Source organism: Hetaerina americana, unplaced genomic scaffold (assembly GCF_022747635.1).
Source record: "Hetaerina americana unplaced genomic scaffold, ioHetAmer1.1.p SCAF_7, whole genome shotgun sequence".
NCBI classification, from domain to species: Eukaryota; Metazoa; Arthropoda; class Insecta; order Odonata; family Calopterygidae; genus Hetaerina; species Hetaerina americana.
Genome location: NW_027287316.1, coordinates 7,792,379 through 8,044,333, shown reverse-complemented (window position 1 = coordinate 8,044,333; position 251,955 = coordinate 7,792,379). Strand labels below are relative to the sequence as shown.

Sequence of the window (251,955 nt, the reverse complement as noted above, 5' to 3'; positions counted from 1 at the left end):
GAAATTCAGGGTCCACTTTTGATTCCGCCTGTTCTCATTATCCGTCCATTTACTGGTGATCCCAACTGCTGTTTAATCTGTATTGTCTTGTCCATAAATGATATAAATTGGGAATGATTTGCCCATCAAAACTGTGTGAAATAAGGTATTTATAGATCCATTCCATCAGCTCTTCAGTAATGCGATACAGTACAGGCAGTGAAAATGAGCAAGGAATGCTAAATTGTTCGGTGTGTCCACTGCAAAAAGAAATCTCCACTAATCTTTGAAAGAGTTGAAAGAATGTTTGCATAGGTTGACGTATTTACAGAACTTCTTTCGGTGGTAAACACTAAATTAGGATTACGTTACAGTGTGGGCACATTTCTTAGCAGCCAACCTTTTGAGATTTTACTGCTCATGTTGTGAGTAATCATTTAGGCAGAAACCACTGATGTTGTGTGTTACAGTTATTGTGTGAATGAAGTATTTTTCGAATTAATTATTTACATTAACCCTTCTCTCTCTCAATGCCCAACCAAATCAGGCAACAATATCAATTTTGCTCTTTTGGCAAGGTTTGGTGGATTCACTGTGTAGCGACTTACTCCATATTTGGTTGCAAGACAATGAATAACTTCACGGAAACGAAGCTATGACGTTCTGCAGCTAAAATTTAAAAAAAAAAGCTACTTACATTGAGAAATTACGGGGTGTTTCAGTAAAATTCACCTTGTAAAATTAAAGTAAAACATTTCGTCACCAAATTATTTCTCTTAAAAAATCAGAAAGTGAAGAAAAATTGTCATTTTCTGCAGTTTTGTTTCTAATTTTTTATTGGGGGAAGTTCACTGGAAATGTTAAATTTACAGGCAATTCAGCATTGCGGGAAAATGAAACTGTTCTTCTCTGGATTTTGGGGAACTTCTAGTTACACTCCCTCTGATTCGTGGCAGAAATCGTATTCATTTTAATTGAGTGGTCTCTCCATCGACCCCTTAACGGAGCAAATATTTTTGAAAACATTTTTCATAACCTGTGTCACCTTGTGATTATTACAAAAATTCTGAGTGACATCATCTTAAATGTTTGTGTAAACTATAGTTTCTGCGAAAATGGTTGGCAGCTTCCTTGTTGGAAATTTATTTCAGTTTAATGCATGGAATTCTTGCATTGTCCCTTCTCAATATGAAGCTGTGATACATTTTGGGAGGTAAATTGTAATGCGTTATACTAATAATGATCAAACTTTTGTAGCAAACTGTGCCATTTGCATTTGATCTAACATTTAAGGGAGAATAGAGAATTTTTTTATTAGAAATTGTGGCTTTTTTTTACAATTTAAATCTTCGTGTTAATGGTGAAAATTTTCAAACTAATGTAACTGTTTAGGTTTTCTTTTCTCAAATAAGTTTTGCAATTTTGAAATAATTTTTGTAGGGCAAGAGATGTGTGAATTTATGAAATTATTTCGCTGCTAGCCTGCATAAAAATGTGTGCACCAGTAACGATATGTTTTCTGTTAGCCATTTGTGTAGTAATTCTCACTCAGTCTGCATAACGTGTGTCTCGTGAGGGATGAGTCTTGATTTCATGTCCTTGAGTCCGATGGCATTAGCAGAATTTCATCCATGATTTGCCTGAGATTCCTTTCCACTTCTTCATGAATAGGAAACAAGGACGTGACAAGGTTCACCCAATGAGGGATTGGAACGATGTTTAACGGATAACCAAATGATTCATTGTCAGCCAATGAATGGGTTTTGAAGGATTTTTGTCATTAACTGATTGAACCACTGCGGCTTGTTGTCATGCTACATGGGACCACATTTTTCATACCATTCCCTAACGATGTAAGTTGCTTTCTTGCAAGATTTTGTACTTTACATTTTTATATTGGATCCAGGTGACTGATTCTATGGTAAAGAGATTTCTTTTAAGTGAGTGCAATCTGGAGTAAGTCTCAATACCAATGGTGATAACAATTTCCTGTGACGTGTGTTTTTTTTTTTAGTTGTCATCGCCAGTTAATAAAATGGGTAATGTTTGTTTTAGTATGCAGCAATCTCAGCCATTATTTTATGTGCGATTTATGTTTTTACCAAAATGCCAAGTTGTTTTGTTGGCTAGAATTTGAACACAATTGTTTGATATTATTTTCATAACAATAATAAACCTAATTCAATAAAGCTTTTCATTTCTCTCCGAGTTAAGTCCCATGTCCTTCTGCATCTCTGACTCCAATCCATCGAGACTTGGTGCCCCAAGAATGGGAATCCAAACTCCATTATTTTGAACAGGCAAAATATTTGAATGGCCATTATAGCCAAACTTTTGCACTTCATTAGAGTGCACAACTTTTGTGACATAGAACGTTAATTGACACTTGAGCCCTCACTAATCCTAGGTACTGACCGTTCAATTCATAGAAACAAGGGAAAAATCATTTTCATACTGATGGTAATCAGTTAATAATGAGGCAGACAGCTGAAGAAATGTGATGTGCATTGGGAGGCTCAATCAACTCTTCAGCCAATTACAAATTAACCTCTTCAATCTCAACTGCTCTTATGCATGTAATATAGTGTAAATACCAGCCTATTATAAGTATATATTTTTTTAAATTCAGGATCTGCTGCAAAAATTAGTAGAATAAATCCTTGTAAAAGGATTTATTGCAGATTAAAGACATTGCCGATCGGAATTGAGCATGTCTCTTACTTTTTGCAAATTTTCTATACACCGTCATTCCTCGTCCTCTACTTCCTCTCTACCCTCCTGGAACATAATCTTGTGCTGGGAGTAAACCATTCTTTGGGACATTGCTTGCTCTCCATAAGCATCATCAACTATGATCATGGTCTCTAGACCTGATTTTCTTATACTCTTATAATACATGTTTCCTATACTCATATATTCCTATTTTCCTTTATTCCATGAAACAATAACACACAATAAAACTTTACACAAAGTTTTATTGTGTATTATTGTTTTATGGAATGAGTTGTTGTGAATTCACAACAAGACTTTTGAACAGCGATGGGTTCAGTCTAACAGCAATTTGCACACATTAACGGCCTGCAGACAACCGATGCAGGTTACATTGCTTCCCAAAGACATCCCACCACCTTTCCTGCCATAAAACCTCCCCAACTCCAGCCGTCCACGAGAATGGGAAAAAATCATACCATTTATTTTTTGGGGCTTATCCTGTATGGTTCGATGAGAAAGGAGTTTAAAATGATAAACCGATCCAGCTCCGATCCATTCATCCACCTTTTCTGCACCCCTCTCCCTCCACCCCTTTCATCCCCACTCCAATCCCTCTATTCTCCCCCAAGCCTCCCTTCTATTCATCCCCTCCAACCCTATTTCCTCCTCTGTTTATACTAAACCACAATTATCAACCATTAGGTCACATTGATGAGTGGGATTAGAGTTCACCCGATACAAAACCCAGTGGTGAGTGAAATTCACGCATGAGGGTAATAAGGGGTGGGGGTGGGCTAGATCCTTCCCTTTTGATTATGGTTTCCGAGGAAGTTCTGGTCCCCAAAAATTCAAACTGCTTGGGTGGAGCTGAGGTTACCCAGAGGTGTGAACAGGAATCAAACCCAGGTCCTCAAGATAGTATGAGTGGCAGTCAAATGAAAACCAAACACCCTTTTCAACTACCCCGCACACTAACAAGGAAATAACCCAACAACTGTGTGCACCTGTGAGTTGTCACTAGGCAGTTCTCCTACCACAGGGATGGCAACATCGATATGTAAAAAGCTAGCTTTTAGTGGACTGTGTGTAATGACTGGTGTTTGGTTTTCATTTGACTGCCGATAATAGTTTAAATACTAATACTATGCTCCCTTATAAACAATATAATTATTCATAATACTGCATCCAATGCAAAATAGAGGCAAATGACTTTGAATACAAGAAAACTTTGCTGCTAACATTGCATAAATATTATCAATAAGCTATGTAGTATAGTCATCCCCATCAAATCACATTCACCTCCTTACAAGCTCTGATTTCAACCTTCCCTCTCACTTTTCTCCATTCTCATGTTATTATTTATGACCAGAAATATGCACTCACAGAAATTTCAACAAAACCATTCTGAGAATAATTTATTTTTGTAGTGTAATTTGATATGAAAACCAGTTAAAAAATTTTGGTAAAAAATGTGTCATAAGAAAGTTCTTAAAATTTTGTACTCTATGTATTTGTGCTTTCTGAATACCTGTGGTGGTCCATGCACTTGATTGCATTGAAAGATCATTCTTGGGCTTGGGGTTACCAATCGTTGGGTAGATTATTGATGTTAGATGTCTGCCAAATCTTTTAAATGAAGTGTATTGTTTACCTGTTGGTTCCTTAAACTGTAAATATTGGTTTTATTTGTCTACAGGCCCCATCTGTTGGTTATATTTCTCACTATATATTGGTCCATACAAATATTCTAACTTTCCACCTCTTGCATGTAGTAGTTTCTCAAACACCCCAGTCTTATAATGGGTCATAAAGATATACAGGTCCATCTTTTTTTTATTCCACCACTAATTGTTCCTTGTTTTGCATTGTCGTAGGTGTTCCCATCACCAAATCTCCTTCAATAAGATGTTTAGAAACTTCACTATTCTGCCTAAATAGGGCTTGTAAGAATCAGACTATATTCTAACTAGAACTGAGAAAGATGGGTAGATTAGATCAATTGTTTACATCAATATGTCTTCCTTAATTGAGTCAACTCTGATCCAAATACGTAAACCACAACTTCGTCAGAGAGAGGTTAATGATAACAGAGAATTCAGGTTCGAATGGGATAACCCCCTGGATTTTATTGCTGTGATTCGATACGATTTCAAAGTTGATAGCTAAGAAAATAACCGTCTTTTGCGCGAATTTGATGACGCTTAGCAACAAGCTGACATGAACATTCCTGTCCCTGAAAATGTCGTCAGGAGTATTCAAAGCAAGGAATTCAAACATTGCGGTATTTGTCAAAGTTGCACGAACCGTTCGTTTTTACGTCAATTTCTGAATACATTAACGAGCGCTCTGTGCCAAACGTTTCATATTCATTCGATGTCCATTCTGGGTGCCAAGAGTTACCTTTTTCTTAGGTTATATAAAAAAATAGGTTATGTTTATATTTTAACCAAATCGGTGCCCTCGCCCATTGATCTGAGCGGATCGGTTCAATTTATAAGGTTATTCGTTTACATTCATGCTGAAGGAAATAGACTTATTGCGCGATCCCCTTCTCTTCTATTGCTCTCGAAAATTCATTAGCTCGAGAAGTTGCGAAGCCCTCAGGCAGAGAGACTGTAATATTAATTGCACGTCGCCATACCGCGGTCGTTTAATTCCTTTTATGCCCGTTTATATTACTTGTTTTTTCTTCCCTTGAGAATATTTCCAGTTTGACAGCCCCGCGTGATTGCGGGGATGCTGTATGTCGTCACCACACTCCGCTTACATGTGGCTGTTGCAGCGAAAATGCGTCTTCACTCGACACACGTCCGACATCGGTGTTGCCCCACGGGTACGCCTGGCGTGAAAAGTTCAATCTCACGACGATTAGGTTCACTTGATCAACGAGCGAATGGCGTTCACCCTTAGAACGCTTTAAAACTGCAACGTTTTTCTCATTGTCCACTTGTCGTGGATGGATTGGCCCGATCAATTAAATCATCTCGATTAGCTATGGGAGCGCCTTCGGCATGCAAATGGAGTAGTTCCAGGCGTTATTATAGGTGACAAGTCTTCACGTCAACGGTCATCAACGCCGAATTCGATTCCTGGAAGATTGACGTAGTCAGGGTTTTAGTTTAGAATTTTTTGCGCTAACTCTTCAACTCGTAATGTTTTTCTGTTCGATTTTTAAGTAACGCGTTTATTTCATTAAGCAGATAAGCGGAGAACTTGATATGCACAAAGGTAATTCTTCAGACGAAAAGGGATTGTCATTGATAAGAATAATTTTAGTTTGTCACCAAAGTAAGACATTTGGAGAAAGGACAAGAACACCTTAATACCGTATCTCTACCCTATTCAGAGAAATTTCATTGCTTGTCATCTTCAAAAAAAACCATAAACAAATCTATCAACAGAAAGTCAGTTTGATAGGTGATGGATGGTAGAGGTCACCCAATACTAAGCCCAGCGGTCCCAATCCCTTATTCCCTGTATGGTTTTCCCAGTGAACATATTTCCTTTAAGAAATGGACAAATATTTAGTATATATCAAGGGAGTAAAAATGTGTATAAAACAGAAAAAACAGTTATATAATTCCACTTTTTTTTCATTTTACGACCTGGGTCATTCGTCATCAGGTTTTTTTTTCTAGCTTCCCATTTTAATTGATGTACAAAACATTTTTTCCTCGGAAACCCCACCCCCTGATCCTCCTGCCCAATCCCAAAACGCCTTATTTCGCCCCCACACTTTTGCCCCACGACCAAAGGTATATGGAATTTAAAACTCGAAAGAGTACCCTAATATAATATTATGTACTGAAACGTGAACCGCGAAAGCCGAACCGTGAAATATTAAAGCATTAAGCGAAATAAATAAAGCTGCAATTTTTCTTTCCGTGATGGAAAAAAAGTTCCACATAGTCAAGCCTGAAACTACGATGTTTATAAAAGTTACATAAGGATTAATTCAATAGTTTATTCAGAATTTCAAGGAAATTTAATTGTTAAACGGAATTTAACTTTTCATTTTAATTTATTTAAAAATAGCGTACATTTATCTTAATTAGGTTGGATTTTACAGTTAGCTGTTCCAGCTTTTATTCCTGATAGTGTTCAGATTTTCCTGCGTGATGTATCATAGCGGGTATCCCCGCTGGAGATAATTCAGGAATCCTCAATTTTTGGGAAAGGGACGATTTCTTCTAAAAAAAAAGTCAGGAATATATTCCAGGATCGATGGTTCCCATTAAGAGCGATATACCTCACTGTTGAGAGGAGAGTTCATGGGTAGCGCGAGCCTGGAAGAAACTTAATATGCAATAGGGCTTAAGTCGCGATAACTGTAGCACGCGCGGCCGTAAGGGATTACCACAATGTTATTAATGGGATTCCAAGGCCTCGATAGGAAAAATAGGTGCATGTGAAGCGGCCAGCCACTCTGATAGTGACGCCAGGTTGGGAGCTGAAATATTGAACAAGGTAGAGATTGATAAGCTGTTGTCGCGAATTACGTTTCAGCTCCACTGCTAGTTTACATCTACATCTACACAATATCCCGCAAGCCGTCGCAAGGAAGTGTGGCAGGGGGTGGTAGGTCACCAGCCATTCTACATATATTCACTCTATTTCTTCATGCACCTGGTACCCCCCGATCCACCCAAAACCGCGTGGAAAGGGGGCGACCGAACACCAGTCATGCAACATGCCTACGTACTATATTCCGAGTGTTACATGGTTAGCAGCTATTTCTATGCCTACACAAAGAGGGCAGGCACATACGCAATTCAGACACTTATTACCGGTTAGTATTCTACACATTCCGGACGGACAATTGACAAATAAAATATACTGTAATAAAATTAAAAATACAAAGTATCTTTCCACTGTCCTTTATTTGCGTACAACCGGTTTCAACGCTCAAGCGTCATCATCAGGTACAAATCAAACAAGTCGTAGTCCACTTATATACCAATGATAGCGGGTATACCAATCATAGCGGGTAATTTGTACCTGATGATGACGCTTGAGCGTTGAAACCGGTTGTTCGCAAATAAAGGACAGTGGAAAGATACTTTGTATTCTTCATTTTATTAAAATGAATTTCCACTAGGTTGAGCCGGGAACAATTGAATATTTAAAATATACTGTATTTACTCGTACATTAACCTACACCCCACCTCGCACACGGCGGGGGGCATCAGGACGTCAGATTTGAATTTATACAGTGTATTTATGGATATAGTATTTTGCGATAATTTAATCTTGTAAACCCTTATTTTCGACAATGTGTTCCTATTCTTTTTTTATGTGTTCTCCCTTTAATTGTTGTCGCGAATTGTGCGCGGGAAAAACAAATATCTCTTCCGTTCGACAGTTTAACACTCTAATTTTGTAGCAATTATCGGCCCTTCCAATGTAATTAGGCGGCCTAATTATATCTCCAATGTCGGATGCGAAATCACGCGCTTTATATATTTGTAATAAGTTCAATATCGCCCTAAGTCTTCGCATATCTAAAGGTTCCCACCCCAGATTCTGTATTAAATGTGTTTGACGCTTTGTGTCCTTTGGTACGAGTTTTTCACAAACCTAGCGGCTTTTCACTTTACCCTATTCAATTCTGTAATTAATGTTCTTTTAAATGCATCCCAAACGCTCGCCGCATACCCAATGTGAGGCCTTAATACAGATAAATGGCACGCTTCCTTCACCTTTTCGGCTGGAATACTGCTCTCATGGACATACCTATGTTCCAGTATGTCTGGCTGCGTCCCTTCCTTTTCTTGATTCGTCACCTTGGGATGGAGATCAACGCGGTGGTAGAGGAGATGGCTGCGAAAGGCGCTCTTCCTTTGATCAAATCACGTCCTGCCGCCTGAATCCGAAGGTTCCCTCCCTCCTGCCCCCCCGCCCCCTCCCGCGTGACAAGGCAGCGAGCGACTCAGTCCGCCCATTGAAGGGTCCTTTGCCTAGGAGATTGAACTCCGGGGGCTGTACGCAGAGGGCGGGTATTTAGAGGTGGGGATTGTATCAATGCTCTCACGCGAGTATCAAAAAAAGACAAGCAAAAAAGAGAAAGAAAAAGGAAAAAAATTATATTTTAACGAAAAAAGTGATAAAAAATATATAATAATATCGAATTAATTTATAAAAAAATATAATAAAAATAATAATAAATATACATTTATTGTAAAAAAAACACAAAGCCCATCTGTTAATACTTCCAAAAATACACTCCATGGCTCCAGTGGGACTTGGTTCCGAGGGAGTTGTAAAGGTTCACTTCATACGCATTGGCATTTATTTTCTTTTCTCGTTGTTAGCTAGAGGGTGGTCAATAGGGTTGCTCTCTGCATCCATTGGCTACTTTCATTTTTTTCTAATGGTGGCCTCTGTTTCGTAAATACTTCTTTGATGGAAGCATTTTGATTCTTGATGTTAAACGTTCAACGTTTTTGACTTGATGTGTGGTGTTGAGAAAATTTAATTTTCCTGAGCTTCCACTATGAATTTTAATTGAATGATTCAATAAATTTATGAATGTGAAAATATCTAGTTAACTTTTGGTTCGTGACACAAACAAAATGTCGTTTATGTATCGGCACCTTTTAATTTTCGATTCACCTATTAGATTCCCAGCTAGACAGTGATCTGGGCAGCGTCGGCAACACCCCCACAATATCTTGCCTCCCTCCCGTCAAGACGGACATCCGCCGCCACTATTCTTATCTCCGAAGATGGCGCATGTTGACGCTTAATATTTTGTACACTTTTATCTTTTGATCTTATTCATGCTTTGATTGAAGGTCGTTTAAGAGTTTGGACTAGTTTGGGTTTTTCTTCTAGGTCCAAGGGTTCAAAACGGAAGAATTCACAGATTGACTTCGTTCATATTTTCAAAATAACCCAACCTATATATTTCAGGACCGACGAGCATATTGGTGGCAAGTCAGCTACCAGAATAACGGTAAATAAGGCGCCGCGGCCAGAGGTCACATCACAGGCTTTCATTCGTCACAAAACACGAGAAATTTCACATTAAACTGAATCATTCTAAATTGACCAGTATTTGTAACTTGATCCGTTGATTTTCGGTCGAGTTTTGGCCGGCGAAGGAACCGAGGCGTCCTCATCCACCGTGATTTCGGCTCGAGGGCACAGCAGTTGCTGTTAGATTTGCGGCATCTCACGTTTCGTTTCTTTAAAATCATTCGCCTTCCCGTCTCAACATAAGTAACTGACGTTACGTGACGATCTTCGTGGACCGCGCCCCTTCAAGATGCGCGCCTCACATAATGCACTTTCATCGCGCCCTCTTTCAATCGACATACGAGAACGATTTCTACTAACAGTAAAAATAAGGACAACATAACTGGCACCACCATACGCACAGCTCGACGATCCGCCAAGCAGAGACGGCTCATTGGGTCTCAGGAAATTAGCACGGGGCTATAGTCCGCGCCATGGCCGCCAGATTGCACCAGTTCGCGTATTTATTGTACAGACTACGCATGCAAATGGTGATCGATTGAAATATCTCCACTTTTCGTGATCTACTCCTCGGTGTAAAGAAAAAAGGTTCGAAATGCGATAGACGATGCTGCTCTTCACTAGAAACGTATCGATCTGGATGACCCTGCTCTTCCCCGCTCTGTTTTGGGACGATCTTCAGGGGCTGCCTTCGAATCTCTTCTCATGTTTCGACTGCACGCTAGACGTCCTACTCTCAGCTCGAACTCCTCACGAAACTTCAATGGGACGTCGTCTCTCTCGTCGGTGATTCCCGAGTCGCCCAGGCACATAATATAGGCATAATGTAGGCTACTCCCAAAATATTTTCCCCAAAATGTCCTCCTTCTCCTAAGGTTGAAAAAAAGTCGAGAAAGTTATGTGTATATAAGTCTTCATCGGGGATGTACGTACATAAGACACGAGTGTTTTCTGGTTACTTCCGTGTTGTCCAATCTGGATGGGTGTCAGTTTCGCTCCTGTCACAGCGAAACCGTAGTCCAGCAAGATGGATCAACGCGGGAGTAACCCCGGAAGCCCTGGTGTCAGTCATATCGGATTACTCTCTCCCAGACGACGGTCAAACCCGCCAACACACAGAAATACTGCGAGTCCGACCGCCGGAGGAACTGCTTCCGGATCGCCACGCCCCATCGAATCGGGGAGCCCCCCCCCCCCCCCCCCCGAGATTCGTCCCCTAGTTGACGCGACGGCCGCGAGGGGTTCCCCCCCATCTCTGCCCGCCCTCCTTCCTTCCATGTGGCCGTGCACCACGTGAAGGTCGACCGGTTCCCAGGCATTCGATGTTTGTGGAATACCAGCGTCGAACGCGAATCGTGCGTCGTGGCCAAACGCTCCCTTCGCCATTCCGTGCGAGCTCCCACCGCAGTTCTGACAAATTCAACGCAAAACGAGTAACACACACCCGCTGTTCCTCAAATATTCGCCGCCATTTTACGATACGTAATACTCGTAATATCACGAATGGAAAAAAACCAGATTTGGCGAACATCCACAAAAACAAAGGAAGAATGAGTAGCGCAGTACTAACGCAGTATTCAATTTGAGCAATGGACGAAGTTTGGAAAAGGCCTTCTGGATAAAGATTCAAGCAACGAAAAATTAAAAAAATCCAACTGAGGAATCAAACTAATTCCATGAAACTGCGGGAGATGCCACGACAGTAACTTGATGACGGATTCATCCGCTAAAATGCCTTTCAAAGCAACGATTTCAGCGTGTAAAAATCATTCGTATTGACCGGGAACCTGGTCAAGGCAAATGTTTTTTATACTGAAATTATTGCGTTGATACGAAAAACTGAGGCCAATCCATGAAACGAATAGTGTGAATGACCACCTTTCTACCTTGATCGCTTAGAAGGAAAGTAAAAAAGCACCTTGATTGATAAGGGGTGGGGCGGCCTATGACCTAAGGCGACCGAATTTTGATTACGACGCAATTTTAAACGAGCTTAACTATCGTCCATTTCCAAGGAATGTAAGTAAATGGAAATCAGATGCGGAAGAAGCTACGCGTGACAACGAGCAAACACTCCTTCCCAGCACCTACCCCGCTTCCAAGATGAATTATGCCTACCGGGGGTTCGATTCTGCAATTCTTGGCTCCAAATCGACTGGTTCCAATTCTCCCCCAGAATTATATCACCAATCATATTCTGTGACTTTAACTTTCACCTTAAACGCGTTATGTGAGAAACATCATCCATCGTTACTTCTTGTGCTTTGTGTACTTTTAGTAATTTTTACATTTCTATTCAGGATACAGCAATGACAAAAGAAATAATACTTGTACCCCTTCCACCGAACAAAATTTTCGTTTCTTTTACGTCAATATTTATAATCCATTTCTTCATAATTTCTTTCGTGGAGATAAACAGCCTGATCAGATGCGCTTTCCTCCATGCCGTCATTACGTGTGCTATGCCGTCATTACGTGTGCTATGTCGTCAGCCAACAGTAGCGTGCCCAATATTTCTCGGGTAGGTGAAGTCTCTGATTGAAAATTTCTTTTATTTCATGTTTTTCAATGAGTGGTTTACTGGATAGAATCGCGGTGTGTAGTTTTTATATGATAGCTGAAAATTAATAGACATTGACGCTGTCTTCCAAGGAACTTAAACTTCTACCAGTAATTAGTGTTTAATATTCAACCGTCTTCATGAAATTAAATCACTTCTCAGTTCCACACACTCCCTACTCCCCATCTAGCCGTCCTATGTGATTCCTTATCTCTTCATGCCTTAGCCTCGCGTAACCCAAAATACTTCCTTCGTATCGCAACATTCTATTGCCTCCAAATGGAATACCTGGATCCACTTTTCCGGAGTTTCGGAATTTCACCCAGCAACCTTCCGTTCGCTTATACCCATTTCATTTTATCTGTTCATCTCAGAAATTTCCAATCCACGCCTATCTCTGAAACTACATTCCACATTTAGAAGGCGTTGTGCACTTTCGTAGAGATTCGCTCCCCATGTAATTCCCTTCAATGCGGCCAGTGCAGTGTTGCTAACAGTAGCAAAAAATAGACCAAGATGCGTTTTTTCTTAATTCTAGAAAAAAAGCAAACGTCAAAACGATTGGTGATATTTATTTTTCAGTATAATGATAAATGAGCTATTTAAAAATATTTTCTTTTATTCTTGTGGAAATCGCGGTTTTCCCAGCAATTACCTTGTTCAGGCGATTGTCAGCTAATTGCGTTTTATCTTATCTGAAAAAAATTGTGAAAAATTCCTCACAGATTACTCGGTGCAACGACAGTTTCTATAATTAGTTCTATGACAACTTTGTAGCCTAAAATTGCTAACTATGGAAGGCAAAAGGTGGTCACTTGATAAAAAGCGTATCTTAGACCTATAATTAAGAATAAACTTAGAGAGAAAACTATTAAATGTCGTTCGATGAAAGACTCGGGAAAATTCGGCGGAATTCCCCGAGCGGTCGCGTGATCGTGTGTGTTTGAGAGGAAGAGGCGGAGACAAGGGGAAGGAATCGTGAAGCGGTGAATGGCAGTGACCCTTGCAATGGCAACTTTAACCCAATTTCGATAAGACAATTATGTACAGCGCTTCCTGACTGACATTGAATTCGTTTACGATCGAATGGGCAACAAACTCGTCAGAACTATTTAAGAAGACTAAAAATATCGAGAAGGACAAAATGTTTACATTGACGATACACGGATCGATTTTGGTCAAGCATTGCATAGTACGATAAAAGTACGCCACTGGCTTGCTGGCCTGAGAATCAAACAGAAGGCTCCCTTGGTGATGTCACTTCGTTATATTATTCACCCTGAATTTGACGAAGGAACACTCCAATTCTTCCTTTGCATTGGACGACGATGATGAAGTTTAGGAAAATTATAACAGAGCTGGTGAGAAAACTGATTTAGTCAGTCATTGTAGTTTTTAGAGGAGGCGACCGACAGCTAAGGTCATTTGCGCCATTAGGTATGGATGGGAAAGGATAAAGGGTGGAGAGAAACCCTCCATCGGCATTAACCTACTCTTGACGCAAGGCGCCAAAGGGTCCGCAGTTTAACGTCCCATCCGACGTCGTACTAACTCAAAGTGCTCTCCTCAAAAGACCCCATGTAGGGATACCACTGGGAGAGTGGTATCCCTACATGAGAGTGGTATCCCTACACCACCATTGGGATACCACTGAAAAATATCTCCCGCCTCCAAGATTTGAACCCTGGCCCTCACGGTGGGAAACCCGTACGTTAGCCACCGCACCATTCCGATCCCCGAAAACTGACTTCATTTAATATTCCAGAAATACTCGATATTAGTGTTGGATAATGGCTTCTTATACCAGGAAAGCAGGAGGGTCCTTGCCAACGATGGGACGGAAGGGAGATTGAACCATAAAGAGTGGTGGACGAGTAAAAACTTCAAAATTGTTTGTGGAGGCAGGTTTCCATATATTTTTTATTAAACAAATTTCGGAAAAATTTCGAAAAAATGTGGTTGGATGAGCTAGCAATAACTTCATGTCTATACTGTACTGCGAAATCCACCGTGGTATGCGAGTCATATAGATTACAGATTGTTTGGAGTCAAATCACCACGTCGAAATGAAAAACGCCACTTTCAAGTTTAAACACTTTGATATAACTATATGCGAGAGCTTTGATATTGTATCTCAAGAAAACTGGAACGATCTGCTGGGCATGTTAAGGTAACGGAAATGCAAGTGCATATGTGCCCAGCTAATAATTTGCAGGTTGGCATTGAAGAAGTGGTTCTTCGCCTAGCATCGTCGTCATCCTCATAACTGACAGAGGCGCACCAATGCCACAGCCAATCACTTAACGGAGGCGGAAGACAGCCTTTCGCATTCATGAGATATTTTTGATGCTAACATTTGTTGCTTTCTTGTGTACTGCATACATGCTGCCTGAATATATTTGTTTAATATGACATGGCAATGTGTCGTTTAATGTTGGTAAAAACCATGATGACTACTACGAGTAAATTCGATTGAGTTTGCTGCTTTGCACGCATGAAACATATTTCCCTTGTTGTCATCATGATTTCAAAGTACCGTTAATTTCTGAAATTTTAACCTTCATATTATACAAGTACTTCTATGAGAAATTAAGAACATGTTTTAAGTCAGATGACTATCCAACGTTAAATTAATGGAATCGGTCCAATGTGTGAGTACCTTTGACTCTTTCGTCCGTGCCTTTGAAAAATTAGTTATAATAAAAGTTACTATAATTATCCCTATTACAACCATGATAGTCCTGGAGGATCACTCTAGGAAAAAATAGGTTTATCTAGATAACATAAAATCAGCACATTCAGTTGACTAGGTCAGTATTTATTTAAGAGTTAGAGCTCCTCTCTACATAGTTTCAGGGTTATTTCTCGATCTGTGAGTCTGTTCACAGTCAGATTATCTCGATTTTTGTACAAACCAAATTCCAAATCAAAGTTTTCACAAATTTTCTCTCCATACCTTTCATTTTCATCAACTCCCTTCAATAGTAAATACTTGGTTGGACAAATTTCTCGTTCTTTACGAAATTTCGCTCAATCCCGCTCTATTTCCTGCTCTCCGACTCTACTGTTTAACTTTGCCCACTGTACTGCACGTAATGTGACCTCCGCGTATGCCTTATAAACCACGCGTGACCTCCTTAACGTGAGCATCGCCACCCATTGTCATCAGTATCCTAAGGTTCGTTTGATATTTTAGCTCTCCACTCTTCCCTTCACATTGCTTCGCTTTGCATCGTTAAAATATGTATAAGAATAAATAAATATAAAACTATTTATTTTATTTATATTTTACCACCATCGTTCCAATCCGGTTTACAAATAGAAAAAAGAAGGGTGTGGTGTAAGTTGACGACGTGGAACCCAACTGGCGCCAGAATAAGAATCCTTCCTGCTTGATTCTCCCCCTTTTCCCTGCATTGACGGCTGCCACCCCTGAATAAGGACACTCAAAATGTGATCACTGGGGAACATCGCGTTTTCCTCTTCAGAGGTTTGAATCATTCTTCTTTCTTTTCCTGTGCAGACTTCCGCGGAATATTGTAAGTGAATATACTTCCTTTTGGGATTTCACCCACGAGCGCAGTTTAACAAAGCACAGCGCGATTAACCTGAGATGGCGGCGGCACCTCATGCGAGAGGACGCCGACGATTGCCGCGTGGAACTGCTTTCGTTAGCGCTCATTTCCGACATTTTTACTCTCTACTAGTATCAGTATTTCAATCTTAGGATTAGCTTTCCGCAGCCCATATCTTTCCATTCTACTCTATGTGAATGCAAGGCAAGGCTGCATATTCTAGGGAGAATAAATAATGTGGTGGTTTCCCGTTGCCTTCCACATCGCAGTTCTGCGGCCGTACCGTACCCACTCTCGCCCGCAGCTGCGGCAGCTGATGCCGGGCCGACCCTCTCGGTGTGCGCCACCAGTGCCTAATGGTGAAGCTGCTGCCTTTCACCATGTTGGGATTCAGGGTAGCTTTAAAGTAGGAATCTATTTTTTTCGTTGTCTCGTTCCGAAATATCATTATTGCGTTTTTTTCTTTTAATGCGTGGGTTTCTCGTTCCGAAAAACCATTAACATATTTTTTCTAAGAAAAAATGAAAAACTTTTTTTATTTTTCAGCTTAGAATTTTTTTAAATAATTTTCGCCGGTCAAAGGAATCGAACCTGCGACCTTCGTCTCCACAGGCAGGCACGTTACGCTGGTCTACCCCCGCCCCTCTCTACCAGTATACAAAAACGAAAAGTCTGGAGGCCATAATGGACGCTTACACTAGTATTCCACGAGGCGTATTTTGATGATTTAAAATCGAATAAGGATGGAATAATATTAAATAATGCTCTGAAATATAATATTATAATGTAAAATAACATTATAATTGTTTTTAACCCTCTCCTTGAAATGAAGATATGTTAGGTATTTATGGCTATATCCTTACGTTTTTAACGCGGACTGGTTGTCAATAAATGTTTAGAATATTTATCCTTAGAGTGACACGAATTTTAATTATAAGGCAGGCCAAGGAAAACCAATCAAACATTATTTTCTTCTCCTGATCATCGATTGCTTGGAAGACATCTATTCAATTTCCACTTGAAAAATCTAAGATAACGCAGGGCTGCTACCTCTGATATCGTAAGGAGTAAACAAATCGACATACACACACATATATATGTGTGTGTGTCGTGTGTGTGTACATATATATGTGTGTGTGTGGGGATTTATATATATATACATACATATATTTTTTAAGAAAGCCTAAGAAGACTGAAAGCTCCAACTTTCTGTGTGGCCTTTTCCGTGTTTTCTATTTATATTTTTGGGTTCTGTTGCTCCATCTAAGTGTCAGTTATATATATATATATAAATAAATATATATATATATATATATATATATATATATATATATATATATATATATATATATAAACACAAAAAAAGAAGAACACTCACACGTTATTTCTTGATATTTCGACGGAAACAATCCGTCTTCATCTGAAGATATATGAGTCATTACTTCTATATCTTCAGATGAAGACGGATTGTTTCCGTCGAAATATCAAGAAATAACGTGTGAGTGTTCTTCTTTTTTGTGTTTCTATATTGTGTGTTACTGTGTATTGTACTATTCGGCACTTCCGTGTTACGTCTACGAAAGCATATATATACGAGGGTCATCCGGAAAGTAGTACCCGTTCGTGCCGCATGAAGTGCTGACGACGCGAGTAGCCGCTGGACGAGGTCAGATAGCTTCAGTGGCTTGTCTGCCTTCTCTGAGCCAAGTTGCGTGACGCTAGCATTGCCTGTGTTGTTTCTGTGATTGTTTACAATGTTTAAAAAAATTGAGAACGCCGCCAGTTGTGAAGTGAGGGCAGTGATTAAATTCCTCAATGCAAGAAACGTTCGCCCATGTGATATTCATCGCCAATTAAAGGAGGTGTATGGAGACAATGTAATGGACGAGTCGTCTGTTCGGCGGTGGTGTCGCAACTTCAACATGGGGAGGGGGAACACACACGACGATGAGCGTTCGGAGAGACCGTCTGTCATTACAGACCAACTGGTGAGCTCAGTTGACGAATTCGTGAGGAACGATCGGCGCGTCACAATTGATGACATCTGTGAGCATTTTCCCAATGTTTCTCGAACAATTGTTCATGAAATTGTTAAACACCATCTGCATTATGCAAAAATTTGTGCAAGATGGGTCCCTCGCGTATCTCAATGAGCTGGCGGCGAAGGACTATGCAGCAGGAATACAGAAACTTGTCACACGTTATGACAAATGCCTTAATTTGCTTGGAGATTATGTTGAGAAGTAGTTTAAAGTATCCTCTTTCAAATAAAATTTTTTATGTTTGTTAATATTTACTTTTGTGTCTTTATTTCACGAACGGGTACTACTTTCCGGATGACCCTCGTACATTCAAACACGAAATCCCGCCAAACGGCGAATAAATACTCATATATACAGAAACATATATAAGGAAAAGGGATAGGAACACGTATAAAGGACGAACACAATAGAGGTGGGGAAGGCGGAATCGAACGGATCACAAGAGTAAAAATATCTCCTCAACCGGGACTCGAACACCGGATCTTTCCACTTGCCGGGCGGATGCTCTTAACCACTTGAGCTATCGAGGATATGTAATCTACCCTGAGATCCGTGGGTCTTATATATCGCCAAGCGCCCCGATTCTTTAGCCAAGAGATGGCGTCAGGGGGCTGTTTCACCCACCAAAGGAGAAATAGACAATACACAAGAGGAAAGGACAGTGGTTAGAATTCATACAACATCATACAGGAAAAGAACAGTGCGTTTCGTGGCACGCATAGCCAGAAGAAAGAGATGAGCCACATTGGCCAAATACACATTCAAACACGAAATCCCGCCAAACGGCGAATAAATACTCATATATACAGAAACATATATAAGGAAAAGGGATAGGAACACGTATAAAGGACGAACACAATAGAGGTGGGGAAGGCGGAATCGAACGGATCACAAGAGTAAAAATATCTCCTCAACCGGGACTCGAACACCGGATCTTTCCACTTGCCGGGCGGATGCTCTTAACCACTTGAGCTATCGAGGATATGTAATCTACCCTGAGATCCGTGGGTCTTATATATCGCCAAGCGCCCCGATTCTTTAGCCAAGAGATGGCGTCAGGGGGCTGTTTCACCCACCAAAGGAGAAATAGACAATACACAAGAGGAAAGGACAGTGGTTAGAATTCATACAACATCATACAGGAAAAGAACAGTGCGTTTCGTGGCACGCATAGCCAGAAGAAAGAGATGAGCCACATTGGCCAAATACACATTCAAACACGAAATCCCGCCAAACGGCGAATAAATACTCATATATACAGAAACATATATAAGGAAAAGGGATAGGAACACGTATAAAGGACGAACACAATAGAGGTGGGGAAGGCGGAATCGAACGGATCACAAGAGTAAAAATATATCCTCAACCGGGACTCGAACACCGGATCTTTCCACTTGCCGGGCGGATGGTCTTAACCACTTGAGCTATCGAGGATATGTAATCTACCCTGAGATCCGTGGGTCTTATATATCGCCAAGCGCCCCGATTCTTTAGCCAAGAGATGGCGTCAGGGGGCTGTTTCACCCACCAAAGGAGAAATAGACAATACACAAGAGGAAAGGGCAGTGGTTAGAATTCATACAACATCATACAGGAAAAGAACAGTGCGTTTCGTGGCACGCAAAGCCAGAAGAAAGAGATGAGCCACATTGGCCAAATACACATTCAAACACGAAATCCCGCCAAACGGCGAATAAATACTCATATATACAGAAACATATATAAGGAAAAGGGATAGGAACACGTATAAAGGACGAACACAATAGAGGTGGGGAAGGCGGAATCGAACGGATCACAAGAGTAAAAATATCTCCTCAACCGGGAATGTGTATTTGGCCAATGTGGCTCATCTCTTTCTTCTGGCTATGCGTGCCACGAAACGCACTGTTCTTTTCCTGTATGATGTTGTATGAATTCTAACCACTGTCCTTTCCTCTTGTGTATTGTCTATTTCTCCTTTGGTGGGTGAAACAGCCCCCTGACGCCATCTCTTGGCTAAAGAATCGGGGCGCTTGGCGATATATAAGACCCACGGATCTCAGGGTAGATTACATATCCTCGATAGCTCAAGTGGTTAAGAGCATCCGCCCGGCAAGTGGAAAGATCCGGTGTTCGAGTCCCGGTTGAGGAGATATTTTTACTCTTGTGATCCGTTCGATTCCGCCTTCCCCACCTCTATTGTGTTCGTCCTTTATACGTGTTCCTATCCCTTTTCCTTATATATGTTTCTGTATATATGAGTATTTATTCGCCGTTTGGCGGGATTTCGTGTTTGAATGTGTATTTGGCCAATGTGGCTCATCTCTTTCTTCTGGCTATGCGTGCCACGAAACGCACTGTTCTTTTCCTGTATGATGTTGTATGAATTCTAACCACTGTCCTTTCCTCTTGTGTATTGTCTATTTCTCCTTTGGTGGGTGAAACAGCCCCCTGACGCCATCTCTTGGCTAAAGAATCGGGGCGCTTGGCGATATATAAGACCCACGGATCTCAGGGTAGATTACATATCCTCGATAGCTCAAGTGGTTAAGAGCATCCGCCCGGCAAGTGGAAAGATCCGGTGTTCGAGTCCCGGTTGAGGAGATATTTTTACTCTTGTGATCCGTTCGATTCCGCCTTCCCCACCTCTATTGTGTTCGTCCTTTATACGTGTTCCTATCCCTTTTCCTTATATAAGAAAGCATATATATATATATATATATATATATATATATATATATATATATATATATATATACATATATATATTTATATACATATATATATACATATATATATACATATATATATATACATATATATATATATATATGAATGAAAGCATCCATCGAACAGTCTCCATCGCACTCTGCGTGGAAACATGCGGCTGCTCTTAGAATATCGTCCAGAACGGTAAGGCGAGTTTTACACTCTGATGACCTTCACTTACACCCCTACAAAATTATGGCTGTTCAAGAATTGAGTTCAGGAGACCGGGCGAAACGTACATATGCTTTCAATGCAATCTTAACCTCGGTACAACCCGACACTATTCTGTGGTCTAGCGATGAAGCGCATTTTCACCTCTCCGGCTCAGTAAATAAGCAAAATTATCGTCACTGGGCGACTGACAACCCTTCTCAACTTCACCCAAGACCTCTTCAAAGCTCCAAAGGCTGACAGTTTGGTGCGCTGTGTCCTCCATAGGCATTATTGGGCCTTTCTTTTTTCCATCTCGGGGTCCAACTGTTACAGTGAACTCGTGCGCTCTTTTGAGACGCTGGAGAACTTTTTAATCCCCAAAATGGAAGAGTATGGCGTATGGAATATGACACAGAAGCCTTTTGGTTTCAACAGGATGGCGCCACGGCTCATACCGGCCATCACTCACGCCAAATCCTGCTAGAACAGTTTCCCGGACGCCTGATCTCCTCACGAGGGGATTTTCCCCCGCACTCCTTGGATTTGAGTCCATGTGCTTCTTTTCTTTCGGAATATCTCTAAAGTGAATTTACAAAGTTCGACCAAGGACCTTAGAAGCTCTTAAGGAGGCAATCAAAGATGTCATCGCTGGAATAACGCAAGATATGTTGGGAAGAAAGAGTTTTCGATAACTTTTTTGAACGACTCAACATGTGCATCGCTCACCAAGGTCGTTCGCTCACCTGGATGAAATAATTTTCAAAACCTATTGAAAAAAATTGCATTGGATGTTGTTTTCAGAAATAAAAACCTTTTTTAATGAACTTGGTTGGTTTTGTTACAATTCACCCGTCAAATCAGGGAGTCCAGTCTTTCCATCCTGTGTGTGTATATATGTATATGTATATGTATATATATATATATATATATATATATATATATATATATATATATATATATATATATATATATATATATTATATTCGAAATGGAACGCACTTCTGCGATCCTGAACGATTCTGAAGACGACAGCCGTGCTGTCGAAACGTAAAATAACAAATTGTGAGTGTCCTTTCTTTGTGTCTCTATATTCTAAAAATCTACATCTGTGTTTTTATATATATATATATATATATATATATATATATATATATATATATATATATATATATTTTTTTTAAGGTAATCTACCGGTTAAGGTAGGTTTTTGGATGGACACAACTACCAAACAATATTTTATTACTCCTAACAAAACACAAAATCCATCATCCTACTCTATATCAGGTCCCTCTTCATCTCTGAGTACTTTCTTCCTCCCTTCATCCCGTCCAACATCCCTATCCTGTTCCTTCCCTTTCCTCTTTTGCCCTACCCTCTATCACAGTCTTCAACATCCCACTGCCGGTCAACACCCCCCTCATCCACTTTTCCTGCCTCCATAGGATTGCTCCCAACAAACCCCTCTCTTCGCCCACCATACCAAGTACTTCCTCATTTGTTTTCTTCTCTGTCCATTCCACCTTATCCATTCTTCTCCACACCCACATTTCAAAAGCCTCCAATCTACGTCTATCCTCCTGCTTCAATGACCACGTTTCCGCACCTTACCTAGCTACGCTCCATATCAAAGTTTTTACGAGTCTTTTCTTAACATCCATACTCAAAAGTCCCTGTCATCAACTCCCTCCTCCTTGTGAAAGCCTCTTTGCCTAGCGCAATTCTTCTCTTTACGTCCCTATTACTTTGACCGTGTTGGTCCAAAACACTACCGAGATACGTAAACTGTTCTACCTGCTCTAGTTTTTGCCCTCCTATTTTATATATATATATATATATATATATATATGTATATATATATATACATACATACATATATATATATATATATATATATATACATACATACATACATATATATATACAGTATATATATATATATATTTGTGTGTGTGTGTGTATATATATATATGTTCGTCCTTCATACGCGTTCATATCTCTTTTCATGTGAATGAATATTAGTTCGCCGTATGGTGGGATTTCGTGTTTGAATGTACATATATGCATTCATTGTCTATATATACATCCTGCATATAGGTATATATATACAGGATGGGACACACATATATATATATATATATATATATATATATATATATATATATATATATATATATATACACACGCTTATAGATATGTAATATATATCTCATATGCATCAATACACAGGTCCTGATCGAGGATGGGTGTCGAAAGCCACCGGGAGGTCGACACATCTAGAGACGGAAAGAACAACGCCATCAGCACTTATAATGAGTGCATCTGAATAAAGAATCATCATATATTTTAACATCACACATTTACTCATCTTCTAGATTTTTATCATCCCGCTCGAAGTAGTCCCCTCTGGATGCGATGTACCTGTTCCACCTATTGTTCCAGCAGTCGAAGACATGCTGGAAGCCATTTTTTGATAGGCCCTCACACTGTCTCAAAAGACATAATTACTATTTCTTATTGTGAAAAACGCTTCCTACGAGGGTGTTTCCTCAGATTGAAGAATAGATAAAGTTCTCGTGGGGCTTGTTCTGGACTATGGGGACGACGAGGAACACTCATCACATTGATTTCGGTGAGATATTAAACAGCCACTTTTGCGTTGTGCATTTTCGTGGCGCACCATTCACCCTGTTCCTTTGAAATGTTGGCTTTTACGATCGGTGTGGCATTGGAGGGTTTTCAGCGCATCTAACTTAGTTGCGACCTATTTATTGTAATGTAAACTGGTAAGACATAATGATGCACCATTCCGTAGATATAGATATGACGATAATTTTCCCAGCAAAAGCCACTACTTTGCCTCTCTTTTGGTTTTGGTGTTACGGAAGATTTTCATGCAGAGCTATATACCTCCTATCTATACCTCCTATCAGGATCGAAATTATTTAACTTTGTTTCATCTTCAGTGATGATAATGTACTTTTAATCTTCAAGTAAAATTAGCTGGAAAATACCTGCACGCAAACGTCATATTGTTCGGGTATGAGTATTCTCGGAATCCATCGCAAATAAACACTTCTCTTGAGTTAATTTTACTACGACGTGTTGGAAGTACCCGATGAAAATTTTAGTATTTCTGATGGCTCCTAATTTTCTTTTTTTTATTTATTTTTCTCTCTCCCCTATTTATTTTCATTAGATGCCGTTTCAGTCCATCGTATGTTTAAATGGCTGGCATAATGAAATCATTGAATGCGTTCGAAATGCGAGCATTCAATGTCTAAAAGAGAACCCCTCCACTCAGCACCCGCGAAAGTTATGAGTGAATCATGAGCACAGTATCGATTTGGCAACAAATACCTATTCGCCGAGAATTCGCATTTCCCAAAGGTCGCGCTTGACCTCAGGGAACCCTCGCAGCGCTGCGCAGTAGGTGACGTTGAGGCATGAGTTTCAGGATTTGCGAAACCGTTCGAAATGTCGACGTAAGTTTTCTTTAAGGTTCGAGAGGTCATATGGGGCATCCTACTATAGTCTGACTCCTATCCTCCCGTGGTCACTGTCTAATCAGGAGCTTCCAGAATCTCAACCGGCTTCCGGTTGGAACTCAACTCTAAGATAAAACAATACGAATGAAGCAAAATAATGAGTTTGAACGACATCTATTGGCATACAAATTTACGAAATGATCATTTCACGAACTCGATTGGACAAAGGCAAAATTGAAAGACTGGACAACATGTCGAACGCGTAAAATGTTTTGCACTTGTTGAATATGAAATTTTTTTTAACAGCCATGTTAAAAAAAATTATTTTTGCAATTTTTTTCTTAGCTGTCAGGTACTTTCCACTATCCAATTGCAGTGCTGGTCGTTAAAAAAAGTTTACGAAAGAATAATTCATTGGACGCGATTATTATGCAACACATTATTGAGTGTGTAGCTTGAAGTTACACTATTGGAAATTGAAGATCAAGAAGTAAACGTATTATATTTATTCATAATAAAAGAAGAAAAATCAGTTTATTGAACAGTTTCACTTGCACGGATGTTTCAAGGAGGAATAAAAATAAATTTGTGTTTCCACGGGATAGAATTTTTGTGTCAACTAGTTTCGCTACACTGTAGTGTCATTCGGTCCGCAAGGCACATTGGGGTTCTCACACATATGCGCATTGGTATATATATATATATATATATATATATATGTAGGTCGCGGTAGTCCAGTGGGTAGAGCGCTGGACTGCTGACCAGAGGGTCCCAGGTTTAATTCCCGGGCAAGGCACTCTGGGCACCTGCAGCACCACCCAAGCTAAAGCGATTTTTCGGGTACCAGGTCTTCCTGGGAAAACATAACCGGCACAGGGAAAGGAACTGGCCCCCCTACCCTGATGTGTGAATTTTCACACGCCGTATAGGGCTTAGTACTGGGTCATCTCTACCATCACCTACCAAACCGACCTTTGGGTTGATTACTGTGTTTATGGTTGTAAAATAAATGTATATATATATACATAATGTGTGTGTGTATGTACATGTGATCGGACGTCGGCTGCGTGTTTCATCGACAAGATATGGCTTTTCCAGGCTCGCCACCACGAAATTTTACTACCCATCGATTTACAGTTGACCTATCAACAGCATCGTCACCATACAAAGCCTTTAAACGACGATTAATCTCTGTAGGAGTCACTTTTTCAGCATTTAAAAATTCGATAACAGCACGCTGCTTAACTCGCGTTGACATGGCACTAGAACACGTCGCCATACTTCCGCTTCTCAAAATACACTGAATGCGTGCTGAGGGGGGATGTACCTTCCACATGCCACCATGAGTGCTTCTGACAATCATTTTGTTTGTGGTCTACAAGCATGTGTGCATTAGGTTTCAGCCCACCCTTATATATATATACATGATTATAAAAGGTGGGGTGTGCGGAAGAATGGGGAGGGGTCGGGGTGGGTGTGGAAGAGAGAGTGGGTTACGGGAAGGGGAGGGGGTTGTTGTAAGGTGACTTACCACTTGGTTCTGGGTGGGGGAGAGGTCGTTAATGATTGCTAGGCAGTATTTGCGGAATGTCTAGGAGGGGGGAGTGGAAGGGGAAAAGGTGGTCGGTGGTGATGGTCTCCTTTCTCCGTGCACGGGTCAATCTGGCCTATTGTTCTAGGATATCCATCCGTGTCCTTTTGCGGCTTCGTTGAGGAGGTGGGCTGCAAACTGCGATACTCCTACTTTCATATTGAAGTCACGGCGATATTCCTCCGCTGGCACCCGAAGACTTTTTCCCGTCTGCCGATGTGCATATGACAACTCGTAATCCGTGCATAGGGGGCGGGCGATGTGTTGCCACTCTGTTGTTGAATGGTCTCCACAGCATCTTCCACTCAGTATTGTAGGCTTTTAAGATTCTGTTTGTTGTAACAAGATATGCTTATGTCAATGTGTTTTGGGAGTTTCCCGATCCTGAAGGAGGTTATCCCTGAATATTTCATTTGCCATTAAGTCATATCTGGTGTGCTCTGTGTAACCGTTTACCACCGCTCCTTTTTATAATGTGCCTATTTCTTCAGTTAGGGATGTTTGTCGGCAGTTGGTAGGGATGGATGGGTGTTTAGGGTATAGTCAATGCCCAGTTTAGCATGATGTTGAGGAAAGCCGCTAGATTTTTGATTCATTGAGTGTTCATGGCCTGGTTTCATTTACACTTACAGATCTGTTTGTTTTTCATGGAGCTGCTGAGATCAAGGAAATGTATTGTTTCATCTTCTTGAATTTACATTGTGACTTTAATGTTCTTTTTTAGTGAGTTAATTAGAGTTTAAAATTTTTATTTCTTTTTTTTCCTGGTCATATACACAATACAGGGTCCGTACAATAAGTATCGGGACTGATTCCAAAAATCAAAATTTATTGCAGTTATCATGACAATTACTTAATAATCTTCAAAATACATTCCTCCTGCATCGATGCACTTAGTTCCGCGCGTCTGTCACTCGTCAAAAGCCCGCTGGAAGAGGGTTCCGGAATACTGTTGAGAGCCTTTCTCGTCGCCGCTTGAACCTCCTCGATGGAGTCGAACCGATATCCTTTTCCTCCCTTTTACTTTATTATCGGAAACAAGAAAAGTCAGATGGAGCCAGGTCGGGGTTGTCGAGAAAATCCTCATATTCCTGGACGCAGTCTAAAATTTCTTGCGAAATTTCCACTCGCGACAGTTTTTGATCCTCGCTCAAGACTTTCGGCACCAGCTTCGCGCACACTTTCCTCATCACAAGATCATCTGTTACAATGGTGTAGACAGTTCCGGCTGAGAGGCCGGTCTCCTCACTGATAAGGGCGATGGTTAAACGCCTGTCAGAGTTTAAAACGTTTTTCATTTTGGCCACCTGAGCATCGGTTCGAGCGGTCGTCGGGCGTCGGACAAGGTGCTTGTCTTCGATGAGCTCCCGGCCTTCCTTAAACATCTTGTGCCACTCAAAAACTCTTGTGCGGCTTAAGGCATCGTCCCCATAAGCCTGTTTAATGAGATCAAGGGTCTCCGATGTGGATTTCCCGTGTTTAACTTAAACCTTCACAGCGTAGCGTTGCTCGACGGTGCGCTCCATGCTGGCGCGACGACACGACAAATAATCACGCGTCACAAAAATCCAACTCCTGTCTCAACGCATGCCCGGAGGCGACTGAACTAAAGTGCGCCTGAGTGGTATGGGATCCCTCTACCGAGCCGACCGGTCGGACCCCCATCCACCGTTGGGGCTACAGCGAACCAGTCACGATACTTAATGCACTGGCCTTGTTTATCGCCTACATAGCGTAAACTAAAAGTGCATATTTTCCAAGAGAGAGTGTTCAGTGTTAAAAGTCTTACTTTTACGTTTCCCTTTTAATTATGAGTGATAAAAGTTGCTGGCCCTCAACAATATTTTGGTTTCCCTCTGTGTACCACCCCTCCCTTCCCGGCCTCCTTCCCCACCTATCACTGCGCAGTTCTGCGCCACGGATCGCCACTGCTGGGCATTGAGAGGACAATAATCCCTGTCTTTCGACAGTCTTGCGTGCATTACTTCCTTACTTCCGCACTATCGCATTTCTTCCGAGTCCATTCCTGTCGGGGATCGAGATGGTGCGGGGGCTAACGTACTGGCTTCCCATCCAGAGGGCCCGGGTTTAAGTCCCGGCGGTGTTGAATATTTTTCAGAGGCATCTCGATCCCTACTTGGGGTGCTTTGTGGAGGGCACTTTGAGTGAGTAGGCCGAGTCCGTCGGATGGGACGTTAAGCTGCGGACCCCTTGGCGCCTTTCGTAAACAGTAGGCTAATGCCGACGCCGGGTTTCTCTCCATCCTTTCCTGTCCATCCCTCATGGCGCAAATGACTTTAGCTGTCGGTCGCGTCCCCTAAAAACTACTACTACTACTCCATTCCTGTCTCCTTCGATTCGGAAGTGACACGATTGGGGGGGGGGGGTACGGGAGCCTTCATCCCCCTCCCCCCCGCGTACGCTTTCCCAATGGTTCCAAAGTCGTCGTTATCGGCCGTCACCAGCTGGGTAAGCAGCACATTTGTTCGATAAGGCTGATCGGAGAGATAGGTGTTCCGTGGCTCTTGGAGGGGCTGAGGGAGGAGGAGGTCATCCTCCTCCCCGGGGATTGCCGTGTCGAGAGGGCTCACTTGTGGAAGCCTCCATCCGGAGGAGGCAACCCCTCCTCAGCGACTGAATCTCCTGGAGACGCCGTTGGTAAGGCAGTCAGGGCAGCGTTCTCCTCCAACGCCGACGGCTCGCGAGAAGACTCATACTTGAATGGATACATATTCTAATTCATTTTAATTCGATTATTTGACCAACCCGTCAAAATTAAGGAGAATCATCGAAACGTAACAGTATTACGGATGAGATATGACAGAAACAAGGAGTAACCACTGGCGGCCATATGTAATTCAACGAATAATCACTGACACTAACAGTAATGAATAGTTTCAGGCGTAACTTTGTGGAATTTTCCATTGGCAATAAAACTTATTTTTCATGTGTAGTAACGAAGTTTTGTTTAAACATTAGACATTAAATTTATTTCAAAACAGATAATTATTGATCTTTATGGAATATTACAAAGTTTCATTGATGTTGCAGGGTATATACTAGTTTTAAAAAAACACCATAATGCGTGAGTCATAATGCAAACATGAAAGAGCCGTCATGATAAAATAAAGCCCTGATATGGAAAGATAAAACAAGCGAATCTTAGAAAATCTAAGTTAAAAGACATTAAAAGGAGACTAATTTCAAAGTGTCCACTACAGGCACACTATTTTTAAAATTAAGGTAGCATTTTTGTTTAAACGTAATCTTTAAAAAGATAGCATGCACATTAGAATTGGTTATACGTCAACCACAAAAGTTAATTGGCTTAAAGTTGGATTGAATTTAACATTGAGAGGCGCTATCGCACGCATTCCCTGACAATCTACATAATGCTCTCCTCCGCCGCGGTTACCCTGACTCTCCTCTCAATGAAGAAATCCTTCGACACAAACCTTCCGTCCGCCCAAACCTTCATAGGACACCAACTGAAGTGAAGTGTCCATCCATCGCCTTGAGTCAAATTAGGTCGCATACGACGCACGCGATCTCTCAAACGCTTGAGAACTGTAAAGGTAAAACTCAGCATTTACTGTCCGTCCTTCAGGAAGAAATCCATGATGAACAACACCTTTGACATCAAAGAAAACCAGGAGTATTACTTTGATTTTCGATTAGCTATTTCTTGATTTCTTGGTTTGATTTAATCCACTTGAAAACATATGTTTTCTTCAGAGCATTATCACCGTAAACAGCTGTCAACATTTCATTAATTTCTTGATAACTTTTACTGCACTTCACCAAAAACTTGATGTTGATTCGTTGCTCCGTGATTTCGTCAATTTCCGTTTTTGACAAACAGTAGAAACAAGGACAATAGAAACTAACATAACTGGCAACGCCATGCGCACAGCTCGACGATCCGCCAAGCACAGATGGCTCATTGGGTCTCAGGCAACCAGCGCCGCTAGTGAGCGGGGCTATAGTCCGCGTCATGGTCGCCAAATTGCACCAGTTCGCGTATTTATTTGACAGACCTCGTACATGTACTTCCCAGAAATTAAGTCCCTCAGATATATTCTCAAAGACCTCTTCCCCAATTCGACCAACCAAATAATAACGGCAAACACATTACGCAAATGTTCCTCGGTTACTTTAAAACGACCCGCCAATTTATCGGACCAAGCCTTCATCCAAATCCTTTGAAATCCACACCAGTACCTTGTAATAGACCAAATGTAAAACGTGTCCCATCTTCACTACTCTTTGACTCCCCTCTTAACTCACCAATGCTCTCCTGTTCCACGGTACTACTACATTATGCACATTCCGAAATGTGATCTATCAACCTAGCTGCACACACTGTCCTTCTTTCTACGTTGGGCAGTGCATCATACCCCTCAACAACCTCATCGACAATCCCCACGCCTCATGCAAAACCTCCTCCGCGTTAGCCTCTCTAACAGTGCCTAAACAAATAATAATTCGCCATTCAACGATTGTTTCAATGTGTCCATTATTACCTCCCTTCCCCCTTCAGACACACCGATAAAAATCATAACCCTCGAGTCGGCATGTACGCGGGTAGGCTGAAAATTCATGCACACTTGCATGTGAAGCGGAAGTTAGGAGACTTGTTCTAGGCTATGTTAACGCGTGTTAAACAGCATTCTGTTATCGATTTTTTTGCCTTCTCCTCATCGTCCGAGGTGTAATGATTACTCTTGGGGTGTCTTTTGAGTTGAAGAGAAAAATAAAAAACGCAAGATCGGGGGAAATAAGGAGGGTTTTGTATGTTCCAGTCTGTGAGACGGCGTGGTTCCCATCGTGCACAGATTTCACGGTACCCCAATTGTTCAATAATGAAGCCGACACGTTCCTTAGATATTCCAAAATGGTTTGCGATACGCTTTTGAGTGATTCGACGGTCATTCTGAATCAAATCTTCCACGAGTTTGCGATATTTATCGTCTGTGGCAGTGATCGGACGCCCGCTGCGTGTTTCATCAACAACTATGGCTTTTCCAGACTCGCAACCACGAAATTTTACTACCCATCGATTTACAGTAGACCGTATCAACAGCATCGTCACCATGAACAGCCTTTTGACGACGATGAATCACAGTCGGAGTGAGTCACTTATTCAGCTCTTAAAAATTCGACAACAGCACGCTGTTTAACTCGCGTTGACATAGCACTAGAACACGTCTCCATACTTCCGCTTCTCGAAATACACTGGATGAATGTAACGACCTCAAACCTGCGTATGAGGGGGAATGTTACCTCCACATGCCACGAGGAGTGCTTCTTAAGGTGATTTTATTTGTGGTCTACAAGCATGTGTGCATTAGTTTTCAGCCTACCCTCGAATCTGGCTCCTTGGCGCTTGCTTGTACTTTGGCCTGAAATTTTCGACCCGCATCTCTTCTTCCAGTCGCTCATTCTTCCTCAGGCTTGCAGATTCGGATATCCCCATTACAAGACCACCGTGAATTCGGAAAGGAGAGGTATTCACGATGATTCCCGATGATCTCTCCTGATTCTGCCCGTGATGAAGGTCGAATTTCCGGCGCCTTGACGATTTGGCGATTGTTTCTTTTTTCCGGAGTGTAAACCAATTTGGGATACTACTTGGAATCAAAAAAACGTTTAAGAAAATAATAATGAACTTCTTGACGAATTCCCACGGTGTTCACATCTGTCTTAGCGGTACGCTACCGCTTAATATATAAAACTTCGAGAGCGAAAACATTCCGAAATCTGACGAACTAAGTTGAAACATCGCATCCATCCACACTGAAATCGGAAAATATTCCCTCAGGGTCCCATCTGATCGAAGGGAATGGACTCAGCTTAGTTTTTACTCTGAAATTACTCAAGTGGATCCAAATCTTTATCTGAGACATCGATTGAGGTTGGAAGCGCGATATATTAAATGAAAGAGTGGATGTGTTGTAGAGAATAGGGAGCACCGACAAAATCTCAATGCCACATCCATTTTTAAATATCTTTCGAAAGATTCAAATTCGTGGAAATGCAAAACTTTCAAATGGGGATAGGGTGCTGTATCGCTTTGGCGACAACGATTTCCTTAGAAGAGAAGATTGATTCCAAAGAAACTGCGGAAGAAAAGGCGACTGAAACTTTTAACGGAGCCATCCACTAAGTGTGCATTGCAATATAACAATTTCAATCGAAATTTCACGGGATTGCGACCTCGCCATTGAGAGAGACACGTTCTCACCGTACGCTTAATCAGTGATTCTCCATCGGTCCAAGCTAGGCTGTAGGCCACCAATTTTTTTCAACAAGATAGCCACCTGCAACTTGCAGGTGTTACTTTAGTGGCGTCATGAGAGATTGAAATTAGTAATTAATGTCTCATAGATTAAAGAAGCCTACGAAACAAAAATTCCTCTTCGGAGCTCTGGGTGTGATACTGGGGGTTTTGCCAAGACAGGAGGAGTTTTCTGAGGGAGTGAAATACGTACAAAATAATCTTTTCAACTCGTCCATTTTCAAGAATTCAGCTATCGTATTTCGTGCGTCAGTTGATTTTACATTTCCGGCGATTCGGGTTAGTTTCCTGCGGGTCTGGTTTATTATAATGCTTGTAAGAACGTAATCACTGACATGAGTGGTTTTCTTGAAACGCCGACGTCTGCTTTCATTAAAGAAGTACAGCATGCACGCTATATTAAGAAGAACTAATAATATTCACAGCCAGAAATGTTGTGTACTATGATGTCACGATAAATTGTCACAATTAAATGTTCTATGCCTTCAGCTTCTTGCATTTTCCAGCGCATAAGTTAATTTCACGTCTTCTAATATTTCAACTGGAGTTATTTTTATCTCTCTTCAGCGGTCATTATTTAAGTTCTCTGGGTTATGTTGAAATACGCTTCATGTTGCTTTTTTTAAAATATTTATGCAATATGGCAAAGAAATGATTTCCATCTAATTTCTAAGAGGCAACATATGGCTTAGATATTACGCCTATCACACAAAATCTAAGTCTAATATATCTCTGAATGGATTACTTATTCAATTCAAAATTAAAATTTAATATATACTCTGAGCGCCATAAATTTATGCTATGTCGGCGAAGCACCAGAAGTATTTAATATTTAATTCCAAGTTTTCATTAACTCATGGTTGATTTTAAACGGTTGGCGGGACTATTTTTATCAAGCGAAGGACTCGAAAATGCAATTCACATATATACGATATAGCCACGCAATGCAATGCATGCAACACGAGAAAGCCACAAGGATATAAATATCGCATAAAATGAGCTACAAGGCTTAATATTGTTTTAATTTTCGCCAGTTAACCTTCGAGATTTTACAGAGACTTGCTTATGACTACAACCGCATCCTGCTGAACTTCCCTTCCGGATTTTACTGCATGCCAGAATAGTAGGTACGCAAAGGTCGACTATTATAAGGGGCGACTCTTTAATTCTTACTGAAAAAAATCTCGAAAAATGTTTAAAATACCAAAGTACCTTCATTTAGCGAGGAAAACATGCATTCCCTCCCGCCTCTTCTGCCGTTTTTGGGATAAAAGGAGCTTAGAGTCGAGTGCACCATTCTTGGCACGGTTATTTTTACGTGTTGAACGTTACGCAATAGAAGGTTTTTTCAACTGCCCTGGCCGACTCACGACGCGAGCGCTATCACTTTAATTTTAACGAAGCGACCAGCACCATTTGGGTGTCATGAATAGTCTTTCAGATCCAACCTCTCCTTTTTGAATCAAAAGCTATTTTTTTTGTAGTTTATGCTTCCATAACTCTTCCTATTAACATCCGGCTTAGGAGGTGGAGATTCCGCTGCGCAATTGTTCCTTGCCACCCCACATATTTTTAATATATTATGTCGCCACCATTTTCAGTATGCCCAATCAATACCTCCTACTAATCATCGCACTCCATATCGCTTCTACGACACTGTCTCGCGTACACCTTCATTTATAATTTCTTTCTATTCGATTTCCACCCTCAGAAATTGGATTTTTTTCCCTGGTTCACTTGGTCGATCGTGTGGGATATTTCAGAACTGTATATGGGCGTAATACCGGTGTTCATTTTTGTAGGCATATCGCTCTATGTTCTGGCCGATTCCTTGGACAACTGTTTGGCTGACTTATTTCATCAGACACAATCCGATCATGATTGAAAAAAACCGTTATACATGCATATTTCCCTCGAGGAATAGTTGAATAGCCTTGGACGGGCTTTAAAATTGTCGACTTGTGGTTCACTGCTTATGCAAATTTCGAGCTGTACCGACAGAGGGAAATATATTTGTTGAAGGTGAACAACACTCGTTTAAAACGCCTTCCACCGCAGCCAAAGGTGGTTTTATATTGAAATGTTTTCCTCATTGCCGTGCATTTAATGTGCGTGGTTTTTATTGTGTGTGTTCGTGTGTGGCGTTGCTTTGTGCGTTCTGTTATTTATACTTTTTTGTCTTGTTTTTTTTTTCTTTGGCGTGTGCGATTACCGACACGGCCCGTTGCGTTCTCAACTCTCAAACGTAAAATTCTCTCGAGATTACACGAAGCGTCAAGAAAACAACTTTTTTTTCTCACACACACGAGTTCACAAATTATGAAAACCACGTGGCTGCGTGGTCACCGTCCGTTGTAAACCGCCTCCGGACGACACTGCACGACTTGAATGTGGGTTTCGACAGCGACACTTCGTTTGGACAGTCAAGTATCTAACGCGCAACATTTTTTCCGTTGTTGTCGTAGTTTACCGTAATCACCGATCTGTCCCTCGATGCGCGAAATAAGAAAACATTGGACGTATCTTCCCTGGAAACTTATTGACCGATAAGTTTCCAGAGACGTCCATTGTTCGTTGTACGTACAACCAGAGGTCACGGCTTTATGAAATCTCCCGGGAAGGAATGCGAGTTTCAACAGGTAGGCATTCATTCATGCGAGCGCAATAAGCGCCCGAGAGGGCAAATTGAAATGTTGCGGATCTGATGCCATTTGCTCTGATGTGCACAGGTGGTTTAACCACGACCCTTCCCCCCCCCCTCTTCCTCACTCCCTCTCTCTTTCTTTCTCTCTCTTGCCCCATACGATGAACCCAAAGATATAGCCGTTTTAAAGAAACCTCCCCGCGGCAAACGAGTTCGCTATCGGTCTTCAAGTGCTTCCTTGTGTTCGAAAAAGCCCAATTACCTCCGCCCTCGCTCCGGAAATCGACATTGAATGGGTTTCAACTGCATTATCATTCTTCTGCGTTCCTTCTTATGTTCCGTCCGGGGGCCGTCGCCATGGAAATAATAATCCAGTTGAAATGAAATATTTCCTAATATTGCGTGGCACCTCAAACAGCGTTGCTTTTAACGGACGAATTGATATGACATTGTAAAAATTGTGTTTTATTTTAACTGCAGAGATGACCATGGCAGTTCTAGGCTAAACTTTGTGGAATTCCTTCATGACGAGGGTAAAGAAAGAAATCTTTAACTTTCAAATAAAGATTCAGTCCTTCACACGACCATGGATGGTTTCGATGCTGCGCATCATCAACAGGTGACTCCTCAGGTGGACCTGATGCGTAGCATCTAAACTATCGCCGTGAGAAGTACTGAATCTTTATTTGAAAGTTTAAGGTTTCTTTCTTTACCCTCATCACACCACAGAGATTTTTGCACATAAATAATACCTTTTAAGTGGTAAGTTTCTTGTGTCTTCTGTGGTATTCAAGCACATAGATATGAGCTTTGGTGGTTGAAATTCATTTCTGATGTGTATATAAGGTTGTGAGAGCCAGGGAAATATCGTAGGATTCGTCATTCTCAAACTTTCAGGGGTTTTTTTTACTAACCACAGTTCAGGCTCCGAGTGAAAGCAAGAAATTGATTTGGTTTGAATTAAAATAAAACAAACTTGGTTCCGCCGTTGAGAAATATTGATGAGTCGTTTTTTAACCCTGTTGCAAATTAATCAAAAAAGAATTGTTTAAGTGCGATGCATCTATTACTAGCTTAAATGCCCGGCTTGTAATTACTCCCTCAAGGTATTGATAAAAGTGAAACACAGACCCGTATTATTTCGCAATTTTTCCCACGAGTGCTTTAACAGAACGTGTATCACGGTAGGTACGTTTTAAAATACTATACGAGTATGTTACATGTTTATTTGCTTATATATATATATATATATATATATATATATATATATATATATATATATATATATATATATATATATATATACCCTGCTAGCCATCGCCAGGGTGTGTGGCAGAGAATGAATACACTCCAGAATAATTTTACCCGAATATGACCATACCGCGGTCGAACAATGTTATTCTGATCCCTTATCGTTCGTGGTAAAAATGACAAATAAGAGAAAAAGAGAAATAAATATCGATAAAAACAAGAGCTTGGAATGTACTAAATAAATATAAATAAAAGTATTATAAGTCCATAAGTATTAAGAATTAGTCCAAAAATACTCTTCCTCCCATGTTTTTCTAAACCTTTAAGTTGTTCCCCGGGAATTTTATCTATCGCCACGGCCTTGTTTTATTTCAATTACCTTGATGCCCTTGCTATCTCCCCTTCAAGTAAGCCTGGACCTAAGCTACCCTCACCTACGTCATATTTTCTTTCCATGTCCAAGCTTGTTAGCCAAAGTTCTTTACCTTGCACTTTTCTATACATCCCATCCATCTCTCTTGGATATTTTCTGTAGTAGTAGTTTTTATGGGAGGCGACCGACCGCTAAGGCCATTTGCGCCATTGTGGATGGTTGGGAAAGGAAGAGTGGGGAGAAACCTGGCGTCGGCATCAGCCTAATCTTGTCAAAAGGCGCCAAGGGGTCCGCAGCTTAACGGCCCATCCGACGGACGTCGTACTCACTCCGCAGTGCTCTCCACAAAGCACCTCAAGTAGGGATCGGGATATCACTGAAAAAATATTTGTTGTCTCCAAGGATTGGAACCCGGATCCTCTCGTTGGGGAGCTGTATGTTAGTCACCGCACCATCCTGATCCCCATCTTTTCTGTTTAAACTATCATCTTACCCGACTTAGCTCTAACTGTTAAAAACAGATTTTCCTTTCTTACTTCCCGATAGGGGTTTGAATTTGTTGTATGGCGCACGAACTAAAAAAAGGAAAAAATTTTCATATCCTCGCTTTTCGTCTTCCACCCTGCTTCTTTTGCTCCATTTTATTCCGTCTCAGTTATTACCATAATAACTGAGACGCAAGAAAATGCCGTTCCTGAAACACGACATATTGTTTATTTGGAATCTGTTGTTGTTTGGAATATATTGTTTATTTGTTGACGCTGTTTCAATGGGCATATAACTGGGAGCAATAACAAACAAGTAAAACGAAAGATTTTATTGATAGAGAAACAGCTGATATTCCATAAATGAAACAAAGAAACAGAATTTTTTAGAACTTTTTATAAGCTTAATATCATATCTACTATTCTTCCCCCTTGTGAAAGCCGCTTTGCCTAGCACGATTCTTCTCCTTACGACCCGACCAATTCTTTATACTTCTCTCGTATATAGTGTGTTTATATATAATAAAGGAAAGTCTCACGGATGTGAATAATAATTTGAACGGAGAAGCGAGTAAGCGCTATCGAACAAGAACACAGAAAACCAATTAAAAATGAAACTCGCAGGTATAGTATTCCGAATTTTCGGTGACCAAATCACCTTTCTCTGGGGTAAGAAGAAACTCATACTTTTCACGTACTTACTACTCGTAAACTGTAGATGATGGCTGGGACCACCGAAATATTAAAGTCTGAGTTTCTAAAATATACGATCTGGTTTTTGATCGAGTCCGAAGGATTTGTTTGGGTTAATATTTTTCAGCATACGTTACGTTCCGTTAAATGAAATTTCAATTTCGGTCATCAGTTGGCGGAAACGATTAGCTAAACTATCGGAGACATCCAGTCGGACATTGGTGAAAACTCTTTGAAAGAAGACGTCAACTATTTGGCCTTTTCCATACTGTTAGCCACTATTTTGCCTTCGTCGGTTTTGAGTGAATTAGATTTATTTCCCTGAACCTCTCTGACATAGGATCAAAATGCTTACTTATTCCCGGTTAAATCTATTCCTTTTGAATTCTCTAAACGCATTCCGAAATTCCTTCCTGGCAGTCGCCCTAGATCGTACCTTATAATCATAAATGATCTCATTTCGCTTGTCGCTAGAGATATCGTCCCTGATATGTTGTTTCATCTTGGCGTAATATAGTCTTTGGCGTCTTGATGTTGTTTTAACTTGGGCGTTGAACCAACCATCTCAGTCCCGTGTTATCTTTTGAATTTACTTGGAAAGTACCTGTTGACTGCTGAGCGCGTGATGTTGAGGATGTGATTCCACGTATCTTCAGTTCTTCGGTACTTACTATCTTTCTAAAAATTTGCAAATGAACTCTCTCTGGCACGCACTTGAAGCCATTATAATCCCTTTTCTTAACGAGTTAATATTTCTTTCTGGATTCTTATTTCGGATCACAAATAGCGAAAACATAGCATTTACTGCACTGTGACCACTAATCCCTTAAATATTTTCTATATTTAACTCTTTTTCAAGCATGTTCATTTGCCAAAAAATTAAGAATATGATCGCCCTTAGTTTGAGTGACAAGTTGATATAGTTGGAGTAACAAGTTGATATACATCAACTTGTCACTCCAACTACGTAAATGCAGGTATTTTTTATCTTTACCCCCTATGTTTAAACCATACTTATGTGCTCCAATAAATGGGACGTTGAAACCTCCATCCATTATAATGTTTCGATCGTTGCTTTGGGATAAGAAACTTTCATTTACTGGGCTATTTCTAGTATTGAATTATCTCAGGAATTATCTTATTAGGTTTCCTGAACGTGGACAAATCAAATGTTTCAAGTTGAAATGCAATCATAGACTTTGTAATTCCACAAACTTGTTAATAATTACCAGAACGTTAATAATTTCATTTAATTTCAATATGTTACGCAAATTCCATAAATTTACGGTGGAGACAAATGCTTCTAATATTTGGGTGATTCACGGTTCCATAACCTCCGGCTGTGACCCCACTGTGACATCCAATCGATCCAAGCAAACATTCCGATGAAATAGCACAGAATGACCTTCAGCCAGGACTGCGTTCAGATTTTATCTCTTCCTTCAAATCGCTTCGAGGCGCCTTACTTCAGAGTCACGTGTCAAATGCTCGCGTTATAGCCTGGAATTTCGCCGCGAACGTAGCAAAAGCGTATCCGTATACACCAATATTATCAACCAATCGCACAGGCCGCTCAGGCCGGCGTAGAGATCGAAGGGAGAGTTCGCTAATGCGCGCACCAATCGAGACGCGATGATGACAGTCGTCAGACTCAGTCGTCTTCACGTATGCAATTCTGTGACGCCACGGACTGCGCAGCCAATCAGGACGCATGTCGCCGCCGCAGTCGTTTTCCATCTCTCAACTTTCTACTGCGGCGCCGCAGTCGCGCCTGCGAGCGGAAACCGTCGCTTGGGTATTTCTGTCTATGTTCACCTCCCGTCAAAACAAATCGTACGGATGATCGCCGTCTCCTGACTCCGTTAGGTGATGCCACAGGATGGCTGTGTGGAAACACAGTGTTAACTTTCACCGTTGTCTGTGTTGCTGCGGTAGCGAGAGCGACACTCGTATTGTGTTCTCAACTCATGCTGCGCGCGCGCGCGTTTCCCCTTCCAGAACTGCTGCAGGGCAGGGCGTGCAGCAGTGGCGACGAGACGCAAATCCACTGAAATTTTGTTCTATCCTCATGCCCTCTTTTGCGTAATAGTTCGCTTCCCCCTCCTGCGACTCTCACGAGTCATCATTCCTCCCACCCCTCCTTCCGCGACTGCGAAGTTCCGCGCCGCCGCGAACCCTCCCGGCGGTTGTTTATGTCTTATCCATGCGCGAAAACCATGGAAAAACAACGGAGGCGCTGTTGCGCGGAGGGGACGATGAGGGGGCGAGGCGCGGATGGCAAGGACGCTGCCCCCTCCCTCAAGCCCCGTTTCAAACTCTTCGTAGCGATCGCAGGCGCCTCCATTCATTGGTCCGCCGTCCTTCAGTTACGGGAGGTGTGTGAAAGCTGGTATACAAAGGCGGAGCAACGGGACGGCAGTCGTCGGAGGCCTATGGGAGTAAGAGGCGGAGAGTTTTGAAGCGTGGAGTCCTCTATCTCTTTCTCGGCCCGGAGTGAATTGTCGAAGTCTCCGGAAGGAGATATCGGCTATGAGAATACGTGCCGCGGCCAAGTGAACAAAGACGGACGCTTCACTCCAGCGCAGCAGTAATCGCGAACGGATACCTTTCTAAAACGGAGTCACAGGTCTGCAAAATCCCCTCATGTCACCGTTTATTCTTCTTCCTTATGTCGTAATATCAGTTGCGCTAGCTTTTCACAGTCAACCTCTTCCTTGCTGTCAGTTCACCCTGCGGGCATTGCAGTCACTTCTTGACTTAGTATCGTTGCCCCCGGCTCCCGTGGCTCCCAGTCGGGTAGTGTCAGTGGAGTTCGAATCCTCACTATAGCCACCCCAATCGGTGTGGTTTTCTGTGTACGCTTAGCGGGGATCAGTGGTAAAAAAGCGTCATTTTTCCCCTCACCCTTCCAAATTATTAAACTTCTAATTAATAAACTTATAATTACTAACATGTTAGTGGCATGCGGATCAAAGAGATATTGGTTACAAAGGTTGATATTGATGAAATTTATTGGTATAATATAAAATAAAGACTATAATATAATGGAAGGGAAAATAGAGATTTAACAATGGTCAATATTTTGATTATCTTAACACAGATTTTAAATCTCTCACTTTACCTAAAACCTACCATAAAAACCTGAGTAGGAGGTTATTATTTTTTAGACTAAATTTAAAATTATAAAAGTTTCCTTTAACATTACATGATACATGTATTCAACGTATGAGGGTAGCACATGTATTAGGACAATAATTTTGGGTTCATTGAATGAGTTGCACCTTTATGTAGTAAATAAATAAATAATAAATCACATGGCAAAAGTGCTAGTTCACTTCAGAAGTCAAATTTTCAATTAGCATCACAAAAATCATCCATTTGGAGAGTGATGAATACTCAGGGGAGGCATGCGTGAAGTTACTTTGTGGGAGGGAGGGGTAACTTTGTGTTTATGTGGTGAGAATGACTTCCCCTTGGATTCAGAATGTTGAGTGGAATGATTTCAACATCAACCATTCCACTCTGTCCAATGTCAAACTCTTTGCCTATGCAAACATTGAAATAAATAGACAATCTGACACCACTTGTCTAGACTCTGAAAAAGCTTTAGACAGTTTTGAATATAGGTAAATGATGTTCTGTTTTCCTCACTCAGTCTTACCCATTCAGAGTCCATTCTCAAAAGGTGGTGGGTAAGTTTTTTACTCTCCTCTGTTCAAGTTATCTGTTCAACATGGCTAAATTTAAAGACCGCCGTATCATAATCTCAAAATGATATTTCATTCCTTATGTTCATTATATATGCATATAATTTAACTTGTCATGGCTAACTAGCATGAGAGTTGTAAGCATACCTGCATAACTTTTCAAAATTAAATTTCTTTCATTTATTTCTATGGGAATACATGTAACTGGAGTAACCTGCTTTTATTGAATGCATTATTATACATGTAAAAACTGCTCATATTGAAGCCTATATGCTGCATAAATTTGTCCAATGTGAAAAAATATAATGTCCCCAACCTTCATAATAGGAATTTCCACATAGCTGAAACTGGATTTGATGAAACCTGTCTATAAGAACATGATTTTAAACTCTGGAAGTTGATACATAAATAATAGGAGGTTTCACACTGAGAGGAAGGTCATACCCATTATTTCATCTTGCAGTTTGTGATAAATGATGATCTTGTGCAAATTATTGTCTGTGTTAAAAACTCCTATCTATCATTAATTGTTGTTTTTAAGATACCAATGACTTTCCGTGATTAGGTGTTAGTAAATATAAATATCACCAATTTGCATTTGAGCCTGCATAGTTTATGTATTTTTTGAGTTTTGAGATGCCAGCTCATCTTTAAATTTCACTGCCTAGGATATAGAAACCCACACTGAAACAATTTCATTACATTTATTCACCTACCTTCTTTTTTTACATGTGTGTTATAACATGTATGGGTGGACAATGACAAGGGAAATTCCTCCCTGGGACGAACTCTTGCCAACCACCCTAATATATTAATTACAGCAAATGTCATTCATTTTGCAGGTAGAATGTTAGTCTTCTAGCAGTAAAAGTATCGGATTAACTTACAGAAACTGTATGTGTGTGTGTGTGCCCATTAAAATGTTGCTACAAGGACTGCATGCATCATTCCTAATATTTCAAATCTTCGTGGCATGGGAGTTTCTCCTTAAAGGAATAGAATTAAGACCTGAAGTTGCCCAAAAGTTTGGGTTGTCTGATGAAAATAGGGTTGTATATCCTTATCTTACTGTGTGGAATTTGGTAAGATATAAAAATTTAATGTAATGTTTCTTTGGCATTATTCTTACTCAGTATGAATATAAATCTATCAAAATATTCTAGATGTAAATACCTTTCATCAATACATCCAATTCATCCCATACATTTTCATTTACATATGATTCAATAAAATCTGACCTAAATGCAATGTTTTCAGGCTCTGTATAGGAACTTTGTGGAAATTCGTGATCACTTAACGAGCACACTTTTTATTTTTTTTTACTGTGAAAAAATACAAAGTTTACTAATTCAATGAACATCTTACCTGTTGACGATCCTTCACTTGTTTTACCTGAATAAATAAAATTCTTGTTAAAGGTCACATTTAATTCATCACATATATTTTTAAATCTTATTATTAGCATGATCCCTATTTATTTATTTATTTTCAATATTGTATGCATGTTTGTCAATTTCACAGCTAAGTTTAAAGAAACTTGTTTTCCAGGTTGTACACATAACATACTTAGTGGTATGTGCTGCAGAGGACATTTTGGTTGCATTCACTGATGAAAAATCATTAACTGATTTTAAGAAGAAATTTGGAAAAAACAGAGCTTTTATTTTTGAAACTCTTGTATTCCCTGGATCACTGGTACGTAACTGATGGTGAACAAAATGTATTAATGCTAGTATAAGTAATTGTTAGCATGGGCAGAAAATGCTTCAGTTATTGAATTTTGATGAATATATTGTTGGGGAAATTATGGGCGGAGTAAACTGTGCACTGCTATTATTTGATTGAGATGAAGAAGATTAAAGGACTGAGAGCTAGAGCACAAATGGAAAACATTCACATCCCTTGGAAGTAGATCACAATGGAGTGAAGATGGTAGACATCAAGCATGCCAAGAGCTCAGGCTACAATGGCATTGCGTGCTTGAGAGGCCAATAATGCCCAATTTGATTGCTGAAAAATTTGAATAAGCCCACGTGTAATTTTGACAATTCCAATGATTGAAACTTCTCCCTTCGTTTCAGTTGGTGGTCTCAGCCTATTGGATATTGACCTTGATGGATCCCCTTTACCTGTTCCCTGGCCCCATTGAAGAGCTTATCCCTGCTTGGATCAACTTTCTCATTCACTCTGGTGTGGGGATCTTTGCTGTGGGCGAGTTACTCTTCCGCAGAGAAGCCTGGTCCCCTTACCACAGTCAGAGGCGTAAGAGAATTGGATTGATTATTCTCGTCTCATATGCCATAGTGTGAGTTGTTTTTTGAAAGCAGATAATTCTGTGATGACCGTATGAATTCAATGGTCAATGCTCAACTAGAAGCTGTTGACAATATGTGCTGAAATGGCTTTCTCTGATGATATACTTCTCTCCTGAACAGAATATTGACACACCGCTATACATCAGGTTCATGGATTTATCCCTTCATTGAATATATCTCATGGCTGCAAAGAATTGCCATAGTATTACTTTTTGCTACAATTACAGTTATCTTCTATCATTTAGGTTACCATCTTAGCATCATCTTTCATGGTGAGTACATACTCTTTCTCTTCCTGATATCTACTGAAGTTTCCCACTGGGAGTTAATATTTTGAGTCTATTACATGTAAAATTTGCCTGATTTGGGCTTGTAACTCTCAAATCAGCAACTGAGATGTGCTGTCATTTCTGCAATTTTATTAATGTACATTATTTTTTATATTCCAGGAGCCACTAGGGTAAGATCCAAATTTTCTTAGGGAGCTGTAACCAGAGTTGATGAAGAGATAAGTGAGGTTTTATAGATGTGCATGTTTACTTTAAAGTTAAATCAAAAATCTCACAGAGACTCTTTGGATAAAAGGCAGTACTTTTAAAACCCGCTTGTACTTAAATACTGCTGTTGAGATGGCGAGAATGTGATATATTTTCGAATTCTCATGGTTCAGAAGAAGGACCAAATTTTTTTGTGTATCATTCCAAGGCAGAAGTAATCTGATTAAAGTATGTTAATTTTTTCAATGACAAAAATTGCATTTTTGCAATGATATATATGTATTACTAAAATATATTTTTATATTTAATAAATGTTACCTGTTGAAAATTGATTATCTTGAATAAAGTGAAAAAAAGATTATTATTGAATGCAGTTAAAAATTGCTCAACTGTCATTCTGTGATACCCCTACAGCTAGAACTTGTAATCCTTGCTCCTCTTGGTTCCAAATTCCCCATTTTGTCCATTTTAGGGAATGCCTGCTTTCCGATGATGCTCTTGATGACTGGTTGCTCTCATTGCTCATGGTAATAATATATTTTAACTTATTTCTTGCTTTATTGTACAATGAACTTTGTTGCATTAATGTGATTCATCTTCATTTACTCTATTTTGACAATGTCAATTTTTTGCAACATGGTCATGTTTGGTGGATTCAGTTGAGGTCACACTAACAACGAACAAGTACATGAATTCCAGGTTCTCTTTTTCTATCCTTAATCTTTCATGTGCTTACTTGAGATTTCAGTTAAGGTTCCGACATCATTATGCCTGACAAAGTACAAACTCTTGAGAGTTGAATTCATTATTCTGAGACACTGCATTGGTGTAATAGCACATTCTCAGAAAATGTAATCTTGCTGGAAGAAAACTTTAGCAATCCCAACTCTCTCAGTGCTGGCCTGAAAAGTTTTGTTTGAACACAGCCTTGTTTCTGCAGCATACATACTTGAACATGCAGTGGATACTGGAGAGATTAATCCTTCAGGTAATGCCATCTCCAGTGCTGGCTTGGATGCATCCCATTGGTGAATGGGATGGCCGACTTAATATAGCCTGGAGTGCCCAAATTTATTTGCATAATGGTACTCGTATAGTGTTGATTGCTATATCACTCAAATTCTCACCCAACTGGTTGATCAAGCAGTAATTAATGAACTCTATCAGCTATTGGCTATGGGGTGGTGTGGTGGCACATAAGTTTTGACATTTGAAAAGAAATTTGGAATCTAGAAATGACTGTAATTAATGGTTTCTGGCGTAACTTTATGGAACCGATTCATTATAAATAAATGAAAGGACTAACTTTGTAGTTCCACCCAAAAAATTTTCGTGTGGAACTACAAAGTTAGTCCTTTCATTTATTTATAGAAATGACTGATTCAGTGAGAAAACATTTGTTTCAGCCTTTCAGCAGTTCAACTGTCCATACTTTTGCCTTAGATGGGAAAATACAGCTGGAACATGATATGCATTTTGTATGATGTAATTTCAGTCTTTATGGTTAAAAAAAACTCACTTCAGAATCCGTTGGTGATTTAAATTGTTCATTTCAATGTATGTATGCATGAAAAAAGTAGAGATTCAGAGAAATATCAAAATATATTATGATAAATCACAGATTTAAAACAGTGCAATCAGTTCACACAGTTCCAGGGGACAGATGCAAGTTCAAATTATACTTTAGTACCAATGAAATGTAACATAAGTTTCACAAGAATGCAACTGGAGGATATAATAGGAAATGGAATGCCAAAGCATTAAATGAAACAAAGAAAAAAAAAGAGTAACCTTGAAGAGTGAAAAAATTTTGAGTTAGGAGAGGGAGAAAGTTATTGCAGAGAAAAAATGGGGAGATATAAAAAAATGGGTATAAAAAGCAGCAAATGAAACTATACGGACAGGAAAAGGACAAGGAAGCAATGATTTACAGATAAGCTGATTTGAATGCAGACGAGTAAAGGTAATGGAAGAACGCAAACAAAGAATAAGGAATAAGAAAGATAAATAATAACTGAGGCAGGAAACTAAAGAATGTAGTGTTTCCATGTATTTTTATGGGGGTTTGACTGTTATATTTCATTTAAGTGTTTATTTTTGTTATTTTAACTATATTGCCTCTGTATCTTAATGACATGAGTCAGACCAACAGAACAATTTAATTAGTAAATAATGACGTATGGTGAAAGACACATTCGAAGATATGGCGATTCACAAAGGAGGAGAGAAATGGGTGCACTGAACAGAAAGGTGAAAATGCCATCAGGAAGTGAGAAGGGAAAGTCCATGTGCACCAACAACAGGAAAATTATTAATGGAACCAAGAAAGATTCAAGTGAGATGGAAATAATATATAGAGGTTCCATATGATAAAGGTATTTGGCCTGCAAGTTTAGACATAGATAGACAATATGACATGTATAGGGATATCTTAAAACCTGGACTTTTGATTGTGAAAGGGCCATTGAGGGAATTGAAATCAAATAAGGTTTTAAGTAAAGATAACATTCACAAGGAACTACTTAAGGATTTAGGGCAACATGGAATGAAGAGTTTTTATTTGAAAATTTGCAGCATTAATGAGTGAGGACTTGGGATGGAAGATTTCATCAGATCAGTGTTAGTTCCATCCCAAGAAAGAAAGCTGGGAAAGACAGCTGTATGTGAGGACTATAGAACACTGTTTGATATCACATTGCTAAAGATCCTCAGGATTAAACAAATGATGAAGAGGTGGGAAAATTACAAAGGGGAGGATCAATTTGGATTGAGGAAGGGGGAGGTTTGTATGATGCCATATCAGTAATGAAGTCGCTTATAGAAAGTAACATAAAAAGTACAATCGGGCTGTATTTTTTGGTTCATAGATTTTGTAGAATACATTTAATACACTATATTGAGTAGAATCAATGAATATATTACAGAAGATTGGAGTATATTAGGAGAACAAGTGGCTTATCCGAGACCTGTGAATGGCGCAGACTTCTCGGGTGTGTGTTGGGGATAGAGAGTCAGGATGGGCAGTGCTAGGAAGAGGGGTAAGTGAAGGGTGTCCATTATTGCGTGTGCTTTTAAGCACATATGGAAAAGAAATGATGAAAGCGTTAATAATAATAATTAATTATTATTTAAATTAAATTATTTAAATTAAATTTAATACTCGTACATAGGGGACACCCTGTGGTTTTTCCCCTTTTTTCATAACAGTTTTTTTTTTTCAAATGTCTCTTTGTGCTTAAGTTTTCCTGTTGTCATCTCCCTCCTTGAACTCCCTCCAGTCACCGCCATCCGCTGCCTATCTCCAAACACTGCACTCCCTCAAATCACGGCCCTCCGCTGTCTCCCTCCGGTCTCCGCCCTCCGCCGTCTCCCACTGCTGCCGCCCGCCTGTCGCCGCCCTCCGCTGCCTCCCTCCATTCACTGCCATCCGCTGTCTCCCTCCGGTCTCCACCCTCCGCCGCCGCCCGCCAGGTTTATTGGCTGGCCTGACGATCTCGGCTAGCTCCTTGTGCTTGCAGTGTCTCGGAAAAAACAAAATGAGTTTGTTCCACAAGTCGCTTGCCTCTGTCATCTCCAGCTGTAACCTTACCCTCCATGCTTCGTATATTACACACTCGCTCACTCGGTGTTTAATTGTGTCCTCTTTTAGGCACTCAGCACACAAGCCTGATTCAGCGATCCCTATTTTACTTTTATAACCCTCACACTCCCTGTGACCACTTAGGATTTGTCCGGTATTTTTCGTATACTGCAGTTTAACTGCTTTCCTCGCATTTAGATTTGGAAAGAGTTCGTAGGTGTGGCGGCCTTTATCCGAGCTCACCCATTCCTCATTCCATCTCTCTTCAGAAATGTTTCTGAGAAGTTTCTTTAGTTTCGCAAGCGAGGTGCAATCTTCTGAGGTAATTCTTTGTCCATAATACACAGTCTCACCGGTTGTTTTATAGTCGTCCCTTGCCCGTTTTTCCCCAACAATGTACTTCAGGGGCGGTTCCCCTGCAATAACCGACAGGGCTTCAGTGCTAACGGTGGAGTAGCAGTTTGTGAGGGCTAGCAAGCACGCCCTCTGCGCCTCCTGCAGTTTTCTTTGAACTCTACTGTTTTCGGCCCTGTGGCCCCACACCCTGCTACCATACGTGATTACTGGTTTAACCACACCATTATACACACGATGGAGCGACTGGCTACCAAACATAGTCCTGACATGTCGCCGTATCGCATGGAAGATCTTTTTTACCTTTATTGCCGTGTGGTGGGCGTGAGCCGTGAATGTTAACTTCTCGTCCAAGTATACTCCTAAGTATTTAAAGTAAGGACTTCTTTTAATTTGTTTACCGTCCATCCTGATCGTTGGATTCCTGGCCAGGGCACTCCGGAAGACCACGTATTCTGTTTTCTCCTTGGAAAGAGTCAATTTGTTGGCTCTCGCCCACTCTTCCACGAGTGTCATCGAGGCCAAAGCCTTGCATTCTAACTCCCTTCTGGTGTGCCCACCCACAAGTACTGCCGCATCATCAGCGTACGCCACAATGTCGCATCCGTCTGGAAATGTCTTTCTCAACAGAGAGTTTATAATTAGGTTCGAGACCAGTGGGCCCAGGACTGAGCCCTGGGGACATCCTTTGGTTGACACTTTTCGAACAGCCGTGGTGTTCGTCTGGTAATGCACCGTTCTGTCTTTAAAATAGCTTTTTATTACACGAATTAAATATTTCGGTACCTGTAAGTGTTTCAGTTCTTCTATTGCTGCCGGCCACCAAACTGAATCAAAGGCACCTTTTATATCAATGAAGATACCCACCACATATTTTGAATCATTGTTTACTATAAAATTTTTAACTTCCAGGATCGCATCCTCTGCCCCTCTCCCTCTCCTAAACCCAAACTGTCGATCATGGTAGAGGTTATCTACTGCACTTTCTAGTCTATTTTTGAGCATGCGCTCCAGGACCTTGCCAAACTCAGGTAATAAGGTTATGGGGCGAAAAGACCTATGGTCAGATATATCTCTGTCCTTACTTTTAAGTATGGCCTTAAGTAAGCCGATTTTCCATAGCTTAGGAAAGTATCCAAAGAAGAGACAGTCGTTACAGATGCTTAAAAGGTCACTGTTTATGATATCCGACATTTTTTGGATCACAATTCCCGGAATACCATCATCACCCGGCGCTTTGTTCCTACCGATTTGGGCGATTGCTACATCCACTTCGCTTAGGGAGAAAGGTTCGATGTACTCAGCAGTACATTCTTCCTCCGACCGCCTCCTTACTACATGTTGTGCTTCATTGTCCTCCTCGTCGTCATCCGGTAGAAGTGTGTTTAGCATATTTTGCATATGCGTTCGAATGGGAAAAACTAAAGATAGGATTGAAAGTCAGTGGGGAATCCATAAAAATCAATTAAATCTTCAGATGACAAAATTTTAGTTAGCCAGTCAGCTAATGAGTTACTAACTATGCTGAGCAAATTAGAAAATCAGTGTGATATGCATGGGATGAGAATGATTGTAAAAAAGAATAAGGCTACAAGATTTTCAAGGAAGAGGAATGACAAGTTGAACGTTAAAATAGGAGGGAAAAAACTAGATCAGGTGGAACATTTTACCTAGCTTGGAATTGTTTTGGTTCTAGATGGTCAAAGTAGCTAAGGGGAAAAGAAGATTAATCTGTTAGGCAAAGAAGTCTTTGAAAGAAGAGGGGAATTTATTTTGAGGCCTTTGTGATATAGATTTGGGGAAGGATTGAAAATATAAAATGGATTGAATGGGAAAAATAAAGTGCTCGGCCTGGTGGTGGAGGAAAGAGGTTGTTGGAGAAATCCAAAGAAGTTAGTAAAGATGGATGCAGAGAATTTATAATTCATAATGAAATGCTGAAGGCAGTGATGGACGGGAGGATGTTAAGCAAGAAAAGTAGAAGCAGAAAAAGGATATGCACCTTGCACAAAGTGAAGGGAGGTAGAATGCTTGTGGAATTGAAGAAATGTTAATTGTGGTACAGATTGTCAGGTTGTGTGTTCTCAGATGGAGCTAAGGAATGTAGTTTGTGTCTATGCTCATCCGCTCACCTTAACCAATGGACTACCAAGTTATAATAATTAATAATTTTTACATTAATACAGCTCATTCCACTGTATTAAAATTAAGTTTTGTATTAAGGAGAATTGATTCTTTTCACATCTGTTGAGGCTTGGCTCTCGGAGGTGGAATGGGAAGTATTTGGCCAGAAGACAAGTGAAGAGAGCTGAATGGTGGTGCTCATAATCACCTGGACATTTTGTTGGAGGACCCTGAATATTGTTAACATCTTTTTCCCATGCTCTTCTCGGGCCCCTGATCTAATTCTTCACAAAGGATCTCATGGTATGTATGAGTGAACAGGTTCAGAAGCCAAACACACCGGCAGTTTTACAATAGGAAGGATTTAATAGAAAATTACCAAAGCAGAGAAATGTTTTCTATCCTTTCAGGCTGCAAGCCCATGTGTAAGGGTTGGAGATGCAAAGAATAACTCTGTTATCTTTAACATTCCATTCATCTCACACCTAGGGCAATTTTTAATACTCAATAGCACTTGACTATGTATACTGACCTTGGGGGGGTCACCCCTCCTCTGTCTCTGCCCAATCTTTTGCTCAGGAAACTTGCAAGCTAGGAAGAGAATACCATGGGAAAGGAATCTGGTATATGGCATGAACTCAGCCCAACCCTAAAGTGTGTCTTGCTAAGGCCACTGTGATATTGACATATTGAATTAAAACTATGTATGTTCCATTGTATTTTCATCTACTCAATATTAAAATACCACCTTACATTAATAAAGCCTACTGACGTGTGGCCATGTCTAAAAGTAGTTCTGATTGATGAAAAAATATCCATGGTCACCAGTGGGCACACAGTACATACAGCAGATTGAATATTGGGTGTGTTTGACAAAGAATACTTATATGTTAGTGTTTCTGAGCACTCAGGTCACATATTTATTCACAACCCTAATGCTTTACTTTCTCCTTTTTACTGCCACTGAGTTTAGTAACTTCTCAACTAAAATGGCTTGCAAATGTATTTTTATTTTTAAAGTTTCAATTATGTTACTCTTTAGCCTGTACCCTGTTGTTCATAGCATATCATGGGAGTCATACAACTAGAAAAGATTTATTGATGAATTTTAAACAGCAAATATTTTTAAAAAGGAGATACTTAGAAATGAGTCACACTTTTGCAGCTAATTGACTGTTTGGATGAGTTTTCATAACTGCTTTGTCACTTTTGTTTCGCTTGAGAGATGTCTAACTTGATATGGGAGAAGGTGACTGTAGAACACTTTTACAATCACCAGGATAGATTGATGGTTTCTTATAGGGGTATTAAATTAACAAAGAGAATTAACTATAAGGAGTTGCTAATCAGGATGTACATGAGGGGACACACTCGTCAGTGTTCAGGGTAACAATTTGCGTGGGTTCAAGAGGGTTATTCCCTAATGATGGTACATGATGCTATTTGCATAAGGATGCCATTATAGTATTGGCTATGTGAAATGGCATCAGAAGTTATTCTGCAAAGGTGTCTGATGCCATTCTTAGATTTTCTTTAAGTGTCTGGCTGCCGAGCCTGTGAAATAATAGCATCATTGAAATAGCAGCAACAAATGCATTGCATCGTGATGGTCATTTGTCAAAACTGTTATACAAACACACACTGTAAACATGAAAATTAAAGAGAATACAGGGATTCATACAGCTGACTTTTATCCATGTGCTACAGGCTAAAACATATACCCTACCAAGAAACATTAAACTTTCAAGGTGGCATCCCAATTATGTACTTGCTACTATCTGTCTGTCACAGATTCTGTCACAAATAAAATATAATGGATATTTGGTATGGATTTTAACCATTTTAAAATGGGGAAACTTCAAAATGGTCACTTGTATGTCCCACTCATGATTTCTTTAATGTTATTTTTCAGAAGAAAGACTTAAAAAACTGTTTTCAAGGAAGATTTCTAATCATTGATAATTAACAAAGAAATTCTTTACATTTAAAAATATATTTTTGTTAATATCATAGTTATGCAAACAACCTATTTAATTTCTAACAAAATTGAGACCATAGGTGAAATAAATCACTAATGATACCTTATTCTTTCAAAACTCTTTACCTTAAGTACAACTGTCTGCAAAACTTAATCCCCAATTCATCAAGGACACAGAAAACTTGTTGAAAGAGATCTGGCAAAATGTGTCAGGATAAATTATGTTAATGAAATGAAAAATCTGTCCTAAAATGACTGACCACATGATTATACTGTTACCTATCTCAATTAAATCAATATTTAAAGTATACTGAAGTGTATGGAACAAGAACCATTATGGATGTCTCAAGTACCCCTTAACAAAATGTATTTTGGGTGAACTTTTTGAGCTGGTAACTTCTCACCTGTTGGCAATGATGTCAGAAGTTGTTCCACAAAGGTATGCCAAGTATGTCTGCTATTGGTATCATTTTAAAAATTTAGAAATGAACCCTGTCGCACACCTTTGAAACTTTTGTAGCCCCCATTCTTACAGAGGTGGGTGTAGGTAGATTTATATTTCATTCAGTGTCTTGAGACAATTTACGGGTTAATACTCTTGTTGCCACAAATTCTTTTTAGTGTCCCCATTATCTTTGAAGGTGAATTCGTTGCAAACTCACAAAGTATATTACTGCCCATAGCTGGATAAGTGTCAAGGTGTTATAAGTACGGCACTTATGAATCAGTCTCGTTGGTAATGTTGTCTTTACTACTTGTGCTAAAGCTCTGCGCTTGTGCTAAAGTTCTCCAATCTATGGATGGGTCATTGAAATCTCCAGCAATTTTTGTACCAATCATTGCATAGGATTGACAAGCTTTTGATTTTGTTTTGTCAGACTGTTACCTGAAATTAGATGACATAATAATAATAAATATGCAGAATTTGAACATATTCACGATTTAGATTATTGATATCTGAATATTTTTATGCCATTTTATTTCTATTGGAAGACTAAGGCCCGTACCGAGAGTTGCTGATCCAAGGTTGCCTTCACAATCATTTGCCGTGACCTAATCTTTTGCAGCTCCCACTTTGCACTGAGAGTGGTAAAAAGTCCCCTTCCCAGCTGAAGATTTGTTTTATTGGAGCTGCCAAAATGAAGGGAACTCCGGGCGAACCTTTGTTTACTTTATCTTTCTTTTTATAGACTCCTTTCAAGAAAGAGAGCCTTATGACTTGTACAGAAGGCTTTCCTTCATTCTCACATGTGCCTTAGTAAAGGCTCACTTCCTAGGAAACACTCCCAGTGTGAGCCTAAGTCTGTTGCATGAGTAATCTCCCCAAACATACTTGCAGCGAAAAAAAGTAAGAAGAGAATAGCATTTTTATCTTACACAAAAAAACTATTCACGATGTTGTTTGAACTAAGTATAGCTAGCTATGAGAAATAAGAATGCCTTTCAAGTAGGATTAAGGTGGTATATGAAACTAATTTGATGACTTCCCTAAGAAAAAAGCCAATTCTAGAGATAGAAAAACACTATTACAGAGCTGCAGCTGTGTGGAGGTCTGAATATTTGATTAGATAAGATTTCTGAAATTCATTAAAAAATAATTCTCTGAAAACTCACTCCTCACAAGGGGAGGGTATCGTGTCTTTGTAACCTTTTTTATTCCCAAAGTAATAAAGGTTACTTACACAATAAATAAAGAATTAATTATCTAAATAGTAAAAATAATCTAGAAGCAATGTCTATTAAAAAGAAAATTTGTATTACTTAATTTCATTGGCATGGTTATAATAAAATTTCAAATATCATAGTGCACCACAGATAGGAGGAGGAAATTTGTTCACAGCAGCAAAAGGCTTTTTTAACTTTAAAGTGTTGTTAAAATATTGGAATTTTTTTAATAGAAAACTACCTCAGAAATGCATATTCAAAAACAAATCTTAATTTTTATTGTTTTAATATCAATAAATGACTATCTGTCATCATTCAAAGAAATTCCAAACATAAATTAAATTAAGAATGACAGAACATAAAACTTTGAAATGAAATTTAGGATTTTGCAAGGCATTGGTGATAAGAAATTTGTGAACAGAAAGAGAATTATTTTTGTATTCAATTCATAACCACGCCAACAAGTTGTGAGTCCATTTTTTATGATAAGAATATGATTTATTCAACTCAGTTGATTTAAAATCACTGAAATAGTCGAGATCACACAAACGCTAACTCATCAAAGGGCTGATTCCTAATTAATGCCACTGACATAAAATCATAGATGTCATATCAAAATAAGGGACATTTCAAATCATAAAGAGGTAAAATACTGAGGTTTTCACCGATAATTAGGGGACAACAGGTAAAATTTAAGCTCCAAAAATGATATTTCAACATTGAGGAAAATCTCATTTATATTTATTTAGTATGTATTTTGTTTGGGACTCTCTTACTATCTAAAGCTTTATTTAACTTTCATGCCATCTGCAATTATTCACTCTAATTGAAAAAAATCAAACTGAGAAATAAAGATACATATTAAGCAAATAAAAAATACTTTGTAATTTTGCAAATGTTTGGCTACATATTGTCTACTGAATAAATAAACTTAGTTGACCAAATGCTTGTATTTATATTTCAACAAAAATACTTACCTTAAAATGATGTTCAAATGTCAAAACCACTGTCCAAAAATGCAAATGTGTGGAAAATTACCACCTACCTTTTATTCACAAATATGGATTCCCATGAAGTTAAGGCAGTTGCAATATCTGAACAGGTATTTCAAGGCATTTGAATGAGGCAAAGATAATATTAAACATTTAGAGAATGAAAGTTCATAGTATTATTATTCATGGTTTTGTCACTTCATGGTATAGAAGGATGATGGGTGAGATAAAACCTAGAAACACATTTGGAAATTGATAGTGATGAAATTTTCCTCTCAGAAATTAATCATTTGTTGCTATCATTTATTGGTGACATTTGAATCTATTTTATGTTTAATCTAATTTATTTAACCTTTTTTGGATACCAGATCTTCCTAGGAATCTACAGGTGGCACAGGGAAAGGTAATGCCCCCCCTTATCACCCTGCTAATGCATGAATTTTGCTCATTGTTGGGCTTAGTGCAAGATGAGCTCTACCCTCAACTATCAAACTTACCTTCAGGTGGATAATTGTTGTTTAGTTTTTTATTCATATATGAATTAACTCAAACCTCTGCATTAAGTTGTATTTCTTATTAAAACTGAATGATAAAAACTATTCCAGTAATCAGCCAAAATTACATTAAAGTCTTCGCAAATAAATTTTGGTGAAGCTTTCTGGTGTATTACAATGTTCAATACAGTTAATCTCTGGAGATTTTTTAAAGTAACTAATGGCTGGAATCACAAGGATCTGGATATTTTTGAACTTAGTGAAAGCATCCTAGAGAAAAAGGCACCACTGCATCTGAGTGGTGCATTCAAAGCAAAAATGTATTGTTGCTCTAAAATGAATACATAGAGGTGTTTGCTTGGTGTGTTTCATGTTCCCAAACCCAAAATTTTGGTCGAAGACCCAAATAAACCATTAGGGAATATTTGCCCATCACCAGTTTAAGATGAACCATGATAGACTCTCCATGCTAGGGAAACTTCTATGTATTTTAAACATTATTTTATATTTGGCTGCATTAAATGACAACATTGAATGGCCACCAAAATATTTATCTAAATCTTGCTGGAGATTTGCACAATCCAATTTAGTTTTAATGACTTTAAACTATTTATCAATAACTACAAAAATGAGGATTTGTGAATTTACAATATGACCAGGCAAATGATTCATAAATTTAAGTAAAGGATATAAAGGAATTACTGGATGAGCAACAGGAAACCAAAGGCTGTAACTAATTAGAGTAATTTTACGATTTTTTCTGAAATGTTAACTTCTATGATAGACGAGTAGAAATTAATGTCAGCTTTTTCAGAGTATCTAGATGACAAACAGTGGCTTATGCTTTAGTGGGAGAATTTTTAGATTTCTTAGGTATTTAGTTTTCAGTATCTACCTTGACAATTACAAGACTTGCATGTATTGGCGTCATACCAACTCTTAACCTGTTTCATTGTTTACAAAGGATGATTACAGACTATCCATTTTAATAAATGATTGTCTTCTCACCTTTGTTGGCAGAAAGTAAATAGATAAAAAATAGTATCTATTATGCACAACTCTGACATCCTCCAGCGAAAAATAACTTCTTGATGATTCATCTTTGACATCATTAATTAGTAAAGTTAGTAGCGGGCAAGATATTGAGGCTAATGGAACTGTGTGGTTTATCTTTTAAGAAACCAGAAAATGTAAAACCATGAAGACATGGAACAGATCTGAACCAAATGGTCTTGTCAAGTAAGATCCTGTACACTTCCTCATAAAGATGTATACATGAAGAAAAGGCATTATTATGTTAGGAGAAGACTTAATTTGCAGGTAAACAGTGGCTAGATTGGTTTAAAAATTGTTGTAATAAGGAATTTGCAAATCTGATTCCATTTATCAAAAGACAATTTTAGGTTATGACATTAAAATATGTTAAAATCATATTTCGTCTTTTCAAAAACAAAATATTCACATGATCATATTTCTGGAGAAATGCATCTGAAGCCACCCTCAGTGGTGCTCTCTGCTCGGAAACTAAAATAAAATGTTGCTCTTTCTATTTGAGCTCCTCCTCCAGGGAAATTTATTTTCCAAGTTCTGAATATTTAAATACCCATCAATCTGAATTGCTATACTTTTTCTTAGGGTCAACAGGGTCCTCCATATTCTACCCAAATAATTAAAAACCATTAAGCAGTGGGAAAAAAGTAAGGATATGTGGTGAGTTCAATATTGATAAATCCTCCAAAAACAATCTGTCCACTTAACTTAGTGTAATTCTGTGTTTGTAAAGATGGATTTCACCTTTCAGTTCCCCAACCAAAGAGACTGCAAAATCTTACAGAAGTATCGACCTTGCTGTCACTGATCTCCACTTAAGTAAAAATGATCACTCAAAGGTTGTCAACTTGGGCATTTCTGGCCATAATGTGCAAATGGTATTTATCAAGATCAGGGCTCATTTCCCATCAAATAATGGCACACATACCTATGAGACTAGAACAAGACATCATCTGTGTGTAATGTCTGCTAGCATGAAAATGATGCCCAAGGGACCTCATTCTCTGTGTATCAAAATGTACAATAGGCTTCCCATTAGTTTAAAAAATGAGAAATCACTCTATTTTTAAAAAGAAATTGTTTCTGTACTTAAATGAAAAATGTTTTTACAGTGCGAATGACTACATCAATTCTGGTCAATATTGAATTTTATATTGCGCACATAATTATGCATGTAGGTGTCATTTTATTTTTTCTGGCAGGTAATTATTTAGTTACTGTACTTCTTGACTTCCCCTTAATGTGTACATAATGTGTGATATTCTGTACTGTAATTTGAGGAATAAGGATTTTAATTTATTCCTAACATTCTTCAACAGAGCAACCAGGGAATATCCCAGGTGATAAATACAGAAAAGCTGCAAATATACTGCATGAATTCCGATGAATAGATATTTTAAGCAGGATACCACGAACAACTGTTGGGCCAGATGATATTCAGCAGAGGTACACAAATGGGTGCCCCAAGTAATTACCAGTATTAAAGGAGGGTTATTTCTAGTATGGAAGTGTAAAGGGACACTTGCCTAAGTGATTATGTTATCATTCATTGTAATACAGGTTACATTAAACTCACACTGCATTTAATATACAATTTATGAAATGTGTGCAAAATAGAAAATGTGTATTTTTTTCCACGCTTGAAATATACCAGTCAGAAATGAGCTATCTACATAAATATGCGATGATGGCATTCATGAAAATGTTTACACTGGATCATAAAAGAATAGCACATATGTTATATTGAGGGAATATGTGTACCATATTTGACATTTCTCATTTTCTGCCACAAGATAATGTTATAAACTAAATCTTTATGTGTATACTTCTTCATCATGACAATGTTTTTGTTATATTTTAATGCTGTACAATTCATAGTGCATGTAATGAATCATTCCAGACAAAATTGAAGTTTACATTACTCAAGTTGCACTTTGCAGTAATCCTAGGCTGAAGCTATGATCACCATTGCCATTGCAAGGCCTTTAAGACCAACCCATGTTTAATTTTTTAACAGTAGATGTGCCAATTAGATCTATGGCATGAGGGTGTAGGTTCACAGCATTTTGAGGGCATTGGTGATTGAAGTCTAAAATAGGTAAACGCCCAGGATTTCCAGAATAATATGGGTCCTCGAGACTTTAAGCAAAGTAACAAATTTATCACCATTAGGTTGCCATGCGAGTATGAGGGAAAAATGAAGTAAGTCACATAATGGAAGGGGAGGAAGGATGATAATAGGAAAAAGAAATCCACTGATATATTATTTAAAGACAAAAAAGAACTGGTGATGAACTTGGAAAAGGCAGATTGAGGAACAATCAGGATTTATTGAATACCCAGGCCTACCCATCACCCATGTGCAAAATCAAGCATCATCAATATGCCATCAACATTCTGCATCAATATGCCATCAAGCTCTGGTCCATTGTCTATTACTGTGGATAACCAAAAGCGGAATATAATAGTGGTTTCTCACATTTTGTACCATTGATTAAAATTCCTGCGATCTCTTATCAAAACAAGTAAATAATATTACTTTGTCACAAGCACTCCCATGAGTACTACAATCAGAAGACCAACTGAAGCATTATCCATTACACCCTTAATGGTATTTCATGATTGTGATGGCTTTACTACCATGCTTTGCTCATCATCATCCTCAAAAGGGTGAGCCTTGTTGTTGCAGCCATGTGTCTTTCTCCAATGCTGTTCTTTTCAAATCCTTACATGATGTGACTATCATAGTACATTTGATGTAATCTAGAAACTTCTTTCTTGGCTTTTCTTTTTCTCCTAGTTCTTTTCCGTCCATAATATTTTCCAGGAGGTTGCTACACCACAAATGCGGACAAAATAAGTTCCCTATCACCAGCTTTGGTGGCACTACAAAATGCTCCCTCAATGCTGTAAAGGCAGGAATTTTTGCTAATATGGCACCCGGACCCATGCACCACTCAAGGGGTGCCTGGGTCCGGGTCTTAAGTGTCTCAAAGGCAAATTTGGAGCAGTGAAAAATTTTCATAAACTTATTACATTTTCTATACTCAATTTTGTGGCAGATAGGTGCTTTATTTCACAAATAAAGTGAATTGAATAAGTCCTAAAAACATTTTTATTTTCAGACCCAGGTTTAGACTTGCACAGAAGTCCTTGAATTTTGTATGAGAATAAAACCTGAGTCAGAAAGAAAGATATTCGTGGATTTAACTTAGGTTATTTCATTCATAAAGCTAGCTATGCATTATATGAAGTTCATGCACTAACAAACCTTGTCAATATCACTAGAAACCACAAAATGTGTTAACTTGGGCCGAAAATGGATATATTAGACATGTGAATTCCCCAGCATAAAACAGAAACATTTCCCTCCCACTAATGGAAAACCTGTGGGTAAAGCTCAAGAAACACTATTTCTGGGGTGCTAATTCAGAAGTTGCCCGAATCTATTCTTCGAATGACATCCTAAAATGGCATCAGTAGTTGTTCCGTAAAAACTGCTGGCATCAGCAAATGACATCGATAACATCGCTCCAAAAAAACAGGGCCAGCTGTAAAATTTATGGCTACATGTTCAAAAAGACAAGAACAGCAGCCAAATTAAAGGCAGACTCAAAATATTAAGGTCTTCTGAATTACTGTGACTGACTATTGTGTGGTGAAATATTTGGCCAGATTTTTTTTAAAGAATTTTTAAAAATCATAGGCTGTAAACGTAAGAAGTGGCTATCAGAAAATAAGATCATGCACAAAAAACCAAGGTCAACTATTCAAAATATTTAATGTTTGGTGACAAGCATGGGCATTTGCTAAAAATTAAGATAACCTTTCCTGAATATTTTTTCCCCTCAGCCCCAGTAAAATGTGTATGGGTGATTTCAAATGACAAGAGAGCAGGCAATTAAACACTTTTATATATATATATATATATATATATATATATAGGTAGGAACAAACATTGATATATATATATATATATCAATGTTTGTTCAATCAAGTCAATTGTGTTTATAAAAAGGCAGAAATATATTTTTTCAATAGGTAACATCGCCAAAATTAGGGCTGGTGAATCAAATAACGTTTTTGCTGTGTTAATGAGACATTAATGCCTACCTGCCTTTTTCCAGTTGTGCCTCATGATTGACGTGATTTGTTGAAGTTTCTGATTTAGTAATTGATGCCTTCATGCTAAAAAAACACTCTGGGGTGATGATTACACAATCTAAATTTGGGGGTCAGGTGCACCCATTTCACTAACGAAAAATACCTGCCAAATATATATGAAATTCGGAGCGAAGTTTACTCACGCAGATAATTTGGTGAGTCTTTTACGTTATCGGGTTACGTTTACTCTGCTTAAAAAAATTCACATTGTCCCTGACTTTTAATATGGTTATTTTATAAATGTGCACTCCTGAAATTGGCATTCGTACCATTTCTACGACTCGTACCTTACATAATTTTAGTTTAAAAAACGGCGGGAAACCATTTTTTTCATATGACAGATTAAGTTTCAGAAAATTCAGGCACAAAAGGTTGAATATTTGAAAAATAGTTGAAAAAATCAGATAAAATATTTTTTCGCCGACGGAAATTACGGTATTATAATTTAATTTCTGCATTTCTCTCCATGTGCATCCCGATAGCATGAGTCACTTACTCATTGCGGATGATATTCAACCACTTTCCCAACGACAATAAATAAGCATTGGAATGCAACATGCTTCACTGAATTTCAGGTAAAATACTTGAAAGGTTCCTGATTATTTTATTGGTGCCGACCCCTCAAGCAATCTTTTTAAGGGCATATGTGTGATTTTTTTTATCGCGTTTTTGGGAATTCCATTCAGTGGAAGGAGATAGACACCTATCGGCAAATGTGTACATTACTGCTAGTATCGGTATCGAGTCTCGTACGCTGACGCATTCGTGGAAGTTGTTTACACTGCTCAGTTTATAACCAGCACACATGACCTTTTTCTAAGATGGATGCAGATATATGCTTAGCAGAATATGGTTGTTTTGAAAAGGGAAGTTGTACCAACGGACAGTTTAACATGAGTTTACGTAAAGGGCCCTGGACTTTATCACCGTAGAAATAAGGCTAAGGTAGTATCGCAAGCATAAAAGACTGGTCTATTTGCCGCTTGCCTAGTTCTCATCGGAGCATATTTTGCGTTTGTGAAACGGTGTAGAGATATTGGTATAGTGTTGTGTTTTGAACATTTTACTGTTGACAGTGTAGCCGGAGTCAGTTAAGAAATCTGTTGTATTTATATTTTAACTTCTTATACGGGAATAATATCGTAAACGACCATTTCCCGAGTAGGAATATTGATGCGTGTTCTTATTGCGTCTGTAATATAACCCTGCCCTTGGCTGAAGTTCTCGGCGACAAAAAATGGATTGTGTTGTTTTCAATGATGACAAACGTATATTGTGGCTGCATATTCTGGAAAGAGTGATTGTGGAGTGCGGAAATATAAAAAATCACCACGTTAATGGTTTCTTTTGAATATTTTGACAAGATACTGTTGTAATGTCATTGCCTGAATGCGTGTACTCCGACGTGGAATAACATGAAGCACATGTACTTTTTGGTAAGCATATAATCAAACGGTTTGTTATATTTCGCTTATTATTTGAATATATCTTTAACATGATGAATATATTATAACAGTTGCCGTGTGGTCGAGTCAGTGCAATTACATAACCATCAAGTGTAAACGAAATGTGTACAAATATATATTTATATACATGTTTATTATGCTTGGATGCACATAATATGTTTTGGTTCTTACCATTTCAAGTGTGCCATGCTGTAACATTCGCTAATGCTAATTTTGGTTCTTCATGAGCATGTGACTCGTGTACCAAGTCACTCAGGCGAGATGGTTACTGCCTAACCACAAAACTCGGTTTTAATATTGCCATTGTGACAGCGAAGCAAAGTCTAAAATAAGTTGTTGCTCAGATTAACCAGGCAGCAATAGCGATTTTCGCATGTTTGTTTTGTTTTCTTTTCTGTAAATCCTCGAATTATATTTTTAGTTTTAGTACCAAATGATCGCATGGTCCAGGAACGAAGTGTATGGTGTGTTTGCTATTCATTTCCTCAGAACGTGATCCTGATAGAGCCAGATCAGTTTTTCGTGGTTATTAATTTTGATATTATGACATATGTGTACAGTGAACAGTTAATTGCAATTGCGACATTTGTTGATTGGGAAAAACAAGGAAGCCATTGGGCTTATAGCGGTCGTATAGTTTTGTTCATGATAATATGTTTTATTATTCGCGTAATTTTCCAAATCTGATAGGTACCTTAAATTGTCTATGGGTTCGTGCGTTATGATTCCACGCGATTCGACTGCCAATTTACCTCGTGCTACATTGCTCTTTAATCACGCGATTTTTTTCTATTTCGCAATTGGGTGATTTATCGGGTTTGTGAAGAATTTCCTGTCCTCTTACATCATTTTCCTTAAGTCGCGCAATTCATTACGATTGTTCCTTGAGAAGCATTGCCATGTGAGGACGGCATTGATAACATCTGGAGTAATTATAAAGGGATGTCATTTTCATGTATTCAGAAATGTGGCGATGCCCCGTATGTGCTTTGAGATGATTTATATGGAATACCTTTTACAGGGTATACTGGCCCCTGTACACACGAGGGTTTTCTCATTTCATGTTTCATCCCCATTGTGTTTCCACCAACTAACTACAAGCGCGCTAACTGTTGTTTATTTTGTTTGAATCATTGTTACCTAATCTCCGCAGTATACTCCCCCTCGTGGTCATGTAAACATGTGTATCATCAATATACACTGTTATTTGATTCGATGCAGTTCGTCCATGCTTTATTTCTCCGGGCTACGAGGCTACGCCCGCCTGAAGCGGCGCGTTCGCTATTATTGACTTTACTAATGGCACGACGTTGGCTATCGTTTCGGAGCACCATATGACATTAATGTGTAGGCGTTCAATTCAGCATCCAGTGGCGATTAATATTTTATTTTTTAAATTTGAGATAAAATCATTTAATGACGTGTGAAATCGGCAAACTATCACTTTTGTTAGGCATGTGGTCCAAGCTAAGAGCATCAGTTTAATGGGAATATCGCCTGAAATGGCCGTTTTTGTTAATAGGTGGTGATATATTGTTTTATTCTTAATGTTTGATCCTGATCGAACTAATAAACATCCTATATGAACAATTTATTTTATGACGCGGGTGTTTCGCCGCATGCAAGGTATATAATTGCTCCGCATTGTGTCTGTAACGTGTGTTGATGTGTGAGTGCGCGCGCGTAGTCAATGACGTAGGCTGTACAAACAGATTAACGTAACCCACGTAATGTAGCGTAGCAGAATGTTGTTACAGAGATTGAAACCCTTTGCAGTAAAATTCGAAATTTTCAATAAGCATCTTATGCTCTGTGCAACGCGACTTTTTCTGCGACGCTTATGGGGCTAGATAAAGTAACCTGGGACTGTCATCTCCCATATTTCTGAACCTCGGACAGTAGTCGAACGAGACTTAGTTTTTTCTATCCCTTCAAATGCCTGCTCGAATATATTTGTTTGAGTATTTTTTATAAAAGCCTAGTTTCGTAATACTTAGCCATGTGAGATATTTTTCGTTTCCTTGGTGTAATTTTAAATGTTTTCCAATAAAAAGGTTCTGCCCTTCATGACTTATTATAAAACGGAGGTCTAGCGATTTTCGACAGTCAGTATTTGTAGAATTGGCGTTAATCTGTAATAATTATGTGCATGAGGTTGTCGGGGATGACTGAATTGCTTTCGATACGAAGCCTGTACGATTACATGGTTAGACGTCTTAATGAAAGTAATGTAAAATAAATTTGAAATGATAAATGTTAATGTTATTAATTTTTATTAATTGAAACAAATGTAAACCATATCCCCTAGCCATTTCTTGCCCCTACCATTTTATTTGTATTAGGGATTCATTTACAAGATGTGTTGGAAGGAAATGCTGGAGGGTGTGTACAAACAATTAAGAAGGGTTTTAGCTAAGCAAAGATGAAGATTTGGAGAAGAAATAGCAAAAAATAAAAGAAACGGACTTTTACACAATTCAGCAAATCCGATAGGATGACGGGCGGCCGCGTTAAAGAGACTTCCTCACTTCCCAACTTGAAGCCCCGGGTTCGAACCCCGGCGATGGTTAAATTTTTCAGTGGTTCCTACTTGGTGTATTAAATGGAGAGCACTTGATGTGCAGTACGTTGTCTGTTCGATGAGACATACATTTTGGAGGGAAGGGAGGGGTAATACCAGATGTCTCTCTATCCTTTCTCCATCTCCTGACCTTCCCATTCCCATGATATCCCATCATGCTGTAGCCGGTCCAGTGTTCCTCTTTTTCTCTCTTACCCCACATGTGGCCATTTTATCTTCTTTTCCCTCCATGCTCCCTCTTTTCTCTCTCGACCTGCTTATTGCAACTTCGGCATCTACTTCTAGATTCCTGCTATGTTCTGTTTTCATGGTATTCAAAGTCACTGGTCAGGAGGCTGCAACATACTGATCGAATGTTTTCATTAAACGATTCCTTGCTGTTCGATGTAATGCTTACATTTGTAATGAAATACTTGTATGAGATTCATACTTGAATCTCCAACATGAATGCCTTCTTATCCTCTGCTATTCTTTGCTTGATAATGCTGACCTTTTTCCATTCTGAGGTATTCCAGCTCCTATTTTGGGTTAGGAGTTCTAGTTGTGCTAATTTTTTTCCTCCATTATTCTAATGACCACTTGGTATTTGTCCTGGTGATAGATTTATTTATTTCTCCAGTATTTTAGACAATCGCAAGTTTTTCCTTCAGTTAGCATTATTCCATGTTGACAATGACCAAGCCTTCACCGATGTCAACAAATCCAATGTGTGACAACATTGTAAGCTTTCACAATATATATTTAACAAATCAACATCACAAATAAATAAAAAATTACAGGTAATATTATCACATAGGGAGAAAACTCTAGTTGGGACACTTAGTGCACACTGTTGGATCTAGGAGCAGAAATGGGGATGGTGATTGAGTGGGGGTTTCCCCCCTCGTCTGCTTTTCGATTGGGTGGGTCCTACACCCCTTCGTGTCCCTGCCCTTGCCGTCTCCCAGTAGGTACAAAATTTTACAGACGGGTACAAATGTGGATTTAATGGGTTGCTTTTTAATACATTGTGAATTTAGGGATGCGCTATGCTACTTCACTAATCCTGTAAGCCTTGAACAAATGGAATGGTAATTTATTAAAATTTTAAGGTGTTATGGTTATAGCTGTTCAATGTTGATATTTAGTTAATATGAATGTAGAAATAAACATGCATACAAACTGCTTGCCGGTAAATGATGTTCATAGTAATTATGAAATTGGGACAGAATTGTTCTAATTGTTAAGTAAGCTTACTTAAAATGATTCTCATGACATGTATGGAATATCAGTGGGAGAGTTGACACAAACTAGCTGAGAAAATTAGGGCGTCTGTGAGAGCTTTTAAATTGTTAATATTGCATGATGAATGTTTGTCTTCTTCATTATGTTTATGCTCAAAACAAATATGAACCAATTCATTCTGAGTGGGTTCTCGCCATGGTATGACTCTTGAGTAAAAGCTTCAGGGCTGTAACATATGCTATATTCATTATTGATTACCAAGTGAAAAAGGCAAAAGAAGGCCTTTCGAAAACTCTAGCTTCAGAGTCCATGAATGGGAAAACAATACTCTGTACACCGTCCAAGAAATCAGACTTTGAAACATGACTTATCACTTTGGTCTTGAGATGGTCCTTTTATGATTTTGGCAGTTTAAATAATGGCACATATTGGTTCTAATGACCCTTGTGAATTCGTGATCAATTAATGGGCAGTCACCCCTTAATGTTATAGTTGTGATGATTTGTCACAGCCATCGGCTTTCATTTATGAATATTGCTTTGATCCTTAAATTTAACTGCAATGCTAGATGATCAGAGATTGTTGTTGATTTTCTTTTCTTTTCTCCTCTTCTTAGTTTTAGATTTTCTAGTTGACTTTCTTTAAACCCCTTATAAACCAATGGTTAACTTAATGATCACTCAATCAAATTATGAGACAGTATAAGTAACTCCTATACCCGTCAATGTAATACATTTATTTTGTATAAACAGTGCAATTTATATGAAAAAGGGAAAGAAGGAAAAAACTTGATTTGCAGTTATTTACGAAAACAAGCAATGGACTGGTCTAGCTATTTTCAATTATGATGTCAGTTCAGTTTGGCTCTTGGTTTTCATTCCACTCCAATGGCTCTATGAATGGTTTGGTTCCAAGGTGTCTAGTTGTTAAATAATAAACAAAATCTCAAAGAAAAAAATCCAAGAAAGTATCACTTTTTCATACTACCAGTTATAAATTGACTAGTTTGCCACATGTTTGTTTCAAGTGTTGTCACACAAAGGCAAGTTGATAGAAATTATACTAAGTGTAGTTTCTGAAATTTTTGAGGTGCCAAATTGTTTTGAAATATACCATGCTTAAAAAAAGTTTTGGGAGCGAAGGCGAAACTTCTCTTTGTCATCCCATGTCTTTTTCTACTTTGATAAACTCAAATATGAATAAGTTTAATAGATATTGGATTCCATAATATTTCGTATCCGTATTTGGAGATGTAGTTCAATCCGTTGGTGCATGTGTAATGCTTTTTATGTAGTATGACTTCACATTGTAAGACTACTACTAACACATGTGCTGGATTATTATTATTATTAGGCTTCTTATTTAGAGTACTATTTAATAAATCTTTAAATCTCATAATTCATGACTTTTTGTGATCACTTGCAGACCTCATATCTGCATAATAGATTTGGTGACACAGTGAAGCTTAGATATGCTGAAAGGGCAGCACAGTATAATGCATTGATTTGGAAATGTGTTGTGGGATCTTTAATACTATGCCGTGGATATTATATTATGATCTTATATGACCTAGCTTGGTGTAACTTTAACAAATTTTATTTGTTTGGATGACAGTGATGGTTTTAAACTCAAGAACTTAAGTGGAAGTGGGAAATGAAGGACTGAATCAACTCATTGCTACTGGAAACTTTTCACGAAATAATTTCTGCCTTCTTATTGCTAGGGCGGGTGATGTGATGAAAGAGTTGTGCATGTGGATCTAATAATTTTTTTGCCATTCCTTCTCCATCCATTGCAGTTTCGAGATGTGTGTTCTCAGCAGGGTAGAGGCTAGATGCCCCCCCGAGTCTGCCTCATTGTCTGGTCATGCGTCATCTCCAGCTGGTGGCGGTACTGATTGACTCGTAATCTCTACCCCCCTCGACAGTGAAGAGCAGACAATGTCTCTGAATTGGGTGACTGGGGGGGGGTCTGGGGGAGGCACAAGGCCTGCCTCAAGTGGGGGCGAAGTCCTCAAGACAGGATACATTAAGAAGGCAAAGGTAAGGGTAACCCCATCAACGCTTACGGCACTATCTTCTTTATTCCTTTTTTTATTATTGCTGGAATGCCAACTAAGGTATCCTAAATTATTCCAGTTATTGTATTCTATGTTGCTTTATACACTCGTGAAAGCCATGTGTGGAGTGTATACCATGAATTGTGAAGCTGGTTCTTGTGGTGGAAAATTGATTATGAAATTTAGAAGACAGGCATACCTCAAGTTAGAATAGAGCATTACTTAAGAAAACTAATGCCAATTTTCAAGTATGCATAAAAACTTCATTGATTAATGTCTTCAAGTATAATAATGATTCGGATTCATTTGGGCAAGATAATGTATGGAAATAGATCAAATGGATTAGAGAGGATAATGTCATTTTCACATTAATTATTACACACATTATTATCACTTTTGTGAAATTACTTGAGAATTTTTACCTGCTTGCATTGTTGGATTATTGAGGACTAGTTTTTAGTTACAAGTGCAGTTTACCTTCATTTATGTTCAATTTCCTCCATATTTAGGTGTATAAGCAAGGTATTGAATTATGAATTATATGTTTATTTATTATAGAAGTTAATTGTGCAAACATAACAGTTTCAGGTTTAACTTTGTGGAATTCCTTCATTATGAGGGTAAAAAGAAACTTAACATTTCGACCATAAGGATTCAATACTTCACATGACCATGGTATGATGCTGTGCAGCAGTGAAACCATGGCCGTGTGAAGTATTGAATCCTTATGGTGGAAATGTTAAGTTTCTTTTTACCCTCTTAATTGTGCAAATACAGTTTTGTTCCTTTTCAACTTAAAATACTATTAAATCAATGTCATGTGCACAAAATTTGATTATGTTACTGTAGCTCAAACAGCATACATGGTTTGTATGTAAAGTACTGGGAAAATTTTTTGATAAAATAGATTTATTTGAGATATTACTATAATACTTCAAAATTCTTCAAAGTACATCACTTGAGCATCGACACACTTTTGCTAGTGGCTTGTCCTCAACAAGGCTCCCTAGTTGGTGGATTCTGGAAGGTTAAGGGTACGTGTGCAAGATTCTTTGATAGCCCTCAGGGTCCCATGATAGTTTCCGTTGAGGGAGGATTTCACTTTTGGGAATAGAAAATAGTCTGCTGGTGCCAAGTCGAGACTGTAAGGGGGTTGGGGAATCATCGCGATGTCTTTGCATGCAGACACTCGACTCTGTTCTTGGTTGTATAGACCTTTGGGACGAATTTAGCACAGATCTTTTGCATCACCGAATTTTCAGTGATAATGGTGTGCACTGTCATCTTGACAATGCCAATACGATCTTCGATCATGTGCACACTTAAGTGACGGTCTGAATTCAGCACCTTACGCTTACGTCAGGAAAAAATTGTCCCCTACACTTTTTATACCAACCATGTATGTTAGTCAAAAAGCAAAATGTATGGCAAAATATTTTGGATCAAATAGTCAGTGGCAGGCATGGGCAGATATGTTTTGCTTGTGTAATTTGGATCAGGTGAAAAAAACTAATATTACTCTCCAGTTATTAGTTTTGATAATGTCAACATGCATCTGGTCCATTGCACCACCCTTGAGTGAGGGTGGTGAAAGAGAATATTTCAGTAGAGAAAGGCGGTTCAAGAACTTTGGCCAACTTGCTATCTCCATGGGTGCATTCCCCTGCAAGATTGCAGCCTTGCTGAATGGCACTGGGAGATGGTGGGCTCCACGGAGGGTTTTTTTCAAGTATTTTCTAACTCACCGATTTTCCTCCCATTTTTTCAGACAATGAAGAAGAAGTTCTTTGTGCTCCGTGCTGAATGTGGAGACCATCCATCTTGCTTGGAATACTATGACAGCGAGAAGAAGTGGAAGGCTCATCAACCCCCCAAGAGGTGAGACATGCACGCTTCGTAATAATACTATATGTACATATGTCCTTGATCTTGGTGAAATTGTTTTCCTGTCCATTTAAAGTATGAAGAATCAAATGTTTGATTGACTGATCATGTCTTAATGGGCACTCGAATAAAAAAAGATAGTTCTTACAGTTTTAGTAAAATAACCTTAAGTGAATAAAATGTGCTGACGGTGTACAATATTTGGAATGCAGGAAAGTATCGACTGGGAGGAGTTGAGGGAAGTCATGTTAGTAACATTAAGAATATTTTTGGAATTCCTGACGCCTGTTCAGTTGGTGTAAGTTGTAACTGATTGAGTAGTACAAGCAGTTGATCATTTATGTGTTCTTATTAAAGTTTGTTTTTGGACTTTCATTTTTTTGGGCATTTGAATTACCCAGTTTCTACAATAATTCCGGATGATTTCAGGATAAGGGCTAAATTGTTTGAGAAAATCAGAAATTTGGTATGGAAATAGGTAATTCATTATGGCAATTGCTTTCATTTTAGTTTTGAGACCAGTTTGTAATTGGGACAGCTCAAGGACTGGGGATAGAACCAGTACTATGAACAGGGCACACTGTCATTAAATTTTCAATGGTAGCACAACTGCGAGAACTGTAAACACCCAGGAACAATGGAATGTGCAGCAAAGAGAAATAATTTATAAAAAGTTTCTCTTCAGATTTCAAATACATGGGAAAAAAATCAGAAAAAGATGGTATTTTAATCAATAAAATTCCCAAATAAATTCATAATTTGGAATTAAAGAAGGAAGCCCCTGAAGAATGATTCACTAAAGCCAGTTGTATGTGTATCATCTTGTTTGCGTTGTGTGTGATGAAGATTCATTATTGTTTCACAGTTTATGTTCAAAAAACATCTTGTATATTGCTCACCATTAGTTTTGTATTGATAAGGCGACAGCGACTCATTGTTTAGACTTACATCGGGCATGTTTGACATATTTACATTTTATTTATTGGCAAAGCGATGTCTTGAGTCCCGTGGATTTTGCTGAAACTGCTGCAAACCAGCCTTGGAACGTGTCCAACTACTTCTCTTTTCTTCCAAAGAAAAACCAAAAAGTTCAAAAAAATCAAAAAGTTCTATTTCTTGTTAAAATTTTCCTTAAGACTTCAGAAACTTGCTGAAACTTGTGCCTGGGAGCTAAAGGCTTATAAAATATTGTTTCATTGACTTCTGTTCTTTTATATCTGAGCAGCAGATTATGTGATTGGTGAGGGTGTCTTTAATCAGTGGTTTAACTGCATGGAAGTATACCTTGAACTCATCTCCAAATCAACTATTTATGAGTGTAAAAATCATTCACCTTGACCTGGATTCAAACCCAGATCCCTCAAAGTCCGGCCAAGTACTTAAGTCAGTTAAAGCTAACAAGGCTTTACCCCCAAAATTTTGAGGGCTTTGAAGGAACAAGATGTTATGACAAAATACCAAACATGTAATATCACAGGTATTCATAGTCATTTACATTTTCCCCCAATTCACGAGGTTAAAGCCAAACTTTTTATACTAGAATAAAATCATGCTTTTACCTTTGACAAATTGAAAGAAACCACGGGAGATTTTGCGTGTAGTCATCTGCTAATGTGCGTTGCAATTTTTGACTTGAACAGGGTCATCACTCTGCAGTCCTGCTTCAATATTAACCGCAGGAATGACCTGAAGCAGCGCTATGTGGTGGCACTGTACACGAAGGATGACTGCTTTGGCCTGGCCCTGGATTCCGAAGAGGAGGCGCAGCAGTGGCTGGATGCCCTGCTCGAGACGCAACGGGGTGAAGATACCACTGAAGGGGAGCGCCCAAAGCCGGCATTTGGTAAGTGATGCCATGAAAGTTATCGTTGTGTAGTTTGTGCCCATCCAAAACTGCCTTAATTAGTAGTATACTAATAATGATAAGTGAATTAGAAGGTGTGATTAGCTGCGTGTGATAAGAACAAGTTTATTTCTTTCCTCTGTGGAACCAAAGTTGTTTCCACCGCTCATCTCACCGCTGATATGTTTATGTTTGATTGAGTGTAACACAAAGTGTGTCTGTTTGTTGTTCAGCTTGAAGTTAGTGAGTCCAGGTTTCTAATTTTTCTCCTTGTTATGTATTTTATGTGCAGAGCATGTGTGGCAAGTGCAAGTTCAGAAGAAAGGCCTGGGTAGCAGCCGCAACATCCTTGGCTCATACATGCTGTGTCTGACCTCCCATTCACTGACCTTGGTGCGAAATGGAAGCGTTGTGACTCAGCAGGGCACTCCAGTCAATGCCAGTGCTTCTGAAATACTGAGTGACTCAGTCGAGTTCTCCGTGAGTTTTGGTTTACCATTGTCATATTTTTATAAGTTTCCTCCCGGAAACATGGGTGTTCTGGTAGGGTCAATTTAAATGTTTGTAGTTATGCCCAAGTTTTTCTGCAGCAATATTTGCTTAATTGCATTGCATTATGTGTTGAGCAACCAAGTTCCATTATTGCCATTGTAGATTGGTTGGTACAGTGAAACCATTCTTCTACTCTTCTGAGTGCATTAGAAAAAGTTTGAATCAAGGTGACTGTTAATTTGGAGCGAAGGAAGTAGAATCATATTAATTGTTCCATAATTTTATTTAATTTATCTATCTGGTAAACTGAAGACCACTGAATAATTAAAAATTAATAACCTAAAGTTAACATTATAGTGAAAACTGCTATAATTACCAGAGTCATTGATGAGATCTTCAAAAAATGGCCATTTTTCCATAAATTAAGCATATGAAGTTTTTGTTGATAGAGAAATAAATCTAACAAAAGTGATTAGATACCTATTATAGTGATGAAGTACGTAGTAATAGATAGGGGGATCGCGATGGTGTGGTGGCTAACGTACAGGCTTCCCACTGAGAGGGCCCCGGTTCGAATCCCGGAGGTGGCAGATATTTTTCAGTGGTATCCCAATCCCAGGTGCTTTGTGGAGAGCACTTAGAGTGAGTGCGACCTCAGTCGGATGGGACGTTAAACTATGGCTCCCTTGGAGCCTTTTTGACAAGAGTAGGCTAATGCCGATGCTGGGTTTCTCTCCACCCTTCCTCCGTTCCCATCCATCCCTAATGGTGCAAATTACCTTAGCTGTCAGTTGCCTCCCATTAAAATAACTACTACTAGTAATAGATGAAAATGTAATAAAATAGCTATTAGCCTAATTATCCAGAGCTGTTCCACTTCCAATGAAATCTACCGTTTCAGGATCTACTGAAACAGGATTCTCTGAAACTGATCGAATAGAAAATTATTCAAATTGCAACCATTACCATGCTTGGCATGCATGTAGTGCTGATATAATGCCGTAATGTCTACTGAATAAATATGTTCTCAAGGAAATCAAATAAGCATTCATAATTCATTCTTCAGTTAATATATTAAACGTACAACCAGCCTTGTTCATCATTTGCTTCGTGTAAAGTGTGCTAGCCACCATTTTACTGATCATTAATGGCAGAATATTTCAAATTGTAAGTGTAAATTGCTGCATAAGACTGCATTACAAGGATTCAAAAATTCAAAGGACCCAAAGAAAATGTTGTGCATCGAGGAAAAATTTAAATTGTGTCGGAGTTAAGTGAAGCATTCTTTATAACTTGTTTGGGGCAGGAGAGCTATTAAGATGAAGAAGAGGGGTGTATGACTCTCTGGTTTAAGGCTTCAATAGGTCAATGGTTAAATGCGCCATTCAGTGGTTTAGTAAGTGCCCTCAATCCATTCCGAGCTATTGCTCACTAACAGTGTTCCCAAATCCAAATATTCATGTGTGTGTTAGAAGTGCAACAGGTATTTTTTCAAAAATAAATTAAAAAATTATGTAGGAATAAAACTACAAAACTAATGTAAAGTTTGGGGTGATATAGCTGAAATGTCTTGAGCGAAAGAAATTGGAATGTACTCATTTAAATGAAGAAATTATCATAACTTGCACAGCCACTATCCGGCACATTCTGTCCTCGCCCCCTCTCACATCTTGCTTCTATTTAGTGATCCATTCAACCAGTAGTACAAGAATGGCAGCAACAACTTCCACCCCCTCTAGGGTGTGACATTTAGTGCAAAGCACAAAGCATGACTCCCCAGCGGAGTGAGCAAAAGACCCCTACAATTTTCAAATGATCCTTAAATGAGCCTTTTAATGATCGTTTGAATTGATATTCAGTGAACTTTCGATTATACGTGGTAATGGAACCATGGTGAAGGATAGATAATTGAAAAGTATAATTTTGAATATTTTTAGTCATGAAAAGTATAATTTTTCCATTTTCTGGCCATTTTTATAAAGGTGGAATTATAGTTGTACAAGATTGCCGAACCATCATCAAGGGAACCGCAGAATGTATTGTCAGGAAGCTAAACAAAAATGATGAATATTGACAAAGGTTCACTGATATGGATTCATATTCCTCATATGATACCGATAAAAATAATGCAGTGAAGATAGTTAATGACTGATTTATTGGCTGGTAAAACTGTAGAATTTGCCCACCTTAAAGGAGAATATGGAAATTTCAGGACTATTGAATGTCCATGAAACGGAAATGGGAAAGTTTGGATATTAAAAAAAATGTTTTAATTAAAAGATGAAATCCTATTGACTTCTTTTGATTTTGTGATGAACATCAAAAACTGTGCAATTTCAAACTTGTATGTTTTTAAAGAGCATGTCGGAAGTTTCAAAGCATTTATAATTATGTTTATGATTGTAATTTCAACATAAAATTGTGGGGAACTGGGAAGAGAGAATACCATTGGTAATCTTCAAAACGGGTGGAGTTTGCGGTACTCTTTGTTGCTCATGTAGGTGTGGGAAAGATTGAATGATGACATGTGTGGAAGTGTGCTGTATTCTGGGAATTATTGAAAACTGGCAGATTGTACAAACACGACCAGTGTGTGCAATCGGTGGTGCGTAAATGCGGTGAGGGAATGAGTTGTGGGCTGTGAGGAGAGTGAAAGGTGTGGCCGTTCTCCTGATTGTTCCGCATCTGGTGAAGCCAAGAGTAATGGTTCATCAGTGTATTCAATATGTGAGAGTTTCTCCGTTCAACTTCACAAGTCCCGTCCTCCTTGCCCTTTACAGTTGAACACCATTCGTCGCTGTGGCCACTCTGACTGCTTTTTCTACATGGAGGTTGGAAGGTCATCGGTAACGGGAGCTGGGGAACTGTGGATGCAGACGGAGGACACCAATATTGCCCAGAACATGCATGATGCCATCTTACAGTACGTAATCAGTGGCCTCTCGAGAAGTATATTGCGCACTAGGCTTGATTCTGTTGGCAGTGGTTTTGGCTCTGGTGTTACATTAAATCCTTGACTTGAGTGGTGAATTCTTTGTGAAAATCTCCACAAAGATTGAACACTACTTGCAGTATAAATATGGAAAATTCAGCAAACGCCATTTTTTGAGTAGCTTTTCAGATAATTTGATGCATGCCATGCTCATACAAAGTGTATGTTCACTTCATGGGATAGTTAAACCTGGCAAAAGTAGAATCTGTACAAAATAATGCAATAAAAATTACAATTGATTCAATACGTCTATCTCTGCATCAGATCTATGTAAAGTTGCGTGTACTTGAAAATATTAACTGTTAGGTACGTAATGTGTGTGGATGTTTTTGTGCAGCTTACATTAGAAACAATGGGAAATCATTAGTTTCCACTTTGCTTAGGTGTTGTTTCTTTTCAGTCATATTACAAGCATACTCTTATTCTCAATGTGGGCAAATCATTAGATAACTTGAAATAGCACCATTGAATCCTATGAATCCCTTTGTAAAAAGTGCAGAATTTTAGTCCTGTGCATCAAAACTTGCTCTTGCTTTCTATGTCGTGTAAAAGTTTTTCACCATCTGTTTCCAATGTTTTTTTGCAGCCTCAGCTTCCCAAGCTGTCATAGAAAACTTTAATTTCCCTTTATTTTTATGTAATCACAGTTATCAACCCAAAGGTTCATGTGATAGGTTAGGACAGAATTCATGTAGTACTGAGTCGACTATAGCCTGCTGGACAACCGCATCCTATTTTTTTAATGGATATTTCATTTTTGCACGGCAAAAAAACTTTGTGAAAGGTCATAAATTTTGAAACCAAAAAAATACAAAGTTTGCATAAATTATGCAATGGTTTTCTTACATTGGTGAAATAAATGGCATTTCTAGAAATGTAAATTGCATAATTTTGCACCCTATAATAGGTTAACTATGACTTATTAAGAAATCCTTCAAAAACTATCATCGTTGACACTGCAACAAAATATTAATGACTTTTAATTTGATGTCGGTGATGTCTAATATTATGGTTCTGAAATTCGCATCTGTTATCTGTGGCCCTCCTGCTAAAGGTGTACACCTCATTTTTTTTAATATTTTTGTTTTGAATTTAAATGCCAAGTAAAAGTATTAACTCTGCCAAAGTTGCCTTATGCCTGCATATGACTAAGTAAGGGAATGACCCAGTTTTCATGCTTATGTATTTAATATGATCATTTTATTACATAGAATCAAAGAGTTGAATATCTGTTTGTGTTGATGTGCCTTTTTAAAGGAAAGGGTTCACCCTAGACTTGACTTGGAATTTGGCAATAATTTTCTAAATAATTAATGAGAAACAAAGCCCAGCAGGAAGAGTTATAAACATGTTAGTGTGTGTCTCGCAAGGGTAGACATGGTCGTGGTATAAATAACTTACATCCAAAATTTATTACAGATTCTAATGAAGCAGCCTTCATTAAGACAAAGATAGTGTTCTGAATTAAATCATTATAATTTTACATGTCCAAATTGAAATAAATTGTTCATTTTTATTTTTGAATTGTTGAAGATTTTCTAGTTTGCATGTGTCTGTTCTGAGGGAGAGGTGCAATAAGAAATCCTCAGCTGTGACTAGCTGCAAAGTTTTCCAACATTCTGTTAGTTGATTTGTGTGTTTATATGTGTAATGCGAGCACCCATTGCAGTGCCATGATGAGCTGTCGAAACAGTTCCGTGCAGAAGGCAGACCGTGGGGGTGATGCAGATCTTGGTCCTCACCCGAGGGCTCGGTCTTCATCGGCCAACGAAGCGTCAAAGCCAGTGTCGGTGCTCCAGCGGGGATCAAGTGCCCGGTATGGCACGCAGTCGACAAATCAGAGTCAGCATGGGTTCAACGTGTCTTCCCCCGGCAGCATCTCTGCTCCCCCACAGTCAGCAGGTGAGTCAATCAAAGCACCCTGCAGCGTTGTGTGTTAGGGGCAGCAACGCATTTTAATGGAATATCCTTTGACATACCTGGAGGATGCATTCACTGTTAGTGGTAGTTATTAGGAGTACGTTATGAGAAAGAAAGGGGATTAGAGTGAGGAATATTTTGAATTGACCATACCTGTCTGATTTCTTTTTATATTTAATATTATTTTGCTTTAGGAGCGGCAGTTATGATAAACCTGTAATGATAGTTGAAAATTCCTAAGTGTTATTTGTGAAGACTTTAAACTAGATAATTATGATTAGCTTGGCACACAAATATTTTTATGGAAAGTGCAATTGGGAGAAATAAAATGGGGAAGAGTATTTATAGGATAATTATTGAACTTTGGTGATCTAGGCATTGTTAATCAATTTAAGTTCACAAATATTTGGTTTGGTGTAAAAGAGAATGATCATTGTTGGTACAAAGGAATGAAGGTATGTATGACTGTTTATGTTGGACTTTTACCTGATTTCAGTACATAGTGCCCTGCGCAAGTGAAAATTGATTTCAAAGAATTTCTGCTGCCTTAATGCTTTTCTACACACATTGAAATATTTTGTGGATTTTTTGGTTTATGTTTTTTGGGACCACTGAAACACATATAAAATCGAGATCTATGTAAATTTGATTTCTGGGATGTATTAAAATTAAGTCAAAGCTCTGAGAGATTTTTTAGTAGTTGGGGAAGTTATAAAGTCTTTGATCTAATGTATTTTGCTGTAGGGTGTCGGCTTTGAAAAAATATTTAAATCTCAAAAATATGATTTTCTGAGCGTTCACTTTTGGAATTCAAGTGCAACAGAAGGGATCAAACTTCAAAGCAAGCAATAGTCTAGTACTCTGCTTTTCACATTAAATGGCTATTTATGGCAGTCAGTGGAAAGCAGTAATTATCCTAAAATATGGACAATGTAACAGGGAAGAAGATAGTCTAAAATACGAAGCATCTTTGTTCTCTCTTTGAGGCCCTCAGTCCACAATGCACTCTGCATTTTGATGTGTAGTGCACTTACAGTGCTGAAAAACATTTAATGATGAACTGAGAGTATTAATTTTCTATCTAAATTTGATATAGATCTCTTAGTGTTTATATGAGAAGTTGTTTTTCCATTATTTCAGTATGAGGAATTTTATTGTGAATAAACAAATGATTGGCGTGTATTTTATTACAATCCTGTGTGGTATCATCTTTGTCAAGCATCAAAATAAACTGAAAAACATTGTTAACTCCTCCTAACCTCAAGTTAGCATAAAACTCGATTTTACATCTTCATTCACTGGTTCCCTCAGAAACATGAATTTGAGGTTTCATGGTTTAAAAAATAATAATTGCTCATTTGTATTTGAAGGATATTTAAATATGTACTGTACTTCAGTATCTAATAGTAACACCAAGCATGATTATAGAATTGTTTGAAAGGTTTAGTGATGGTAATCAACCATTAAAAAATGAAGTTTTTCTATTCTGTTTCCACTGCAAGATTATTTCACTGTTCAGGCTACTTTTAAGGTGATGATTTTAGCTAGAATATTATTTACCGTTGAATAATTGTTATAGTCTTGTTAATATTATATAATATAATTATATGTTACCACTTTTTCCAAACAGCTGCTACTAAATAGTAATGCTGTGGGTATATCCATTGATGTGGACAGTTCTTTCCCGTTTTCTTCAATGGATAATTGTATCTGATAGTTGTTCTGGTGCTTGTAACTAGCGTTTACATCTTCATTTTGTTCCACACCCAGTAAATCTGTGATTTTCCTTAGCTGTACAGCTGTCGTCAACCTTTATGGCTAGTTCACATTGAATGTAACGACTTGATTAATTAAGTCAGCAGTGGTGCAAGTGCAAATTCTCATACAAGTATATTCCAAGATAAGCATAGCAGTAAATTTCATTGTTTATAAGGATATTATGATTTTTGTTCGCTCATGTCCCTGGAATACAAGCACATATGACATTAAGAACACTCTCTTCCTCGTACTTGCGATATTCAACAGCTTAGTCTTAAAAATTGAACGTTGCTCATTTAAAATTAATTTAAATTCCTGAGGTGCATGTTGTAAAAAGACTCATGACTCTGTGCATATTCTCTCAATTCTAAATTAAGTTGTTTCCCAAGTTCTTGCGTTCGCTGTGAACTGGCCTTCATTGTCTCTCCCTTATAATACTGGATGTACATGGGTGAAAGTTAAGCAAGATTGGGAAGTGTTCGTTGGGACACTTGTGTCATGTAAATCTTAGAAAGAAGTAATCGCAAGTTTCCCTAAATATGTAGAACACTTGTAATGATAAAATAATGATTTCTGCATTCCACAAACATATTTCTATCGCCATTTTTTGTTTTCATATCAGCAAAACATAATGTTTTCAAATTTCCAATTATTAGCTGTTTGTGCAACTAAAATGTTAAAAATTTTTATGATGTTAAATTCTTCAATAGATTTTTTGATATTTAAATTTTCCTCCTAGAATTATCATATTACGTATAAAGTTAAGACTAACATGAGGATAAATGATTAACATGCTTCTGGTTGTGATAGAATTTTGGGAAAATTACATTTGACTTGTAACCTCATGGATTGTGAACTTTTGTTTGTTAAATAATTTTGTCAAAAGTCATGCCTCAGCGAGCAATTATTAAGCCATCTCTCTTTCTGTTATTTTATACTGTTGATGGTCTTCATGGTTGGTTGGTCACATGCTTTGCTTTGGGTTACTCGGATGCAATAACACAAAAATGTAATTTCTTTTTCTGTTCAATATTTTTAAGCCTTAAATACCTTAATGTGTGATCTTGAGTGCATATTTAAAAATTTATACTTCCAAAGTTTATTTTGATCATGAAAAACTATTTACGTTAAATAATAGTAAAAAATGCCATTTTCATATATTTTCAGAAATGCTTTATGGCTCGATGGCATTTACAATAGACTGATCGTACAAATATTTGCCTTGCATATTTTCTCTTTACACATTTTTAAACAAATTTTAAAATGCTTCGCTAGGTGATTTGATAATTCTCAAATAACCGCATATATCTCAATATATTGTATTAAATGGGATCCAATGCTGTAAGTCAATGATTTTCCTGTTGTGGCTGTTTTTTCATTAATATAAATGTTTTCCTTAATATATCATGAATTGGAAGTTACGAGGTTTGTCAATTTCAAGCGATAAATTTCAAACAGTTATTAGAAAAAGTTTTTACAAGCAAAATTATAATTTTTATTCATTGAAATAGTATCCTCAGCCATTTCAATGGTCCCTTAGAGAAGCTAGAGAAAATGGTTTAATCTTAAAATAAAACTGAAAATTAAGCCGTAGAATTACATAATATGAGTCATCAAATTTAATCAGTGAAGAGAATTTTTAGATCAGAAATTACCGATTTTACGCATTGCCCATGCAAGTTAAATTGGTGGTAATTATTTTAATAGAGTGAGTTAAGGTTTGGAATATCTTTTTACAAATTTTATTTAGAACTTCCAATTTTTTTAGTACGTAATACAATAATAAATTATTGATCTTTTTGGCCCAAATCAAAGTTTCGTGTTACTATGTCTAGTGTGCCAGTCATTTTTTTGAATGAGAAATAAGCTATAGGGTATCCAGGACAAATTTTAAAAGTGAATCATGATCAATAGCTGCACTATATGCTGAAACTTCATAATGTCGGTGTATTTTCATTTGATATTTATTGATGGATAATTTAATCAGTGGGATTAGTAGGATCATTGGGAGCTGCAATATCTTGTGAGAAATGAAAACTAAGCGCAGTTAGTCTAATGTTAAGCAAATCAAATTTTGTTAAAAATTTTAAAAAATTTTGGGTATTTACTTGCCGTTATGCCTTAAGATTTTGATTGTCTTGGTGTGTCTAATGAATAAACAAATGTTCGATTGTACGTAATCTCATTTTTCCAATGAATCAAGATAAAATGTGGCCATTTTGAACTAATTCAATTTCAAATAGAGGAATGAAACTTTGTAAAAAATCTGTATTTCTTGTTTTTGGTCACATTTTGTGAAATATTTGCTTGAAAAGAAATAAGACGGCAACGTGATAAAGTACTAAAATAATTGTAAATATGATGATGATTCACCTTAAATGGCAAATTACTCGAACTTGAGTTTGTATTCAATTCTCTGTTTTTTGATGGCATCATGAAAAAATATTAGCAATTCATACTTAACTATGCATTTAATACAAAATTTTTAAATTTGAGGATTTCAATTTTCGAACCGTGAATCAAATCATTCAACCATTTTGTGAATCAAATCCCGAAGCTTTGCATATCCCTACTTTTCCCAAAACAGTCACAAAAAAAAACCCAATTGTGGTTATAACACAAGATATACCCCGTAAAGCAATAGTGGATTGGTTTCCTTTACAATTGTTGGCCTTGCACGCCATGCGAGATAGATTTTTTCCAGGTTGTAGGATTGAATCATTTTCATCGTATGCTACTCAATTAAAACTCTCCTATCTTTATTATGTTATCCTATTTATATTATGATGTTGATTGAACAATTTTTTATTTTGGACCACATGAGGTGGCCTAGAGGCCAGTTGATTTGAATGATACATTGGTAATTAAACAGGTGAATGCATTTAATGTAATTTGCTTTCTTTATCAGTAGCACTAACTAATGGACTGGCTCTACTGATTACCATTATAAAATCATCAAGAGTACGATTCAGAGCACAATCTCATTGTTATTTAAGGATAATTAATGTCAAAGTTAATTTCAAGGTGGTGATAATTTGACTTGTTTTTCTTATGGTATCATTCCGTTTTGCATTATTAATGCCTTGCATTAATGTCACAGCTTCTAACATTAATGGTGGTCATAAATGTAACCCCCACAAGGTATTATGGTGTTCAAATCGGTCAGATGTGATTGAATGGTCACTTGAGTTGGTAAAATGTGTCTTGAGTCTGTTGAGTACATGATAGAGACACAATGTTATGAGTCTATGGAGTGTGCTTGAAGAGGCTGCGAAATTGTGAAGCCCTACCCAGTCTCCCCGAAGTGTATCCTCTGTTGTAACCTTTTAACCCTTTTAATCATTGAGTGCAATGTTTGTGTGTCTTCTTCTTGCTAGGAAAGGACCCATTTTCGTGTTGCATTTGAGGTTGACAGTGTATTAGTTCATTGACCTCAGGTTTCACTTCAAGGAACAGAACGATCATTAGGGCCTTATGCATTTTTCCATATATTTGCGTAATGAAATGAAAGTATTTCATCAGGATTGTGAGAATTCATTGTGGCGAGAATTCATCATTTAGGTGTTTAAGCCATCCACGAAGGTGGATCCCGATTTCCAGTCATTCTAAACCATCTGATAATCATCATCCCACCCTTATTCAATGCAGAATCATTAGAATTTTTTATGGCAAGGAATGCAGTGCAGTTTCTGTGTCACTTGTCATAGTGGGGGCACTTTTTTAAGTCACTCTTAAAATGCTCGTTCTATGTCTTTGTTTGAATGAGTTAATTTAATAATTTTTTTTGAATGGAAATATCCTATTTTTACAGTAAATCAGTATTTGTACTTCAGTTCAACCTGTCAAAAATGGAATATGCATTAGATAAAAATTCCAGAAATACATGAATCAAAACATATTTTGAGCATTTCATTCTCATATAAGATCATCTGAAAGATAGAACCCTTGTGACACAGAAATCATCAAGTGTAGCTTTGATTTTATTCATGGGCCAGTTGCATTTAAATCATGTCAAGTTAGAAATGATATTTTGGGTTGGTTTTTTCCAGCTGGCTTGTTCCATGCTTGGAGTTCCTTAACATTTTGGCACCCTGATCATAAACCACTTTTTTATTTTTTGAAATCACGTTTTCATATAGTCTGTTATGTTTCTAAAGGTAAATTATTAATTTAAATGTAGGCATTTATACCTGTCACATTTTTAATTCTCTAAATAATGGCTCTGCCCATTTCTTCCCCCCATGTATGATGGAAAATGTGCCCATCCTGGGATGATCACTTCGATCCCCCTTAGAATTTTCAGCGTGTTTTCCCTGTATGTGCTCAGTAGGATCATTTAAGGTCTACTGAATTTTTTTAGAAGTGAAAAATGTTTTGAATGCAGTTTGAGTAAATTAAACCACACAAAGGTACATTATTCTTATAAAAAGTTCTGAAATAGTTTATTTCTCCTCAATTGTATGACTTGTTCATGCCATGAAAAATTTCCTCCCTCTTTGAATTCGAGAAGTCATGTGGTGTTTTTTTTTTTGTGGAACTCTTGTTAATTGTCCCCGTGTCAATCGCTTAAGGCCTAGCTTTCGTACTCAGTTCAATATTTTACTTTCATACATGATTATTGTTGCTAAAATGATTAGGCTGTTTATTCCCATGATTCTGGGTTGGCAAATGAATGTGAAGATGGGTCGAAAGAGCCTCTCTAGATGTCAATTTCTTTTAATGTGTGCTGTTATTGTTCCTGACTCCTCTCTTGCGTGATGTGAGTGCACCACCAGTCTCTAGTGGGCACAGTGCTTGCACACCCCCACCTGTCTCTCTCTCTCTCTCTCTATCCCTTTCCTTCCTTGTACAACACCCGCCCACACACCACCCACTCTCCTCTCCACTTCCCTCTAACCTGCGGCCAGTGGTGTGAAGTTTGAGGGACTGATTCAGTGAAAGTGCAGGTGGTACCCTGCTTGCCAAAAATGCAACCAGGAGTTAAGTCTGTGAACTGAAATGTTTAAATACTAATTAGATTATTTCCAGGAACCAATTGCATATTGCTGACATTGAAAAAATAGAAATATTGTTTATAAAAATTTTGTTAGTTAAAAAGTATGGCAACACCTGCAAATGCAACATCCATTTATCTCTAGAATAGAATGTACGAATTTAAACATAAATCCTTATTCATCTTGAAGTTTGAATAAATCACCACTGATCTTCTCAGGTCCCCAAGCAAGAGATTAAGTCCTTGAATGTTCCAAAATAACACATGAAACTCTTAAAAAGTTGGTATAATTTTTATACCAATGTTTAAGTTATTTCAAATGTTAATTGAAGGGTCATTACCACGTATTAATATTCAATTCCAGTCATTACAAATCGTTGCTTAGGCTGTCATTCGTTTAAAGGCGGATTAACTTTAAGAATGTGGTGTATTTGTATTAATTTCAAAATGCTTTACACATATTCGATTAGAATTTGCATGCAATGGTAAACTTGGAAAAAAAAATGGAACAGGTGAACTGTTTTGCACTTACATCCTTGTGGGAGTTCAATTAAGAGTTGTTTGGCCATGCAGTAGTACCCTATGGTGTCACAGTCGCACTTGATCAAACTTTGAAAAACCCTGATGTAATAAGTGCATAGTCAATGTGGATAGTGATAAACAATAGAAGTGAATAGGGTGGAAGGCTCCTATTCATATCATTCTTGACAGAAAAATGTTCAGAGGAACCTCTCAGGTTTCATATCACTGGTCATGCAACTAGAGCACCCACTCACCTCTTGCTTCACCATTTGGGGACCTCAAAAAAGCAGACCCCTGCCGCATGGATGCATGGTGCTGCAGACCCCTTACCCCCTTAGTCCCCAACCCCCTCAGTCCTCCCTCCAACCATCATCTCTGCACTCCCTCTCCACTGCTCTCATCCTGCATGCTCTCTCTCTCTCTCTTCCACCCCTGATTGTTGTTGCTCTCTCCCCTTCCCTCGATGGCCCGCCTAGGTTGGAGGCCACAGGCCCTGCCTCACCCCCACCCCACACAGCATTCGTCGTCGGGGCTCCCGCAGAGGCTCGGTGGGTGGGTGGGGGCCGGTGCACAGCAACGGGGGCAGCAAAGTGGCATCCACCACCACCATCACCACCACCACTACCAGCACCACCAGCAGCAGCATCACAACCAGCAGGCAGGCACCACTGCAGCTGCCATTTCACCCTCTCAGAGGCGCCATTCCGTCTCAGGTATTGGTTTGTGGTGACTGATGGGTGATCCCCTCTTCTGCTCTTGCGTGTGCCACGGACTCGCAAGGTGCACTGCACCTCTCCACCCCCCTTTATTAACGCATCGGTCTCAACAGTTGGGAGGCTGCCACTGCCCCTCTTTCATGCCTCATTCCTTGCATTAATTTTGGGGTTTGGTTGTGGTGTCACGTTTGCTTGCGTTTTTTATTTTTTGAACTGGCTGAGGGATTTTGGGAGGTATTTCCTCGTGTGCAGGTTGCCAAGGAAAAATGACGGTCGAATGGTTACTCTGGGCGTTTTGTTTTTTTTTTCCTTTCTAAGCATAAATGTCTCACCACCTTGTCTCCTTCCAGGCTGTAACCACCTGACCCACAGTAATAGTGCTTCATCCAAAATTGCATTAATTTAGTATAGGCCTTTAACAATGTCGTGTGTATGAGATTGGTTGAGGAATGCGAAGAGAGTATCGGTGACTCTAAAAATATCCATTTTGATGATGATATGACGCATGTGTTTTCTTGTTTTCAGCGATTATAATTTGCTTCCTGTGAGGTAGCTGCAGCCTGCAATGTTGTTCCCCTCCTCCTCTGAATTGTGACATGCCTAATGTGACATGTAGAGGAACTGATGTTCTGGTTAGGGGAACAGCTGGAAAATGGTCTTAAATCTTGTAAATTATGAAACTGTAAAAACCTTAGAGGCATCTTTGGTTGATGGAAAGAAAATGTCTTTGTGGAGTGATTAGTGGTTGTGGAGTAGATATTTAGATCACCCGGTGAAATATGTTATTTAGTTTTGACATGGTTGCTTTTACCATTTAAGGTTAACAGAGATTTCATGTGGAGTTAGGTGTGTGTAGTTATGGAAACAAATTCCTGTAGTCTTTTCTTTTTTAATTACTTGAATCACTGACGGAACGGTTTTTGGGAACTTTTCCAGAAAAAAACACATGTCCATATAAAATACACATCCATATGAACACGTTGATGTTTGAGAAAGCACATTGTTCTGCAATGTCTGACACGTAATGCATGCTGCATGATATCTCGAGGCAAGTCCTCGCCCAAAATGAGTGGACCACACACAAAGAAGAGATTGCACTGGGAAAATGAGTAAGAGATGAGCACATGTGATGCTGCAGGCGGCAGCTGCTTGAAAATGAAACCTTTCCTTTGCCTCGGACGATTGTCTCGCTACAGGATGTGCCCACTGTATCCGTTTTTGACTTCAGCAGAAAATAGTTTCACCACCTGAACCGTGTCTGGGCCGGACTGCCAGATGTCTCACAATATGTAATTTGTCTCACATCCTGCGTTTACAGACAAATGGCTTACTGGTAAACTTATGACCTGATTTTTAGAGTACAATAGACTTAATTGATTAAATCAGATCGTGATTCAAAGGATTTAAATAACCCTGAAAAATGTCCTGGCTTTTGTCGTGGGAAGCCAGGCCTTGCCACTTCAATGGTGTTGCCCCTTGCTGCTTCCTTTGTTGTTGTCCTCCAAGGGCTAATTTACAATCTGGCGTCCTTGTATCCGAGTGACATTAGAGCCACCTTCAATTTTAGGGGAACTGTTGCCCATCAAATCAACTGGATTACATGGCGTAATCCTGGAATGAGTGGGCGTGGTCATTCTGTATGGCTTTTCTGTTCATGGAATGGGAAATGAAAGATTTTTCATGCAATTTTGTTGAGAGTGGAAATCATTGCAAAAATACTGGCACTAATCAATTTCACATGTTGATTTCATGTAGATTATTTACATCCTTAAATAGAAAACTGTATTAAGTATTTTTTCATTCATAAATTTTTTTTTTAAAGTGATGGATCATCATGTCTATGAAATCCTTCGATTTGAACATGATGTATTTTGAAAAAAAAAAAACTTTCTTTTTCAAATGGCTTGTGAAACGTCCATTTTTATATCCCCAGGTTTAAGTTCACTACCCGTGGATTTAAAGTGAAGTTGTTTTTGTCGATTGTTATCAATTATAAGCCATTTATTGGAATCTATTTTCAGTTGCATTCATGCTCAGTTTAGTGAGCATAGTTGGGAGTCGTCTCTCAAGGGAGGTAGTTTACCAATCTTGCACTGCTTAATGTGGAAATTAACTTCAAATCCAGCTTTTTAGCCCGAGGAATGCATGTTAAATAATACTCAACACTATTTAACATGTGCCGGTGTGCCTTTGTAAGAAGTACTTTTGCTGCTAGTAAAGTGATGCTAATTTAGAATCGTTCGGCATCAAGATAATATCCAAATTCATAGAAGTGCGGAATATGTCATGACATAAACTATTCACAATGGCATTTTTACACTTTGAAATTGTTGCAAGATAGTATCCACCTGCGACAAAGACAGTGTCCTTATGGGTTCACCATCTTTCACCTTGATTTCTAGGCAATCATTCTTTTGGCCCTGGGGTTCAAGTCAACCGTAGATTAATGCATTATTTTGAGCACTTCGAAAATCAACATTAAGATTGCATTTCAATGCAACAATTTCAGAGCGTAAAAATCATTCGCCTTGACTGGGACTCGAACCCAGATCCAGCACTCGACCGGATATTGAGGGATCTGGGTTCGAGTCCCAGTCAAGGCGAATGATTTTTACGCTCTGAAATTGTTGCATTGAAATGCACATTAGCGGATGACTCCGTTAAAAGTTACTGTTGCGGCATCTCCCGCAGTTTCTTTGGAATTTGATTAAGATTGCAGTTTATTAAATCGTCTCGTTTTCTATGAGAATTTCTGGTCCTACCCCAGAGAAATACTGGTGATCCTTACTCAGTTTTTTGGGTAGAGTCTTTTTGAAGTTAAATGATGGTACTCATTACTTGTGTCTCATGTCATGGTTTGAAGAAATAGCATTGACCTTACTACTGTTTAGTGTATGCCTTTCTTTCGAAAATATTTCGACTTGCTGGAACAATGGGGCCTGACTATTACATTCCCTTCCATTTCAATCCCCACAATTGTAGAAGGGGTGGATTTTGGTCTCTAAGGACAAAGAGATTCCATACCCGCAGCAGTCAGGGCCCATGTGGTCTCTCTCCCTTCTATTCTTTAAGTGGTCACGATGCACTTCTTAATCCTCAACTTTGATCTCACTGTGCATCAACTCTATTGAGGGATCTGGGTTCGAGTCCCAGTCAAGGCGAATGATTTTTACGCTCTGAAATTGTTGCATTACCATGCTAAAGTTATTCCCATTTATTTGTCTCGATATTATTCCATGTTTTCATTGATTTATTCTACCCCTCAAATATGTAAATGATCCCAGTGGTATGCCCGATTAAAGGATGCCATATAATGCTAAACATGAAGCAGCTATCATTCGCCTGTATTTGTGTGCAAATGGATTGCTCTTTTCCCTTTGAATGATTTTGCCACTGTTTTAATTTTGGAGTTGATGTGAAAATGATAGCACTGTACTGGAGTTAGAGGCTTTTAGCAGAAGGGATTTACCGAAGAAGGAAGGCAGAGATCCAAATCCAATACATGTCCAAATGCCTCTTTTGAGATTATCACTGGTTGTATCTTAACAAACTATACTGAGAGAGAATAATAAAGAACCAGGATGTCCTCATCTGCTTCATTACTTTTCCTATCTTGAGTTTAAATATTATTCTTCACGAGTGGCATCTAATGAATGAAATTTTGACAAAATAACATTGAAGAAAAAAACAATTGTGGTTGGCAGCCTACCTGTAAAACAAGATTTACGTAGACCATTATGCATTTGGTAAAAATGAATTTGATCCATGTGGGCTTTATACTGGGGAATATATTGAATTTGCATGATAGTATTTGTAATAAACTTGCCAGTCAACGAATCTTATTATTTTTGATTTATTAAAATTTGAAATAATTAGTTCTGACTTTCAAAGTACTGCAGAAGTATTATTTTTTCAAATATTTGAGTAATAACTTTTCTAAAATGAAATCATTTCAATGGTAAGCTATCTGAAGTCTTTGAAGTGAATACTTGAGGTAAAATGGAAGAGTATTTGTTAGTCTCTGATCATATTTACTCGACCACAGTTTATTTGGAAGCTTAAGTTTGAGTGTCATTCTTTGAATTCATTCCTATGCACTGTCCACTGAAGTTTCTGGATGATTATATAATTTTTTTGCATATTTATGAATTCTTGAATGTTATTTTGGAAGTTAAAATTTTGGTATGGATTTGTGATGTTCGAATCTAACATTGAATAATTTGTGTTTTAATTTGCGTGTGCATGTTGTGTAGTGAAACATAGTGCAAAAGATTTGGTGTTTCTGTCACCTAATTAACATTTTGAAACCACGCAACTCTATAGACAAAATTTTTACAATGTTACTGCAATGTGACTCGCAATATAAAAATAGGAAATTAACATTTTGTTAAACTGTTGCAAAGTAATCCTTTTCCTTCTTTTTTAAAGATGAGGATTTTCTATGTGAAGTAATTTTGAACCTTTCCCAAAGTAAGCACGTTACCAAGTTACGTGTAGTGTAGGTTACTCATCTGACCAGTGCAATCTTTCTCTGGTGAATGTTCAAGTCGTCTTTTTATGTGATGTGTATCACTCGGGATGTCTCGTGGGATTGAGGTCCATTTCAGTGTCCACAAGTGTTTTAAAATTTTAAACCAGCTCACTTGAATCAATGCACTTCCATGTGAAGGAAAAAAGTCACGTTCTCCAGGCAAAATCGTCTCGACTGAAGAAATTTCGTTCCTCCCCTCCTTTGACCTCTGGTGGTTTCTTGCATGTTTTCCATTGAATCACATACTTTCACCACTCTCTTGAGGCTTCCCTCCATCAGGACCCGACAGGGTGTACACACGCACCTACCTCAATGGATTTTGGTGCTTGAGAGAAGTGAAGGGAATCGTTGATGGGGTGTTTGATGGTTTTCATTGCTTTGGTTTTCCTCCATCCAGGGATGGGAAGCAGGGAGCGTTGCGACAGTCTGCCGTCTCGGGCGAGGACCATCAGCGAGGGCCCGCCTTCCTCGTCGCTACCGTCTTCGTCGAGCCACCACCACCATCACCCATCGCCCCCATCGGTCGCCCACTCCCCCTCCTCCTCCCACCCGCACCACACCCATGCCGCGCACTCCCACCATGCCCACGCCCATCACCATATCCACCACCTCCACCACGGGCCCTCCCCCATCATCAACCCATCCGTCGGTAGTGCGGTCATCATCAGGGGTGCCCACCTCGTCCCTGTCTCATCCAGTGCCAGGCCGCACTCCATGTACTCTCGGGCCGGACTCTCGTACTCACCGCCCATCATCTCCAGTCCAGTCAGGTGTGTTCACTGCATTGCTTTCTCCCAAGGTGGCATGCATTTCAGTTATTTGACGTCTCATGCGATCATTGGAGACCAAGGTTGTTTCCTAGTTTCAGAATATTGCTCTCTGCTGTAGAAAATAATGACAAATTGTGTTTTATCTCTGTGTATTTCCAGTTCAGAGATCTTGTAAGTACTGAGATCCTCCTTCCTGATTCTCAGATCAAAGTTTTATACTTTTCCTTGCCAAGTATGTCAGCATGTGTTCATATTTTTTTTATGACAATCATAAGGAGCACTATGCTGATGTTAACAAAAGCAATGTGCAGTTTTCTCATAATGATAACAGGCATGCCAGATTGCATAAATTAAGGTGTGATATGGTGCAATTGAAACATAATCACCAAATTTTGCACTTTTTCAGCCGATAAAATTTAACTTTGATCAGGTTTCGGTGTACTGCCTCATCTTCAGCTAATGATGATGTACATTAAAACCGGGTGTATAAATAATGTGGTAATAAAACCAATATTTAATGTTTTCTTTTGGAAAAGTGCTTTCAATTGGTCATTATTAAACATGGCAGATTTTTCTTGTTGCACCATTGTTCTTGTAAAAACTGTCACTTTCTGTAGGCCTGTTTAATTACTTGTTTTCTGGGTGAATTTCCAAGGCTTGGATATTTAGGTACTCCTCTTAATTTTGAATTGTTCAGAGATGAATTCATCTCAAAACAGGAGCAGTTCAAGAGCATTTTACTCTTTCGCGGGTTGAATTATTGAAAGCAAGCATGGTTAAATTCTAAGCTAAACTAGTTCGTAAAACTAAGTCCACTGCTTTCCAAACATTGTGACATAAGATGTTTAGCACTTATCCCCGAAAAAAAATTTGAGTTGAAGAATATTGACGTTTAATATTGGAAATGTTAAGTTGCCAAAAATTACCTGAAAATTGGTATAAGTTTCTCAAACTCAGTTAAGTTTGTTCTTTCTGAATTCATTTCAATTGATTCATATTTTTAGACGTGATCTCAAGGATTTCGTCTGTCATTTTGAACATCCTCCCCTTCTTCAATTACACAAACGTTCGTTAATTAAAATTGAGATGCTAACAACTTGCCAAACTATTACTCGTGTCGTAATACTCAGGTTTAAAAAAAATTGCTACACTTTAGAGATATCATGATGGCTGTGTGATGTTGTATGTAATTGCCCTGCGAATTGTTTTTCTATTGATGTTTCATAAAGTTTGAAAGGAAATATTTTTAAGTTTAATATAACTATAAAAATCTTCACCATTCGTTGTAAAAAACAAGGATTAAAGCTAAATAGACCTTTCATGGATTAATTGCAGACACTTAAAGTTATTAGTATTTGCACACTGTGCAAGACTCTATTGAACATCTAAGTTTGCATTTCAACCCAAGCAGTGTATCTCAGAAATAAACAAATTTGCATTTAAAATTTTAAAAATGTTAGTTCTGCATTGGCCATGATAGGTAATAAATATTCTTGCAAAGTGCTTGGTTAAAAATGGCTAAAGGTATGTACACTGCACGACGTACTTTGCCCCCTCTTGTTTGTGTGGCGGTGCCCTCATTGCGGCCTCCCTCTCTCTTGGCTTGCAGCCCCGCCTCTGGAGCGTGCTCTACCACTGACTCGGCTGGGTCATCGCTGTCGATGGAGGAGGGAGAGGGGTGGGGCGGGAGCAACGGAGGCATCTTGGCAGCCTTGCCAGACGGTATGGCTGGGGACATGGGAGGCGGAGCATATTCCACGGCACACGGCCTGCGGTATGGCCACTCCCTCACGCCAGATGAGCCAGCCATCATGGAGGAGAATGTCGACGAGGAGTACATGCCTTGGGTGCCAGGGGGCACCACAGGTGAGGAGATTTTCCTCTAATCCTCCCCCCCTTCCATTCTTTACGTTGAAAGATTCATCATTTTACATTGGAACCATGATATGCATGCATGGTATAATTCTGCATTGCCCTCTTGTACACAGTTGGTTCAAGCAAAACTGCAGCAGGCTGCCATTAAATTGCTGGAAAATATAAAATTAAGAGAAATTTTAATTTGCAAGAGCTGGAAGGAAAGTGTCCCAAGAAAATGATTCAAAAAGCAGCCCTGGATCCATTGCAGTATTCCCCTTCTAGCCCAAGGATTTTGTGAGACCTTGAACCGAAGCATAGAAATCTATTTTGTCCACACCAAAAACCTCTTAAAAATGCCCAGAACTATGCACCGGGGCTGTGAAAATTCAACAGCAACTTAAATAAATGTGCTTTATTACTTTCTAATTTTTGTTCTTTTATGTGCAGCTTAAATTTAAACTGAAATGTAATTGAACATAATGTCCCCTCTCCGGTTTTAAGGTTGAGAAAATACTATGATTGCAATATCAGTGAGTGGAGAAAAGCTATGGAAGCCTGTTATGACAAGTACAGAATATGAGTGAAATCTTGGTAAATGAATAATAATCAGGGTAGAGTTTATTGCCTTATAATTTACATGTAAAATAAATCCACTAGCTAGACTTATTCTATGCTATGGCAACGCATTGGTCGTTCAGCATTACGAGTGATTTGACAGCTGTGTAAGCATGGAAGTCACAAAATTGGATCTTTATTTTACAGCCAAATATTTTCAGCCATCTTAGATTGCTGATGCGTAATTTCCAGGCGAACCTGATTTTCGTGGCTTGTTAGTTGGCTTGTTAGTTGGCTTGTTAGTTTTCTATGGGAAAGATTTCAGTCTGCTTCAGCTGCACCACCATTATGCTTTAAATGGGTTCAAATTAAAATTCTGGACATCACTGTTTGCCCTTTTTTGCTGATTTGGCCAACAGCGATCAGCACATGGAAAAGGTGTTTAACACCTCCCATCACAAGTGTATCATCTTGTTTTACATGCACTCGTTAGTCCTCCAGTTTATTTGCACATTAATTAAATTTTCCATGTTTTTTTATTAGTATTGCCGGAGCAAATGTTGATAGTACATCAACAAGTGTAATAGTATGTCAACTTGTTTGCTCCTGAAGTGTACCTACAAATATGACTATATCCTTCATGGTGTAAGAAATATTTAAACTATAATTTTCAAGTTATAAATTAAAAAAATCAAATTTTTTGCATAAATCAAAAGCATGCTCAACTGATTCCGAAATGTGATGCATAACCTCGTGCCAGTAATATATCATGTTCTGTGATTTCCAACTAGTGTAATCTCTGTGATTCACTGCCATAACCTTTTATGCATGCAATTACAAAATTAATAGAAATTGCTGATTATTATTAATTAATCACAGTCTATAATAATTGAAATTTGATACAGCAAGGAATATTGTAGGCACTATTATCTCTAATATATATCAAGCGTCCACTGTGCAATCGTCTGACATTTAAGTATCTTGGATATCATTCTGAAGAAAAAGTTAATTTCTAAAATTAACAACATTTTTTTTGTAATAATCTTAAGTCTTGGGATCAAGGGAATGGAAGTTGACTCCTGGAATAAATCATGGAAAACCACAAGTGTGGCACAGCAAGGGTTTAGTAAATTGTTCCATGTATTCTTGTTGTTATGCATGAATTGCTCATGCTAAGTAAGGTCTACACTCGATCCATATCAAGGCAACCTTTTTGTTGATCACTGTGGATATGAGGTTATGAATAGAGTTCAGTACAGTGAGTACTTAATTCTAACCGTTCTGAACACTCATGATGTTGGATTCCACTGCGTCAATTGAATTTATGAAATAATAATCAGTGGTTTATTTTTAGTTTAATGTCCTTGCTTTCATGGATATTCTGCTTCCACCCTTGGGTTATTGGGATTTGGCATTTCCCTGCCATGTCTCTTAACTTCCTGTGCTGCACTTGCAGGTCTGGAGATGGAAGAGGAGGAGGAGGAGTATGGTGGGGGGTGCGATGCTGAGGACGAGGGGGAGGGAGAGGAGGAAAGGGGGGATGTGAGTGACGTGGATGGGCAAGGAGGCAAGACCAAGAGGTGGCGCTTGAAGAGGGGCAACGGGGGCTCGTTGAAGGCGCCATCTGGGGACCAGCACCCTGGGGTCTATGTTCCCATGGGTGTGCCATCATCCCGTCCCCCTCCAGCTGCCAAGTCCTCCCTCCCCTCACCTCCACCCCATGCCAGCATGGCATCCTCCCCACCAACCACCCTGCAGCAGCCCACCTATGTAGCCAGCACCCCCGGCTCCCTCTCACTCCCCCTGCAGTCTGTGGTGTCCCTTGGGAGGCCCTGCCAGTCGGGCCATGTGGTCAAGGGTCAGCAACAGCAGGTCATCAGGGCCTCTGCATCCTCGCCAACCTCGCAGGTTAGTAGACAAAGGGGATGTGTGCCACAGGGATGGCACTCCTGCCTTGATGAACATGAAAGGAGGCTGTGGTGGTTCTTGCTCAATTTTTCATCATTTATTACTTGATGTGTCATAATCATTGGTAGTATCCCATTAAAAGTGGGCTTTCCATGACCTCTGCCAACATTTACAAATATTAAGTATGACTCAAAAAAAAGACACTAATTCTTTGATTCAATTGCAAAATCAATATAATTAGGGCTGGCCCTCTTCAAAACAGGACTCGTTTGAATTCTTACACACCCACATACATTCTTTCTACCTCTGAAAAACATTACTGCCGATTGCTTTCTGTCAGGTTGTGCAGAACCTCTGTTGTTCTTGCCTGTACCTCTTGCCCCCATTGCAGATGGAGTCCCTGTTTGCACCGGGTATATTTACAGGAATAAGAATAAAATCCATCAATGCTTCATGAGTAAAGTGTGGAGGATATTAAAAAATGGGTATTTTTAGCTGTAAGAAGTTGTTCTGCTGTTAAAGTAAGCATTTCGTGTGGTCACTTTGTCATGGTGCAAGATCCACTACTTTATTAGTCTCATTCGTTTGATTAATTTTTTTTTAATGCATATACAACATTGTGGTTAATTGTTCCACCACTGGGAACCTATTCTGAAATTAGAATGCCATAAATATCAAATAAAACAATCATCATTGACTTGAACCTCAAACGACTAATGCACTATCTTTGCTCATGAACACTCTTGAGTTAAGTAGTAATTTCCAATGCATATGTAGCTGCCTGGTTTCTGAAGCATGTGCAAATATCCATGTCTCATCCACCGTAATATCACCATTTAAAAGACTTCATTAGTCTTCATCGGTCCACTCCCAAATGTCAGGGCAAACATCTTTTCTGTTTTGCTTTTGTTCATCCGATCAAACTTTTGCCATCATTTTTTGCACCAACTTTTTTTATGTTCAATCTTCTGTTAAAATATGTCAAACACTCAATCTGCTGTCTTTCCTTATGATTTCTTGTGAACTTTTGCAATGTCTCCATCGTTTGATGACACGAGAGGTCGGTCAGTTGGATTTCATCTTTCACAAAATCTCTGCCTTCTAAAAATCTTTTATGCCACTTAAAAATGTATGCAGGAGACCAGCAATCATCGCTTATAATCATCGCCATAAGCTTCTAACAACATTTAAACTTCTATTGCTTTGTCTGTTGCTGACTTCTTAAGTTTCAAAATGAACGTCATGATTCACTTTTCATATCGAACATTTCCATGAGCAAGCTTGAATACTTGTCTTCACATGAAGTGCTCTTCAACCTGTGATGACTTGCAGGATCAATTTCAAGCTCGTCACCATGTTAGAATACATTTCAAGGTTTGATAGAAAGTGTTCACAAATACAGCTCGATAAATAGCTCCTTAATAATGTGAAGTTTAATTTTATTTGTGTCATACCTCATACTCATTCACTCCTGAAGCACACTCTTCAAACCTAAAGTGCACTTGCCCTGCGTTAAACCCTTCTCAAGCTACATATATTTCTACCAGCTTTCATGCTGTGGCTGAAATGTGCATCCCCTCTTCCCCACATTCTGAGCATTCTCCCATCTGTATCACAGCCCTCAGTATGGCCATCAATTCCCAATATCTCCTCCACAAACTCTTCCTGCCTTCTTTCTATTTATTCCCTATTCCTACCTCCCCTGTTGCTCCAATTTACCAAACACTTCTTCCATCAATTCCCTCTCCTTCCTCCCATACCGAACACACCTCAAGCACTTCTACCTGTCTTACTCTCTCTGGAAAACCATTTTTTTCTCCATTCTCTCCAGTACCCACACCACTAGATACATTGATATCATGTCAGTTGTTGCAATTTTACTTTATATTATGTCTGCTTTGGATCTAATTTTAATGGGTATTTATTCATTGTGTTTCAATATTTTACAAGTAAGGGGAAAGATAGGGAACACACGCTAGGTCACTTGGGTGTGTTTGGGAAACAGTGACCCACGTATACCTCAACCACACACAAAAAGGCAAAATTAATAATAAAAAATGAAACAAACTTACATCCACTCGATCACCAAGGTGTGTTAAGGAATAACAGTCACTCTCGTGAATTGCATTCACACACGCACTCATTCATGATTTACAGGAATTCCTCCCATGGCAGTGACCCACGAATTTCACAGATGAATACAAAATTATAAAACGGATGTATGCATGCTCTCCCTAATTCACTCGATCACTCAGGTGTGTTCGAAAACACGGACCTTTGCGATTCACAGGTACTCACTCGTTCAGGCTTTCCAAGGATTCCTCCTATGCCAGGGACCTGTCAATTACTCAGAAATAACAAAAGGAAACAGAAAGGACTTATGTAAACATGTAATCAGTCAATCACTCGGGTGTGTTAGACCTTTGTCAATCGCACACACTCACTTATTCAGGGTTTACAAGGATTCCTTTCATGCCAGGGGCCTGTCAATCACACAAATATAAACAAAAAGCAAGGAAATAAGTATCGGGGGGTAGGTAAGTGCCTAGAGAAAACCTGACACCAGGTGTTTCGCCTGCCAAGCAGGCCTCTTCAGAGAAGAATTTTCTCTCGACCTTCACACAAAATCAACGTAAAGCATTTTCTTGTTTCTTTATGCTTACTTGCATGGAATAATTTAGCGTGTCATAAGGTGCGCATCAATTTAAATCCAGGGTCAGCTTCTGATAGCAAATATAGCATTAGGAGATGGGAAAAGCAATGTGAAGATAGAGATAGGGAAAGAAATCTGGTTTTATCAGCAGTGGTTATCCAATGTAAGGCCAAAGGAAAGAGATTAGGAGTTAGGAATAAAGGAGCATAGGAATTTAGTTTTATCTCCGGTGGAAAATCAGGTATGGGCTTACATTATGTTTTGACTCCCAATTTGCCAGTTGGTAAATGGAGGGAGTTAGTCGGTGACCCACCAAAAACAGTTAGTTACATGGGCATATATGAGCCCTGTTCAAATAATAGTTTTCTTAAATTTTTTAGTCTTATAATTTATTGTTCAAAAATTTCATTTAGTGGTATGCTGTGGGAGGTTTATGCAACCAATTGCCCCGATTCTTTGGCTTGGAGATGGCGTTAGGGAGCTGTTTCACCCACCAAAGGAGAAATAGACGACGCAAGGGAAAAGGATTGTGCATGAAACAATCATGCAATGTCATAAAGGATAGGAGTAGTGCGTTTTGTGGCACTCATTGCCAGAAGAAGGGGACGAGCCACATTACGCATTCAAACACTAAAACCCACCATATGGCAAACATATTATTATTCACATGGAAATAGATTTGGGGAAAAGGGATAGGAAGACAAATAAAGGACGAACACGGGAGAGTTGTGGAAGGTGGAATTAAGCAGATCACAAGCACAGAAAGATATCCTTGACCGGGACTTGAACCACGGACCTTATGACGATCCTCTGACCACTTGAGCTATCGAGGAAATTTAATTTAAACTGAAATCTGTGGGGGATTTATGCAATATGTCTTTTATTTGTGTTCCTACATTATTTCACCCTTTGCACTTTGTTTCATTTAGCATTAGTTGTAATTATTCCAAACTAATAAAAGTCATCAACAATATTAAATTGTGAATGACGGCCATAATAAACCATTAGTACTGTTTTCAAGCTCATCATAATTCCATGAATAGATAATGATGGAAAATGTATACACATGAATTACGACCAATAAATAATGCATGTTTTCTTTTAGGGGATCTGTTGGAATTAAATCCATGCAGAAGTAACATTCCCTGTAAATATATAGCCTATTGTGCAAGGGTAATTTATTTTGTTCATTAAAATCTCTAGTACGCATTGACTGTTTGGTATACAGTGAAATTAAGTAATTACTGCCATTTTTGATGTGTCTATTGCCATTATAAAAAACTAGTACTTGCACTGATATTTTATTTGGGCTTGTACGCATCCCTTTGAACTGCATTGGTTGCAGTCGAATGGGTTGTATGCCTCTCCGACATTGGAATTCTTCCTTTTATATTTGCACACCCCTTCTGCAATAATTCCATTGTTTTGAATCCCATCCTGCACTTCTTTTTTGTTCACAGCATGGGGCCTACATGGAGATGCACAGCCCGTGTGGGACTTCTTCCTTTGATTCAGTGGATGGCTACATGCCCATGAGTCCAGGTGAGAGCATATTTCTCTCTCTCTCCCGTCTGTCATCAACATCCATGTTTGTTTTCAAAACTCTCAGCAGTGGGCTGGTGAGCACACTAAATAATCCCAAAAATTATTTTTACTTAAATAACTAAATTTTTGTCTTGAAATTTGCTGGTGTGTTTGTGAAAGATCAGGGTAAATTAAATTGAAAATGATTACTTGAATCACATTTTTTTGGATATTTTATTATTTTGGAAGTTGAAAAGCCATCTCTGAGAGTTGTCTCCTCTGGTGGTCCAGGCAAAACAGGAAGGGTGTGGAGGTTGGGGGAGAAGAAAGGGTCTTTGGAGGTTGAGCCTCTAGTAGTAGTCGAAGGTATGTCTGCAGGTGAGAGTAAAGAGAAACTATGGAAATAAAATCTGTTAAGTGGTTCCAAGAAACTGCAGGAGATGCCGCAACAGTAACTTTTTACAGAGTCATCTGCTAATATGCATTTCAATGAAACAATTTCAGAATGTAAAAATCATTCGCCTTGACTGGGATTCGAACCCGGATCAGAGTCGAAGAGGGTGCTTCAAAAGCTTAACTGGCTAAAGCACTTGGCCAGACATCGAGGGATCCGGGTTTGATCCTAGTCTAAGCGAATGATTTTTACATTCTGAAATTGTTGCACTGTTAAATGGTGCCATATTTCTCCTCTTGCTCTGCCTCTATAGTGCCTTATAGTGAACCTAGGCTTTGTTTGATCAGGGATGGACTAACCTGTAGAAAGGGAATCTCAGGAAGGAATTTGTCTCTCTCAGTGATACACATTTAGGAACCATTAAGTTATTAGTTAAATTATATAAGGAATCTAGCATGAGTCATTTGTTTCACATAATTTATGTTCAGAAGGTTATGTATGCATAAGTATTTTTGCTGCGAATAAAACTTGAGTAATTTATGGTGAATGAGTATGCAGAGACCCTGGCGTACCATGAACGAAGACAGCACATTGAAATACAACGTGGGTTTGCCAGCCTCAATTTTATGCAGAAATGTAAATTTAAACCTGAAGTTGGAGGATAAATTGTTTTCTAGCATCAAAGTAATCCTTTTTGACCAATTATAGTTCTGTGGAAAATAAATTACAGGAATCATGCACGCACACAAGTATTGAAAGGACAGGCTGAGGTGGTAGAATATATGTGGATTTGGCATTAAAATATCCCTCCTCTCGTATAACTTCTTTTTTACCTAAATGTTGAATCACCTGTGACATTGAATGGCCTCTGTGGGTACAATATGGAGACAACTGTTACAACCTACATGTTAATAATAGGGCAATAATCTATTTGTAGGGGATTGGTCATGATATTCTCTACGACTTGTATCAGATTTGCACTACTGAATATTCGCCCTGTGCAATTCACAGCAAGTTGAGATGTTGTTTGACCCCCGTCAAAAGGCTGTAACTTCCCTGATCTCTATCACTCTCAATCATTGCTCTTTTGTTGGTTGATGGACCATCTTCACGAGTGTCCCTTGTCTCTCTCCCTCCCCCCCAAGTAGGTGGAGGTGGTGGTGGGCCACTCTTCCCAACAGCAGAGGGCAGCTGCAGTGGTGGTGCTACCAGAGGGCCCTCGCAGACTGCTAAGCAGGAAGATGGTTACGTCCCGATGACGCCAGGACGTCCCACAGATGATGGATATGTGGACATGGAACCTCACCAGAACAAGGAAGGCAAGTGTGCAGGCATACAGAGGACTCACTCCCCCTCTCTTGTTGTCTCCACAAACACATACAGAGTGGCAATGGCATTGGAAGAGGCTTGATTGCAAAGAGCTGAACCAGAGTGAACCCCGGGGGCCGTTACAGATAATTTTTAAGATTCTTAATCTGGCTGGGTTTGGTAAAAATTTTTAATTTACTCAATATTGGACTTAATTTTCGTGCAAGATCATCTTTGAAGACAAATATGACTGATAAATGTGAAATAAATTCTTAAAAAAATTTTAAGAACTTTGGTACATGAAAAAAACAGCAAGTAAAATCTAAATTGCCAATGTAAATGTGAATAATTATATCACTCATTTTCTTCTTGGTCTAAATATTTTGAATGAGTTTCAGACTATTGCATTGTATGTATGCAATAGTCTGAAAATCTGCATCTGCAAAAAGATATGTTCTCATATAAATATATCTAAATTACTTCAAGCACTATTTCATCGAAGTAAAGAGTAGTACGAAAAATTGTTAATAGTACATGGTTAAAAATGAATAATCAGAAACGAATTGTCATTCACTTTAACATGGCTTTATAGTGATATTTGTTTGGATAATATTGATGTTATCTAAATAGCATTAGTGCCAAATATTTTGTGCTATTAAAAGTGAGAAAAAAAAGTGCTGGAATATCAATCCAGGAGAAATATGTTGTTAAAAGTTGAAATTTTGACTTAAGGAAAGCGTGAACTTCTCCAAGAAGTAGACGAGAATTCTCATTATACAAATGAGTGTTATGAAATGGAGCGGTATTAAAACCATTAAAATATTTTAAGTTTTTCTGTTTTGTATCATTCATGGTGGAGGTGCTTCTGAGAAGTTTCCATTCACACTGAATGAGTTCTTCAAAGTGAATTGTAGTCGGTTATGTTTTCGATCATTAACCAGTCCTGAAAGTGTTTCTTTATTTTTCCAGTGCTGCAATAGTCAAAAAATACCTTTCCATTTTATTATAATTGTATTTTGTGAAACAATTTTATTTTTATGTTCATACTTTAAAAGGCCATGGCACTTCCAAGAAATTAATTCAAAAGATAGTATGTAAATTTTTGGCTTCTTAAGAATGGTACTTCAGTTATTGTAACTGGAAGTTAAACCTCTATGTAATTATCATGCAGTACTTGAAAAATAATGAAATTCAAGTGTACTCAGACCATGCTGCATATTTATTAAGCATTGATTTATTAACTATCATATATAGGCATTGAGGAAGTATTTGTATAAAATGCACTATATATACTTCATAGCATTAATTAAACAAAAGGTTTTATTATACGGTACAAAATATCTATCTAAATATCTAACAAAATATCTATTATCTGTGGAAAAGTACGAGTCTTTCTTTCTTTTTTAGTAATGGATATTAATTACTTCCACGAAGTGAAGCCTGAAACAATAGAATAAAAGGTTTTATCTTATGTTATGACCAACAAGCTACAGAGTTAACGTTAATAACTTGCTACATCATATATAATGTATAAGGTGTGTCCAAAATGTATTCTACCTGCGTTCATAACTCTTTGCTCGCATTATTCTTCGTTACCTGGCTCGAAAGTAATTCCCATTCACTGAATGACATGCTTCTGTCTGTGCTTTCACATCCTCAAGCAGTCATGGAAGTCAATTTTTGGAAAGGCCTTCAGTGCATTTGTCACGTTTGTTTGAATTGCCTATCTGTCACTGAACCAGTACCCTTTGAGCGGTTTTTTCGATCTTGGAAATAGGCAAAAGTCAGAGTGGAGGGACTATGGAGGCTGGCGAAGTTGTGTTATCTTGTAGTTAAGCCGTAAACTGTTGCCAAAGGTTTGATGAATGCACTGGCTCCTTAATCATGGCAAAGAAGCCAGTCGCCACTCACCCACGAATCACTCCCAAAATCTCTGTTAGAATTCTTGGAACAAAAGTTTTAGGAATTCCAGGATTACTTTCTAGTTCTTTTTTGCCCATAAACTCATCACCGAAGGCCTTCCATGTTATTTCAATAGTTTCTGCACAACTCATTATGAGTTTAAAGGAAATCTTAATGAAAAATCATTGGTCACATATGTTCCATCATTTACAGTGATAACAAATCTGACGAACACAAAAGGGAATAAGCAAATACATGCTGTGCACAAAATAACATGTCCTGTTGGTAACTGCGGCAGCTGGCGAGTTTGTGAGTAGTCACTGGTACTGCTCATACCCCACAGAGGTCACTCAAACGTTCTGGTGCGGAGTTATGAACGCAGGTTGGATACTTTTGAGACAGACCTCATGTGCTACCTTCATTCAACTGAAACTTGCCACAGCCTATCCAGCTTAAGATTACCGCGTCTCCTTCGAAATCTCCTCTCTCCGCTCATATGCGAGAGGTGGTCACTGATGGGCACATGTGGAGTTAATCGTGTTTTGCATGACTTTGGCAGATGGAGGCATGAGCATAACTGGGCAAGGAGACATGTCGCCAGCCGCGAGCAATTGCTCAGTCACGTCGGGAACACCGTCGACGGACACCCGCTTCTCCGAGTACCATTTGGAGAAGGTGAGCGCCTACTTCACGCCATCGGAGGAGGAGGAGGATGGTGGGAGCCGAGGTGGAGGTGAGGGCGGAAGCAGCACCGGCGGGGATGACATCCTTCCCATTGGCAGGCCCATGAGGGCGTACTCGGTGGGATCCAAGCCGGAGACCTTAAGACGGAAGAACTGGTGAGTGCTGAGTTTCTTTTCTCTTCGAGACCTCGTGATTGGTGGGAGAACTACTCCTTAGGATTAACTTCTTGGCTCTGGAGAATTGGGCCCATATGAGGGCAGTCGGAAAAATATATTTATTTGATGGGTCAATGAAACTCAAAAAGTAAGATTGGGGAACTATGGAGTTTGAATGTTTCATCGAAAACTATCTGCAATGTAAGCCTTGAAAAAAAAATCATTTGTAATACAACCTTTGTTTAACTGTTTTGAAGCAGTAACAATTTGATTCCAGTCATTTTTAATTAGATCATTTTTAGTGTTAATGATATCTGTTCTAGTGATTAGCTTGATCTTGAAACCACTTGCTATTTACTATTTAAAAAAAAATATATTTCTAAATGAGGATGAAGTATATTAAGGTACATATTTTCTAAAGTGTAAACAAAGAATGGAAGACTTTGCATTTCCACGGGAAAGAATTTATTGTTGTCGACTAGTTTTGCTGTACTGTAGCGTCATCTGAACTGTAGCGAAACTAGTCAAACACAATAAATTCGTTTCCTGTGGGAACGCAATGTCTTTGATTCTTTCTTCGTGCTTAAAAAATGAATTTCCACCAACTATCAGCATCTCAACCATCTCTCAAATATATATTATTTTGTATTATTTAATCTGTGATGTAGCTTCCAAGTTAAGAGGCAGCTAAGCATCATAGGGATTAAAGCTGAAATGGAATAGGGTCATTCAACATATATTTTATCAAAAGGTTTCTTTCATCATAATTCCAGAGCTTGTACTGTACCAATGAAAACTTTTACCTATCGGCACCAGACATGTCTCTGGGTAAAATTCAACAGGTCTTTCAGTGATAAGATACTTGCATGCAACAAATTTGTCAAAATGAAATTAGTCCCCAATTTATGATATAAATCCATTCTATCAAGTAAGTATTAAAACACTGAGTTATGAACGTTTTCTAGGAAAATGGACTCAGCAGTTCCAAGGAGTGTTGAGGTTTTCTGTTAAGTTATGGTTTCAAGAGTATAAATTTGAGGTTTCTGATTGTATTACATTATTTGGAGACCACTCCAAACTCTGGACAAATTTTAATTCAAGCATCGCATCATCTTAGGGTGGATGAGCGTGAGGTTTCATTTTATGCACATGATCATAGATCATATTTCATACTAAAATGGGATATAATTCATTGGGGCATATCTTTTTGAATATGGTAATTAGCATGATAATTATTATTAGGGAACTTTTAAAATTATTTGTAGTGTTGAAAAGAAGATTGTATAATCAATTTGGAAACAATGGTTCACTTAATATGAGGAGAATAGCTCTATCGGCTGGAGGAATACTCACAATGTCGTTTTTCGTGACAACACAGTAGGATTGCACAATTTGACGACAAGCATAGTACCACTCAATTGTCATTGGTAATGAGATGCAGGAGAACAAATATCAATGGCAGTTGAAACAGTTTTATTTTTCACTCAATTTTTCAGTGCTATGAGTGCTAAATTATCCCTATTTCTTGTCTTTTCTTTATGTTCCACTGTCCCTTTGTGCCTTCTTAGTGGAACTTAAAATAATTGTCATGAGTAGATTAGTGACATATCTGGAACAATGCTCAGACTCTCTATCTATTTTTAAAAAAGAAATCAACCAGCACTCCGTGTACTTCACCACGGAATTTGGAGACTGCAAACTTGTTTTTCCCCTGGATTTAGTTCAGTGACCATTGATGATGAACATGAGTATAAGAATAATTATGTGTCTCATTTTCAAATACATGGCAGTTCATATTGAATTTAACATGAAAAAAATAAGCTTATTTTAAGAAGGAATCTCAAAGATTTCATAATTTTAGACAGGTGTGCAGTGAGAAACTAAATGGCAAATCAATTTACTCATTAGGAAAATATTGCTCAATTATGTAAGGCATCAAATGCATTATTATTTTTTGTACGAATAACTTCTTTTGGTTTAATTGTAAATGCACTTTTTCCTAGTGATGATAATTGTTTTATATGCATAATTCAGGTGTAAAATCAACCAAAACCTCTTCTAAATTATTTATTGCTCCAGTACTTGGTTTTCTCTCATCCATATTACCAACAAATGTGGACTTTACAATGTCCAATATTGCTGTAAGGTACAGTCGGAAGTTCAGCGAAGAGGTAATTGTCCTATGATAAGTGATATTTCTAATTAATTAGAAGTGCTTGTGTTCTTCCATGAATCATAAGTGACAAGTTTCCTTTTTTTAAAGATAAATTTTACGCTACCAGGATATTTTGTGATTGTAATAGTTCATAAGGTGTCTTTCTTTTGTGGAGCAGGTCGACTCTGGATGGTTTTTAATGTATCATATTTGTGTTCCTCCTTTTCTTCCAATCTCTCTCGTGAATTGAAGCCTCCCGGTACCAAACGATCGGACCAATTTCCACAAATCTCCTTCCACTTCCTCCACGTAAATATTTATCTTAAGTCTTTTCTTTTTTCTATGTAAGTGGTAGGCCCACAGTTCCCACACCTGCTACCATAGTGCTACATACATAGATAGTGTTAGAAAAGTAACAGTGAATGATTTGAGATGTAATAGATATTGTGATTGCAAGTAATTATATCTTGCTTAGTAACATGACCTAAACTAATTTGATAAAGCGTTACGGAATTGCTCAAGTTGAATTGACCTCATCTATTGATAATCATAAAGAAGCTAAGTTGTTTTCTCTAGCATTAAAAGTGTAAAAGCTTTATGGCTCTTTTGAGTGATTGCATGTCTTGGTTAAAACCAATCCTCATTGATTTTGGCAAAATATTTCAAGAAACCTATTGCTTGAAATTTACTGAAATTTCTCTGAGTATACAGTGGAAGCTGGATATAACAAGTATACCATGTGATTATGTCTCAGTATTATGAGTAAAACCCCTCTCATGGACTTCAACCGTGATGTGGTGGAAGGGCTTGTCCATTCCAATGGTCCCCTAGAGCTGTGCTGATGGGAGTAATAATAATTGCTCCTGGTAGGGTCACCATGTAGGTCGAAGGTTAGAAGCCAGACGAAAGGTAGTTCAAGCAGTGTCTGTTCCTCAGTGAGTCGGCTGCAAAGGCATCTGACCCCAGTGGGGTGGCCATTGAGTGGTGGTGTCACGTTAAAAACACTATTGAGGAAGGCAACGGGAAACCACCTCAATTATCATTCCCAAGACTTTGTGATGGTCACTACAGAGATTTTGAGTCCTGGCAACTATGGGGCTCGGCCCAATCAGCCGTGTGTCGTGCCCGGCAGCGGGGGAGGCAAGGCTTCCGTGGTCATCATCCCACAAAACCCTTGCAGGGGAAAACCAGCAGCAGCAGAACAAAAGACATAGGAGAAGACCAAATTAGTTAACATTGGAACTTGGAATGTTAAAACAATGCTTAGGACAGGAAAACTAGATAGTAGGAAAGAGATGGAAGGAGGAAATATAGATGTTTTAGGTCTATGCAAGGTGAGATGGAAAGATAGCAAGTTTTACTTGAGTAATAGTTATAGAGTGATATACAGAGGAGGGAATGAGAACCAGTGAGGGTTAGTCATAATATTGAATAAAAAGGTAGGAAGAAGCGTAGTCAACTTAGTGCAGGCAACAGATAGCATATTACTTGTCGATGTGAAAGCAAAACTGATGCATTTGGTCATTTTTCAGGTACCAAGCAATCATATGAAGGTAGAAGTCAATAGGGTATACGATCAGTTAGAGGACATAACTGCATATGTTCTTGCAGGGAAACATTTGATAGTGATGGGGGATTGGAATGCGATGGTAGGCATAGGAAGAGATGGTGATAAGGTTGGGGGAACTATGGTTTAGATATGAGGAGTGACTGTGGGGAGAAAGCCATTGAGTTCTGTAGGAGCTCAATCAGCAACACTTGGTTTAGATATGTTTGTTGATTTTGAAAAGGCATTTGATAGATTGAATTGGGAAAAACTGTTGAATGTATTGCAGAAAAATGGAATAAATTGGAGAGATCGGAGGCTAATCCACAAGGTATATGTCACAGATTGCTTAGATGCGAGTGGGGGACAGAGAGTCTGGATGGGCAATTTTAGGAAGAGATGTAAGGCAGGGTTGCCCATTATCACCATTGCTGTTCAACGCATATGTGGAGGAAATGATTCAAGAGGCATGGGAAGAACTGGAGATAGGAATGAAAGTTGGGGAGAAATTCGTGAAATCACTTAGGCTTGCTGATGATCAAGCTTTAATCTGTCAGTCAGTGAAGCAGTTGCAAGCAATGCTGAGTAAATTGAAAATTCAGTGCAACAGATATGGGATGAGAATAAATGCAAGTGAAAGAAAGGTCATGTGGCATTCCCGGAAGAGAATGGCTGAGTGAAATGTAAAAATAGAAAGCCAAAAACTAGAGTTGGTTGAACAGGAGAGATTTGATGACAGAGGCGTTGAGTAAGGATGTTAAGAAAAACTTCATTAAAACTTGGATGTGGAGTGTATTTATGAATGGGGTGGAAACATGGTCATTGAAGCAGGATGATAGGAATAGATTGGAGGCTTTTGAAATGTAGGTGTGGAGACAGTGAAGTGGACAGAGAGGAAAACAAATCAGGAAGTGCTAGGTATGGTGGAAAAGAGATAGGATTGCAAAATGAGACAGGGAAAATGAAAACAAAGCATTTTGATTGGCAATGGGATGTTGAAGACTGCAATAGAGGGGAGAATTTAGGTTAACAAGGAAGGGACAGGAATAGGATAGGGATGTTGGGCAGAATGAAAAGAGGAAGGAAGTGTACAGAGATGAGGCGGGGCTTGGTGTGGAGTAGGATGTTGGGTTGTGTTAGGAAAGACCAGATAATTATTTGGTAGTTATGACCATCCAAAACCTACCTTGAATGGTAGATAACCTATAATAGTAAAAATGAATAATAACCGGGGTACAGTTTTTGCCCTATAATTTATACGGAAAATAAATCCACCTTATCAAGACCTATGCTCTGCCATGGCTCTAACATTGGTCATTCAATATTGTGTGTTTCGGCTTCTGTGTAAGAATGGAAGTCTTAGAATTGCATTATCATTTTTTGGCCGAGCAAATATATTTCAATTAATCTAGATTGTCGATTCGTAATTTCCTGGCAAATGTGATTTTTGTGGCTTGTTTGTTTTCCATGGAACAGATTTTCAGTTTGGTCTACTGCACCATCATTATGCTTTAAATGGATTAAAATTACAATTCTGGATGTCACAGTGTCTGTGCTATTCTGTTGATTTTGTCAGCAGAGATCAGTAGCTGGAAAAGGTGTTGAATGCCACGTACATCACTATTGTAATTGGCAATCTAACTAAGGCAAAATACAGTATATCAGTGGCAGACCAACTGCTCTTCTGGTGGCCCTAAGTTGGATCATGGAAATAGTTTGGTTTCCCAAGTCTAGCCTTAATCCGAAGAGGATATTTAAGTAAATAATGTCATTGTTCTTTATTTAGTAGAACTGAGACAGCAGTTCTACAAACTCTTTCCTATTGAAACATATGCTGGCTTCTGTGACACTATGAGGTGGTGGTTGTGGAGGATAATTGAGGTGCTAGAAATGAAGTTTTTCTGACCACCTTTGGGTTCATATTTAAATTGACACTCAAAGGAAGTTTTCAGCGACACTGAAGTCATGACTTGTTTCTACGTTTGTGTCGTCTTTGGTCATCAACCATCAATAGACAGCATTCAAGAAGCATTTGGGATCTCTGCTAGATGGCTGTAATGGCAAAAATATCATGTAGTGTTTGGGATCCTAACCATTCAAATGTTATGTATATTTTAAATGATGTAATCGCACAAGGTCATTAGTTCTGCGGTTTGTTTGCATATTAATAAAAGTTTTCCATGCCTAAATTTATTAACTTTGCAATAGCAAATGCAGATAGTAAGTGATATTTCTTCGGAAATATGGCTGAAAATATGACAATATGACATCCTTTGTTAAATGAGTGTTTACAAGTTAAAAATTTTAATTTTCAAAGTCTTTGCATAAAATGAAAGCATCCTCAACCGATTTTGAAATGCGATGCGTAACCTCTGGGCAGTAATACTCAATGTTCTGTGATATCAAACTAGTGTTGTCACCAAGGTTGACTGCCTATAATTTTTATACATGTAATTACAACATGGCAATGAATGGCATTGAATATCATCTTAAGTCATAAATATGTACAATAATTCCTATCAATAATTTCTTGGTTCATATCCTTACATCTAGGATGTAAATTACTTCAGTTATGCCTATAAATTCCTGAACAGGCCAAGATATTCATTTATAAGTGATTAATAAATCACAACTTGTAAAAATGAGAATTCAATATAGAAGGGGATTCAATAGGGACTGTGGGCTGTCATTATATTTAGTTTCCACTGTTAATACTTCTTTGGCATTTTAAGAATGAAACAGTATTGGCATTTGAAATTGGTAGAAAATTAAATAGCTCTCAAATTATTGACCATATTTTTCTTAACACTCTGTGTAATATATTTGCCTCTTGTGTGAAATTAACTTATGATCTGAATATAGTCCCCCATTTTGAATATCTGTGGAAAATGGTGGGAAAAGACTTGTTTCTGCATACAAAAAGTTAGCATTCAGAGGGAATTTGCTATCCAAAATAGAGGGGGAGTATGTTCAGAGTATTGTGGAAATAGATTTTTTAAATGCATCACGAAATTCTCTTCTTGTACATTTGCTTATTTTATGCATATTACAATGCACTTGCACTTATTATGCATGCAGATAATAATTCCAGAAATAATGATTGATGGGATCTCATTTTTTGAATCTTAAAAATGAGTAGTTATGAGTTTTGTCAATTAGAAAGTTAATTGTCCATCTTCAGTGTAGACAGTGTCCCCATTAATTGTCAGTTAAGGGCATCTTCTTCATGCCATTTACGACCTTGGATGTGTCTTTCATTGTAGGTCAAGTTGGCATGAGTGAGTATTGGTAACATTATTTATTTCTGGGTGCGCACAGCCAATAGTTAATGTGGCCCTCTGAAATATGTGGAATTAATTCTTAGTTAAGAGTCATCAGGTTGTAATTGCAATGTGTGTTACTGGTCATTTTGAATCTACATATTCTTTTGCAAGTTTTCAAGATGTTTGGAAATTTATAGTTTAAAATAGTTGCTACTGTCGTGGAAAATGGAAGCAAATACTTAAGGAGTACCCATGAGCCGTGAAATCCCTAATAATAAGATTTTAAATAGATTTAGGTATTTTTCATTTGATTTTTATTGGATGTCACTTCGACCAGATTTTACCAGGCTTTGGTACTCGTCACCTGCAGCCTTACCCAAGCCATGTGATTTTTTGGGTACCAGATCTTTCTGGGAAATCATAACTGGCACAGTTAGAGGAACTGGCTGGCCCCCCTACCCTGATGTCACACACTGTAGGGCTTAGTACTGGGTGACCTCCACCATCACCAACCAAACCGACCTTTTGGTTGATTACTGTGTTAATGGTTTGTATATACGAGGGTCATCCGGAAAGTAGTACCCGTTCGTGCCGCATGAAGTGCTGACGACGCGAGTAGCCGCTGGACGAGGTCAGATAGCTTCAGTGGCTTGTCTGCCTTCTCTGAGCCAAGTTGCGTGACGCTAGCATTGCCTGTGTTGTTTCTGTGATTGTTTACAATGTTTAAAAAAATTGAGAACGCCGCCAGTTGTGAAGTGAGGGCAGTGATTAAATTCCTCAATGCAAGAAACGTTCGCCCATGTGATATTCATCGCCAATTAAAGGAGGTGTATGGAGACAATGTAATGGACGAGTCGTCTGTTCGGCGGTGGTGTCGCAACTTCAACATGGGGAGGGGGAACACACACGACGATGAGCATTCGGGGAGACCGTCTGTCATTACAGACCAACTGGTGAGCTCAGTTGACGAATTCGTGAGGAACGATCGGCGCGTCACAATTGATGACATCTGTGAGCATTTTCCCAATGTTTCTCGAACAATTGTTCATGAAATTGTTAAACACCATCTGCATTATGCAAAAATTTGTGCAAGATGGGTCCCTCGCGTATCTCAATGAGCCGGCGGCGAAGGACTATGCAGCAGGAATACAGAAACTTGTCACACGTTATGACAAATGCCTTAATTTGCTTGGAGATTATGTTGAGAAGTAGTTTAAAGTATCCTCTTTCAAATAAAATTTTTTTATGTTTGTTAATATTTACTTTTGTGTCTTTATTTCACGAACGGGTACTACTTTCCGGATGACCCTCGTATGTACAAGTTTTATTGATTTAATTCAAGTATTGCATCGGAAGCAGCCATGTCAAGTTGAAACATGTTCTGTTTGCCAACTGAACGATGGGGATAGCTCACAATACTACTCTGAAATTTTTGTTTCATCTTAATAAATTGTCTGATGAAGCCTATTGGAGGTTTATGGAGAGTCTGTTATTCCTAGTGGCTCGGGTAGAAGATGGCTTTTAATGGCTAAAGGGAAGAGGCACTCAATTTCAAAGGAGGGTGGACTATTTAAACTCCAATCACTTCTCTTATGGAAATGCTCCCTCTACCGCTGCGAGAGAAGATTGTTGAATTGTTTGAAATTACAATTATCTCTTTGAAAATCATGTTGAAGTGTGTAAATTTTGCGGACACTTCGTAATAAACAGTGCTCACATATTGAAATTCAAGTGTCCTTGGCTTGAAATAATTGGAGTTTCTCAACTCCACTGCTAAGAGTGCCAAATCTCATACCTGAGACTGCTTTGTTTTTGCAGCGATGTTAAACAATAGCTTATGATCTCAATCATCAATTGCACTGACCTTGGGAGCCAGAACCAATGCCTTTAAGGTATTCAGAGTAATGCCATACTTTCCACTGTTTATTGCTCTTCCCTTCCATCCCTCCCTTCCCCCCTCACGCTGTTAGAGCAGCCTCTGCCTTAAGTATGCCTGTGGCAGTCAATTTCAAAATTGATCTCAGTTAAGTCCCAAAGATGTCTTCCCCTACTCCAGCATCTTAATTTTAACAGCATTGATCTCAAGAGGAGTATTCTAATGTAAATTGGTCTTTTAAAGAGGAATCACTTTGACACAATAGGATTGATTGGACATTCATCAATCAGGGCTTGACAGGTTTTCAATATACCCTCCGTGAAATGGCTTCATCCATCTCAAATACTAAGAGCTTGCACAAGCACTTTAGTGGAGGAACTTGGGAATCCCAGTGGAGATAAATTCAACTAGTCTCATTATCACTAGATTGGTCAAAAGTCTGAAAAATGAGAGAAATGTTTGCTAGAGGGGTCGGAGAAATGTCACAATGTGTCCCCTTCTGCGATTTTGAAGTGGAGACCCAAATAGATGGACTAAGTGTGTGATATGGTCAAAATGGTAATTCGTTGAATGGTTAAGTAATGATGAAGCAGCATGTAGTCTCGCATGTTACAACGTACATTTTTTCTACATTGAATATGCACAGTAGTGGTAATGTTTTATTTTCTAGTTAAGTGCCTTATGAGTACCAATGTTTCACTCTTGATTACACCTTACCCGCTAACCTATTGGACTCAAATACTTATAATATTCCCCCATTTTGTTTTCAAGAGCAAAGTAGTTCACTTTTTATTCTAGTATGTTACAATGACGTGCACTTTTCTATTAGTACAGTGATGAAATATCACAATTACACCTTGAAGTTGCAATTCATATTTGAAAAAGTGTTACTGGGTATTTCAATGCTATCCTACTGAGATCATATAATTAATCAGTTCCAGGGTTATTTCGTATTTGTCTCGTTGAATCACTCATCAATTTTCAAGCCTTGGAAGTATTAGACCATCCCTTGGTTCTATTTCTCTAGCAGTTGGAAAATACTACATCTTGTAGGTGTTTAAACAATTAACAGAAATAACTCGCTGAATTTTTTCTGCATAAACAATGTATTTTAGGCTGGAAAAATTGAGACTGTTCAATACTCCAGACCTGTTGCGTACATGTGAGTGAGCTGGTGTGTGTGGGTCTTGCGCATACAATGCTGTCACCAAATGCTGCGGTGGGAAATGTACACTGCTGCACCTACCGTCCTGGCAGAACACCAAACTGTCATGGTCTTCTTTGTCTTGCAGGTTGGAGGTGGGCAACATGGATGCAGTTCGTGTTCGGGCATTCTCAGTGGGCAGTCGCCAATACCTGGCGCTCTCGTCTGCCAATGGCGGTGGCTCCTCATCGTCTCCCTCGCACCACCACTCCCCACACCGACATCAGTTGCACCACGCCAAGGCGTTTGCCCCATCGTCTGCGGTTGGAGGAGGTGGCAGCTCTGTCCGTTCCCGTGGTGGTGCCCTCTCGCCTAAAGGCATACCGATGGCAACATCTTCGGCACATGGCACCAAGAAGGGCAGCAAGTCATCTAGTGCACCAGTCCTGCAGATGCTCTCTAACTCGTGGTCTGGCTCATCGACGCTCTGCTCCCCCCCAGGATCTGTGCCATCTCCATATTCGCAGGTGCTGTGGATTTGTCTCTTTGTGTTTTCATTTTAGGAGTCAACTTTGTGCATATGCCTCGTACTGATACCCATATTTTTTGCATCAACCCTCAAAAAGTAATGTACGCTAAATAATAAATTAAATTTAGTATGGCAATAATGAGTAATGAAAGTGTTACTGATATCAAAACCTATGAATGAAGTCGGAGGGATGGAACATACAGTATGGCAATGTGTGCAGTTTAATGAAAGAAAGTTGTTGACTTTGATATAACATGCATCACAGGCAGTACAGTTAACCTTTAGTAATTCGGATGCTGTATAATCTGGACTGAATCTGGTCATAGATCATGGGTGGCTTAATAAGGGGTCATGACTGGCAGAAATTATGTACTTCACGAAACAATTGGTATTTCAATGCAACAATTTCAGAGTGTAAAAATCATTCGCCTAAAAAGAAGAAGGTTAAAAATTACTGTTGCGGCATCTCCCGCAGTTTCTTTGGAATTTGAAACAATTGGTATATCGTGCAAATTCTTATGAGTGTGATTCAAAATAATTTAAAAAATTGCAGTCTATATTTCAGTTGTGCATGTGCATTTGTGAACAAACTATTGGAACATGAAACAATTAAACTGCTCAATTAAATGCCAGCACAATTTGCATGTGCATGATGTCTATTTGAAATAGATGGTTGATACTTTTTATGCAATACCATGGCTCTCAGTATACATAGGTACTAAATGATTATGGGATGTTTGACATGAAAACTAACATAACCTGCTATGATAGCACCAAAAGGATTATTGTAAAAGAACAATTAAATTTGAGGTCAAACAACTTTGTGGGAGTTTGGTATCACTTGACACACATTGATGTGTAAAAGATCTCTACTCTGATCTGAAAAGAAAAGGCAGCTAAGGTCCCATCTATGTATATGCTCTAAGATTTGAATAAAATTGCCGCAATGCAAAGGGCATTTTCAGAAAATTATGTCACAAGAAGCTGAAAATATGGCAAGATTGTATATACCACTAGTGGAATGTGCATAAATAATCTCAAGCAGTAGAAATGCACTGATATGAAAGATACACAATAAAAAACTTGTAAAATACTCGCATTCATATAAATTGCTGTATTTGAGCTATGGTGTTTTACGAGGAGGTACACCATATTTGATAAAATTGCAACACCGAGTGCCTAGAGTGATGCTATTGAACCATTTAAGTAAAAATGGTAAGCTCTGTTGACTGAATGCAATTTTCAGGTATCGGAGATCTATAAATTAGGTGAAATATGCAGGTAATGAAGAGCTTTGAATTTTGCCATATGCTAGTTTAACGAAGTGAATTCAAGGTTCCTAAATGAAAAATTGGTCATGAAGGGTGTCTACAGTTCCATGTGTTAATGCTGATAATGACTTATGTACGGTGTGCGGCACTTGAATCTGGACAAATTTCAATTTGAATTTCTCACCGTATTGTAGTCCCACTGGAGGTCGAAATTGGCGTTCTTGAAAGCTATAGGCATCTAGTAAACAGTCATAACCTCAAAATAGCCAAGATGTTAAGTACAAGTGTGTGGTACAATCGAAGAGCTGATATTATCGAGTGTGTTTGCGCTGGGCGTGATGCATTGAAATAGTTCGAGTCTTCTGGTTCCCCAGATCAACTGTTTACGATATTTTGGCTAAGTGTAATGCTTCGGAGAAGTGTGGGTAAGGTTTTGCCAACCCAGCGATGAATTCTCATTCGAGGAAATGCATGCTTGTCAGGATTTAAGCGCCGCACCCTGTATTAGTACCAACTTAAGTTTTAAAGAATATCATTGATATATTTTATTTCAACAAGTTTATTTCAAATTGAATATGATCTTCTTATACTCCAGTGTATCATTTTGAGTTTATTAGAAGGCATTTTTGATGAAGAGCACACACGACCAAAGGGGGGAAATGTTCAATGGGGTTATGTGCATCAAAGTACTGGATAGTTATGATTGAACCAAAATCTTACTACCCGGACTTCATATAGCCCAGATTAGCGAGGATTTAATGTTTTGAGAATCATTAATAGAAGGTCACCGATGATGAGTTGGTCCCATTCATTTTTGGCTCTGGTAGCACATGTAAGTGAGGTGTGTCAGACTATTGACAGTTGTAATTGTAAACGAAACCTTGCTCATCTTCAAAAAAATTATCACCCCAATATAAGTTACATGTGTGGTTTACCAGGTGTCTCATATAGAGGTATGCATTGCCCCTGCTGCTAACAAAATTGAGCATTGCCAACATTTTTGAATTGGTAAGCCACACTGCTGCCAAAGAATTAGTCAGCATATTTGTAAACAAATGCCTTAGACTATGGATTTATGGTTTAAAAGTGAGCCTGCCTAGCACTTTTATGCAGTGGCCTTCACATGAAATTAATTCAGCTTGCCTTCCCAACGGTGTGTTGTTCAATGCAAGTCCTGATTCAGTGAACCATCATCATTGGAGCTATTGTTGTCAGACCTGGTTGAAGACTGAAGTTTTCGTTCTTGGTGATTGGTTGCCATTTGGGTTATTTTCATTAAAAATTCATTGAGGCACATTGCGAAGGATTCTACTTGCAGTTTCCATTGTGATATTAAGGATACAGTGATGTGCATTTTTTTGTGTGAAAGTTTTTCGGTGGACCTGGTGGAAGAGAAATTATGTTTTAGTCACGTTAGTAGATATGAGTGAAGGGTAGAATATTTAGCTTTGGACAGATTTCATCGTAATAGATACATTTAATGTTTGAGATGGCTCAGTTTTTTCCTTGGACTGGAAGTAAATGGAAAGATTTGGTTGATATATTATAATATATTGGGTACTCTTTATGAATTCAAGGCATTGGTGGCTGCACCATACACGAGCACGAAATTCTTATATCTCCTGTTAGACTGACAAATAATTTTCGGTATCAGTATCATTCATTTCCACGCATATTTGTTAATTATTATTATATAGGTACATGATTGTGAAATACCTATGAATTGAGTGTCGATCATCCCTATTATTGAATCCATGCTGATTTCCGGGAATTACCGTCGCGTAGTTTAGTTGGTTGACAACTGTTTCGCCCGCCGTCCTGGAGGCATCTTCAGGTCGAAGTGATGTGCGTTGCGTTTTGGCCGCTATATATAGGAGACGCTGGCTGGCCGGGAGCTCTCTGATTGGCTCTTTCTTGACGGCGAGTGGGAATCACCCTTTTCCAAGTGGAGGTCAGGGTGTAGCCGTCCTCACGGTTGAAATTGTATGGATTTTTTGATATATATATAGCGGCCAAAACGCAACGCACATCACTTCGACCTGAAGACGCCTCCAGGACTGGGGGCGAAACAGTTGTCAACCAACTAAACTACGCGACGGTAATTCCCAGAAATCAGCATGGATTCATCAGATAGGCGGCGCGGAAGCCTAAGGATTCATCCCTATTATTCTTGGAAATATTATGACTCAATTACCAAATCCTTCCGTATTTTGCATATATACGGGCACCGTGTCATTTTCTCATTTTGGGATTAGGCATGCAAGAAAGTCTCTAGGTATATATCCCTGATTTCAATTAATGAACCTTTTGGGGTAGGTTTCAATTTGCCAGAATGAATGCTAATCATGTGGAGAAATTGATAGATGATAACTAAGTCTGATAAACTTGCAATACATTGGAATGTAATACAGTTTTCAGTGTCCGCTTAATCAATTTTCAGCATGTTGAGACTGATTAATTGGTTTTCATATGAATATCCTTTTCCTTCATCGTGGTTGAAAATAGATTTGCTGTGAAATTTCAATTTTTATTATTATATGGTCAAAGTTTGCCGAGTGCCCAATGGCTGATATGTGTTTGTCTCAATTCCTACAGCCAAGCGGCTCCGCGTTGACAAAGCAGGGACACGTCACCCACAGCAACCACAACACCAACAACCCGGATCACGATCTCATGGAGCTGGACTTCTCTGGGCGAGGCGAGTCCACAGGGGGGGGCAGCAGCAGGCACAAAGATGAAGGGGGAGGGGGAACAGAGGAAGAGTCACCGTATGTCCCCATGGGGGTCCCTCCACCAAGCGGACCCTGCCACCAGGCGACCGCCCCCTTGAGGCCAACAGCAACCCAGGACTCCACTCCATCGTCTTTCTCACCTCCACCGCTTCTGCTCTCTCCGCCATCTGGTGGGGGCAAGGCACCCTCCACAGCCTCTTCCACCTCCTCCTCGGCCACCCTTGAGGAGTACGTGGACATGAACTACTCGAAGAAGGGGGAGGAGGGACTGCCGGTGGTGCTCAGGAGTGGTGGGAACGCCACTGGCTCTGGGGACCCCAACATGGGCTACATGGAGATGTACCCAGGGAGGAAGTCCTCTATAGCAATGTCGGACAACCATCCTGGAGATTACGTCAACATGGAGGCGGGATCAGCGGAGAGGTCACGGGGTAAGGGGTCGTCGGTCCCAGAGGCATCACGCCCCATCGCCATCCGTAAGGAGCGCAGAGAAGAGGGCAACGTAGGTGGTGGAGGAAAGGAGCAAGGTGGAGGACGGGGTTCCAGCCCCAATTTCTCCCTTGCTGGTCTCCTCTCAAGGAAGAGTTCCTCAGGCACCCCTCCGAAGGGGCCCTTCTTGGATGGGAGTGGTGGGGGTGGCAGTCCATTTGCATCTCTGCGCAGGTCACAGCGCAAGAAGAGGGCAGAGGAGGATGAAGAGGTGGATGGGCAGGGGAAGGAGGCCGCCGGCGACTTGGCAACGCCCACGGCCATCTTCCCATTCAGCCTGAACAGCCCCGGCTCACCCGTGAGGCCATTCCCGGGGCAGTACGAGTCAGCCTCCAAGTGCCCCGTTGATGCAACCAGCGGCACGGTGCACATCTCATATCCCTTTGTCCCTTCCTCTCCAGTAGTCACTGCCGGGAGTGCTCTGCCAGGCCGGGCCAAGGGGGTGGACACCCTCAGGAAGGGCGAGTATTCATTATCGAGTGGGGTTAATGGCTCGAGGGGTCAGGCAACGGAGAGAGTTCCTTCTCAGTTGGGGTCAGCTGTGACAACGGAGGGTTCAGCGACCCAGTTTGGTTCACCAGAATACACAAACTGCACAACTTCCCCGAGTGGGAGTTGTATTAAGGCATCGGATGACTACATGCCGATGGCACCTTTGGGGAGGGTCAGGAAAGAGTCAGTGGTGTCGGGCCCCATGAATCTGAATGCCCAGTCTTCACTCACACCCCCTTCCTTTCTCTTCTCGTCTCTGTCCCCATCTTCGAAGCTCACCTCTTCTCCTCAGCCCAAGGGCTCATCCGATTACATGTGCATGAAAGCGGTGCCTGCCTATGGCGGTTCTGTGTCTCTTACATCCCAGAGGACCACGACGCCCATGGCGGCCTCCCAGCGAACCAAGAGTTCATCCGCTGACTACATGGAGATCAAATTGGGATCGGAACCACCAACATCCCCCATGCCACCCACCTCCGGAAGGAATGTCATCAACAAAAACATGGATGACTATGTGGAGATAGACCTCTCTCAGAAGCCTGGGATTATTGTGCCGCAGGCATCATCCTCAGCAAGTCAGCATCAGCCGAGTGGCTCACGGACCCCCAAGGCAATCTCCTCGAGTGTGGGCGCCTATGTTCCAAGTCACACCGGTTTTGGTTTCCTCCCTCACATCCCATCTCCCTCAAGCCGACTGCCCCCCATGCCGTCCTCCTCATCCTATACGTGGCCCCGGAAGGGGGCCCAGGAGGCACGGAAGGCCGCTGCCATGGAGACTGCCTCCTCGTCACAAGGGCGGTCAACCATGGACCAATCAAAACCTCTGAGGGACCAAAAGACTGATGACTACGTCCAGATGGACCTTGGTGCCAAGTCCTCCTCATCAAGTGTGCCAATGACCGAAAAGTCTGGAGGGGAAGAGGGAAACCATCCAGTGTCCAGGAGGATGTCCTCCGGGATGTCTGCTGTAAGGGTCAGCACCCCTCCACCCTCAACCACAGCAACCATCACTGCCACAACAACCACACTGATCACATCACCCCGCTCCCAAACAAAGACGACACTGGTGTCCTCTTCATCGGCCACCTCTCCGCCAACTCCAACCTCTGAGAGGATTCCCATCTCAACCCTCCCACCGTCATACAAGTTTGCCCTCACCAGTTCATCCTTTGGTTCCAAGAAGCTGCTGCCACAGCTCTCATCCTCCACTGTCCCTTCCTCTGTCCCGATCTGTACACCACAGTCCACTGCCTCGACCTCAGCCATTGTAACGACCAGCACTTCCTCCCTGACGACCACCGTGGATATTAGTAAGGAGAAAACACCATCAGCAGCAGAAGCAGTCTCAGAAGTGCCAAAGTTGGAGCCTTCAGTTAGCGCCCCAACCATGAGCCCTTCCTCCATCTCGGTTGTATCTATGCCCCTCACTACCACCACTCCCACAGCAGTCTCCTCAACAACATGTTGCTCCACAAGTGTTGTCAGTTCTTGCGTGAGCTCTGCATCAAGTTATTGTGCCCCTGCTGCCTCGACCCTAATCCCTACTACAAGTCCCACCAGCATCTCATCCCTTGTAACGAAGCCCATTGTTAGTAGCACTTGTTCTATTTTAACAAGTTCACCCTCATCGTCGGTAACCACAGTTGTCAGTGTAGTTGGTCAGTCTTTGCCCCCCACCACATCATCACCATCATCGTCACCACCTGCTGTTGTAGTCGCCACATCAAGGGGGGCCTCCCCACTGGCTGTGTCTGGGCCAATTGCAATACCAACGAGGACCTCGGCCAAGTCCCAGGTGCATTCACTCCTCCCCTCAGGGCCCCCTACTCACTTTGCAGAATGCACAACCACCTCGGCCATCTGCAGGGTTGTCACGTCATCAGGTGGTGCCATTGAAAGGGCAAAGGTCTCAAAGAGGGACGAAGAGCAGGGCAGCCCCACATGTGCTGCATCCACGTCAACAGTCTCCAAAGAAAAGCAGGCCACTCTACCCAAGGCCGCCGTGGTCCAGGTAAGTTCACAAGTGCCGTGCTGTGCTCTCCCGGCTCCATCCATGCTCCGCAGAGTGTCATCGGGTGGATCGGGGAAGGGCCAAGAGTTGAGATCAAACATCAGCAGCAAGGCAGCTGCAAAGGACAAGGAGAGTGGCCCAAGTGTCGTGGCAGCGACAGAGTCAAGTGTGCCATCTCCTGGAGGCAAGGAATCTCCAGAGGCAGCAAGTGTGGCCGGGGGGAGGCTCTCGGAATGCAATGAGAGAGCAGAGGGTGCACCCGAGGCCCTGTCCAAGCCCTCAAAGAGGAGGGGTGGCTGCAGGAGGCACAGCGGGGACAAAGAATTGGGGATGGAGGGGGTGCGGAGCTCAAGGCCCAGGAGGCGCAGCAGCGACGTGTCCAAGGAGGGGTCGGGAGGATCCAAGCTGAATAGGACGGGCAGTGGCAGGGGCAGCAGGGGTCTGCTGAGTGACGCAGAGGACAAGAGTGGCTCCTACGAGAAACTCCTGGCCCCCGGCACTCGCAATCAACAGCAGCATCATCGCAAGTGGGGCACCCACAAGAGTCTTGGCGAAAGGGCACCCAGCATTGGTTGGGGTCCCCTGCGCCGGCAGATGTCATCCCCCTCTGCGGTGCCCGATCCAGACGGGGCATACGAGAAGCTACTGCCCACGAATGGGGGCCCTTCGAGGCGTAGGAGTGGTGACAAGTCGGGACTCCTACCCGTTGACATCTCATACACCCCATACTCCCCCACACCTGTGTTCTCGGCCTCGTCTTCCTCGGCATCTTCCTCATCGTCACTGGCTAGTGTGGCAAGTAGCATTCTCCTGGCGCCCATCACCTCCACGCTCAAGTCGGGAGGCAGCACTGCTTCCTCTCCCCCTCCTCCACCCACCACCACAGCCGCCACTGCTACCACCACCGCCACGACAGCAATGGCCGCCCCTCAGCAGCAGCAGCAGTCGTCCCCCTCTCCCCTAGGGGAGATCCACTATGCCTCCCTTGACCTCGCTCCCCCCACGGGAGGCACAGCCAACAGCAACAACAATGACAACGACAATGAGAGGGGTGGGAGGCGCAGCCCGAGGGTTTTTGCGAGGTCTTCAGGAGCGGAGTCGCCCTCGGGCGGAGCCGCGGTGGCTTTGGAGCAGCCCCTCCACTATGCCGAGATTGACTTCTCGAAGAGCATTGCATCCGCAACCGTGAAGAACAGGGTGCGGCACTGAGATCGGGACACGAGATGGCATGCAGTAGCCAGGGGAGGGGAGACGTCTCGGAACCGCCGAAGGAGGCAGGCCTTGGGCAGGAAGTAAGGGCCGGAGACGTCATCACACCCTAGTTGCGGTAGATGGCACAATACACACAGACACACAAGCCACTGCACAGTCGAATGCAAATATATGTTGTCTCATCAATGTAAATTAACCATAAAGAAGGATGCTGTGGGTGCGAGTCACGTTGTCAAAACAACACGCCAAGTGATACTCATGAGAAGAAGGAATAAGCTCGGCTCTTCATCAGGCTTGGTATAATTGCTGAATGACTTTTGAATTTTAATGCTAATACTTCATCACTCGAGACATATTGTGATGCACCTCACAGGAAAGCCTTCGTTGGTTTGCTAAAGCTTTGTTGGATCATTTTTTTTGTGAAAATGTGTGTTTGTGTGGGAATGTGGCTATTGTAGACCACCTCGTGTGATATCATTGACTTTTGGAAGAAACAAAATGGTTCATCCCTATTCTTGCTGCTTCATTTGCTCAGTCTATTTGATACATAACCAGATTTTAAAAGTCACAAACTCAGATATCGAAAAGATTTCTGGTTCCACTATAATGATTTATACATAAACATATATATATGTATATATATGTGTATATATATATATATATATATATATATATATATATATATATATATATATATATATATATATATATGTAAAAAATGTGTGTGTGTATGTATGTATATATATGTATATGTATATATATATATGTATATGTGTATATATATATGTATATGTGTGTATATATATATATGTGTGTATATATATATATATATATATATGTATATGTATGTCTGTGTGCATATATATATATATATATATATATATATATATATATATGCATATGTATATATATATATATGCATATGTATATATATATGTATATGTATATATATTAATATAGGTGTATGATAACCTCGAATGTTCCAATATTAATTGATTTATAGTCCGTGATAATTTATCTCTTATTGTAAAAGTGTATTGTACATTACAGTTGTTGGCGTGGCGTTCTTCAGGCATCCCCCTAAACTGCATTTCTGCTTTGCAGGAGTTTTTTGATAATATTGCAGTTTCACCGTCATGTTTGCTGACCTATTTGACCCATGGGTTATATTATAGATAAGTGAAAATAAATGAGAGTAGGCATGGTGCATACTTGGCCGTATTGCCAGAAATGCTAGTGGCCTTCGATTCTGAAAAAAAAGAAGAAAATGAAAAACCAATCCCCCATAACACACACAGTTCCAATTTTTGCATAGTTTTTATTTTTCCTCCCCCCCCCCCTTTAATGTTGTAAAGATAAAAAGAATAAGTGGACAAACACACGCAGGTGTACGCAAAAGATGACAGATGTTTTGGAGCTGTTCATGGTTAATCTCCACCCCCTCCCCTCCCCAAGATGCTGGGAATGTGCACGGACATATGTTGGCCGTCCTGCCCAGCCACCAATCCCAACCAGCCTCTTCCATCCCAAAGGAAGCCCCCTCTGCCCCCCTCGCGCATGTGGGGGCAAGAGGGGGTCATCTGCTGTTTTACTGTTGACACTGCCCCCCCCAACTGTTTGGACGCAGGCATTTAAGAGAGTCCTGCTGTCCCTCTCTGCCCATTAGTGCCAAGTTTGGTGACTCACATTTGAATGAAAGGAGTCTGATATACACTGTTAATGGAGACTTGTTAAAAAAAAACGTGATCTCTTCACCTGTTCTGCCTTGTTTTTTTTATATATATAAGATTTTGCACGGTTGAGCTCTTTCAAGCGAATGACCCGAGATGATGTTTGCACACATCATCATTGTGCCATCCTATAGTTCCAGGCCTAATTGTTTACCTGTTTCAAAGAGTCTTGGAAAGAAAGTTTTTTCAGTGTCACACAAACATGAGCATCCAGAGATAAATCCTTTTTGGAAGAACGGGCCACATTTGATGATCTTCACTTGAAAAACTGTTACTATCGTAATCATTATTACTTATTAATTATCACAATTTTTTGACATTTCTCACGAAGTCTTGAGGCATGCAGTTGGCCAAATGGCACAGTTCCTAAATAGAAGAAGAAAAAAAAAAGACACTGCTAATTGGCAGCAGAGGCTTGGTCGCTTGGTTAATGTCGATTTTTGTAGAATCTGCATTCTCCTCAAGTCAGCGACAAAGTGACTTGCACTTATGGTTGAATGTTTTAAAAAGGTGCCTTCAAGGATATGAGGCAAGATATTCTCTACTATTATTGCTATTACATATATTAATGTAAGTGAATGAGGGCCACTGCCGTGAGCTAAACGAATGGGTGGGGGAGCGAGAAAGGGTTTTGCGATGAAAAAAACCAGGATGAATTGAAGAATGAGAGAGGAATCGAGGAGGAGTACTTTAAATGCCCTGGTGATGTTGGAAACCTGTTGGGAAACACATTAGCGGTTGCTAGAAAACACACACGCTTGTGGTTTGCTAGGAAACACATGTTAGTTGATTGCCAGGAAACGCATGTTTGTTTACTTGGAATAACACATCCTTGTGCTTGCTCCCTCATGTTGTAGTTTTGTTGAAGTGAGCAGATGTGTTTGGAGGTGCTCTGTTGAGAGGATTTTTTTTTGTTTGGTGGTTCAAAGAGCGCAAGTTCCCCATTGTGCGCAGTGGCCTGCCCCTAACCCATTCCCCTCTCTCCTCTGGCCCCTGTCAGTCAAATGACTGACTCCATTCTCTTTGCATATATATGCCACGTCCCATGTTCCCCCCCCTCTCTCTCCCTGTTTCCCCCTCCCCCAACCACACCCTCCCCCCAGGATGCCTCATCAGGCTGGTTTTTTTAGCTGATGTTCAGGAAAGTATCAATTGAGAGGATTGATACTTTGTCTTGTGCACGGAAGCATATTGTTGATAATACTTGTTGGTATTGTATCTAATCTACAGTACATGAAAAAATGTAAATGGTATCAATGTAATAATGATAATATCATGTTATCAATATAATTCACATTTGTGAAATGTTACCAGTCATTATTTGTTTTTATATTTTATTTTTATCACATTGTAAACTGCCACATTGCTAGTAATTTTCCTTTCTGTTGAAAAAGAATTGCCTTCTGCTCATATTTTCTTGGCATTGACCTTCAAGCAGCTCAAGTTGTATCAAAGTATGTAAATAAGTCGTGACCAGATCCCCGCGCTCTCTTGCCAGAAGTTTTAAAAAATTGCTGCCATGGGGAGAGAGGCAAGGGGTTCGGGAGTCTGTTGCTGGTTTTTAAAGCTATTAATGCCATCACATTTTTGTTAGTATTTGTTGATCTACTGTTTTTTTTAACAGAGATGCTGTTTTACAGGTTACGCCTATTTTTTGTGTCTATTTTCTGAGTGGTGTACAGAAAAGCCGTGCAAATAAAACATTAAATCCCCAGTGAAATGCCTTGTTTCATTCATTCCAAAAGTCGTCCAAGCATCACCTCAATCGAGATGAATTTTGAGATTTCTAGAGTAAAAATTCTGAAGGTAATGTTTTTTTCCCTCGTAGAGACCCAAGTGGAATCGGGAAAATGCAGCATAATGTCCATGATAGAAAATTCATCCAATAAATGTTATGAGAAATGACCATCTATTCAAATCAATCTACCTTCATCATTGATCTCCTCAGATTGAATTTTCAGGTTGATGACTTATATCTGTTATCTTTTCTTCACCAGAATGAGAATTGTAATTGCTGCAGACAGAGTGAGTCATGTAACTTTAGCTTTTAAACTCACCTTTCTGACCAATCAATACTACATTGTGCTCCTCATATTTGCATTTCCGCTTCTCAATGAGGTAATATCCCTGGAATTTCAACTTCATGAACTCTCTCCCAAATAACTAAGTTTAATGAAGCTGAAGGTGTCTTCGGTTTTTTTTCATGTTGGTCCATTGTAGGGAAAACGAAGTGCTTTCCTTATATGAAGATAGCAGCTGAATTGCCTGAGAAAATGTAGTCTCATCAGATGATGGACCAATGGGAAAGATAACCTGAGAAATATTCATTCTCTACCTCATCCCACAGAAGCCTTCACTGCAACCAAATCTTGGTTTCCCTGTGTAGTTTTTATTTCTTCATCAGCCATTTCTTTCCGTAAGCATTTGACCAACTATCACCATATGAGTAATGATGTTTTTATTCCTCAAAATAATAAAAATTCAATTAATTTATTACATCCATCCCTGGGGAAAAAGATGTGGGACCACCCAATACTACCATATGTGTTGCAATTCAGATCAGTCTGTGAGCTTAATCCTAATGAAGAATTACTCATTTTTGTTTTATTAGAATAGCAATATTAATTTTTGTTGTAATGCTGTCGGGACATTGGTTGATATTCCTACACCATGGCTGCATAACTGATCAGAGCATTTTATGCCTTGAATTGTAATGAAACTTATTCTTGGCTAGAATGGTTGAAAGGCCAGTATGAGTGTAGTGATACAGATTTGAATGATCATGGCAGGAGAAAAAGGCAAGATATTCTTGAAAGATTTTTTAATTAATGGCATTTATCTTTCCGAGACAGTTTATGCAGGTTGTGAAGACACCCAGATACCAAGGGGAGAGGTAGATTGACCTGAGAAGTCATTTGTCAAATATTGCGTAAAATCCAAAGTTAAACCAAATTTTTCTTGAGAAGGCATGTATGGCCATGTTAGCGAAAACACAGCACCTGTGTTCTCATCTCATTAGTATACTATCAGATGCTCTTGAATCAATGAAAATTGCTCGACATGGAGCCTTAGAAAAAAATGAAAAGGAAGCACTTCCACTGGAACAAAGCAGAAACCATAGCCATCTTTGAGTTGGTGTGCTTGGATGTAACCAGTAAATTATACTGTCCAAGTTTTGAGGAAGCTGAGTAAATTTTAACTTTTAATTAGGATAACTCCCAATTTTCCTCTGTTGTACTCATTGCAAGGGAGTGTGAAGTATTGTGATATTTTTTTAAATTTCAAGATCTGAGGTAATGTGAGAAAATTAATTGAAAACATTCCAATCCATTGTTGGAGGTGGATAAGGAAGTAAGTAGGCAGCTTGATGTGTATATCCATGGGATTTCAATTGTGAATAGCTCACTGTCCCGAATTCTTATGCAGCAAAATGATAAAGCTAAACAATTAAAGCAGGCCATCCAATGCTGTGAGGTTGATGTTAGTTGAAATGATGATAGCCAATGGCTGGGGCAGAAACAGTAGGCTCTGTCTGCCATTTTCTCAACATATGTTCCTTACAGCAAAAGGATAAAGAAGACCTTTTGAGCTGAAGTGAGCAGGCTTAAGAGTTATTGTGTGTGTGAATGAGGTCCTTTGAAAAGTGGAGGTGGAGGCCCGAGGACAACTGTGTGTCATGCCCAATTTTCAGTGATTTTAATGTGTTATTTTTATCTTCTGTTTGGTACATGTATGATTTTCACATGTCTAAAATTCAATCTTTTGAGAAAAGTATTTTCCTCTCGAGGATAACTTCAATTAAATTCACTTTTTATATTTCCTGAGTTTTTCATAATGGACTTACCTTTATAATTGATTGTTTCAGGTGTAACTTTATGGAATTGATTCATTTTGGAAATGAAAAAATGGCAACTTTGTGATTCCATAGAAAATGTCAACGTCCTGAAAAGTTCAATGTCCTGTAGATGACGTTGAATGCCAAAACCTGGGTCGTATTGAAATAAATTTTCCATGGAATCACAATTTTACTGTTTATTTGATTTCCAACATATTTTAGTTGTCTCACAGAGGTATGTAATGTTTCACATTTCACAAAGAATCCATATGTATGTTATATTTTCCTTTATTACTTTGGCTAGTCTGGATGAATTCTGATTTGTTGGTCATTCAATAAGTTCTTAAGAAAAAATAGAAAAAGAATTATTTTAGTATAATTTTTTATTTTTTAACATACTCTGCTTTTAGCTTGATACACTTTTCCCTACTTTTCTCCAAATTTTTTAAGCGGTTCAAAAAATAGGATCCTTGAAGATCCTCTGGAAGATGGCATCTGTGTTGGCGATCACATCCTCATTCCATGTGAATTGTTTTCTGCCAAGTCATTTTTTTTAAGCTTGGAAATGAAAAAAGTCATTGTGGCCCAAATTTGGTTTATACTGTGAACATCGTCAAACTTTAATGCCACAATTTTTGCAATCAAAACTGCATAGGTGTGCCCCCATGCATTTTCTTGATGGAAGAGAATTTTTCCTTTGCCAAATGTTAATGTTTTATCATTTCTTCTCTCAGCCAGTGCAATAATGATGGACAATACTCTCCATTTGTCAATTGTCCTTTTTGCTTGCAAGCGATGCAGATGCATCCCAAAAACCCATAGCCATCACCTTGTTGTCCAATTTCACTGTCTTTGCCTTTTTTGGATCCGAATGGCCTTCAGAAACCCACTGTTTTGGCTGTTCATTTTTCTCTGGAGTGTGGCAGTGTTGCACCCACAGTTTTGTATGTATCAATGCAGTAACTAGTCAGGATTGCAATGGAAAAGTTCCAAACCAGCCTCTGAAGTGACCACGCGATGGCATTTATTTTCCACAGAGAGTGAACGTGGCACCCATCTTCCCGAGATTTTTTTCACAACCAATTTTTAATACAAAATTGGAAGCACTGTACCTTGTTATATGTCTGTGGCACTCAAAACCATATCGTAGAATTTTTTCAACCATTTCAGAACTCTAGCAAGTCACTTCCACAGGATATTCAGAACAATGTCCATCATTAATGGATGTACGGCCAAGTTGAATTGGAGATAAATATTCTGATTCAATATATACATATATATATAGTCGAGTAATTTGTAGGATCTGATTTTAAGGTGGGCCTAAATAAAGCGTCATTGTGATTGCATATCGATACGATTTATCTTTTGAACTTCAGATATTAGTGGTCATATGTAAGGCAGGTGACTGCTCAGTAAATAGAAATCAAATAAAATACTGATTTGTATGAAACGAGTAAAGGGTTTTAGTTAACATATTCTGAGGGGCTCATGGGATAAGAAAAAATAGGTTTTAATTTCATCAAAGTTCTTAATTTTTATGGGATGCCCCCATGGGGACAAGCAGCCCATGGGTACTCTGTGCATAAAGAGGGATCCCATAAATAAAATTGTGGAATTTGGTAGTTGTAAATTGGATTTACTGTATCTCTTTTTTTCCCGCATTCTGTGAATCTCTTTGATGTGATAGCTATAGGTTGGTAAATGATGGTGAGGGGCATTCTCCTGCAGTAATACCTAAGCCACCATAAGTTAGACCACAATGAACTGTGATTCTTTTGGATGAACCAAATGATGTAAAGTCAGGGGCTGCTACCTGTCTTTCTTTTAGTCGCTAAAAAGCATTTTCATGGGATGGCAACCAATGCCACAGAGTCCCTGGTTCAATCAGTTCCTGCAATGGATCATGCAGATGCTTTGAAATAAGCCAAGAATATTTTTTTCCTGAAGCCATATTTAATGATGACTAATTCTTTTTACTTTCCAATGAAATATGGTAATATGATGTTACTTTTAGCAGATTGCACTCTAGACCTAAGCGTGGTAATGGATTCATGATTGGTAGTCCACATGCCACCAGGAATACTTCTGGAAGTCATTTTGTTTGTGGTCTACTAGCATGAGTGCATTAGTTTTCAACCTACCCTCCTGGTGCTTGCATATCAGCATTATTAGTAGCATGAACTATGAAAAAAGAGTTTTCAATGGACTAGTTTCCAGTGTGTAAGCCTAATTATTGTGCAACACCATTTGATTCCTTTTCAAAAAAAATACCTGGGAAGAGAACCATTATAGCTTATATCTTGAAGAATCAGGCTATTTGTAAAATTCCTATCCATGAAATCATTCTATGGGTAGGATAATTAAAGAGAGGTCTTATGGTACTCTCAATGTAATAACTTTCATTTCCTGCAACTAATGCAACCATTATCATCCGAATGTAGGCATGCAGTCTGCTAGGTGTTTACTCAAGAAGACTCCAAGGGTTTTAAAATGAAGGCAGCATCTTTATGATCCAAGGACTCCTGGGGATTCAACAATGCCAGCTCAGATCATCAATATTTCCTTTATTGTCTCAGTAACTGTGAGTACCTTATTGCTGAGAGATCATGTTATTACCTTCATATGGTAATTGCAGCCAGTGAAGAAAATATATGCATACTTTCATCTTCCTACATTTTTATTCATCCAAATATTTCACTACAGAGTGTTTTTGAATATTAATAATTTGCATAACTATTGAAGTACTGAACAATTCATCATCAAATTAATTTGAATGGAAGAGTCAGTGAAGTCAATAATTTTTTGTTTCTTGTCATGGCTGATGTAATTTTTCATTGATTTGTTTGAATTTATTAATCCAAGAAACACTTTCGTGCCTCATCAATCAAATTTCAATTAAGTGGAGTAATAAATAATTCATTTTAGTGAAAATCTCAATAAAAAATCAGGAACCTTTAAATGTCAAGGAAGTGCGATGAGTGAAAGACAGAACAGTCAATTCACAGCAATCAAATATATTAACGTTGACCCATTGTTGGAGTGTAATCGACTCGCAATATGGAAAAGCCACTTTAGCCTGTAGAAATTGCAGTTCCACAGAGATGCATCTCATCCGATTGAATCATATGAATGCATTTTCTGAGAGTTTTGTGTTATTTAAACAAGCACTTGCTGTTGACTCAGATATAAATATCTTCTGACTAAGAAATTACTGCCTGCATTTCCAATCTACCTTACATCAGCCACAGTGCAATCTTTTCTATGCATGAAGTAAACTTTTCATTTGTTCTTGTGAATTTTTTCATGCACTCATTTTAGTCCTTTATTAATAATAATTGCAATTCATGCCACATATTTTTATTACCAACTTCACAAATTTACGTCTCTGTGTACTTCTATCCTCCCTTCATCCCATTCAAAATCCCTATCCTGTTCCTTCCCTTTCCTCATTTGCCTAACATTCTCCCCTCTATTACAGTCTTCAACATCTCACTGCCGATCAATACCCCTTCATCCACTTTTCCTGTCCCCATAGGATTTCTCCCAACAAACCCCTCTCTTTGTCCGCCATACCAAGTACTTCCTTATTTGTTTTCTTCTCTGTACATTTCACCTTCTCCACACCCACATTTCAAAAACCCCCAGTCTACGTCTATCCTCCTGCTCCAATGACCACGTTTCCGTGCTGTACATAGCTACGCTCCATATCAAAGTTTTTACAAGTCTTTTCTTAATATCCTTACTCAACGTCCCTGTCATCAATTCTCTCCTTGTGAGAGCTTCTTTGCCTAATGCAATTCTTCTCTTTGAATCCTATTCATTTGACCATTTTGAACCAAAACACTTCCAAGATACATTTACTATTCCACCCCCTTTGGTTTTTACCGTCTAATTTTAATGTTAAGCTTTGGCTTTTCCCTTTCTGGAAAACTGCATAACCTTTGTTTTATTTATATGGATTCTCATCCCATACCTGTCGCACTGAATTTCCTATTCACTCATAAATGCTTGTTACCCCTTGGCTGAATGACAAATAAGAGCTTAGTCATCAGCAAACCTAACTGATTTTACAAAGTCCCCACTGACTTTCATTCCTATCTCCAGTTCTTCCCATACCTCTTTAATCATTTCCTCCGCAGAAACGCTTAGCAAAAAGGTGACAATGGACAACCCTGCCTTACACCTTCTCCTAACACTGCCTATCTGGACTCTCTCTTGCTCCCAATGCTGCACAGGCTGCTAAAGTCTGAGACATAAACAGGTCGTGGATTAGCCTCCTGCCCTTGCTATCAATACCTCCTTTTTGCAGTGTATTCATAAGTTTTTCCTAATTCTCTCTATCAAAGGCCATTTTTAAATCTACTGAACATGAAAATACATCCTGATTGCATTCTATATCCCTCTCGATTGGCGATCTCATTACTGCAATGGCATCACGCGTACCTCTCCCCTTCCTAAGCCCAAACTGATCATCCCCTGAGTAGTCATTTGCCCTAATCTCTATCCTTTTGTTGATGATCCTGGGAACAACTTTCGCTGCATAGGATATCAAACTTATGGTCCTTTAGTCCTCACATGATGTAGCCTTTACCTTTTTCGGAATAGGAACTAAAACTGATCTCACAAAGTCTTCCGGCCAGATTCCTTCCTCATAGATACTACGAATCACACCATATATAGCTTCTTTCACCCACATTTTCCTAAACCTTTTAATAGTTCTGCAGGGATTTTGTCTTCTAACATAGCCTTATTTAATTTCATCTCCCTTAATGCCCTTTCTATCTCATCGTCGGGTATGCCTGGACCTAAGATATCTTCCTCTACGTCATGTTCTCCTGCTATATCTAAGTTCTTCATCATACAATTCCTCTAAATATTCATTCCATCTCTCTTGGATCTTTTCTGTTTCAACTATTATTTTACCCGACTTATCTCTAACTGTTTTTCCCTTCTTACTTCCTGATAGTGTTTCAACCTTCTTATAACTGCCCCTATTTCACCTTTCCTATGAAAACTTTCCATAACCTCACAATGTGTTTTCCACCACGCTTCTTATGCTTTATTAGTTGTCCGTCTGAATATAATCACGGACGTCTCTTAACTATGCAAAACCACGAAGTTAAATACTAAACGACTTCCCTCTCCCTTTACGTCGTTCATTTCGCAGTTCAATTGTTTCCATTGCTGCATTACGGGGTCTCTGCTTCTTTTTCAAAATAAACTGTAATGCTAACACTTTTTCCTACGCTAAATATTCAATTCATCTAACATTTTGAGCTTCCTAGTTATCCGGACCTTGGAATAGAAGTTTTTAACCACTGCATGGAAATCCCTATTTCTAAATTAACAAAAGTTTGTTGCTTCAATCAACAATGAAAATGAAACCACGTGATGGATATGGCGAAAATTTGACAGCAGTGTGGTGAGAGATTAGGTTTATTAACAGCAAACCTTTTTCGATACCATTAGCACCATCTCTCCGATTTTATATGCCTCATTGAACAACCCGCACGTATAAAAATATGCACACGCGGCTATAAACATCTTTAAAATCGGCTTTCATTACCTGTATGGCGAGGGAAACTCATGGCACTGCAATCAGGAGGGCCAGTTACTCAACCCTTTCCGCATGACTTTTCCCAAAGTAGTGAAGCAATTCAAAGAACAAAGTGTGTCCCAAGTTTTAAGACTTCGGCTATAAAACGCAAAAAAATTGCAAACATTTTTTGAACAAATGTTTTATTCAAAATAGTCTCCATTAGAAGTAACACACATGTTGGCACAATCTTAAGCCTTTACATGCCTTGCAAGAACTCCTCTTTCGGAATACTACTTAACTTTATTATCACGGCTTCTTGTATCTCGACTATCAACGCAAAATGCTTCCTTTTCAAGTCTATCTTTCATTTGGGGAAGCAGACAGAGGGACTCAAATTAGATAAGTACGGTGGCTGGCTAAGCACAGGAACCCTTTTTCTTTTGGCCAAAAATTGAGTGTTAATCGCCACGGTACGCGCGCACGTCTCTTTGTCTTCAATTTGTTCATAATAATGCGTTGTACGATGGTTTTTGGCATTCCAGTTAGTGCTTCTATCAACCTATAGCAAGCATTACGGTGGCAATTCAACACAGATGCGACATTAGCGATGTTTTCGTTAGCAATCGCTAGGGTGTGTAGCAGACCAGACTAATTTTGACCCGAATATGACCCTTCCGCGGTCGGACAATGTTATTCTGAACCCTTATCGTTCGTTGAAAATATGACATCTTAAATCCATCTGTTCTACTCTTGACCTCTCTAATTTTACCAACATGATCACGCCTTACCGTAGTGCGATGGGGTAATAATATATTTTCAACATCATCACAAAAGAGACGTTCTTCCAATTTATACAATAGCTTCAATCTGTAATTTAACATTCGCTCCGTCAGCGATTTCCACCCTATCTCGTCTAATATTTTGGATACGCTACTAAGTTTATCATGTAAACGTTTTACAAATCTAGCTTCGCTACCCTACACGCGATCCAGTTCAGCAATTAATCCAACTTCGTGATGATCTTGATTAAATGGGCACTTGCAGCATATTTCTAAATGAGGCCTAACTAGCAAAAGATAACATTTCTCTTTGACCTTTTCATCACATTTGCCAAGTACTCTTCGAATAAATCCTAATTTTTTTGTTAGCTTGTCCACATATTCCCCGTATGTGTTTCCCTCAGGAGAGGTCGTGAGTGAGGGTAATGCCTAGATATTTAATCGAGTCCACACATTTCATTTCGTTGTTCCTGATGCATTAGGTGTGCGGGAGGGAATTGCTCTTTTTCCAAACATTCATCACTACCGCAACCGCAATACATTCCGATGAGCAATCGAGTGAAGTGGTATCCATCACATTCGCTTTTTTTAAACCCCAAACGCGCATGTTCCTCGAGCCAAAGTAAGGAAATTTGACGGCAATGGATATTTGGACACACGAAAAAGACGTAAGTTCTGTAGCGTACCGGTCCTCGCAAAAAACTTGGCAACATGATTATGACATAAAATGATATTGCAACATGATATGACATTATGATTTAACCCTCTATTCTGCATAACTCTGTTGTTCTCTTCACGCCCGTAGTAATTTATTGTTCCTCCTAAGATTCTCTTTCAAAGCCAAAGTTTGCGAAATTTTCAGTAAATAAGTCGTAGTTGCGAGTGGGAACAATTGAATTTTGAATTGACCATGCATGTGAATATCTTGAACGCACCGCACATATTATTACGGAGCCCGGTAGTAAATTGAGAGAGTTGCAGCTTCAGTAAACGAAAATTACCGCTGCAAGTTTGCATGCGTGGGAGTGGGGAAAGAAACGTGCCGGGGTAGCGGGCGCGCGCGCACAAAACTGCACCGGAGGTGGTGGACGCCTCTTTCAGCCGAGATGGTGCGCGCGGCGTCGGTCAACTTCCCTCGAAACAAAAGAATATCGTCGCGGGATGATGAGGCCGACGCGAGGAAGACACGTACATATACTTTCCTCCTCCCCCTTGCGGCAACGGTTACCTGGCGCTGACCCCGACCCTCGGCGGAGAGGTGAGGGAGGACTGTTACAGCGCTCCCGCCGCCAAGCGAAACCAGAGAAGGAGGGGAGGGAGCCGAGCAGCAACCCCCGCCCCACCAATCCTCCTCCCGATTGACCCATATCTCTGCAGCACCTCACGCTCGTGTCGTCTCCTTCTTCTTCTTTGGGAAAAAAATGTTGCCAAGTTTTTTTACTTTTTGCGAGGACCGGTCCGCTACGGAACTTGCGTCTTTTTCGTGTGTCCAAGTATCCATTGCCGTCAAATTTCCTTACTTTGGCTCGAGGAACATGCGCGTTTGGGGTTTAAAAAAAGCGAATGTGATGGATACCACTTCACTCGATTGCTCATCGGAATGTATTGCGGTTGCGGTAGTGATGAATGTTTGGAAAAAGAGCAATTCCCTCCCGCACACCTAATGCATCAGGAACAACGAAATGAAATGTGTGGACTCGATTAAATATCTAGGCGTTACCCTCACTCACGACCTCTCCTGAGGGAAACACATACGGGGAATATGTGGACAAGCTAACAAAAAATTAGGATTTATTGGAAGAGTACTGGGTAAATGTGATGAAAAGGTTAAAGAGAAATGTTATCTTTCCCTGGTTAGGTCTCATTTAGAAATATTCTGCTCAAAATTTGTCAGGTGTGTAATCACCCCATTCCGCACACCCTAGCGGTGGTGGCTTGCAGGGTTCTAAAACACCAAATATTAATATCAAGGCATATCCTAATAGTTGAGCGTAAGCGACAGTTGCGCATAATAAAGCCATGCGTTGTGTGTGTGTAAAAGTCGCGTATAAAAACATGATAGTGATATGGGGGTGCGCTTACTTAGATATCGTTCCATATTTAATACTCCAGGAACGTCCACCTAGAAGAACTCGCAGCTTGGGTGCGAGTCGGGTGGGACCAAGGGCATCTCTCAGATGCGAACATCCCCCCTCCCCAATACTACTCTTTCCCCGCCCCACGGGTCAGTGACCTTTGAACACTAGGCCACCTCGCTGCTCTAGATCCGGGAGAATGATTTATCAAAATTCAAAGGTACTGCAGTATGCATTAACGAAGACCGGGGAAATCTTTACACCTCACACTAATTACTCCGTCAATGGCATTGAAACCCCTTTTGAGAGGCAAGATGTGTTGCAAGCCGTAAAATTTTCAAGTGCATAAATTATTTATTACTGCTACCCGACAGAGAAAGATAAGAGTTTTTACATGTTAAGTTACATGTCGGTATTTTTTGTTATTCCACGGAATAATTTCATGTGGTGGAAAATTTACGCAAGAGGACGAAAGATATATCAGAGTGAATATTATCCGCAACTTTTGTGCATGTATGTATAATGATTGTTAAGAGGCCTTAGTTGATTCATGCAACTGAATGTTGTCCGTGAATAAATAGTCTTGCCTCTCCCTAAAAGTAGCTGTGGTCTCCGCAGGGAAAAGGTACGTATGGAACAGTTTTAAAACAGTAATCCTTTAGGAACATTCCGGAAGGATGATGGATTCCCGGAGGCATTGCCCAGAAGGAGGGAGGTGGAAAATTCCCTTCCCCCAACTGTGGAGTCGAATGCGATATGAGCGAGGAAGGAAGAGTCAGTTAAATCGTCCGACATTACTCCTTTCCTCTTCTCTTCAATTCAACCACCTCCTTGACATAAAACTTGCGAGTTGAAATTTTAACAGATGTTATCCAAGGGAAAAAAAAGTGGCCACAATCTTCATATTACAAACGCTTCTGAATCTAGACTACAGGATTGATATTTTCATGATCAGTTTCGAGCGATATCGACACCAGAATTCTACATCGAAGCAGAGTAAATTTGAGCCGAAGTCTCTCGAGTTCGCCGTGGATGACGCGATGTCTGTTATTTTTTTGTTTTCACGAGAGCAACTCGCGGAGCCGAAGTTGTTTGCTGCCGTTACTATGGATACGAGCGATGTGATTTATTCAATGGACGAGGAAAGGAGGAAGATATACCTGTAGGACTCATGCTCATGAACTGGAGATAATTGTTTCATCACTCGGATGAAACAGTTTGAAACCAGTTCCAGTTGAAAATTCGTGACGTTTTGGAAAGTTGCCAGGTATGCCTATTATTTTCAGTTCGTACTTTATATTAAATATAAATTGTGATGCTATTTCTTTTTTAAATGTCCCTACCATTTATAATAACAGAGATGAAGACTACTACAGTATTCCACAAAATACTTCATCCCTGTTATTATGGAACAGTTCAATCACATCACACCTGAATCTGTAAATCCCTTCCATTTATTCCAAGAAATGACATTCGGACAACATTAGAAGGTATTCGATTTTTTAAGGGCTTTAACTTTGCTGAAATCCATTATCACTGAGGATGACGCCGATGCGTCGAAACTGGTTGTACCGAATAAAAAATGTAGCGGAAAGATACATTGGTTTCTTACTTCATTTTGAAGAAGTTTATTTATTTCTTTGGGAATAGTTAAGACCTGCTGTGCTTTCTCTTTTTATGAACTTCATAACTCGCAAATCCTGAATGACTGAACGACTGTTGTTATCGCGAATTGTGTGGGAAGAAAGATTCTCTAAATTAGTTCGTACGACTATCATTTCCACATGCCTTCACATTTTTATTTTAAGTAATACCCTCAGTCTTAACTTAGGCTAACAGACTTCCCTCAGCCTACAGTCCTAATAGCAATCCATGAAGAACTGTTTTAAGGTGCCCGTTGTTAAAATGAGGACGAAATCGACTGGTATTGATAAAAAAATTTGGAAAATTACGAAGAGTGAGATTTCCAGCAGTTTTGATCACATTGTGGTCTCCTGCCTGTCTGTAATAGTGTGGGTTTGGTGTTAATTACGTGTCAACACTGAACTCGTTCGATGTGTAGGCATTCAACCAGTGCGTTTTAATTTTCCGCTTAACATCGTATTGTTTATGTATCCCATTGTAGACTTCCGCGGCTACCTTTTCCTTCATTTTGATCGCATTATTCTTCTCATTTTTTGTTGTATCAGCTATTTTCCAACATTTGCCCCGGGGCAACCAACGTCTCCCACCCCTAGTCCCTTGCTCTCATTAACCCCTCGTTACGTCATTCGGGAAGTCCCATTCTACAGGAAGAAGTGGGAGGTGGGGGGGACGGAGTAGGAGGAGGGAGTGGGATGGGGCGGGGAAAGGGGGGGGGGAGTTCGGCCAGTCACACTCGCCTTCGGAGTCAGTCGCCGTTGTCGAACGGGTATCGCTTGATCGTCGTCATAGGGTCCCGCGCTGCCCGGGCGCCGTTTGCACTTTTCGAGGACTTAAGTCGGGAGAGTCCCTCTTCAGAAAGCAACTGTTCTTCCCTCTTGGAAGTCTCTCTCGTGCCTCAAGCTTCTTAACAGGAGTGGAGTCAAAGAATCACGTTTTCTCTCTTGCCCTCGTCGTTTTCCTCCCTACCCGAGAGTCTTAGCCGGAAGAGCCCTTTTCCACCTTCCCCAAGGCGCCTTAGAAGAGCAGAATCAACACTCATGTGAACTCACCAAGGCGGCGGCGGCAGACATCGCTTTCATGTATGTAATTGTTTGAAACGGAGGGCACGTCTTTTTTTTATTCCTAATCGTGTCATCGTCGGAAAGACTACGTAAGCGATTGCTGTGAAGTGCTTCAGTGCGTTTTTTTTCGTGTGTGTGAGGTATTGTCATCGTCTCCGTTATTATTTCAGCGAGTAAAGTGTCGATTTGAGCCCTCCTGGTTCTTTTCGCCACCGGTTCTGGAGATTTGATGGGGCGTTTTACCACTCCGTACTAACTCTGAGAAGTGTCGTGGGTAACAGTGCGAAACTCGAGTGCGTTTGTGTGTGAGAAAGAGGGAGGGAGTGAGTGAGTGAGATATTACTTCCACCTGGAAGAGAGGAGACTCTCGTCTCGGGGTGTCCTAATCGAGGGTATCCCAGCGGCGTGGTTGATTCCCCGACGTCTGTCGAGACTTCCGCCTTCTATCAGTTGCCGCTAACCGAGTCGAGAGATGCGGCGTTGGACGAGCTGCTGTGGCTCAGCGAAGCCAGTAGCCGGTCGCTTCTACCCCGTCCTCTGCCTTTTGGTGCTCATGGCGGCGGGGGTGGTCGGCTGGCCAGTTCAGGACCCCCCGTCCTCCGTACGTACCCCTGGGGACTCCATCCAGGCTCCCCCTGGCCGCAGGCCTCATCCACCCACCGCCACCTCTCCAGGGTTCCACTGCAACGCCACCAATCTGATGGCGTCGCAGATCGGGGATTTCGGCACACAGCGACCCAAGAGGAGGGTCCCCAAAGGTGAGAAAGGCCGCCAACCACCCAATCTGCTCCAATCGCCGCTCCGACGGGGTTTATTTCTGTTTTCCACAAAAATCACAGGAATAGTCAACTCCCCGGGGGGTTGGTTATGCGACAGGTGGTATGACTTACCTTCTTAGACTCTAAAAAAGTCGTAGAGTCTCCTACGACTTTTGAAATTGTTTCGTGCAGGTATATGCATTATTCCCTGTCGCCCGTGCTTTCCCAAGAAGAGGAAATTAAGAGCTCGGCTCTAGTTCACCCAAAATCCAACCCATAGGTGTCAAGATCGCCCGGTTGTCTGCCACGAAGCTGCATATTGCCTTGCAAGACGTCTCTAGGAGACGTATGGTATGGGTTGATGAGTCGTAAGGGAAATTAGCTTCTTGCCACGAAATTGATATGCACTTACGCGTTCCATTTACTGTCTGGAGCAATCAAGAATGCCTTGTTATTCAGTTCGTTTCGGGTACACCTGCCACGGCCGGCGAGGTTCCTTGCGCCATTTGATCATCTCCGTCATTGATAGGCGCCCCATGGTGTCATACGATATTGTCTCCCTCACTTTCTTCCGCGAAGCCTTTTTCCTTGTGTTCCCTGCGTCCAACCATGTCACATCTACCGCAGTTTTGAACATTATTAGAGGTTGAAATTTAATATATCAAAGACCTATTTCGATGAAAATTACGTCATCCTCAGACTTGTTGAATTGTGCAGCATGTTTATTAAATATTTTTAAAGTAATTAAAATTCACTTTAAGTGCTATTCGTTTAGAAAATACGAATATCCCAAATATTGAGGTGTAGGAGGATAAGAGTTCCATCGTCTGTTTATAATTTCACACACACACACACACACTCTATTGTGTTCGTCCTTTATATGTGTTCCTATCCGTTTTCCTTATATCTATTTCCATGCGAATGAATATTTATTCGCCAAGTGGCAGGATTTTGTGTTTGAATGTGTGTGTATTTATATATATATATATATATATATATATATATATATATATATATATATCATGTTAATCTTGGGAATGATAATTGAGGTGGTTTCCCGTTGCCTTCCTCAATAGTTTTTTTAACGTGACACCATCACTTATTGGCCGCCCCATTGGGGTCAGACGCCATTGCAGCCGCCTCACTGAGGAACAGATGCTGCGTGGACTACCTTTCGTCTGGCTCCTAACCTTCGACCTATCTGGCATGGGTGACCCTACCAGGAGCAATTATTATTACTCCCGCCAGCACAGCTCTAGGGGTCATATCGGAACGCACAAGCCCTTCCACCACGTCAAGGTTGTAGTCCGAGGAGGGGATATATATATATATATATATATATATATATATATATATATATAATGCATTGAAAGGGGCTTTCAAATAAAATAGTTCATAGGGAATACGAGAATAAACTGTTCTTTCCTCTGAAGTTTTAGCCTTCTCTTAGCAGCGCCCAAGGGTCAAAAGTTTGACGAACAACGACGGACAGCGTTCCCCACTTGAGTCTGGTGTGTATTCATCCCCTGCCACACACCCTAGCGGTGGCTTGCAGGGTACATAAATAAATAAGTGCTCTTTCTCTCCGTACGGCACTCAAATGGGAATCGGGACAATTTGAAATATCCTGCCACCACCGGGATTCTAACGCAGTCCATCGAGGAACAAAGCCATTTCACTAGCTACCACACCAACCCGGATCCTATGACTTCGTGTTGTCGCAGTTGTTAAATGAAGCCAAGGCACGAGGCGAGGTCTTTAAAAAACACTTGAAGATTTTACAGCGAATGTGGAGATTAGAGTGAGTGACAGTGGGATGCTGGATACTGTGTGAGGGGTCAGCGACGTGGAGATGAGGTCCGTTCGGCGGAATGAAGGGAGAGTGATGAAGAATGGTTCCATGTAATATTTAGTTTTTAGGATATTTAATGTCGTGCTAGATAAGAGGTGTGGCAGTGTTTTGTGTCCATCGATCGACATGCTGTGATCAACAATCACCTAAAATTTGATTTGTGACAATATAAGCAATTTCTTTTAGACGCAGGTGCCAATGTTTGGCACTATTTTCAATCAGCATTCCCCATTCGTATGGCTAAAAGATTTCAATAGTCAAGGATCGCGGAGGCGTCACAAGGCTGGCAGGAGAAGACCCCATCAACGGGCGCGCAGTAATCGACGAAACTGATCCATATTTACGTTTTCGACATCAAAGGTATCCATTAATGGCCATTTAAGCACTTTTCGTTTTTAATTGACCCGAGGAGAAGATGTGTCCAAGTAAGAAATGAGAATGCAATGGATTCCATTTCATCCCGTTGATTAATTGAGCGGGAGCATTTCCATATCCTTCGGTCAGGACAGGAATGAAGCCATCAACTGAAGTTGACCATTACACTTAGAGTTGAAAGGGCTGATGGGGCGGGGATGGAGACCAAGCATACGGGGGACGTACACAATACGGGGAATATGTGGTCAATTTAACTAAAAATTAAGAATTTAGTGGAAGAGTATGGGAAAAATTTGACAAAAAGGTTAAAGAGAAATGTTATCATTCACTGGTTAGGCCTCATTTGGAATATGCTGCGTGTTAGTACATGGGATTCTCATGAAATGTATTGATTGTCGACTTTTGATCTCGTGAAGCGTAGATAATATATTTTTGTAAAACGCTGTTATGATAAGCGTAGTAGCGTATCAAAATGATTCGAGGAGCTACGTTGGAAATTAATCGCGGAGCGATGGGAAAACACAGAAACACCCCGAACTGCACCCGTTCGGATCCGCCAGTGCCTTCATCCATTCATTATATTACATTAAATTAAGTTGTACCCTGCAGTCCTTCGCTATGGTGTGTGGCAGCGAATGATCAGACACCGGACTGCGTTTGACCCAAAGCACTTCTCCTCCTTAGCGCGTCCGGACATTGTTATTCTGATTCCTTATCGTTCGTGGGAAAAATGAAATCTTAAATCTCTTTGTTCTACACATAATCTCTCTCATTTTATTGACATGATCTCTCCTACTGTAGTACGATGGGGGTAATAGTACATTTTCAATATCGCTGCTAAAGAGACATCCTTCCAATTTATGCAAGAGATTCAAACAGTAATTTAACTTTCGCTCCGTGAGTGATACCCAACCTAGCTCCATTAATAATTCTGATACGCTACTCAGTTTGCCAAAACAACGTTCTACCGATCAAGGTCCTCTACGCAGCAGTCGGTCTAATTCATAGCTCCTTGCGGTGACGTCTTCCATCCCCGCTTCTCGTTATGTCGTCCTTACCCTCTCTTTGTTTCCCCGATGGCTGCTTCCGTAAACTATCGTGTGCCTCAGGATTCACCCACTTAGTTTCCCTCTCCTCCTTGCTGGTATTTGCAATGAGCCTCACCTCGATTCACTTCTTCATTTGTCAGCCAGTGCGCAAATTTCATCTTCATCACCCATTGGTATTGCTATGCATTCCGATGCCCTCGCTTCCAATCTCGTTTCTCTGCAATCCGCGCCAATCCCTTGAATCAATTGACGCATCGCAAGCTCTCGGCTTCATTTGTTTCAACCGACATATTTTCCCTTTACCATTTTTGAGCCCGTGGATTGCTGTCCTCTAATTTAAATATGTCCGTCATCCATTCCTGGCATCTGATGTTTTCGCGGTTGGTCTTACTTTCCTCATCTTTGATTTCGCTCTCTTTGTTTTATTTGCAGTCTTGAACTTCTTCGCCGTTCCACCCAGCCGGGAGTGCCTCTCGGACGACGGCAGGAGGTCCGGTGAGTACATAATTAGCGGGTGGAAATACGTGAATGTGCTCAAGAATTCGGTCAATCCGCAAAGTTGTGCGACTCGAATCGTCGTGATTGGCCTTAAAATTCTCATTTTGAGCCACAAGTCCATAGGAATTTTCCCAAATATGTATTTGGACAATTCGCAGCTGTGATTCAGCTTGGCAAGAGTGCATTTTTTCACATAAGGGCATGCAAATGGTCTTTTAACCCTAGAAATGGTACGGGGGTGAAAAACACCCCAGAGCGGGTTGAAATCTCGCGACAAACGAAAACGGCTTGCGCTTGCGACTCGGGACCTTTGCCATAATTCACGTCAATCAATGTGTCACGTGATTCTACATTGATAAACGAAAAAAATGAGCCCCCATAGGACTCTCATTGTCATAATGGGTGTGAGATACGAATTTTTGAAAATTGTCTCCCCACGTTACCAGAATAGGGTGAAAAAATAGCGTTGCCGTTCTGGGGTTAATTGCCCACCGCGTCACAGGACGCTCAAATATTCTGCTGATTTGAGGGATTAGCCGTACCGTGTTTTTTTTTTGTTGTGAGAGCTCTCAAGTGTCACAGCGCCCACTAGGGAAATTTGATTGGCTGTTGACAATGGAGGGGAGAAGACGTTAAGCGCAGTGTATCTTCGAGGATCGTGTGACCGAAATAAGCTCAAGTGCGGTGCGATGTTTGTACGGACCGTAAGGCGTGTTTGCTCGAATAATTCATCTAGTAATTCCGGGACAAAGTATTCATCGGCCTATTCAACAAGATATTATTTCCCGCAAGAATTTCAAGGAAAATAATGGTATTGTTACTGATTAACACGTTCGAGCAATTGCTATTTTCAGAGAAATTTAACACGGAAAAAAATCGATCTCCCGGTAGGGATTCGAACCCAGAAGTATCCATTTCTGCACGAATGCTGTTTTTTATCACTTAAATATTATTATTAAAATATTTCAAAAACTCGGAATGAAATGTGGAGTGGAAGTTGTACGGAAATGTCATTAGCACTGCACAATGTATGTATAATAATCACATTTATTGCGATGGCTAACGGGTGCTCGAAATCGCTTATCTGCCCGCTACTTGTGGCTCAGTCCGGTCACTCCTATTCACCGTCCACGTTTGCTACGTCGCAGATGGCGCAGCCAATCGGGAAGTCCTCAGATCGCTGCCGTTACAGGTCGCGCCAGCAATGGCGTAAATCGACGCTCGGCGTCGGACACTCATTCGCCTCTCTTCCGTCAAATCGCACGGCCCTTGGGCAACCGTCGTGACCTATGACCTCCCGGCTCATGACGGCGGACTATGCCGTCGACGGACGAGGCGGCACAAACGCGAAACGGGAGGCATGAACGTGACAAATTATCATTATCGCATGATGATACTAAAGCTATGAAACCAGGGTCGTGATTCACTTTGGTGTGCGTGAGTGTTTTTTTTGCGCGAATTTGGAGTTTCTCTCTTTCTCACGCCCTCTCTCTTTTTCTCCTTTCCCTGGTCGCCTCAAGGCGTGTGCTTCAACCCCTACGAGTGCAAGATCCAGAACGGGGAGCCGAGGGGGCAATGCGCTCGGGGATTTGGCGTCTGCTGCGTCTGTGAGTACCACCATCACCTCTATTTACTATATTTGTGATTATTGTTGTTATTATTGATATTGTTATTTGTATTGTTGTTGTTAGCTCTTTTTATGCAGTTTTCGTCTTCGGATTCGAAGGCAGTCGTTGAAAATGAAATTACAACTCATTGCGTTTGGACACTTCGGGGCTACTTTTTTAGAGGTCTCTTCCAAAAGCATCATCCTACTTAGTATAAGCATGATCCCAGATCAGGAAATGTCGACCTTTGCCCCTTTTTTTCAGATCCTCTCTTGAATTTCATAAGTTTGCCGAGGCCCTAGACTGCATGCGAGATATGTCCTCCTCCATGAACAACATACTCGATATATGCGGCATATCCAATATCATCGATATTTCTCCACGTTTTTCACATTTTCCGATATGCTTAATAATCATCCCCCTGTCGCCGCCCCAATATTTCTGTCATGTCAAAAGGTCGATGTTGGAAAATGAATGTCGCGCCTTGCCAGACAGGTGTGTCGACCCCCACTCCGAGTCGACCGCTAACGGGGAATACACAATGTACCTTAAGGTTTTGAGTCGATTTGGTACTCGGATCGTCAAAATTCACCGATTGCGTGTGATTGCCGGTTTTGGAGGCACACGTGCGGCAAGCGATTCGATTTGGGGTCACAGTTGTTCAACCGCATCAAATTCTACAAACATCTGTGATTGTAGTATGACGTGACTCTTTTAAGAGTTTCTAACCTGGCACCCTCTGGGTCCAGCCTCTGTTCTGATGCGAGTCAGGGAAGGACTTGGTTTTATTTAGCACCCTACGAGCCATTACCAGGGGGTGATAACACACCAGATTACCCCAAAAACACCCTTCCGCGGTCGGACTATGTTATTCTGATACCTTATCGTTCGTGGAGCAAATGGCATCTTAAACCCATCTATTGTGAACTTGATCTATCTAATTTTATTGACATGATCTCTTCTACCGTAAAAACATTTAACATCATTGCTAAAGAGATAGCCTTCAAAATTATGGAAGAGATTTAGTCTGTAAATGAACCTTTGCTCCATGAGTGATTCCAAACCTAGATCCTCTAACAATTTTGATACGCTACTCGCTTTCACAAAACCTAGTTCCTCTACACTGCACGCGATCCAATTCGGCAATCAATCCAACTTCGTGAGGATCCCACATACGTCACCCAGGAGAGGTCGTGCGTGAGGGTATTTAGTGCCTAGGTATTTAATTGAGTCTATACTTTCTATTTCGGTGTCCCTGATACAGTAGACATTCGGGAGGGAATTGCTCTTTTCCCAAAAGTTCATCACTACGTACTTTTTTGAGTTCAATTCTAATAGCCGAGTGTCGCACCAGCTCTCTATTGACATTCGGGACGGAGACTAAGCATTTTCCACGCATCCAAATCCCGGCGTAACGCGACAGTAAATACTCTAAAAACACTAAATTACGTGAGTCATTCTTCAACCCCAAATTAATCCTGCCTCCCTTAATTCTTTCCAACACCCGAATCTGCTTAATCTCCTCCCTTCCTCCGCATCCTTTACCCGGAATTCGACCCTGAAGCAGTGTCTCCAGTATTCAACGGCCATTTAATGTGCCCTGCGTCCAGTTTTACTAATTTCCACCAATTTCTTCCATCAACCTGGCTAGCATTTCTACCTTTGCTTTCTCTTCCATCCTCTCTAACTATTTCAAATATTCTATACACGTGTATTCCAACTCACTCCAATATTATGCTTATCATATTGCCAAAGGGCCAAGTTTCCGACCCGTAGACTACGCTTCGCATCTATGTTTCTTGCAGATTTTCTTATATCTTTACTATAGGTGTCTTGGAAATTTAGTAAATATATAAAATACCGACCATTTCTTCAGCCCCCTCTTCTTTGTAAAGGCCTCCTTGCCAGTTCTTCTTTACGAATTTGCCCATCTTCGTCCAAAACACCTCTTTCCAATTTTATACTTGCTCCAGTTTATGCCCCACAACTATAATTTTTTCTAATAAGGTTTCTTGGTCGTTGCAGTTCACTCCTATCTTCTAAGTATACTATTTAATGTTCATTATCATCAGTATTTCAATCCTAGGATTGATTTACTGCAGTCCCCCATTCTATTCTATATACTGCCAGTTCCCTTAATCCTTGATACCCTCTCTGTTTTACGTCCTTCTTAATTTGTCCTATGTACATGTCTCTCGGTCTTCCTCGTGGGGAATCTTCCCTTCTATTATGTTCCTAATCAATCCATTGTGCCTCAATGTGTGTCCAATCCATCTATTTCTTCTTTGCCGTTTAATTCTTCATATGGTCCTTTCCTCTTCTGCTCTTCCATACACTTCCTCGTGCCCTACTTTGTCTGTCCATTTAATCTTCAGCATCCTCATCCAGCACCACGTTTCAAAGGCTTTCATTCTCCGCTGGTCCCTCTTTTCCAATGTTTTTAAGTCTCGGAACCATAGAGCGGCATGCTCCACACGAATGTCTTGACGAATTGCTTTCTTACTTCCAGCCTTAGGTTCTTCGAACATAGTAATTGCCTCTTCTTCTTGAATGCGTTCTTAGCTTGGGCTTTTCTTCGGTCGGTCGGTCTTCTTCCATCCCATGTTATGCTGCTGCCCAAGTAGATGAAGGATTCCACTTGCTCTCTAGTTTCACCCCTCGAATTGTGAAATAGGTTCAATTAACCCTCTCGAAGGCTCTCTCATAACCTACGAAGCATGCCTACAAATATATCATGTTTATATTTATTAATCCTCTATCTCAATGACTTATTTCAGTTGCGAATTCAGGGGTGCTTCGACAATCGTGGGCCTTCTCACATTCCAATTTATAGAGCGCAGATTTTGACAACACATGTATGCGACCGTATATGTGGTCAAATTCTGCGACCCCCTCTCTTCGAAAATCGACCTTGTATCCGCCCCAGCTTCGTCGGAAGGGGGCTTATCCAAGTATCCTTTTCCTTTATACCGTACAGGGGCGGTGTATCCTTTCTGATAGATGCATGAGCATATCCACGCCCGTGCATCGGTGGGCTGGGTGGGAGGAGTGCTTTCTTCGCTCTCCATGGCAACGCTACTCGCAAACGACGAGAGAGAACGGCGCAGCGGTTTCCGTAACGGCAAAGTCTTCGCCGCCGCTTCGTTTCGTTTCCCTCTCGTGTGTGGTATTAGTTGCTGCTTCTCTTTCCTCGTCGCCTTCACTGCATCCGAACTGGTTCCTCCTCTGGAGCTCCCTTTCCCCCCCTCCTCCCCTCGACCCTCCTTCCCCATTCACCGCGGAGGGAACGCGCCTTTGCGGCAATCGCTCGCCTGACTCCGAATCAGCAGGAGAGGGATCGGTCGGTTCAATTCTGCTCATGTCATCTGCATTTTGTGCTTGGCAACGACTTATTTGTTGCTATCGGCTTGCTCTCGAGTGAGTTTTTTTCTTGAAGGCGAACTTAAAATGCTTTATATCGAAAGTGTCGTTGTGCCATGTTCACTTTCCACTTCCCTATATCGCTTCCGTAGAACATTTTCTATTTTAAGGGTTAAAAATAAAGAAAAAAACGGCCATAGTAGTGGTCATCGAATTTAGTCCATTGCGGTTGATGAAAATTTAGAACAAATTCGATAGGTGGAATTTTTTTTATACGAATGATGGACAGGGACTCGGCTCTTTCGACGGCAAGTTAATTGCCTTATAGGAAGTACTTTGTAGTTCATGAAAAAACTTTCAGTAATTAGTGGTTACTTGCTATGCCATGTGATTTTTCACACGGAAATTATAACGCCGGAACGGTTGCGATATTGTGGCCATCAGCCGTCTGCCACTACTACAATACTTGTCAATTCTTACGAGTACCATGTTATTCGGAAATTTTTCCATTTGGTTTGCCATATCTTTTGGTAAAATCGCAATTGGACGCATACGCACATGAGTCAATCGGCGTAAAGATCTACCAGTAGCCTCGAGAAACATTCCTCGATTCCTTGTTTGTGGATATGGTGGTGTGGTCAACGATGGGTGTCTCCACCTGTCGTGCAGCGAAAAAAAAACATTTATGTGATCGAGAAAAAATCATGTAAACAATTTGAAAATTTTGCTTTAAATCTAAAATATTAGAAGTCAACGAATAAAGAGTCATTTTGATGAGAGATAAAGGTACAAAAAAGAATGTATAGAATGTGGTGTAATGGTAATCAACAAATAACTGACGGACGGAAGTAATAATAATAATCATTATTATTAATTACGGTAATTTTTTTTCTAATATCCCTTCATCTAAAACATTTAGGTATATTTTTTCCTTCGATCCCGAACCAAAAGTTTTAATGACGCAGTTTGCATCATCGACCCTCCTGCGAACACACTTGCATTTCGTATGCCTTCTCGTCTTGGAGGACAGCCTAACCTCTGCTCCTCCGCATCTACAGTATTTTCCCTCTTTTTTTATTGTTTCTGGCTGCCTCGTCTCCTCTCAGACAAGCTCTTCACACTCTTCGTTCCTCACCCTGTCCAATTAATTCCCTCCATTCTCCTTCACGTCCAATTGCTGAAGGATTCAATGCATTATTAATCTGCGATCTAACCTCAATGCCAATGTCTCTGCGCCATGCTTCGATTTGATACTCAACTCGGTCATCACCAAAGCATGATCGCTCACTATTCCTGGTCCTAGTAAATTAATAAATACCACTTCGGCCACCTTGGCCTAAAACAACATATCCAAGATATTTAAAGCGTTCTACATGCTCCTCCAATTTCAGCGTGTAACTTGGCCTTCCTCCTCCTATAAAACCTCATAACCTTCGTTTAGTTTTACAATGATCGTCATCGCATGCCTATGAGCTGAGTTCGAATGGTCTCAGCAATCGTATTTTGCTTTCGTATTTCGCCACTTTGCTGACTGGTTGACTGAAGCTTCTTTTAACAGCAAATCTAACTAATTTATAGATTGAAATGCAACAATTTTAAATTGTAAAAAGCATTTGTATTGTCCGATCAAGGAGAATGATTTTTACTCTTAGAAATTGCTGCGTTATGATTCACATTAGTAGATGGCTCCGTTAAAGTTACAGCCGCGGCATATCCTGAAGTTCCTTCGAATTTCATTTTATGGATTCCCCATCTTCTTCCACTCTTGCCTGCAGTCCTAACCCATGCCGCTCTTACCATTGCGTCTACATATACGAATATCGAAAAGGACAATTGACAGCGCAAACGCGTCTTCCTCCCCTCTTCCACTCTCCGTCCACTAAACGATCCTGAGCAGTCCGGTACACGTACAGGTTCTGGGTAAGTCACCTATCTCTCCATTCTACCCCTATGTATATTTACCTATACTATTAAACCTATCCAATTCTATTTATGTGCGTGAATTATAAATCTTATGGCTAATATACGAGGGTCATCCGGAAAGTAGTACCCGTTCGTGCCGCATGAAGTGCTGACGACGCGAGTAGCCGCTGGACGAGGTCAGATAGCTTCAGTGGCTTGTCTGCCTTCTCTGAGCCAAGTTGCGTGACGCTAGCATTGCCTGTGTTGTTTCTGTGATTGTTTACAATGTTTAAAAAATTGAGAACGCCGCCAGTTGTGAAGTGAGGGCAGTGATTAAATTCCTCAATGCAAGAAACGTTCGCCCATGTGATATTCATCGCCAATTAAAGGAGGTGTATGGAGACAATGTAATGGACGAGTCGTCTGTTCGGCGGTGGTGTCGCAACTTCAACATGGGGAGGGGGAACACACACGACGATGAGCGTTCGGGGAGACCGTCTGTCATTACAGACCAACTGGTGAGCTCAGTTGACGAATTCGTGAGGAACGATCGGCGCGTCACAATTGATGACATCTGCGAGCATTTTCCCAATGTTTCTCGAACAATTGTTCATGAAATTGTTAAACACCATCTGCATTATGCAAAAATTTGTGCAAGATGGGTCCCTCGCGTATCTCAATGAGCTGGCGGCGAAGGACTATGCAGCAGGAATACAGAAACTTGTCACACGTTATGACAAATGCCTTAATTTGCTTGGAGATTATGTTGAGAAGTAGTTTAAAGTATCCTCTTTCAAATAAAATTTTTTATGTTTGTTAATATTTACTTTTGTGTCTTTATTTCACGAACGGGTACTACTTTCCGGATGACCCTCGTAATATGTATATAACGATGGGTTAAATGGAAGAAGCGACCATTTGGTCTCAATTTCGCCCAAATTAAGATCTCTATCTCAATAAGACTTGCATAGCACCTATCAACAGCATCGTCACCATAAACAGCCTTTAAACGACGATGAATCTCAGTACGAGTCACTTTTTCAGAAGTTAAAAATTCGATGACAGCACGCTGTTTAACTCGCGTTGACATAGCACTAGAACACGTCTCCATACTTTCGCTTTTCAAAATATACTCCTTGCATGTAACGACCTCAAACCTGCGCATGTGTGTTGAGGTAGAATGTTACTTCCACATGCCACCAGGAGTGCTTCTGAAGGTCATTTTATTCGTGGTCTACAAGCGTGTGTGCATTAGTTTTCAGCCTACCCTCGTATGTTCTGCAATACATTCATTGATTGTACCCAATTTACTCCATCATGCGTCTTCTTGAAATCCATGGAACGAACAAATTCATTCTAATTGTAATGGAGCACAAGGAATGCCGGAAATGCCGGAATTTTTTTCATTTTACTTGTAGGGATATTAATAATTGTTTCATAATTGCATTGTTTTCCGTAAATACCTTCCCACCAAGATTTGCGTCCTCATCGCGGAAATGCCACCGGCTCAGAGACGCAAGAGTCACCATGGTCGCTAAAACCATGGTAGGATCGACATCCGTGGTTGACCTCTTTCCATGTGCCTCCATTGCTGGAATTGAGGTGGCATTAAACTTACACTACGGATATAATGTCAGCAGTTGGAAAAGGGGGCATGATGCGTCTTCGGGACTGTTCTTAACTGTCGAGACGGTTCTTTCTTCCTCCCTCCCTCGTCGTCGCCCTCCGTGGTCAATCAATCGGAGGCTGCGAGTCGGATTCCGAGGAGGAGTGATCGATGTCGAACGGTTGATAGTGATGTCCGGGGATTCCCGCAGATGGACTCGAGGGGAGGGAGACTCATCTAACGGTTCCCCGGTGAACTAATAGGTTGCATCGTCTATATTTGATTGAAGGTGGTTGCCGCCGCCTCAACTCCCCGGGGGGGGGGGAATATTTCAAAGGTTCTCCGGCTGTTTGGGGTGCGCAAATTAAAATCAGGCGTCGCTTCCAGGCGAGGGAGTTGAAAATGCAGTTGGATGTGGATGGGAGGGGAAAAGTCATTTTGTTGCGCTCATTTCCCTCCTCCTAGAAGATGCTCACGCAGAAGAAATGTTCGCGTGTGTCCAGGGGCGTACGCTGCTGTATATTTCACCAAACCATAGGAATATGAATTCATCGGTGATGAAACAGCAAATTCGACACCGTCACCTGGAGGGAGAGTCTCTGAAACAGGAGAGGACTAATGAGACAGTATACGAGCCCTGTCCAATAAATACGCGAATTGAGGCCATAAAAAATGTATTTTACAAAATTTAGTCATTATCGATTTTGTCCCCTTCAAATTACTCTCCTTTCAATGCTATGCACTTATTCCATCTTCTTTTCCACTGTTTAAAGCACCCTTGGAAGTCCTCGGTCGTCAGGCATTTAAGTTTTCTCATCGTCTCTTGCTTTATTGTGCGTCTACATCGTCCCAGTAATGTCCCCTCATCACATTTTTGCATTGTAGGAATAGGAGAAAGTCGCAGGGGGCGAGATCTGGAGAATTAAGGAGGATGATCAAGGATGGTGATTGAATGTTTTGCCAGTAACTGGCGAACAATCAATGCTGAATGTGCAGGTGCATTGCTATGGTGAAGGACCATCCATCATATTCGGTTTAAATAGTGTGCACTGTTGATTTTCCTAAAGTCAGTTCATCAGCTATCATTAGGACAGTTTTTCGACGATCGGTAAGGACAATGGACCGCACACGATCAATGTTGTCATCAACGCATGTGGTTGAAGGTCGTCCCGGATGTGGATCATCCGTGGCGTCTTGTCGGCCATCTTTAAAACGTTTGATCCGCTTCAAAACGAATGTTTTCTTCAGAGCATTATCACCGTAAACAGCTGTCAACATTTCAGTAGTTTCTTGATAACTTTTACAGCACATCACCAAAAAATTGATGTTGATTCGTTGCTCCGTGATTTCGTCAATTTCCATTTTCGACAAACAGTAAACACAAGGCCAGCATAAACTAACATAACTGGTACCACGCACAGCTCCACGATCCGCCAAGCACAGACGGCATTGGGGTGTAGGTAACTAACGCCGCTAGTGGGCGGAGCTATAGTCCGCGTCATGGCCGCCAGGTTGCACCAGTTTGCATATTTATTGTACAGACTACGTATGTATGCGACGGGTGTGAAAGAAGGGTGTAGGGATGGGGTGCTGTGTGAAAGAAATTCTTAACACGGAGTTAATTTTCTGAAGTAGCGGGAAAAGAGGCTTTTTTCCGCCGTCCCCGTAAGGGAACGAAGTGAAGGCGATCGCTCATTTGTTATAGTCTCGTGGTGTGTTCGGGACGAGGGATTTGTCAAATGATAATGAGCACATAGTGTTAAAATGGAGAGACAATAGATTGCTTGAGAGGTCGTATAAGGGGCGGTGGAGGATGGTAGCTGCGGCGCAGCGGAGGACTACCGAAGACATCCATCGCTGTCAAATATTAACACCTCGTGACCTATGACCCGAGGAGTACATCAGTGCTCCAGGTAGAAATGCGGCAACAGAGGACTCATTTCCACCCGATAATTATCGATCGAAGAGTTCCGTATCAAGCGGATGGTTTTAGAAATTTAGTTGAACTTTATGAAAACGTATATTTTTCTTCAAAACTTCCGTCAGAGAGAAATACTCGCGAATTTCGCGAGCTAGTTAAACGGCTGTCGGTTGCCACCCAAATAGGAAATATCGAAGGTCTGAGGAGACGCTGTGGGGTAGCTCTTATTTTCAATCTATTTCTATTTGTTGGAGTTGATGAGTTGGTAGAGCTGTGCGTGATGATGGAGGAGGACATTGAGGAAAGGGACGTCCACTGAACGGGGGTGAAGGAAAATTGGAAAGCGGGGGTCGGAGAGGCAAGGGAGAAAAGATAGCGGGGAACTATGGATTGGGAAAGTGAATTGAAAGGGGGGATAATATGGAAGGTTCCCTAAGAAGAGCTCTGCATGTAGAAGGGAGATGACCTGCACTTTGCGTGTCATAAGTTAAGGAACAGGGCGGTATACACGAAATGCGGCGGCCTACCAGTACGACATACACGAAGTGATCATGCTTCAACGATGGCAGAGTTTGACATTAAACTGAAGACATTAAAAATGGCAAGAAAGAGGTACACTCGGGATACAAACAAATTGAAGTGATAAGACAAGTCGTTTTTTGAAAGGAAATAGTGAAATGTTTATTATAGGAAAGAACAGTGAAACGAAGTTAAAGATATTATTACAAACGAAGTGAATAAACTGATTGGGAATGCGAGAGAGGTGGAGGAAACGGAAGCTTTGAGTGACAGGTGCTATGATTATATGAATGCGAGAAAGGAAACCAAACGGATGGCATATGGAGCAGGAAATAAATAAAAATAAACAGTGAGCTGAGAGAGAAGAGAACGTGAAAATGCAAGAGAGCAATTACTTCATGAAGAGTGCAAATAGATAAAAGATTGAATAAAAAAAGAGGAATTTGAACGGGCATAGTTTTAGGAGATTAGAGACATTGTGAGGTTGCTAGCTTACTGGCTTCCCTTCCAAAGGTCCCAGGTTCACATCCTGTAGACGACGGATCTTTGGCGAGTGGTATCCCGATACCTACGAGTACTTGAGGTGCTTTGTGGAGCACTCACTTTGATTGGGTACGCCGTCCTTCGGATGGGACGTTTCACTGCGGACCCCGTGGCGCCTTTCGTTAAGAGTTGGCTAATGCTGACGCCGAGTTTCTCTCCACCCTTTATCTTTTCCGGTCCATCCTAAATTTCGTAAATGACCTCATCTGTTGATCGCCTCCCCTAAATCTGCTATTACTACTGTGAGTAGTTCTAATATTTTAGAGGTGGTTGCAGGGGTGGATTGGTTCGATGAGAGGGGTGGGCGCCCCCGCAGCGAGGAAAAGGGGAGAGGGAGGAGGAGAATAGCACTGGCTGAGATGGAAGGACGGAGGAACAGGGAAGTGTGAAAAATATGGCTCTGGAGGGAAAGAGAAGGGTAGAGAGGGCAGTGCTGTCTAAGTGGCCAGAAAAGCAAACAAACGACGAAGTGCTTGGTATTCTAAGGGAAGGGAGACAGAGTTGTTAGGAGAAATACTCAAAAGGGCTCGAGAAGTGTGTGTTTTGGGGGAATTATGCTGAGAGGCAAAGGAATGCTTACTACGGTAGGAGAGTTCATGTAAACAAAATTAGAGAAATTAAGTGTAGAACATATATATTTAAGATGCCATTATTCCCATAATTGTTAAAGCATAGCCCTGTGCGACCGCGCGAGGAGGGAAAAGTATGTATTTTGCGTCGAAAATAGTCTGGTGTGTAATCATCCCCTGCCACACACCCTGGCGGTGTCTTACAGGTAACCGTGTGTAAGCATGCAATCTGGAAGACTGATTACGAGGGGTGGATGTTGTGTAAGCGAGAGAGAGGAATAAATAAGAGAGTTGGAATATTGGTTGGAATGAAGGGAGGTAGGAAGTATGCGGAATTAATATATTTCCATGCGTGATTTTAGGTGTTAATTTATTGTGGTGGCTTATTCTTAAAAGTGTGGGTGCTGTGCACCCCTCAACCTGCTGACGCCCTGTTTCGCCGCTTAGCGCGTTCACAGGATCGCGTGGAGGCATTGATCCCGTGGGGAGGCTCGTCTTATTTTCAAACAGGCTTGAAAGACGCTGGCAGACGAAACCATATACGAGTAAATCAAGTTCACTCCTCTCGACCGGATGGATTTAGAATTACGATTGGATCGGGGAAATGCTTTCATTGATGGTACGCGTCAAGTATATGTACGCGTATTCTCAATGAACGTTCTTTCTTGCAGCACACCTTTCGAAGGGGCGGATGAGCGTGCCAATTATATGGAGGCACGAGGTAATTTCGCGTCATTTCAGAATCACAACCTATTGGAAATACGAGGATATACAAGAATGTTGCACCTACCAGTTTTCTCCTGAGCTTTACCTGCCGTCACCAGCAGCGTTGACATTAACGTACTCACACTGAAAGCGAATAAACATCCCGTTGCTATCAACAATTTCAAAACCATGGAGATGAACTTTTAAAGCCATTCGAAATTAGAAGTGAAACCAACAGTGCAATCCGCGCAATGTAACGGATTTTGGCTGTCGGTAAACGGTGCTCGCGTGTTTCAAGCAATGATAATACAAGATAATGATAATTTTCTGTGAAGCATCGATGCGTTACCCTCGGCATTTTTGTAGGAATGCTTATGGCGAAAGCGGTCGTTTCCGCATTGCTACCGCTTTAAAAGTTGTCAAAACATGAAAAACAACTCTACGCTGTTGCATTTCCTAGAGCATCCAGCGTTGGAGAAAGAGTTGATCTTGTGAGACTTCGGGGTCTCCAAAATGATGTGAGAGTGACAAAAAACATTGTCTCCCCGTCTCGATTGTCCCCCGCTCCCCCAAATGGCGTGGGATGCACTCCTGCCGCGAACTCGACGCGCTGCGTCCCCTCGACTGGCCTTCCCCGCTTGCCTTCGGAAGGTCGCAGTGGCCGTGCGCTCTCACGCACCTTGTGACGACACCCATTGCGCTTATTGCATCGGGGTTGCAGGGAGTCGCGCGGGCGCCCCTGGGGCCAATGCCCCGGCCCACTTCGCCACTCCGCTCCGGCCCTCCCTCCCGGGCGCCCGTCCCGCGACAATCACTGTGAATGTTTTTACGTAGTTGGCAGGCATCAGAGCCCGTGGCGACGAGGAAATGAAGAGGCGACCGAAAATCGGGGTCAAGCTCGTCGAATCCGGGGGGGGGGGGGGGAAGCGGGGTTGCCGGCTGCGACCTTGAACTTATCTCTCCCCCCCCCCCCCCACCCACTTCTCGTGGCGGAGCAGTCTCGGCTGGGAGGGGGAGGGAAGGAAGGGTGAGCGAGTTGGTCTTCCCGGGAGGGGGGCCCAGGAATTTGCAAGGGGTGGGGCGTTATGCTGGAGACGCGCGGAGAGCAAGAATTGCGACGTACATATACGGAGAATTTTTAGACCCCGTCGAGATGATTTTTTCTCTGTTATTCTGAATAATTTGTTATCGCTTTTGTTGGTTTTATTATAATATACAGGTATATCCGGAGGGCCCGGGTTAGGTTCCCGGGCACGCCTCTCAGGGAACTCTTAGCTTCACCCGAGCTGTGTGATTTTTCGGGTACCAGACCTTCCTGGGAAACCATAACCGGCACAGGAAGTTTTAGGTTGTTTTGTTAGGTGAGGCTACAATATTTCAGAAAGTACTGTCTGCGTCCATCCAAAACCTAGCTTAAAATGGTAGACTACCAAATTGTAAAAATATTATCATTCCGTATCTTCCTTTTTCCATTTTCATTTTTGCTGTCCCAAACAATGATGAAAACTCTTAATTTTTTGTTTAGACCTCCAAACTTTTCATCCCTCTGGAAGTGTGGAGAATAATGGAGAATATGAAATGGATAGAAGGGAAGACAAGTAAAATTAGGCATAGTTGAGAAGGGGTGATAGACATTATGTGAAATTCAAAGGAAATTCCAATAGTTGTAGTAGGACATTTTGTTATGAGATATTGTAGATTGCAATTGAGAGAGGAGGAAAGATAAGCCAGCAAGCAAGGTTAAGGAAAATGGATATTGGATGAATTGGAGGTAGGGAATGTGGAATTGAAGAGCAGCTTGTTGTGGTATAATAACCAAATTCCACTCTCACTATTTGGGATTGCATGGTAATAAGCTTTCCTCGTAACTAATGTGTTTTTCCACACTTTTTATCTCCCCTGCAGTCACGGCGACGTGCGGAGATGAGGTGGTCAATAACATCACGTACTTTGTGAACCCTGGATTCCCTGGCCTCCACTCCGGAGTCTTTGACTGCGAGGTCAAGATTCGCAAGATGGCCTCCCACGTCAGCCAGCTGCGTCTTGATTTCATCCACTTCAACCTGGTGAGTGGAGCGGTGCCAGTTACTCCCTCTCCTCATTCCACGCTCTCCTCCCATCCTCTTCAATTGCACCATCCATATGGCATTACTTTCCCCAGATATGTACGCGAGAAAGAGAGAGAGGGGGGGAGACGGTAGCCAAAAGAGTGGACATTTTGGTGATCTCGATCACCTTGATGGTCGCCAGTGACAGGGAACGATGTGGAGAGAGAGAGAGAGAGTGGCCCAAGAAATTTCACAACACCAAAACTAATAGTTGTGAAGTCAACCTCAACTTGTGGCGAGTGCAGGGTATTGACGAAACCAAAGTTCAAAGGTCTTGATGCTCTATCTGAGGTGCATGAGGGCACGTGAAAGTGGACATAGGAGGTGAAGAAAGAAAGGAGGGGATTAGGGTTGGTCATCAACAGAGATACCCTAGCTGGACCTCATTCCCGCATTGGGGGTTCTTGCCCCTACCGTCTTCTCCCGTCTAACCCATGGGAGGCTAAAGGTTGGTCACTGAGGATCCCTCATCCAGAATGTAATCCTCATGAAGTGGGATTGATTGTGGAATTGGTCGTAAGTATTGAAGTAAGCTATATTGGTAAAATGTCACAATTAACTCAGTGACATATGTAGATCAATAGAGAAACTAGGTTCAGAATCACCCGTGGAACAGAGTATCAATAACAGATTAAACCTTCTGCAATACTTGGAAGCAGATATGTATGCCAATGGTGATTGAGGTAAATTATTGTCCCCATCAGGCTATGATAGGAGGGATCATGACAACAAGATTATTGGGGTCAGATTTAAGATTTCAATTTTCCCATAAACGATAAGGTATCAGAATAATTGCAAGCGGCCATGGCAAGAGAACAATTATTTTTTACCTGCCCTAATTTTAACCTGTCCCTTTAATTTTACTCATATAACCTTATTTTATTTCCATTCTTGTTAAAGCCATGCATAATTCTATGCTTATGGTGAATGAATAAACTGAATTGAATTGTTACTAGCAGCTTGTCTCTTACACGTAGTATATTACACCTCTGCTCTTGTGCATGTACCTGTCGTTATATTTATCTACATCATTTGAAGTATTTTAAATTTTCATTTTAACAAACGCTTGAGAAAAATCTCATTTTTGATAGTGCATACCTGGTGTTGAATCAGTCACTTCCGAACTTCACTCACCGGCCCCTTCGGAAGTGGGGTAACTCCTTTAGCCTGCTAATTAAGAGATCGCAGGTTCAAGTCTTGCATAGATGGGCTTTCTTCCACCTAGGGCATGGATGTTTTTGATTGTCTTTATTGTATTGTATAAGGGGTAGGTGGAAGAAGGAACTATGAAGTCTCATTTTCACCCCAATAAAGTTGCAAAATAAATTAAATAAATACAGTATACCCTAGTGGTGACCTGCGGGTAATTATGTAGATGTAGAAAGAAATAGGCTTACAAAATCCACACTTTCCCCATTTTAGCGACAGCATCTCCCTTCCAAAGCTGGTCTGCACTACAGGTTCTATGAGCTTGTTTTGGTAAATTGACCAGTGAAAACACACTTGAGAGGAAATTAACATCTGCAGGGGATGGGGTGATGTAGAAAAGGGCTTACACATAATCATGGAGTAGCATGCAAAGTAGCTGATGGTTGGTTCAGTGGGCAAGTCCAAGTTTAAAATTCAGCCTCAGGGGGGTAGGGAGTGTGAATTGCATGGCATTGGACATGTAGATGTAAGAAGGGGATCCAGATGTAAGCAACATCTGACCTTCACTCACAGGTTGTGGTTGGGATGGGAAGAACCGACCTTCTCCCTCCCCTATTCTGCTACTCTCCTCATCACCCCCCCCCCTCTTCCATCGCCTTCAGCTTTTGAATTGCAATGATGGATATCTTCTGGGCAACAAGTATCACCGCATACTCCCCTATTACCACCCAATAATTGATTATAATAGACCTAAATGGACCACCATTTGCTGGCCAGGTTAGCAGGAACAGACTGAACATTGGAAAATCAGGGTTCTCCGAAATATTTTTCTGCGTTGGGCCTTCTGTAAATTTGTAGACGAGGTCCCAGAGAAATTGCTGCTTCCACCATCAGGGCAGGAGCCTAGTGATCGTTTACCTTGACTCTTTTGAGGAAGGCTATTTCTGTTACTTGCACAAGGTGTTTGTACTATAGTGTTTGCTTAACTAATCCATCTCAGTTTTTCCTCTCTCTTTCTCCATTAGAGTCATATTAATTTTTTGCTCTATTTTCCCCATCCTTGGTAAGAAAAATGCCAATTCTGTTCTGAAGAATCGTGGTCTCCTGAACCTGTCCCTAGTAGAGTTGGTACTCCTGGTCAATCACCTTCATTATTTTGATTTTCTCTTGTCTTCTTGAAGAAACCTATGGCTTAACTACTCCACTACCGTTTTAATGGCTCAAACGTTAGCTCCTGGAAGGATTTAATCATAGCTCTGGGTCTTATTCTTACTATTTTCAATGTGTATGATTCTGAACCTCTCTCTTTTTGGACAACAGGGTCAGCCGAACAGGAGGACTGGGAACTGCGAGGCTGACTCATTTGTGATGGGGTTGCAGGCACGAAGGAAGGTCAAGAACCCCTTAAAGCTGCCATCACAAACACTGAGGATCTGTGGTCAGAGTAGCGGACATCACGGTGAGAGGGAAGGGTGGGAGGGGTTCTGATAACTACTACAGCTATGCTAGCGGGAGTGATTATATTTGGTCCATGGCAGGTAGTTCAAAAGGGATGAGCCAGATGAAAGGAAGTCTGTGTAGAATCTGTTCCTCAGAGAGATGGCTGCAAATGCATCTGACCCCAGTGAGGCCACGATTTAGTAGTAGTATCATTTAAAAAATACCATTGGGGAAGGGAAGAGAAAGTAGTCTTAATTGATTGTCCCACAAAATAATGGTGGACATAGATCCAAGGATGAATTATGGCAACTAAGGGACTCCGCCCACTGGGTTATGTATTGTGCCTGGCAGGAGGAGAGGCAAGGCTTCTGTGCTTGTCATCTCATAAAACCCTTAAAAATCAAAATTGAGAGCATCAGCACAGAATAAGACATGAAAGAGAATAGAGCTAGTTAGAAAATAAAATATGAAGCAGGAGAGGACATAGGGATATTTTAAGGTTGTACGAGGTGAGTAGGAAGGATAGTAGGGTTTACCGGAGTGATAGTTATGGAGCAATATACAGTGGAGAGGAAGAGAGGTAGTGATGGTCGGTAATAAATTCAACAAAAATGTAGGGAGAAGCATTGTAAACATAGAGCAGTTGAGTCGTAGAATGTTATTAAAAGAAGCAAAAGCTGAAATTACAAACATGGCCATAATTCAGCACTACATGCAAGGTGTAAACATTGGGGGGAAGTTACGGACAGAGTGTACAGTAAATCAGAGGAAATAATTCAGGGTCCTCCAGGAAGGAAAAATTTATTTGTGATGCAGGATTCAAACGCAGTGGTAGGCACGGTAGGAATAGATAATAGTTTTTTAGTTTTATTTAGTACCCTGCAAGCTATCACTAGGATGTGTGGCGGGGGGTGATTACACATCAGACTACCCTTGACCAAAAACACCTTTCCCTCCTAGCACATTTGGGCAAACGTCGAGCACATAATTCCCTCTTTACAGAAGAAAATAATCCAGTTAGCTCATAATTTTACTAATTGGGAAGAAAATTATATTTCAGAATTTAATATCATCTAGAAAAACTAATGAATATTTTGCAGAAATTAGGAGTAGATTGGAGTGAGAGGAGACTTATCTGCAACCTGTACATGTCTCAGACTGCTTGGCTGTGAGTGGGGGGTTGGAGAATTTGGATGGGCAGTGTTAGGAGGAGGTGTAAGGCAGGGTTGCCCATTATCACCTGTGTTGTTCAATATATATGATATATATGTGAAGGAAATGGCAAAAGAGGCATGGGAAGAACTGGAAATAGGAATGAAAGTCAGCAGGGAATTATAAAATTAGTTTTGCTTGCGGATAATCAAGCCTTAGTTTGTTGGTCTACCAAGTAGTTACAAGCATTGCTGAGCCCATTGGGAAGTCAGTGTGATAGATATTGGATGAGAATAAATGTAAATAAAACAAAGGTCATGCAGTAGTTCAACAGTATGCAGTTATGTAGTTTTTCCAGAAAGAGAAAGGTCAAGTTAATCGGTAAAATAGAAGGGCAAAAGCTAGAGCAGATGCACTAGTTTACACATCTTGGAACTGTTTTGGACCAAAATGGTCAAAGTAGAAGGGGCGTTGGGAGAGGAATAGCATTAGGCAAAGAAGCTTTCACAAGGAGGAGGGAGTTGATGAAAGGTACATTGAGTAAGGTTGATAAGGAAAAGCCCATTAAAACTTTGATATGGGGGATAGTTATGTATGCCACCGAAACATGGTCACTGAGGTAGGAGGATAGATGTAGACTGGAGGCTTTTGAAATGTGGGTGTAGAGAAGGTGAAGTGGACAAAAGGAAAACAAATGAGTAAGGACTAGGATATTGTGGGCGGGGAGTGTTGGGAGGAATCAAAAAGATGCTGGAAAAATGGATGCAAAGCATACTGATTGGCAGTAGGATGTTGAAGATTGTGATAAAGGGGAGAATGTTTGGCAAATGAGGAAAGGGCAGGAATAGGATAAGAAAGAAAGGCAAGGGAATTGTCACTGCACTGTTTGGTAACAGCATGTCCATTCAAGCCTATTTTAACCATTAGATAACCTATTATAACAATGATAATATCATCTAAATTTGATCAATTTTGTATTCTTTCATCGATTTTACTTTGCTGATTTTTGACGGGCAATCTTGAGACTAGTTTATGATGGAAATATTATAAAATTCTCAGGCCTACTACTTTATAAAATTAAATTTTGAACTATGTCAGCACCCTTTGTTTCTGCTCACAATTTTATTGAATAATGATTTTTTTTTAAATAAGAACCATATTGGGTTGTTGCTCATGAATCAAATTACATTAAATGTAAAAAAAAAATGATTTTTCCTCATAGTTCTAGCATGGATTTTTTTAGCACCGTCCACCTTAATACTATCCTCTTTCAGTTTACTATGATGTGGAAAACTATGATGAGCCTGTGACCATCCGAATGAACCTGACCAAGGAACACTTTGGACGACTGTGGGAAATCAGGGTGAGCCATGGAGCCATTTGCTTGATATCCCAGGAGCCACACAATTTGATGTGATGTTGTTTTGGCACATTGGTCTTGTTGTCTTTCGTTGCGACTTCAGTGTAAAGCTTCAGATCACTCCATATTTAGCCATTTTCAAACTTGGCAGGTGATGGCAAAATCTTAATCACTTCAAATAGCTTGTTGGGTAATGATTTTATGATGAAGCAAATTTTACCGGGAAGAAAATCAATCTGTTCCTCAGATTGTTAATGGCTTCATGTACTATGTGTTAGTTGATCATACTTTATTATAGAGTTCAACTTTGCTCTTGCACTCAGTCTCATATAGCCCACGCATATGCATCCACATTCGATCTGTGTGCATCACCAATAACCTTTTTGTGTGAACTGCTCTCTTCCTAATTCTGACATTTCCATGTTTTTCCTTGACAGATCACCCAAGTGAGGTTCAACCAGAGAGCACCAGCAGGCTGCCTGGAGTACCACCATGGTGTCAGGGGTGCGTGCCTCCTCATTCTATTCCCAAAGCCCTGTTTACTCGAGGGGGATTCTCACCTCACACCAATCACGTTGCTTCAGTAATGCTCTAGGCATCAAGCAAAATCCACAGGAAATGAGTGAGCCCTTGGCTGACTTTTTTGAAGCTCTACTATCTGAAAATCTGGCCGACTTGATCCCAGCTGCTTTGGCTCCTGCATTGAGTCCTTCCCATGCCTCTCTTAAAATTTCATCCACAAAAGCAAGCATTGGGAAGTGCGGGTGATAATTGACAACCCTGTCTAACTCCCCGTTCCCTATCACTATCTATCCCACCTCTCCATCCACTAACCTCACATGTGCAATCTTATAAATGTGCATCTTCTGCAGTGGGTTAATTAAAATTATAGCAACTAGCTCCATCAAATGCCTTCTAAAATGTACAAAACAATTGTGCCCTGTTTATATCCAACATCCTTTTCTCCCAGCGGCTTCATTATGAGGCTGTGGTGTCATTTGCTTGTCCTGTAATGTCTTCTTCCAAGTGTTATTCATTTGCCCTATCCCTCATCTTTTATTGATGACTCCTGGTACAAACATTTCTGGGTGCAAAATCTAACTCAATGGTTCTATAGTCCTCTCGTACTGCTGCTTTTCCGCCTTTTGAAATGGGAATTAATACAGTTTGAATGACGTCCTCCAGTCATTTTCCTCTCTCATAATACTCTACTAATATATTTACTCTGCAATTTTATAAATTATTATTTCCACTTTGTCTATGTCACTTATGGTTCCATTAATACTTTTCCCACCTATAGCTAATTTTGTGGATGGACGATTTTAATTTAATTTTCTTTTCCATTCCGCAGGTATCATACAGACAATGAATTTTGGAGATAACGGGCGCCACCTGGCGAACCAAGACTATTCAATTTGCATGAGGCAGGAAGAAGGTAACGTAAAATCATCTCCAATTTGCCTTCGTCTAAAATGGTGAAAATATTGTTCAAGTCACTCAAATGTAAATGAATAAAAAAAAGAACTTAAGATACGCGTATTTATGTGGAAAGGTATCAATGCTTATATTTAAGTTATTTGGGCCTGGGTTTTAATATGAAAACAGGAGAGGAATGGATTAATTAATGGTAATAATTATTTCAAACCTTAAATTCCTCACAAATTGTAATTTTAATGAAAGCGTTGGTTCAAAACTTTATTAAACCAAAGCGGTTTGGATTTTTTCACCTCAATTTACTTTATTCCCATGGTTGTAGTAGTAGTTTTGAGGGGAGGCGACCGACAGCTGAGGTCATTTGCGCCATAGGGGATGGATAGGAAAGGATAAAGGGTGGAGAGAAACCCGGCGTCGGCATTAGCCTACTCTTAACGAAAGGCGCCAAGGGGTCCGCAGCTTAACGTCCCATCCGACGGACGGCGTACTCACTCAAAGTGCCCTCCACAAAGCACCTCAAGCAGGGATCGAGATACCTCTGAAAAATATTCAACACCGCCGGGATTTGAACCCGGGCCCTCTGGGTGGGAAGCCAGTACGCTAGCCCCCGCACCATCTCGATCCCCTCCCATGGTTGTGTTTCAGTGATTAAGTTAATACTAAATTTATTTGTCAGCGATAACTCTTAATGTTTATTTGTGAGCAATGACTCTTAATTTTTCCCTTAATGAGAATAGCTATGTAAGAATTATTTCTAGGGTAAGACGATATTCCAGGAGTGCTCAAGCTTCTTCTGTGAGCAAGGCGTGATAAAAATGTCGTTGTTTCACTCAATGGTTTTCGTTAGAGTGGGAAAACTATGACAACGAGTGGCCTCTCTGTCTTTCTATTCATGTGGCCTGCAACATATCCAGGGTACTGCTCCATAGCATATGAGCCCTGCGACGAGAACTCGTTCCGCATTGGCCCACCCCTCACCAACCCCGTGGGCATCGGTTCGTTCCCACCCGCCACCAACCCCATCATGGGGGGACCTTTGATGGGTGGGGCCGGGCCCCCTGCGGCGGTGGGTGACGGTGACCCGGAGACGTCACCCGTGGAGGCCGATGACGAGGAACCTATCCTCGAAGGTGAGTGACACCCCAGACACCCTTCCCTTCCCTTCTCCTAAGAACTATTTGCGTTCAGTGTTAAAAATGGTGGCTGTACCACTGCTATCAAATTAGAGTGAAACTATAGTTAATCCACCACTTTTCTAAAATTTTCTTTTTTTAGTTTGGGAAATGAGTAAATGGTGGTGATAAGTCAGATGTTCATATATAGTTGGAGCCTGATGCTTCAAGTCTTCCCCTTTTTAAAAATTCAATGTGTTGCCTCTTCAATGTATTTATATTTTCACTGCAATTGCGTTGAAAAAAAACATGACAATATTTTACAGAAAATACTGATGTAGCTAAGTATAGTACTTGTTACATTATTAGCATGCATATTTCTTTTGTACAAACTAACTATTCTTATCTAGGGCCCCATAATATGGGTCTCCTTTGGTACAACAAACTTACCAGTGCACGTTACATCCTTTAAGTGAAAGTTTTAAATGCCTCTTGCTGGAAAGAATGTTTTATAGCACCAGAGAATACTTTCTGGTTGCTAATGCTATTTATTTGCATTTTACGTGCCGGATTACAGATATGCAAAAATAATATGGTGTTTGGAAGTTGTAAGCAACCCACTGTTGCGCATAACTTTGCAGGAGTTCCTCGCGAGACTCTCTTCTGCGCTGGTCATATCCAGTCCAATGCAATGCCTGATGATATTGTGAAGCATCTGTTTGAAATATTTCCTCAGGAGTGATTTCAAATGTGAAAGTTTGAGAGTTGGTGAAATATGTAATTCTTTCAAACTGAGTGTGCCAATTAGCCTAAAAGAGCATCTTCTTAAAGATGATATTTGGCTAGTTGAAGTGAAAGTGGGAAATTTTACCCCTCCAAACAATGGAAGCTGGCTCCTACTGATGAAGGGACAGGGTATATTTTGGAAGATGCAGCTGCACTAGTGAATTAGCGGAACTCCGAGTTGAATAATTGTGATTCGCCGGTATCCACGTCAGGAGCAAGGGTCCACAACGACAAAACTATGGAAAAGTTTTCATTAGTTAAGCGTGTTATCCGCTTCCAAATGGGAATATCACAACCTAAGTCCTTCTGACTGGGTAGTGACACTAATTTATTTTGCCAAAATGTAAGATGTATATGAAATAAAATATCTGAGGTAGAGGCAGTTGCCAAACATGGTGGCTACTATGTACTATGTCTCAATGAACATTAGCTTACAAAAAATGAAGTTGATGTGTATAGCATTAGTGATTTTAGCTTGGCATCATTCTATTTCTGATCTATATAAAAACGTGGCAGTACCTGTATTTATGTCTTGAAAGGTATGCCCTTCAAAGTAATTGACTTTTGTAAATTCTGTATGGAATTGTATTTTGAAATATCTGCAATCATGTTGATGGACCTGAATCTGATGATTGCTTCTTGGTATCACTCCCCTAATGGTGTATTTGAATATTACCGTAATCAACTGGTAATAGTAGTATCTGTAGCATCTCTTTTCTTGACTGTGAAAGCCAATATCATAATATGAGGAGATCTTAACATTGATATAACACTAAAAACTAGCGATTGTCAGGTTCTTAAAAACCTTTTGCTTGCATATAATTTATGGGCAAACAAACAGCCTACTAAATTTTCTGCCTGCCTAGATTATACAATTATCAATTGTCCTAAACTGTATAGTATGCATGTTATTGTCTATCTCCCATCTGACCATCAAGGTATAGGCTTCACTTTTAAGGCTCAAATAATTCCAAAGATATTCTCAAATAGAGGTAAAACCATAATCATTAGGCCCATAACAATAGAAGGTTTTGACAGTTTCAAACTGCTCCTATCTTGTATCAATTGGCATGGAATTTGCACTGACCCTGTTGAGCAACTTTGTTTTCCAAGTTTTTCAGGTGATTTCCTAGACATTTTTTAATATTGCTTTCCCAAAAAATGTACTAAACCTTATGCCCACTAAAACTAAAAGTAATCTCTGGTATGCTGGGGAATTATTAGCTCTTAGAAATGATTTACTCAGTTACTACTACTCTTACAAAACCAGTGGAAGCCTGCATGGCAAAGAGGCTTACTTGAAATACAAGATAGATAATTATAACTCAGTTAGGTGTGCAAAATATAAAGTTTATAAGGATTTTGTTTTCAATGCAAAAAATAAACAAAAGGCAGCATGGAGAGTAATCAATCACGAAGTTTGTCATGGCATTGCTAAAGAAAATCTTCTGTTTACCCCTTTTCCTACTTTAATTTTTTCTTAAAAGCTGTTGAAGAAAATTTGTTCTCTCAAAAGGTTGATGCTGCCAATATTTGTAATGTGCTGCAAAATCTTCCTCCAAATAATTTAAATTTTAAATGGAATTTTGTTACTCCATTTGATATGATATTGACTGTAAAAATATTTTTAAAATCCAGCAGTAAGGATTTTTATGGTCTGTCTAATTACCTAATCAAGGACATTATTGTGGTCATTGTGGAACCATTAGCTATGTTAGTCAACTTATATTTTAAGACAGGAGATTTTCCAACAGCTCTAAAAGGTTTCAAAACAGTACCTGCCTATAAGAAAGGAAATAAAGATGATTTAACTAACTACAGCCCCATTTCCATAGTCCTTGTTTTTGGCAAAATTTTTTAAGCTATCATGAATGGTCGAATATGTAATTTTTTGAGTCAAATAATCTGTTTTCCAAATCACAGTATGGTTTTTGAACTGGGAAATCTGCAATTATGGTTGTAGGTTCCATAGTTAATTATGTCATTAATGCTTTTGAAGAGAATAAATCAGTCTCTGTGACACTATGTGATATTAGTAAGGCTTCCAACTGTGTTAATCATTCAATATTACTATCAAAGCTAGAATATTATGGTGGGGTGTTGCACTGAAACTCATGAAGTCATATTTGGATGATTACCACCAATTGGTTGAACTTGATGGCTGTCGACCTGCAGCTCTTTAAGTAAAATGTGGTGTCCCACAAGGCGGACCCAGTACTTTTCATCATCATGGTTAACGATTTTCCCTATAATATGAAATCAAAATTTGTTTTATATGCTGATGACGCCATTTTTGTACAAAAATGTCAATATCTAGAAGATGCAAAGGTACGATCTAGTGCTACCCAAAGACAGGCTAAGGAATGGTTTGATATTAATCATTTACATTTAAATACTAAAAAAACCCAGCATATGGTATGCAGTTTTAAATCAAAAATAACTGAAATTGAAACTGCTAAAATACTAGGAATTCATATTGATGAAAACTTAACTGGGAGACCAGGATCAGTCAGAACTGTATTAAACTGTGTAAAGCTGTTTATATGTTAAGAGAGCTCAACTTTCTCATTTCAAATGAGTATCATTTAGCACTTTACCATGCCTTATTTCAATGTCATTTGAATTATAGTGTCAAGTTATGGGGTTATTCCCCACATGTTAAACAAATCTTGCTACTACATAAGAGAGCTATCCGCTCTCTTGCTAATATACCATCACATGTTTCCTGCAAACCTTTTTTTATTAGGTATGGAATCATGTCTGTATTTAGTTTATATTTCTTTAAAGCTCTGATTCATGTGAAAGTTAATCTATAAACTTACCAATTATGATCTTATATCCATAACTACACTACAAGAGGTAAAGCGAATCTAAATACTACTTATTGTAGATTCTCATTAACTTACAACACATTTCATTATATGAACCCACAACTGTATAACTATCTGCCTTAATGTTTATATATTAAGTAATATTTATATTGATGACATTTAATATGGTTGTTCAATTCTCAAAATGAATGCAGTATTACTATTATTATCACCATCATTGATTTTTCTACCATGTTGCTAGGTCTCTGTTGGCCTCCATTCCTGTCCACCTGACTTGAGACTGAATCTTTTCCAGCAAACTTTGCAGCTCTGGCAGAGGGCATTCTGACCAATACTGACCTAAATGTTTTTCCCATTGTATTCATGGGAGTAACTCCAGAAAGAGTTGGGGCCGAACCAGTTCCTCCCATTTTGCAAGGCTTTAGAAGAGGGGAAATCTTTCTTTCTGTGCTGTGTGCTTCTTAACATATAATTAGCATGGCTTCTCATCCAGTGGATATGCTGCAGCTGAATAATATTGAAATGTTGTTTGGTGTGGTAGACATGATGCATTAGTCCTCAGAAGAAATGCTTGCAGATGGGTAATTGCAACACCATTTTTTTCTCTTCTGGCACAGAGGATGACGATGGCTCTGGCATAGGGGGAATGCTAGGGAATTTCCAAAAGAGGAGCTTCCTGTCGTCGTCTCCATCCAAGCAGATACCATTCACGGAAATCCTCGGAGAGTGCGCAGACAGGATTGTCATGCCCTGCGATTCTGAGGAGTTTATAGCCGTGAGTATGGCATTAGGACTCTTAGGAATTTCACCATTCTCCACTAAATCTAATTTCCATCATACAGCTTTTATAATATATATCGCATGTATGGGTACAGACATGTGCACTCATTTTTAATATATAAAAAAGATACTTTTGAAATGGAATTCTGAGGCAAAATTAGACCTTTCAGAAGATTTATTCCATAAAATACTTTCCATTAGAGTAAAATATATCTTATTGAGAATTGATTAGCAAAAAAATTAAATGACAAATATTGGAGTTTTATAAAGTTTTACCATTTTGTGTGCAGTGAAGTTTGTGACCACTCTGAGGTAGATGTGAGATGGATGTTATGGGATCAATGGTTTGCTTTCTTTTTAGCTATTATTTTGGAGTACGAACTTTGGAGGAAGCTTGGACCTTATCTTTCACTTCTTCATTGTAGCACATATTTTTTTAAGGACACAAAAGTAGAATGTATTGAGACTCTTGGTGGGAATTGAATTGCCACCATTGCCATTTCTCTTGATCACTCATGGTGTCTGTTTTCTTAAAATCAATCTCCTATATGTGCAAGCAAACAATGAAGGGTAATAAATTTTGATGGTGATGACAATGGATCAATCTGTCATGTGTTTTGCAATTTTGTGCGTAAATCATGCAGTGCCCTCCGATATGGTCTTGCGTCACATGTCTCTTCAGATTGGAGCACTGAAAAGATGTGATGGAAATAGACTAACAGACAGATTTACTTGAAATTCCACAAAAATTAACTGAAGAAGTATCATTGCTAATTTTTGATAAATTTAACCTTGGAGCAATATAATTTCTATGTAGATCAAAATCAACATTTCAAATGTATTCTGTCCACTTGGTCCTGGATGGAGGTTCTACCCCATTACATGCTATCTTTGTTGATGTTTCAATCCAATTGTGCATGTTGATACATTACAGTTTGTCTTGTTGCAGGCTGAGGCAAACGGCCCTGGGATATGTGATTTGCTGCATTGTGGGTCTTCCTTCTGTAATGGCATGGAGGGACCTTGCAGGATTGAGAGTGAGTTGGCCTGCCCTTCTTCCTTTAACCTTGCTCTTGGCACTCTTGCTGGTTTATTGTCTATTCCTAGGAGGAGTGACAGTTTTTTTAAACACTGATCTCAATGGCCTGAATGTGTGTACTCTTTTTATGTTCAATCTCCTCTTCAACTTTAAAATTTACTTGAATGACAATCCGCATTGGCAAAAGAATTTAACATTTTATCTGTTCATATGAACATACGTACTTCTTGGGCCAACAGTGACAAGGGAAATTTAAATACCTATAGTTTGATCCATTGCTGAAGTCATTGGTGGGGCCAATTGGTCACTCAGTATCCCAGACTGCTTCTTCACGGCTTAGGGAGGGTTGCAAAAAGGGCTTGAGCTGCTACAAGAGCTTTTCAGATGGATGGGGAGATGGAGAAACTTTGCAATAGACAATGGGCACTCTGTGAGAGCTTGAGACAGTTGCTTGGGGCCTAAAACTGACACCGCCATGTGAACTTCTCTCCATTTGAATTACCTACAGAGTGCGTTCCAAAAGTAATGTAATTAAATTTCCCGTGCTCTCCTCCTATTGGTTGGAGTGGGATCCAACTACTTATGGTAGGTGGGGGGGAGGGGGGACGAACGCTGAGCTTTGCTGCAAAACCGGTCTCAGCGCTCTCCAAGCTGTGGAAATGGCAGGACGCCAGTTATTGTAAACCTTTGCGCACTGACCTGTATTCTTTTACTGAGCTTCTCTTTCATTCACTGGTCACCCATCTACAATAATTTTTGTCGGAAATCATGAGACCATTCCAAAAGGCATCACTTCAAAAAGGATCAAAGAAAGTAAGAAATTGAAGGAAGGCCAATCTCCTTATCCATATGCCAATTAAAAAGAAATTGAATGTTGTGGCTCCAAAATAAAAAATTGAAGAAGTGATGGACCACCCACACTCTGTGTGCATTTTATAGAGTTTTTAAGGTTGAAATGTTCAAGAGAGATTAGGAAGAAAGCGATGAAAAAAAACTCAAATTTTACTATTTGAATTGAAGTAGCTGTCCCAGTAAAGAGCCTTCATGCGTAGTGTAACTTTGTAAATATGAAGCTTATAATATGGAATGTGGGCAGTGCTTAGAAAACAGAGGTTAATTAAAGTTTAATAATTTTAGGGGATTGAGATGGTGCAGTGGCTAATGTACTAGCTTCCCACCAGGTTCGAAACCTGTTGACGATAAACCTTTTATGAGTGGTATCCTGACCCTTACTTGAGGTGCTTTCCAGAGAGCACTTTGAGTGAGTATGCCATCCGTCAGATGGGACGTTAAACTTTAGACCCCTTGGTGCCTTTCGTTGTTAAGAGTAGGCTGATGTCAATGCTGGGTTTCTCTCCACCCTTCTTCCTTTCCCATCCATCCCTAATGGTGCAAATGATCTCAGCTGTCAGTCACCTGCCATAAAAATTACTGCTACTTTAAGTATTATACCTAATAGGACACATTGCAAGTGTGTCATAATGATTACTCTGATGTAGGACCTTAGTACTTTAAAAAAAACAATCTTTTTACATTATGTGCATCACCACTTGCCATTTTAGGTCTAATGCTTTGTATGTAATGTGGAGTACTTTTTGCTTTGCTTCACAATTGGTTGATCGTTGATATTTCAAAGCACCCCATCGGCTGATTTGACTCTCCCAACTGCTGGGGCAAGTTAGCAACATTTACATTCATATAAAAAGATTCCAACCTATTCAATTGATTTAATATTAGTTTCCAGTGGTTTTATACATATGTGGTAAATAAAAATAAATCTAAATCAGTTTAATTCCAAAATATTGGATGGCTAGAAAAGAACACATGAATCAAAACCAGAAACTGTTGCATCCCACCCACCGTATTTATTTATATTCAGGTCTTATAATACCTAATTATCATAGTGACATGCAACACAAATATATTTAGGTATATGATGAAATGTACATAGAAGTTTACAAAAAATGTTTTGAGATTTTTAACCAATTGCATCTCCAGAGATTGTTAGCTCAGGCTGAATGAAGATTCTTTCTACTTTCATGAATTTTTTACCTGAGCGCCTACAATCACATGACACTTAGATCCCTAAATATTAGTAAAACGTTGGTTCCACAATCAATGCTGGTGTCAAAAACTCAATAAAAAATAATCATCTCAACTCAACTCCTTATGGATAATTGTAAACTCGACTGGAATTGGGAATAAGTTTGCCCAATGTTAATTTCAAATGCTAATCAACAGACTTTAAAAAAACAAAAGGTACCTTTTTTAAGTTCAAAATTGAAATTAGATTATTTCATGTCTTAAACTAGATAGTTCAAAAATTGTTACCGAAAAAAATAACATTTGCAAAGACATCTGCCTAAATTGTTGTTTTAAATTCACGTTTATGTCAATTAAAAACCCCAGTGGAAGTATGTACAAGGACCTGTATATATTAAAAAGTTTTGCTTGATTCATCAAGAGCTGTGGTTGTCGTCACTGGCATGTGCCGCCTGACCCATTGCCCTCTCTGTCAACAGGCAGCAGCACCCCATTCCTCATTCAGGTGCACTTTGGACCAGGATTGTATGAGGAGTCACCAGAGGATAATTTGGGGATGTGCTTGCGGTATGAGCAGTTGCCCTGTCTGTGAAACTCATCACTGCCCTCCCCTCCCTACCACCCCTCCTCCGGTGTCTTCCTTCACACCCCTCCTTCCCTGTCTCTTTTTGATTTGCGTATTCCACGGAAGCCCATCTTTTCCTGTCTAAGTGCTCCCATTCTCACTTGTGCTCACGGTGCCCAATCTTCAAGACCATGTGCCATTTGTGTCCAATGCTTTCTTTTGTTGTATGGGGCATCTGCATCTTAAGTTAGGGAGATTAGGTGAGGGCATTCTTTCCAATGGACAAGTCACAAAGGATACTTGTGTGTTGAAATCTCTGCAGATATCAGAACCGTGTTTTCCAAATGGAAATTTTCATGAAGCAAGTTCACCAAATGTTCATCACTTTACCTCATCATGTGATTTTTTAAACTGTTATTTATTTATATTATTTTTGTCTATATTATTATTTATTTAATGTTATTTATCTTACTTTATTATTTTTATTTGTGTTTATGTATGTACTTATTTATTTATAATTTGTTTCATTTTCCTTGTTTAATATTTATTGAAATTATTCCATTAATTTCTTTTTATTTTTGTTCATGACTTTTAAATCTACATTTGCTTATGAAGTGTTGAGAAATGTAAGGCCAAAGTAAAGATCCAAATTCCAGCTGTATTTGACTCTTGGTGTTATTTCAGTCTTCAAAACTTAAAAAATTGGTTTATTCAGTATAAATTATTCTGCACAATAAGTTGCCACAAAAAATATGAATATCGAGGTCATACCTCTCCCCCCCATGTATGATTCCACTGAGATGTCAAAGGTTTCATCTATGGATGCTCTTTCTATGTCGTTATATAATGTCTATTGAACAATCCTTCCGGAATGACAGAAAAACGGAAAACTTGAGGAGCAATTTAATATTCTTCTCTCACTAATTCATAGTCCCCAAAAGTTTCAATGGCATATTTCCATGCTTTACAAATGCAACACACTTGTCTGAAGTCAGGAGGCTCTCCCTCTCATTAATTTGTACTAATGAAGTGACAAAGCTTTGCTGTCATCCAACATTCTTTTATAAGTACCAATTACGAGAACAGAAGTACATAGACTGCAATTTTCAGCTTGATTGAATAATTTCCCTTTTATTCTTAAATCGTTAATGTTGGGCATTGATTGGTGCTGGGTGCAATATTCACATGTCATCTGATTGCATTAAAGTGACTGTGAGCTATATTGGCACAATTTTTAATGAAGAGCATTAGGTAAATGTGGATGATGCAATTGCTTCATCACCCTTATGGACTGACCTTGGAGGGCATCTTTTTTGATTTGTCAGTAACCATTTGCTGGTTCAATTGAACTACCAGGAGGTTATCTTTGTAGAAGAATGATCACCATTTCACCATTGTTCATTCACTCTCCACCAAGTCAATTGGCACATCTGTTGGGAAACAGGGCTGAGTCATTTCAAAGAGAGATTAGTCAGGTGGAGTGGATCATCTACCGCCTTCCTAGGCTGAGAAACAGAAGTGTAATATCTATGGAGTTTTAATTTCAATTTTGATCCCAGTTGGGCTCTTCTACTCAGGAAAGTTCAGGGGTGTATTTGGTCCATTAAATGGGACCTCATTGCCTCTTCACTTTTCATATTATTGTATTTTCTTGACACACTGAAACTAGGGATTATGGATAATTTCACTGCGATATATGTTCATATTTCTACCCAATATTGTGTGATTTATGAAGGTTTTTATTTATTTTAATTTTATTTTGCATTAGTCCAAAAACAGCACTCGACCCTTACATCGGACTTTGAACATTGGTAGTATAATTTGAAAATTACATACACCCAATCCCTAGGTGGAGGAAAAACCACCTAGGCGGGAATTGAACCCACGACCTCTGGGTTGGAAGACGAGGACATTACCCCACTGCCACCCAAGGGCCAGCAAGGTTAATAGGAAATAAGTTATTGAAGACATGATAAACCAGACAAGATAGTTAGTTGGGTAATATGCTAGCCTACGAAAGCAAAGGCCATACCTGTATGTTCAAGTCCCACCTTGGGCATGGCTAATATGTTAGTTAGCTCTGATTAACATGGGATATATGATAGCAAGCCAAGAGTGGCTTACAAAGAGAGGATCTAAAGGTAGACAGTCCACCAGGTATAATCAGAGAGCAAAAAAAAGTGTGATGTGCAGCCAGTAGATTGTTTATTTGACAAATTGTATTAAATTCTACTGGCATTGCTTTAGGTAAAATTGCTTAAAAATTTTCTTGTGGTGGAATTGGGTTGGAGATCCCATGGCTCAAATGAAGGTTTATTTGTGATTAGGTTCCATTCTGTTATGACTCTCTATCTTTTTGTTGGTGCATTGGTTGAAAGTTGTGCTCTAATGGTTGCGATTGGCCGGGTCACCACAGAGCATGGTGCCTCTCTCATAGTTTCTACTGGTCCCAGGCATTGCTTGAAGAGAGTAGGGTCTCACCTGGTGCACATTGGTGACCCTAAGACAATACAAACGTGAACATTTATATTTTCCTTCATTGAGTGGCCATGACCATTTCCACTCATGTCAACCATGACAGAGTTTTCATTAATGGGGTTTACGTTGGTAATCAGTAAAAACTTTAGCTGTTGATAAGGTTGATATCAAAATGTGTGTGTATTAATTGCTAAGATTTGGTAATTTCTTTTACACTTTCCCTCAAATAGATCTTTTCCCATTGATATCCCTGGGTTCATGCACATTAATGCAATGACCATCTTGACTCACTGTATTTAGGTTTCGTTATGATGTTGCTGCAGGTTCATTCTTTGAAAGACAATTTTTTTGCACATCCTAGCCGGTGGTTCTTCAATTTAGTATGAGGAAATCACCTTAATTCTAAAATTATTCGACTGAATTCAAATAAAAATTGCAGTAAATATTAATATGTCTACTTTTGTGTGTCATACATCACCATTATCTGCACTGCTGATGTCTTTTGTGACACTTGAATTTACTTCTTTCTTAATTAATTTGCAAATTACCTCATATGGTAGCAATGCTTCATCTGCTATGTGCCATAGAGCCTCCGGGACACTCTCATTCTATATTTGTATAAGAGTAGTTATGTGTGCGACCCTTCCGCTCTTTCATATCAATTTTTATCACTCAAAATTTTTGTCTCTGAGACGGATGCTATATGCTTGCAGTATATTAGACGTTTCACCAATGAGAAATGTCATAAAATAAACAAAGTGTACGCTAACTTTGTGGACTTAATCAAACATTGATAGAAATAATTGTGCACTCTATGTATTAATTTCCCAAACTATGCATAGCTAATCCAGTTTCAACATTACAATGCCTTCATAATACTGCCATCATCACCAGATGGCAGTATTATGAAGGTGGAATTGGGTTGGCAAAGTGTACTCTTAAATCGTCCCTATTGGTTTCCTGCCGCAGTTTATTATTCAACTTTTATGCTTCCTTCTACCCAGCTTGTGTTTAATCTACCCTCTAGAACTTTTGTGTTCCATTTCCATCTCTTGTCTGTCTTACTAACCATCTCATCCACAATCCACGGTTTCCTTGTCCTTTTCCTATTAACAGTCCCTATAGTTTCATTTGCTGCTTTTGTATCCCTTTTTTGGTATGTTTCCATTTTTCATCTATTGTGCCCATCTCACTTTCCCAACTCATAATTACTTCCAAGTACTGCTGGTACTGTTTCCTATCTTCCCATTTAGTGCTTCTACATTCCATTTCTTCAACTATTTACTCTCTCTCATCATCTTGAATCTGACATTAAACTCAATTGGGACTAAATTATGACCTGAATTTGCATCCACTCCCAGGAAACTGTGCAAATCGATCATACTCTTTCAAAACCTGAGCCTAACTATAATATTGTTCAATATATATTTCTGCATCCTGGAAATTTTACATGTATTCCTATGGTGGTGTTTAACTTCGTGTTTGTTATAATCAAACAATGTTTTCAGCTGAATTCTGCTACTTTCTCCCTGCAATCATTCCTTGTACCTAAACCGCAATCCCCCACCTCACCACCATCTCTTCCCTAGCCTACCGTGGCGTTCTAATCTCCCATCACTATCAAATGTTTCCCTCCAGGAACACATGTGATTATTCTCTCTGACTGATAGTACACTCAATATGTCTTCTTCTCTATGGTTGCTAGTTTGCATGTTGACCTGAATAATGTCCAAGTTCATTATTTGAGCTTTCACATCTACAAATAATATTCTATCAATCACTTACTCTATGTTGACTATGCCTCTTCCTACTTTTTTATTTAATATTTTTGCCACCATTCAATGGATTTCTTCCCCTCCGCTGTATATTACTCTACAACTATCACTCCATTAATCTCCACTATTCTTCTCCAATCTACTCACTCTTCTCTCTCATCTCATCTCACAAAATGTTAACATTCCTATATGTCTTCTTTCTATCTCTCATTTTATATTTTATAATTTCTCTATCCTTAAAACCATTCTGGTTCAGTGTGCTTCTACCGCTTCTTTTCTACTGCTGCTGTGGAGTGGGTATTTTTTGTGATGACGACCATGGAAGCCTTGCTCTCCCACTGCCATGCAAGACCTAAGATCGATTGGGTCGGTCCCATATTTGCCAGGACTCATTTTAAAAATTGTTTTCATCTTAGTTTTATAGGATAATAATTGACTTGAATAGTTGCCTTCCTCAATAATGTTGTTAACCACCATCACTCATCACATGACACTATCTCTCAAATGGCTGATTACTGGGATCAGGCTTTTGCAGCCGCATTACTGAGGTACAGAGGCTGCGCAGACTGCCATTTATCTGTCTCTTACCCTTTAATCTATCTGGCATCGGACACACTACCAGGAAAAATTATCATTGCTCCAATCAGCACAGATCTAGGGTGATCATAACGCACAAGCCCTTCCACGGGGTTATTGTTTTAGGCCTAGCTATAAAAAGTTATATTAAAATGATGGAGCAGGTCAATTTTTACAATTGGTGGTAGATTACTGGTTTTCACAGGGATTTGATGATGCAGGGGTAGATCTCGGGATTGTCCGAATGTGGATCATATTTGGGTTTGATGTTTTTAAATGCATTATAGTGACCACCTTCTTTGCTTCTGAAGGCACTTTCAATAAGGCAAGTAGAGACTTAGAGTAGAGTCCAAAAATGTTTTTTGCACTAAATTTTTGCATTCTAATTTCAAGTTCAGTGGGGGGTGGGAGACATAACTTGTGAGGAGGGGTTGGCGGTACTGGGAAGGCTCCCCACCATTACCAAGTCCAATGCTCTTTCCCCTCCAGCTTTATTGTCTACCAATTGCAACTCCCTGCCATGATGAATATAGTTTATACCTATTTGTGAAATTCATGACTAACTACTCAATCAATAGGAATTGTTTTAAACCTTGGTAATTTTTTTTAATTTGTAGTAATTTTTGGCATTATTATGCATTCCATTTTGGTACCGAGGGAACATGTTAGTCCAAGGGGGGCTACTGACCAAAGGGCCTGATTTCCAGGTATGCTTCTCTGGTTGCCCTCAGCTTTACCTGAGCCATGTTATTTTTTGGATACCAGAACTTGCTGAAAAACATAGCACAAGTAAAGGAACTGGTCCCCCTACCCTGATGTGCGAAATTCACGAGCCGTCCGGCTTAATACTGCGTGAACTCTACCAGCACCTATCTAAGCAACCCCCGACCTGTGTTTTTGGTATATAGTTTATTGCTAAGTACTGCATGTATTAGATTCTATCGTGAAATTTATTCAGTTTGTCCAGAGTAGCTGTCATTATAATAATTTAATATACTTAATGGAATCATAGGCTGGCATTAAGTTAATACCTGCTTGTTTTGTGAAATGAAATTTAAAGCTCCCTCAGTTTGGTAGTACCTGTGATTTAGCGATATCAAAGGTATTACTAAAATATATATCGGTAATTAAACAAACTTCAGATGCTTTTGGGAAAAAAGATCTTTACATTTATCAGGTATCAAATCTATAGATCCTAAAATAAGTTAGGCGCTTCAGAAAAATTTTATTGGCAGCACTATTAAATAAATACATATTTGCATCGACTATAAACAGTTACAGCTTCGAAAAATATATTTTATAATAATCCTTTGAACCATGCTTCAATTGTTTTGAGCTCGATTTTCAATTCCAATAATCTTTTATTGGAAAAATATAATGTTGATCATCTGGTCTTGACGATTAGAATAATGTCTTTTTGTAATCATTGTTAACCAGTGAAAATTGCTTATTGTATTCCTTGAAGATAAAGGTGGCCGTAGCAACACTCAAGTCAGATTTCCGCGTCGCGATTAGCATATGAGCACAGTATGAGCTAGCGGCCTTGCGGAGCATGTCTTTAATCGTGATTGGCCGGATTCTTGGCCGCCTTTAGCCAGAGGAAGTGGGCGCTTAGGGCCATTTCGAGACAAGCGCTCAATTCCATAGCCCCGATTTAATTTATCGTCGCCATGTGTAAACTACAACACGAGTTTTAGCGACGGTCGGTTCTGTGTGGTCAAGCTCGGCTTAGCTTCTGCGTATAGTGTTGTTGTCCGGCAACGATTGGCAAATTATTCGAAAATTAATACTCTACCTCCAGAATTTAAACTGAATTTTATCTAGTTTTATTCAGAAATAACCGAGGATTAGTTCCGACGTGACGTGCTTTGGCAGCAATCGCTCACACATAGGATATGAAATGTGTTTCCTCTTGGCTTTGTCATGATCTACATTAATTTAGGAAATTTACACATTCCAACCCCAAGGAATATCGTGTAGAGCACGCTCGAAAAGGTGTGCGTATACTACGAATTGGCTGCTGAAATAGTAACGCTGTGTTTATTATAGCCGTCTCGAACATGGCTCCGTCGCTGGGAATTGTGGATTATTGTGTATTTTCTGTGGTGTTAGCCTTATCGGCATTCATTGGAGCGTATTATGCATTCTTTGCCAAGCAAAAGCAAAATACAACAGCGGAATACTTAATGGGTGGAAGGAAAATGGGAGTGTTTCCAGTGTCCATGTCCCTGATATCAAGGTTAGTTCAGTTTATTATTTATTAATTGTTTCAAGTCCATTGTTTCGATCTTGTGCTTTTCATTATTAGAGATGTGTTTGTTGTAGAAGCCATTGGTTGTTTTCAATTACTTTCAAAGTAGAATAGTACTATGCAATTTTCGTGGTAGCCCAGTGGATGGAGCGCTGAAATTAACACGTATCGTGAGTGTATGAGCTACTGACCTCCGAGCCCGGTTTTGACTCCAGGCGACGCCTCTGGGCACCCTCAGCGTCGTAGCTGGCAGAGGGAAATGATCTCGCTGCCTTTCTCTTCCGATGTGCGACTTTTACTCGCCGTATGCGGCCTAGTATAAGGTGTACTCTTTTTAAGGGCAGCTTATTAAATGGAATTCGTGAAAAAAGGTGGTAATAACGTAGATATTAAGGGAAAATAATCTGTATTTCACCAGAAGATTTCTTGTTTCAGGTTAAAATAAGCTTGGTCCCACTAGGGAATTCCTAAGTCTTTGATTTACTCCTTTATATGGCTCAAAGCATTCAATGGAGGAGTGCTGCGAAGCGATCTTTAGGCCCTACCGTCACAATTGTAAAAATCAGAAAATATTGCTTCGATATAGAGCCCCAAATAAATGTCTACGAGTGAACGAGTCAGGCAGACGGACACGGAGGACAAGTGGAAAAAGTCCCCCCTCCACTCACCAACCTTCAAATTCGTATGATGCAGATAACCGTCGACCTTTGGCATTAATTTTGAGTTTTGGTGGAGACTGCCCTAGTCAGGAGTGACCAAGATGACTAAAATGCATGCAATCCCGCCATATTACGTGGAAGTCATGACCATTCTCTTATTCTCCCAAATGTATAAAAATATATTTGATAGTTTAACTGCCGTGCAGAACTTTCATCGAGGAATTTGGCGTTCAAATCTAATAATAATGCTATGTCATGCAATCATCGTAAAAAAATAATATAACCTGTAGAGGTGAAGATTGAATTTCACAGGAAATAGAATTTATTTTATTTTACGCTGGACTTGAGTTTGCTCGAGACCAGCCAACCCAGTACCCTGAGAACTCCGTTACTCGCGATGGGTGTTCATTTCATTTTGTTCGAAATGTAGTCTAATAAATAATAGACTATTAACCATGACTTAGAATGAATGAATGTGGCATCCCATGAAGGAAGGTTTTCCTTTACTAGATGGTCCATCTACGTAGTTGTTTTCCAACCTGAGAAACTAGTAGATAAGTGTGTTTGGTAGCGTACGTAATGGCCATGGATTCAATCCTTGGCGATACCCGAAAAAACCTATGCGGATTCCTGGCAAGCCGAATGGTGGCACAGGGAGTGAAGGCACTGACCCCGCATAAATAACAAATCAAAATGTGTAACCGTTAAATGACGTATTTAGCACACCACCACACCTTCACCCATTATACACCGACTTCCGTCGGGGTCATTGTGTTACCTGAGTCAGGAAATTGCTCGGGGTTCGGAAAATAGAACAAAGAAAATCTACTCAAGCGCATCTTAAATCTTTAGTCGCGACTCACGTGGTCACCTCTTCTCACTCTCCCTTCCTGTTCTCGACTCCGATCCCAGGCCCCTCTCCGCGTTCTCCTCAGGGACTCCCTCTTTCCTCTCTGCATCGGCAGAATACTTACTGCAAGTTCTTCACGTGTCCGGAGCGGAAAATTAGTTGCATTGCAGGTGATCTGGGGGGGGGGGGGCATTGGAGTATTCGGGAGAAGGGATGAGGAGGAATTAGCTCGGAGGACTAGAGGAAAAAGCGATTCCGTGAGATAGGCGGACGACATGGAATGAGACATACGACCGGGACGCGGGAAGTCGAGAGTTGTTGCAATAATAATACCCCCAAAAGAAAAGTTAACTTTTTAAGAATGTGTGTAGGATTCCATAACCTGGGATGGTTGGTACTAAAACAAAAACAATTATCTTGACCAATTAGACCCAATATTTCGTTCATATATATGTCGATAGTAACCAGAATCCATTATCATAAATTCAACATCTATCTGCTGAAGGTAACACGTTTATGCGTCGCGTCAATCACGGGGGAATGCGGAGTGTCGTATTTATAACACAAACCCTTTTAATCTTCAACCCTACGTGTACAATTCAGAACAATAATAACTACCTATTACAAATTAATTAACAACAGCTAATATTACTCCACCTCCACGTGATTGGCATGATTTCACGAGGATGCGCGAGGACCCGGCAGTTGCACCAAGTGTGTCGAAGACTTAAGTACCTCCCCTCTGCCGAATTTAAAGCTCTCACAGGCTCTTTCAAATCGCTAACATTGCCAGAATGTGTGTGTTCCAAAAGCCCATTTTGGTCGTAGAAGTCGAATAGAGGCATTAAAATTTCTCGGAAACGTTCCGTTTAAAGTGACTGTCATGCACATATGGGAATATTTGAAACTGCTTCCGGTTAAGTGGCAGCAATTCGCATCCGCCATCAAACCACTTAAGCTTGATTGCGAAGTGACAGGTCGGTCAGCGGATATCTCCCAGCGATACAGGAAAATAACTTGCGAAAGGGTTGGCGAGCTCCCGATTTGTCTCCCAAATTACTAGACAAGAGAGTATCATATTCACCAGAGCCAAGATTACCGTGAGGCGATACAAATCCCATGGCCACAGAATCAGCGGTCCATGTTCACATGTTAAGATATCACTTCAGTCTAACACAGTGAAATGGTTTCTATCATAACTAATCAAAAGGGAATGAGAGGCACTCCATTCTGAATAGCCCAGGCTTTGAAACACACCGGAAATGTGCGCACAATATGATAATCCAGAACGCGATCTATAATTCACAAGGGGAAATCAATGACTATTCGCAGCTAGTTAGCAGTCACTCACAGCTAAAGTTTTTTTGCGGTGCCATAATAAACATAAACTACCATATTCAACGGGGACCAAAAAAACAAAGGAAGCAGAGTATCACTTCACTCTTTAAGAACCCTTACATAAACACACTTGGGGTGATCCATATACTTCTAATTTTGCCCTGCAAACTAGTCTCAATCCATTGCCTTGAAAATATCAAATCGAGGCGTGCACTTACGACAGTGTGACCAGCTTCCCTTTTCTGATCTTCCCACAGTTTGTTACTTAGTAATCTCCCCCATGAGTGTGGCCCTGGTTCCACAGCTAATTTTAGTTACTTCAGATACGAAAGTTCTAATAAACCTTGGGGAGCCTCTCCTCCAAATTTCCCATGAATATCAGTTAGTATCTAACTTCCACCTCTGCATCATTCCCAGTTCTCCTCCATGCCTGAAATCCGTTTATTGATATTTTATAAATCCTTCCAATCAATAGTTCCAAGACTGTCTTTAAGACAGGGTCTTCGGCATTAATACATCCCTTCTTGGATCTTTTATTCCCTTTAATAATCTATAACTCCTATTTAATACCTTGATAACCTTTGAACATTTGGCTCATAGTCATTCGAAACCTGTCGCTCTGGTTCTCCCCTTTACCTCCTCTCAACGTTCAACCTAAGATCCGCAAAAACGCTTCCCAATCGTTAATTAATTCCAGCAGCAGATCAAAATTTAGGGTAATGCTACTTAGCAGGTGTCTTCAGGGAACACCACACCGATTGAAGCACACGCTACTCTTCACTGTTATTTGGCCATCGCTCCACGAAATGCCGATAAAATACGCTAAATCATTCATTTTCCTTCACCCCGCGACCTTGGCCAGGGATGGATATTGTGTCCTCTTCGTTTATCCCTTCCTCCGGCGGCTCCGCGCCGTCTGGGAACCTTCCAGATAAGGGGATCGTGCTAGGTGAGCGTGCTTCGAGCTGACGTGGGGCATCCCCGTTTCTCTCCTTAATAGTTGATATATTAAGGTCCTCAAACCTTACTCTGGCCTACGAGGAATGACGCATCTCTTGCACCAAACCAACTCCTTCGTCTGCGGATGCTGACGCGAGTTTCATTGATCTGCCCTTCCCTCTCCGCTCCCTACGGAGGCGATGGGAGAAGAAAGGAGAGGTGCTAGATAGGGTCTTAATTTTGATGAACTTCCACTGTTGTTAAATAAAAATTAGGGCGGATCAGGATTATGTATCACATCATAATCAAACTCTCGAGTACCCTAAACATTAGAACCGGGGCAAAGGACCCTTTGCCCTAAGCAACCATTTCAGGGCCTCGTGATTGGTAACTATTCTAAATTTACTCCTATTAAGGTGGCACCGGAAATGATTTACCCTTATGCCAATGCAGCCAGATCCTTTTCTGTAGTGCTGCAGTTCCGTAGCATGTAGGTGTTTCGAGAAGTATGCTACAGGATGTTTTCCCCATTCACTTCTTGCGCCAATACGGTCCACACAGCGAAATTTCTTGCCCCAGTGGAGTGGACAAAAGCTTAAATGGAATCCGGGTTTATTAGAACCAGACTACTTGCGAGGGAGTTCTTCAGTGGACCTATCACACTCCGGGGTTTATACAGAAACGGCGGTACCCTTCTTCAGTAGACTCATTGGGGATCATTCCGTCACTGCATGATTTTCAACGCACCTTCAATAATAATTAGCGATGCCAAAAAATGATTGCAATTCCTTCGTTTGTGTTGGCGTTGGACATTTTTCACTGCCTCAATTCTCCGCGGGCCGGGGTAAACGACGCTTTCTCCTTTAATACACCCCAAATAATTAGCTTCTCTCTGAGCGAATAAACATTTCTCGAACTTGAGCGTTAGTTTGGCCTCTCTCAATCTCTCCAAATGTAGTAATTAGCCAAACGGAGGGCCTGCTCTTCCATGCCAGCACTAAATGTATTGACACCATTCAAGTACACCTGGGCTTGGGTGGGCTTCAAACATCTCAATACTCCATCATGTGCACACCCGTTGAAATGTCTCGGGGGCATCTTGGTGTCCGAATGGCATTATTTTATGCTTTCCATCTACGTTGAATTCTGTTTTCGCGTGGAAATCCAGGTGCCATTAAATTTTATGAAACCTGCTTGTAAATCAAGTGTTGTGAAATAGTCAAATCCTCCCAGTCCATTCACCCAAAATCGTTCCCTCGATGTATTCGGTGCAATTACTACTTAGCCTTCTTCACTACGGAATATTACCTCGGTCTTTAATTGTTCCTTCTGTAAATGTTCGATAGCAGCCTTTTTATGAAGCGGGGTGCGACATGGTATTTTATAGATAAGGGGATGATCACCCGTAGGAATGTGGTGGGAAGCAATATCCATGGATGGAAATCTGAAAATATATCTCTATACTTTCCTAAGACGCAGCTAAATATGCTTCTCCGACTCTTTTAGCTGGCTTAATTTGAATGGAAAGATCTAAATCATTACTTATTATCCTCGACTTTCCCGTCTCTTCGCCTTGTCAACACAAGCAAGGAGAGTGCCCCATTGTGACATTAACTCTTCGTTATCACAGTTGACTACATGAGTCAATTATTCGTTCGCCTTCACTCACGCGGTAAACAAACCTCTCACCGTATAACAACCCTCCAGATCATTCATTAACGGTTCTGCTGGTCGGCCCTCGTGTCCGATCAGTTCCCGCACCCCTTGCGATTTCATTTTCGGTTATCCTTTTCGCCACGGGGCTTTTTCTTGGGGCAATGTCACCAAATTCGCGAGACGACCCCTAACGCTTCGTCACACGTCTGACTTAGTATCAACGTTGGCCGTCACTTCCTCCATTCCACACTCGGCGGTCACTTCATTATGGCCACACCTGACCATTAACATTTAGATATCCTCGACTAACATTCAACACAACATTATTAAAAAAACATAAACACAGTTATCAACTCGAAGGTCGGTTTGGAACATGTCGGTAGAGCTCTCTCAAAACTAATCCCGACGGTGTGTGAAATTCGCACATCAGGGTAGGGGGAGCATTTCATTTCCCTGAGCCGCCAATGGTTTCTCAGGAAGACCTGGTGCTAGAGGCGTGCCCGATAGTCGAACCTGGGTACTCCAATCAGTAGTCCAACGCTCTAACCTAGGTCTACCACGTCCCGTAACCACATAATCCAATCGTAAAAAGCCTTATCTCAGAATTCGATCGAGAGCACGCAAATCATTAGCTACTTGCATTCCATGGCAATAGAGCTGATTTCCCTCTCTAAAGTTTGCCGATCTTTGTCGATAGTTCCAGATTCGATCACCTTTTATGGCGTTAAATCAGTGACGATACCTCTGTGCACCTTCCGACTCGCAAAGCAGCACTCATCTCCTTGGAGATTTGTGCCCGACACTTCAGCAGCACCCGACAAGGACGTCCTGAAAGTTTCACTTCCCCAACCAAATCAACAACCTCCCTCTCCATCCCTATACCCGGTCGGAGCATACATACTTGACAGGGGTCGCGGCGGCAGGTAGCTTCGGCTTCAGCAGTGTTTTACTTCCTTGTTTTCCCCGGGCCCGGGATTCCCGGGTGATGCGGCCTTCGCCACCGCAGTTGGAATCACGCCGCCTGCCGTGATGCGCGTCGAAGCACATCTCGCCCTCCTGGATGTGCCCTCGCTTGCGAAGCGACATTTCCTTCCCAATTATCCCTCGTAGAAAGCCCTGTGGCCATTCATTAAAAACAAATTCGAACAAAATCCTTTGAAAATTAATAGAATAAATTTTAGATTAATCAAAGAGTAATTGTCTCTTAATGTTTCCTCCCGTAGGTACAGTAGTTTCCCCGTATATGTTGACAGTTACTTAGCTGATTGAAATTTCTCATTATCACTGCCATTACTGAATCCTAATTTTAAATAGCCTAATTTTATATCAAATGTGATTGCCATGCCTTGTGAATACTCGACAGTTTCATATCAGGAGTAACACTTCTTGGAATGCCTGCAGAGATATATGTGTATGGGACACAGTTTTGGATTGTAATCATACCAGTCTTCCTTTCATCAGTTGCTACTGGCGTATTCTTTGTTCCTGTTTTCTACCAGCTGCAATTGACTTCTACATATGAGGTGAATTGCCTTTGTCACTTTCTGAGTTTCTGTCATACTCCGAGTATTTCTGTTTGCTGCTTATTATAAATTGTCTGCTATAGCGAAGATTTCTTCCTTTCAGTATTTCTCTCTGAGATTTGACTCCAGAGTTCGTAAGCTGGGATCACTTTTATATGTCGTGAATAATGTAAGTACGCATAGTAAATATTCTGAAATCCAATATTTGGAATATTTTACCATTCTTAGACATTAATGAGGAAAAATCAGTCATGGAATTTACACACTACTTCATAATTCTATCAATTTCATGAGTGTGATTTTTCTGACATAATCAATTAATATCTGTTTACTTGAAATAAATAGATTATCCTTTGTCTTCAGGAAGTCTCTTGAGGGTATTGACTAAAGCAGCAATGTTTTACTATTCAGCAGTGTCTACTCATTATTGAACTTAAAATTGAACCACTTGGCTTTACCACAAAGAAAACTTTTATTTACGACCTAGGTTTCGTTATGGTATAACATCATCAGGTAAAAATACAAGTCAAACACAGTATACATAGTTCTGGACGGAGTGGAAGAGGAGGGAGGAAGGAAAGCAAGGATTGGTTGAGGCAGGAAGAGGAGGAGGCGGAGGAGGAGGAATGGTAAAATTGATAAATTAGCAGGCTGGCAGAAGGAATTAATACTACAGGGTTCGTCCGGAAAATAAGTGTACTGAGCTCAGGAAAAAAAATGTATTACACTTTTACATATCTTAAGCTAATACTACCTTGATCAAAAAGTTCCCGGAATAACCACCGTGTGGCGCTCCCATCGTTCCGATTTGAGTTCTGTTTTTTTTGTTAAATTGGTACATCTGTTGTTGATATTCCCTTTAAATCTTAGTGTCATAACTTGACATTTGCAAAAGTTACGTAGCCAAGAGTACATCTATCTCTGTGTGTGTTGGCGATTTTTTACAATTGCAGAAATGGATTTAAATTTGCAACAACGAACTTGTATTAAATTTTGCGTAAAAAACGGATTTAGTGGCGCACGGACGTTGGAAATGTTGGAAAAGTGTTTCGGCAACGATTCTCTAAAAAAAACGGTCGTTTACCAGTGGCACGAGCGGTTCAGAAGTGGTCGTGAGTCAATCGAAGATGATGAACGCAGTGGCAGACCATCGACATCGAAAGTCGGTGAAAAAATTGATAAAGTAAAAGAAATGTTGGTCAATAACCGCAAATTAACCATCAGAGAAATAGCGGAGGACTTGAACATTGCCTATGGATCCGCCCAAGACATTGTGGTTAATGATTTGGGTTTCCGTCGTGTAGCAGCAAAGTTGGTGCCAACTCAAGACCTCAATTTCATGCAAAAAAGAGACCGTGTTGACGTCGCAAAAGACATGATTTGCGAGGCTGAATCCGATCCCACATTCATCAAAAGGATCATTACTGGAGACGAGACGTGGGTTTATGAGTACGACACGCAATCCAGACATCAGGCAAGTGAATGGCGTTCACCAAATGAGCCGAGACCAAAAAAACCACGTCGTTTTCAGTCAAAAAAGAAGGCAATGCTGACGGTTTTCATGGATTACAACGGTGTAGTGCATCATGAATTTTTGCCAGAAGGCCAGGCAGTAAACAAAGAGTATTATTTGGGCGTTATGAGATGTTTGCGTGAAGCAATTCGCCGAAAGAGACCAGAAATGTGGGCAGAAAACTCGTGGATTTTGCACCATGATAACGCACCGTCGCACAGTGCTATCATTATTCGTAATTTTTTGACGAAAAATGCAACAAATACCATCCAACAGCCACCGAATTCACCTGATTTGGCTCCCTGTGACTTCTTTCTGTTCAATCGAGTTAAAAAACCATTACGGGGAACGCGTTTTAGCAGCCGAGAGGAAGTAATGGAAAAATCGCAGGAAGCACTGATGGACATACCGAAAACCGAATATAAAAAATGTTTCGAGGATTGGATCAAGCGCTGGCATAAGTGTGTTGCAGTCGATGGGGATTACTTTGAAGGGGACAATATAGATTTAGATGAATAAACTTGTATTTTTAATTTTCTGAATAAATTCCGGGAAATTTTTGATCAAGGTAGTATTCCTCAAAATAGGACCCTTGTGAGTCGATACACTTGTTCCAGCGGCGTTCCCATTCCTGGAACGCTCCCGCGAAGGCATCATCGGGAACCTCTCGAAGACCCGTCGTCGACCTCTTCTCTGCCCTCCACGAACATCTTGTGCCACCGAAAGATCATGTTTCTGGACATGGCTGACTCCCCGTAAGCCTGGTTAATCATACCGACAGTTTCGGTAGACGATTTCCCAAGCTTTACCGCAAATTTGATGGAATAACGCTGCTCCAAAAACTTCGGCATCGCGTTCCGTGACGTGGGTCGAGCGTGGAGGTTCGCGTTAACAGAGCTCCTCACTACACCACAGCTCAGAGCCGACTGCCTTTTTCAGCGTCGCTTGCCAACATACCCCCCTCCAATCGCAGCCCGTCAGAGCGGTGCTGGGCGCGCCTGGAGCGGCGCGCCCAGCCCAGGAGTCAGTACACTTATTTTCCGGACGAACCCTGTATGTTGAAAAAAATATATTGTTGAAAAAAGTTTTGCTTGGCGTCGATTAGTTGGCAGAGGAGTGGGGGAATGGGTATTGCGAACGGCACTGGGTAATTAGGTGATTCAGTAGCAGGCTGGGAGGTGGTTACTACATTGCTGTAAAAGTTTTGCTTGGTGTCAGTTTAGTGGGCAGATGGGCGAAGAAAATTTATTTTATGAGAAAAAATTTTGAGGAAAATTTTTTTCATGTGGAAAAGCCAAGTGGTTTAATTTTCAGTTCAATATGAAGATTTTCCACCGAGTGATGCCAGAAACTGTTTTATTTACTTTTATTTATTTTTTTAATCTGCTCATTATGTTTAAATCACTGTACCATCTCTTCTGATGTTGTTCCGTATGCAAATGCAGGGTGCGGCAACATAACCTCTTTTTTTCAGACACAAAACGATTTCAAAAAAGGAAGTTATGCTGCCGCACCCGCTATATCTCCATATTCTCAGCAATCTACAAATACCCATCATGATAAGAAAAACTTATATTGTCAATCAATAAAAGAAAAGGTTTTTTGTTTTTTATGCCAAAAATCCTCACCATTAAGCAGCACCCAGCTTTAGTGAAAATGACCTCATTTTTAAAAAGACGTGTTCCCATCAACTTTCTCATTTCACTCAGTGCGTGTCTCTTGTGACCTGCTACTCCTGCCCTGGCTATTCTTGGGATGAAATTTTATTTATGAGGAGTTAACCTCAATAATTGAAAGCAAATGCAAATTTCGGTATTCAGTATAATTGGATTATTAGGATTAGTGATACCTCACATTTATTGAACTGTTGGTCATTTACAGATAGTCTGCATATACAGATATTTCCATCTACAGAGAGTATGCAATTTAGAAATGGATTCAGTGCCATATTATCCCACACAATTATTTCCATAAAAATTATCGCCGTCATATGGGCCCACAAAATCAAATGATCTCATCACAGATTTCCTGTGATGAGATCGCGGTTGGCCAAATATAACCTATCCAAAGTAATCGTCCACTCATACGAGGGCGTATTGAAAAGGAAGGTCTCCCATTTTTTCCATGAAAAATCAAATTTATTCTTAACTTTGCGTACATCGTTTGAAAGGCTGAGCATTTAGATATTTTTCTACATAGTCGCCTTGACGGTCAATCACTTTTTGCATCCTTGTAACCAGCTTTTAAATACCGGCGTCGTACCTTTCTCCCACCGCGTCACGAAGCCAACTGACGACTGCTTCTTGGACTTCCTCGTCTGACTTGAATTTCTGTCCTCCAAGATGTTTTTTGAGAGCAGTAAACAAATGGTGGTCGCTGAGGGCAACGTCCGGGCTGTAAGGAGGGTGGTCGATGATATCCCAGCCGAATTCATTGAATAGGGTGGTCGCTACACTCCTTTGGTGAGACACCTTGTTGTAACCGAGGACCTCCGACACAATATTCTGCACGCGGAAGTAGCCACTCTCTTCATTTAGACTTCCGGTTATTGCGCACCATCTCGTCAATACGAGCCACCGTTGATTCCGGCAAACTCGGCCGCTCGGACCGCTGCTCATCGTGGACGTTTTCCCGGCCATCCAAAATCTCCCTGCACCACTTCCGCACGTTTTTGATGTCCATACACCGTACACTTCCTCTAAATGGCGATGAATTTCTATCGGAGAAGCAATAGTCAGTTGGCTTCGCGACGCGGCGGGAGAAATGTACGACGCCGGTATTAAAAAGCTGCTTACAAGGAGGCAAAAAGTGGTTGATCGTCAAGGCGACTATGTAGAAAAATAGCTAACCTTTCTAAAAATATACGCAAAGTTGAGAATAAATTTGATTTTTCAAGAAAAAATAATAGGGGACCTTCCTTTCCAATTTACCCTCGTACTTCATGCATTTGGTGGGCAAGGTCGGTCCGCCCAACCCTGACTTTGCCCATTAGGAAAAGACGAAGTCCAGAACTGCCCAAACACTTTTGATCCTTGTGTCATCTCTTCAGAAACTTCAAAGCAGGCATCTGTGATCGCCAATATGCACTAAAGCAAAATAAGGAGGGCATATGTTGTTCATCATAAACAAGCAGATAAATTCAATGAAATAAATATACTTGGTGAACTAGAGATGTCTTGATTTCCCAGTGTGTTCACATTAGAAGTCTGGAGCAGTGGTAAGCATATGTATGAGGTATAAGAGCAAGGTTTAATTGTTTCATTACTTAATATGTTTATTTATACTGAGTGGGATAAAAAATAAATAAAAGTTAAATTTATTTCATTCAATAATGAAAACTGTGCTGGATGAAATGAATTGTTATGGTCCTGAATAAATAGTGAGAACGAATAAGGGACATTTAAATTGTAAATTAGGCATGCTTCATTTTTAAATAAACAGGAACAAACATTTTTCAATAGAGTTTTGTGAGTTTAGAGCTATTTGTTATTACTGTATCATGCATTGTGAATAGTAGAGTGAGTAGGCATTTTCTACGTCACACAATAGATCAAATCAGACTCTGCCACTTCAATATGCTGTCTTAGTGCCTGCCACATCTTTTGACTTCAGTACCTATTCGATAAGAAATAATCAATCATACTAAACCAGTTTTTCATATATTTTTTCTTATTGTGAAGATAGTGAAATATTTCTGTTTCTTACTTTACAGTTGCTTTTCATCCCAGTCATCATTTACATCCCTGGATTAGCCTTCAGCCAAGGTGAGGGCACCCTGATTCATGCACGTTCATGCATAATTTGTTTCTCGTTTTCTTTCAAATCCTGAATTTTGAAATTTCGTTAAGTTTCCTATTGTCAGTAGTAGTATGTACTTAACAAACAAGCAAGTGCCTAGCTTCATTGACACTGCGGTTCCCATTAGATCACCAAAGTCATGCAATGTTGGCTCGGTGACCCCCATAACTTTACTGTGGTGCTCCCTGTCTGCATGTGACTGGTAGTTTAAGCATGATTTGGATCAGGAGGTCTAAATGCCCACCACTCCCGTCAAAGGCCCCCAAACCCATAATCATCATATTCTTCACAAATGAATCGTCTTTGTAGTAATATTAAATGCTAAGCATTAACTGTGTAAAAAAAAATTATTTGTAATTGAAGAAGTCATTAATTAATTTTCAGTCAGTGGAGTGAGCCCCCACGCGGTAACGCCCGTAGTTTGCCTCATCTGCATTTTCTACACATCACTGGTAAGTCAATCCATCTATAAATTTCATCCACTGGGGCATTACAGCAGAGTGACTACATTTTTAATTTGGTTTTCATATTTATCCATCTTATTTTCGTAACACTTTTTCCACTCCGATCGAGGTACCTCCAAAACACGGTTTTTGAATGCATCAACGGCTTCTTCAGGCACTGAAAAACGTTGGCCTCGCAATTTTTCTTGATAAATGGGAATAAAAAGAAGTCATTTGGTGCTAAATCAAGGCTGTACGGTGGATGACCCCTCAATTCAACGTTTTGGCCAGTCAAATAGGTAGTTGTTTAAACCGATCTGTGAGAGCTTGAATTGTCATGATGAAGAATGATCCTTCGTTGCCGCTTCTTTTTCCGTATTTCACCTAGCACTTTTGGCAATCAAATACTCGTGTACCATTCAGAATTCACGGCTCAACGTTGCCCTAACGGCACGGTAGCCACATGTCCAGTTATTCCGAAGAAACAGGCGATCAATTGCTTCAATTTGCTTTGTGCACGAACCACTTTTGTCGGATTTGCCTCGTCTTGTAATACCCATATAGTGGATTGCTTTTTTTGTTTCGGGCTCATACGTATAGATCCAAGATTCGTCACCTGTGTAGATGCTATTCGCAGCTTTTGATGCACCACGATTGTATTTTTTGAACATATCTTTGCACCAATTGACATGAGCATCTTTTTGAACTTTTGTCAAATTATGCGGGATCCAACGCGAACAAATTGTTTTCACTGCTAAATGTTCATGCAATATCTTATTGATGCTCGTCATACTAATCTCCAAGGATGCCTCAATCTCACGATAAGTCATATGAAGATCTTCCTTCATTAGTTCTTGCACAGCATCGATGTTTTCTGGCACAAAAACTGATTTTGGACTTTCGTCTTGAGCGAACCGCGGCCATGATGGAATTCGTTACACCACCGTTTCACAGTGGTAAATGTTCGGTCTTAATGGCCAAAAGTGGAAGTAAGTTGATTGATGCACTCCTGTCTTGATAATCCTCGCCGAAAGCCGTAAAAAATCATCGCGCAAAAGGGTTCACGAGTTACTCCATTTTTTTTGCTGAGACAAAATTTTCGAGTCACAGTGAACAACAAGTTATAATCAAAGACAAAATGTTCTGAAGAAATTTTGCGTTAAAAGCGTCAAACTTTCAGATGGAAACGTCAGATGGTGCCTAAAGAAATTAGTGTTTTCAAGGCTAAAAATACAAATAGCAACCCTCGTATGTTAGCATCATGGATGAATGAAAATATCTACTGTGCACAGTTAAACCTGCCAACACCAGAAATTGCTATCAACCAAACAATTATGTAGACGTCTATACACATCCTATATTTATATTGCAAATACTGGACTGATTATCAATGCTACATTTAGGTAATTTTGTTATTAGTAGTGTAGCTTAAAACTGAATAAATCCAACCGTCATCGAGAAATTTTTACTTTTCAACACTTCACAGTAATTTTTTTAAATTTTATAACCCTTGTTATAATGGATTCTCACCCTAGTCTCCCATTGTTCATTAATTATTTGCAGAAAACCTCTGTACTGGGAATCTCTTAATTATGAAAGCTGTATATTATGAAATGTAATTTCTTACTACAACATGGAGGTAATCTCCTTTTAACAAAATTCATCGAGAAGTATCTTTATCATTCCCTTTTGCTTGACTGCTTCAGCATGAGATTATCATTGCTGCTACGCAAAGCGAATTTAGTACACCACAACTGCATCTCCCTTCATCCTCTGAATCACCAAGTCTGTGGATTTTCAATTAGAAGCTGACTTCTGCCCATCTCTGCATCCGTAAGGGCAAATATGAACAATCAATTGTGTCCTTTTGAAAGTAGCCAAATGACAGACTTTGACATGTGCCCTCACTCATTCCTTCAGAACTTCCCATGGTAAAGTGCCATTGAGGGATTTGCTGTCAGTGTATGTACATGGGTGGTCTGAAAAGTTTCCGACCTCAGAAAATTTCAGAAAAAATGTCTTGTATCTTTGTTAGGTCAGGAAATATTCAGACCACCCTTGTACTTCTTGGGTTCCCCCCGACCAGTGTGTAACAAGTCTGGAAATCTCAAGCAGATTTTATGCCAGATTTAATTCCTTGCAGGGATAATTTTTTTTACCTTTCATTTTGTCTTTACTGTAGTAAATTTTACTCAAAGGTTTTAAAAATTGTGAGATCATAAAATAATACTTCTTTTAAATTAAGAAAATGTTTATGATATCCCTATATTTTACTATATAGGAAAATGTGTTAGGAGACTTTAGCCACAGTGTATGGGTTGGATGGGTGGTGCAAGTTGAATCACTTGTCATATCATTCCTACTCATTTGCGACACTGTCCCTTCCTAGTTTGCCTAACACTCTCCCCTTTATGACAGTCTTCCACATCCTATCGTCAATCATTATGCTCTGCATCCATTTTTCCTGCCTTCTTTGGATTTCTCCCAAAAATCTCCTCTCTTCCCCCACCATACCTAGTACTTCACGATGTCTACACCCACATTTCAAAAGCCTCCAATCCATGCATATCATCCTGCTTCAATGACCATGTTAACGCACTGTACATAACTATGCTCCATATCAAACTTTTAATGAGCCTTTTCAAAGCATTCTTACTCAACGTCCCTGTGATCAACTCCCTTCTCCTTGTGAAAGCCCTTTTGCCTAGTTCAATTCTTCTCCTTACGTCCCTAATACTTTGATCATTTTGGCCCAAAATACTTCCGAGAAGGGTAAACTGTTTAACCAGCTCTAATTCTTGCCCTCTTATTTTAAAGTTTAACTTAGCCTACCCCTTCCTGGAAAACCACATAACCTTTGTTTTATTTACATTTATTCTCATCCCATATCTATTGTACTGAATTTACAAATCACTCAGCAATACTTGCAACCCCTTTGCTGACTGACAAACTAGATCTTGGTCATCAGCAAACCTGACTTATTTCACACATTCTCCGGCAACCTTCATACCTCCAGTTCTTCCCATGCCTCTTTAATCATTTACTCTACATATACGTTGACCAGCATAGGTGATAATGGACAACCCTGTCTCATTCCTCTTCTTGACACTGCCCATTCGGATGCTTCATCCCCCACTCGCACCTGAGCTAGTAATAATAAATGGAAAAGAAAAAAAGCCCAAGAACACTCTCTGCTCCACTTTTGTGTTTCATACTGACCCTTGTGAATCACATGCTCTCAGGCAATCAGATTGTATGAGGTGGTAGCTATACTTAAATTTTGATGCTCTTTCATTTAGTTTTAGTAAAGAATGGTGATTATTTGGTATAAAAAGTGCTTGCACCAAAGCTATTGCCAGCAGGTAATAAAAATTGAATAATATGAGGAGAGGACTACTAAGTGGTACTTGCAATTTCATCACTTCTTCATAAAACCACTTTTGTATTTACTTTTGTAGTTTCTCTACTGAAAAATTCCCACCCCATTGGAAAATCAATTTCCTCTCTCCTCCACTCTTTAAGTCCATGGTGGGAAAAAGAGGTTAGAGAGGACAGGGTAGCTGCTGAGTGAAAAACATTTTAAAGTCATTTTCCAACTTGATATCCTGCCAACTGATGAGCATAATTGATTAAAGGAGATTGCAGGATCTATAGAGATGGAAAAAATAAGAAAATAGAGGAATGTCTGGAGTGGTAGAGTTGAGTGATTGTTTTATGTCGAAGTTCAAGGGACCCAGCATAATGTGTATCTTACTAGGTGGGGTAGAGTATTGAATGGAAGCATGTACAACAGGTTTTAAAATATTTCTGAAAGAATGCAATGCTGATATTTTTCTGTATGTCATTTTAGCATGCCTGAAGACCTTGCCTTCTTTCATGATACTCTGTCCTTTCATTGTTTTAAAAGGAATTAGTATAATTTACAAATCAACATCCAGAGTCACTCTAGTAGTAGATTGTGTGTGGTGAATTCAGGGTAGCAGTATTGGTACTCCATTCTGTCGCAACACTTCATCAGCTCAATTTCTATTTTGCTTTCTTTAATCTCTTAAAATGTCATTGTCATTTTATTGACTCAAAAAATGAAAAGAATATGGCATTTTTTCTATTTTCACTCATCATTGTAATAGTTTAGATTATCACAAACCACTTTGCAATAGCACAGTATAAAATGTATGAGTACTTCTGGGATTAATAGACTTGTTAAATGGTTGAGTACTCATTGAGTGCCGGAATAATTATTTCTCTCTTTCAAAAAAATATTGATATTATGAAAACAACATAGATTCTTGCATAAAAATATTTAATACTGTATTTTAAAATATTAGATTGCTGTGAGTTATTTTTTGCCAATCAATTGAGTAATTTTGGTGAGGCATTTGCTTATGGAGTTCAATGTGATCTTCTCTTCACTTCCTCATATTTCTCTTAGTACATAATCCCTCTGTTCAAGTTAATGAGAGATATTATTAAAGTTCTGTGGTTAATGAACTAACCATGCTTCTGTTGTTCCTTTTCTTCCCTGCAGGGAGGGTTGAAGGCAGTAATGTGGGCTGACACACTACAGACCTTGATGATGTTTGGCTCCACGATCGTCATTGTCACTATGGGCACAATATACATTGGTGGACCTGGGACAGTGTGGGACCTGAGCAAAGATGGAGATAGAATTGAATTCTTTAAGTAAGACAGAAACCAGGAGGGTCTATTTAATATCCTTGTATCACTTATTGATGGGGTGCGGCAACATAACTTTGAAAGGAAGTTATGCCGCCACAAGTGTGCACTGAAAAGAGGAATTTATGCTGCCCCAACATGCACTTCTATATAATTGACATATAAATCACTAAATGTTATGAGACCGGGATGTGATGAGAGAGTAACATGACCAAACCAATATATACAGCCAAATGCATACTGCGCATTGTACTATTTTTGGTAAAACACAGTAATCAATCCGAAGTTCAGCTTGGTAGGTTTTGGTAGAGTTCACCCAATACTAAGCCCAATGGGGCGTGAAATTCACACATCAGGGCTGGTAGTAGTTCCTTTCCCTGTGCTGGTTATGGTTTCCCCGGAAGATCTCGTACCTGAAAAATCACGGAGCTTGGGTGGTTCTGTAGGTGCCCAGAGAGGCTTACCCAGGAATCAAACCCAGGCCCTCCGGTCAATAGTTCAATGCTCTACCCCTGGACTACTGCAACCCACTTTGGGTGAAAAACTAATTTCAGTTCTTGATTGAAGAATATCAAAAGTGGCATGTATGGCTTTGGATGATTGGGAGAGACCCAACATTTTTGTATATTTTTTGCTACAGAGAAACATGAATAGATTTCATACAAAATATTAACTTGGTCATGGAGGTGTGATCTGATAAACTCTACTTACACTTAGATACTCGACTGTCAAATTATATATTTTCACCACACTAACCCAATCACATATAGCTCACAACAAAATTTAGGAACTTTGAATACGTTTACTCCCTGCAGTGATGGCTTGTGAGTAAGCCAAAAAATGAGAAATTAAACCCTATCTATCATCTGTGCATTTTTCTGATGTCTTAGAGGGTGGTTGTTATTTTACTTTGTGGTATTATATCTTGATATAGTTTTTGCTGTAATCTTCCAATTGTAGGAATGTAACTTCACCATCTCAAGCCATATTATCGCTGAAATTCTTCCCTCAACAATTGCACTGGTAATATGGTTTTTTAGGTATTTATTATGGACAAAGTAATTAAAGTCCAAAAAACTCATCGCATAGCAAGTTAAAAATCATGTTGAAGGTGGGATACAAACCCAAACTACTTTTTCATAGATGCTAAAAATGAGCTCTAAACACTCTTCCAACTTCCTAAAACCTCAAGTAATGTGATTCATTCAAATTGCTTTATTTGTCATGATTTCTTGTTTCGATTTTTCTCTCTTCCTATTTAGAAGTCCTGTTGTTAAGCAACCCTTATCTATTTTGCATTTTATTTCTATGCACACTGTCCAAACTCCTTTCCTGTAGTGTTCTTCTCTCTGCATCTTGCGTCTCTTTTAGGTCAATCAATTCATTTCCTTACTGACCTCAATCAGTGGTTATCATCTTTGCATCAACAGTGCTTTCATCTATCAGAGGGCATGATGGATATGCTAGGTCTACTGCACTTGCCCATGCTGTTTGAAAAAAATACTTCTCTTCACAACACCAAAGGTTTTAAGGTTTTGTTTTGTTATGAGCATTCAATTTGGTAATGCATTTCATATGTCACTCAATAGAATGTACTGAGTCGGTTCATTTATTGTTTGGGAAGTCTTGTCTCAGCCTTGGACACAGACAATCTCAGCAACCTGAGATCCCCTTATCTCTGACTCTCAATGCTTATACTGCTAATGACTGAGCTGACTGTGGTTAGCAAAAGACCACTACCAATCTTGCCATTCAAAGGGAAAGTTGAGCAGTATACTACAGAATTAAGTGCTTCATTTTTTTTATTAATGAATTTTAAATGAAGGCATTACTACTACATAACCACAAGTATGTACTTATTGGAGAAATGTAGAAACATGATGAATTGCACTTCATAAATATTCATGTAATTTTTTCCGATAGGCATTTTCATATTATTGAATGAACTTTAAACATTGCGAAAATTTAACTAAATTATATAGCTTGATTCAGATTCTTGGATGATTTCATCTGTGTTATTCCTTCATTACACTGGTCTGTCTGTCTAGAATATAGGGAAAACTTGAAAAAGAAAAAGGGAATTAAGGGCAAAGATAACAGTTTCAGGCTTATCTAGGTGGAGTTCCTTTATGATGAGGATCGAGAAAAAACTATGCTATTCCACATGAAAAGGTTTAATATATTACATGACCATGGTTTCAATACTGCGCATCATCTTCAGATGATATACATGTAAAACATTTTCTTAAATAGAATGCCTTGAGGAGGGTAGGCAGGTAGGGGGGTATGGAAGAGGGATGCAAGGTGAGTACTCATACAGCCACCTATTAGTGGGCTGGGGGGGGGGAGGGGAAAGTTGTTTGCCCACAATGCTTTTTCCCTCATTAAGGGATGGTCAGTGGTCATCAGTGCCTGGGTGGGGATTGGGTGGGTGGAGAATGGCTTCTGTGTCCTTTACGAATTTTAGAACAGGAGAAGAGGAGAAGTGAAATATTTCATTAACAACCTCAAATCTGTCCAACTGAAGGCATTGCCAAATTTCAAACTCCTCCAAAGCATTCAACTTGTGTCTTTTCTGCATGAAGAATGTCTGGTGTGAAGTTACTGATATGATTATTTTCCAAGAGGTGTTTGACAAATTGTGATCTGTTATCTTTTTCTATAAAGCTTGATCGATGTTCTTAAATCCTTATTTTAAACATTTTCCCTGTCTGTCCAATGTAGATGGTCTTGCAGTCCGTGTGTTTAAGTTTATAAATCCTACTTTGTTGCATTATATCAATTTTGTCTTTGGGTGAACCCATTATGTTTTTTAAAGTGTTTTTTTTAATGTGTTGATTTTGTTTTTGGAGAGTATTTGTTGTATCTAGAGTGAAATGTGGCCAAGAAACAGAATTCTCTATAATTGGTGCTTCTCTGGTTTAGTTAGTTTAGAATTTAGGGCAGTCAAGAAAATTACTAGAAAAACTATTTTGGTTCCTCACTTAATCATCTTCAACACAATGCAACCCTAATGGGTTCCAATTTTTTGTAAAGGAAGACTGATTCAGTAATTTTTCATCAGATTTTCCACTTGTTCTTACCAATTGCATATATCAACATAATTAAAAAAGTTTGCTTCTCGACTGCTGGTCTCCTACCATTTGCAGGTTGTTAAGCATGTCTTCACATGACTGCCCTCTTAATGTGAGTAAGTGTGACCAGGGTGTTATTTGATCCCACACTTATTGTTATGTATGCCCATCTATATTCAAATATGGGGTATATGATTGCTTGAGTTCATTATTCAGTCTGGTCTCAAGGTCCTCATCTGCAGGAATGAGATCTGTAAGAGTGAGCAGATGAAATAACTCAGGATTCAGTTTCTTCAAGTTCCTCATTGTACTTAAATGAATTTTCAGCTCTTTGCGAAATGTTTTCCCAATGCTCCTCCGGAGTGAAATAGAAGGAATGCTACTAATGAGCTTTTTCAATTTCATCTTTATCACTTTTCTGGTAAGTCCTTATGAACATTGCTTTGGTTTATTTATCTGTATTAAAAAAATTACACCACAAAGTACTCATTGCTCTACAGTAGCACATAACTTGATGCTTTATTCGACTGGTGAAAGACATTAATGCATAATTTTGAAACTTAAATTAAATCAAATAAATGAAATGAAAGAGAAGAAATTAAGTAAACCACAAGAAATAAATTTTTTAAAATGTAATTTTATACAGTCTAAACTATCATATAGAGAATGTGATTCAATCTGTTGCAAATAATGCCACCATATACTTTAATAGTTTTAATATCTTGGTAGAGTTCAATATATAGCCAAGGAGTTTCCAATTTTGATTGCCAGGGAATATAGGTATAGGGAAGACCCCAGCCTAGGTGGTGGGCATGAGTGGAGAGAGACAGTACAGTCATAGTTTTGGTTGTATTAGGGTTATTTGCTTACACTCTGACTTCCTAATGGGTTAGCTTATATTGATTGATGCACCCCAAAAACACAGGGTTTTCCTGATAAGCCTCTCCTGGCAGTCTATCAAGGACCCAATCCTGAAAGCTACAAGTCAATTTACATGTCCTTGCTAATTTCTTGTAATATTTATGTCATACTTGTAAGTCTCGTAAAGGAGTCCTAAACTGTCTCACAGTTTTTAGTGACAGGTATCACATCTCCCAGAACAAACTGCCCTACTGTGCCAAAGTATATATCTCACCAATACATGAGGCAGGACTCAAAAAAGATAACATTTTGGTTTGCAGGAGGGCATGCTATGGCCTGGTTGGAATGCTACAAGAAGTCTGGCTGTCTGATGTTAATCACTCATTTACATATCCTGTTTTTAATAATGGCAGTTGCTTAGTGAAGATAAATTATGATGGCATTTTATGCACAAGGAAACCTTTCAAAACATTCGAGCCCCTAGTATTCAATCTTTTAGTGTTTGAAAGGAAGGTAACTGGGCCTTTATTCCTGTTACTGGAAATTCCTTTGACTAAGTCTCAGTTCTTGTCTTGCAGCTTTGACCCTGACCCCACCATTAGGCATACCTTCTGGTCAGTGGCTGTTGGCTCGTACTTCCTCTGGCTTGCAGATGTCTCTGCTAACCAGGGAATGATCCAGCGTTTCCTCTCCATGCCAACACTCAAAGGGGCACAGTGGTGAGGCCAAATGGGCAGAAGAAGCATTAATTTTAATGCCTGCAGTAGCAAATTTAGAATTCTCTTAATACTATCATCAATGTGTGTGCCTGATAGCTGTGCCTACACATATAGTCAGCTGAAATATGGAATTATATTTAGGGGTTATTCACATAATGTCATCATGCTCTTTAGTATTTCTGAGTAATATCCTGGGGAAAACATAACTGTTACATAAATCTATCTGAAATCATTTGAAATCTTTTTGAATTCTCACTTAACCATTTCTACACATTTCATTATCAAGATTGCTTTTATTTGTCCACGCAGGAGATTGTTTGGCATTGAAATAAATGGTTAATTCCATGAATACAATACCAGAGCCTCCAAGGACTTAAGGATTATCATTCATAATTCAAGCTGTTTTAGCAAGAACCCAATCCATGTAGACATTTAATTTCCAACCAAGGAAACTAAGGAAAATCTCTAATTTCCCTCAGTTTGGAGTTCAACTATATACAAATATCTTATAAGCAGGACATTTTATTCCACTGATGAATTCATGTGTTGTATGCATTAGTTGACTCTTTATCTTGTGTGTCTGTGTTTGCTGCATCCATATGATCTGCCCTCTGATTGCAAACCACTCACAAAAATACATACTTTGAACAAAAGGCATTTCATTAGGAAGTGTGTCACCATATTTTGCCTAGTGTGGTAAAATTTTTCCTGTCTTATAAGATTGCCTCTCGTAAGTTGTGCCTCCTATGCTTATTGTTTTGCCCTTGGCAGCCAGCACAGCACAAGCATTGACCTTTTTAAACACTTTGTACAAATAATAGTTAGCAGTTAATATCATTTCAGGCATGGACAAAATCTCAATAGGATATGGTCAATATGGTCTAAGACATGATGGCCAATTTGCCCCAGGTGTTAGACTTAAAAGATCAAAATGGGTATGATATTAGAAATCATTTTATCAAATAATTATTCTCCCACATATCAGTGCTTTTCTTGAAACTGAATTTTTCATCCTTTGTGGCAGATATGTCAATGAAGGATAAGAATATGGCAACGTAGTGATTTGCGTACAACTATGATTGTATGGTTTTGTGCTGCTTGTTCATCTTAACTTAAGCATGGGATGTCAGTGGCCATGGAGTCACCAGTTATGAACAAACTAGATAAGTGCTATGGATACCTTATTTATCAATTCTTGGGCCTCTTAAAATTGCAAAGCCTGGGCCAATTTTTTCTCTCTTAAATGTATGCAAATGCCTTATTACTTTGGAAGGAAGTGTTTGAATCTGTTATTTTTTTCAATTTCTCACAGAAATAATCAACTTCAGTCTCATGGAAGGATGAAACAAAAGATGTAAATACTCATTTTTTTCAGGTGAATGCACTATGTTGAGAAGTCATGGTAATGCCTTTAGAAAGAGGGATAAAGTCATCATCATATGTCAGTCTGAGCAGTGGTTTGTAGTAACCCCTAGTCTGTATCCAATCCTTTTCCAATTTCTTCATATTCCTCCTGGTGAGGATGTCCTCCATTACTAAATTCTTGCAACTTATGATTCATCCTTGGACTTTCTTGGTATTTCTTCCCTAATGCATGCAGTTTCTTCTTTTTGAGTTAGAAGTATCCAATTGATTTTCCAGGAATCGTGTCCATGTTGCCAAATAAATGAGGAAGGATATCAAATACATTTTCCCCAACAGGTGCCTGGTGATATTTTCCATTGGAGCCATGATGATAGTCTCCATCAGCTGTTATGCTGGACTCCTTGTGTATGCCACCTACCATGACTGTGACCTGGTGTCCACAAATGTAAGGAATTATTTTTGCAATTAATCTGGTGAATTTAAAAATGAATTTTTCAATGAAAAAATACCAAGTTTGTCTTGAGCAAACAGCCCTTGCTTCTTTGTATGTGAAGATAGTGAAAAGAAATGACCAGATATTGCCGTACTTTGTCATGGATATTGCTGGGACCATTCCAGGTCTTCCTGGACTCTTCATGGCCGGAGTCTTCAGTGCTGCTCTAAGGTATTACGTTATCCTCATAAAATTGAAGGAATAAAATATCTTTGTGTTTACTTGAATTTGAAATCACGTACAGGCAACAGATATATTATTCTTTAAATCATGCGACACTATGAGTTACCTCACTGAAACAGCTATCCAAGGACTCGGACTTGTTCAAACTCATTTGCCTCATTGGCCAAAGCAGGGATTCTCTACCATTCGCCCTCATAAGCACCTTAGCAATGCATATGCTTTAAATCCATTTGTATAATAGTAAAAGCCAATTTGAAAACAGTAAACTAAAAGATTCTTGAACTTTTAAATTCCCTTGATATCGTAATTTGCATGTTGGCATGTTATAATTTTAATTGTTAACTTTCAATATATTTTACACAGACATGTACTGATTGTTTTATTTTTCATGGTATCTAATTCAATCCCATTTGAACGCTTGATGTTGGTAATTTTGGTATTAGTATTTCAATAGCAAACTTTTAGATGCATTTGATTAGTTTTTTCTCACTGCAGTTTATTTTTACTTTTTATAAGGCCCAACTGATATTGTAATTAAGTAATATTATTTGCATGCTGTGGTAGTTAGTTTTCAAAACAATTGTAAATAATGATATATCATTTGTTCTCCGTTGTTTTAAAGTTGGTACACCATATTTTACAAACTAATTCATGTGTGATTCAACGTCTACTGTAGTGGTCAGTGCTAACATTACCTTGATACTACATTATTATTTCCTCAAGGCCTCATGAATATTACAATCATGGTGAGAAAATGTTACATGTTATTGAAAAGAGATTATTTTTTCAACTACTTGTATTTCAAAGTCTCACTTTTCAAATCAAAAATTTACAATTAGATTATTTTTTTTCCCATGCCAGTGGACAGCCTGATGTTATCGTCATATTAACTTGAGTAGATATTGGCCCAGCCAAAACAAGATTACTCTTCAATAAATTTTCCAAAGGTTTACGATGCCCCAATTTAATTGTGATGTTAATTATTCATGTGTAACATTTCCAATATTCCAGCGATCCTTCAAACTAATCTTTTTGTTCAGCTCTATGTCCACAGGTCTCAACTCTATGTCTGGTGTTATATACAAGGACTTCATGCAAAATTGGTTCAAAAATGAGCCGTCAGAGGGGAAGGCATCACTCATCATGAAGGTCACATGTGTCATCATTGGCATTATATGCACTACTTTGGTCTTAGTGGTTGAGAAAATGGGACCAGTTATTCATGTGAGTTCCATCAGTTTGTAAGTATATCAATTCATTAGTAGGCAGTAATTCAACAAACTTGCATTTAAGATAGATACATTATGACAAGAGTTATATTTTTAACTGTAAAGTTGTGTATGTCTTGTGGATTAACTAAAGGTAGAGTGGTATGTATGCAATATAAAAGAAATATTAAGATAAAACTAAGTGAACACTGGTCTTTTGTTCCCCAATGCATTTCATTTGATTGTTATAATGAACATGTATGGTTATGCGGCATGAAAAATGCTCGGCATTACTATTGGCATGATAAGCAAAATTATCCATGTTTAGCCAGTCTCTAGCCATTTACTCTGGGATTAGATACTCTATGATAGTCTGCTACATCACAGGTGTCTTTAAAAATAATTTCTTTTCCTTAATCTAGGCAATCAGGTATTAAGAATACAATCTAGATAGACTACTGGAGTCAAAATACCTGATAGGGTTGAACAACTTGATTTCTTCATTCAATATTTGATTTAAAAAAAACATAAGGCCTCATTGATGGACTTGCAATTACTTTATATCCCAATTAATGAAGCTATAGGTCAGAATTTTGTCTTGATGTTGGAGTGGGGATCACTGGGCACCAACCTTGCCTTTACTCTGCCTTCGCATTTTACCTGAGAAAAAAAACTGTTGAAATGCAGGTCTAGGGTACAAGGGGATGCAGAGTTTATTTGTAATGCTTTATATGTTTTCACTTTGTTGTGTTTAATATTCCAAGCACACATAAGTTGCTTGCTTCTTCCTTACTCAAGCTTGTGTCATAGAGAAATGCCCATTTCTCTGTGCTTTCATTTTTGTTCGGATCCTAAGAATTGTCAAAATTAATACAAGGAAACATGATTGTTAGTGTTTTCATAAATTAGCTTCTGGGCTTTTGTTTAGATTTCATCATGTCCTCATTTTGAGGAGTGGTAGCAATTGATTAATCATTGACTAATTTTTTTTCCAGATCACCGGGAGTGTATTGGCTGTGGCACTTGGGCCTCTCTTGGCCTTGTTTGTGCTTGGCATGTTCTTCCCATGGTCAAATTCGAAGGTAGGCCTTTTGACCTTTCCCTCTTATTCTTGCTGAGCTCTCTATTGCCTTTGTCATATAAGTGATTGAAAAACTAAAAATTGATATCGTGGATGGAGTTCCAACTATTAAAACCACTAAAAGTGAATTTAAATTGAAAAATTGAAATGTGACTTTAAAAATATGTTTGAAATATATCTGTGGGTGCTAGACTTTGACAGATATGTTTTCTTGCTGAACCATCCCAGTGTCCTCATCAAGCATTCTGCTTTTCACTACACTCAAGCCAGGACTTTTTCTTAAGAATTCATTTCTCCAATCAGTATTCTTGAATACAAATTTGAGATGTGCTTGCTCTGAGCAAAATTAATCCATGCTTTATGGTATACATACTTAAGCAATCAACAACAACATACATCTCTTTGATGAAAAGATTTCAACTGTTTGAATATACATACTTTGGGCCTTTAATCATTTTTTTAATAATAATGCATGGATGCATATGTGCACATTTTTTAAAATATGTGAATTATAAACTGAAAATGTTTGAGCCAGGATAAGTTGGAATTAAGTTTATTTATCTTTGCAACTCGAGGAGCGGTCACTGATAGAGCAAAAGAATTAAATTACAAACTTGCTTGTTCAATCTGCCTATTCACTCCAGTACAGATAAATTCAGGCATTATGATATCACTGAAAAATGCAAAAAATAAGAAAGTTTTTTGTAAGTTCATTTATTTCAAGCCAGGATACTTCAAAGATCCATTATTTTTACTTACTTGAATTTTGAAATATTAAGTTTTTACTCCATCATATATAAGAGACCTTGACATCCAGGGTGAATAATTCTCAATTCAACAAAATTAGAATAAATCAAAAAATATTAATCAATGAGAAAAGTGAAGTCATTTCTTCATTTGTGGGTGATATTATTTAATCAAAATCAGGTTTTAAATGAGTGATTATTTCCTCCAAAGGTCAGTTTGTCTCAGATTGTAATTTCCCTGTCATTATATTCTCCATCAATGCAACAAAAGGGAGCACTCTATGGTGGGATAACGGGACTGGTTTTTATGGCCTGTCTGGTGCTTGGTGCCCAGGAAGCCATTGCCTCAGGAAGAATGAAATTTCCAGTGAAGCCAACCTCATACGTCGGATGCTCAGAAAATGTTTCTGTTCCAGTGATGACAACACCACAACTTCCGTCAGGCTCTTGGTATGTGCTGCTCACCTCCCAATGACCTTTCACATAATTGCAAGTACGAGTAATGCACATGTATTCATTCCATAGGGTTAAGTTTCAATATTCATGAGTTCATACATGTTACAAAATTCTTCGTTTGGCACCGCACATTTGCTCATAATATTGTGAATGTGATGCCTTTTCTTCTTCAGGCAATCTCCCGCACCAATTTATAGCTTGATTTTGACCGAGTTTTGTACCCACAACTTCTCTGTTGTACTAAAGTCTTCCTTGGATCGATGTTGATGAGGAAGTTCTCATAGGTTTTATCCTCCTGAAAGAAAGGAGGATTCACAAGCATTCCAGCCATTTTCCTTAAGTCAGAAGTGCACACTTTTGATGCATTTTTAGTCAGTTCATGCATGTCTCCCGATCAATCAGGCACACCCTTGTTGGTAATGTTTTCTTTCTCCTTTGAGAACTTGCTTCCACAAGTTGGTGAGGAGTGTAAGTGTTCCATGTTTTAGTTATGAGGCATTTTAATGAACTCTATGGCTTCTCTGATGCGTCATGGATAATATCATCTCTGTACCCTCTCCATTTCTGTTGCATCTCTTCCAACATTCTGGAGAAGTGATATCCCCTGAAGACATTCCAGAAAAATAATTTCCATCAGGAATTTTTCCTCAGGGTGGAAGAGAAAGGAAAGAAAAAAACCCCATGATCCTCAAAAGGACCTACTAAGACATTACCAAGATGGAACAGACACCATCAGTGTATGTAATATCACTGCTAGGTGGCTACTTCAGGGAAGGGAAGGATAGTAAACAAAATGAGTAACTCCAAATAAGAAAATGGCTTACATCCACTGGTAATTTAAGTGCACAAAATGTATGAGTTGAGCACGAACTGTCAGTCAGTAGTGAACATAAACTGACCGAAATTGCATCAAAAGTGTGTACTTCTGTAGGAATATGGCAGAAACGTCTGTAAAACTGTCCTCCTTTCAGATGGACAAATTCAAAGGAAAACCAGGGCAAAATTCCTTATATATTTCTTCTATCATCGATCTTCAATAAGAATGAACTTAGGTGGTCCAATCTATTTTGAGTGAAGTCACTTAAGATTAGCATTTTAGATGCTTTATTTTTTGACTTGAGTCAGTATGAATTGTATTTTGATTGGTGGGCATTCATTTCATTGCAACAGTTACCTATGTCTACGCTATTGATAGTTTAAGGCTTAAGGACAATTAACAAAATACTGCTGCTCCTTGTACTGATTACAGGTTCCCTAAAATCAGTTTGATCCTCTGAACTATTGCAAATAACATGTTAAACTGTTGGTTTATCTTAAGAGATTGCAGCTGGAAGTTTAAATTGATAATGTGCCCTTGTATCTAAATGTCACCACCTGGTGAAGCTCTCACCGCAATGCATAAAAAACTTTTCTCTTCAACACAACAGGGATCTCTCAACGGAGTCCATCACTGTTGAGGGTGGCACCAATGCTCCTGGTGTGGCAGATGACGTCTTCTTCATGTTCAGGATATCCTATCGTTATTATGGTATGATAGGGTTCTTGGTCACACTCTCAGCTGGTATGGTCATCTCCTTCTGCACAGGATTTCTGGACCCAATGAAAGTTGACCCAAGTCACTTGAGCCCTCTAGTCAGGAGAATTGTAATGAAACTACAACTAGAAAGAGACAGGGGAAAGGGACGAAAGGAGGAAAGCATTTCAATGTCACAGTCAATGACAACTCGCTACCACTCAGCATGAACTCATGACACGCTTGCTTTGGTCTTGATTTCTGCTTCAATTAGAATCATGCCATGCCATGTGAACAAATTATCTATGGAAGCTTGTCAGTTTGCATTTAAGTTGAACCCATAAGGAACTGTTTTCTAACCCTAAATGTAGGGTTTGATCATACAGCTCTCATGCCACAAATATTCCTTTTCATATACCAAACAGGGCCAATTATTTGACTTCATAATTGCGTTTATATCAGATGCTCTAGTAACAAATGTTACCTAATTATCGAGTTAAGCTGATCAAGATGTTAGTCAGTCAACCGACACTGAAGGCATGGCCATATTTTAAGGGCAACTAGAGGAATGATTACAGATAAAGAAATATACTTCTAACATGGAGAGTACAAATATCATCGAAATAATTTAGCAAAGAGATGCAAGAATTTCATCAATAAGTGGAGAGGTGGGTTTCACCGGACATTTAAAAGCAGTAGATGTTGCTGTGCAATTACTTCTTTTCTGGTGGTTTTCACACTCACAGATCTCTTTTTCTTCCCACAAACGTTTTTGGAGGACTTCTTTAATTAGCTAAAAGTGTACTATTTCAGTTTGAAAAAATCAAGAATTCATTTACTATAAGTCTTGATGATGTCATACATTTTTAAATTAATTACTTAGTTATGATTCAAATTTATTCTTAACCATCAATAATAGACATAATGATGGCCAAAAATGTAATGCATATAAAATTGTCAATGCCGACTAATTAGCAGCAGCAACTTTGGTGTCAAGATAAAGATTCCAGAATTTGGGAAGCGTGTACGTTCCTTTCCACCATCGGCCTTGTTACCTAGCACTACCATCAGGTTCATCACCTTCAAGTGTGTTATCATCTGCTCCACATTGACCCCAACCCTTGCCAATCCCACAAAGTAGCCACATCTGTTTAGTGTCTATACTACAAAAACCATATTTTTGTTGGTATTTTTATAATTACATACTATTCATCATGGATGATGACAAAGTACACATAAAAAGTACATAATGGACTACATATTTACTATTTCATTAATCCATTGCCACATTCCTTTCCTGGCTGTTTTTCTCCAAACTTCAGTCTTGAAATCTCATTGCCCCCACTATATTCCAACCATCCACCCAAACTGGACATATGGTTAAGCACCATTATGGCTGTGGTGAAAAAATAACCAAATGGATAAGAAATCTATCCTGTGGTGTTTTAAAATTTGTGGCGGTCTGTTTCCATTGTGATGAATGACTTTTTAAAGATTTAGGGGAAAAAATATGCCTTCAATTTTCGGTGCCACACCATGACTTGATGTCTGAATATTTTACTTTTGTTTCCATATAAGGCTTTTAAGAAATATTGCGTACGTACATTGAGATTGCATAAAATATGTTAACAGGCTCAGTGAATCAAGAAAATAGTGTGCCGACAAATACTGAAGATCTGTGAACTAAAGTATTTGGTTATTTGAAATTAAACATAGTTAAATTATCCATTATTGAAATAGAAAGAAAGACTCGTACTTTTCCACAGATTTTATTATACGGCACAACGCGTTTCACCGACGTACCTGATGATGCCGCAAGTCGGTGAAACGCGTTGTGCCGTATAATAAAATCTGAGGAAAAGTACGAGTCTTTCTTTCTATTTAAATAATGGATATCAATTACTTCCACGAAGTGAAGCCTGAAACAATAGAATATATAGTTAAATTAGTTGTTATATCTGTTACAGTGTTCTTCACTTGATATGAAGTGAATCTGAATTTAAATGTTGTACTATATAATATAGGATAAACCTTGCAGGGATCTCAGAAACAGCGAATAATTAAAATATACTCTTATGGGGTTCTTTAAGAAATGGCAGTTGAGGTTGTGCCCGGACAAACGTTTGAACTGATAACCTTTGAGCTCCCTTTTTATTCACGGGAACAAGAAAAAGTCAGGTGGGGGCAGTAGGGGGGGTGAGGCAACATTGCATGCCAAATTTTGTCAGCAGCTGCCACACAACAATCGCACCGTGGCACGTTCCTCGCTCAAGACTTTCGGCACCAGCTTCGAGCACACTTACCTCATTGCAAGATCCTCTGCTGCAACGGCGCGGATGGTTCCGGCTGAAAGGCCGGTCTCCTCACTGATAAGGGCAATGGTTAAACGCCTGTCAGAGTCCAAAACATTTTTCACTTTGGCCACCGGAGCATCGGTTCGAGCGGTCGTCGGGTGTCCGATGCAGTGCTCATCTTCAACGAGCTCCCGGCCTTCCTTCAACATTTCGTGCCACTCAAAAACTCTCGTATGACTTGAGGCATCATCCCCATCAGCTTTTTTAATGAGATCAAGTGTCTCTGATGCAGATTTCCCGAGTTTACGCAAAACTTAACAGCGTAGCGTTGCTTGACGGTGCGCTCCATGCTGTGATGACACCACAAAAAATCTCACCTCACAAAAATCCACCTCCTGTCTCAATGCATGCCCGGAGGCGACTGAACTAAAGTGCACCTGAGTGGTGGGGGACCCCTCTACCGAACCGACCAGTGGGACCCCCATCCACCGCTCCGTTGAGGCTAGAGCAAACCAGTCCCGATACCTATTTTACGGACCCTGTGATTCCATAGAGTTAAAACATAATATGACATGAGTCTATTTTGAACTCCCATGATATGCCATATACAGAGGGACATTGCTTAATGAGCACCTTGCATAGCAAGTAATATTTGAATAACGAGCAAAAATACTTCCAAGGAAGTCACAAGAATATCTTTGCAGCAGTTACATATTCTCAAAGATGCCACATATGGATAAATGAAAAACAATTGCAAGGCAATGCTATAATAAGAACATTATTTGTGAGAAGGTGAAAGTGATTTTTGCTGACATCGTTCAGAAGAAACCAGGACCATTAACGGCCAACGAAGATGTGTATTTGGCAGAAGCCTTGGGGTGATTTGAGAAGTGTAAGAGAAGAACTGACATCCGCAGCTTTAATACCATTAAATGTTAAGAAGCCTGATCCTATGGAAAATTCTCAAATGAGCTTTATGGTATTTTGATTTCAAGTTAGCCATTCACGAATGAAGGTAGTTAATTTTCCTGATACATCAGGATAGGGAGTTAAAGTTGCTTAGTGATTCAGGAAAAGAAAAAGTTAAAAGTGGACACTCATTTGACGGAGTAGCCAGATGACCTGACTCAAGAGTGAGGGAATGGCCGTCTCTGAAGCAACAATAATTGGATACATTTTTGAGAGCTGTTGATGGGGAAGATGAGGAGAAATGTTGCGAAATTCGGCTAAATCAATTTTTTTAAATTCTTCCCATACCAAATTCCAAAGAAACTGCGGGAGATGCCGCAACAGTAACTTTTAACGGAGTCATCCGCTAATGTGCATTTCAATGCAACAATTTCAGAATGAGTAAAAATCATTCGCCTTGACTGGATTCCAGTCAAGGCGAATGATTTTTACACTCTGAAATTGTTGCATTCTTTCCATGCCATAAATGTTGTAGATGATAGCTTTTTTTAGTTGTACTGGGGATCAGGAGACCATTTCTCGAGTTGGAGGCAGTTGATGGCCTACTTTTCCAGGGAAACTATCTCAAAGAGTTAAAAACATGTCCAAATAATTCTACTTACTGTGAGACTATTCAACCAATACCAGAAATCTGCCATTATTACCCCATTAATTTCTGCATTATTTCACCTTCTCTCTGTATCACTGAATCACTCGTCATTTTAGTATCATTGTATGGAAATATGCAAGAAATAAATTTTTTATCTTTTGCATATCCATTCAATCCAGGCATCCGAGCGGAGGAAAAAAATTAAATATTGCTACACAGTAAACATAGTAAATTTCTAAGCATAAAAGCCTGCAACCCATCGGCCGATTTGTCAATGCTTGGCTTAATGTGTGTATTACCTTTCCAGAAGTGTCGGCTAAATTGCTCTGGATGCCTGTCCGCACAGTTCTTAGGGTAATTGAAAGCAAGGCTACTGTGGTAATTAGGTCACGTTGAAGAGGGGCATGTCCAATGTGCAATGGGATGAATCTCACTGTCCGATGTCTTGAGGTCTCTTCCCGTTTTTCTTTCCTGTGTAGAGCTCTGGTAGGCAGATGGACATTTTGCTTTCAAAATTAGGAATATTATTCAATATAACTGGACAATCAATAAAAGCCCGTCCACCTAATCATCTCTCTTGCCGGCCAGATAGTGATCCAACCAACTCCCATGTACCCATCTGGGCAAAGATACTCTGCTAGGACTTGCTAACACAAGTTATGTTGGCTCCTCTTAAGTAATTACAAGTTATTGGCATTATTTACATTTAAAATTAACTATTAACTTTAATGTTTGTAAGCTCTTGCATCATTATTAATTACACCCTTGCAAGTGTACACCTGTGGTTATATAATTTGCAGGAGTGAATTTTAAAAACTTACATCATAATAAAAGTGTAATTTTTATACCGCGAAGGATTACATTTCATAAGGGCTTATGTGAAAACATATTTTTCGTGGGACTAAATAAATTACATAATAAGCAACACACAGCGGTAAAATTTAAAACAAAATTTAATGCATACTCCTGAGTATTACAATTTTAACAAAACAAACTAAAATATATTCTTCCACTCTACACTCAACAAATACATAATATACTGCCATGCCAGAAATATAACAGTGATTGGGCCAGCCAAATAAACAGTTGGAACAAATATATGTTAGCGTATAATTTCTTTTCACCTGCAGTGGATATAACAATATACAGTATGTAACTTGGAATCAAATACAGGGACTCCCCAAGAGAAACATGCACAGAAAAGTTGAATAAGAATCAACAATTTGATGGTGAACGCATCACATTCAACTTTGAGGGTAAGAATGCCTTCAATAACAGGCAAACCACTTGCAGAGTCAAAGTGTCCTCAGCACACACACACGCTCTCTCCCCCAAGTCAACAAAAAAATGACTCACTCTCTTTTTCATCTCTGGTATCATGTTTGAGAAAATTCTCACTACTTCCAACAGATGAGCACAGTGTCAACTAAAATCATTCTATACGTTCACCCTTATTTTTAAAAGCAATTCCTGTATTCTATACAAAACACAGCCACAGGGATTTGTGCTAATTAACCTAATGATAATGAAAAGCTATTAAAATTTGACATAATTAAAGGAAAGTAATCGGTGTAAAACAATGCACGTGTATCCATTAGGTTACTAAAATAATATCACTAACAATAAATGTAAAAGCCATATTAAATGATGCCTCGACAGTAAAATAGGTGGTCACTAATGACTGATTCTATAAAAAAAATGTTGGTGCAGGGAAGGCACTTCTTTCATAGCTAATTATTTACCAAACATTTTGTAGCAACAAATTAAAAACAATCTCATTGACATAAAATAAATATAAAAGGTAAATTATTTACAGAAGCTAATTTGCATTGAGGGAGAAGGAATGGGTGCTTGAAGAAATTCACAGAATTTAACAGGAAATAAAAGTTTGTTCGAAAGAAGATAAACCTCAATTATTTCTTCTGAAGGAGGAAATCTTAACTGAAATAAATTCTGTATAATATTTTAACAATCATATCTCAATAACATTGTAACAATTTCACCCATATTTAAATTCTAATCCAACCCTTTCACAGGAAAAGTCCTAAAGAGAGGTTATCGACAAGGTTGAATTATCCATTGAAAGACAAAAATTTGTAAAATATCCGCAAGGTGTAGGGAATAAAAAAATAATAGAAGCAGTTCTTTGACTTTGATTTAAGTCATAAAAGCCGCACTTTTTACTTTTTCACTCTACACTTGAAAAATATTTTGACAAAGTTTCGTCTTGCATATTTTCAGGGAAAAAAAAGACTCATTTCTCACCCATTTATTCTCCATTAATGAAGAATTAAAATTCATTAATGTAAACAATATCTATTTGCAACACTCATGAAACATATCCACTGTCACAATTTAATTAATTTAATTCAATGGGGTTAAAGAACGGGAGACTCACTGTGACGCTGTCCAGCAACAACAACACCCATTTTGCGAATGCAAATTAGTTTTGGGGTAGCCAAAATTAATACCAGCAAAAACCATGTCCATGAAGCAAGAGACCTGGCAAAGATCCTAAAGGAATAAATCAACTCGCTTATTGTCTTGGCTTCAAATCGCCCGCCACTGTCTCTCGACAGGAATGGAACACATGACTCCCTCAATGCAAAGTGTACCCAAATAACCTCTTTCCCATAGTGGTAACAACTCATTTGGCAAACATCTGAGCGATATAGATTCTCTGAAAACTGCCACGCGCATATTTCCTGGTCCCTGATCCATCGCAACGGCATGCACTTGGAGAGGAAAATCATCAATGCGTAGGCCAAGTAGAGGTGATTTGGCCGCTGGTTTTGCATGGGAAGTGTGGTCCCCTTACCCCATCCACATAAGCCCTGAGCTACCCGGGAGTCAACTTCCATTGTGCTTGCTGACAATTCAAAATCTGTAAATGTAATATCTTAAGTGCTTTGCTGGCAAGAGAGAAGACAGGAGGCAAGATACCTGCACTAACAGTTCCACTATGATGCCACTTATTTCAAATTAGTCTGCTGTAATTAAAAACCCGTCCAATTGGGGAATCATGTCCAAATGTTCTGGGATACCATGGAGAGGACAGGAAAATCACGATAATGCACACTGCTCAAAGAAGCAGATGAGTGCCAAGTTAATTATGGGGAAACTTAAAGTGATGATGAATCAAAGATTTACATTTGGCTTCTTGCTTTCCAAAATCCTGTTCATTGAGCAAATTGTTTCCCTTGTTTGCAGAAATATCAATAATCTGAGTGATTCCATCATTTAGCATACCATATGATGTCATCCAAAGCCAAAATCAGTCATTCAATAAATAAGAACTGTGGAACTGAAGTAAGTCTTCAAATCTTAGTTATGTTTACATTCAACCTAAGAGCCAAACATGAGCACCATCATTATTTGAGCACAAAGGTATTTGTCAATGATTTTGTCACCAATGACTGCTTTGCCACAATCATGGCTTTTTTGCAATGCACAGAGCCTCTACACTTAATGAATCAAATTACATCTCCATGAGCATGCAGCCAATCACCTTTTACTCTTTGCCCTCCCGTCCTCCACAATCTACTTTTACGGTGGTAACGGGAACCTAGGACCTCAATCTAATATGTGAACCAGTTTTCCGTGGGTTTACTTTGGCGTGTGCACATTTATGAGATGAATGTCTGTCAGCATGCGAGAGACAAGGCAACCCCATATGCCTGCGCAAATGAGACAAAGTGCTCTCTCACCACAAACATGACCCTCCCACGAGGACTAGAGGTCCAAATTACCAACAATGAGCACTGTGAACAACACTACATCTCTACTAAACCTCATACAAATTCCTCTAACTAGAGACTGCAGGAGAGAGATATATCATTAAGGCATTAATTTGCAGGGGCAGCAGGCCAACTGCCACTCACAACTGCCGAATTAATCAAGGCTCATTCGGCACCCACTCAAGCATGCCCCCAGCGGCTCTCTATATTGAACACGCAGCTACTACCAGGTAACTAAGTGCCGGTACTCCTCCTTCACGCTGAAGCGCTTGATGGACTCGTACGCAAGGATGATGGATGACGAGAACACCGCTGACTGAACGAGTCTCGCTGAAAGGCCTTTGGTGAACATGCGCATGCCCTCCTCGGACCACAGGATTCGGAAGGTCTGGTGCATCGAGTCAAGGCGCTGAACCTTCAGAGGGAAGGAAACCATTTAGCATTTATTTTTTAAACCTTGACCTCAAAACTGATAATCAAGGGTGACCACAAAGTGGCAATAGAAGAGGACATTTTGAGCACAAACATTACAGAAGAAACACAATACATATCTATCATTTATTTTTCTGCAAATTATGAATTTGAACATGCCAGTGTAGGTGATACTTTTTGTAGCTGTGGAAATTTTTCTCACTAGTTTTAGTGCAATGAAATTTTCTAAAACCATAAACCATAACCATTGTTTAAATTCTTTTCAGTTGGATAAAACAAAATCATAGCACATAATTTAATTTTCTTAAGAGGTGTCCTTTGTGGTCCTCACCTAAGAAAAAGTGCAATCCACATAAAATAGGAGCATTTCTACCAGTCCGCTTGGAATTGGGAGAAATCTGTGATCTTTTTGTTTCGGCAGATGGATGAAAATCATTATATGAAAATCTATGGCTCACTAGCAAGATCATAAATTATTCTCACCAGGAAAAGATATGAGAAGAAGCCATACATACAACTAACAGCTTGCACACATGACTAACCTGCAGTCTTGCTCGGACAATGTCGATTGGGTTGGTGATGATGGTTGTGGTGAAGCCTCCCATTGTCCCCGAGATGCACTGGATGAACAAATGGGACACCCATGGTGGCAGGAGAGAGCTCAATTCACCTGAAAAGGATTCACAGCACTCGCTCACAAAGGGAATTGTTAAAGTCCGCATGCATGAAGTAAATATTCACATTATCAACTTAGAATACTAACAAGGGTACATCACAGGTACCCTCAGCTTAACACTGTTATTGACTTGTGTGACTGTGTACTGTTATTAACTTTTGTTTCTAGAAGGTGTGAACCAATTTAGTTTTCCCAAAAACAGTTATTAGGTTCAAAATATCAAACATTCCAACATATTTTCAATGAAATTTCCTGAGTGCTATGATCATGCATGCATGAGTATATACTATATATAATTATTATTATTGGTATAGCATTTTTTCAAGGTATGTTTTGAATGGATTTCCCTTATCTTGAAAGTATGTTTCTGTGCTACGCAATACCACTTTGGAGAGTCATTCCATGTGAAATCACTCAGAGGCATACCAGTGCAAATCAGAAAGAAATTTAAAGGTTTTATTAAGTCCTAGGAATAGTTGCCATGAACAAAATGATTCCTTGCCAACCCTTTTTACATTTGAAATTTATGCTGTTTGAAAAAAAATGTCAAGCAGTAACTCTGATCCACTGATTCTGGAAACACATGAATTTGTTGTGCTTGTACGAAAATTTATCAACATGTGGTCTTGACCCCTTTCCATTTTACAGGCCTTTACAATCTGAAAAGTTCCTTAATTATATTGCTAACATTGAGGCCCTTTTAGCCACACTTATGAAAGGCAAACGTCCAAATGTGGTACTCCAAGGGCCAGAACTTTCTAGCCCTCTTGGTTATCCCCGAGCAACGTTTCATCTAAACCACAGCAAGCCCTTACTTTTGCCATTGTGTTCATGGTGAAAAATAACCCTAAATCCAATACAGCATCAAATAAAAATGAAGTAAAAATGCTTGCAAAAATACTGAAACGGTAGTCCTATGGGTATGGAATTTGGCTGTGGAGGGTCCTCGGCTCAAATCCATGCGACATTAGTGGACAACCACATCTGAACCAGTGAACACAAAATATACCTATGTTACTTCGTAAACTTGGTTATGAGCTCTTTTTTACAATTAATGGAATTTTTAACTTCAGTTACATTTTAGTATATCCTGTACATGATACAACCCACACATACACGTTTGTTAAGCACGTTGCATAATATGTCACCGACAAGTTTAGGGTCATGTTAATGTACCACTTTAAAGGTCATGGCTGTGCCTCAAGGCTGGGATTAAAGGAAAAGAGCATTTTAGAGCCCAAATTGTGAAAATTTTCAAATTCCAATGAAGTTTCACTGAAGTATATTTTGCATGATGCATACTACCTTGAACAAAAAGTTCCCGGAATAACCACCGTGTGGCGCTCCCATCGTTCCGATTTGAGTTCTGTTTTTTTTGTTAAATTGGTACATCTGTTGTTGATATTCCCTTTAAATCTTAGTGTCATAACTTGACATTTGCAAAAGTTACGTAGCCAAGAGTACATCTATCTCTGTGTGTGTTGGCGATTTTTTACAATTTCAGAAATGGATTTAAATTTGCAACAACGAACTTGTATTAAATTTTGCGTAAAAAACGGATTTAGTGGTGCACGGACGTTGGAAATGTTGGAAAAGTGTTTCGGCAACGATTCTCTAAAAAAAACGGTCGTTTACCAGTGGCACGAGCGGTTCAGAAGTGGTCGTGAGTCAATCGAAGATGATGAACGCAGTGGCAGACCATCGACATCGAAAGTCGGTGAAAAAATTGATAAAGTAAAAGAAATGTTGGTCAATAACCGCAAATTAACCATCAGAGAAATAGCGGAGGACTTGAACATTGCCTATGGATCTGCCCAAGACATTGTGGTTAATGATTTGGGTTTCCGTCGTGTAGCAGCAAAGTTGGTGCCAAAAGACCTCAATTTCATGCAAAAAAGAGACCGTGTTGACGTCGCAAAAGACATGATTTGCGAGGCTGAATCCGATCCCACATTCATCAAAAGGATCATTACTGGAGACGAGACGTGGGTTTATGAGTACGACACGCAATCCAGACATCAGGCAAGTGAATGGCGTTCACCAAATGAGCCGAGACCAAAAAAACCACGTCGTTTTCAGTCAAAAAAGAAGGCAATGCTGACGGTTTTCATGGATTACAACGGTGTAGTGCATCATGAATTTTTGCCAGAAGGCCAGACAGTAAACAAAGAGTATTATTTGGGCGTTATGAGACGTTTGCGTGAAGCAATTCGCCGAAAGAGACCAGAAATGTGGGCAGAAAACTCGTGGATTTTGCACCATGATAACGCACCGTCGCACAGTGCTATCATTATTCGTAATTTTTTGACGAAAAATGCAACAAATACCATCCAACAGCCACCGAATTCACCTGATTTGGCTCCCTGTGACTTCTTTCTGTTCAATCGAGTTAAAAAACCATTACGGGGAACGCGTTTTAGCAGCCGAGAGGAAGTAATGGAAAAATCGCAGGAAGCGCTGATGGACATACCGAAAACCGACCGTAACTTTTGCAAATGTCAAGTTATGACACTAAGATTTAAAGGGAATATCAACAACAGATGTACCAATTTAACAAAAAAACAGAACTCAAATCGGAACGATGGGAGCGCCACACGGTGGTTATTCCGGGAACTTTTTGATCAAGGTAGTATACAAACTAATGGGCAGATTCACCATTTTTCTTACTGGAAGAACACAGACTATGCTTTCAATTTTACCTTTTTTTTTTGAATTTTGCCTTTGCCCAAGTGACATAATACATTAGAGAACCTCTTATTTGATAAGTGACTGGGAGACCTCAAGTTTGTGTGCATCACACCATCACCCCTTTGTATGCATTTCTTCTGAAATGAAATGACGATTAAGGAGATTAACTCACCTTGGTAGAAATGGTAAAAGGACCACCAGAGTGCTGAGTTAGGAACATAGGTGCAGAGAGAAGCGCCGTACCCTCGGTAGAACCCTTTCAAACCATCCTGCTTGTATATCTGCTTCACTATGTCCACTGTTATTTGGAAGCGTGTCCTTCCCTCAGTCTGGATCAACAAGCCACCACGCTCACGGTACGATTTGCGTGCATTGCGGCTGGAATCCACACTCCCCCGCCCACCCCAGTTCTCCTCAGGGGTCCCCGTGGATGAGATTCCACTGAAGCGACCTCCCCCCGAACCCCCAGACTGGTCCCTCGTCATCCCCACCACCAAACCCTTACACCTAGCACCACCACTCATTGCACTGACGTGGCCACCATTCATTCCTTCGGCTCCCGTGCACCAACGACTCCCAGCGGAACGGCTTGAATAGTTCCTGTGGCCGGGTGGTGAGTTCTTACTCCCTGCCGAAGAGCCTCCATGTGATTCCTTGGAGCCGTTGACGTTGCCTCCTCCATCCTTCCTCGTCCTGAGCATCATGAGGTGTTGCGAGACGACATCTGATGGCACAACTATGGTCTGGCCGACAAGGGAAGCACAGCCGCCACCTGCCAACGCCTTCACGCGTCCATCCTCAATGCCTCCCAGCGACAGAGCATGCCGAACCGACTCATATGTAGCAATGTAGCCAACGCCTGAAACAATCTGGTTAGAATTGTTCAATGAGTACCACCACACTTCCCACCCAGAAGAATTGCATTATATTTGGAATGTAGGCACTATAGTCCATTAAGGTAATTCAAGAATGGGCAAGACATAATGACAATATCCAATGCTCTCATTCTATAAGTCAAAAACACCTACAGATAATTCTACATTTGATGCTTTGAACTTTTGCATCACAAACAACATGATTATACAAGTTATTTTCAGTCATTAGCATCTCTTGAAAGAGAAAACAAAAAAATAGGCATATTGATCTACCACTCCATGTTTATTTTAAACAAGCTAGTTGCTATACTATTGTAAAAAAAAAAATATTAGAGATTTTTCATGTGTTCATCAAACTACTATATGTATGAAATGTAAATCACATCACAAGACTAAAGAGAAACTTTAAAAAATTACAGAGAATTTACATATTTGTGTGCGGTCTCAAAATTTTGGGATAGGCCATACATTGGGGACAAGGGATGCCAAATAATCTGCATTCCCTGTTGTGGTCCCTCCTGCAGGAATCATCAATGATGCAATAGTGAAAATGCGTGAAGTTGCTAATGCTGTAGGCATCTTGAATGAACAGGTACGTAACATTTAGGCAAGAGAAAGCTATCCATATGACAGAGAACTCTCAATTGACCAAAAATTATTTAATGCTGGCATTTACCAAGTTCAGTTTGCAGCTGTTTCAGTGAAATCCACAGAACTTATGGCAATATTTTGCCATTGTGGACTGAACATGTCCACAGTGACCCATAGGCGTATAGGAGATCCCATTCAAATGACATGATTGTAGAAAAAAATGCCCATTTTGTAGAGTTCAAACAATCATATAATTTGGAAAGGAAGAACCAAACTGAAGTGGGATTCTGCAAAAGAGATAACTCCAAAAAGTAGCCGATGAAGGACAGTAAAAATGTTTCAACTTTTGATTTTACCCTCTTAGGGTGGCAAAAAAAGAATCATCTCACAATTTAAATAATAATATTTATCTGATAAGCTACAAAAGAACGAGGTCATCATGGCATAAAATTCTGGGCTAAATTAATAAGAGAAAAGACACACATGCTATTTCACCAACATTATGTCAAGGTTAGGCCAGTAAGGAGAACCATTCAACAAGGCCTTGGCTGTAAATGGAGACAAAGGGATGAGTTGAAGTGGATTGAAAAAATCATCCAATCTGATGAAATGATAATCAATTCCTATTTGATGTAATTTCTAGATAAGTATGTCTGAGCTTTTCAATCCCCAATTTAAAAAAAAGTAACATTAAAATGCCATAGCCATTTAAATGCAGTGTTCAGAAAGGCAGGAAATGAATGATGAAATCACCCAAAAAGGTTAAAATGCTATTATTACAAAATTTGTGGAAAAATAAAGGTTCACTAGAATGTGTGCCATGTAATAACGGCTGTTAGTACTTTAGACGTCTTTGCTGAAATAAAATTCCAAAAGTTATACCCAGGTTAAATATATATATTTGTGCATAATTCCACAACTAAAGTTACTTTCATGTCAAATACATCCACAAGTACTTCCGTTAGAAAAACCATCACAAATTTTTAAAATTGGAATCAAAGTTATAACGTAGTCTCATTAATTTCACAATAAGTAAAGCAACTTAAAGAGCATAATTTCCACTTCCCATGTCTCAGTCAGTGATTACACTAAAGCTAGGTTTAGCATAGGAAGTCTAAATTGCAGTCATACACTGCATCATCAGTTTGCTTTGAGTGATCAACAAAGTTTTAGGCATTCAGTCCAATAGAAGAAAAAAATTAAATGAGTTGACAAAACAGACTGCATATCATTCAGATTAAATAATCATAATTGTCAGAGGTATCTGAGAGAAACAAACATTAAAGTTATCCATCATGAATGGGCATAATATTTTAAATCCTAATGCAAAGCCATCAGTACCACTACAGGAATTAATTTCAAACATTAAGGAGAAAACACATCCAAGATGACATCTGGAGAGAAAGACTTTTAATGGACCAGCCTTCCCCTGAACATATCTTCATGAAGAACATTTAGTTTCTTCTCGCTTGGATTAGATTTCATTGCAGCAGACCGCACTTCAAATCGTAACCCTCTGATTGAGCCTAATTAAAGGAACTTTATTTAACGTGATTTCCATAGCTATTATGTACTGAATGTGAATTAAAATTATTACAACTTATATATGAAACACACTGTGTGCACATATGCAATAATATACTGCCATGCGAGGACCTATTTATAAAAGTATTTATGAAATGGTATTACCGTAGGAAATCATGAAATAGACTCTCAAATACTAGAGTACATCCACACATCAAATTTCATATTTTAAATGAGTTGGCATTGCAGATTTCCAACCCAATTCTAGGGAAGGAATCCACCTTCAACATTTTCATACATATCATGAAATATATCATCACCTTTCATCAGTTAAACAATTGGTTTGATTATTACTTATTTCCCCTGCTCGCATGCCATCCCATCATGGAAGTAACATTCATTTGTTCTACGATGTGAACTTCCTCACTGTTATCCTTCTAGTGTCACTCAAATTATGTAAAAGTATACTTTTGGAATACGAGAAAAATTCAGAGCTCTTATATGCCTAAAAATATCCACAGCCATTTAATGAATGATAAATATGCATAGGAACATGTTACTAGAATTAGCTAACCTGAAATGCCCCGACCCAAAATCCACGGTACAATCCCTTGGCACCTTCTTCCCTATGGATCCGGCAGCATGCATCAATCAGACCTCTATACTCATCAGAAGAACCATTCCTTTTCTGGACCTGTCAGAAAAAAAGATGGTGCCAAACCAGCCATGAGATGAAGTTCCACCATTCACCTTGAACATATCGAGGGATATACAATGGACTAATGGAAAAGGCCAAAATAGTACCTCAAGCATCATTTACCCACTCTAATCAGTTAATTAGTTAAAGTATCAATTAATGCACAAATAAAGATTTAATCAAATGAGTGCAGTTGATTGGTTATGTAAAAAACAAGTTACAGTAAAAACAACATCTCAGTTCTACTTTATTTAAACTTTTCAAATCAAATTGATTTGCTTCTCTTTTTCCTCCTCGGGAAACTCGTTGCACAACCTAAACTCTCTCACATATATTAATTTCAGGCTGTTGCAGCAGTTTTGTGCTTCAAAATCAACTCTCCATTACTAATGAACAATATACGATTTACAGCCATTCGGTGTGCTAAGGTGACGATGTGAGGAGAGCTGTGATTATGAAGTAAGAATAAAATATAGTTTTGCTGGATTTCTAACTTAAAATGTTTGCCACCTAAGTGACAAACATTATAAATATTGTAACGAGAATAGATTTGCAGGCCCGAATCAAACACCAACCTGAATTCTCGTCTTCACTAGGGTGAGGGGGTATAGGAGGCACCGAACGGAGAATGAGCTAAGCATGGAGAGTGGTATGAAGCGGGATTTGTCCATCATGTTCCACTCGATGGTAAGCAGCTGATTGTGGTGCTGGGTCGGTGGTGGAGGCTGACCCAGTACGAGCATCGTGGCGGCTGTAGCTGCAGCGGCCGCTGTTTTGTCGCCACTTTTATTTTCGCTAACTTTACCATTTTCCCTGCGCAGCATCGCTGCCCGAGAGACCACAATGACTGCGGGCCAACTACTTTCATGAGGTACTACTACGGTCACCCTTCCCCCCGATGGAGAGTAGAGAACTTGTTGGGACTGCGGCACACATGCTGAAATTAACATCATAAATTATGACGAGAAATTAAAAGTAACACAATGATGAGATGATACAATGACACCCACACTTACAAATCCAAAGATAAATTGCGATAATCTATTAACTGCTGGACATGTCTATATGGTACGTTGCGTCACTAATAAGGCACGATAGATACTTATTTAGAATAATCACCGACAAATTAGTTCTCATAGCATTTAATGATGAAACTCACCGTTTGAAAATCGAGTGGCAGACAAATAAAACTAATCTAGAAGTGAACGAGACATTTTAGATTCCAAATACACTGTATAGGACATATGGACGAATTAGAGCTCAAACACCACTAGGCATTTTAAATATTCCAAGCTGGACTTATTCCGAGTTATAATAAATAAGCCCAACGGGAAGGACAAAACTGTTTACATACGGTAATGTTACATCAAACTATTTCCGGCAGGAATCGATGATAGAGAAGTGTCTCAGCGTTTTGACCGTGTTGCCTATTCGTATAATGGGAAAACGTGAATGATGAGATAACAATGTTGATTAAGTCATAACCTTACCTTCAGCAGCTTAGCATCCTTGAAGATTGACCCTATTCTCTACTTCTGATAAAACACACCTAGAGACGTAGTAAATACAGTCCATTTCTACTGTTATGCATATGGGATTGAGTATGCTACCAACCTGCAGGGATTTGCCAAGGATGATTCGCAAAAATTAGTAACACTTCGCCCTTCTATGATCGATATAAAAGTTCATATACCACTCGATGATGTTAAATAATGCTTAGTCACATGTAGTGAACTTTTATTCTGTTGCATGCAAATGGAACATACATCTCTTTGACCAGAAAAACTTACAGTGTTAGCTAGACTGTATATCCTACGACATATGCATTCTATCCCCGAAACTTTGCTCCACGTGAAACGAGCGAATATGGAACACTGTGGGCACCATCTAGTTCATAAACAAGATAAGAGATGGCCAAAAGTTGTGATTACAAGTGTCATCTAGGGAGGATTTTGGGAAGGTAGTAATCGACGCTCAAACGCCTCGAAACAAGAAATTCAGCGCAGTCCACGAATCAATCCAAAATGGCCGAGAGGCGGAAGTTGTTTGACAGGGATAACCGAGACCGAGAAAGTTATTATGGCTCAGATGGGGGAAAATTGTCGAGAGATACTAAATATGACGATCCTCCTAACTCAAGGCTTTTCATCGTTTGTGGAAAAACCGTAACTGAAGAGGATTTTCGGGAATCTTTTGAAAAGTATGGTACCATCGAAGAAATATGGGTTGTCAAAACAAGAACAACTGGGGAACCAAAAGGTATTGTAAAATTGAAACTTCGGATTTAGATGAATATAGTTCACTGCTTAACACTGTTGAACAGCTACTTATGAAAATATGTGTGTACAGGTGTCGCCTATATAAAATTTTCTAAAACGTCGGAAGCAGCTCTTGCAATGGAAGAAATGAATGGACGATGCATTGGTTCTCATCCGAGGCCGTTGAAAGTTCTTATAGCGCATAGGTATTGCTTTTAAATTGTTTTAACTGTGGAATTCGTTCAGGAATCCATTACCCCTTTTCTTATCCAATCTCCTCCCCACAGTCGTGACCAGGGTTCAAGAAGGGATATGAATGAGGAGGAGCGTTTGTTGCGGTTGTTTGTTGTAGTTCCTAAAAGCATGACGGAGAAGGATGTACGTGAACAGTTTGCTCAATTTGGAGACATCGATTATGTGTCAATTGTTAAGGATCGAGTGACCAAGGAAAGCAAAGGATTTGCCTACATTAAGTACCACAGGTATTGAAATAATATTGTGGCAATTTGTAGTCTGCATGGATGTTTTATAAACTGGCTTAAAAATGCTTCAGATTACGTTGGCAACTAGGTTATTACTTCTTTAACAGTTGAATGGTTCATGTTATTCGAGTTCAATTTTACAGTAAGCCATTATTCTAGAACCAGGTCAACCTAGAAAAGATATTAAATACTATATTCTACTCCTAATTAAAAAAACCGCTTGTGACAGTGATTTTCGTTTGTTTTTAGCTCAGTTCTAGTTTATTCATACCTTCTTAGATTCTAAACTAATCCCATACAAGTGTAGTACGTTATGTATTGACCATTAATATACTTGATTACGCAGGCCTTCGCATGCTGCAAAAGCCTTTGAAGGGTGTGACAGGTCATTTAAGCCAGTGTTTGCGGAGCCCAAGCCACAAAAGTCATTGGAAATGAATGAAAGGTTTAATGGCCCACCAAACCACCCCAAAGGAGCCTCTGGCCATGACAATCCGTTTCATCATTATGGTAAGGACTAATTTAATTAAGAACAATTACACCTCTAATAGCCAAAAAACGTCTCTGTGTTGTTCTGTGAATATTCATCGTAACTTATTAATTTAATTCCAATGGAAACAACAATGTGTTGGCAATGGACAGGGAGGCACCTAAGAATGAGAATACCAACAGTGAATAACAATTATGGCTCATGTGCATTCTGAGTTGTTAATTTCATTTGAATAATTAATTTAATCAATGTGTATATTATTCCTTTCCTGACACACAAATATGTGTTAAGTATAGTTCATGATATGTTGAAATTTTACCCATGTGCAAGAGTTACCAAATAATATCAAGAGTCATTGCTGCCTGTTAATATGTGAATCATGTTGTGTCATCCTGATGGCTTTGGTCTTAAATCGTACAGATTTCGAAAGTGTTGAAAATTTAATTAGTTTTCTAGCGTGGAGGAAAAAATATTTGAACCCTGTAGATAATTCCCCTCGTAATTATCGTATTATATATGTTTATGTATGTTTGAGGATAAGTAGAGAGAGATTGACCCTTGTTGGGACGGGTGGAGAATCCCCAACCATCAAATGATAGATCCACACATCTATAATTGTTATTTTTGCTTCAAAGGTCTATGTGTAATGTAATTTTATATTCAATTCAATTTCAATAAAAGAAATGCTGATGATATGTTTTATGTGCAGTGAAAATCCCTTTTTAGCGTATTTTTTTGGCCTTTTATGTATCGAAAATATTGTTTTTGTGGAAAATCAATAGGTTAGCTATTTAGACTCCGCCTTATTTCCAATTTTTTCAATAATTAATTGATGAGATTTGTGACCGTTATGACCAAGGCTTTCAAATCAAGTGGGCTTCACTAACTGTCCTCAAGAAAGGGCAGCTAATACATTATCTAAATGCTGGTGAAATTGCAGGTTGTTTGATTGATGTTTACAATATCAGCATGATCAGTTTTTAGGGCATTAGAACCTACGAAGAAAATGTCATATAGATCTTCCATGAAATGTAGGTTTTGGCTTGAGGTACAGATGAGAAGAATTCTATGGTCTCGGGCTCAACTTTGTGGAGGTTCATGTTGTTTAAATGAATATACTTTGTAACTTCCACACAATTTTTATTCGTACTACCGGTTTCAACGCACGCAACGGCATCATCATCACCCCACCCACCCTCCCCCAACATTCCTTTCCGAAGAGTGCATATATATACAACCCTGTGCCCGAAAAATGTTTGTACCTGATGATGACGCCGTTGCGTTGAAACCGGTAGTACGAATAAAAATTGTGTGGGAGTTACAAAGTATATTCATTTAAACTACAGATGAGAATTTCACCCATCACTTCCCCACATTGATTTCATTCTACAGCCTGGGAAAGTGGCAGGTTTCCAAGTTATAATGGTGAGGATGATGCCTGTGCACTGAAAATGGTCCACTGTGGTGCCACGGCTGAAATGAATTCCTTGGTTGACTTTTGGGAAAGTTGTTGATCTTGTTATTCTGTGGCCGACAGAGTACATGCATGTACTTGATTGGGGAATTCGTGATGAAAAGCTTAAGTCATCGAGACAAATTATACTAAAATTAGTAATGCTGAGAAAGCTTAATTCTTGAGTTAACCGAGAATATAAACATCAGAGGGGATAGTTGGCTGAAGGAGATTTGTCCTTTGCAGCCAGCTTTGCCGTGACCCCGTTTTCCCGATTCATTAGTGCACCAGTGACCGTTCCCATTTCCCTAATTAGCATGGGGTAGTCTTTGACTTAGGCATTTATTAAGGTTGACAAAATGAAACTTCATGGTCTGAGATTTCACTGGCATAGGCAGTGGCCTCTGTTCAGTCTAGCCCACTTGCTCATTAATGACTGCCGCTAATTCCTTACATTATGCTAAAGTTCTTCATGTTTTTTCTTTCATTTTGTAGAACTATTTAAAGTTAGCAAGTCTCCCAATTAGATCTTTAAATGCCCTGCAAAAATTGATTGATTGTTTCATTGTGCTGTTGTTGCATTCCAGACGGCATACCGGTTGGGGGTGAAGGCAGTTATACGCGGTTGGAGGTCATTGCCTCCCCTCAGCTCAATTGGGACCAGTTATGGAGGCTCTTTGACCTTATCCCAGGACTGGACTATTGCCATTTACACGATGACCCCAAGAATCGTATGGTAAGGATAAGTCTCTGTGTATATGGATCGTTCAATAAGTCCTTAGGAAAAAATAGAAAAATACTGTTTTGGGTAGATTTTTTTGAAATTTTTCTTCATAAGCTCCTTTTAACTTGATACACTTTTTCCTGGCATTTCTCCTATTCTTTTAAGCTGCCGCCCAAAAAGTAGGATTTGAGGAGGTCCTTAAAATAAAAGTGTTGCCCAAGACCTCCTTTTTAAACTTAAAATCATTTTCTGAGGTTTTTTGTAAAATTTGGGAATAAAAAAAGGTCCCCGGGGGTCAAATATGGTGAATGCGGGGTTGGTGTTGTAATAATTCAAAATTGAATTCCATAATTTTTGCCATCAAGATTACACAGGCGGTGCACCCATCCATTGTCTTTATTGAAGAGAATTTAATTCTTTGCCAAATGAGGATTTTTCTTTCTTGATTTATTTGCTTAACCAGTTCAATGGCAATGCTTAATAATCTCCGCTTATCGTTTAACCTTTTTGCAAGGTATCAACATAGATAAATCTCAAAAATTGTGGTCTAGTGCATCCCAAAAAAACCATGGCCATGAATTTGTCGGCCTATTTCACAGTCTTTGTCTTCTTCGGAGCTGTATTGCCTTTAAAAGCCCACCGTTTTGAGTGTTCCTTTGTGTGTGGCGTGTAATAGTGCACACCACACACATATGCATCCATGTTTCGTCCGCAGTTATGCATCAATGAAGAAACTCATCGGGATTGCAAACAGAGAAACATCAAAACAGCCTTCAAATCTACTACGCAATTGCATTCGTTCCCTACTGAGAGCAAATCTAACAACCATCTTTGTGAGATGTTTGTCGTACCGAATTTGACATGCAAAATTGAAAACACTGTATCTTGTGATATCCCTTAACTGTTGTGCGAACTTTGATTTGTCAATCATTTAAAACCTTATTGTGGATTATGTCCATCATTTCGGAGGAGGGGTCAATTCCACTGGACATTCTGAGTGATGTCATTACTTGTGGATTTACGGCCACGTTTAAAGTCATTTGTCCAATTGTAAACAATTTCAAATGCAGGTGTGCCATGAACTTCATTCAAGTCAGCTTTGATCTCTTTCAGCGTTAAGCCTTATAAATAGAAGTGTTTAATCAAAGCATGAAACTACATTTTTTTATATTTTTAAATGAACAAAAGTTTGTTGTTCAGTCCTCTATGGAAATGAAACCGTTTGATGGAATTAGCTGGAACTGTAACAGCAGTCTAGTGAGAGATGGGACTTACTAAAAGTAAATCTTTGCCAATACTATGAGCACTATCTCTTGGATCTTCTGAGAAGTTATTGGGTGAATCTAGTATAATGGATGGAAAATTACTCTGTTGTCATCGACCCTACTGGATTCGTATGTCGACTGGGATAACCTAGATACCAGCTCACGTCGTATTTTTCCTGCAAATAGAGAGTCAGTATCGAGATAGCTCTAATTGAGGAGGTGGGTCTTGCTTTGTGTGAATATAAGAACCTAATCATGTTGATCTATGACCATCAATCAATCGTTTATTTTTATTTTGTTTCACTTTATGGTGGCGTTTAATGTGTATTTGGAATTTGTGTTGCTGAAGGGAAATTCTAATATTATTGTAGAATTTCGTTATTCAGGAAGTTCATGCCAACCGCCAGTTTAGACTCCTACCACAGTTACCTCAACTCATCGAGTGTAAGGCTGCACATTTGTGTGAAAAATGGTGGGCGGAATCATTGGGAATTATATGATCTGTATATGTGATTACTCCGCACCCACCAATCTGCCTCCAATCTACGTCAATCACTCTGATTCAATGGCATCTCTACGCCGTACATACTTATGCTCTGTATCAAAGTTTTCTACAGTCTTCTCTTAACATCCTTACTCAACATCCCTGTCTTCAACGCCCTCCTCTTTATGAAAGTCTTTTTTCCTATCGCAATTCTTCTCCTCACGTCCCTACTGCTCTGACCATTTTGGTCTAAAACACTTCAAAGATATGTAAGCTGTTCTACCTGCTCTAGTTTTTGCCCTCCTATGTAAATGTTTAGCTTGGTCTTCTTCTTTCTGGAAAATTACATAACGTTCGTTTTATTAATATTGATTCTCATCCCATATCTATCTCACTGAGTTTCCCATTCACTCAGCAATGCTTGCAACCCCTTGGCTAAATGGCAAATTAGAGCTTCACAAACATCAGCAAACCTCACTTTTTTACCAAGTCCACACCGATGATCCATCCTAATATTTCCTTTTTCGTAGAAAAAGACGTCAACGGCACAAATAACTTCTTGGATCTGGCTATGACCATAAAAGAAAATAAACATGAGTTCTCTATTTATGGGAAACCCACATGTACAAATCATATAAAGCCCAATGATTCTGCCCACCATTTTTCACGCAAATATGCAGCCTTACACTCAATGATCCACCGGCCCCTGCACACATCCCACAAAGTGCAGATGCTGTTCACTATGATCAAACAGATTAGATGCTCATGCCTCGCAACTCTCCAGTTTAGTGAACTCAACATTCAGTTATGAAAGCATGGAGAAGGTCCTGGCTCGAATTCTCCACCTTATACAGTGTATACATGCACAAGAAAGTAGTTTGTCTGCAAAAGAATTCCACCTGGTGTTTTAAGTTAGAAATCATTCCTCCAAACGATTAGGCGCTTGTGGAATGGGAGGACTTGGGTGGGGAAATGGGGAAATTGGAGGAAAAGCAGTCAGCTTGGTTGATTGAGATGACTGAAATGATGTCGTTAAATTAAATTTCAATGAATTATAAAATATCATGCTGCTTTATAGGACCCTGCCTTCTTTCTTTTTGATAGTTGTGACATTATAATTCCATAGTGTTTAGTTTTATATGCAATGTTGTACTCATTGAATATGAATTCTTTCAGTACAAAGGGCATGCAACAGTTGTGTACAACACACCACAAGCTGCGGTGTATGCTAAGGAGAAACTCCATGGATTTGAGTATCCCCCAGGCCAGAGACTCATCGTGAAACCAGATTACTCCAGACAAAACGATATTGTTTCGTAAGTTTTTCAAATTACTCTTCTATTAAATATTTTACAATTTCTATCATGTACGTTTTTTCATTTCTGTTTCTAATCTTTATACGGCTAACTCAAGGGAATAATTAATGTTAGATATGGTGTCCTCAATAGCTTAGTTCATTTGGTGCTTTCAAGTGATGAGCTCCTAGTGGGTCCTGCCAAATTTTACAATTGATTGAGGAGAGTATTGGTGAAAAATTAGTGTCCATTGGGAGTTCATCCGCTTTGGTCCATATTACTGGGATGACAGTTTCATTAATTATTCATCATGTCAGCATCTTCAGGTCCAAAGATGCTGAAGACTGTCCTCCCAACTGAGAATTCTTTTGCTCTTGTGCCCTTGAGATAAGCTCATGCAGTAGAGTATTGATTAGCAAGTTTCAGGGGAATGACTGAGAGTGGAACTGATCTCTTTTTTTTTATCCAAATAGGAATCCATTTGGGCTTGATTGACAAAGATTCTGCATTTTTCATTTAAGCCAGTACATTAAAGAAACTGACATGAAAAAGAAAGTTTGCGTTTTTATTTTAAAATCATAATTTCATTAAAATGGTTTTGCCTCAAATAAATTTTTTAAGCATTTAATCAAATTCACCATGAAGTGTCTGGTTAAAATCCTGGAGATTTACCTTGATGGGTTCACGGCAATACCTGTATATTATGAAGTCCAAATGATCTGATGAAGTCATAAGATTGCAATGATTTTACACTCTATGGACCATGTTTCTGCACCTAATGCCTTTACACTATAGTTCCTCTGTATATTCTTTCCATCTTTCTTCAATCATCTATCGTAGTTTGGGGCATGTTATATATGTATGCTCATGCCAATTCCTCCAAGTTCTATTAATTGAAACACCAAGGCCCAAAATGGAGAAGTCATCATGTATGTATTTTCTCAATATGTGTTTTGAGCAATGATTTCAGAAATATTGCTTGGATACAATTTATTAGTTTGTTGAGCAGAATGGGACGGGAGAGAAAGCTGTTGACAGTGTTGGATGTAAGTGCTAATTTTAAAATAAAACTATTGGGGGGCATTTGTGTGTATTTATACCTGTATGCATGGTATATCTTGAAGACCGTTTAGGCTTATGATAACAATCAATTATAATGTTAATATTCAGCTAATTGTAATTTGAAGGAAAGAGGGTAAGACAAAGGAGGGAAGGATTGGAATATTAATGCATTTAAGGAAATGTGGAATTTTATGCTCAAATGAATATAGACTTTCAGGATATAAAGAGGCGGAGAGAGTCCAGTGGAAACCTGTTGAAAGAGAGAATAAGAACAATTTGTTGATGTAACATGAGGCACCAATGATAATAGGTGTAGTTTTCCTTGGATTAAGTAATTGCCTAACATTTACCCTATTCACAGCATTGTCAATGTTGCTCAGAGACCAGTGAAGTTGCTAAGCATCTTTGTGAAAACATTAAATGTGCGGAATTATTGGTTTTTGAACTCTCATTTATAAATATTTCAACATAAATATTGCAGTCCCTAGTATTGAACTCTTGAGGAGAGGGGTAAAAACTTATAAATGCTTCCATTACATCTTTAAGAGGACTCATCACTCCTGGATGCTTTGTGATGCATTTGTCATCCTCTCAATTATGTATTTATAACATGGCTATCATCCTTAAATTTTCTGGATATAAAGATTTGATCTCTGTATATATCTGGCCTTTTCTCAAATTTCTTCGTTATTTTTCTGTCGAAAATTGTCATCGATTGGAGTTGAAACAGAGATTTCCCCCAACAAACCCCTCTCCTTGCCTACCATACCTAATACTACCTCATTTGTTTTCCTTTCGGTCCATTTCACCTTCTCAATCCTTCTCCGCCCCCACATTTTCAAAAGCCTCTCTCCTATCCCTTCTGTTCTCTGTAATTGTCTACCAATGAGTTCACATTCTGAGAGCTCAGAGGAAGGGGGAAGTTTAGGAACAGGGATCTCCTTCTCTTCTCACACTTTCTGAAGAGTGGAAGGTTCCTTCCAAGCACCATGAAATAACTTCAACTAACTCTCATTCCTGAATGAACGTATGTTACAATGCTGCTAAACCTCCCAGAGTATTATCATGGATGAGTTTCCAGAACCAATGCACTGATATCACTCAAACCTCAGTATCAAGTTACATCATGTGTCCGAGAAAAGCATGGGACAACCACTGCCGTAGATGTAACAAAAAAATATGGAGCCTTTCCTCCAATTGGCTATATGAACAGAGTATGGTATACTCTGAGTAAAGAGGACCATCTGTCTTTCTGGATGTCTGAGCTGTTGCTGGTTTGGTATCCCAGTTACTTTCCCTACCTAACTTCTATCTTCTTATAATTCTCAGCCTTCCTTTAAGATTTGAATACAATCACTTTTCCCCTGGTGGACTGAGTAATATTTGCTCCTTGTTGCTGTAGGAGGTGCTGCTTGGTTGTAATGGATAGTTTAACCAGTTGAGTGTCAAATGTTTAGCTTTTATATTTCTGAGCTGGCTAATGAAATTCTTTTGATTCAGAGAGTTTAAGGCCTCAGCAAAATTATTTTAGGCCATGCTGGTGGCTTTCCTGTCATCAGCTGCTAATTAAACATCAGGTGATATTTTTACCAGTAAACTGAATTTTAAACTTGTACAAGTAATAATCAAGAAGATAGCTTAGTATAGGTGCAATGTGGCTGCATTGCAAGTATGGTACCCGAATGGTTTTGACACATCTGGGCAGAGAGCAATGAGATGGTAGTTAGACTTTTCTTATGGGTTTTTATTTTATGTTAGTTGACAAATAATTGCTGATTTCCGTTAAACCAAAAACATCAATGATTAATTGAAGGGGCATTGATTTTTTAGAATCATTGTATCTAAATGGGAGGAATAAGTTTGAGGCTCTTTTTAAGTGTTTAAGTTGTCAATTGTCATTGCATCTTACTTAATTGGTTTCATGCACTGATTATGAGAGTTAGGAGACGAGGGGTGAACAAAATGAGTTTCTGTTGTTCAAGTAGGTGTCCGATTGAGGGCCACTCACGGATTATGAATCTCTTGCAGGACGTTTCGACATGGGAGCATGCACACACAATCGACGCCATTCCCAAGAATCCCACCGAGTGGTACCATACACCCGCCTTCCCTGACCTCTGGTGCCCAGGGCATGGTGCCAAGTGGGGAAATGGGGATGACTGGCATGTCGTTGGTGCCGCCACACCACCAGCTCTCAAACAACACCTCCTCCCTGGTTGGGCCACGCACTTCCAACCTCCAAACCGACCTTGTGGCTCTGGTGGAGACGATAGCACAAGCCACTTCGTTAATACAGGCTGCCGGACTCACGGGAGTCATCAACAAAGCAGGCCTCAATGCTGCCGCTGCTCAGGGTAAGGCAATGAAACTTCACATCTGATTTACTTACGGATATCATTGGTTCATTCATATAGAGTGCTTGGTGTCCGCTCATTGATTACTTCATCTGTAGACTGTAGATTCTTAGTTGACCAGAGTTGGTTTCCCTGTGCTGTGGATTGTTTGGAAATGCATGAGTAAAAGGTCTCAGACAATTGTTGAACCAACAGAAATGATTTGGGTCCAGAGAAGGTGGTCCCTGGAAAAACTATGCTTGGAAACCAATCATTCCTCTGCGCATATTTTTATCGATTGTATGGATGAAGGAACTGCAACTTTAACGTAACATTGTATTGGAATTACCCATAAAGCTTCTCACAAATTGAAAATTGATAATTTTGATTCGGAGAAGCTTAAGTACAATGCATGTGAAAAAGCCGGTTATATTTGGTCGATTTGATTTGTAAGTCAGAAACATTCGTTATCCAAAATTCAACGTGTGTTAAGTAGATAAGATATGTTGTAGATTTTACAAAATCAGTGGTCAAGGCCTGAAAATTACTATGGATAAATTGGAGAATGAATCTGAAATTTCATTGTCCAGTGTATTTTTCCACTGTCATCCATAATTAAGGTCATATCTGGGCTCTGATGGCACCTACCCAGAGGATTTCTTTTTGTATGTCTTCTTATGCCTTGTGGAAAAAAAATAAATGGGAAATGCTTCAAATGGAATGATTCATCAAAAGAATATTGATAAAAATGTTCATGAACAATTAAAAAGCAATGAACTGAACTTGATAAGCAAAAACTAGTCAGTATCATGGAACCACCATAAAGGTAACACTCATATATGGTAAAAAATGTGTGTTAGATTGTGTCATGATTTGGTCGACTGAGATAATGGTGGACGCTTTTTGGTGTTGTGATGGTCAGCAGAAGAAGACACCTGGGCCCAAGATTGGTCACTGTATAACTTGGGGTGTAACATTGTAAGCCACAAGGGATGCTCAGCGATTGTCAACATGTCTAAGACTAGCCCACCTGTAAACCGGATTTCCCTTCATGCAAATCAGTCCTTAGTCTAGTACAGGCAGATTATAATTCCACCTCCCCGTGAGCAAAATTAAATTTGTGCAAGTTCTTGTGAAAGGTCAAATCTGTGGTTTGAGCGATCCTTTGTGGAGGGTCACTCCAAGTGAAGGGGACTCGCGCATTGAATTGGAGTCGGGTCATTTAGACAAGTGCCCTCTTTTGGCAGGTGATGTGCATGGCATGCAGCAGCAGAAGGGCACAGGCGAGACTTACGACCCGGCATACTGCTCGGCCAAACTCCCCCCACCCCAGCCACTTGCGCCTATCGACTCGGAGGTGGCACTTCGGTAAGAGTGGTGTGGTTGTGCAAATCCCTCGCACTTTGGTGTGTGTGTGTGTTGGGCTTTGATGGGAGCGATGTTTGTTTGCAAAGTTAACTGTGGGGCAACTTGTGTTTATGCCGTCTGATTCAAGGTAATGAGTTATGGCAATTTCGTTATTAATCTACAAATACTTCTACAGTCCAGTTATAGGATCCTAAAGTATCCTATAATCCCCCCCTTCTATCTCTCTGCCCTCCCCCAAGTCCCCCTGGGTGCTTGGTACATAAGTGTCTGCCTCCCAATGGGGTGTGGGAGTGTTTATTTTCTGTTCGCCATTGAAAGCCTTACTAGCACTAGTTAGTACTCCATGGCACCATGCCTCCCACCAAGACATCTAGTTCACTTCATGAGTAAACATTTTTCATTGGCTACGCTATTGGGTGGGGATAACAAATTCTCTCTGCTGTCACTTGTATTTAGTTCCTATACTGAGTTGGTGCAAAATGTAATGAGCTTTTTTGAAAAGTTAACAACTAATAGTAATCATAGTCACTAAATAAATAGTAATACCATGCTGCAAGGCAAAGATTAGTTTTATTTTCCGGTAATGTCTTGAACTTATTTTTAAATAATAATACTTTGTAATTTCATGGGATATTTAATTATTTGTTTGATTTTATGATAGAAGGAAGCACATGAGTTCTTGACTATTTGCTGCCAGCTATTTCACCACATTTTTCTTCCCAGATCATTATAGTCAGTGGCTATGTGAAAGAAAAAATTTGTAATAAAAACACGTAACCTGTGTATGTATATTGCCACCAACAAAAGTAAAATTATATTAGTGGTTTGCATTTTAATTTTAAATGAAAGAAAGGGTTAAGAATTATCCTCTCTATCATTAGCATATCCGGTCTGTCGTTTATTTCATTTAGTTTCAGCTTTGATGTTTACATGTATGACCCTGTCAATTGTCAATTGCCAGGGAACTTCTCAGAATATTGAAGGTCTTTTGAAGTAATGAATATTTTTGAACAACTTGACTTGAATCTCCAAAGTAGTTTTTAATGTTAAAGTTTTCTTCAGATTTAAACTGTCAACTCATAATTCATGACTTTCCCATAACATTCAATTTCAATTCCAGGTTATTTATTGTGTGCCAGCCAACTCCACCACCTATGTATGCATTGAAAGATGTGTTTGGTCGTTTTGGAAGCCTCATCGATGTCTACATATTGTCATGGAAAAGCTGTGGCTATGCCAAGTATGCTTCCAAGGAGTCTGCAGAAAATGCTATTGCCGTGAGTGATTCATATTTCGAATCAGTCTTCACTTTTAAAGATAAAAAGGTTTTGCATTCAAGACAAGAACTATCTGTTCAATGATTTTTCTAATTAATTTTTGCGTTTCTTTCATTGCTCTCTTCCTATACTTTAAGAATGTTACCACTGGCATTTTCAAAATCCTGTCAAGTGTTTGAAGCTGAAGTATTCCTGGTTCATGTTCTTGTTATAATTAGTACAGAAATTATTGTTAAACTTAATAAAAGAATTAGCTAAATTCATTTTCAATCAGGATAATATTTACATTCCCAAATTATTGAGGAAAACTTAATATATTAGAGTCTGAGCTACTTCGCCGTTCACCTAGTGCAAACTGTTGCCCAACTTCATAATCTTTGTGCATAGTGATGCAAATAATAGGAAAACTGCAAATGGAATCCCATAAATATGGGTTTCCACATACGTTGGAAAAACAGGAAATTGCGTGGTAAAAACATTGCATGATGAAAACATTGTAAATTGCAGGAAAACGTAAATTCTGATAATGCAAATATAGGGTGTGACATGAGTTGTGTGCACTGCAAAGATAAACAGTACTTTTACTTCAATAACTGGGATTAATAAAGAAATTCTTATCCTTGGTTTGGTTGAAACTGTGGGAGCAGTGAATCTCGTGTTGTCATACTTTTAACAGTAGTACATACTTCTAGTAAATCTAGATTACTCTTCTAAGTGATCAAACTCTTTGGATAAATGTACTGATGGCTTATTACTCTAGAATCATTTAATTAGTGATTTTTTTCACTGTTAAATAACTCAACAAAATTTTGTTGGAAAGTAATCCAGTGCTTTAATCTAGTAAGCCAGACAGGTGAAGTGGAAATGGTCCCACTTGTTTAGATTTCTTCCTTTGTGATTGTTTTTTTTTTTTTAATCTGTGCGGTTTGGTTTTACAGACACTGCATGGCCAAGAGATATGCGGCTCTCGAATGAAGGTAATGCCCGCAGAGCCTAATGAAAAGGCAGATTCCTCCAGAAAAAGAATCAAAGTCAGCGTAGATGACGAATGAGCTCTAAAAGAGGTATGTTTTTATTTTTCAAATTGTTAATTTCTATGCATATATATATATATATATATATATATATATATATATATATATATATATATATATACATATATATACATATATATACATATATATACATATATATACATATATATACATATATATACATATATATACATATATATACATATATATATACATATACATACATATACATACATATACATATATATACATATATATACATATATATACATATATATACATATATATATATATATATATATATATATATATATATATATATCGATTGTTCGTAGATTACTTATGAATGATGACTGTGATCAAAAGGGTCAAGTTTAAAAGGCTGAATTTCCCAAGAAAGGGCAATGGTGAAGAAAAAACATTCATTTGTAACACACAGACGTAGGCTTATCAACACTCTGAAATGGTTGACTGAAGAAGTCAAAATGCACAAAAAAGTGACTTGTGTTGTTGTGAAATGCGACCTCTGTTTTGTGCAGATTTCTTTTCCTCAAGTCCAAGGTTTGTATAAGAAGTATTGAGATGACTTCCAGAAAAATGGATTTATTTCAGATATTGCTGCAATGCCTAAAAATTCTTCAAAGTACCCCTGAGAGTGTGGGCACACTTCCGCCAGTGGCTTGTACTTGATTATACTTGTGTTACACGTTGCAGCTCATGGTGCTCCAGTGACTACGGTGGTAATGGTGGCCATGGAACACTCTTTTGTATTTGGGCAAAAGGGATTGTGGCAATGACACCAGATAATTTGACATTAAATTTTAGGTGTGAGATGTGTTTCTTCATTAGCCATAGTACCCATCCTTACCAATAATACCTTTATTGCCTGCATCATTATCTTCGTAGACCTTATTCTGTTTTGCATATTATAGTTATCAAGTAACTAAATTGAGAGTGAATATTTTACATGGATTTGTATAGCTGTGTTCCCATGGCAAGCATATTATTAGTATGAAAGTTTGCATTGAATTCAATCAATAATTGCTGACCATTCCTCCACCCACATCTCAAGGAATGTAGCTGGAGTCATTTTCACTGCTGCAGAGGGGGGGAGCTTGGGTTGTCGAGGTCAAAGGTCTACCAAAAGCGATGCTAGGCTGCATTGAAGTACTGTGTTTTGAAAAATTTTACTTTCCTGGTTTGATAATGTGAATGGAGACACTTCACTGGTTGTGATGCTGCGCTCTCCACCCCAAGGTGTGTTTTGATTCACAAGGCGCTGCAGTCAATTGGTTGAAGAGCGATTTTTTTTTGTTGCACAACTTTGCACTGCAGAGCTTCCTTCGTTTACTTTGTTAATTTTCAGGAGAATTTATTTTTTTACGCTGTCCTGTTTTTAATTAATCTTTACCAAACTTCAAGCAGCCAAGTTCAGTCATCGAGGAGATTTTATTTAAAATAGGATAACTCGTTGAATTAGTAAGGGATTATGAAAATGTGCAGTGTCCAAGTTTTGTCTCAAAAAATACCAGGAGTAACAAGAGTTATTAAGCTGCAAAGTAAGCATAAAACATTTCCAAATGATGGATTAATGGATTATTCAATTGCCATGAATATACCAATATGTTGAGTAAATGGAAAAAAATACAAGTGTAAAAATCAGTTTGTTTCACATCTTATTTTATCTAGTCGGGCCATCATTACAACATACCTACGCGACATTATTTTAAGGCAGATATGATTGGCTACTCATAAAAATTTGGATTTCCCAGGAATGTGTCTACTATTAATCCAACTTCCCAAAAGTCTGTAATTTATATAAAGGTAATATGTCATACAGTGAAGATAATCACAAAGTCTGAAGATGCTTTGGTTTTTGAGTGAAATTTTTTGATCTTCTTAAAGAATGGTTTCATTCTTGCACCCATTTATTTTCTAATAATAATGGTCTGAATAATGATGTTCAATTAGCAAACAACACTTAAAAGGGCGTAATACTTATTTTCGATGGATTGATCATTCTTTTCTAAACTCAATGATGCTACAGGTATGACATATGGAACTTGGCAAATGGTATGAACACTTGCCATAGGAAGGAAAAATGTTAATATCTACCAAGGTATATGCATTTATCTATCATGGGCTTCGATTGGGTAACCTTGATTATAGTGAGACTTGCTTATCACACCACTTGGGAAGGATGAGGCCCCACCATAATGATGTTTTCAATGTTCTTATGCAGAATAATTGAAGAGAATGTCAAAATTTCATGTCATCAAAGGGATCTAGGGGTAATTTTGAATTGGCATGCATTGAGTTGTCATCAGTCTGTGACCTGTGTGCTAAGGTCGAATCTTTTACATGTTTGTTCTCCAGAGAAGAATGCCCAGATGCTCTATGCCGCTCCTTTTGTGATTTTACGGCAACATTTTGATAAATTGTTAGTATTTCAGGTGAGTTGTAGTGAAATATAAATATAGACTGCCTCCCCTCTTTCATTTATGTTGTAGGATATGTAGAACCTGAAGTGGGTAGTTCCGTGAGACATTTTTAAAGACTCAATGACTCATACAAGTAATTGGATTGTTCTTTGCAAGCCATCACGTGGCTGGACTAATTATTTTTCCATTTGGGTGATCATAAACTCAGGAATTGTGACGAATTAATGTTGTTGTATCATCATAAGAATATTATCACATTTAGACTCTGGGATCCTTGTGTTAAAAAATGATGCCGAAATGGTTCACAATTGTGACCTCATAAAAGTTAGTGGTGACATTTGGAGACTTAATTTGACGAATGGTGGTCATCATGCCTTCAGTGAAAATTGTCAGATTTTCCAACGTTTGACTCCCAGCTGGCAGAGACCAGTGTGTTTGCATAATTAATTTAAAATCTTCCTTGATGATTGTGTACATTGTATGTTGTCTTCATTTCCATACACCAGTAATTATCACAATGCATTGTCACTGTGTATTTATGAAATATTTTCCTCCATTTGTATGTTTGCGTCATCTTAATGCATGACGCACATACACTGAATTATGGACCTGACCATGCTAGCTATTGTAAGCTGGTAAGGTCAATGAAATTTTTCCATTTTGAATGTTCTCGTTGGAAAATTATTTCCCTAAATGCAGCCAAATTGTACAAACAATTGTCTTATGCCTTTGGGAATTAGAAAATTCATGTAAAATAAAGATAAAGTCAGTTTTTTTAAATGCTTGAATCGTAATTTTGCATCTGGAGATTTAACTTGAATTAATGCATTTAAAATAGTATTAAAAAAACACGGCATTGAATTTGGATGAAACGTAAAAACCGAATTGGTTGGATTGAATTGAAATTTGGAAAGCTAAATATTAGAAAGGGAGAAGATTCATAAGTTGAGATTTGTTGAGAATTAGGATTTAGATTCGTCAAACTTAGGATTAGACCTATCCTATGAAGACTCAGTATTTCAATGGAATGCTAAGACAACCAAATCATGAGCCAGTGAAAATATTAAAGTGCATTCTCATCACTGAAGTAAAAAAAACAATATATCTTTCTTCTGTATATTTTATTAGGCGAGACTAGTTTCAATGCATCAGCATCATCCTCAGGCCAATGCATTGAAACTAGTCTCGCCTAATAAAATATTTGGTGGAAAGAGACATTGTTTTTTTACTTTAGTTTTAATGGGTTTCCACAAAGTTAAGCCTGAAAGCATCGAATATAGCATTTTGATAAGTTTTATGGTGAAAATTCTGTTTTATCCTTTTGAAATTGACAAAAGAAAATTTTTAAATGTTGGGAAATTGTAAATTAAGTGAAGTCTTAATTTGCACTCTAAAGTCTGATGGATGGTACAAATGATGTTTACCCATGCCATATTTACCCCAATGGATAAGTTCCTCTCTCGTTGGTTCTTGTAGGCAGGGGCCAATGTTGGTAAAATGCCTGTTTGGGAATTTTAAAGCTCAAAAGTTAAATGATACGATCAGACTGCATTTTGGTCATGAATAAATGAAGCAAATGAAAAATGTCAATGATAAGAACCCATAAACTCTGGAGGTGTAACAGTGAGGCGTCACCATATTTCTATTGATTTTTGTTGTCAAAATGTGGCATCATCAAAGTACCGATATCAAATATTTAAGTCTTACTACAGACATTGACACCTTTTAGGCTAAAATTGTTCCAAAACAGCCACGGAGAAAAAATTAGTGGGCTGTCAAAACACTTAGTGCCAGTGGTTGGCCTAATTGTTTAGGATTCCCACTATGAATTAAAATTCCCTGTTATATGTTGTGGTTTTGAAAACCTCCCTCGTATGGACATTGCACGGAAAGAGGAGAAAATGATGAGGTGGATGCTAATGGAGTCATCTCAATCAATTGAAATGTTGCACGTGTTGTGTTTTGGGGGCATTGACCTAGTTCCATTTCGAATGCCAAGTCAGGGGCAACTTCCATTGACCCTTGGTGTGTTTTTTACCCTGCAGCATAATGTTGAGGGGCTGACTGAATGAAGATTCATGATGACGACTTCTCTACAACAGTGACACCCTGTACGACGACTACCTTTGAGATTTTGGACATGTGAGATGACTTATTCACGATGGCATGAGTGAGAAAAAAAAATTGGCTTTGGAACAAACGGATGTCGTTGTGTGGACTGATGGACTTATTTAATCAACTCACAGAGTGCAACGTGAATGATGATGTGACTTTGTTTGATTGTTCATTCGTGACTTTATTTATGTGTCACTTGCGACCCCTTCAGTATGCTGTTGACTGTTTGACTATTAATTTGCATTCATGAATTTTCTATTGACTTTAAAAAGATATGAATCGACTCAAAAGTTGTTACCCATCAAATGGTTGTTTGTAGTCAGTGTGGAGTTAAAACCGAGATTCACTTTAGTGATTTTTAAATTGTTGTGATTTATAAGAGTATTGTTACTATTTCTTTTTAAAGTTGGCATATGCAAATATTTATGTTGTGGTTTATTTTGGTGTTGCTTTATTATAAAGTATTATTTGGCATAAATAATAATTCATGTTATATCTTGTATTGTTTTGTAGTTTTCAATACATACAAAAGTTCTTTGTAAAAGTATTCGTGTTTGTAATTTGGTGTTATATAAGCATTATATTTTGTGTGACGTTCTTAATTCCCAATTGTGACACTCAAAAACTGACCGACTCCGTCTAATGACCAGGTAAGACTGAACCTTGTAACTAAAAGGGCATGGGACATGGTAAAAAGAGACCAAAAGTAAGGAACTATTCACTTGGGTATTTTGGAGAACCACTGAAAAAAATCAATCGATAAGTGTCAGAATTGTCTTGAAAATTGGTTGTCTTCCGCAACTCTTAATTCACTGGCCATTGTGAGAAATTTGTTGCATGGGCTGCTTGCATATGGCTAAGATATGGGGTACGGCGCTGAAATCCTGACAAATGAAACTTTTGTTTGAAAGCAAATTTATTTTTTTAAATACAAATGAAAATCCTTTTGCATACAAGTAGTGGTATCTGTCAAGAGTAACATTACTTAATGTAACCCCCTTCAGCTTCAATGACCGCCTCCAATCTTGTCCTGAATCGATCACACGCACTCTTTAAAACACCGCTTTCCATATTCGCGAATGCTGCTACGATAGTGGTGCGTAGAGATGTGACATTAGGGCACCTCATCTTATTGGTAACTCTTTCAACTACGCTGCAAACATAATGGTTGAGGAGGTTCAAGTCCGGGCCAGAACTCCTTTGACCAAAACATGTCAATGTTATCTGAGAGTCAATTTTGGACTAAACGACTCGTATGAGCTGGTGCACCATCCTGTTGAATGATGTATTGTCTCCGTGAGGCCACAGTTATCATCCATGGTTTCACTACATTCTTCAGAATTTGCAAATTCGTAAAATTCCTCTGAAATCATCACCTGAGCATTTTCTCAAATGAGGTTTCCACGCTGGGTTAGCGAAACCTTCCCCAGACCTGTCCCAAGCATTATACTTAGCCACAATATCGTAAAGAGTTGATCCGGGGTACGAGAAGGATCAAACTATTTCACTGGGCGAACTCCCAGTGCTAACACTTTCGATAATAGCAGCTCTTCGATTGTACTCCGCATTTATACATAGCATCTCGGCCATTATGAGGTTATGGCTATTTACTGGATGCCTATAGCTTACAATGACGCTAATCTCAACTTCCTGTAGAGCTACAATATGTTGGGAAATTCAAATTGAAATTTGTTCGGATTTAAGTGCCGCACCCTGTATAAGCAAAAGTGAGGAACAGACTGTTTGCTGGCCAGTATGTATTGCCCCAGGACTCTTCAATTACTTAACTAATTAGGTATGTTTGGGAGATGGCAAAATTTGGGTTTCTGGACGTGCATGCCTTGATTGGTGGTGGATTACATATTGAATAAATCTTGGAGGAAGGTATAACATTTGCTCAAATGGGTTTTGTTTTTGAAATTTCAGGCCATAGGATTTTATTGCTGTTGAAGGGGTATGGTGTCCATGAAATCATGTGGTGTCTGAAGGGTTGGCATGTGGCATTGGCACCTTATAAAACATATCTAGTAGGTGCACTTGTGGTGTAACTCAAAGATTAAGGCAGTAAGATGCTGAGGGGAAAGTGGGTATGGAAAGATGCAAGGGGAAGGTAAGGTTCAAGTGACTGACTGACTGACTTAAAGGTACCAACTAGATAAATGCTCGCTGGGCCAAGTACCCATTCACTTCTCACCAAATGCATTCTCATCCCTGCTGTTAGCCCCTGAGGGTCATTTCTTCTGACATGTATGAGACTAGGCAGCTCTTTTAAGTTGGTCACTGAGGGTTCTTTTTTTCCAGGAATAAATTTGCATACATCAACTACCTTTTCAAACATTATAAGGACCTTTGAGGGTCTTTCTTTTAAATTGGGCCCAATGGAATGGAGTCTTGAGCTATGAATCCCTCTATAATGTTCAAGGATTTTTATTACATAATATATTATCTAGGTGCTTAAGTTGTAAATCAGGTGCATGAAAATCACAATGTTCATTCTATCAAATCTTCCCGAGTCACATTTCATTCATCATTGAAATATATATGTACTTAACATGCTACTCGTATGCTATAATGGGCATTTATGTACCTTTTGAACACTACTGGGAGCCACTCAACATGCCCGAGCATTATTTACGCTGAGTCAAAATGTTAAGGATTAGCGGCGAAACAAATGAGTTCTAGTGGATTCATTTGAAGGATTGCTGCTTTCCCCCCTCCCCACCCCCCTTGGAACTTATTCCCTCCTATGACAATACGATGATCTCGACACTTTTTACACATATAAAGCCATCCCAGTTACGGGAACTAGGAAGTTAGGTCTGTATTTCATAATTTTTTTCCCAAGTCTGCATTGATTCAACATCATCTTCTACTGTGGCAGCTGACGTCATCACACAGGGCTTGCTCCTGAGCAGGGAGGTATAATGGCCAGTTTGATTTTGAATAGGAACTTGCATGGAAGGGCATTGGGTTATGTCAGTTAGGAGGAATTGATGTCATTTGGCAGCCATCCTCATGCTTGTCACAAATTGGTTTCTTTTGATCAATAATTTCCCTTATCTCAAAAACACCCATGTAGTAAGTTTGGCTTGGTCTCTCCTACTCATAGGAGAAATGTCTGGTGATAAGTTTCTGCCCAGTCAAAGAAACAGCCTGTTTTATTTAATATTTGACCTCACTTGAAAATGTGATATTTTTGCCATAGGTAACTGGGTGTTTCCATTTAAGTAAATGCAGATTGATTTTCAGGTCGTATCCTTGAATCATGTTTTTCTCCTAACATATTTGTGTTAGCAGTGAGGTCTTTTTTTTGTTGGTGTTTATGGACCATGGCGAACTGTTAGATGACTCTTCTGTTTCTATTTCAATAGTCTTGGAAGTAAGTTTGCTGCAAATTTCATGCTCTAATTATTTGGCAGAATATGATGAACTGAGCCTTGAGAATTTTATGTGCTGCTGGATGCGTTGTTTGCGGATGAGAAATGGTCCTCTTTGATTTTCTTGGTGACTTTACAGTCAACTTTCTCCAGCTTGTGGCCCACACTGATTGAAGGTCACCCAGAAGGTTCTTCATGACCTACATGTCTTTAGTGTGGGATCCACTCAAAATGTGGAGTTCAGCTTGAGATTCATTGCCAAAACCCTGAGCATTGCATAAGTTTCTGTGGTTGACATTCAGAGTTAGAGCAACATTTTTGTTGGTCTTTCTATGGATTTATTTTCATAATGATGGGCTGTGGCAACTGGCCACTAACATGGCTACTTACTACCTCAACAAAATATCTTCTAAATAATTAGGTTTTGGCCAAGGTGTAACAAAGGCTTGAAATGCACATTTTAGAATACGTATGCACGAAGGTTTACTGATTGCAGTGCCATGTTACCAGTTCTCGTACTTTCCCATCATGTTCAGCGTGTGTACTCCAGAAGGTTGTTCGCATAATCACTCCTCTTCTCAATGTCTCAACCCAAATAATTTCCGTTTTTAAGAGATAATTATAATTTTGAAGTTTTTTCTATAACAAGAGATCTGTCATAATAAAATGTCCTTTTAAAAATGTAAAATGGGTAGAAGGTAACTGGAGTCATGGAGAAGGTCGAGAAGTCACCTCAAGTTGGCTTAAAAGGGTGACAAAAATAATTTTTTTGTCAAAAGTCAAACTTGATCTGGTTAATTGTATCCATAGTAACTTTATGGAATTGCTTCATATCAAAATGAAATACACTATGTTATCCCACAGAAGAGCTTTATTGTACGACCCGGGTTTCGTCGAAGATCGACCTGATGATGTCGATCTTCGACGAAACCCGGGTCGTACAATAAAGCTCTTCTGTGGGATAACATAGTGTATTTCATTTTGAAAAGTCAAACTGTCACCCTACTCAAAAGTAGGTATTTTGAGTTGAGTGATCTGCATGGGTACCTGCTAAAATCTTAAATATTTGGCTGATTATTTAATGGTTCTCTATCTTGCCTAAAGTTTTAAAATTTTACTTGATATTAACAGGGTTTGCAGTGGTGTTCATATTGTTGCCAAATGTCAGTTTTTCCCCTGAGACAGGCCAAATTATATCTCATATCTCCGTCCTGTAGGTCATTGGACCCAAGTAGCCCCAGACACCAACATTCCACATGTTTGGGTGGGGCTGGGTCAAAATTTACCTATTGTCACATAATTCTTGTGTGCTATAAAACTATCAATTGCATTGTTATGCTATGTTTCTGCAGGAAACATTTGTTACTTTGATTTCTTAAAGTCATTAGTTCAAATGGGGCAATATAACCCCTTTGAGGCCGGGGCGAGGGGCCCATCAAAACTATACCTTTTAAAAGGGAAACTCAAGACTTCACAAAGCAGTTTCATAAAATTTCATTTCAATATTGAGAAAATTTGCCCCTTTTGAGCTTTAATGTTCTATAATTGATGGTTTCCGGCATAACTTTACGGAATCAATTCTTATTGGTAATGAAAAAATAGTTACTTCGAGATTCCACTGAAAATTTATTACGATACTCCCCAAGTTTCGACGTTCGACATTATCTGAGCCAGATGATGATGCCAAACGTCACAAAACTCAGGTCGTATCGTAATAAATTTTCAGTCGAATCACGAAGTTAATAATTTTTCAAATTATGAAATTATTATGCTTTCAATAATTTAAATATATATTTCCTTTGCAATGAATAATTCCTGTGAATGCCCTAGTGTAGGAATTGAAAATCCTAATCTTTGTTTTGGATTAATGTTCATAAAATCTCTCAAGTTTCGTATTTCAATTCAGGCTGACCCTCTAAATATGCCACAATGTTTATTATATTCAGTACATTATTTAATAAATGTTTATTCAATAGTCAGGATATGATGATAATTTTGTGCACAAAGAATTATGCTTTACTTTTAAAACAAAATTCTCATCAGAAGGTGGACACTGAATCAACAAAAAATGCACGGTACATTTTTCCTTAGCAGATGTAGACTGCGAGAATGTTCATCAAGAGGAACATTCGGCAATACACGAAGTTGTTATGATGCTTCATTTTCTCAAACTTATTTTGGAAACATTAAACTTATCAGTGGGCTCTTCAATTGCAAATAGCCAGCTTGTTCCATAGTTGATATGACTGACGCAGTGACCATTCTTCCTGGTAATAATAATGCAACGTGTTGAGCATAAGGGAAACACTCTTGGTGGTTCATAACTCTCATCTTTATCAAGTTGATTGTGTGTGATTCGTTGGTGAATTGAATGGGATCGTGCATCTGCATCCAAGGATACGGTTGTCACACCCCTGATATCCCGGAAGAAGGGAATATGAAGTGCCATGGCATACATGGCCTCATCCCCAGACACAGGACGTTCTTTGGGTGGGATCCTTGCTCACGTGATGACTGATTTGACATGTATTTCAAGTGAGCGAGGACGTTCAAATTAACCAGTTGTTGCTTCTGCATGCCAGCCCTCCATTTGCCCGTTCAGTGCACATAATAATGATTAGGAAGGGTTCACCACACACTGTGCGCGGATCTGTTATCTCATGCCAGTCTGATAATATTGTCACCACTCTTTATGCTGAAATTGCAGCTATGGTTTTACTTTTCAGGGAAATGTGGATAATGGAAAAATTTCAAGCCCTAAAGGCAAAAAGTCAAACGTGGAATCTGATTGAACCTGTCGCTGCCCTCTAATCTCATGTCAACATTTGGGTGAGTTCCGCTTTCTCTGGAAGTGTTCTGTAGATGTGTCCACTTGATCTTTTTTGCTCAGTAAAAATATTCTTGTAGCAGGTACCAAGTGTGATGCTACACGTACAAAAAGCCCATTGTTTGGATTGCAATGGTGAATATGATAATATCTTAATTAAAGCAGAGTTGTTCAGAGGAAGAAGGAAGTTAGAGCATGTCTATCAGCAAGGATGAGTAATTTTAAGAATCAAGGATAAGATAGACAATAACTGTATTTTGAAAATTTAGGATCTTTTTTTTTGGCTTTAGCTTGTGGCATTATAATTAATTTATATAATTATTATTAAGTAATCTCGCGATTAGGGTAGGTTTTAGATGGACGCAGTTACTAAATAAATATTTTGTGACTCCTAACAAAACACAAAAATCCAGCATCCTACTCTACATCAGGTCCCTCTTCATCTCCGAGTACTTCCTTCCTCCCCTCATCCCATCCAACATCCCTATCCTGTTCCTTCCCTTTCCTCTTTTGCCTAACATTCTACCCTCTATTACAGTCTCCTTAGGATTTCTCCCGTCAAATCCCTCTTTGCCCACCATTCCTTATACTTCATTTGTTTTCCTTTCGGTCCATTTCACCTTCTACATTCAAATCCCGCCAAACGGTGAACAAATACTCATTTACATAGAAACAGATATAAGGAAAAGGGATGGGAACACACACAAAGGACGAACACAATGGAGGTGGGTAAGGCGGAATCAGGCAGATATAGTAGAGTTCACCCAGTACTTAGCCCTATTCGGCGTGTGTAAATTCA

The 251,955-nt window shown here is 39.4% G+C and overlaps 6 protein-coding genes across 10 annotated transcripts; 5 read left to right on the top strand and 1 right to left on the bottom strand.

Annotated features, from left to right (window-relative positions):
• The first annotated feature begins 39,676 nt into the window (after positions 1-39,676).
• LOC139696433 (androgen-dependent TFPI-regulating protein-like) lies at positions 39,677-44,402 on the top strand. Of its 2 annotated transcripts, none has more exons than XM_071595197.1 (6): positions 39,677-40,193; positions 42,096-42,356; positions 42,823-42,969; positions 43,356-43,579; positions 43,710-43,861; positions 44,039-44,402. In XM_071595197.1, the coding sequence occupies exons 2-6, from the start codon at positions 42,171-42,173 to the stop codon at positions 44,068-44,070; spliced, it is 741 nt and encodes a 246-aa protein (XP_071451298.1). In that variant the 5' UTR covers positions 39,677-40,193; positions 42,096-42,170; the 3' UTR covers positions 44,071-44,402. The 2 variants fall into 2 exon arrangements, with proteins under 2 accessions (XP_071451298.1, XP_071451297.1); XM_071595196.1 differs by having other exon boundaries at positions 39,678-40,193; positions 42,117-42,356.
• A 16,859-nt stretch (positions 44,403-61,261) lies between these two features.
• On the top strand, positions 61,262-122,488 carry chico (insulin receptor substrate 1 chico). Its single transcript, XM_071595324.1, has 17 exons — positions 61,262-61,923; positions 67,557-67,800; positions 69,586-69,695; positions 71,342-71,544; positions 71,837-72,024; positions 74,817-74,959; positions 76,698-76,930; positions 84,698-84,934; positions 89,866-90,238; positions 91,848-92,104; positions 94,107-94,558; positions 98,672-98,753; positions 100,275-100,448; positions 102,899-103,178; positions 105,586-105,642; positions 113,311-113,689; positions 117,558-122,488. The coding sequence occupies exons 2-17, from the start codon at positions 67,699-67,701 to the stop codon at positions 121,893-121,895; spliced, it is 7,608 nt and encodes a 2,535-aa protein (XP_071451425.1). The 5' UTR covers positions 61,262-61,923; positions 67,557-67,698; the 3' UTR covers positions 121,896-122,488.
• Positions 122,489-139,033: 16,545 nt separating this feature from the next.
• LOC139696523 (uncharacterized) lies at positions 139,034-174,019 on the top strand. Its single transcript, XM_071595323.1, has 12 exons — positions 139,034-139,319; positions 143,028-143,090; positions 144,614-144,700; positions 157,731-157,891; positions 160,403-160,541; positions 162,949-163,037; positions 163,472-163,538; positions 164,386-164,469; positions 165,383-165,598; positions 169,815-169,972; positions 170,927-171,014; positions 173,539-174,019. The coding sequence occupies exons 1-12, from the start codon at positions 139,034-139,036 to the stop codon at positions 173,649-173,651; spliced, it is 1,551 nt and encodes a 516-aa protein (XP_071451424.1). The 3' UTR covers positions 173,652-174,019.
• A 6,326-nt stretch (positions 174,020-180,345) lies between these two features.
• Positions 180,346-211,053, top strand: LOC139696478 (sodium-coupled monocarboxylate transporter 2-like). The gene is made up of 13 exons (XM_071595263.1): positions 180,346-180,692; positions 187,510-187,669; positions 187,773-187,838; positions 192,895-192,946; positions 193,365-193,432; positions 197,952-198,106; positions 202,614-202,754; positions 204,456-204,564; positions 204,674-204,783; positions 205,836-206,019; positions 206,999-207,085; positions 208,102-208,280; positions 209,714-211,053. The coding sequence occupies exons 1-13, from the start codon at positions 180,514-180,516 to the stop codon at positions 210,027-210,029; spliced, it is 1,806 nt and encodes a 601-aa protein (XP_071451364.1). The 5' UTR covers positions 180,346-180,513; the 3' UTR covers positions 210,030-211,053.
• A 3,533-nt stretch (positions 211,054-214,586) lies between these two features.
• LOC139696291 (solute carrier family 25 member 44) lies at positions 214,587-226,748 on the bottom strand. Of its 4 annotated transcripts, none has more exons than XM_071594993.1 (6): positions 226,662-226,748; positions 225,447-225,808; positions 224,749-224,868; positions 221,357-222,053; positions 218,363-218,490; positions 214,587-217,803 (listed from the first exon to the last, which is right to left on the bottom strand). In XM_071594993.1, the coding sequence occupies exons 2-6, from the start codon at positions 225,693-225,695 to the stop codon at positions 217,612-217,614; spliced, it is 1,386 nt and encodes a 461-aa protein (XP_071451094.1). In that variant the 5' UTR covers positions 225,696-225,808; positions 226,662-226,748; the 3' UTR covers positions 214,587-217,611. The 4 variants fall into 4 exon arrangements, with proteins under 4 accessions (XP_071451094.1, XP_071451095.1, XP_071451092.1 ...); XM_071594994.1 differs by lacking the exon at positions 226,662-226,748 and adding an exon at positions 226,486-226,621; XM_071594991.1 differs by lacking the exon at positions 226,662-226,748 and adding an exon at positions 226,362-226,484.
• A 147-nt stretch (positions 226,749-226,895) lies between these two features.
• Positions 226,896-245,418, top strand: LOC139696521 (RNA-binding protein 45). The gene is made up of 11 exons (XM_071595312.1): positions 226,896-227,130; positions 227,221-227,335; positions 227,417-227,611; positions 227,958-228,121; positions 230,142-230,290; positions 233,204-233,343; positions 236,413-236,738; positions 237,965-238,085; positions 239,206-239,362; positions 240,301-240,426; positions 244,883-245,418. The coding sequence occupies exons 1-10, from the start codon at positions 226,896-226,898 to the stop codon at positions 240,412-240,414; spliced, it is 1,716 nt and encodes a 571-aa protein (XP_071451413.1). The 3' UTR covers positions 240,415-240,426; positions 244,883-245,418.
• The last annotated feature ends 6,537 nt before the right edge of the window (positions 245,419-251,955 follow it).

Coding starts and splice junctions, on each gene's coding strand:
- LOC139696433 (XM_071595197.1), top strand. CDS start 42,171: ATGTGTGTGTGTGTGCCCATTAAAATGTTGCTACAAGGACTGCATGCA. Junction 42,970..43,355: donor TTGTATTCCCTGGATCACTG/GTACGTAACTGA, acceptor CCTTCGTTTCAG/TTGGTGGTCTCAGCCTATTG. Junction 43,580..43,709: donor CTCGTCTCATATGCCATAGT/GTGAGTTGTTTT, acceptor TCTCCTGAACAG/AATATTGACACACCGCTATA.
- chico (XM_071595324.1), top strand. CDS start 67,699: ATGTCTCTGAATTGGGTGACTGGGGGGGGGTCTGGGGGAGGCACAAGG. Junction 98,754..100,274: donor CTACATGCCCATGAGTCCAG/GTGAGAGCATAT, acceptor CTCCCCCCCAAG/TAGGTGGAGGTGGTGGTGGG. Junction 100,449..102,898: donor ACCTCACCAGAACAAGGAAG/GCAAGTGTGCAG, acceptor TGACTTTGGCAG/ATGGAGGCATGAGCATAACT.
- LOC139696523 (XM_071595323.1), top strand. CDS start 139,034: ATGCGGCGTTGGACGAGCTGCTGTGGCTCAGCGAAGCCAGTAGCCGGT. Junction 169,973..170,926: donor ATTCTGAGGAGTTTATAGCC/GTGAGTATGGCA, acceptor GTCTTGTTGCAG/GCTGAGGCAAACGGCCCTGG. Junction 171,015..173,538: donor GGGACCTTGCAGGATTGAGA/GTGAGTTGGCCT, acceptor CTCTGTCAACAG/GCAGCAGCACCCCATTCCTC.
- LOC139696478 (XM_071595263.1), top strand. CDS start 180,514: ATGGCTCCGTCGCTGGGAATTGTGGATTATTGTGTATTTTCTGTGGTG. Junction 180,693..187,509: donor TCCATGTCCCTGATATCAAG/GTTAGTTCAGTT, acceptor AATACTCGACAG/TTTCATATCAGGAGTAACAC. Junction 204,784..205,835: donor GTCTTCAGTGCTGCTCTAAG/GTATTACGTTAT, acceptor CTTTTTGTTCAG/CTCTATGTCCACAGGTCTCA.
- LOC139696291 (XM_071594993.1), bottom strand. CDS start 225,695: ATGCTGCGCAGGGAAAATGGTAAAGTTAGCGAAAATAAAAGTGGCGAC. Junction 222,054..224,748: donor TTTGGGTCGGGGCATTTCAG/GTTAGCTAATTC, acceptor AATTCTAACCAG/ATTGTTTCAGGCGTTGGCTA. Junction 218,491..221,356: donor CTTTTACCATTTCTACCAAG/GTGAGTTAATCT, acceptor AATCCTTTTCAG/GTGAATTGAGCTCTCTCCTG.
- LOC139696521 (XM_071595312.1), top strand. CDS start 226,896: ATGGCCGAGAGGCGGAAGTTGTTTGACAGGGATAACCGAGACCGAGAA. Junction 227,612..227,957: donor GCCTACATTAAGTACCACAG/GTATTGAAATAA, acceptor TTGATTACGCAG/GCCTTCGCATGCTGCAAAAG. Junction 230,291..233,203: donor ATGACCCCAAGAATCGTATG/GTAAGGATAAGT, acceptor GAATTCTTTCAG/TACAAAGGGCATGCAACAGT.